This window comes from Pleurodeles waltl, chromosome 6 (assembly GCF_031143425.1).
Source record: "Pleurodeles waltl isolate 20211129_DDA chromosome 6, aPleWal1.hap1.20221129, whole genome shotgun sequence".
Taxonomy (NCBI): domain Eukaryota; kingdom Metazoa; phylum Chordata; class Amphibia; order Caudata; family Salamandridae; genus Pleurodeles; species Pleurodeles waltl.
This window is the reverse complement of record NC_090445.1, coordinates 166,509,184-166,797,541: the sequence shown is the minus strand read 5'-3', so window position 1 is coordinate 166,797,541 and position 288,358 is coordinate 166,509,184. Positions and strand designations below refer to the sequence as shown.

Genomic DNA, 288,358 nt, shown 5'->3' with positions numbered 1-288,358 from the left:
AGCTCCGCCTTCCTTGCTATGGTGGTGTGCTGGACCTGTGAGCCGAAGAGCTGGGGTTCCACTCTTATGATCTCCTCCACCATGACCCGGAGTTCTTGGTCCGAAAAGCGTGGGTGCCTTTGTGGTGCCATGGGGTGGTGTGTATGAGGTGTGGGGTGGTGTATGTGATGATGTGTGTGTTGGTGTGTGGTGCTTTGTGCTTCTATGTGGTGTGTGTGATGTTGCGGTGTGCCTCTGTGTGTCTGGCTATCTATTCTCTGATGTGTCTCTCTCTCTCCTTCGTCTCTGGTTTTTGTTGGTAGGGGTTTGTGGGTGATGTGGGTGTGTGTTTTATATGGTATTGGATGTGTGGGAGTGGTGTGTGTATGTGTTTCAGGTGTGTGCCTTTCAAATTGTCCAATGTGGTAGGGGTTTGTAAAGGTGTGTGTATTTTGACCGCGGCGGGGTCTACCGCCAATGGAATACCGCGGTTGAATGACCGCCGCGTCGATTTGCGGGTCATAATGGGATGGGCGTATTTCTGTTGGCGTGGCGGTGGAGGTTTGGTCTTCTCCAGTTTACCGCTGGCCGCTGATGTGGCGGACTGCAGTGGAGGGCGGATTTTCGGAGGTTTTGCATTTGTGGGTCAGAATGTCCGTGGCGGCTGACCGCGGCCGCGGCGGTATTGTGGCGGCCTTCTGACCGGCGGTAAGCGGCTTTTACCGCCGAGGTCAGAATGACCCCCTCTGTCTCTGGGGAAACTTTAGATAACGAATGCAAGAGCTCATCCGAGTTCCTCTGCATCTCTCTCTTCACCTTCTGCCAAGGAATCGACTGCTGACCGCGCTGGAAGCCTGCAAACCTGCAACATAGTAGCAAAGACGACTACTGCAACTCTGTAACGCTGATCCTGCCGCCTTCTCGACTGTTTTCCTGGTGGTGCATGCTGTGGGGGTAGTCTGCCTCCTCTCTGCACTAGAAGCTCCGAAGAAATCTCCCGTGGGTCGACGGAATCTTCCCCCTGCAACCGCAGGCACCAAAAAGCTGCATTACCGGTCCCTTGGGTCTCCTCTCAGCACGACGAGCGAGGTCCCTCGAATCCAGCAACTCTGTCCAAGTGACCCCCACAGTCCAGTGACTCTTCAGTCCAAGTTTGGTGGAGGTAAGTCCTTGCCTCACCTCGCTAGACTGCATTGCTGGGAACCATGACTTCTGCAGCTACTCCGGCCCCTGTGCACTTCCGGCGGAAATCCTTTGTGCACAGCCAAGCCTGGGTCCACGGCACTCTAACTTGCATTGCACGACTTTCTAAGTTGGTCTCCGGCGACGTGGGACTCCTTTGTGTAACTTCGGGTGAGCACCATTTCACGCATCCTCGTAGTGCCTGTTTCTGGCACTTCTCCGGGTGCTACCTGCTGCTAAGAGGGCTCCTTGTCTTGCTCGACGTCCCCTCTACCTCCTGGTCCAATTTGTGACCTCCTGGTCCCTCCTGGGCCGCAGCAGCGTCCAAAAACGCTAACTGCACGATTTGCAGCTAGCAAGGCTTGTTGGCGTTCTTTTGGCGGGAAAATACTTCTGCACGACTCTACAAGGCGAGTGGGATCCGTCCTCCAAAGGGGAAGTCTCTGGCCCTTTGCGTTCCTGCAGAAACCGCAGCTTCTTCTGTCCAGTAGAAGCTTCTTTGCACCCGCAGCTGGCATTTCCTGGGCATCTGCCCATCTCCGACTTGCTTGTGACTTTTGGACTTGGTCCCCTTGTTCCACAGGTACCCCAGATTGGAAATCCAGCGTTGTTGCATTGTTGGTTTGTGTCTTTCCTGCATTATTCCTCTAACACAACTTCTTTGTCCTTAGGGGAACTTTAGTGCACTTTGCACTCACTTTTCAGGGTCTTGGGGAGGGCTAATTTTCTAACTCTCACAATTTTCTAATAGTCCCAGCGACCCTCTACAAGGTCACATAGGTTTGGGGTCCATTCGTGGTTCGCATTCCACTTTTGGAGTATATGGTTTGTGTTGCCCCTATCCCTATGTTTCCCCATTGCATCCTATTGTAACTATACATTGTTTGCACTGTTTTCTAAGACTATACTGCATATTTTTGGTATTGTGTACATATATCTTGTGTATATCTCCTATCCTCTCACTGAGGGTACACTCTAAGATACTTTGGCATATTGTCATAAAAATAAAGTACCTTTATTTTTAGTATAACTGTGTATTGTGTTTTCTTATGATATTGTGCATATGACACTAAGTGGTACTGTAGTAGCTTCACACGTCTCCTAGTTCAGCCTAAGCTGCTCTGCTAAGCTACCATTATCTATCAGCCTAAGCTGCTAGACACCCTATACACTAATAAGGGATAACTGGGCCTGGTGCAAGGTGCAAGTACCCCTTGGTACTCACTACAAGCCAGTCCAGCCTCCTACATTGGTGGCAGCGGTGGGATAAGTGCTTTGAGACTACTTACCACTCTTGTCATTGTACTTTTCATAAGAGAAAAATATACAAAACAAGGTCAGTGTGTGTACACAGTGCTAAAAAGTTTTGCATTTCCTCTTTTCACTCTTTTCTAAAGTGCTGAAAAGTACTTCTAAACTTTCAAAAAGTTCTTAAAAGTTTAAAAAGTTTTTTTCTGTCTTTCTAAAAAGTTCTGAAAACTTTTTTCTCTTTTTCTATCACTTTAACTCTCTCTAAAAATGTCTGGCACAGGCCAAAATGTTGATCTGTCCAATCTTGCATATGATCACCTTAGCTGGAAAGGAGCAAGGAGTCTCTGCATAGAGAGAGGTTTGAGTGTAGGGAAGAATCCTTCCTTGGAACTGTTACTTAACATGCTTAGAGAACAAGATAAGGCTATAAGTGCCCCATCTGTTGAAAAAGTACCTAATAGTTCCCAATCTGATTCAGGGACTCCCCCAGGAAAAGATTCAGGAAAGAAACTTCCTAGCCTGCCCATTACTAGACAGTCTAGCATAGTTGGTAATGATGGAGAGCCACACCATACAAATAGTGTTGTCTCACATCATAGCAAAAGCATTTATTCTCACCATACTGGTAGTGATGTTTCTGTTAGCCAAGCTGTTAGGGTGGCTTCTGTAAGGGACAGGTCTCCTTCTGGTCATTCCCATCATACCTCTGTATCTAGGAATGTCCCTCCCACCAACCCTGATGATAGAATGTTAGAGAGGGAACTCAATAAGTTGAGGGTGGAACAAACCAGACTGAAGCTTAAAAAGCAACAGCTGGATTTGGATAGACAGTCTTTTGAACTAGAGAAGGAAAGACAGAAGTTGGGTTTAGAAACCCATGGTGGCAGCAGCAGTATTCCCCATAGTCATCCTGTAAAAGAGCATGATTCCAGGAATCTGCACAAGATAGTTCCCCCTTATAAGGAGGGGGATGACATTAACAAGTGGTTTGCTGCACTTGAGAGGGCCTGTGTTGTACAGGATGTCCCTCAAAGGCAGTGGGCTGCTATCCTATGGCTATCATTTAGTGGAAAAGGTAGGGATAGGCTCCTTACTGTGAAAGAAAATGATGCTAATAATTTCCAAGTTCTTAAGAATGCACTCCTGGATGGTTATGGCTTAACCACTGAACAATACAGGATAAAGTTCAGAGAGACCAAAAAGGAGTCTTCACAAGACTGGGTTGATTTCATTGACCATTCAGTGAAGGCCTTGGAGGGGTGGTTACATGGCAGTAAAGTTACTGATTATGACAGCCTGTATAACTTAATCCTGAGAGAGCATATTCTTAATAATTGTGTGTCTGATTTGTTGCACCAGTACTTGGTGGACTCTGATCTGACCTCTCCCCAAGAATTGGGAAAGAAGGCAGACAAATGGGTCAGAACAAGGGTGAACAGAAAAGTTCATACAGGGGGTGACAAAGATGGCAACAAAAAGAAGGATGGTAAGTCTTCTGACAAGGGTGGGGACAAATCTAAAAATGAGTCTTCATCAGGCCCACAAAAACACTCTGGTGGGGGTGGTGGGCCCAAATCCTCTTTTAATCAGAACAAGGAAAAGAAACCATGGTGCTATTTATGTAAAATAAAAGGCCATTGGACAACAGATCCCAGTTGTCCAAAGAAAAGCACCAATGCTCCTACCACTACAACCCCTACTGCTACCCCTAGTGTCCCTACTAATAGCAGTGGTGGTGGGAGCAAACCTACTAATAGCCAATCCAAGGGAGTAGCTGGGCTCACTATTGGTAACTTAGTTGGGGTTGGCCTTGTTAGGGAGGCCACAGAGGCTGTGTTAGTCTCTGAGGGGGCTATTGATTTAGCCACCTTAGTTGCTTGTCCCCTTAATATGGATAAGTACAAGCAGCTACCCCTAATAAATGGTGTTGAGGTTCAGGCCTACAGGGACACTGGAGCCAGTGTGACTATGGTCATAGAGAAACTGGTCCACCCTGAACAACACCTACTTGGTCACCAGTACCAAGTAACCGATGCTCACAACAACACACTTAGCCACCCCATGGCTGTTGTTAATCTCAACTGGGGGGGGGGTTACTGGTCCAAAGAAAGTTGTGGTAGCCACAGATTTACCTGTAGACTGTCTAATAGGAAATGATTTGGAGACATCAGCTTGGTCAGATGTGGAGTTGGAGGCCCATGCAGCAATGCTGGGCATCCCAGGGCATATTTTTGCTTTGACAAGGGCTCAGGCCAAAAAGCAAAAAGGACAGGGAAGCTTGGATCCTGGAACAATGGACCAAGTGCTCCCTAAAGCTAGGGCTAGTAGAAGCAAACCACTTCCTACTATCCCTCCCTCTACAGTGGATTCTACTTCTGAGGAAGAAGAATTCCCTCCCTGTGCAGAACCTACACCAGAGGAGCTGGAAGCAGACACTGCTGAGCTTTTGGGTGAAGGGGGGGCTGCCAGAGAGGAGATGAGTGTGGCACAGCAAACCCGTCCCACATTAGAGGGTCTCAGACAGCAAGCTGTCAAACAGGCTAATGGGGATGTCAGTGACTCTCACAGAGTTTACTGGGAGGACAACCTCTTGTACACTGAGCATAGGGATCCTAAACCTGGAGCTGCCAGGAGATTAGTGATTCCTCAGGAGTACAGAAAGTTCCTCCTAACTCTGGCACATGACATTCCCGTAGCTGGGCATCTAGGACAAATGAAAACTTGGGACAGGCTTGTTCCCCTGTTTCATTGGCCTAGAATGTCTGAGGACACAAAGGAATTTTGTAAGTCCTGTGAAACCTGTCAAGCCAGTGGCAAGACAGGTGGCACCCCAAAGGCACCCCTTATCCCACTGCCTGTGGTTGGGGTTCCCTTTGAAAGGGTAGGGGTTGACATAGTTGGCCCCCTTGACCCTCCTACTGCTTCAGGCAATAGATTTATCTTGGTGGTAGTGGACCATGCCACAAGATATCCTGAAGCTATTCCTTTAAGGACCACTACAGCACCTGCAGTGGCAAAGGCCCTCCTGGGAATATTTTCCAGGGTGGGCTTCCCAAAGGAAGTGGTATCAGACAGGGGAAGCAATTTCATGTCTGCATACTTAAAGGCCATGTGGAAGGAGTGTGGTGTAACGTACAAGTTCACAACACCCTATCATCCACAAACCAATGGACTGGTGGAGAGATTTAATAAAACTCTCAAAGGCATGATTATGGGTCTCCCTGAAAAACTCCGCAGGAGATGGGATATCCTTCTATGCCTCCTTTTTGCCTACAGGGAGGTACCCCAGAAAGGAGTGGGCTTCAGCCCCTTTGAACTTCTTTTTGGACACCCTGTTAGGGGTCCACTCACACTTGTAAAGGAGGGTTGGGAACAACCTTTAAAAGCTCCTAAGCAGGATATTGTGGATTATGTACTTGGCCTCAGATCAAGAATGGCTGAGTACATGAAAAAGGCCAGTAAAAACCTTCAGGCCAACCAAGAGCTCCAGAAGCAATGGCATGATCAGAAGGCTGTTTTGGTTCAGTACCAACCAGGGCAGAAAGTGTGGGTCTTGGAGCCTGTGGCCCCAAGAGCACTCCAAGATAAATGGAGTGGACCCCACACAATTGTTGAAAAAAAGGGAGAAGTCACCTATTTAGTTGACTTAGGCACTGCAAGGAGTCCCCTTAGGGTACTCCATGTAAACCGCCTGAAACCCTACTATGACAGGGCTGATCTCACCCTGCTCATGGCAACAGATGAGGGACAGGAAGAAGACAGTGATCCTCTACCTGATCTCTTCTCTTCCACAGAACAAGATGCTCTGGTGGAAGGTGTAGTTTTGGCTGATTGTCTTACTGCTGAGTAGAAAGACAATTGCATAAATCTCCTAGATCAATTCTCTGAACTCTTCTCTACTGTGCCAGGTACCACTTCTTGGTGTGAGCACACTATAGATACTGGAGACAGCTTGTCTGTCAAAAGTAAGATCTATAGGCAGCCTGACCATGTCAGGGACTGCATAAAGCAAGAGGTCCAGAAAATGTTAGAACTAGGAGTGGTTGAGCACTCTGACAGTCCATGGGCTTCTCCTGTGGTACTTGTACCAAAACCCCATTCCAAAGATGGAAAGAAGGAAATGCGGTTTTGTGTAGACTATAGAGGTCTCAACTTGGTAACCAAAACTGATGCTCACCCTATACCCCGGGCAGATGAGCTCATAGATACACTGGCATCTGCCAAGTATCTAAGCACTTTTGACTTGACTGCAGGGTATTGGCAGATCAAATTGTCAGAAGATGCTAAACCTAAAACAGCATTTTCAACCATTGGAGGACATTACCAGTTTACTGTAATGCCTTTTGGTTTAAAAAATGCACCTGCCACTTTTCAGAGGTTGGTGAACACAGTCCTGCAAGGGCTGGAAGCTTTCAGTGCAGCATATTTGGACGATATAGCTGTCTTTAGCTCCAGCTGGGATGATCACCTGGTCCACCTATGGAAAGTTTTGGAGGCCCTGCAAAAGGCAGGCCTCACTATCAAGGCTTCAAAGTGCCAGATTGGGCAGGGTAAGGTGGTTTATCTGGGACACCTTGTTGGTGGGGAACAGATTGCACCACTTCAGGGGAAAATCCAAACAATTATTGATTGGGTTCCCCCTACCACTCAGACTCAGGTGAGAGCCTTCCTAGGCCTCACTGGGTATTACAGGAGGTTCATTAAGAACTATGGCTCCATTGCAGACCCTCTTAATGACCTCACATCCAAGAAAATGCCTAAAAAGGTATTATGGACAGCAAACTGTCAGAAAGCTTTTGAGGAGCTGAAGCAGGCCATGTGCTCTGCACCTGTCCTGAAAAGCCCTTGTTACTCTAAAAAATTCTATGTCCAAACTGATGCATCTGAATTAGGAGTAGGGGCAGTCCTATCACAACTTAATTCTGAGGGCCAGGATCAACCTGTTGCTTTTATTAGTAGGAGGTTGACCCCTAGAGAAAACCGTTGGTCTGCCATAGAGAGGGAGGCCTTTGCTGTGGTCTGGGCTCTGAAGAAGTTGAGGCCATACCTATTTGGCACTCACTTCATTGTTCAGACAGACCACAAACCTCTACTTTGGCTAAAACAAATGAAAGGTGAAAATCCTAAATTGTTGAGGTGGTCCATATCCCTACAGGGAATGGACTATACAGTGGAAAATAGACCTGGGAGTAGCCACTCCAATGCAGATGGACTCTCCAGATATTTCCACTTAGACAATGAAGACTCATCAGGTAATGGCTAGTCTTATTGTCCTTCGTTTGGGGGGGGTTGTGTAGGAAAGTACCATCTTGCCTGGCATGTTACCCCCATTTTTCACTGTATATATGTTGTTTTAGTTGTATGTGTCACTGGGACCCTGGTAACCCAGGGCCCCAGTGCTCATAAGTGTGCCTGAATGTGTTACCTGTGTAGTGACTAACTGTCTCACTGAGGCTCTGCTAATCAGAACCTCAGTGGTTATGCTCTCTCATTTCTTTCCAAATTGTCACTAACAGGCTAGTGACCATTTTTACCAATTTACATTGGCTTACTGGAACACCCTTATAATTCCCTAGTATATGGTACTGAGGTACCCAGGGTATTGGGGTTCCAGGAGATCCCTATGGGCTGCAGCATTTCTTTTGCCACCCATAGGGAGCTCTGACAATTCTTACACAGACCTGCCACTGCAGCCTGAGTGAAATAACGTCCACGTTATTTCACAGCCATTTTACACTGCACTTAAGTAACTTATAAGTCACCTATATGTCTAACCTTTACCTGGTAAAGGTTAGGTGCAAAGTTACTTAGTGTGAGGGCACCCTGGCACTATCCAAGGTGCCCCCACATTGTTCAGGGCCAATTCCCCGGACTTTGTGAGTGCGGGGACACCATTACACGCGTGCACTACATATAGGTCACTACCTATATGTAGCTTCACAATGGTAACTCCGAATATGGCCATGTAACATGTCTATGATCATGGAATTGCCCCCTCTATACCATCCTGGCTTAGTTGGCACAATCCCATGATCCCAGTGGTCTGTAGCACAGACCCTGGTACTGCCAAACTGCCCTTCCTGGGGTTTCACTACAGCTGCTGCTGCTGCCAACCCCTCAGACAGGCATCTGCCCTCCTGGGGTCCAGCCAGGCCTGGCCCAGGATGGCAGAACAAAGGACTTCCTCTGAGAGAGGGTGTTACACCCTCTCCCTTTGGAAAATGGTGTGAAGGCAGGGGAGGAGTAGCCTCCCCCAGCCTCTGGAAATGCTTTCTTGGGCACAGATGTGCCCAATTCTGCATAAGCCAGTCTACACCGGTTCAGGGGACCCCTTAGCCCTGCTCTGGCGCGAAACGGGACAAAGGAAAGGGGAGTGACCACTCCCCTGACCTGCACCTCCCCTGGGAGGTGTCCAGAGCTCCTCCAGTGTGCTCCAGACCTCTGCCATCTTGGAAACAGAGGTGCTGCTGGCACACTGGACTGCTCTGAGTGGCCAGTGCCACCAGGTGACGTCAGAGACTCCTTCTGATAGGCTCCTTCAGGTGTTAGTAGCCTATCCTCTCTCCTAGGTAGCCAAACCCTCTTTTCTGGCTATTTAGGGTCTCTGTCTCTGGGGAAACTTTAGCTAACGAATGCAAGAGCTCATCCGAGTTCCTCTGCATCTCTCTCTTCACCTTCTGCCAAGGAATCGACTGCTGACCGCGCTGGAAGCCTGCAAACCTGCACATAGTAGCAAAGACGACTACTGCAACTCTGTAACGCTGATCCTGCCGCCTTCTCGACTGTTTTCCTGGTGGTGCATGCTGTGGGGGTAGTCTGCCTCCTCTCTGCACTAGAAGCTCCGAAGAAATCTCCCGTGGGTCGACGGAATCTTCACCCTGCAACCGCAGGCACCAAAAAGCTGCATTACCGGTCCCTTGGGTCTCCTCTCAGCACGACGAGCGAGGTCCCTCGAATCCAGAAACTCTGTCCAAGTGACCCCCACAGTCCAGTGACTCTTCAGTCCAAGTTTGGTGGAGGTAAGTCCTTGCCTCACCTCGCTAGACTGCATTGCTGGGAACCACGACTTTTGCCACTACTCTGGCCCCTGTGCACTTCCGGCGGGAATCCTTTGTGCACAGCCAAGCCTGGGTCCACGGCACTCTAACTTGCATTGCACGACTTTCTAAGTTGGTCTCCGGTGACGTGGGACTCCTTTGTGTAACTTCGGGTGAGCACCATTTCACACATCCTCGTAGTGCCTGTTTCTGGCACTTCTCCGGGTGCTACCTGCTGCTAAGAGGGCTCCTTGTCTTGCTCGATGTCCCCTCTACCTCCTGGTCCAATTTGCGACCTCCTGGTCCCTCCTGGGCCGCAGCAGCGTCCAAAAACGCTATCCGCACGATTTGCAGCTAGCAAGGCTTGTTGGCGTTCTTTCGGCGGGAAAACACTTCTGCACGACTCTACAAGGCGAGTGGGATCCGTCCTCCAAAGGGGAAGTATCTTGCCCTTTGCGTTCCTGCAGAAACCGCAGCTTCTTCTGTCCAGTAGAAGCTTCTTTGCACCCGCAGCTGGCATTTCCTGGGCATCTGCCCATCTCCGACTTGCTTGTGACTTTTGGACTTGGTCCCCTTGTTCCGCAGGTACCCCAGATTGGAAATCCAGCGTTGTTGCATTGTTGGTTTGTGTCTTTCCTGCATTATTCCTCTAACACGACTTCTTTGTCCTTAGGGGAACTTTAGTGCACTTTGCACTCACTTTTCAGGGTCTTGGGGAGGGCTAATTTTCTAACTCTCACTATTTTCTAATAGTCCCAGCGACCCTCTACAAGGTCACATAGGTTTGGGGTCCATTTGTGGTTCGCATTCCACTTTTGGAGTATATGGTTTGTGTTGCCCCTATCCCTATGTTTCCCCATTGCATCCTATTGTAACTATACATTGTTTGCACTGTTTTCTAAGACTATACTGCATATTTTTGGTATTGTGTACATATATCTTGTGTATATCTCCTATCCTCTCACTGAGGGTACACTCTAAGATACTTTGGCATATTGTCATAAAAATAAAGTACCTTTATTTTTAGTATAACTGTGTATTGTGTTTTCTTATGATATTGTGCATATGACACTAAGTGGTACTGTAGTAGCTTCACACGTCTCCTAGTTCAGCCTAAGCTGCTCTGCTAAGCTACCATTATCTATCAGCCTAAGCTGCTAGACACCCTATACACTAATAAGGGATAACTGGGCCTGGTGCAAGGTGCAAGTACCCCTTGGTACTCACTACAAGCCAGTCCAGCCTCCTACAGCACTACTATCTGCAAGCTGGAAAAGACTAGCTTAAAACTCCGATCCCAGCAAAATGGGCCATTTTCTCCTCATTTTACAAACTTTTGTGCTACTTGTGTGGAATCCTGAAGAATTTCAGATGTAGGTGGAGATTTAACAAATGAATGTATAAGAATTTAATAAATATAATTACAAGTAAAGAGTGCTACTGGTCCAACACTTAAAACTCTTTTCTAGAATATTGATCAAAGAAGATTGCCAGAACTCCAGCTCACAAACCTACTTGGTCATATGGCACAATACTACTTATACCCCATCCTTAATAGAACTATAACTCCATTACATGCATATGCATACATTAGATCCAACTCACATAATAATGATATATTGATCTTAACAGGTCATAATGTCCTAATCAATTGGGCATACTCCTGATACTTTTCCCAAATTCTTCCTCACATTCCACAAGCATAGATTCACGCCTCCAATCACCTCAACCTTCTTCCCATTCCCTCCACCACACTTTACTAACTTAAACAACTCCATAATACGCCTTCCCATTGACCACAATAGGTGGGGCTATATTTTGCATTGGGCCCCAGGGGCATAACAGGCATGTGTGCCTGCTTAGTGTGCCCAGGATATTACAGAAAGGGCCGCATACGCTTGCTCATCCCATTCTGTAATACTTATAATGCTGGGACACATGTAGCACCAGGACTATCATGAGAAGGTGTCACCTCATTTGCATGGGGGCGTGGCCCCAATCAAATGAGGGCATCTCTTTACCTCTGCGCTGTACTATAGACATTGCACAGACGCAAACAGGCCATTAAGAGGCACACTCACAGGTTGTTTAAATACAGAAGGAGCTTTACATACATACTTACGATATATAGTGGCCTTTTTTGACTATACTTGTGAATAATGCCTCCTATCATTAGATTTGGACAATGTGGCTTTTACCTTTCTCTTTATTTCACATTATAAGCCCATTAGGACTGAAGGTATGTTCTGTTCTGTTTTACTAAATTGTTTATAGGTATTACTTATACTGATATACACAGAGAGATTGAAAGGGTCATCTTCAAACGTACTAATTTGGTATTATGTATATATTGACCTGAATCCATTTCACAATCCAAATTTATATGCCTGAATATCGAGTGGTTCTACAGCTGTTGTGTCTACCCTTGGTTTGTGAGTGTTGGTGTTGCCATTGGAACCTAGGTGTTGTGTTTTTACTACCATCCCTTAATTTTTTTTAAATTTTCTCAGTTTAATTTTTCTCATATGTCCTACCCTTTTCATGGTTACTTTAGGCCAAGACATTCCAGGTTTTGTTTACGTCTTACCTGAGACAGTGCATGTGCTGTCACTTGCGAGATCTTTTTGTTAACTAAAACTTAATAACAAGCAGAGTAGTGTAGTAGAGTGGAATGGCTAGAGTGTCATAGAGTGGAGTGGTATACAGAGACATGGAATGAAGTAGCATAGAGTGGAGTACTGGAGTGGTGTAGAGTGGAATATTGGAGATGCATAAAGTGAAGTACAGGATTGGCAGAGTGGAGTAGTGAAGTGGAGTAGAGTAGTGTGTCATAGAATATAGTGGAGTAAAGTGGCATGGAGTGGTGTAGAGGGAGTTGTGTAGAGCGTTGTAGAGTGGATTAGTGGTGTAGAAAGGTGTAGAGTGTTGTAGAGTGGAGTGGCATAGAGTGGAGTAGTGTGTCAAAGAGTGGAGTAGAGTTTAATGGAGTAGAGCACCATAGAGTGGAGTGTTGTACATTGGAGTAGTATAGTCTAGAGTGAAGTGGTGTGACGTGCAGTGGTGCAGAGTTAATTGGCATATAGTTCAGTGACTAAAAATGCATTGGTTTTGAGTAAAGTGGTGTAGAGTGTATGTGTGTAGAGTGCAGTGATGTGGAGTAGAGTGGCACAGAGTAGATTGGCTCAGAGTAGAGTGACACAGAGTAGATTGCAGTGGCACAGGGTGGAGTGGTGCAGGGTGGAGTAAAGAGGTATAGATTGCAGTGCAGCAGTAGAGTAGAGTGTTGCACAGTAGAGTATAGTGGCGTATGGTGCAGAGTAGTTGGCATAGAGTACTGTGGCATACAGTAGAGTGGTGCAGAGTAGAGTAGAGTAGAGTAGAGCAGTAGAGCATAGTGTAGAGTGGGATACAGTAGTGGCATAGAGTGCACTGGCAGAGTGTGGAGTAGTGCAGAGTAGACCTGGACTGAAGTGGTGTAGAGTGCAGTGGGAAAGAGTGCCGTGCTGCATAGTAAAGTAGAGTGCATTGGCATAGAGTACAGTGGTGCAGAGTAGAGTACAGTGATGTAGAGTGAAGTGGCATTGAGTGCAGTGGGATAGAGTAGAATAGTGCAGTTGTGCAGAGTAGAGTGGTGTAGAGTTCAGTAGTTGAGAGTGTAGTTGTGTAAAGTAGAGTGGCATGAAGTGAACTAATGTAAACTGCAGTGGCGTAGAGTGGTGCAGAATAAAGTGGCGTAGACAGCAGTGGTGTAGAGTACAGTGGTGCAGCGTAGAATAGCGTGGTGTAGAGTGGAGTGGCGTAGAGTAGAGTGCCAAAGAGTGCAGTGTTGTAGAGTGCAGTGGTACAGAGTAAATTAGAGTGGATTAGAGTGGATTTGTGTAGAGTGCAGTGGCATAGAGTTCAGTGGTAGAGAGTGCAGTGTTGCAGAGTAGACTGTCGTAGAGTGCAGTGGTGTATAGTACAGTGGTGCAGAGTAGAACTGAGTGGCTTTAAGTGCAGTGATGTAGAGTACAATGGTGTGGAGTGCAGTGGTGTAGACTGTTGCAGAGTAGAACATAATGGTGTAAAGTGTAGTGGTGTAGAGTAGAGTGGTGAAGTGTGAAGTGGTGCAGCGTAAATTGCAGTGGCATAGAGCACAGTGGAGTTATGCAGAGTAGATTGTTTTCAGAGTAGAGTGAAGTGGCATAGAGTTGAATGGTGCTGAGTAGATTTGAATGCCATAGATTGGATGGCATACAGTGCATAAGCATAGAGTAGAATGGTACAGAGTAAAGTGTGCTGGCATAGACTGCAGGGTTGCATGCAGAATGGAGTGGCATACAGTGGGGTGTCATAGAGTGGAGTGGCAAAGAGCGGTGTCGAGTGGAGTTGTGTGGAGTGATGTAGAGTGGAGTGGTGGAGAATGTAGTGGAGAGAGCAGTGGTTAATAATAGAGAAGGGTAGAGTGCATTGCTGTAGGAAGATGTAGAGTTGTGAGGCGTAGAGTGAAGTGGCATGGTGCAGAGTAGAGTGCAGTGATTCAGTGTGGAGTGGCGCAGAGTGGAGTGGCATAGTATGGAAGGGTGCAGAATAGAGTGGAGTGGGGTGAAGTGGTACAAAGTGGTGTGGGGTAAAGTGGTGGCATGGTGTGGCAGCACACTGCTATTACAGATAACACATCTTTCATTGAAAGGCCATTATGTTTACACAGACATACAGTTTTATTGATAAAAGGTTTCAGTGCAAAAACTGTTCTGATGGTATTAAAATATTTGTTTCCACCAAACATCAGAATTACCCCCAGTAGCCAGCATGCTTCAATCAGTCAGGATTTATAAAGTGCTTGTCACATATATCCTTTCACTTTGAAGTCAAAGAAAGAAAAGTAAACACTAAGGTCCCCTCGGAAAGCAGTGTCTGGCTTCTGACCTCTGTCTTTGAATGCACAGCAAATGAGACAGAATAAGAACAAGATTTAAAGGTCTGTTTACAGAACGGGAACACTCAGAAGCATCCTGTAAATAAAGTTTGGGTAAGGGAAGGGATGAACACAAGATGGGAAGCCTAAAACAATAAAGCCAGCAAATAGGAAGCAAGAAAATGTGAGTTACAAACCAAAAAGCCAATGGTAAGCAACTAGTTGAATGCATCCCAGGGAAGCTTTCTGAAAGTCCCCAAGATGTCTTTAGCAAACTGGACTGCTGCTCTGGCTGGTAGGCTGCAATCCAAAAGGGGCTTTGTGTCCACCTACTATTTACCATTGGATGGCTTCAATGTCACTCTGATTTCTTTTCTTCTCATTAGTCAGTGGCAGTTGGTTTCATTTTTCTGGTCTTGCTACAGGTAGCTTTTTGAGGATTTTAGTTTCACCTTCTTTAGATTCCACCAACGTACTGCAAGGAATCAGCTCCCTTCCCCATGTTTGCTGCAGTTTAATATATAGCGAGGCATGCTTTACAATCGTGGAAGCACAGCTTCCCATCACTGGGGTCCAGGTCTGGACTTATTTGTCAGAGAGGTGGTCAACACAGCTGCCTGTTTGAAAACTGACAGTCATGAGCATTGCGATGAAAAGATAAGTGGGACGCGCCACACGTGACTTGCGTGAGTTAGTGCTGTGGGCCTACACGGCAGCTCGGGATAGCACGGGGACTTTATTATTGCTTCTCAGAACCACAAATGGGGATTAGCATAGAGGGGTAGCGTTGACAGCAGAAGTGACATGCACCCACTGTAGATTTATTAGGTCGAGCGTAAGACCTCTTGTATACTTTCAAATACACTTAAAGTACACTTTTAAGTGTACTTCTTCTGTGGGCTTTCAGCTTTTTCATAGTTTCAGTGTCATTTAAAAATCCTTGCTTATTGGTGGTCAACCATGCCTCTTTGTCCCTCCTTCTTCTGTGTGGGAGCAGGGACCAACTACTGTATATTTACACTTTGTCTTGTTTATCTAGTCTGTAGAGGACTTTTTTTTACTGTGTTTCCTGCTCCTGTCCAGGGAAGCTTCCCTTTTTAATTGCAGAGCGTTCTTTCTCTGAACTTAGTTGTAAACAAGGCAATAAATCAGGCTGTTCTCTTGGTCACATTTGGTCTTTGTGGGCTCTCTGCACCTTCTCTTGGCTGCCTGGCTCCCACCCTTCCTTGGCTTGGATTTTCTTTTCCAACTCTACCAGAGCTCCAGACAGTGCCCACTTCTGCTCCATAGTGGGATCCCACTTGCAACTCCATCAATGCACCTAAGTTCACACACTCCAAGCCCTCAGCTATGCCAGTGCCAGTAACCCCACACACGCTGTCGGCCAGAGCACCTCAGTTCTTACAGTCAATACACACTGCTACTCCAGCACTGGGACCTCGGGCTCAGCTCCATCAGTACACCTCAGTTCACACACTCCAAGCCCTCAGCTGTGCCAGTGCCAGAAACCCCACACACGGTTTTTGCCAGAGCACCTCAGTTCTTACAGTCAGTACACACTGCAGCTCCAGTACTGGGACCTCAGGCGCAGCTCCATCAGTGCGCCTCAGTTCACACACTCCAAACCCTCAGCCGTGCTTGTGCCAGAACCGCACAAACGCTGTCTGCCAGAACACCTCAGTTCTTACAGTCAGTACACTCTGCTGTTACAGTACTGAGACCTCTGGGGCAAGTCCATCCGTTCACCTTAGTTCTACCCCGGCGAGGTCACTTTCTTTCCTATGCTGGGACCCCGCTGTGGAATGTACAGTTCCATTACAGCAGCTGAATTCTAATATTCAATCCCAATGCCAAGCCAATACTGGACCCAAAAGAGCAAAACACAGCTCAGCCAGTGCATCGCAAGTCTAACATCCAGCGTCACTGTTGATGGGAGCCACCACAGCTCTGCCAGAATCCATCAATTCTAACATTCAGTGCACATTTCTTTTCAGTACTAAGGCTCACACACACGCCTTTCAGGACTCCTCGCTTCTGTGGTTCAGAGGAAATGCCACTCCCATTCTGGACCCCACTCGTAGCTTCACCAGGGCACCTCCATTCTAGCACTCGGAAACACTGGCACGCCAATACTAGGTTCCACACACAGCTCAATTATCATACCTCACTTCTGATCTTGTGTGCCCGTTACTATTCCAGTAGTTTAGCTCACATACAACTCTGTCAGTGCACCTCAACCTTAGCCTGCAGCACCCCATTATTCCAATACCATAAATTACACGGCGCCCCGTTTCTCATTCCTCACCCGCTGCCTTTCTGTTATTCCAGCACTGGGCCGGGACACATCTCTGTCTATACCCCCAAATCTGATCTGAAGCACCCCAATATTACTGTGTTGGGATTCACATACAACTCTGCTAATGCACCTCCTGCTGTTCTGCAGTGCCCCTGGCTGTTCCACACTCTGACTTCTGTTTGAAGGATGTGGGGGAGCCAATCAAATCTATTCTTAGCTGCCATCTTTATTTGGGAGGGTCTGTTTCACCTATCTCACTCGTTCTTTTCTTTACTGTGTTTACTCTAAATCTTTTCTTTCTCCTCTAGTTTTCTCTTTTCAGCTCTTAAAATCCACGTTAACAGTTTCACTCTTTCTTTCAACTGTTTATTTCTGCTCCTCTCCCTTTTTATGGGTGAGGGCAAAGTGCTCTGTCCATGATGTAATCTCTCTTTGGGCTTCAAACCACGCCCAGGCCACGTCAGTCACTTTCATTGGTTCCTGGGCTTGCTCTTTAAAATCTGCTTGCTTTCATTTGTTAAAGGCATGCATACATCATGCCTCTTCCGGTGTTTAGCCCACCTACACAGCACCGGTAAACTACTGAAACCATTTGAGGCTCGATGTTTTCAGCCTGGGTTTCTGGACTACTTTATCTGTTTATTTTCCCCGCAGCACAATCGTGCTGGGGTTTACATAGCGCGATCGCGCTCCGTTTTTACGTTTTCAATTTCGGCGCAATCGCGCTGTGTTTTTTTTTCTTTGAATTTGTGTGTCAAGAAAAGTCCGGTAAGGAGTTTACAACGCTAACTCGAGCAAATGCGAGCCCCATTGCATTGAAAATGCTTGTTTTATTTCCCTCTTCCTCCTGCTACCTCCTCTTTGAAACTCGCAATAACTTGGTTATATCTTTACTTGTTTCGTTCCTCTCTTTTTTATTCATCAGGTGTTGATTCTTTCACTATTTTTCTCTCCCCTTCATTCTTTCTTTGTCTTTTTTATTTGCTCTATCCATTGACTTGGTATGCGTCCTTTCACTTTTTTTTTTTAGATCTTTCTTCCTTCCTTTCTCTGGTGTTTTTCTCATCTTTATCTGTCAATTCACATTTTATTATAAATCCCTCTTTTTCCAGTCTGAATGTGAAAGCCATAAGTTACTTGTTGGGACCCAAAGTGTCAAAGTGGTTTTCCCATTCTGTGTCTCTGGGAAATGTGTCAATACATACATACCCTGGTTCTTTCGCTGCTTGTTTCTCTCACTCTCTCTTTTTTCTCTAATGTTTCTCTAATGTTTTTATCTTTCTTTTGACAATTCTTTCATTATTTTTCATCTTTTGCTTCCTTCCTCTTCATTTAGTTGTGCTTTAGTGTTCTCGTTCTTTCCCTTCTTTCTTTATTTCTTTGTGACCCCTTCGCTTTCTTCCTTTTGTCTCTTGGATTCCTTTCACTTCTTTTTTTCTGCCCCATCCGATTTCTCTCCTGAGGCCTAGTTATCAGTGGCACAACAGGTACAGTGGCACCAGGGCCCAGAGACCTACAGACCTCATTAACTATAATTACTGCTCTGTTTTCCTACCAAAATCCCAGTCAACCATATTCCTTTCTTACTTAAGGGCCCATGACACCATTACTAGGCCACTTGCTTCTCCATCTTTACTCCCGACTCCCTCTTTCCTTTTACCCTCCAATCCGTCCCAAATTATATTTTTGTTATGGTGTTTTGAGCATTACACTCTAATGCCAAAGTTTATTTCTGATAAATGTTTTTATGATAATTGAATATGTTTTAAGATAGAGGAAGAAGTTAAAAAGAAGTGCTTTAGTTAAATGCTGGGCCACTAGAATTATATGGCAGGAAAAGACGAAATTATGAGGCAGGGTTGACCAATTTATGTGGCAAGAAATGTACAGTTATGAATTTACAATGTCAATAGCTATAACTCAAGAAAATGGGAGACCTATTGCATTGCAAATGTTTGTTTTTGTAAGAGGCCTTGGTGAAGAGAGTGAAACTGTGGGCGCTCTCAGTCAGAAGGTTGATTTTTTTCCTATTTTCTGCCATGTCTGCAGATTACTCATGCCTTTCTAACTACAGAGTGAATGACACGAAAACCACACTTACTCCAGCATGCAGTTCCCCATAACACTTTCAAGAACCACAGTTAAGTTTTAAACGCAGCTTTATTTCAGAGGAGACCTGCATCAGTGTCAGACTGATGCTGGCAGCATAAGATCTAGATGCCGTTCCCCCCAGATGTTGTGATTATGGACAAATCGCTAAATCTCCCTGTGCCTGAAACACATGAATGTTACCTTGCGTGCTTTAACTGGTGCTCATGTAAAGCACAATAATCAGACCCCTCTAGGATTTTGCAGCATTAGGTGTCAATTTTTGTGGCCACAAAAGCAGCCTTTATGGCCCTAAAACTCAAAATTATCGATATTTTGTGGTGGCCAAAAATGTGCCTGTCAAAAAAATACTGCAAGGCCTGTGCTTTACCACTGCTGGAGACTGCACATGTCTTAATTTGTAACCTTGCAGCATCTCCAGCAGCAAATTGCCTTGAATTGGAGGATGTCTGATGCCAAAGAGTGCACACTAAAGTACGAAACTTGCCCCTGCTCTTTCTGGCATTCCTTGCCATGTGCAGGGCAGCAGCAGCTGGGGGCAGCAGCGAGGGCATATAAAAAACATGCAAAACAAACAAAAAATATGAGACATCGAGGAGGTCTTGGGGTTAACAGGAGCCAAGAGGGGGGGCGAGGGAGAGGAGTTCTGTGGAGGATGGGGGCAGGACAACAACAAACAAACAAAAACAAATTTTTAAGCGCACTACTCACCTGTTAGGGTCTCAAGGCACTTTGGGGGGGGGGTTGCCGCTTACTCCTCAAAAAGCCATGTATTGAGGTGCTTTCTGAAAGTTAGGAGGTCCTGGGTCTTGCGTAGGTTGGGGGGGAGGGAGTTCCAGCTCTTGGCGGCGAGGTGGGAGAAGGATCTGCCGCCAGAGGTGGTGCGTTGGATGTGGGGGACTGTGGCGAGGGCGAGGTCAGCGGAGCGGAGATGTCGAGTTGGTATGTGGAAGTTTACTCGTTCGTTGAGGTAGGCCGGTTCAGTGTCGTGGAGGGATTTGTGAGCGTGGATGAGGACTTTGAAGATGATCCTTTTGCTGATGGGCAGCGAGTGCAGGGATCTGAGGTGAGCAGAGATGTGTTCGTGGTGGGGGAGGTTGAGGATGAGACGTGCGGCTGCGTTCTGGATTCGCTGGAGTTTTTTCTGAAGCTTGGCTGTGGTTCCAGCGTAGAGGGCGTTGCCGTAATCCAGTCTGCTGCTGATGAGGGTATGGGTGACCGTTTTTCTTGTTTCTAAAGGAATCCATTTGAAAGTCTTGCATAGCATGCGAAGGGTGCTGAAGCAGGAGGATGATGTGGTGTTGATTTGCTGGGCCATGGAGAGAGATGAGTCTAGAACGATGCCAAGGTTGCGTGCAAGGGTGGTGGGTGTTGGGGGTGGTCCGAGGGTGGTGGGCCACCAAGAGTCATCCCATGCTGTCTTGTTGGGGCTGAAGATGTGAGTTCTGTTTTGTTTGAGTTAAGTTTGAGGTGGCTTGCTGTCATCCATTTGCCAATTTCAAGGAGTCCGGCGTGCAGGTTTGTCTTGGCGGTGGCTGGGTTCCTGGTGAGGGAGATGATGAGCTGGGTGCCGTCTGCGTAAGAGATGATGGTGATTCCGTGGGGGCGGAGGATGTTGCCAAGGGGGGCCATGTATATGTTGAAGAGGGTGGGGCTGAGGGAGGATCCTTGGGGGACCCCGCAGATGATCTTGGTGGCTGGAGACCGGAAGGGAGGGAGGAACTCTTTGGGTTCTTTCGGCGAGGAAGGAGGGGAGCCAGTCCAGGGCCTTGTGTCGGATTCCGACATCGAAAAGGCATGCATGGTGGCATACAGTGTCGAAGGCTGCGGAGAGGTCTAGGAGGCTGAGGGCGATGGTCTTGCCCTTGTCCTCTCTGGTCCTGATGTCGTCTGTGCAGGCGATGAGGGCGGTCTCAGTGCTGTGGTTCTTGCGGAATACAGATTGGGAGGTGTTGAGTATGTTGTTTTCTTCTAAGAAGTGAGACAATTGGGCATTGACTATCTTCTCAGCCACCTTTCCGGGGAGGGAGAGAAGAGAGATGGGACGGTAGTTTGTGAGGTCTTCCGGGTCTGCTTGTGGTTTTTTGATGAGCGCGTTGACTTTGGCGTGCTTCCAGACGTCTGGGAAGGTTACGATGTCGAAGGAGCTGTTGATGACGGCGCCGAGCTGTGGAGCGATGATTTGGCTGGCCTTGTTGAAAATGTGGTGGGGGCAGGGGTCTGTGGGGGAGCCTGAGTGGATGGAGTTCATGTTTTTTTCTGTTTCTTCGTCATTGGTGGGGGTCCAGGTGTGTAGTTGGTTGGTGTGGGAGGGCGTTGTGCTGTTGGTCATGTCGGTGGTGGTGATGGTGGGTGCCGATGCTGTGAAGCTGTTGTGTATGTCTACGATTTTGAGGTGAAAGTAGTTGGAGAGGGAGTTGCAGAGGTTTTGGGTGTGAGGAGGGTCAATGGTGCTGGATTTGGGTTTGGTGAGTTCTTTAACAATGGCAAAGAGTTCCTTGCTGTTGAGTGTGTTGTTCAATCAATCAATCAATCAATCAAGAAATGTGTATAGCGCGCTACTCACCCGGAGGGTCTCAAGGCGCTGGGGGAGGGGGGACCGCTACTGCTCGAACAGCCAGGTCTTGAGTTGCTTCCTGAAGGAGAGGTGGTCTTGGGTCAGACGGAGGTGGATGGGGAGGGAGTTCCAAGTCTTGGCTGCCAGGTAGGAGAAGGATCTTCCTCCCATGGTGGCTTTTCTAATGCGTGGCACGGCGGCGAGGGCGTGGCTGGTCAATCGTAGCTGGCGGGTGGGAGTGTAGAAGGTCAGGCGGTTGTTGAGGTACCTGGGGCCCAGGTCGTGGAGGGCCTTGTGTGCGTGGGTGAGGAGGCGGAACGTGATTCTCTTGCTGACGGGAGCCAGTGCAAGTCTCTCAGGTGTCCGGAGATGTGGCTGTGTCGGGGGATGTCAAGGATGAGGCGTGCGGAGGCGTTCTGGATGCGTTGGAGTCTTTTCTGTAGTTTGGCCGTGGTTCCAGTGTAGAGGGTGTTGGTGACGAGTGCCTGGGTGACCGTCTTCCTGGTTTCGGTGGGGATCCATCGGAAGATCTTTCGGAGCATGCGTAGGATGTTGAAGCATGATGATGAGACGGCGTTGACTTGTCTGGTCATCGAGAGGGAGGAGTCCAGGATGAAGCCCAGGTTGCGTGCGTGGTCCGTTGGTTTGGGAGCGCTGCACAGGGCAGGGGGCTACCAGGAGTCGTCCCAGGGAGAGGGTGATGATCCAAGGATGAGGACTTCCGTCTTGTCTGAGTTCAGTTTCAGGCGGCTGTTCATCATCCACTCGGCTACATCTTTCATCCCTTCGTGCAGGTTGGTTCTGGCGGTGGCTGGGTCGTTGGTGAGGGAGAGGATCAGCTGGGTGTCGTCGGCGTAGGAGATGATGTTGAGGTTGTGATGGCGTGCGATGGCTGCGAGGGGGCTCATGTAGACGTTGAAGAGGGTGGGGCTGAGTGATGATCCTTGTGGTACGCCGCAGATGACTTCGGTGGCCTCGTATCTGAACGGGGGGAGGCAGACTCTCTGGGTTCTTCCGGCGAGGAACGAGATGATCCACTCTAGTGCCTTCTCTTGGATTCCGATGTTGCTGAGGCGCTGCACGAGGGTGCGGTGGCAGACAGTGTCGAACGCTGCGGAGAGGTCCAGGAGGATGAGGGCCGCTGTTTCCCCGTTGTCGAGCAGGGTTCGGATGTCGTCAGTGGCTGCGATGAGGGCGGTCTCGGTGCTGTGGTTGGCTCGGAAGCCGGACTGCGAGTGGTCGAGGGATCCATTAGTCTCGAGGAAGGCGGCTAGCTGTCTGTTGACGGTCTTCTCGATGACTTTGGCAGGAAACGGGAGGAGCGAGATGGGGCGGTAGTTCTTGAGGTCGGTAGGGTCTGCTGATGGTTTCTTCACGAGGGCGCTGAGTTCGGCATGCTTCCAGCTCTCCGGGAAGGTAGCGGTGTTGAAGGAGCAATTGATGATGTCCCGGAGATGGGGTGCGATGACGGAGTCGGCCTTGTTGAAGACGTGGTGGGGGCATGGGTCGGTTGGTGATCCAGAATGGATGGTGTTCATCGTATGGATGGTGTCTTCGGCGCTGACCGGGGTCCAGGCGCGGAGGGTGGTGTTGGGGGGCGTCGGTGTGGTGGTTGGGTGCGTGGTCTGTGCGCCGAAGCTGTTGTGTATGTCGGCGATCTTGCGGTGAAAGAACGAGGCGAGTGAGTCGCAGAGGTCTTGTGAGGGGGTGATGTCGTTGTTTCCGGCGCTGGGGTTGGAGAGCTCTTTGACGATGCTGAAGAGTTCCTTGCTGTTGTGTGCGTTGTTGTCTAGTCGTTCTTTGAATGCTGTCTTCTTGGTGGTGTGGATCAGCTGGTGGTGTTTGCGGGAGGCGTGCTTGAGGGCGGTCATGTTGTCTGTAGTCAGGTTTTTTCGCGAGGCTTTTTCGAGGGTGCGGCAGTTCTTCTTGGAGTTCTTGAGGTCGTTGTTGAACCAGGAGGCTTTCTTGCTGTTGGGCCTGATGGGATGGGTTTTCAGAGGTGCGAGGTTGTCAGCGCAGTTGGTGATCCACTGTGTGAGGTTGTTGGCTGCTTGGTTGGGGTCCGCTGAGCTGGCGGGAGGGTTCTGGCTCAGTGATGTGGAGAGCTGGTCGGTGGTGATCTTGTTCCAGCTTCTGCGGGGAGCCTGTTGTGGGTGGTGGTGAGTCGTGGTTCTTCTGAAGCTGAAGTGGACGCAGCTGTGGTCTGTCCAGTGGAGTCCGGTGGAGTGGCTAAAGGAGATGTACTTGCTGGAGGAGAAGACTGGGTCAAGCGTGTGTCCGGCGTAGTGGGTGGGGGTGTTCACCAGTTGCTTGAGTCCAAGGTTGGCGAGGTTGTCCAGCAGGGTGGTGGTGTTGTTGTCGTTGTTGTTCTCCAGGTGGAAGTTGAGGTCCCCTAGGAGGATGTAGTCAGCAGAGGAGAGGGCGTGAGGGCTGATGAAGTCTGCGATGTCTTCGCTGAATTGTGTGCGGGGTCCTGGGGGTCTGTAGATGAGGGTGCCTCTGAATGTGGTCTTGGGGTCGGTGTGAATCTGGAAGTGGAGATGTTCGGCAGCTGTGAGGGTGTCGTCGGAGTTGGTCGTGATGCGGATGGTGTTCTTGTGGACGATGGCGATGCCTCCTCCTGTCTGGTTGACGCGGTCCCTCCAGGTGATCTTGTATCCGTCCGGGATGGCGATGGCGATGTTGGGCGCTGAGGAGGCGTTCATCCAGGTTTCTGTGAGGAAGGCGACGTCTGGAGATGTGGTGTCGAGCAGGTTCCAGAGTTCCACGGCGTGTCTGTGGATGGAGCGGGTGTTGAGCAGGATGCACTTCAGGTGGTTGCTGCTGGTGCTTGGTTTGGCGGGCGCGGTGCGGGTCTGGATGCAGGAGAACTTGCAGGATTGGCAGGTGAAGGGTCCGTGGGTGCGTCTTGGGTCGGCACGGCAGCACCCGGGGATCCGGCTGGTGTTGAGTGCGAGGAGGGTGCCGGCGTCGTAGGTCCGGCGGGTAGGCTGGCAACGGCGGGGGCCAGGGGGTCTGGCGCTGGGTGTGGTCCAGGCGCGGACGGGCGCAGACGGGCTTGCCTTTGGCGCGGCCTCCATATGAGGGGAAGAGGGAGCCTATACGTTGCCTTTACGTTCTTTGTAGAAGGACCGTTTGGTGGTCCGAATGAGCTGGTGGTGTTTGCGCATGGCTGTTTGGAGGGCGGAGAGCCTTTCGATGGCCTGTAGAGTACTCTGGGTACACACTAAAACGTGTGAGGCAGGCTGCAGGCTTTTTCCACAGGAGGGGGCTCTGTGCATTTGAAAGGAAGGCAACAGAGGAAGTTAACACCTCTGCTGCCTGCTAGCCTGTTGATCAACATACCTTTACTGGCTAAGTGGCAACACAGAGCCAGTAAAGAGAGGGTCAACCCCATGTTATAATTACTTTTTTACACACACTTTGCTGGCACTTTTCCAAAAATTGCACGATTTTTACAAAGGTGCCAATTTCACAATTGTGTAATCAAGATCCCCAGAGGGAGGGTCTTTCCAATACCTTCGGGTCGAGTTTGCTCTATAAAAAAAAAAAAAACTACAATTTGCAGAGCATGGACTAGGTACTTTAAGGTTTTTTAAGAGGCACTTATTATAAAAGGGAACTTAATGATCTGCTACCAGGTTCTTACTGTTAGACGTGCATTCCTACAGTTGATAATGAGGCTTCCATTTATGATCCTGTATTTTGTTGTGTTCTCCTGAAAACTTTGATAGACTGTCCCACACAGTTTGAGAATCTGTCTGTACCATGAGTGGAATGAGTGATTGCTGTCTCAGGTATTTACATCTGACCATATATGTCGGCTCAAAGGTCTGGGTGCAGGGGTGGCTCCTCCATAATAGCGGAGGAGCATCGCCCCCCTGCTCACAGTCAGGCAGTGACAAATGAAATGATAATAAAATCATTTTATTATCATTTTATACCTCACTGTCTCTCTGACAGCTATGGCGGGGTGGGGCTAGGCTATGCGGAGAAGGTGTGGTGGGCACTGTAAAGTGCGCATGTCGGTTTGGCCGGCTGTCTTAAGATGGCCAAACCGACATGGCAATTGCATTTCTCCAACCTAGCTGTGTTATACAGCCGGGTTGGAGAAATGGGACAGGCTCCATGTGCCTGACCGAGTGTCAGCCAATCCTGGTGTTGCTCTCATAGCTGTAATAGCTTGAGAGCAGCATCAGGATTGTGAGCCTGTGCTTTTCTGCCCCCGTGACTGCCGGGAGGACGAGGAGCACCAACGTGACGAAACCAGAGTGGCAGGCAAGTTTTGTTTTTCTTAAATATATTTTTACGCCCTCCAACCCACCAACACTCACCCAACTCCACTTTTGATTACCGGCAGCCACCACTGGCTGGGTGGTGGTAGACTGCCAGTCATGTGGTGTATTTTTGGTTTCATGGACTCGTTTCTGACTCATTAATCATTTAAACATATTCAGTGAGTTAGCACTGTGCTCTACTACAGTATTTTACCAAGTATACATGCAATGTCTATACGTTTACTAGATTTACACTCCCATAGAATGTGCTTACTGGTGTTCTGGAATACTGTACCATACATAAGCTTACAGATAGTGACCTAGTGTTAGAAAAGTGAAATGCAGAGATACTTACCAAAGTCCAACAAACATTTAAGTTTCACCTTTACAGCAGTGAATATGCCACTCCTTTAGGAGCACATTTCAAAGCCAATGATAGATGTCATTTAGAAAGTCTATTCTGATGTATGTACTACAAGGTTTGTACAGTGTACTGTACCTGTGCTTCCTTAAGAATGTAAAATAAATGTTTTTTTCTTTTACTTTTTGTAAAACGATACTTTACAAATAAACACTGGCAAAGCCAACAGCTCGGCACTTGCACTATAAAGGTGAAACCTAATGGCGTTGCCAATGCTTGTTTGATGATATGAGCTTACAGAGTTCAGTAGTTACTGCTTAATCTCCTCTGCTGTACTGGAGAGAAGCCTTAAGTCCATCTAACACAAACAATGAGCAATTTGATAACCCTATGGTATTTTAGACAGAGTTAGACAGTTAGACAGAACGCTCACACTACTGACTGCAGACACCTACAAAGCCCAATCAGACTCTGTTTTGTGATGTAAATTCATACTCCAGACTTCTCAAAAGCATTGGGATGCACCACTAATGGTAGATTGTGTGCATTACAAATTCAACTTAACAGTAGCAATTACTAAGGTTCTACAAAAGGAAGTGTAGAATCATGTGTGTATAGGCCCCTGCAGGACCTGTCTCCCTGTTTCTGTCTCGATACCTACATGGCATTGGAGACGAGGACAGGACATCTCCAGGGTGGGGGGGCTGCCCTATTTTAGGCCAAAAGAGTGTTTTTGGTGATACTGCAGTCTCTCCAAGGGTTGATATCCCTAGAGTGGGCAAACCTTCTTCACAGTGTAAGAAACTGAAAGGCAAACAGGGTGGCACTTAGGGCAAGAGCCAAATGCTGATAAATAGTGGAACTGGATACATAAAAAGTGCTAAAAGTAAATTACCCATTGTCCAAGAAATGCTAGTTTCTTTTAATTTCAGGCATTCTGTGTGTATTTAACTTTATACCCTTCTGGCTGATCTCTGAGTTGAATTGTTTTCCTTTGTTTACAAACATTAGCCTTCCCTAGTGTAGAAGAAAAACTGGCAGCCCACCAATCAGATGGCTGTAATCGCAAAAATAATGTGCTAATATTCTTGACTTCCCCTCCACTTCTGCTTATCACTGAACGTAAGCCTTGGCTTGTTTATTTTTTAATGTCGCCAGTGGGGTTTGCTGGCAGGTTCAGTGGTGCGGCAGACCAAAGGGGCGGGGCTTACTTACTGCTGCAAAAATCATCCCTAGTGGGACCTCTCATCGTATCTACTCCAAGAGGCCTCAACCCTAGCAGTTGACACAGTGGAGACAGGGAGATTAGGCTCACGCTAGCCATACGTTTATTTTTTTTCTTTAAGAGGCCTGTGTTGATTGTAATGATTATTCATTCCGGCTCATTGTGTATTCCCTCACCTTACACCAGCACTTCATTTGTAAAAAAAAATAAAACAAAAACAAGTGCCAAGGCCCTCGTCAAGAGGACACCGCAGCTTGCACCGCCCATTGCCACTGCCAGCGTTGGCAATGAAAGTACCTGCACAAATGCTAATAATCACACGGCTACAAGTGTGACAATTCAGACTATTCTAGGCCCCCAAAACTATAAGTATGGTGTGGGTGACAGGTATTAGTTGTTTTTATTGTATATTGAGTTAATAAACAACTGCTGTTCTGCTCACCTTTAAATTACACAAACAGTGCCACTGTGTGGCAGGTGTCATAAGTGCCAGTGTTGACAATTAAGTGCTGGCGCCAAGCACTGGAAACCACCAGCTCAAATTAAGCATTGCCATAAACACATTTTCGTTTGATGCCTTACTAACCTTACATTTTCTCTTTAACCTCATGGAAGACTTCCCATTAATACTATGAGCAAAACCAGTTTTCTGGAGCTGGTAAAAAAAAAAACTCAGACCTGACTGCACAGAATAGCTGAGCCCCAATTTTATCCAATGCCTACATTTCCTCTCTTATATTTGCGGGGAGATCTCCAGGATAGTTTTGTTATTTGGAACCGGGTCTTCTGTCTGGTACACATTCTTTACTAGCTCCGGTCAGTAACAAAATGGCTATTCCCTCTAAGGTAGAGGTCTTCAAACATTTTTGCTTTCAGTCCCCTGAAGTAAAATGTTTTGTAATCTGGCCCTCTGGAACTTTATGAAGGGGAGTTGGTGAGAGTGAAGGACAAGGTTGAAAGCAGAGGATGGGGGTGAGTTGATCATTTCAGGTATTCTTGTTCTATAGCTCATAATCTATATTAAATGTGAAACTTGTAAAAGAGCAAATGCATCAAACAACAACAGAAAATGGCCAGAATACACTGCTCCCCATAACTGAGGTGATGTGACCTCTTCACACTCCTGGCTCATAATGCAGCTCCACCTTGAGCTGGAGTGGCAGGCGTTCTCATGTGCCTCTTTCACCATTTCCCCACCATCCCTGACCATCACTCCAAACTTGAGAAATGCTCTCTTCCCCTTTCAAAAACATATGCACCCAATTATCCCCCCTCACAAAGCAAATCTGCCTCTATGTACCATTGTAAAGTAAGATAGTTGTAACTATGATATAGTGGGCCTCTCACATCTCTGATCCCCCATTCCACTGCACCTGCTTCAGTAATTATAGCTACTATCCTGTAAAGTGGGCTGATTTTGCCCTTGTTACAAAATGGATCCCCATTCTGCTCTACCTGCTCCCCACATTGCTCTGTGTTTTACCTAAGCTGTCTCCTATGGTTCAATTTTTCCCCGACTTGGGACACTGCCCTGAGGCCCAAAGCAACGCTAACACAGCAAGGGTGCATTCAGACCTAATGCAAACATAGCAAGTAAATAGTAACACAGCCAGAATTCTGATTCAGTTAGCTCCTCCCATCACTTAGCCCTGGAGCCTGCACCATCAGCACCATTGATACCTACAGCCTGTCCTCTCTGTCCACTACCCTTGACCATCATTCCTAGGCTTGCAGCCCAAAGCTAGCTCTCCTTTGTGCGAAGCCCCACATCTTGCCCCTGTTGCTTTGGCCCTGTTTTCTGCACAGCAGGAGTGACATGGGCCCTAATCCTAGCAAGGAAAATGATCCCCATTTGCATTGTAGTAGCCCAAATTGCCATAAATGTGGTACAGTTCCCTCTAATACACTTGGGCGGTGATTCTAACCGCGGCGGGCGCCGCCAGCACAGCGGGAAAGACCCAGCAACGATGAAGCCGGCTCCGAATGGAGCCGGCGGAGTTGCTGGAGTGCGACGGGTGCAGTAGCACCCGTCGCGAATTTCAGTGTCTGCTAGGCAGACACTGAAATTCCTTTTGGGGCCCTCTTACGGGGGCCCCTGCAGTGCCCATGCCATTGGCATGGGCACTGCAGGGGCCCCCAGGGGCCCCGCGGCACCCCCTACCGCCATCCTGTTCCTGGCGGGAGACCCGCCAGGAACAGGATGGCGGTAGGGGGTGTCAGAATCCCCATGGCGGCGGAGCGCGCTCCGCCGCCATGGAGGATTCTCAAGGGCAGCGGAAAGTCGGCGGTACACCGCCAACTTTCCGTTTCTGGCCGCGGCTGAACCGCCGCGGTCAGAATGCCCAGCGGTGCACCGCCAGCCTGTTGGCGGTGCTACCGCGGTCATTCGCCCTGGCGGTTTTTACCGCCAGGGTTAGAATGACCCCCTTGGTCTCACTGCTACTGCACCTGCAACAGCAATGGTAATAATGACCCTTTAAAAAAGCAAGCTCAAAAATCTCATCCCCTTCCTCAAAGCATCTCTCTGAGGAAACGATCTCAGTCCTTTTATAAATATAAAATAGCTCCCACATAGTGCTACCTTCTCTAGGACATCTGTTTGGTGACATCAATGGATCTCACTCTTTTCCTCTTTCTCATGTGCCAGTACTTTGAGGTCCCAGGAGAATAGACTATCAGTGCTCTGCTGGCCTCCTCCCTGCGGTGTCCTCGAATCTCCTGAAAGGGCACATGCATGGCAACAGAGGTTGTAATGGGGGATCTATAAAGACCAACATGCCCATGGGTTTTTTAATTTTACCCAAACTGTTCTCAGGCATTTTGTTTAAAAATACAACTGTATGGTTACTGCAAACCTTGGGATACCTCTGATTGAAAACCAAGAGGATGGTGTCTCTGGTACTGTTGAGCAGTGAGAGGGACCGAGAGCTAAAGAAACAAGCACTCTCACCAGAGTACCTGCTACCTGAAAGGAATGCAAAGGTGTGCAATTAAGTTAATTACCAAATGCAGGGCTGCTTGGGACCCTGTATAGACTTTAATTGATGGACTGACTTGGAACTTCATGGTGACAAAGATTTAGTAATTTTGAGAGGTAATGCAAGGAGGTTATCAGCTGAGTTCTGCAATGGATTGTTTTAATGGATACTTATAAAAAACTGTTTGCACTAGCTGCAGTCTGTTTACGTATTGCTAAAATATATACTTAGCTACTTTGAATGCAATTGTTTTATCATCAGAACTAAGGGCCTGATTTAGATCTTGATGGTGTTTTCTCCAAGCTGCGTTGGTGGCAAACCATGAAAAGATTGTCAAGTCGACATATTCAGATGTTACACCTTTGCAAGTGGGAGGACTGGTGACGGATTGCTGTCAGAGGGAGACGGAGGTGGGACCCAATACACTTCACATAATGGCAGGGGCTTTGGAATAGAGATAAGTGACTCACACACACTATACCCTAGCCATATGTGTCTCCCTGTAATACACACAATACAAAACACTACATGCACACCATCATCTATTAAAGTCCAACCCAACACAACCTGTACATGCTGAAAACACATTGACATACATCATGACACAACACACACATTCACCATTGACACTGCACCCACAAACAGCATTACCACAACAACCAACACGAATACACACTCAGCTACACTAACAAACTCACACACAAGCACAACTACACACACCATGACAACATTTTTCTACACAACAACACTCACCTGAAAGTGTCACACAACAACACAACATACAACATTGGTCTGGCATGCAAATGACACACATACAGACACAACCACATCACCCACTCCATCTCTCCCTCCACCTCAACCAGCCAATTCACGTACACACACACACACACACACACACACATCCCCTGTTATATCTTTTAGCCTTCTGACCTCCTGTTTTTATGTTTTATTGGACTGTGTTTTTGCAGGTTCATTGTCTCTGCACACCTTACCCCGGCTAATCAGTGCTAAAGTGCAAGTGCTCCCTACAGAAATTGTACAGTTGATTGGTTTATCGACTAGAGGTGCCCAGGGGCTGTAAATCAAATGCTACTAGTGGGCCTACTACACTGGTTGTGCCACCCACATTAGTAGCCCTGTAAGCATGGCTCAGACCTGCCACTGCAGTGTCTGTGTGTGCAGTTTTAAACTGCCAATTCGACTTGGCAAGTGTACCCTTGTGAACCTTCCTTTTTACTACATTTAAGGCACCCCTAAGGTAGGCACTAGGTAGTCCCCTGGGCAGGGTGCAGTGTATTTAAAAGGTAGGACATGTACTGGTGTGTTTTACATGTCCTAACAGTGAAATACTGCCACATTTGATTTTCACTGTTGGAAGGCCTATCTCCCTCATAGGTTAACATGGGGGCTGCCTTTAAATAACTTTAAAGTGCAGATTCCCTTTGAGGGCAGATAGAAATGTGGAGTTTGGGGCCTGTGAACTCACAATTTAAAAATACATCTTTAAGTGAAGTTGGTTTTTAGATTGTGAGTTTGAAAATGCCAAGTAGGCATAATCTTGTTTAAACCATTCTGTGACTCTGCATGTTTGTGGATTTCCCATCTCGGTCAGCTTGGCAGTTGGGCTGTTTACACCTCTCCTCTAGACAGTTACACAAAGGGAGCTAGGGTGTAGCTTGCAAATCCTGATGAGCCATCTGAGCTAGAGTGGAGGGAGGAGTGGTCACTTACACCTGAAAATACTGTGCCTGCCCTCACACGTTGCAGTCTCCAACCCCCTGGTGTGTGTCTGGGGCTTGGCCTTGACAACGAAGGATCTTGCAAACACTTGAGACTTTGCTTTGAAGTTTGCCAACTTCAAAGGCAGAAAGGGGTATAAGTATTTGACCCAAAACCCCAGACTTTTAGAATCTTTCTGGAATCAAGAGGAACCCCTGTCCAGGGGAAGAGCTGAAAAGCTGAAGGAGGAGTACTGCCCGTTTGCTGTGTTGCTTTGCTGGACTGGCCTGCAGTTGCTGCTTCTTCCTGAAAAGAGGGCAAAGGGTGAACTTTGCTGTGTGTCCTGCTTGAGAAAAGTTCTCCAAGGGCTTGGAGAAGAGCTTGCCTGCTGTTGGAAGTCTCAGGGACACCAAAGACTTCAGTTTCTTTACCTGCAGCACTGGGAACTATGGCCCTAATTATGACCCTGGCGGACGGGGGAAAAGTGGCGGTAAAACCGCCAACAGGCCGGCGGAAAAAAATTTGAATTATGACCATGGTGGTTACAGCCATGGTCATCCGCCACTTCTCCACTCTGACCGCCAGGGCGGTGACGACCACTGGGCTGGAGACTTCAGTCTCCAGCCCAGCAGCCGTCACCAGACCGCCGGCGGTATCAGGACCCTGCATACCGCCATGGATTTCGGGTGGTTTGGAACCGCCACGAAATCCATGGCGGTAGGCACAATCAGTGCCAGGGAATTCTTCCCTGGCACTGACAGGGGTCTCCCCCCCACCCTGAGTCCTCCCCCCACACCCACCATCCCCCCTGCCACCCCCCAAAGGTGGCAGGGCCCCCCTCCCCCACCCCACCATGCACATACACACATACACTACCACAACACATACCCACACACATACATGCACACAGACATATACGCACACATTTCCCATATATACAACACACCCCGCATGCATACACGCACTCACACACTCCCTCTACATACTCACACGCACACCCCCATGCATGCACACAACACACAACAACCCCCCACTCCCCTCCCCTAACGGACAATTTACTTACCTTGTCCGTTGATCCTCCGGGAGGGGACGGGATCCATGGGGGCTGCTCCGCCGCCAGCTCCCCGTCACCAGAACACCGCCACACTGAATCATGGAACATGATCTGATGACGTGGCGGTGGAGGTGGAGCAGCCTCCACTTCCCAGCCAAACGCCAGTATGGCTGCTGGCGGCTCTCCGTCCGAAAAAGGACAGAGGGCTGCCAGCAGTCATAATACGCTGCACGGAAAACCGCCTGCACTGGTGGTCTTCAGCACGGCGGTACCTCGGCGGTCCTTGAAAAAGACCGCCAAGGTCAAAATGAGGGCCTATGTCTTTTGTGCTGTTCAAGGGGAGAAACCCCTGTGCCATCGCCAATGACGCCGCTGGCCTGCACTGTGACCTGCCGACGCCGCACGGAGCTGCACTGCCCTGCTTCGCACCACGACCCTAGTCTCACCAACGCTGCCATCGGATGACTTCACCAAGCTTTGGGCCCTGCACTCTGGCATTGCCTGCTCACACCACAGCCTGGGCAACCTCGACGCCACCACTCCTGCTGACACTGGCACTGCTGCCTGCACCGTGGCCTGTGGACACCGCTCGTGAGGTACACAAAGAACAGTCCAGTCCTGCACCGCAGCCCTGGCCCATCGACACCAGCACCATTGACTGCAGTGTTGTCACCAGGCATCCTGCCTGCACCATGGCCTGAGGACCCCGCTTGTGAGGTTCACGAAGCACCGTCCCCCATCGCTGGCTTGGACCTACCGATGACAGCGCTTCAGCAACGACGTCGCCGCTGTCTGCACTGTGACCTGGTAACACTGCACGTCGCCCCGCCCGCTTCACACTGAAGCCCTGGTCTGACTGACGCCGCTGGATGCCATCACCGAGCTGCTGCCCGCACCATGACCTGTGGGCACCACACATCGCATTGTCCCACTTCGCACCCCAGCCGCGATGCTATCCACACCAGCGCTCCTGACTTCACCAATGCAGAGTTTGATCCGAAACACGTGTGACTTCAAAGGCCCAACAACTTCGGCACCGAGTCTGGAACCGACACAGCGACACCGGCGAAGAACAGCAAAATAGTTACAGAATACTTTGGCTTGTATTTATACTTTTTTAGCGCTGCATTTGCGCCACTTTTTGACGCAAAAACGGCACAAACATACAAAATACAATTGTATTTTGTAAGTTAGCGCCGATAGTGCTTAAAAAAACTACGCAAATGCAGCGCTAAAAAAGTATAAATATGGGCCTTTGTTTTTTCAGCCATGGCTTTGACCCTGCCACCACACTCACTGACTCCCATCCCTACAGCACTCTGAATCACAGTTCTTGTACCTTTCACTGCACTTCTGCCTCTGACTGGAAACAGGGCAAACAAACAAGGTCTTATTTCCAAGCCAACATTATTTACAAGTACTAGGGAAGAAGGCATTTTCACCCCTTGGGAATGCAGCTACAGCTTCCCAGGGGGCGTGCTCCACAGTTTGAAGACCTTTGCTCTAAGGTGATATTTTTGAGTTTGGAACCATAAAGGGGGTCATTCAGACCCCCGCGGGCGGCGGAAGCCGCCCGCCTGGCGGGAACCGCCAGAAGACCGTACCGCGGTCAAATGACCGCGGCGGTCATTCTGACTTTCCCGCTGGGCAGGCGGGCGACCGCCAGCAGGCCGCCCGCCGGCCCAGCGGGAAAGCCCCTTCAACGATGAAGCCGGCTCCGAATGGAGCCGGCGGAGTTGAAGGGGTGCGACGGGTGCAGTGGCACCCGTCGCGATTTTCAGTGTCTGCTTTGCAGACACTGAAAATCCTTATGGGGCCCCCAGGGGCCCCACGACACCCGTTCCCGCCATCCTGTTCCTGGCGGTAAGAACCGCCAGGAACAGGCTGCCGGGAAGGGGGTCGGAATCCCCATGGCGGCGCTGCAAGCAGCGCCGCCATGGAGGATTCCCTTGGGCAGGGGTAAACCGGCGGGAAACCGCCGGTTGCCCTTTTCTGACCGCGGCTTTACCGCCGCGGTCAGAATTGCCCATGAAGCACCGCCAGCCTGTTGGCGGTGCTTCCTCCGTCCCCGGCCCTGGCGGTGGACCGCCAGGGTCGGAATGACCCCCAAAGTGCTGTGTAAGTCAATGTTTGTACAGTGAGGTATGTCAGGAACTATAAACCCTACAAAACAACATTATGATCGTCTTTACTTTTGCAAAATAAAATAAATAAAAAAAAAGGTACTCAGAACATCCTTGAGTTATACCAAATGGGATATCTGTATTCTTCATTTTAACCAGTGTCCCCAGCTCCTCTAACCTAGTAGAGCTCAGACTTCAAAGACGACCTGTCCTACTGCAATCTGTTTATCTTTGTATACATGCCTACCATGTGTTAGCCTTGTGAAATAATCTCCTCCGTTGGTGATACATAATGAGCGCATTTGACCTTATTTGGTTTATTATCTTGATTTATAAGGGGACGCATTAGAGGTTCAGTGGACCTTTTGACCATGCATAGAATGTTCCACCCCAAGTTTCAAATTCAATACAAATCATCAACCATGTCAATTCAAAATATCAAAAATCTTTGGAGTCAGTGATTTCACACCCTTTGACCCTTTCCCTATATTAACAATGCTAATGTCACGTAAATCAATCCCAAAACCAACTGGTACACGTATAAGAACAGAACTGGTTGACCAAATCTTCTAAAGAATCTAAATTTATCACTAAATATTCAACAATCACAATACAAATTAAAATCCAGAATAATTGAGTAACAGATATTATTTACATTTAGATTCAGCAAAGAAACAACATCAACTGTTAGTAACTATCAAACCTTCTCTGGGGGTTTCCTAGCTAACCTTCTGATTAGAATAGCATGTTTGAGCTTCATTCAAAAATACATTTTAGTGAAAGCAAATCTGGAAAACATCTAACTATGGCTCTATCAAAAAACAAAGAACATAGGGGGTCATTATGACCCTGGTGGAAGGTGGAGAACCGGCGGTAAGACCACCAACAGGCTGGCGGTCTTACTTTGTGGAATTATGACCATGGCGGTTACCGCCATGGTCATCCGGCGGTTCTCCGTTCCGCCCGCCAGGGCGGAGACGACCGCTAAGCTGGAGACCTGGGTCTCCAGCCCGGCGGCCGTCACTAGACCGCCGGCAGTATTTGGACCCGGCTTACCGCCGTGGATTTCCAGCGGTTTGAACCGCCATGAAATCCATGGTAGTAAGCACTATCAGTGCCAGGGAATTCCTTCCCTGGCACTGATAGGGGTCTCCCCCAACACCCACACCCACCCCGACTCCCTTCCCTACGCCCCCACCACCCCTGCCAGTCCCCAAAGGTGGCAGGGCCCCCCTCCCCACCCCGACCCCCAACATCACATCACCCATACCCACACGACACGCACGCAGGCACCACCTACACACATGCACACACGCTGACATACATGCCTACATCCACACACACAGTCAGACACACACACCCACATTCAAACATACACGCACACATCCATGCAGACATACCCACAGACATACATGCACTCATTCCCATACACACAACACCCCCGCAAGCATACACGCACTCACACACCCCCTCTACATACACACACGCACACCCCCATGCACCCACACAACACACAACACCCCCCCACCACCCTCCCCTCACGGACGATCGACTTACCTGGTCCAATGATCCTCCGGGAGGGGACAGGAGCCATGGGGGCAGCTCCGCCGACACCACACCGCCAACAGAACACCGCCACGGCGAATCACAGGACGTGATTCGCTGGGCGGTGTTCTGTTGGCGTGGAGGTGGAGCAACCTCCATTTCCCCGCCGCCCGCCAGTATGGCTGTTTGCGGCTCTCTGTCCGTAAAAGGACGGAGAGCTGCCAACGGTCATAATAGGCCGAGCGACAAACCGCCACCACTGAAGGCCCAAAATGACCCCCACAATGTACAACATTTTCATTAGCATTTGTTATTCCTCTCCTCAGTATCGATCTGCAAGCTGCAACTCTTCGTCAGTCAGATATCAGCTCAATCAGCATCAGCAACCAGACAGTGAAAGAGAATGGCTCAGAATCAGGGACTCTAAGTTCTCCGAACCATTTGACATCAGGTTAAGCAAATTAAGTTAAAGACAGAAACTATCATTAGGAACTTGTTCAGCCTTTCATACAGAATAGAATAAGAGCTCTTCTCAGGAGAAAAGTCAAAGTGTGAATAGCCTCTCTCCTCTCAGTGCAGTCGAGTTAAGTTCAAATCATCTAAAAGATTTCCCGTGTTGTCATTGGTCAAAGAATCGTACGTTTACCATTAGTCCAATAAACATAAAGCTTGAAACCTAAGATTTTACTAAGCTATCGTTCACATGTCAATGATTGGCTCCTCTCCTCCTGTTCCCATCATCAGATTAGTCAGGTAACAATTTTGTATCCGTCCGTATTCTGGTCAGTGCATCCATTGTCAGCTCCTGGGAACATCACTTTCACACACCAAAGAATACATTGTTGCTTCTTCTATTACAAGATATTCATTCACGGGGACACCAGTACAGGCTCCCCAGCAATCTTGACACTGCTTTCATCCTAAACCTAATATGATAGCAGCATCAGGATTGGTCTGAGTGGCTTGGACTGCTGCTCAGACACAACCCTGTGGTCTGTGCAATTTCTCCAGGCCAGCTGTTCAACACAGCCTGGTTGGAGAAACCTAAGTGTGCCTAAGCCGGCCGCCCAAACACACATGCACACTTAGGTGCACTCTCTTCTCCTCCCTTCCATGGCCCAGCCCCGCCCCTCCCTGCACATGCTGCTGGCTAAGCCAGCAGCTGTAAAATGAAATGATAATTAAATATTGTTTATTTTACATCACCTAGCTCTAAGCCAGGACGGCGATACTCCTTCGCCATTAGGAAGGAGCCACCTCTGCTCCTGTCTATAATGTTATGTTACATATATTTGTATTTGTAGAGTTCTGTCACCCAGGAGGTATCCTGACACTTGTGCAGGTGAGCAGTCAGCCTTGTGAGTGGGGTAATTTGAAGGGTAAAGTCTTCAGACTTGTGGTAGTCAACAAGTGAGGAGGAGGCTTTGAAGTATGGGGGCGAGTTGTTCCACATTTCAGGAGAGCTCTATGAGAATACTCAACTTCCGCCTCTGCTTCTGTGCGTATGCATAGAATGTTTGTGTGTTGGAGTTCAGCTGAATGGAGGTGCCTGGATGGTTGATGGAAGGAGTTGTGGCTTTTGAAGTAGGCAGCTTTGTGTTGTACAGTGTTATGAATGTCTGGTTCAGAAGATTGACCTGTGCATGTTTGTGTATTGGAAGCCAATTGTGTCCTCTCAGGTGTGAGGCGATGTGTGCCATTCATGGGAGGTTGAAGATGAGTCTGGCTACTGCATTTATGATGGTTTGTAGTCTTTAGGTGAGGAATTTGGTGATTCCAGTGCAGAGAGAGTTCCTGTAGTCCTATCTGCTGGTGATGAGTGCTTGAGTGACAGTCTTTCTGGTGTTGTCCGGTGCCATTTGAGGGTCTTTCTCAGCATCTTCAGTGTGTGGAAGTAGGTAGTCGTGTCCAGCCTTTTGTTGATGATGATTCCTAGGTTCCTGATATGTGGGCTGAGGGAGGGAGAAGGTCCTAGGTCTGCTCGCTATCAGGTATAGTTTTCATGTGGAAGTGGCCTTTCCAAAGATCACAACTTCTGTCTTTATAAAGTTGAGTTTGAGACAGCTCATCGTTGTGGCTACCTCCATCATGCAGGCGATGAACTTGTACCTCATACTGGGAATGTCCAAGAGGGACAGTATGAGTTGTGCATCATTCTCGTAGGAGAGGATGTTGATGTTGTGGGTTCATATTATGTTAGCCAAAGGAGTCATGTAGACATTAAAATGGGTAGGGTTGACTGAGGAGCCTTGGGGTTATGCCTTAGATAGGTTTCTGGGTTTCAGAGGCATATGGCATCAAGTTAGCTGCCTGGGTTCTCACAGTCAGGAAAGAGCAGATCAATCGCAGGTCAGAGCCTTCCATGCTGATCTTGTGTAGGGTGCCTGATGGGGATGGAGTGTCATACTGTGACAAATGCTGCAGAGAAATCCAGTAGGGTCAGGACCACGGTCTCTCCTGTGTCGAGGATTTCGCAGATGTTGTCTGTGGCTACGATGAGTGCTGTTGCCGTGCCATGGATGGACCTGAATTCAGAATGTGAGGCATCGGGGAGCTGGTGATTGACAAGGAGGTCAGTTAGGCATCTGTTGATTGCTTTCTCTAGGACTTTAGATGGGTATGGCAGGAGTATTGGTCAATAGATCAATTCACTGATGTTTTTTTCATCAGGGCATTCCGAGCTTCTGAGAAGGTGGCACCCTTTCTGATGTGAGTGAGGACTAGAGGTAGGCGATCAAATTCATTCCGCTCATTAAATTTCCAGATTTTGTGTTTGTCTAGTGCAGCTTCCGGCTACAACAGCACCTTAGTAGTGCTTCTGGTGACTACGAGTGACTGCTGCTGCACCTCAAGCAGATTCTTTACTCGAGAAGCAGCTAAATCTACTTGAAAAGACATTTTTGAGTGGATGTTCCATTCCAATGGACCGTTCAAGTTGTTTTTGTGAAGCAAGAAGCCTTTTCTTTTTACTTTTTTTTTCCAACAGGAAGGAAGTGCCCCAGAGACTCTAACTTCCTGCTTCTGTCCAGCAGGCTCATTCCAGTGCTTTGTCCATCTCATGGTCAATTTGTACTTGGATTTCAAGGTGGAAGGATCACTGTCTTTGTCTGCTAAATATATACCACTGGATTTAAGTTTTGTGATATCACAAAAGTAAGTTCAACAGCTATTGTATAAGGGTGTTGTTTGTTTGTTAGGGCATGCACCAGTATTTCTTAGTACTTTTATTTGATTTTAGAATTTCATTGTGGTTTGTGGCCTAGAGTTTCAGGAGGGTCCTAGTTATTTTTTGCATTTCAATATGCACAATTCATCACCTGTTCTCCATGTTTGTCACATATGCAATATTAATTTATTTTACTGTGTGACCTAGAGCCTGATTTAGATCTTAGTGGTAATGATCCCACCATTGCTTTTCTCTCTGAATACCTGCCGCCATGACGGTCCGCCTGCCCTATTTAGATGTTAGCTGGAGCATAGGCTAAAGACCCCCAATGGTCTGCCGTCACTGCCAAGAATCTCCAACCGTGCTGACAACACCATAGGCTAAAGTGACTGGCAACAGGTTGCCAGCCCCTTTTCCTCCCGAGCCAATTATGATGTGCATTCCCAGCGATTCAACTGTGGCGACTAAACCGCCACACCTGAGTTGGCAGATTGGGAGGAATAAAAGGACAAAACCCACCCTTTTAACACTTTCCACATTTCCTGCCACCATGAACCCGGTCATACCAGTCCTGCCGCAGCTCCAGGGTATGGGTCAAGATGGAAATCAACCCCGTCATCGCTAGAACAGAAGGTAAGTCAGGATCATACCATTTATCCTCAGAATTGTTGCTTTACAGTAGTGCTGGATGCATGCATGTGTTAATATTTTTGGGAAGCAACACCACAATGATGCACAAAACTTATGTGTGTAATGTTGTACTTAGAAAGTGTATCAGAACAGTCCTCAGGATATAAGTAGCACTCACCAATCTGGTACAAACTGCCTTCATGGCAATGGACACCTATACAATAAGTCACAGTAATCACAAAGAGGAATGTGTCATGCAGGTGCGTACAATTCCCCAATAAAATTGAAAGCTTGAACTGAAACAGTATACCCAACAGGAACTAAACAATCCCATGATAATGTAGCAATTCCACTACAACATGCTGAAAGTGGGTGTACATCTAAACTGAGAACATGGTAGAGATGCATGAAGGTCACTTGTTCCCACCTGGTGTGTGCAAAATATCACAAACATTAGATGTCACAAGTGTAAAGTGCCAGGTTTCCTGTGTAATGCATATGTGCGTATAATTGACACATCATGTCAAAACAAACACAAATGCATTCTGCAGTCACAATAACAGAAACACATTTAATTTTGGTGTAAGTGACCAGCAACAACAGGAATGATTGTAGCAAAATAAAGTATGTCTATCACAAATGTACAACACTAATGTATGCAATTAAAAAATAACTAAAATCCACAAACTGTGCTGGTCACTGTCACAAATAAGAGTAAGTGCATGGCACACACATTAGCAGAATTAACATTATTAGCAAATAATTAGTAACATACATTAAATAAGGCCAGGACAAAGGTGCTCTCAAAATAAAAATGTTGTATAGAAATTAGATAATTCTCTCATAAACAAATGAAATCAACTTTACATATTGAAAAAAGGCACTACGCCTGTAGTCCACAGTGTGGGTGCATGCCCACAACATGCCTCCGAATGTCACTGCCAAAATAAACCTCCTCTGGAAGGGGCATCGATGGGGCAGAGAGCAGGCACCTCAATGATGTCACGGAAGCAAGGGAGGGTCCTTTGGTTTGGGAGGGGTGTGTTTGGGTTTCGGAGAGGTGTGTTTGTGTTTGGCAGGGGTGAGTTGGGATTTGGAAGGGGTAGGTTGGGATTTGGAAATGGTGGAAAGATGTTTGGGAGGGGTGGATTTACGTTTGGGAGCAGTGGGTGAGAGGTGTAAGGGATGGTTTGGGATGGGGAAGGGGTTGTTTAGGATGTGGAAGGGGAGGTTTGGGGTGTGGAATGGTGGGAATATATTTGGGAGGGGTGATTTGGGGTGTGGAAGGGGTCAGGGCTAGGGGAAAAAGTACATCCTCCATTAGAAAATGGGTAGGGTGGTTGGAAGGGAGTTTGGGTTGGGAGGTGGAGGGAGTGTCTGTGTCTGTTATGCATGTGTCTTTTGAAGGGGCGGGTTTGTTGAATGTGTGGGTGCCTGAGGGTCAGGTGTATGTGCTGTATGTTTTGATTTGTGTTTCCTACTGGATGTCTGTTGGGTGGGTGAGTGTTGATATTTGTGTTCAGTATGTGTGTGTGTGTAGATTTGTCTGTTATGGAGAAGGGTTGTGGTGTCTGTGGGTGTGCTGCTGGTGTGTATGGTGTTGGTGTAGTGGTAGGTGTGCTGGCTGTGGGTGTGCTGATGGTAAGTGTTGATGTCTGTGTCATTGTGGGTGTGGTGTCTGCAGGTGTGCTGGTGGTGTGTGTGTGTGTTTGTGTCATGGTGGGTGTGCTGACTGTCAGTATGCTTCTGGTGGCTGTGGTGGTGGGGTGTGTGGTGACTGCATGTGTGTCTGTATTTATTGCTATATTGGTGTGAAGATGTGCTGCTTGTGGTTGTTGTAGTAGGTTTCTGCAAATGTTTGAGTGTACTTGGGATATGGCTGTGTGGAGGGATTTGGGATTGGAAAGGGGAGGAAGTCTGGGAATGAGGTTGGGTTGGATGGGAGGCTGCACTCAAAGAGGAGGCCAGACCCTTGAATGACCGCTGTAGGCAAGACAAGTCAACATGAATGCTATCCAGGTAAGCCAGTATCTGAGTAGTCTTGCCAACCAGCCCCTGGATGGCATTCAGTAATGCTATCTGGCTTACAACCATCATCCTTAAAATATAAACAGTCTCCTGATTGAGCGCGGCCTGGGACACTGGGGCGGTGGGAAGGTGCTTGCAGCAAAGGTGATGCCAGCCCTTTTAGGGAGGTGGCTATGGCCAACTGGGGGGGGGGGGGTCAAGAAAAAAACTATGGGCAAATAATACATTTCAAATGTATTATTCAACAAATTTAAAAAAGAAAATACAAAAATGAGTTTTGAAGTTCCAAACATTTGATAATCATGTACATGTACTACAGTATAACATTCCTAATGTTACGAAGACTGAGGATGCTTGTTGATGTTCAAAGTACGGCGTGACGATTTAAGCTGATATTTTCTTTTATATATAAGCAGACCTTTGAACCCAGGCATGGTTGACTGACAACCCCAGGTGTTCCGGCCCTTTCCAGACCTTGCCACCATGGATGGAAGGGATGTAATAAAAACATTTCAGCTAAAAATAGGCAAACTATCCTGGATTTGTGTCAGCAGTTGGAGCCTGATCTCCTGTATAGGAATACAACAGCAATAACATCAATTGTAAAACTCATGGCAGTACTTCATTTTGTGGCCAATGGCTCTTTTCAATGCACTGTGGCAATATCTGGGGGCATGTCCCAACCAACTTTCAGTGGTGTGCTACAAGAAGTCCTTTCTTCCTTGATGAGACACATCAACAGCTACATCGAGTTCCCACGTCAATAGGATTTGGCCACCGTGAAGGGAGAATTTTATGCTTTGGGTAGACTACCACATGTGGTTGGAGCAATAGATGGCATACAAATTGCCTAGGTGCCACCAATTGCAAGTGAACAGGTCTACCTGTCAACATCAGGGCAGTGCGCGCTCTACGGTCGACTAGAATGCAAAAATCCAGCACTTTCAAGATAACGTAATTTATGCATTGTGCTGATATGCTGTTGTTTAACCTTTTGCATTGCAGAGTTTAATCCTGAAGACTTATGTTCAAGGTGCTTATAAATACTCTTCATTTGCAATGTACTGCTGCAGGCTTTCAGAGTGTGTCAGGGTGTGGTCCCTTTCCAGGGCCTTCTAGAAGTTTTCCCTGCAGCATGCCTGGGTGTGGTTTGTGGGCTGGGCCAAGACTCTATATAAGGGAGCCATCCCAGCTCCACGTGCTCACTATTTAGAGGTCCGGGTGCAGAGCAGCAGCAACTTCCTGAGCTCCTGTTCCGGAGGCCTACTTTGATCTTCCAGGCCTTGCCTTTTCACTTTGTCGGCGATTCTTGATCAGGGCGGTAAGACGGAGATCGGGCTGGGCCCCCGATCTCGTTCTCGAAGGCTTTCGAGTTCTTGGGCCTAATTTGCATGATAAAATTTTTTGCTCTTGTGCGTGTGAATGTTCGTTTGATGTTTTATGGCATTTACATGCTGACTCTCGAATCGGCAAGACGTGCGATTCTTTTCTCGTGTACTACTCTTGATATTCATTGTACGCTACCATTTCATGGCATTCACATGGTGGCCTCCGAATCGGTAAAACGCGCTATTCATTTCTTGTGCTTAATTAATGATATTCAGTGTGCGCTACCATTTCTTGGCATTCACATGGTGGCATTCGAATTGGCAAGACGCGCAATTCATTTCTTGTGCTTAATTCATGATATTCAGTGTCCGCTACCATTTCTTGGCATTCGCCTGGTAGCCTTCGAATCGGCAGGACGCACAATTCATTTCTTGTGTTTAATTCATGAATATTCAGTGCGCGCTACCATTTCATGGCATTAGCAAGGTAGCATTTGAATCGGCAAAACGCGCAATTCATTTCTTGTGCTTAATTCATGATATTCGTTGTGTGTTACCATTTCATGGCATTTACGTGGTGACATTTGAATCAGCAGGACGCGCGATTCATTTCTTGTGCTTAATTCATGAATATTCAGTGTGCGCTACCATTTCATGGCATTAGCAAGGTAGCATTTGAATCGGCAAAACGCGCGATTCATTTCTTGTGCATAATTCACGATATTCATTGTGTGTTACCATTTCATGGCATTTACGTGGTGACATTTGAATCGGCAGGACGCACGATTCATTTCTTGTGTTTAAATCACGATGTTCATTGTGCGCTACCACTTCATGGCATTTACCTGGTTGCCTTTGAATCGTCAAGACGTGCAATTTATTTCTTGTGTCTAACTCATGTTATACATTGTGCCCAATCATTTCATTACATTTACAAATCCTTGTGGAAATTCGCAATGTGTGCAATTCATGTTCCCGCATTTTAAGAAAACTAAAGTATTAGAATTCTAGCTGTTATATTGTATGCACATAATAAGTTCCCTTAAGTATAACTCATATGGTGTTATAGAAATCATTCAGATTATTTCCTGGTCCTCATGCAAAAGACTATGCTTGAATTTGAAAGCGTAATTCTAGAAGGTTCTGATGTTTTCTAATCCATTTGTAACATTTCATTGAGAGGTTCATTGGAAAGTTGTATTAATCTTTCTTGATTCCTTCACAGGTGTCCAGACATCTTGAGGCCCAGTTATTTTAGTCCATGCTTAAGTTATCCATGTTTCCAATATGACAATGCTTAGAATCATAGTCTAGTAATGATTAATATGATATCACTGGTGGTGCCAGCTCGACCTGACCCTCTGATGCCCTCCTCTTACCCTTGGGTGATGCTGTAAGAAATAAGGAAGATAAAAACAGATTAGTGGTACAGTTATTCTCCCAGAACATATTTTTACAGGCAACTGCAGTAACATAGTGCCCTTTTCTGAATCAGATCGCCTATATTACTAGTATCAAGTCGACCTATTCCTGATTTCCTAAACGTAAGCCGTATATAAAATTTTCCAACCTACATTCAAAACTACTAATGCATTGCAACAAATGATCTTTGCTTCTCAACCCCCTTTGATGGACCAACTCAGTTTTCCTTTTCAGTGCACTACACATCACTGGGTGATTGCTTGGGACTGTACGATCCACATAAAAAGAAAGACACAGAGAATGCTAACTCACTGATAGTGCTACTACTACTCTGTTAGTGGTGACAGGACAGAGGTGCATGCTGGCTTCTTAATTAATCAGCCCAAGTGAGCGTTGACGAGTACAATCACATAGCGCCGAGCACCTGGCTCGCTCAAATTGGATCACATAATATGTGTAACCTTACATAAACTTTAACTTACCTCTGAGTATGATCAGCATGCTATTTGGAAAAAAAATACATTGTCGGACACAACAAATAATTACTCACCGAGCCTTGCCACATGGATGTCCAGCAGGTCCAGTGGGTCCTGCTCCCGGTCAAGGATGTCGGCCCATCGGGGCAACCTCACCCACAGCAGCCGATGCTCCTGCAGGCCTTACCCACTTAAGGTACTGCATCTTGGTGTCAGGATGGAGTGGTGGTGGAGCTGCACAAAAACAAAAAAGTGCAGCCACCTCCACCTCTGAAAAAATAGCATGTGGTTGCACCCCTTAGTGGTGCCGGCAACCACTAGGTGTGTGGTTAGCAGCCCCACTGGCGCTGCCTCGCCCATGCTCTGCTGTTCTGCTGGGTGAGGAAAAAAAGAAATAGGAAAAAGGAAGAAATAAGACAGGAAGAAGTAAAGGGAAAACCAGAAAAAAGTACTAAAGTCACAGATAAATAAAAAAAAGACCAAAAGATAAAATACACAAAAAGGAAAAATCATTGCAGAGGCAGCACTTGTTGCAGTCACCGAGGAAATCAGATATATTTTGGATAATGGTGGCAAAGCTGCCATGATCTTATTAGACTATCTGCAGCTTTTGATACCATGAGCCACCGCATTTGGAAACAGCGGTTAGCTGTGATTGGTGTTCAGGGCACTGCCTAGAATCTCTTAAGCTATTTCCTAGAGGACAGACAGCAAATAGACATAATGGGAAATTTCCCATCAAATCCCTTCACATTACCATGCGAGTACCGCAAGGATCCTCTCTGAGTCCCATGTTATTTAGCATATACGTAACCCTGCTGTTGAAACTGATTAGTTCCTTTGGTTTACTGTGTCCTATGTGGATGATACTCAGATTGTGGTACCCATCACAGAGGAAAAGGATGAGGTAGCCTTGTGCTTTAGAAACTGCATGGTTCAAATTGTTAGATGGATGAGCAGTCATAGCTTGAAACTAAACTTTTAAAAAAATGAGGTTCTTTTATTTGGGTGAAATACAAACTTCTGGAATAATTCTTGGTAGCCTGGGCGCTCTGCGTACCGCAGTTGTCAAAGCTAGAAACTTGAGAGTTCAGATTGATGTTAAACTTAACTTTGCTGATCAGATGAGCCAGCTAGCATGCTCTTGTTTCTTTTTCTTAAAGACATTACGGAAAGTTTTGCCTTTCATTCCTCCTGATCTGCAAAAAAACTGTGTTCACCTCGTTAGTTTTGTCCAAATTAGACTATTGCAATGCCCTATTTGTGGGGTATAGCAGGGTGTTATTAAAAAAACTACATAGATTACAAAATGCAGCAGTCAGGCTTCTGAAAAATGTTAAGAAATTTGAGTCAGTCTTGGAGGCCAGGAATGAATTGCAGTGGCTCTCGATTAAAAAGAGAATAGCCTTTAAAGTCCTGCATTGCACACAAGATATTGTATCAGGCTGACCCTGAACCTCTGGAAAAAAGCATTGTTATGTAAACCCCTACCAAATTCCTTTGTTCTATCACAGCAAGGAAGTTGTAAATTTTTTAAGTTTCGTGGGGCGGGAGAGGTTTTTCATACACTACATGCCAGCTGTGGAACCAATTACCTGTTCAGTTAAGAAATCAATCCAACCTTCTCATGTTTAGGAAACATCTTAAAACATGGCTGTTTTGGGACAGACTTATTCAGGGTGGATGTAGCCTTTAGGAATGTGTGGCAACGCCAAGACGCCTATGGGCAATTTCCAGTTTTATAAAAATTAACCTAATGTAATCTACATACATACACTAATATAATAGAGGTCAAAGAGGGGTGGATGAGTGGGATGGGGGAGGATGGAAAGATTTAGGGTGGATTAATAAAATAGGCCCAGCACCATGCATAGAACAGGTAATGGTGCTGTTCATGCTCGCTTTGCAGCACAGAACGCGCTATTGCCATCAAGTAGCGTTAATGGGTAGCTGAGCAAATTCCACCCATTCACGGAGTGAGGCAGAATTTGTGCAGAGTTTTTTAGGCACTCTGCAGAATTCCACAGAGCAGAACTCTGCAAGTTCTGCCCAGGTCTACTATAAACTAAAAACCCATGCATCTCAACAGCTATTGCAATGTTCATCGTTAAAACTATAACTCTCTCTACAATCAGACTCACACAAAAAGAAGCATGGATTTGGAATGCATTAAGGAGGAGATGGTGAACAGAAATTTGAATACTCAATTTTAGTGTTTTTAATTTTTAGATGTGCTAGAGAATACATAGCAGATAACTGTGTCTAATAGCCTAAGAAAGCCATTGAGGCCTTCTGGTGACATAATAAATCAGTAAGCCAAATGTTGAGTAGGTTTCACATATCAACAGAACCCTTCAGTGCCATTATCAGACCATAAATATTTGGAACCTGCTATCTGCTTTGGACAGCTAACAAATGGCCCTGATTGGCTGTACCACTTATCTTTCTTTTCTAGCAGCTTGGCTACTTCTTCTTCCGTGTCCTCTTCCAGAAGACGCCTGCCTTCTTCGTCTTCTTGGTCAGAGGAGGAAGAGCACCCACTGTCTATTGGTGACGTACTTTCTCCTACCTGGTTTGCTATCTGGTTGTAGCCTCACTGGGAAGCAAAGGCAAGCTGCTGTGGCGCAGTGGGGCACAAGTGTGGCTCTGCATTGAAGAGCCAGGTACCTGGGATCAGAGATGCCTTTGGGCAGTGCGACAGGTGCGGCCGCACTGGTTGCTGACCTGGGAGGAGCACTGCCCTTTGAGGGGCACTGTGTTTAACAATAACTTATGATTTAAAAGCACCTGCTGATGAGTTCCTTTTGTGGCCAGCATTCAGGCAGCAACAGAAATGTCAAGATAACTTTTGTGATTATTGTTTCTGCCAGAGAGAGAAAATAGGATCAGAGTTTTGTCTACTGGCAGTTTTTACGTTGCCATAAAGTATTACTGTGAGTTAATATGCCTGCTGCAAAAAACACATCTGTATTTTATGTGAATAGCTCAGTGGATTAGTAAAGTCAGCCTTTATCAGCACTTTAAAACAAATTAAATGTAAGTAAGAGAGAGGACCTATGGAGAGATGAGGTGCATTTTTGCTGGGTGGTAGTGCGGGAATCTGAGGGAGGAGGAGGAGGTCATGGGGGGGCCACTAAAAAACATTGTTGTACCAGGCACCACCAGCGATAAAGCCGGCCCTGCCTGGGAGCGGTTGAGCACAGCTGGCATGCATCTATGCACGATACATGGCAACTCTTTATTGACTCTCTCCTGCCACACCCAGCACTAGGGTGCAGGTGCATGCATGCATACATGTATGCATTAGGTCACCCAAGGTGTTGCTTTTGATGCACCAATTTTTCCCACTGTTTCATGGCTTAAGAGCAGACTGCCATGACAATAAAGCGTCTAAATACTAAAACATAACCAATCCACACAGTACTCCATGTCAAGGCCTGGGCTACTCACAGTCATAGTTTCTAGTTTCTTGGGCCTTTGGATAATCAGCCTCGACTGGTATGGAAGGCCCTGCCTTGACAGAACTCATCCAGGACCTCTGAGGGCTGCGTGTAGTCCAACACATCAGTATCTCTGCCACTTGTGTGATATTTTGGCTATTCCCTGAGTCTCTCAGGCTGGGCTAAATACTTCTGGAAAACCGAAGCATTCCTGGTGACTTGGTGGCCACTTCTCATGGCAGTTACCATGGTACCTTTCTGGCAAGTCACTTGGAGATTGTATCTTTCAAACAAGAGGTGGAACCTCTTTGTCAGTTCCGTATCATAACTCAGTCACCCTCTCAGATGTCTGACTCTCAGGCTTTGTAGATAGAGCTGTCTTTGGCATTGTTACGTTGTGTGGCTCACTTGACAATATATTGTCTTACGGCATGACAAGTCTGCACCAGGAATGACATCTCTGACGGCTCTGCTAAATCAGCAGATGCAATCCTTGATGTCCTCTTGGCACTCCATGTCAATTCTGATGGCTTTGTTCAATGTTCTCATGAATCTCTCCACTGCACCATTAGCTTTTGGCCAGTGAGATGTTATCTTTTTGTGTGCTACTGATATCAACTTGAGGTACTCTTGAAACTCGAGCCTCTGAAACAGAAGGCATTGTCGCTCTTCAGTGCTTGGGGTATGCCTAAAATAGTGAATATCTTGTCGAAACAGCACCTGGTATGATCAAAGTTTGTACTTGACATCACCTTTGCTCCTGGATGTTTTCAGTATGTGTCTGACACCACTTGTACATGACGCCCGGCAAGGAAACAAAATCCACACTGCCATCAAGCCACGGGTCTTTGCTAAATTTTTCCATAATGATGGGAGCTGCCCTGTCAAGTGGCTTCAAGTCACAAATTCCTTCACGTTAGCATCCATTTATTGAGAACCAGACTTTATATCTCATTTTTGTTTAGGTCTTTGTTGCATCTTTTTTCTCAGCTGCTGGGGAACAATGATTCTATGTTCTCTCAAGAGAACACTTTTGTGTGACTCTGAGAGCTTGATTTGTGAATGGTTTGCGCCGCCTTACTGTCATTTTTTGACGTAAAAGCTGTGCATATTTACAAACTATAATTGTATTTTCTAAGTTTGCGCTGCCTTTGTGTCACAAAATTATGCTAAGGCGGCGCCAACTTTTCATAAATCAGGCCCAGAGTTTGTTTCTGACATGCTAGATTTCCATGAAGTCTCAGTGGTGTATGTCATCATGGACACCAGAATCCCAGCGAAAATCTTTACATTGATTCGATCTGATGACTTTGCAGGTCCTCTGGAGGTGTGGATCAGAGTTGGTTGCTGCTTTAGTGTCCATGAAATGTACCATGTGAGGTCCTCCCACTTTTGCTATCCAAGCAATGTAGTCGTCCCCTGTTGTGGTGTCCATGGATGCCACAAGAGGTCGTTGGCAGGTTTGCTGCATCCCGGCTTGCATACGATGGTCAGCGATATTTATGGAGCTGGAGGGCCCATTGTTTAATGTGAAGCGGAGGATGAGGGGCTGTCCCTGCAAAGAAGGATATCAAACGTTTTTGATCAGTAACAATTTTGAATGGCTGAACATTTAGGGAAAGGTGGAAGTGAGTACAGCCCCATTTAATCGATAGCACCTCCTTTTCTAAGTGGGCATACCTCTTCTCTGTTTGTGTGAAATCCCTGCTCACAAAGACAATTAGGACCCATTGATCTTTGGCAACCTGCTGCATGCATGACTACTCCTTCTGGCACAATTAGCTTGGGGTCCACTATAAGTTTGGACTCTTTAGTCAGATCAAAGCATGCCATGACTGTGTTTTGAAGTAAGGCTTGCTTGATGGCTTGGAAGGCAGCATGTTCTCCTGGGTCCCACATCCATGGAACAGATGTTTTGGTTAGCTGATGTAGCAGGCCTGCCAGGGTCACAAGACTGGGGATAAATCTACCACAGTACTTTGCACGCCCCAGGAAGCTTCTGACTTCAGAGGGGTGTATAATCACTGCTACCTCTTTGATGTCTTTGCTTTTGGTTGGTTCGACCCTGATGCCGCTTCTAGAGAAAATAGATCTGTAAAACTCCATCTCTTTAAGGACGTCATTTAGAAGTCCCCAGGGGTTGCAGCTGCTCCGCCTTGCCCCTTGCAGTTCCTAGCACTACCATTGTGACCCCTGACCTCAGAGGTGCAAAATCAGTACCAGGAACATAAGGGCAGCTTGTCCTTATGGACTTTGGTTGGAGCTACACATTTCCCTTGTTTTCTGTCAATGTTTATTACTTTAATAGTGAATAATATATTATTCACTGTCAGTGTAATCAAAAATAGAGTACAGTTAGCTGGATTGTGACCCACAGTGGTAGCTGAGGTAAGCAAAATATACTTTTAAATGGATGTTGTGTGCATGCTTGCCAGTAAAAGTCTGTTTTGCGAGTGTTTGTATGTGTGATTGTGTGTATATGTGTAAGCATATGTGTGTGAGTGAAAGTAAAGGTCAAATGGCCTGTGATGTGACTTCTGTTACCCCTGTCAATTTGGTGACTTGACATTCATGCATCTCTTAAGGAATTGCCACTTGTCAAGTTGGAATGTGAGCCCTGCTTCACTGATTCGTTTGAGAACTCCATATGGGCGTCACTGTTGGCTTTCACTGTGGGTGTGTGTATCAGGATGTCCTTGCTGACACTGATGATGCAGAACCTCACAGATTACATTCTAAAGTGCTTCTGCAGCTGATGAGTTCTAAATTTCAGGTGGCTATACCACCCTAAGCCAACATGGGTTGAGAAAGTGGTGTTATACCAGCAGCTTTCATGGAGTTCCAGTTGGTGGTAGCTGGCTTTAAGATCTAGCTTAGAGAACCAGTGTGCCCTAATTAGGTCAGCGATAAGGACATTGATGGTTGGCATGATGTGTTCATCCCTTTTGATTCCTTTGTTCTGTAGCCTCATGTCAATGCAGATGCATATGCTACCCGGCTGTTTGAGCTTTCGTGCAACCACTATGGGTGAAACCCAGGGGGTGGGGCCACAGAATTCCCATGTGCCCTCTGCCTCCTCTATTTTTTATAGTTCAACCTCTACTGCTTTGTGAAGGTGAAACGGAACTTGCCCATGTTGTAGAGTGACTGGTCTGATGGAGATGTCAATGTGGAGTGACACAGGAGGCTCTCTGAGGCATCCAAGGCCTTTGAAGAGGTGCAGAAAGTCCTGGAGGATGTCATTTGTGCTTTCATCATCTCAGCATGTGCAAGGTGGATCAGTCAAAGTTTTCATCTGGGGCACAGCTAAGGAGGGTCTCAATGCCCTCAGTGGCGATGAATTAGGCTAGTTTGTGGGTGATGGTGCACCAAAAAAACCCTTCCAGAGAGAGCAGCGATGTGCCACCATGGAGGACAATCTTGGTGTTCATGTGTGACAGCTCACGTAGAGTCTAAAGGAGCCTAAATTGCTTCTTATTTATGACATTCACAGATACACCTGTGTCAATGAGGGAAACCATAGGTGTGTCGCCAATTGTGATGCAACAAGTTGGGTGAGTTTGGGAAAGCTTGACCATGACTTCAGTGTACAGGAGATGAGTAAAAACTCATCCTCATCTCCATCTAAGTTGTCACTATCATTGGCTGGTGGTTTCTTTCCCCACAGTGTAGTGATGTTTCCATCATGTCCGATGGTGCATACTCCTTGGTGCCTCGCTGTCGGTCTGCCTCTATGTGGCATGACCCGATGTCCATCCCTTGAAAGCTTTGCAAAGTGATTTGGTCTGTGGCAGTTAAAATAGGTTTTTCTCTTCACCTGGCAATCTGTCAAGGGGTGTGCTAGGAGCCCACAGAAGCCGCACCCTGCTTTTCCTTGTTTAAGCGGGGTGCTCTCTGTCCCACATGCTGAGAGCTGCCAGCCACCACCTCCACTTTGATTGTTTGGCCTCCTGCATCATTGAGAGCTTTTGAATTCGGATTCCATCTATGTAGCCCTTTCATTTGATAGTTCATGGGTCTGGGTGAGTGTGAGAATTTCATTGAGGGGCATGCCTGCTCTGCATATGCTGTAGCATCACAGGGCAACTGACCAGCAACCCTGGATTACCTGGGCTCTTGCCTCTTTTTGATCGTCTTGGGTGCAGGTCCTGACAAGGTCTTGGAGCCTGCATAGAATTCATGAATGGATTGTCCTTCCCGTTGATGAGCCTGTTGTAGTTTAAACCTCTTGAGGTCCAAGTTCATTTGTAGGTAAGCATTTAAGGCTGTTATTATGCCGTCACACTCTGCATCATCCCATGTGTGCCAGAAAAGCTTGAATATATGTCTTCCCCAACATAGTGAAGGAACATTGGTCTCCACTGGTCTCCTTAGAGGCCCTGAAATAGTTGTTCTGTCTTGCTACCCACATGTGCCATGCTGGCACTGCTATGGTAGGGTCACTCAACTCACTCAACTCACTGAAGGTTGGCAGCGAGTTTGTTGTGCCGCCAACAGAATGGTGTGGCCGATTCCAGTGTTTATGTTGTATTTCTGCCCCTCCCAGGGTGGTGAATGTTGCTGATCATGTGCAGCCTCTGCTTTGCCTGGCTGGTCGTTGTTCATGGACTGCTTCCAGGTGTGACCAATGGAAGCTGTTGAGTGATGACAGCAGAGGTCCCGGAAACTGGGGTTTACGTAGTTAGGCTAAGCCTGTTCATCGCTGATGATGTTTTTTACCCCAATATGGAGCACTCTCTTGCTTGTGCCAGGATTTGTGTACCCCGGTGATCAGTGGCTTATCTGTTGGGTGAAACCACTGTGGGTACTGGGTACAATTGGTAGCACATGGCTCACGCAGGCATGAGCAGTGGAGCTGGAAACATTTTCTGAGTGACATGCAGTTTTCCTGAAAAAACTTCATAGAGCACAAATGACTGTGTGAAAATTGGTCATTTGCACCTCACCAAAAAATGTGTTTTAATTTGTTTTCATCCTATTAAAAACTTTGTTTTCGTCACACTTTAAAATTACAAAAAGTGCTTCATTTATGCTTTCCAAACTGCTGATGTATTTTGAAATAGTTGTGCAGTTAATTTACAGGTATTTTAATTTTGTTGTGTGTTAGGAAAACACTGACATCCTTTGGCCTTTCTTTTCGCTCTCAGTGCCCCAAAAAGATTGTCAGATAGTTCACTGTTCAAAATCATTTAACTTTGCAGTCAGATAAAGAAAAATAAACACCAGTCTTCATGTTATAAGAATTAGAAGTAATTTGTGAGAAGTCATAGCCTGACATTTCACCTCTGTCTTCGATTTCACAGCAAATGTGTAAAAGATAAAAACAACATTTAAAGGCATCTTTATTGTTCATTCACTTTTTGAACTTCAGCATGGTTCTTTTGGTGGTGCTACAGCACCCTAGCACCTCTACTTCTAACACCAATGGGCATGAGATGCTGAGAGTGGCTGCTTAGGCAAGTCAGGTGAGTGATGTGAGAAGATGTTGGGGATAGACTACACTTGTCTTTCTGAAGTGGATCCTTTGCATCCTGTTTGTCATATTGCCTGGCTTGCTTTTTTATATTCATTCAAGGGGTGACTCCTCCATTATAGAGGCATAAATGCTGCCAAACACTGCCCAGACATGAAAAATAAAATTAAAATGATTTATTACCATTGTATTCTAATTTTATTTTTAAATTTATTTTTTAATTAAAATAATGTATTACCATTTTATTTTTCATCCCCCGTCCGAAATAGAGTGTCAGGATGGGGAAGGGATAGGTGAGTGCCAGTAGCATGGAGGAGTGGTGTGCTGCCTGTGCACTTGTTTAAAATGTGCATGTCTCTTTGGCCAGTTGTCTTGTGACAGCCATCCAGACATGGGCACTTAAAACTTCTCAGCCCAGCTGTCCTAGACTGCTGGGTTGAAAGCAAGCACAGACCTTCGGTGTCCTCGAGAGCACCAAGATAGACCACTCGCTCCAATCCTAACGCTTCTCTAATGCTGGTTTGTTAACATGCATGTTTGCTAGCATGAGAGCAGTGCCAGGATTGGTTAAGTGAGCTTGAGCCTGGAGAGAAGATAGAAACTGGAGCGAGAAGGACGTCACCTTGCAAGCAAGGTAAGTTTTTAAAAACAAATTTTATTTACCCGCTCCTTGCACCCACCCCTACTCATTTACCCACCCCCACCATTCTCATGAGTTGTCGGCCGCCCCTCCTTCATTCCCTTTATGCGTCGTTTTTTTTTATTATCCACATGAGCGGACTCATGTGGTGCCTCCTTCAGCTGGTGGGTGGAAAAAACCCTGTACTTGGGCTGTCCTGCACTTTGGAGATTTAGAGTGCCCCCCTCCAGGGGACCTACATGAGTGTTGGTAGTGGGTGACGAGAGAGCACCCCCCTCGTCGCCAATGCAATAGGGCAGTGGAGGCAGCAGGGCTTTACAGCAGTGACGAGCCAGACACTCTGCGTGCCGCCATGCCTCTATGCATCTGTGCACAATACTGGCTAACTCTTTATTGATCCTGTGGTGCTGCATCCCGATACCTAGCTGGCAGCACACTACACAAGCGGGCTTCCTACTAAAGTTTCTGGTTCACTAAAATGCATATTTCAAAGATACCTGGAAAGAACATCCCCTGCCTGTGAGATATGAGTATTATACCACTGCGTTTTATGCAATAAAAGCACCCAAACATGCATTCTGTACAGGAAACGGCCTGCAGATTACAATGATTGAGCAGGCCAGATTTTATATAGTTTGAAATGAGATGTGTATGACATATTGAGTGATGATGTTGGTGATTACATAAGCGTTAGTGTGAGAGTGTGACTTAGCACCTGGAGTGAGACTGAATGGAAATGTTAACTGCAGAATTCTTTAAGTGTGAAGGTATTCTTAGTGTGTGGGAGTGTCTGACATTAAGCAAATGACTGTTTGGCTCGTAGTTATACGTTAGTAAGATGGAGGTGGGAGACTACACTGAGGAATCATATTTACTGTATGTTTTGTGCTTTTTAGTTCAAAGCCTTTTGTGAACAACATCTTTGGGACATTTAGAAAGCTTCACTGGGAATACATTCCACCCGTTGCTTAGCATTGGTTTTTTATAGGTCGAGTGCAAAAGCACTCTGGCCTGTTGTAATCTATCTGTAGGCTTTTAACCACGCCCACCGATCACAATCACTCGTTCATGGGATGCCTATCAAAAATCCTTTGTTATAATTGATAAATGCTTTTAGTTTGTCCCTCCTTGGGGCAGTTTTGTTACCACCTTGGCCATCAACTCTGTTACATGAATAATTGCACGTTTGCCAATACGCTTCACTGTGAGCAAACTTTTTTTTCCTTCTGTGTCTCTCCTTCGCGCTCATGGTCATGGCGGCCATGGTGCTTTGAATCAGCTTGCTTAGGTCAATGGTTTTACTTTTCATTTTCAGTTTATGTGGAAAGAAAAGTCCACTTAGGAATTTACAACACTAATAGCTCTAACTTGAGCAAACACAAGAGCCATTGCATTGAAAATGCTTGTTTGTCGCTCACATTTTTTTCGCATTCTGTTAGCTGGCTTTATGTGGCTTTATGTTGGCTGTCCAGCTCGAATTTTGACCCTTCCTTTGCCCAAATCTTATTTACAGTGTCCTCCTGAGTACTCCCTTTCTGTAAACAGGCCTTTAGATCGTGTTCTTATCTTCTCACATTTGATGTGCATTCAAAGAGAGGAGCTTGGTGTGTACTTTTCTTTCTCTAACTTCAAAGTGAACGGGTTTATGTCGCAATCTTGCTGGCTACTGGGGGTAATTCTGAACTGTGGTGAAAACAAATATTTTAATACCATCTAATCAAATCAATACACTAAGTGATGACGTTTCCACACATGTTAGATTTTTTGTGTGGTATATTTTTATCTGTAAAACTGTGTGCCTGTACAAACCTAGTGGTCATTTCAAATGAAGATGTGTTGTCTGTAATGGCAGTGAGCCACCACACCATACATACTCTACTTTACCTCACTCCACTCTGCACCATTGCACTCTACTCTGCATCGTTCCACACTATGCCATTCCACACTGCATCACTGCACAATATGCCTCACCATTCCACTCTGTGCCACTTCACTCTACGCCTCTCTACTCAACATCACTCTATGCCAATGCACTCTACCCCACTCTTCTATGCACCACTGTACTCACCACTCCACTTCACACCACTCTACTCACCACTCCACTCTACACTACTCCACAGCACACCACTCCACTCTGCTACTTCATTCTGTAACCCTGCACTCTATTCCACTGCACTCTACCCCAACACACCCTACTCTGTACCACTCCACCTGCGCCAGTGCAGTCTTTGCCATCCACTCTATACCACTCAAATCTACTCTGTACTACTGCACTGTGTGCCACTGCACTCTATGCCCTGCACCATTCCACTCAACGCCACTCAACTCTACTAATAAACAATCTACTCTACGCCACTGCAAACTACACTGCCCCGCTCCACTCTGCACCATTTTACTCTGTACCACTCTATTGTACTTGAACCACTGTACTCTATGCAAATTCACTTTACTCTATTTTAGTCATAAAAAATGCACTCTCGCCACTGCTTTCAATGCCAGTCTACTCTGCACCACTGCACTCTACGCCATTATACTCTACTCTGCAACACTCTATGCCACTGCACCTTACACCATTGTACACACCATCACTCTGCTCTATTCTGCATCACTGTACTCTAGACCACTACTCTCCGTGCTTCTCTATGCTGCGCCACTCCGGTCACTGCAGTTTGCACAAATGTACTCTGTGCCACTCTACTATACACCACTTCACTCTGACAGTCTGCTCTACAACATTGTGCTCTCTGCTACTCTCTACACATCACTCTACACCACATCAGTCTATTCCACACCACTCTACTCTATGCCACTGTATGACAATACACTCTACACCTCTACACTCCTTGCAACTGCACTCTACCCTGCACCAGTCTGCTCTGCACCGCTCCACTCTATGCCAGTCCACTCTAGGCCACACTAATCTACTCTGCACCATGGTACTCTACAATACTCTCTATGCCAATCTACTCTATGCCACTCTACTTTACACCACAGCACTCCAAGGCAGTCTATTCTGCAACACTGCACTCTATGCCACTCTACGCCAATGCACTCTATGCCACTACACTCTGTGCCACTGTACTGTACCCTGCACCACTCCACTCTTCACCACTCCACTCTACGTCAATCCACTCTAAGCCACTTTAATCTACTCTGCACTACTGCACTCTAAAACACTCTAAACTACGCTGCTTCAGTTTACTCTGATACAATCTACTCTATGCATCTGCACTCTGCATCACTCTATTCCACTCTGCACTATTCCACTCTACACTACTGCACTGTACATCACTTTACACTGAGCAATACACATAACACCACTGCACTGTATGCCACTAGACACTACTCTGCAACACTCTACTCCATGTCACCGCACTGTACTCTGCAACACTCTAGACTACTGCACTCTATGCCACTCTATTCTACTCTGCATCACTGTACTCTAAGCAACTTTACTCTGTGACACTCTACTCAATGGGCCACTGCACTCCACATCAATGCACTCTACGCCACTCTACTCTACACCACTGCACTCTGTGCCACTGAACTGCACACCACTGCACTCTATGCCACTGCACCAGTCTACTCCACATCACTGCACCCTATGCCACTTCACTGTACACCTCTGTACTCTACTCTGCACCACTCTGCTCTATGGCAATGCACTCCACTTTACTATGCAGCACTTCACTCTTCTCCACTGCATTATACACCACCCCAGTCTAGGCCACTATACTCTACTCTGTACCACTCCATGAACTGCACTCTATGCCACTACTCTATGCCACTCTACCCTGCACTGCTTCACTGTATGCCACTGCATTCTACTCTGCACCACTCTACTCTAAATCACTGTGCTTTACGCTACTCTACTCTAAACCACTGCACTCTACCCAATGTACTCCACACCAGTTTAATCAAAACCAATGCACTCTATGACACTGCACTTTAAGCAAACTACTCAGCACCATACACCATTATACTTTACAGCACTCTGTCACTGCACTCTCCAACATTGCAAGTCATGCCACTCTACACCACTGCACTCTATGCTGCTCTGTTCTTCTCTGCACTATACTGTATGCCTCTGCTCTCTCTCTACTGTATTCTACTCTGCAACACTCTACACCAGTCTATACCAATGCACTTGACACCACTGCACGCTAAGACATTCTACTCTGTAAGGCTGCATTCTCTGCCACTGAACTCTATGCCACTGCATGCTACACCATTCTACACCAATGCGCTATATGTCCCTGCACCCTTTGCCAGTCATTTCTATTTTGCACCACTGTACTGTTCTCTACAGTACTCTTTTGTGCAATACTCCATTCTGCCTCACTACAGTCTATGGCAATGCACTATACACCACTGTACTCTAAGACTCTAAAAGACTGCACTCAGTGTCACTGAACTCTAATCTACTCTGTACCACTGCACTCTATGCTACTACACTCTACTCTACACCACTCATCTCTATGCCACTGCACTCTACTTCACTGAACTCTTTCATTGCACTTTACTCTGCACCACTCATCTATATGCAAATACATTCTATGCTATTACACTCTACGCTATTCTAATCTACTCTGCACCACTGCACTCTACACCATATCCTGCACCACTCCATTTTACCAGCACCATTTCACTCTGCTCTGAAACAATCTACTCCCTACCACTGCACTCTATGCCACTTTACTCCACCTTATGCCATTGACCTCCATGCTACTGCAAATCTAATCTGTGCCACTCCACTCTGCACCACTCTACTCTATTCCACTCTATGTCACTGTGCTCTACACCAACGCACTGTACAACACTTTGCTCAAAACCAATGCACTCTAAGCAACTGCACTCTGTGTCAATCTACTCCGTACCTCAGTACTTTATGCCACTTCACACTAATCCACTCTACAGCACTCCTCTTATTGATGCTCTACTCCATTTAAGGTCTACTTTAATATACTCTAGTCCACTCTAAGCTACTCCACACTATGCCACTCCACTCTACAGCACTCTGCTCCTTTCCACAACACTGATCCACTCGACAACACTCCATTCCACTTTACTCCACTCTATTCTATGATGCACTACTCTACTCTATTACTCCACCCTTCCCCACTTCAGTACTCCACTATGTGCCACTTCAGTCCACACCACTCTATACCACTCAACTCTACTATACTCTACTCTACGACACTCCATGCTATTCCACTCTACTACACTCTATGCCAGTCCACTTTATTACAATCTATTCCACTCTACTTTACAACCCTCTATGCAACACCCTCTATGCCACTCCACTCTACACCACTCCACAACACTCTATGACACTCCACTCAACTCTACACCACTCAACTCTACAGACACTCTACTTCATACCTTTCAACTCTGACATTCTATTCCCTCAATGACACTCCACAACCCCCTGTGCCATGCCACTACATGCCACTCCATGACACTCTACTTCATGCTATTTAACTGTGCACCACCACATGCCACTCTACAACTCTCTATGATGCTTCATAACACCCCACAGCACTCTCCCTTACGCCCCTAACTTTAAGCCATGCTGAAAAGCCGTCAAACTGGTGTACAACATGGTTAAAACATACTGGCAAAGACAATAGCTCTTGCATTGACGAGATCTATTGGCTTTGCCAACGCTTGTTAAGTTTAGTAGTAGCTGCGCTTTACCCTAGCAGTATAGATCGTGTGCGTGGCCTTTTGGAGAGGAACACAAATCTTTATCCCTTACCTTAATTATTTATACTCCCCCAACCCCTAGTCTCTGGGGAGGACCTGTGAGAGAATCGTTGCATCAAATTGTCGCTGGCCCCTAAACTTCGTGAGGGATCCAGAAATCTCTGATCATCTGTGTGACTCCCCTCCTCTTACCTCCTCCGTGCAAGATGTGTTTTGGCAGGCAGCGCGCACAGCGTGATGACTGGAGATCAGCAGGTTTTTATTTATTGTTCTCCGTGACAGGAGGCTCTGGGGTCAGAGTTTCACTGACATCAGATTTACAGGACTGCCGTACTGAGCGCTGCTACCCGGCCCTCTGCAAATGGAGACAATATGTTCGGGAAAAGCCTTCGGTGCTGAGCACGTGAGAAGCAAAGACTTCAATGACGTCCTGAAGAGAATAACCGAGCCCAGACTCCTTTCCTTGGGAGAGTGGAGCATTACGGGAGCCAAAGGCCTCAGTGACGTCGTAAAGAGAGTAACCGAGGGTAGGCCCCTTTTCTTGGGAGAGTGGAGCATTACGGGAGCCAAATGCCTCAGTGACGTATTTTCTGCATGGAGCAGGAAGGGGGTAGCAGCTACTACCCTTCACTTGTCCTTTGGTGCACCTGGTATTGCCACCCCATGTCTCCGGGGACATGAAAACAGTGAGAAGAACATATAGCAGAAATCTCCACGTGTCTCGTGGCTTTTTCTGTACTTTCTCCGTCTGACCCTTACACCAGCCTTACAGCATAGGAGCAATATTTGAACAAGAGGTCAACTCTATGCGACATTGAGGATAGACCAGGTATGTGATGCCACTACATGAACCCTGGCTTTTTGGTGAATCGGCATCCACGGTTAGTCTGCCCAGTGGTTTCAACTCAATCCACTCACAATTTAGCTCCATGCGAGTGGTATCCCAAAATTCTATGACCTGGAGTTTGCATTTGACTCTAGTCTGAGATCTGACCAAGTGCCAGCTGTGGGCCCTTAGAAAATCTTTGCACCACTCATCCTCTTTCAGTAGCGGGATGTCAGATAATAAGGTCTTCTATTAAATTTGGAGAGGAACCCTCTTAAGATTCATGTTAACTGACTAGATCATAGATATACGATGGTCCTTGGCGGAGTTAAGAGTCCTTTGGGAGGGAAGTGTCCATCCTTGAAGGGGTAAGTAACAAACTATCTGCAAAGCTCACTATTGAGAGCTCAGACACAGTCCATTCAACCAATACTGTGCTCTTGTGGTAAGCGCTTAAGCCTCCAGCAGCCCTGGTAGGAGGAGGTTTGAGGTTCGGGGCCCCAAGCTGTAGTTCCTAGTGACCTGATTAAGTATTGACCCCTCCCACTTTAAGAGCAGAATTGTACTGGAATCCCTTTTGTTCCCCCAGTGGTAATCACAATAACCAGAGAACATGGTCCTTCAGCGAAGATATTCATCTTGGATCTTTGGCGCATAGACATGGTTCCCATTTGAGGCATGATAAGAATCAATCAATGAATCAATGTAAACATGCTTTTTGAACTGCATGGGTTAATATTAATTAGTATGTGAAATAAAAAATAAATGGATAGAGGACTGGGACTGCTGCTAAAAACGTACCTTGAAAAAAAGTGTTGTGGGACTATGCTACCAGAATATCATGTCATGGATATCTATCACCTGACTAAATATCTTGTCCAATTATCATTTACAAAAAATTTCACCACACTGGAGTTATTAACAGAACATCTACACGCAGTAGTGTAATATTTTGTAAACAATATCCAGACCGTGATGTTAATTTAAATCAGACAGTATTTATGTCCATGACATTATGACATACCACTGGAGTGGTAATACTAAGGTTTTGAGACACTAAAGCCCATATTTATACTTTTTTAGCGGCGCATTTGCGTCGCTTGTTGACGCAAAAACGGCGCAAACTTACAAAATACAATTGTATTTTGTAAGTTTGCGCCGTTTTTGCGTCAAAAAGCGGCGCAAACGCGGCGCTAAAAAAGTATAAATAAGGGCCTAAGCTCGAAATATATTTAGTACAGGTTTTCATTTGGTTGCTTGTTTCACCAAGTCACTGTGATCTCTGTAAAATACTCGATTGAAACCTCGAGAATGAGAGTAGATGTTTTTTAAAAATTAAAGCATTATGGTGCTGTGAGCAGTACGATCGTCGTGACATCTGTTGGCACTTAAATAAGAAGTGCTCCTCCTGTGTAAAATGAAACCACAAAGAGAGACTGTAAGGAAGAGCTTTCCAGGGTAGGTCCAGCATTGGTCCAGAAGAGTTGGGACCCTGCCATTTTTCAAGGTAACCACAGATGATGTGAATGAATTACATTTAGGCTTATTTTATGGAGATAAACTGAAAATCTGGCATGGTCCCAGACTTCTGAACATATGTTGGACACCCTGCCTTAAGAGGCAGAGGCCCAGCTGCCAGCCAAAAATAATGACTTTCCTCGGTTTTAAATGAGTTACTCGACACATCCCTTCTCCAGAGCTCGTTCTTAGAACCACTCAAGTAGGTTATGGTGGTATCAATCCAGAAACAAATGCTAGCAGAATCTAAGCGGTTACATAACTGCCGAGCAACGCCTAACCAGCCTTTCTGGCATCAAATATTGGATGGTGAAATTATGAACAGTACATAACCTCTTCACCACTGTCAATCAGGCTTCGGGCAAAGAAAAGTCATGGATACTGAAATAGTATTCTTCAGAAAGGATCTTCTTAATTCTTTGAATATTTATTGCCCAGCTGATGTTTTCCTGTAAGACCTCTAAGTGGCTTACAACTTTGTAAATCACTCAGTGCAGTTAGAGATCGGGTGTGGGTGGGTAAACAGGCTCTGCAAGACTGTAACAGATCCTTTTCCACTGGATAAAAGAGAGGTACTTTGTCCTAACTATATCCAATTTGGAGGTGATTATGGGCAAGGATTAAAGAAAGACCATCTATTTTTGCCTGACTGGATTTGAACCAAAAGCATGGCCTGTTTCCTGAGAAAATGATAAAACTCGGGGTAAGTTTCCATTCTTAGCTAAACACCACCATCAGGAGTTCCATGATGTAACTCAACATAGAAAGATTCCCCTGTCTCGCAATTGGAGCATCGAGAAAGGCTTCTAGGCTGGGAGCCTTGAATGTTGAAGAGTAGTTCTTTTCTGGGTAGCGCTCCTCCCAGCAGGAACGCCTTCATGATATATGCGACACCTGGATACTTCCAGGAAAATGACTACATTGACCTTATTTTTCCTGGAAATGTGCACACTAGAAATTCTTCAAAATTCTAAGAGATCATTATAATTTCTTTTGCGTCGCCTGAAGCCTTGCTCTATTGGTCATCCTTGCACCTTTAAAGCATTCTTATACATTGCCAAACATGGTGTTTGAGTAAGAGGCACAATTCCTTGTGTCCAAGCATGGATTCTACTGCCCTTGCTTTTAGAAAATAATGTTTGCAAAGCACTTTGGGCTAGATGTACGACCATTTTGTTTGTAAAACAGTGTCAACCACACGGTCTGCGATTCGCAAATGGGTTGCGAGGGACCTGCCTCCTCAATATTCATGAGGCAGGTCGCAAATTGCGACCCATTTGTGAATGGCAACGATCACAGGGATGGTGGCCGGCTGAGGTCAGCAGACCACCATGTCTGCAATAAAGCAATTTTTTTTTTTTTAAATGCATTCCGTTTTCCTTAAAGGAAAACGTGATGCATTCAAAAAACAAAAATGAAAAGTTACCTCTTCATTTTTTCAGCGTAGGCAGTGGTCCGTGGGACCACTGCCTGCTCTAAAACAATGTTGGCGCCCCATTCACAAAGGGAAAGGAAACTCTTGGGGACCCCTTACCATTTGCAAATGGGTCACCACCAATTTGAAATTGGTGGTAACTGCGATTGGTTTGTGACCGCATTCACGATCACAAAACAACAATGATAAATGGGCCTGCGAGTCATAATCCCTATTTTGCGAATCGTAACAGGATACCAGCTCGATAAATAGGGATAGTAAATCCAACAAGGCCATTTTGCGGTCGCAAAAGGCAAACTTCGCACTTTGCGACCGCAAAATAGCTTCGTGCATCTGGCCCACTGTCTGGCCCCCTGTCTCTGTGTAATTAGTGGCACAGAAGAACAAGGGTGTGCTCACTCGTGAAGCTGTAATTTGACACCAACCCACGGGATATTAGAAGCACCTCCCGTCATCTTCCTCCTTCCAGCTCTTACTTCATCTATGTGATGAGCCCACATTGCGTGATAGGCACGCTGTAAAACAATCACAAACCTGAATTTTCAGATAAACACCGCCCTCTCCTCCTCCCAACAGGAATCGATAAAAGCAACTAGCTCGACCCAAAAATACATTCTTCTTTTTCTTTTGACAGTTAAGGATGTGAGACCCCATTCCCCACAGAAGTAGGTACTGACCGTGTTTAGGAATCCTACTCGCTTCTTCGGCAAACAATGTCGTGTTGATATGGCAACTGAACAAATTGACAGGAGAGGCCTAAACTTGCCAGTATTAACATGCCTCCTTCGTGTCCTCATGGGCTTGTCAGGTGGGCATTGAAGCTCTTCTGTTCACTCCTAAGATCATCACATTGGAGCTGATAAGAAAGGAAACTACTTTGTGAGGATGTGCCTATCGAAACAACAATATCAATGGGACAGAATATCGAGAAAAGAATATCGAAAATAACATTTTAATAGGTAAGTCTAGAATTGCTGTATCTATCTCCACATATATGTACTTAAGTAGTACATATATGATCAAGATACGTAGATGTGGACTTAGGAATAGTATATCTATACTGCCATATCTGCATTTACCTTTTGATATTTTGTCCCTCGATATTCTGTCCTCGATATTTATATGCCACAATTTTGTTGGTGTCAATATTTAGTAGTACAATCCTTTGTGAGGTACAGAACATGAGATAGGTTACTGATTAGGATGATCAGAACACAACAGCATGTAGGAACCGTCAGTCATACTAGTATTGCTTGACCCCTCCGTAGTGTTTGATAGAGTGCATCACTCTTTCAAGACAAGGCTAAGCCTAATGGCCTCCTCTATTGGAGGGGGTAATACTTTCCTTTCACCTTCCAGTTAATCTCTACTGAACTCCAGTCTTCTGCCAGAATGCTTACTCCTGCCTGTTACTAGAGCTAATTACTTTCTCCAACCTCACCCACTGCATTTATGCGAAAGACAAGCAAATAATTCAAGGATAAAGAATTTGACAGAGATTAATAATGGCTCCTCAGGACTGGTTTGAAAAATAAATGTGCAGGTAACACCTGCCACCTGTTGCAATCAAAACTCCTTCAGAACTCCAGAAAGGTACTTGTGCAATGGCCTGAAAGGAATTGGGCAACCCCCTGGTACTTGGGGTAATATAAAAAAACGTGCTTTGCTACTAAACATTGATTTTATTAGTCCCTGCAGGTCATCACAATAGACATCTCTATCTGTTTGTTGAGATGTCTACATTAGCTTTTCCCCTTTCTGGTATTCGCACATCCACAATCAACCATTCACTTTGTGGTGTCTAGAACGGATCAGATCAGGGGACTTGTAGGTACCAGAATGTAAAATGTGACTGCAAGACTGTTTCAGTATCTACATCCTAGGGACCAAGGGGCACATTTATAAAGCCATAGCGCCACCTTGCGCCACATTAACGTCATTATTTGTTACGTTAATGTGGCCCAACGAGGCCGAAAATCCCAGTGGCGTATTTATAGAGTGGCGCAATGCATGCATGCATCTGTAACCCTTTGCACTACATTATGCCTGCATCAGGCATAATGTATGCAAAGGGGGCGTTCCCCGGTTAGGGGAGCCAGAAAAATGGAGTAAGGAAATCCATTTTGTATGCCACTTTTAACGCCTGCTCAAAAGCAGGCGTTAAGGGGTCTTCCATTCTTTAGAATGAGGCCCTATGTACTCTGCAGGAGTAGAGACAATATTTTGGTGCTACTCATGCAAAGTACAACAATAGCATCATGAGAAATTACACTATTGCCCCCTACCCTGTGCAATGTTGCGCCATATTTTAAATACGGCACACACATGGTGGTGTAAGGGGGGTTCAGGGAAAGTGGCATTGCACTCGGTGCAGCGCCACTTTCCATAAATCTACCCCCAAATCCCCACAACATTGCAAACTTTACACTGGCTCACAGTTTGCCAGATGTATTGCTTTAAAAGTACAACGTGCTACCCATATAATCAAATCAAATAATAATAGAATGGACTTCCCTTCCTGCTGAATGAATCCTGAGCAAACAGAAACATAGAGAACCTCAGTTCTAAACATATGCTATGTTTCGATATTTCTCTTTTCAAGAAACCTTTCCCTGGAGACTCGTCTATACAAACAGCTGAACAATGGAATGCAAAATCTTTGTTTGATCGGAAGCTAACAGATCACTTTGAATTCAAAACTGCCTAGAAAACCAGGTAGATCCTTCACCATTAATGATATCCATCTAGAGGGATAAGAGTCATGCAGTGGAGAACCTGTGTGGTAGGACTGCCTTATGTCCCATCACCTTTAACTGCTGTGTGAAAGCAGTACTCAGCATAAGCCCTCCTCTTCGCGCAAGCACTTTACTCCCACACCATCTCGCAGCATAAGCATGGGCATGTTTACAAGTCACGATAACACATACCTTGCCTCAACTTCCAGTCGGATTGTGTGAAACAGAAACTCTTTCAGATAAACTTTACAGCATACAGGCAGGGATACACACGGTTGCAAGTAGAGAAAATGACAGTTCATTTTACACGTTTGCTAAGTTGCTTGCAAACTGCACAAATTGGACTTTTAATATATTAGCCGAAAGACAATCATAATTACTTTTCTTTTAAAAACTCGATGGAATACTACTCTCGTTGTATTTATTAATGTTGTATTTTTTATATTGTAATGATTTTAATCAAACAATAAAGTCATATTTTTCTATATATGTATGGAATCAACTGAGACTCAAATTCCTGGGGTTTCTGTGTGGCTAGTTTCAATTTTTGGAAGCTGATACTGTATGCCAGGAGTGTCGGAAGTAAGTTGAGAGCCTCCAGACCCTAGCAAAAATTTCAAGACGGCCACTGATTATGAACATTGTTTTCACAATGAATAATTATTAGAATTTGTCTCAAGTGGTTAGCCTGAAAACTCGATATCGGTCCAGCCTTACTAGATCTTTGTTGTTTACTCCTGTGTAGGCTCTCAACTCACATCATTGGCTTCTGAGCTCTCCGAACCTGCTGACTGTTGACACCACAGACACAAGTCTGCCTTCATCAAACAAGAAGGAGTGGCTGAGTTACTACTACCTTCTTTCTCCCAACTTGTAGAACTCTTTCACATACATCATGAGAGGGGCGGAATCTTACCTACCTTTGTCCAGCCACACCAACTGTATTCAGAGACTGCTGTCCACTGTATTGCCTGCCTGAACTCAAAATGGATTCTTTCCTGATCTGCTTTTCATTTCTTTCCTTCCTATGCATCTAGAGGCATATTACATAAGAAAAGTGCTCTATATCATCCTGAAACTAATGGTATGGTTGAGCGCTTTAACAGGACATTGAAGGAAACTATTCAAATGGCAAGATTAACAGGATGTAATTGGATAGAAGCTGTTAAATCTAAAGTTGAGAGTTATAGGTATACACCGCATTCCAGTACTGGCCAATCTCCATTTGTATTGTTCAAAAAAAGAGTGCCTAACACAAGCATAAATCCTTCATGGGTGAATAAATATGTTGGTAAAGAGTTGAACCACGAGAAAATTAAAGAACTAGCTGTAACCAAAGATGAGATTTTACAGGAAAAAAGTAAGTTGACATATGATCGTCGTAAGGCAGTCAAACCTCTTGTTGTTGCAGTCAGTGATTCTGTTAAGATTAAGTTACCGTAAAGAAATTGCGCAACTTTTTCTCATTATAGTAAAATCTTTAAAGTTATCAAAGTGTTTAAAGGTGCTATCAAAGTGGATGATGGGCGTATTGGGAATTTGAATAGAGTTGTGAAGATGTAAAAAAAATAAATAATAATAATTATAATATATATATATTTTATTTATAATTTAGGGGGAAGATAGTGTGGTGTTCTCATTGTGTGTATTGTGTTTATCTTAGCATGGTTTCTCTTTATATGTATTGTGTTTCTTTTAGTTATGTATTTCTCTTAGTTGGTTTCTCCCACTGCTTCCCCTGCTTTCCTTTAGGTTCTTAGACTCTCTGGAATTTGGAATGCAGGGAAGTCTGGGAAGCAGAATGGTGAGATTGGAGGATCTTTACTTGTGGGTGGATGAAGTTTCTTTTATGCATCAAACTGGAAATAAACTTACATCCAATCAATCTTCTAGCGTCAACTTGAATCTCTACCTTGGATGACAGATTCACCACAGTAGGTCCTTAATAAGTAAACTTACAAGGGGACTCGTATAGGTCATTGAACCTTTTCACTCGTTTAGGAAGTTCTTACCATAGTTCCAGAGCACAATGATCAATGCACAATAATCAATAATCATTAGTCAAATCAATAATCAATAGAGTCAGTAAAATACACACTCCATGACTGAAAGGTCATGAATACCCACATCTTTAAGTAAAATTCAGTAAGTTTATTTCCCTTTTCTTAACAATGCTAGTCATATGGATTAAGCTTCACCTCAGATCATAAGCAATTACTAATGATTGTTAACCAAAAGACGCAAGAAACATGAACTAATCAAAGCTTGAGTCACAATGCATTCTAAAGCATCAGTACAAATCATTAGTAACACCAATTTCAATAAGACTGCAGTATCCATAGAGTTCAGCAAAATAGTTTGTCAACCAATTGTCCCTGCAAATGTCAGTCGTCATGTGAATAGCCTTAACTAACTCCAATTAGCATCAGCATGCAGGGCTTCATGCAAAACAATTTAGAACACAAATTTGGAAAACGTCTACCTAAAGAAAACTATTAAAACAGCGCAGTTGGTACCTAGAAAGGAAAAGCACAAAAATGCAATTCAGTCACATTGTTATATCTACCTATCCAAGGTATGGGTCAGCAAGCAGAGTCAGTCTTCGTCCTCAGGTCACCAATCGATCAGCAAAACATCAAGCTCTCAGTCAGAGAATATGATCCCAATGACAGAATCTCAAATCTCTTCCTAAGTCAATAGCGCATCTCATAACGGGGTAAGATCAAAATCTGTCTATGTTCTCCTCTGTCACATTGATATATATCAAAGTCACCCAAACTATCCCCTAATTCCCAATTGGTCCATTAATCATACGTTATTATTCTGTCCAATAAATTTAATGTACCAAATATATGAATTCTAGTATTTCACACTTCACACGTCGTTGATTGGTCTGCTTTATGATGTTCTCATCAACCGGCTCGTCAGGTATCGAATTTGTTGCACCTTCTTCTCCAGTCAGTGTCTTCATTGTTCGGGTCCTGGGAAAGGACCTCTCCCATACTCTCACACACATTACACACGATTGTTGCACTTTTAAGGACACAGGTGGTCATTATGACCCTGGCGGTATTACAACCGCGGTGCCTCCCGGTGTATTATGACCGCGGCGCTAACGCCGGGGCCGGCGGTTTACCGCCACAATGGCCCCGGCGAATGCAGCGCTGCCCAGGGGATTCCGACTCCCCGACCGCCAGCCTTTTTCTGGCGGTCTGGACCGCCAGGAAAAGGCTGGCAGTACGGGGAGTTGTGGGGCCCCTGGGGGCCCCATGCTGCTTTTCACTGTCTGCTGTGCAGACAGTGAAAAGCGCGACGGGTGCAACTGCACCCGTCGCACGGCCGCAACACCGCCGGCTCCATTTGGAGCCGGCTCCCATGTTGAGGCCCACATCCCCGCTGGGCCGGCGGGCGGAAACTTGGTTTCCGCCAGCCGGCCCAGCGGGGATGTCCAAATGGGCACCGCGGGAGTGCGGCGGTTATGTAATGAGGCCCACAGTCTTCTGCTAGTCAGTTCTCATAGAAAGCTTTTACTAAGCATTTTATTAAAACAATGAGCATTTCACAGTTAGTTCACTCTGTCAGCATTTTCTTTTAACCACTAACAAATACAGCTTCTGCATGAGACCTGGCAAAACTAGGCCATGACACTCGCTAAGTTAAGGTCTACAATTAATGAGCAAGAACATATTTCATAACCCTTAATAGGACATATTACTACATTAATCTAATATATTCAATATTTCATGTGGATTAATAATTATTTAGTACAATTGGTGGACACTGGTGGCCATTCTTCAAGGTCACAATTCAAATGTGCACATTATTTTTCTACGTTATTCATTTTCTACATAAATCATTATTCAAAATATATAAACACTCATTAATAATTGCTAATTAAGACATCTGCTTCAGCAATCCCTCCTCTGATGACTAAATGTGTCATCACACCAAGTTTACCACCCACAATTTTACAACTCTATGTCTTCGACATTTTGGCCCTCATTCTGACCCTGGCGGTCGGCGGAGAGACGGCGGTCGGACCGCGAACAGACCGGCGGTATTAAAAATGGCATTCTGACCGCGGCGGTCCCCGCCGCGACCGACCGCCACTTCTCCACTCCGACCGCCACGGCGGTCATGACCGCGGGGCTGGAGTTTGCGCACTCCGGCCCGGCGGTCGTCCCAAGACCGCCAAGGGTATTATGACCCTGCCTACCGCCGCGGTTTCTTGCGGGCGGGAACCGCCGTGCGAACCATGGCGGTAAGCACTATCGGGGCCAGGGAATTCCTTCCCTGGCACTGATAGGGGTCTCCCCCACCCCCCACTACCCACCCGAGTCCTCCCCCCACACCCTCCACCCCCCTGCCACCCCCCAGAGGTGGTACGAACCCCCTCCCCACCCCCACCCCGACATGCACATACATGCACCCCGACATGCACACCCCCCCAACATGCACATATACACACCCCCTACACACACATACACAACGGGGACACATACCCGCACACATACATGCAGACATGCGCACCTGCCGAACAGCACACATTACCCATAGACACAGCAGCACCCCCCGCCCGCATACACGCACTCACACACCCCCTCTACACACTCACACGCACACCCCCATGCATGCCCACATCACACAACACCCCCCCACCCCCTCCCCTCACGGACGGTCAACTTACCTTGTGCGTTGGTCCTCCGGGAGGCGACGGGAGCCATGGGGAGGTGACCGCCAACAGAAGACCGCCAACAGAAGACCGCCACACAGAAATGTGGGTCGTGATTCTGTGGGCGGTGTTCTGCTGGCGTGGCGGTGGAGGTTGACCAGTCTCCACTTTCCCGCCGACCGCCAGTGTGGCTGCTGGCGGTTTTCCGGCGGAACGCTCCCAGCGGTCAGAATGCGCACAGCGGCATACCGCCGCTGTCGGCGGTCTTCACCGCGGCGGTAACTCGGCGGTCTTGCGAAAAGACCGCCAAGGTCAGAATGAGGGCCTTTGTCTTCTTCTTGAATTTTCCCTATAGATTCTTTCTCTTTTTCTCTCTTCCCTCCTCTCATTATTTTTAGACCTTTTCAATTTAATTCTTTTGCAAAATTTACATAACCCCCATATTCCTAATAGGCAACCTGTAACAATTAATATTCTCTGTATAATTTTCAATAGTACCCCATTCCAAATATTACTAAGCCAATTACCCACCGAAGCAAATGCCTTACCAACTTTTCCCCAAACACCTGATTCTTTTAATTCCTTCAAATCACTACCTGCATTAGTCAGATTAGTAAGCAAGTCTCTTATCTCTTTACTATTGTTAGGTATGTAAGAATAGCAATGCCTAGAGTTAATCACTGTACAGACTCCGCCATCTTTTTCTAAAAGAATGTCTAAAGCAAGACGATTTTGAAGGGTCATAGCTCTATCCGCAGCCAATTCAGTATTTATCAGGAGTATAGCCCCTGAAAAATTTGTCAGCATGTTATCCACAATAGTAGACAACTTTCGAATCTTGCTTGAATTCAAGATGACTCCCACTGAAGGAATCACTGCACCAAAGATATCTCCCACTATCGCAGAAGAGGACTCCCTCCTCTGTCTCTTATAATGTAATTCTGTCATTTTCTGAAACTTTTTCAACTCTTTCTGATAAATCTTTGGGAATACTATCCCCAAATAATATGTCCCATACCATCCTCATGGACGACGGTAATAAGCATTAAGTCCACAAATATAATATATCCCTGGAATCGCAGGGTCCTGCCCATTCAACATAAATGTCCATTTACTCTGAAACAAAAACACATGCCTACATTCACTCGTACCCACAAATAAAGTGCCAGTGCGTGACTTTGGCCTATATATACATATATATATATACATATATTCCCTACGTGTAATGCATCTAAAGCTAATTTCCCTTGCATCTTAATTGCAGTATAAGCATAATCATTTTTGTAAGTCCTTTTCTCTAAGCCTTTTTCTAATTTCTCCTTCAGCGCCTTTCTCCTATCATCAATATGATCTAAGAAGCTCTTTTCTAATGGTGTAAGCAAGCATGAAAGATTATTCTTGTGAGCATAAGCTGTACCAAACATTAGTGTAGGCTCAAAGAATCCTCTAACTAATACTATGTCATTATCCTTAGCTACTCTACTTAAATACCTAATAATAGGAACAAACAAAAACACAAGATCATGATTAGAGTAAAAATACTGAATATACTCCTGGTCATAGAACCTTGTTAGTAATAGACTACAACTTATTCCACGTTAATGGAAGACTGTGATAAGTGACTCCTTCAACTGATGAAGGAATCTGTGTACACACAAGACAATCCCTTGCATCCATCGTCTCAACATACTCATTCAACAAGCGATAGAAAACATTAGAGGATAGTTCTCCTTGAGCGTTAGTAAAACTATGCAAATATTTCTCATCTAACTTAAACCTCTCTAAAGCCGTTAGTGTGGTAGTCTCAAAAGCAGTAGTATGGTTAGCTGCTTTCGCATCAAGAACAGACATTCCCACAATCAATACTATAAACAATATTCCACACATAATTGCCAAACCAATGCTCATATATTTACAGCACCTAACATTCCTAATTTGCTTATCTACGTCAGCCATGATCTGTAAGGAATCAGAAAGCAGAAGTAACTTAGGAAACGTGCAGCAAAAATCAAAAATAGACAACTCTTCTTTCAGCAGTTCAGTTTCACTTCCAGGAACCCTTCCTCTCTTGTCAAAAATCGGTTAGCAGCTTGTCAAATCAGGCTTCAAAAGTCAAATCAGGTTATCAATGTATTTTCCGTTTACTTTCAACAGTCTCTTTCTTAAAAATATTTCTCAGGTTGTTTCAACAGTTCAATTCATCAATCTTCTTCAGGTTACTTCAAAATATTGACTCAGAACTTCCCTATCAAAACAAAAAGACATAAACTATTGTTGCCATTCGTTTGTAGTTGCATACGCCCATTCAGGACATGCGTATCTTGGACTTGCTATTATCTTTCTTTTCAACTTCCGATCACCATTCAACTCTCCTTCACTTAGTTCTTTTCTAGTAGTATTTACTTCTTCCTCTATTCTTGGTTCAGCTACCACCTCTTTCCTTTTCTCCACTTGCAAATTCGGCCACTTATCTCATTTTCACGTACCTTCTGTCAATATTCTCTTCAGGACTGAACTTGAATCCTTTTCTTTCTCTGTGGTGTTTTCTCTTGACGAGCCTGCAACAGGTTCAGGAGGTGTAAGATCACTTTGACTTTGATCCACCTCAACTCCTTCCCCTTCTTGGTCTGGCACTTCCTCTGCTTGTCTCTCGGAGTCATCTACTTCTGTGAGAACCCCCTCAGTAGTAGGCTCTTCTGCTGGTTCAGTTGTGATAGGTTCCTCAGCACTGTCCTGGAGATCTCCACCTTTGTCTCTCACAGGAGTGATAGAACCATCTTCAATGAGCTCACGCCCAGCTTCAGTTCTTCCTTGCTCCTTATCCGGTACTGTGATTTGTCTCACAGTTGTTGGTACCCTCAACAACACTTCTTCATGATTCAGTGGACAGGCCACTTTCTTCGTGTGACTTGCGTGAATCCAATTCGGGATCCCAGCACACTTCACAGCTATCGTAGTTGTTAGGATCACTTGATACGGTCCCTTCCAACGAGGCTCCAAACACGTCTTGCGCACATGCTTCCGGACAACAACCCAGTCACCAGCTCTCAGTTTGTGCCCTGGTTCATAGATCAGTGGCAGTGTGGTGGCCTCCGCCTACTGAGAAAGAGCGGACTACATCAGCCAGACCCTTGCAGTAATCCAACACCATATCATCTGTAATGTTGACAAACGCATTGGCTGGAACTGCTGGCAATCTCATTGCTCTGCCCATGAGAATCTCATCGGGCGACAATCCTTTCTTCCTGTCAGGTGTTTTTCTCATTGACATCAACACCAAAGGCAATGCATCAGGCCATTTCAGATTCGTAGCTGCACACATTTTTGCAATTCTTGATTTCAGAGTACCATTCATCTGTTCCACTAGTCCTGATGCTTCAGGGCGGTAACTACAATGCGACTTCTGGTTGATGTTGAGTGCTGCACATAATAGTTTAATTACCTCGTTATTGAAGTGCGTTCCCCTATCTGATTCTAAAGAGACAGGAAATCCGAAGCGCGGTATCAGTTCCCTAAGCAACAGTTTCACTACTGTGAGGCTATAATTTCTCCGTGTGGGGTACGCTTCAACCCAGTGACTAAAGATGCACACAATCACCAAAACATATCTCAAACTTCCACACGTAGGCATCTCAATAAAATCCAATTGCATTCTGCTGAATGGACCTCCTGCTCTTCCAATGTGGCTCAAATTAACTACTGTCCCTTTCCCCGCATTTAATTGCTGACAAATGACACAGCGATGGCATACTGCTTCAGCTGCTTATCTAAACTTGGAGTTGAACCAATCAATTTTGAACAGACGAACCATGGCATCCCTCCCAATATGTGCCTGACCATGATAGTACCTCGCCATTTGGGAAAACAGACTATTTGGCAGAATCATCTGACCCTCCTCAGATACCCGCAACTCATCCTGTCTTTGAACACATTTCATTTTGCTCCATGACCTTTTCTCTTCTTTGTCGACATTACTCTGCAGGGTTTTTAACTCCTCTAATGTGTTGATCACTTTTAATGTGAAGCTTGTACATGTAGTGTCGTCTTCAGATAACAATTCCCATTTATCTTTGAACAATGTACAGTTCAATGCGCAAAACCTTGCAACTTGATCTGCATATCCATTCCCTAGTGACATGTAGTCCTGTGACTTTAGATGTGCACTGTATTTCACCACAGCAGTTCAGCACTGTACATCTTCTCGGGGACACGTTTAGAGCACCCAAAATGTTCACTACGTCTTCACAAAGCTGGAGCTCTGCACAAACTCTCTCAACTCAGTGAAAGCTTTCATCTCATCCTCATCTAGCACTGTGGGGTCTGTGACATCTTTATGGGTCAACTTCTGCAATGGTTTTGAAATTTCCGAAAAATTTGGAATCCATTGGCGACAAAATCCCACCATTCCCAGGAACATCCTAACATCTCTCTGTGTAGTGGGGAATTGATCTGCAGTATCATTGTGATCCTTTCTCTGGCTATTTTCCTCGACCCTTTCTCAATCTGGTGACCAAAATACTTCACTTTTTTCTTACAGTGCTGCAATTTCAGTGGCAACACTTTATGACCATACTTTCCCAAATTATTCAACAGGGCAATCCAGTCATACTTACACTCGTCTCTCATCTTGGATGCAATCAATAAATCATCAATGTACTATACCAGAGTCAATTGGAAAGGCAATTCTAATGACTCCAAAATAATTTTCAAGATCTGATTAAACAAAGAAGGTGACTCTGTGTACCCTTTTAGAAAGTCTGCACCAGCAGTAGACTCGATCTAAGAATTTGAAACTGAAGAGAAATTGATTATCCTCATGAAGAGGAACAGAAAAGAATGCTTGTCACAAATCAACCACTATGAACCACTCTGCATCACATGGAATGTGAAACATTATTACAGCTGAGATGGGCACTACGGGACAACACTTGACCACCATGTCATTTATTTTTCTCAAATCTTGAACAATTCGGACCTTCCCACATGGCTTCTGTGAACCCATTATTGGTGAAATACATGGACTGCTCAACGCCTCTTTTAGCACTCCCTGCTTCACAAAATCTGAAATTATCTGAGTCACTTTCATCAGGACCTCTTGTGTCATATTATACTGTGGAAGCTGCAGAAAAACTGCATTCGGCTTCAAAGTAACTTTAATCAGCTCCACTCCTTTGATCAATTCCACTTCTTTCCCTGTCAAGTCCCACACATTTTCTTGCACTGTTCCCTGCAAATCAGAATGAAGCTCTTTCACTGTAAACATTGGGAAAAACTCAATCAAGGGTACTCCTCATTTGTAGTTTTACACTCAGTCTCCGGGGCTGGATCTTCCTCATCATCACTGTTTGTCTGGATCTGAATTCCATCGTTCGAACAAGTAATCAGGCATCTTGTCTTACACAGCAAGTCCCTTCCTAGTAGGGATACTGGACTCGAATCGCAAACTAGAAACTAATGCAGTCATTGAAAATTGCCAATCTCAACCTGCACTGGATCTGTAGTCAAGTTTGTCAGATACTGACTCGCTGCTCCCACAACCTAAACTGTCCTTCCTGAAAGGGGCAAATTCAGAACTTCTGCACTTTTCACTGTAGAGCGTGTAGCTCCTGTGTCTACCAAAAATTAAACCCTGTGACCCATTACCTTCCCACTGACATAGAGTCCCCCCTGATCTACCTCTAGAGAAGTTGCAAGCACACATGGCTCCTCATCAGAACTATCACTCATCCATTCACCATTTATTTCACTCTCACTGTGTAACGGGAATTGGTGCACAGCATTACTACTTCTGTCTTGTCTCTGACCTGTGACCTGTTGAGAAAGCATCATCTGTTGCTGCTCCATCAGGGCTTAAGGTATCTGCAATTGCTGTCTAGGTACCATGGGAACCTGATGCTGCATTGGTTGCAACTGTGACACTTTTGCACATGGTATTGTGCAAACATATAGGTATAGGTTGAACATTTTGCATCTGATTCACATTATTCTGGAAATTTTGATTAGGACCCCTTAATCTCGGTCCTCTAATATTCTAAAATGAATTGATGTTGTTACTTTGCTGAACAACACCCTCCTGCACCATCAAAAGACACTCCCACTTCCAGTGTCCCACGGCTCTGCAAATGTGACACGGCAATAGCTTCTTCATTCCCTGCACATCATTCAGTACCACTACAGTATTCAAATCCGGATCATGATTCATATTGCCTCCACGACCCCTACCTCTCACCTGAGGATGAAACATGACATTTCCCTGCTGCTGCATCATCTGTTGCACAAAAGTTCCCTGCACTCCTGTTTGAGCTGCCTTAATTTTCATCACCATTGCCTTCTCTTTCAACTTTTTCTGCTTCAATTCAATCTCGTCGCTACAGTAGTTCACATATTGCAACACCCCATCAATCAGTTTTGCCTGCCAGCAAATCAAATTACTCTTAATCATATGACCTATTTCAAGTCTCAGTCCTTCCACAAATCTGAACACAAAATGCAACATGTCTTTCGGTTCAATCGCTTCTTTACCATTGTACTCTTTGAATGCCTTCAGCAATCTCTCATAGTATGCATTTAACGATTCCTTCACTTCCTGCACTGTCCTGTCAATCCTCTGAGAATAAATATTTTTGTGCGAAATCCTTATCTTCAGGAACTCTATCACCTTATATTAATATTTCATTACCTCAGGAGATGGTGCACCTGTACTCTTATCTCTCTCTGGTTCACTGGTTGGCCAATCTACAGCTCTCTTGCACTCAACCCATAAGTCAGTTGGAACCACTATCTCCAGTAATGTGTTCAAGTCTTCCCACAAACATTTCGCTAGCTTCACTAACCTATCTGTCTGCTGGGACCACTCTACTGGCTTCACTCTCAATTTTGGATAATCATTTGTGAATGACAGAATATCACTCCTACTCCAAGGGACATGAACAAAATGTTCCCCTAGGATTTCTCTCATTGGTAAAATCTTTACCGGATCCTTATCCTGTTGTACAATTTCAGTCACTTCTAGAGAATCTCTTTTCTTTTTGTCTCTTTTCTTCACCCATCTGCCTTCCCACTTCTCTAATGCTCCCCAAACCTGAGCACTCTGTAATAATTCTTTAAGGTGTGCCTTCATTTCGGCAGATCTCATGTGTTCAAAATCCTTTGCCTCAAAATCTAATCTGTAACTCCTCTTCAAATGCTTCCTTTTCTTAATTTCTATGCCATGCTTTTCTGCCAAGTCTGCCAACCTCTGGTGTACCTGGCCCACCTCTCCTGTGATTCTCGGGCATAAGTATCTCAACTCTACCTCTGTGTAGGACTCTAGTCTATTCACTCCCATTGTCCCCTCAACTAGTTCACCTGCTTCCATGCTCAATCTGACACAATTGATCTGCTTCTCAGCCTTGGAAGCATTCTGTGGGGTATTCAGCTTGTCCAACCATTCAGTCAACTGCTGAGCTGTCAATCCTTGTAACAAAATGTTACTCGCATTCACCGGTGGCACCTGTTGTACCACTGCATTTGATGTCTGCGGTGTCATCTGGAAGTGCAACAAGTGGACTAAGATCTAACAAAGACCTCGACCCATCTAAGGCCTTTCCCATAGAAGAGACCACCTGCACTTGTTCATCTGGTCCCCTCCTCATTAGACTCTGAGACATCATGTCTGGTTCATTCATAATTGGTTTCTTCTGTGCGAATAATGGTACCGCTGGACCAACAGTAATCGGCAGCGATATTGCATCTGGGGCTGCTCTGGCACCCGAACGTTGTGGGAGAGTAACTCCCATGCTCTGATTCATCACAGGAGTCAAGTCTGACTGTGTCTGTGTCATTGGCATAAACCTCGGCATCCCCTGCGGCTGCACTTGGGGGAACAAAATCGGAGTCGGTTCAGACTGACCCAGCAGTGGTCTTGGAACCACTTGCTCTGTGGGAACGACTAAATTAGAAGTCGTCTCCAAAATAAGCACATCAGGGTAGATTCTCTGTATCGGTGGCGGATGCATCTGTGCCTGAACTGCTGGAGTAGTCAACACATTAGGACTACCTTGGACCACACTCTGTATCTGGCTAGTGTTAACCTGCTCTGGGCTCACTGCTCCCATTGCCTGTGCCGGGGCTGTTAGATCAGTACTAGTACTCGGACCATCATCATGCTCCGCATACGGTGGTGGTCAGTTTCTCAGTATCTGCGTAACAAGATCCTCTGCATCTGATTCTTCCTCCACTATGGAAGACTTTCTTGCCTCTTTACTCTCAGATGGACTTTTATTAGACTTTCTAGTTGCTTTCTTTCCTTCCGTCTCATCCTCCTGTGTAATAGCAGGAAACAATTTAACATCCTGCAATGTCACTGACTTCCACTTCTTTTGTTCCCAATCCCATCTCGCCTCTGCTAATGACTTCTATACTTTTCTAACTCCCATCTCGAATTTCATTTGCTGTTGCTGTCTAGCCACCAACTCCCAAACTGCTAGTGTCTTAAACTACGCTGGTCTATGAAGGGACTTTGATTCACATAGTGCCAACCACAAGTGCTCCAAAATTCTCAAATTGAACGTCCCATTCTCAGGAAATGCTAAGCTCCCATTTTTCTCTGTCAACTTGCACCAATGTTTTAACCAAAGACATGGCGTGACACCTCGCTCCTCCATTACAACGTAAGCCGGTGTCCCTAACGGCGGAGAAGGCTCTCCTACTTTCGCTCTAATGTAAGTATCTCCCCTTAGGGCACTCTTCAAGGCTTTGAAAAACTTCATCTTTTCTACTTTTGTGTATTCAAATTCAAATCATGAAATTACTTTTACTCCCAAGATTCCCTTCACCTACATTTCCCGACCAATTGCCTCTCACGGACGGCTGCCAATCCGTGCGCGACCCTTCTCACTCTTATCCCAGGGCAGCTCCAATGCTGTCGCACTCACACATACCGTGGCTGACAAAATTTTGCGGCTCATCCTTCAAAACTTCAATTCACACAATCTAATGCAAAATATTGCAAGCACTAATCAAAAAACAATAACCAAATCTGACGGTTTACTACAGTAAAGGTAACACAATTGCTTAAGAAACCTTACAGATTTTCACTGATGGCCTTTTTGCTCATGCAGCTATTCCTCTTTCTCGGTCTCCCAGATTCGGAAGCATAATTTGACCTGCAAATTTTACTCTCAACTGATCAATGGGTCTGACATGGTGCACATAGGGCTTGCCAAATCTCAGTTGAAATTTTCTATCGCTCACTTTACACACACACTGACTCGTTGACCATGTCCGATCAACCTACTAAACCAGACAGATTACAACATATAATCAAGTGTCTCAAACACTTTTTCAATATAATCCGGAGTCTTAGACCATGCAGGGTCCGTACATCAACAACCACATGGACAATTTTTTAGCACAAAGTGCCACACACATATGAAGTTCAACGACTCTCCTACTCTCATACTGCGGAGTACGCACACTCCTACTAAAACTTCATCTGGAGTACGCAAACTCCCTAAGACCTCCCACACGTCACAATTCACCTGTGGTTTGCATAACCTGTGCAAGCGCAACCTATTTCTCTCACTCTATCACTAGAACACCGAGAACATACCCAACACCAATAGCAGGATCCAGGATCTGGGAAAGTCGTTTCTGGGCTTAAGGGGACATAAAACAGGGTCAAGACTGATTTGCATATGGCAAGGTCCAAACTGGGGTGACGTGGCGAGCAAAATAACGATGGATTAAACCCATATCTGTGACAGGGGGTGAGTGTTTGAAAAGTTTCAACACTCTATCCATCATTTTATTTTATTTTGTGATGTTGCTTTGTGTGCCCTAAGTGGCAGGGGAATGCCCAGACGTGGGTCCCTTGCTCGCTGCGCCACTGGATACAGGATAGCCTGGCTGATGAAGGGTGAAACTGGTCCCAGGATGCTTGTTTCCTGTCCAGGGAGGACCTGGCCTAGCAGTTCAGGCTGGACTGTTCCCATGGGGAAAAGGACAAGACTGATTTGCATATGGCTGGGTCCAAACTGGGGTGATGCGGTGAGCAAAATAACGATGGATTAAACCCAGATCTGTGACTGGGGGTGAGTGTTTGAAAAGTTTCAACACTCCGTTCATCATTTTATTTTATTTTGTGACGTTGCATAATTTTCTCTACAAATGCAATTTTGAAAAACAAAATCCAAATCTCAATAATACTGAACTCGTAACTTGCTCCGGACACTCACGGCAAGCTCCCAAAGAGACTAACCATCAGTCTGCTACCACGTCTGTTAGCGTGTTGGTCCTTAATAAAAAAACTTACAAGGGGACACGTATAGGTTGATGAACCTTTTGACTTGTTTAGGATGTTATTACCATAGTTCCAGAGCAAAAACACAATAATCAATGCACAATATTCATTAGTCAAATCAATAATCAATGGGGTCAGTAAAATGTACACACCATGACTGAAAGGTCATGAATACCTACACCTTTAATTAAAATTCAGTAAGTTTATTTCCCTTTTCTTAAAAATACTAAAGTCATATGGATTAAGCTTCAAGTCAGATCAAACGCAATTACTAGTAATTGTTATCCAAAAGATGCAAGAAACATGAACTAATCAAAGCTTGCATTTCAATACATTCAAAAGCATCAGTACAAATCATTAGTAACACCAATTTCAATAAGACTGCAGTATCCATAGAGTTCAGCAAAATAGTTTGTCAACCAATTGTCCCTGCAAATGTCAGTCATCATGTGAATAACCTTAACTAGATTCAATTAGCATCAGTATGTGGGGCTTCATGCAAAACAATTTAGAACACAAATTTGGAAAACATCTACCTAAAGAAAACTATTAAAACAGCGCAGTTGGTACCTAGAAAGGAAAAGCACAAAAATGCAATTCATTCACATTGTCATATCTACCTAGCCACGGTATGGGTCAGCAAGCAGAGTCAGTCTTCGTCCTCAGGTCACCAATTGATCAGCAAAACATCAAGCTCTCAGCCAGAGAATATGAGCCCAATGACAGACTCTCGAATCTCTTCTTAAGTCAATATCACATCTCATAACGTGGTAAGATCAAAATCTGTCTATGTTCTCCTCTGTCACGTTGTTATATCAAAGTCATCCAAACTATCCCCTAATTCCCAAATTGGTCCATTAATCGTACGTTATTACTCTGTCCAATAAATTTCATATACCAAATTTATGAATTCTAGTATTTCACACTTCACACGTCGTTGATTGGTCTGCTTTACGATGTTCTCATCATCTGGCTCGTCAGGTATCGAATTTGTTGCATCTTCTTCTCTAGTCAGTGTCTTCATTGTTTGCATCCTGGGAAAGAACCCCTCACACACATTACACACGATTGTTGCACTTTTAAGGACACTGTCTTCTGCTAGTGAGTTCTAATGGAAAGCTTCTTTTAAGCATTTTATTAAACCAATGAGTTCTCTCTGTCAGCATATTCTTTTAACCGCTAAGAAATACAGCTTCTGCATGAGGCCTGGCAAAACTAGGCCATGACACTCGCTAAGTTAAGACCTACAATTAATGAGCAAGAACATATTTCATAACCCTTAGTATGACATATTACTACATTAATCTAATATATTTTCAATATTTCATGTGGATTAATAATTATTTAGTACAATTTGTGAACACTGGTGGCCATTCTTTGAGGTCACAATCCAAACGTGCACATTTATTTTTTACGTTATTCATTTTCTCCATAAATCCTTATTCAAAATATATAAACACTCATTAATAATTTCTAATTACGACATCTGCTTCAGCAATAAGGGTAGACAAGAAACCTGCAGGCTGAAGCTAGGAAGGTTGCACAGTTGATGTGTGAACGCCATCCCCATGTGTGGACGCTAATCAGCCTGCCACCTCACCCTTTCCCAACTCATCACAGAGTTAGGAAAGGGTGGGGTGAAAGAACAGAGACTGAAACCTCAAATCTACAACTGCTCAGGTTTGAGGTGTCAGTTTCATGCTCCAGCGCTGGAAGTTGAAAAGAGCAAGGTAAGTTAAAAAAGCCCAAAGCTTTTAATGTTGTGTGTTGTGCATATGGGTAGTTTGTCTGATTGATCGTACAGTGTGTCTATGAGAGACAGCATGTCCATATGTTGTGTGAGTTTAACTGTGAGCGAGAGTGAATGTAAGTGTAACTTTGAGTGAGAAGGACAGTGAGTTAACTGAGGGGGAGAATGATAGCGAGTGTTACTGTGAGGGAGAATGAAAGTGAGCATTACTGTGAGGGAGAATGACAACGAGTGTAACTGTGAGGAAGAATGCCAGTGAGTGTTAGTCTGAGGGAAAAATGAAAGTGAGTGTAACTGTGAGGGAGATTGAAAGTGAGTATTACCATGAGAGTGAATTAAATTGGTGTATCGGTGAGAGAAAATGATTGAGTGTTACTGTGTGTAAGACTAAATGAGTCACAGTCTGAGTCAGTGAGACAGAGTGAGTATTAGTGAGACTGATTTTGTCAGAGTGAGCCTGAATGAGAGGGGGCTAAGTCGAAATGCGTGAGCATGATTAAGAATAGGAGAGTCAGAGAGACTGAATGAATCAGAGTAAAATTGATTGAGAATAAGGGAAAATGAGTGGGACTAAGTGAGACTAACTGAGAATGAGTGAGGTTGAGTGAGCCACGGTTCATGTGAGTCAAAGAATGAGTGAGATTGAGTGAGTCAGAGAACGAGTGAGACAGAGTGAGTTGGAATGAGTGAGACTAAGTGGAAATTATATAGAATGATTGAGACTAGGGGAGTTGGTGTGAGATTAAGTGATGGGTGACTAAGAGTGATATTGATTTAGGAGGAGTGAGTTAGACTAAGGCCCTCATTCTGACCTTGGCGGGCGGCGGAGGCCGCCCGCCAAAGTCCCGCCGTCAGATTACCGTTCCGCGGTCGAAAGACCGCGGCGGTCATTCTGACTTTCCCGCTGGGCTGGCGGGCGGTCGCCTTCAGACCGCCCGCCAGCCCAGCGGGAAAGAGGCTTCCACGATGAAGCCGGCTCGGAATCGAGCCGGCGGAGTGGAAGCTGTGCGACGGGTGCAGTTGCACCCGTCGCGTATTTCACTGTCTGCGCAGCAGACAGTTAAATACATGTAGGGGCCCTCTTACGGGGGCCCCTTCAATGCCCATGCCAGTGGCATGGGCACTGCAGGGGCCCCCAGGGGCCCCGCGACCCCCCCTACCGCCATCCGGATCCCGGCGGTCCGACCGCCGGGATCTGGATGGCGGTAGGGGGGCTCGGAATCCCCGCAGCGGTGCAGCAAGCTGCGCCGCCGTGGAGGATTCAATGGGGCGGCGGTACACTGGCGGGAGCCCGCCAGTGGTGCCGGTCCGACCGCGGCTTTACCGCCGCGGTCGGAATCCCCATTGGAGCACCGCCGGCCTGTCGGCGGTGCTCCCGCGGTCCTCCGCCCTGGCGGTCAAAGACCGCCAGGGTCAGAATGACCACCTAAGTGTCCATGAATGTGATTTAGTGAGAGTGAGTTAAACTAACTCAGAATGAGTGAGACTACGTGAGTGAGTCAGAGTGACAATGAGATCAAGCAAAAGTGAGTGAGTCAGAGTGGGATTTAATGACCCTTACCTCTGAACCCACTGAGAAGTCAGGCTTGCTCGCTGGAATGTGAGCCAAAGATTACACCCCACCACTTTTAAAGGTCACTAGCCACCACTGGAAAAGTGATGACTACTAGAAAGCATCTCTGCCCTACTATCATCTCAACCCAAGCAGGTCTATGCACAGGATCCATGCTCAGGACTCCAAACGCTCTTGGATCCTCACACACAGTATCAAATGATTACCTCTTAAGTCACATTTTATAGATATTCTTCAGGCCTCGAAAATGGTCATTTTCCTCTGTTTTGCAACTATGTCCAGAAGCATGGTGGCTTGAAAGTCAAGGTTCTCTTCTTTGCCTGCATTTCCTTCCTTATTCTTAAGAAAGATAAAGAGGGAACATGATCAGGTCTTATAAGTAGCAGTTCTTAATTTGTAAATAAAAACGTGCCGGTGCCCAAGGCCCTCCTCTTAAATGCGTGGCAGCTGCAATTAAATGTGTGAGCACGGAATACTGAGGCAGAATATTCCTGAAGCCATCTCGAGCCTCTTCAGTTCATTTACAGCCACTCCCTGCTCCTTCAGCTCACTCTCATAGCTCTCTACTTTCTCCCTTTGTGACGCTTTTTCGTTTTTCCCTTCCTCCGACTTTCCCATATGTGTCTTTTGCTCGCAGTAAATGCTTAAGGCAGAAGAATAAGCCCCGGCCCCCAAAAATAAGTGCCGGTGCTCAGCACCGGAAACAACAAGCACAAATTAAGCACTGATAAGTAGACAACTGTGTGCACAGACTGGGATGCTCACCACTCATCTTCCCATTACGTTTGTGGCCTCTTACGTGTCCCTATATGTTTCCACTTTCTTGATGGATTCTGCACATCTTGCCTTTTGAGTTGAATAACTGTGCTTTCAATCGAGAAATAGTTTAGAAGTGTAGCTTTGATGTTCAAAGCACCTTAACATGTCTCCACGTTATACTCCTCTTAACACCATTGACCCTTGTTCCAAGCTGGGTGTCATGCTAGATATTTGCTCCCTTGGGATTATGAGCAATCTACTGTAGTTTATTTTCTCCAGTAGGCCTTAAATTTCCATCTTCACCTTCAAGATTTAATTGGCAGCCATGAGAGCATGAAGGAAACACAAAAGTGGCCTTCTGACACAGAGAGTTATGCTGCCTGCCACTACTGTTACCAGCGAAACTGCTTCTTAAACTTGCTCCTAGTTTTCAACTGTTTGTAATATATGCTCCTGATTTTCTCCTAACATTGTCTTAAATTGTCTTACCTTTTGCCAGGAGATGTTTCTTCTTTTTTTCATCAACTGCAAGAAAATTATTTTTCTTATGTTGGTGTTAAGCTCATCTGGTGTAAAACATCTGTCCAGAATCACTGATAGTTACTATTGTTTGTCCGTTTCCCAGGCAGGGCGGCTGCCATATATATAAAGTGGCGGGCGGCAGTAACATAATAATAAAAAAAAGGACACTTACCTTATTTACTTGCCATGACATCCTCCTCTGTCCAGTGTCTTCTGTCTTCGAATCTCTCGACCCAGGAAACTGCACTAAACAATCCTGGTGCTGCGCTCATTCTGTTAAATAGCATGAGAGAAATGTCAGGACTGGGGGGAGCGGTCTGTCTCATGGTTCACAAGAGCACTGAAGGCCTGTGCTCTTTCTAACCCAGCTGTCTTAAGACAGCTGAGTTGGAGAAGTTTAAAGTGTGCATGTCAGGCAGGCTGTCACAAGACGACTGGCCAAAGAGACATTCACACTTTAAACATAGTGCGCAACTCCTAGCTGCCACTCAGCAGCAATTGCTTCGCCCCGTCCTGACACATGGTTGAGGATGGGTTGCTGAAAAATAAAATGGTAATAATAAACGTTATTACCATTTTTTTTCAGCTACTGAGGGGGATTTTTCCAGTGGGGCAACGCTCCTCAGTTCTCATGGAGGAGCCGCCCCTGTTCCCAGGCAGAGGTTTAGAACTTTCACTATCACTATAGATAGGTGAGTTGGAACACCAACCTCAGTAGCTGGGATGAAACAGTCATAAGGTGAGCAGGCTTCTCAGGAATAGGCTCAGAGGCTGTTTCTCAGAAATCAGTGAGGCTGCTATTAAGGCAACAATTTTCAACCTTGTCTGCCACTACAGCTTTACAGTGACTGATGCAATTGCTTTGGCATTTGGACACTGATTGCTGTCTTTTGTGTTCTTGATACAATCTGCTGCCTGGCCCAAAATGAGGCTTTCGTTTGTATATCCTTATGGATTTGCAGGGATTGTGATAAAGAAAATGTCATTATATGATTCATTTAACTAATCGTTAGTTTGAGATTGGCTTGATGAATGCACTGTTTTATGTCACACGCCTGCTTTTGAAACTGTAGTTGAACTGGTAATTTTCAGATAAATTGATATCTGTCTTATCTGTCTAACAAGATGGGTCGAACCTTAAGGTAAGGGTTGGGATGAGTAAGATTCGACGGGTATGAAAGCTCATAGGTAAGTAATTGAGCGGTTAGTGTTAGAGTAATGTCTGACCTCTCCCCATAGTGGATACTATACTATGTTAAATCACAGAACAAACAAATAATAGACATAGGATATATGCAGGGGTTATGTGTGTAATATGCAATTTATGAGTGTGAAAAGGTGAAATTGTTGAGACTGTCTTTGATAATCTGTAAAGATAATAGCTAAAGCATCTATGCAGGATCAGGGGGGCGGTGTTATCCCCATGATTACATGTGCTAATGTGCCCCAAAACAGAAGATAATAGTCAATAAATCTAATAACATTATCAGAGAAATAAGCGTTCTTGAGTCAGCAGCAAATTTGAAACCCTGAGCGTTTATTAAAATATAAGAAATTTGATTCTGTAATCCCTGTATAAACGGCAGTCACTAATTTATTTATGATCAGCGACTTGTGACACACCCAGACGTCAAAACTCGGCTAGTAAAAGCTACTACAGTCATGTTCTGACCTCACAGTGCCTGCTGCCAGAGCCAGCAGCGAAGGTGAAAGGCAGGACAAGTCACAGAGCACAATAGAAACTGAATGTTTCTTTTCTTTCTTCTGATCTATTTTAATAGCTTATAATGACAAGCAGAGAGAATATGTTTCTTTTTTGCACTCCTTGGATGGAGAAAAGCTAAAATCTGCATGCATGTTTCTACACATTCCAAGCTACTGAGTTTTTTTTTCGTTTTTTTAACTAACTTGTATTGAACTGTTTCTATAATCTGTTTGCAACATATATCAACAGGTTTGATGTGTTTACTTTTGCACTAGAGGTGTTATCTTTATTCTTCATGTTTGCAAACATGCTACACACCAAGGTTTTAAGTGGTTTGTGGGAAAGATGGTGCTGTGACAATGCATTACATGGGATAAAGTATCCACTGGAGTACATGCTTAGGATATTGCAAGTCACCTTGGAGTTCCATAATCTTATAAAGGAACTCTGCCTTTATCCTCATCCTCTATATGGTTATGGAACTCCTTAGTTACTTGCAGTATCCTTATAAGGTACGGCATGGAGTACTGTATCCCTTGTATAAAGTTCAGTACAGAAGGCAAAATATAGTTAGTCTCAGTTCTGGTAAAAATCATGATGATCTCATACTCATGGGGAATTAGCATTAAACTCAGTCAAATGCAGCAGGAAAGCTGACAACAATCAAACCTAAGAGGAAATATCAAAAGTATTATAGGTCCGAAGTATAAGGCAGACTAGTAAAGGTCTGCTTTCCGAGAGTTGGGCAGGGAACTACAGCGCACCTCTAAAATTATCTCATTTTATAGGAAAATACACATAAAAATCACACTTTCATTATAAGGTGAAATAAATGTTACCCTGACCCAACCTATCATAATACAGACTAAAACACAACCATACAAACACTAACCCCTAAAAGAATAGCAATTCCTTCCCCTCTGACCTAATGTAGTCGGATGTGACAGTGCACATCTAGTGACACACAAGACAATGTCAGATTTATAAAATGAATAGGCTGTCTGAGGTACAGGCAGAGACATTGGAAGACCCTTGAATAGCTACTTTTGAGAGGAAGGCTGAGTTCACCGAGAATTACATAGTACTGTGAAGTATTTAAACTTCATTGTATGTGGCCACCGAGAGACAAGAAATTAAAATAAACAGTTATGTGTAGAAGTAAAGATGGAAGTGAAGCTTAATTCAGGCCTAGTGTGGCTAAGGTGAGAAAACGTATTCCCATAGTGTGCTAAAAAACTCAGAAATAATAAATAAAGATTTATTATTCAGAAATATCTTCTGTACTACTAATCATGAGAAGCAAAGCCTAGTGTGGGTTATGATGTTCTTCTTCACCCTCAATAGACTACTTCCTCGACATTATGCAGTGCTGATATTCATGCACTGAGATAAAACAATGATTCAATGACATAATATCGACAACAGAAATATTGTGACTCAAAAATATTGTGTCAAAAATATTGATCACAAAAATATCGTTTTCCTATACATATACAGGTAACTATAAAAGTATTGAAAAAATATAGTTTTACACTAATATCGAAAAATATATACAAAAATATTGTTTTTTAAAAATATATGTAGTTAACACAGTAAATCTTAAATATTTTAACATATAACATTAATAAAATATAAATTAAATGTGTTTAAATCGTACATAAAATTATATATTAGAATATACTTATTTAAACAAACACACATATATATGTAAATGTGTATGTTTATATACATATATAATGTAACACTGCTATCAAACGTATTAATTTTAATTTATAGCATAATTTTATAATTAATAGCAAAATTACTATACCTATTTGTATATACATATTTACATACCCATAAAAAAGAATAACTAATGTAAAAAATAAACTGCAAAAAATGAAAAATATTTAAAATTTAATTATACATAAAAAGTTACCAAAAGATAGACATTTTACTACAAATGTATAAAAAATTGCATACATTGATATATATTAGAAATATAAAATTAAATACACCAACAAATATTAAATTATTAAGCTCTAGGAATGATAAATATACTATTCCCAATCCAGTATGTGCAACAGTAGGGAAAGCATTGCATGCAGAAAGAGTAATATTTACTATTCCGACTCCAGTGTGTGTAACAGTAGGGAAAATAGTGGACTCAGGAGTGGTAACATTTACTGTGCCTACTCTAGTGTATGTAACAGTAGCAGAAACTTTGGGCCCAGGAGCGGTAACATTTACTATTCCCACTCCAGTCTGTGCAAGAGTAGGGAAAGCGTTGGACACCAGAAGGGTAAAATCGATCAATCAATCATTCACAGTATTTGTACAGCCGGGCTTATCACCCTGGGGAGTATCCAGGTGCTCATGGTTGTGGCAGTGTGCCTGAGCTACTACTCAAAGAGCCAAGTCTTGAGTTTTGTCGTAGTTGGACTCTTGCTCCAGGCAAGACTGCTGGTTTAAGGATAACAGTACTTATGTTTGTAGGCGACTATGCCAATCCTACAACAAAACGCAACTGTTGTCCCAACCCTTCCGGCTCACACGCAGTACCTCACCAATAACCCCAAACAGTCAAAGGTGATTTACGCATGGATTCAAAAGCGTGACATCTCAGGGAGCATCGTGGTTAAACAGAGATTACCCCTTTATCACATTAACAACACGTCTCAATCACACACAGGTAATGAAGAAGATGCAGTAAAGTTTCAACAAGGTTTATTTTGGTAAAACTGCAATCTGCGATAAGTTGCATGTGCTGCAATGATTAAGATAATGAACAGTACAAGAAACAGAATAGTGAAGACAAGAGTCATTAATACAAAGACCCCCACCATCTTGCAATATCACAAAATAACATGGACTGTGCGATATGTCCTGGGTCGGATTCTCAGGACATGGGTGAGGGTTGTCAAGCAGAGCTCCCTGGTCTGCTGGTGGATGAGAGTCTGCGGTTAATTAGCTTGGCTCCAATGTTGTGGAGGGCTTTGTAGGCGATGGTGAGAAGTTTGCATTTGTATCAGCTGCCAGTGTAGACTTATGAGGTGGGGGTGGTGGGGGTTCTTCTAGGAAGGTCTAGGACGAGTCTCACTGCTATGTGCTGTATGGACTGGAGGTGGTGGAGGAGCTGGGCTGGGAGTTGGATGTAGAGGGAGTTTCCGTAGTCTAGTCTGCTGGTGTTGATGGCTTGGGTGACAGTTTTTCTGGTTTCAATGGGAATTCATTTGAAGATCTTCCATAGCATGCAGAGGTTGTGGAAGCTGGAGGAGGTCACTGCATTTATCTGGTGTTTGAAGGTGAGTTTGCTGTTGATGGTGATCCTGAGGTTGCTGTTGATGATGATACTGAGGATGCTGGTCAGTTGGTGACAGGGGTTGTCCAAGCATGAAGGGCCACCATGAGTCATCCTAAGGGGAGGGGTTGCTTCCGAAGATGATCACGTACGTCGTGTTCAGTTTCAAGCAGTTGTATTTCATCCAGTCGGCGATGTGTGTGATGGAGTTGCTGAAGTTGTCTCTGTGGGTAGTGTGGTCTTTGAAAGGGAGAGTATTAGTTGGGTGATGTCGGCGTAAGACATGATTTTGAGTCAATGGAAATTAACAGTCTCGGCCTGCAGCGTTACGTAGATGTTGAACAGGGTGGGGCTGAGAGAGGCTCCCTGGGGGATGCCACATATGTTACTGTTAGGTTCTGAGGTGAAAGGTGGGAGGCAGACCCTCTGAGTGCAGCCTGTGATGAAGGGATGGATCCATTTGAGGGCGTTGTCGCGGATCCCAATGTGATGGATGCTGGCGGTGAGGGTGTAGTGGGAGATGGTGTCAAATGCGGCGGAAAGGTCTAGGAGGATCAGGGCCACTTTCTCGCCATGGTTAAGGAGGGACCTGATGTCCTCCCTTGCAGCGATAAGGGCGTGTCTCTGTGCTGTGGTTGGAGAAAACCACATTGGGAGGAGTCAAGTAGGTTGTGTTTTTCCAGGTGTTCACAGAGCTGTCTGTTGATGACTTTTTCCTGGACCTCGGCTGGGAAAGGGAACAGAGAGATGGGGTGTTAATTTCTGAGTTTGCTGGGGTTGGTTTCTTCAGGAGCACCTTGACTTCTGCTTGTTTCCATGCTTTGGGGATGCTAGCAGTCCTGATGGAGGTGTTGAGGATGGAAGAGAGGATGTTGCTGATTCCCTTTTGGCCCAGGTTGAAGATGCCATGTGGGCAAGGGTGATTGGGTATGCCGGAGTGGGTTGAGATCATGAGGGTAGTTGTTTCCAGGATGGATAGTGTCCTCTAGTCCATGATGAGGAGGCAGGGGAGCCCTCAGATGGGGTCAGAAGGTGTTCAATGCTGGTGAGTTGTGGTTGAAGGTTACTGTAGAAGACTTAATTTTTTTCATGGAAGCAGTCAACTAGAGAATTGCAGAGGGCCTAGGTGAGTTGGATAGCGTTTTCGGTGGCTTCTTTGATGATCTTGAAGAAATTCCTTTGAGCGGTTGATGCTCTCCTCGATGCGGCTGAGTAGGGAGATCATTTTTGCTTCTTTGAGGCAAAGGTGATATTTGTTCAGCGCAACTTTGGAGGTGGTCCGGTCTGTGGGTCCCTGCTGCCTCACCGCTGTCTTTCTAGCCTTTTGCATTCTCTCTTGAGTGTGTGTAGTTCGGGGGTGAACCACCTTGCGGGCTTGCTGCATCTTCTGGGGGCAGAGTTCCTTGTGAAGGCCACTTTGTTCGCACCGCTGATGATCCACTCATAAAGACTGCCAGCATCTTGTTTGAGGTTGTCAGAGAGGATTGGTTTGCTGGCCTAGAGGGTGGTGGTCCTTTGGGTCTCTGTAACTTTTCCCCATCTCCGGAGAGGGGGCGGTTGGGGTGTATTGAATGGCTCTGGTGTGCTTGGTATAGCAAAGTGTACCAGGTGGTGGTCGGTCCATGTGATCTCCGTTGTGTGGCTGAACTTGATTTTTTTGCTGGTTGTGAATATGGGGTCCAGGATGTGTCCTGCGGTGTGTGTGGGGATGGTGACTAGTTTCTTGAGTCTGATGTTACTTAGGTTGTCCAGGAGATTGGTGGTGCTGTGGTTGCTGGGGTCGTCTAGATGGAAATTGAGGTTTCCTAGGAATAGGTAGTCTGTTGAGTCGATGGCTGGGGGGCATTAGGGTTAGTGATTGCCCTGCAGATCCCAGGACGGGGACGCAGGGGTCTGTATGCAAGAGTTCCTCTGATGGTTGTTTTGGCGTTGGTTTGTAGTCTGAAGTTGAGGTGTTCCATGAGGTTGGACGCCTCTTCTTCGAAAGTGGTGCACGGGAGGTTGTCTTTATGCATGATGTTGATGCCTTCTCCGTGCTTCATGTGGCAGTCTTTGTTGATCAGCTTGTATGCTTGCGGGGTGGCGCAGGTAATGCCGGGGACAGAGGCAGACGTGAGCCAGGTCTCAGTGATGAACATCAGGTCTGATCTGAGTGTGACTATGGTGTCCCAGATTTCCATGGCGTGTTTGCACATGGATCGTGCATTGAGCATCAGGTATTGGAGCTGTTTCTCGGGTATGGAAGGCGGCGGTGCAGGTGCAGTGAGGCCCTCGGTGTTGAAGTGAAATGGCATTTGAGGCATGTGAAGGGTCCGACTCTGATCCTGGGGGAAGCTGTTGTTGTCCCGCTTCCTGTGGGGCAAGAGCCTGGAGCTCAGCGGTGGAGTACCGGCGGATGGTGGACGAGCGAGAGTTCCTGGCGCTGGGCACAATCCAGGCATGGACAGGCACAGACGGGCTTGCCTTTGGTGCGCCTTTGGCACACCAGGTGCACGGTCGCACTGTGACCACCATTAAATAGGCCCTGGGGTGTGAGGGGCGCAGTGGGAGGTAGGCGGTAGGGAAAATGCTGGAAGGAAAGGGCTGGAGAGGTGGCGAGGGGCAGGGTGGCAGAGGCACAGGCCACAGACGCCAAAAAAGGCAACAACATCAGCAGAAAAGGCAAGGCAAAGGCAGCAAAATGCCCTGCAGCACCCAGCAGCACCCTGCACCGACTCAGAAGAATGGGTGTAGGCTGGCAGAGGCTATGAGCAGTGGGGGAAGCTGGCATAGGACCTGCCTTACACACAGGAGGTGTAAGATTTACTATTCCCACTCCAGTGTGCGCAACAGTAGGGAAAGTGTTGGATTCAGGGGGGTAACAGTAGGGAAAGAACTCCAGTCCATGCAACATTAGGGAAAGCATTGGACACCACAGGGGTAACATTTACTATTCCCACTCCAGGGTGTGCAACAGAAGGGAAAGCTGTGGATATTGGAAAGGTTAAATTTACTATTCCCACTCCAGTGTGTGCAACAGTAGGGAAAACATTGGACTCAGGTGGGGTAAAATGTACTATTCCCACTCCTTTCATTGCAGGAGTAGAGCAAGAGTAACATATTTTAACAACTCTATTAAATACCCCAAAATATAAAATTCTAAATATAAAAATTATGAATTTGCCATACCATGGACCGCCATGGTGGTGGTGGAGGTCTGACTGCTGTTGGGTTGGCAGTTGGACGCCCATATTACAAGTCATGCAGGCCTATGGAGCAAAGAGAGCCATGGTCCCGCCAGCACTGCCAGGCAGCACAGACCGCCTTGGTTACAAGGCAGCACAAATAGGCCAGATGAGACAGTTTTTCAGCCAGACACATTATGAGGTTGCACACTGCCAATGTGACTGTGGTCCAGCTACTACGTCTCAGCAGGCGGAAATGGGGGACTAAAAAGAGAGACACTCACCTGCAGGCAGCCTTACATGTTCTGTGCTGCCACTGAGCCCTTCACACACGTCTTTCCAGTGCTGCTGATCATTGATGAAGAACAAAATCCACGCGGCCATGGGCGCAACCAGCCATAAGTGCACACTTCTACCTGTGTCATTATGCTCAAAAATAGACCGTCGCTCCATCGGCCATTACATATGGGATCACGCTACGGGCACCAAGTACACATCTCATTGTGCACACAGTCGGAATCAGACACAAAGGACACATGCAGTCACCAAATGCCCCCTTTAGGCAGGTCTCTCACACTGCACTGCAACAATACACAAAAACACACGTCTGCTCATCTCAGGCACAGGGACAGTGAAGTGTACACAACAGTGTCTCACACAACACAAACACCACACCAACATCACATCTACTAATACAACTCACACACCCACATTCCTCACATGTCATGAATTTGCTGTCACATTCAACACACATATGTATGGATGTGGCATGGAACACAAACACCACTACCAGTGAACAGAACTACAATGCACAAATACATCACCGACATTGCAACACAATGGAAGGACAATGACATGCACAATAGATAGAAAGACAAATATACAAACCTCATTATCCAAACAATACCTGCACAATAGGGATGGAGCCATCAGGAACACTCAGGAAAGGAGGCTGCACTGGGACACATATCATTTTGCACATGCCCCTTAAACATCATTTGCACTATATGTATCGCTGGGACAGAAAATGCTATACCCAAATGACATGCCTAGCTGCAGAATGTGGAAGTGCAAGTCAACAAAGCACATACAACTCCAAACTAATGGGACATACCTCTATATGAAGTAGCTGCAAGGTGCACACACAGCTAAATGGGCACATGCACAATCATAATACACATCAGGGGGACAAGTCTAACACCATACATGCTCACATTGGACAACACAATATGTAATAGTTACCATACCAAACAGTACACAATGCCATAACACCACCATTACACTTACACCCACATAACCATACAGCCAAAGTCTACCTTTGTCTTGGGGGATACCAGCACTGCCCACAGAGTCATACAGTCAACGTCTACTTTTGTCTTGGGGGATACCAGCACTGCTCACAGAGTCAGATATTGCAAACAACAGCAAATGAAGCAGCAAGCAGGCTGAAACACACACAACTGTACGCATACAACACAAGTTACTCTGGAACATCATAAAGGAAGAAAATGAATTGCAGGACAAATGTATACCAAAAATAACAACTGTTTGGGTTTATTAATAAAACTTTAAATAGTCCAAGGCCATTGGCCAGTCCATGAGCTTTGGCACAGGAACTTCATGGTGCTGTCACTTGACTCCTAACTGCCAGGGAACATCCACAGGAAGGGGCAGGAAGTGGGCAGGTAGGCACCTCAGGATCATCTTTGAGAGGGAGTGGGGTGTCGAATTTAAGAGGGGTGGGTTTGGTCTTGGGTTTGGGATGGGTGGACTGCTTCTTGGGAGGGTTAGGCTTCTTCTTGGGAGGGAGTGGTATGTGTGCTTGCGGGAGGCAGAGGAGGACTTGGAGGTGAAAGGGAGGGATTGAGAGGTGGGTGGGGGCCTCTTGGGTTTGAGAAAGGTAGAGAAGAGAACAGGGGAAAGGTCAAGGTCTAACAAAGAACGTTTTTAGGGACACAGAGATGGTCAGCAGAAGGGGGTGAGGACTTGGAGGTTGACAGAGTGGTTGTATGCTGTGTCAGTGTGAATGTTGTGGGTGCGTGTGTGGGGGAGGTATGCTTTTATTTGGGTGGTGTCTGTTGCGCGGATGAGTAAGTGCATCCATGTGTCTTGGGGGTCTGGGAGGTGGAGGTGCTAGGAGTTGGAGTGGTGGATGTGTTTGTGTCTGTTGGGGTGGTGTCTGTGGGTATGCTGTTAGTGGTGGATGACTGTGTGTCTGTTGGTGTGGTGTCTGCGGGTATGCTGGGTGTAGTGGGTGTGTCACTGACTGTTGTGGTGGTGTCTGTGGTTATGCTTAATGTTGTGTGGGTTACGCTGTGTTTGGGAAAGTGGTGACTGTTGTGTCTGTGGGTGTCTGTTGTTTGCTTGCGTGCTGGTGCGTTTTGTGGTGCTTGTGTCTGTGTATGCTGCTCTTGTGTGTTGAGGTGGGTGTGTGCAGATCAGTCTGTGTGCTTGGGATAGGTTTGGGAAGGGGGATTTGGATTGGGAAGAGGGAAGTGGAGGGTGGACCCAAGGTGGGGGTGACTGGCTGCTGTTAGTATGGGTCCCGTGCTTCCCATGCCACTGCTTCCCATGCCACTGGATTCAAGCTAGCCTGGTTGATGAGGGGTGAAACCCCGAAACCGGTCCCAGGATGCTTGTTTCCAGTCCAGGGAAGGCCTGGCCTGGCAGTTCGGGCTGGACTGTTCCCATGGGGAACAGGGTCAAGACTGATTTGCAAATGGCTGGGTCCAAACTGGAATGGCATGGGCAGCAAAAAAACTATGGATTTAGGCCCAGATCTCTGTACTGGGGGTGAATGTTTGACATTGTTCAGCATTACATCCATCACTTGTTCTTTTTGCATTTGTCGCCCTAAGTGGGAAGGGTATGCCCAGACGTGGGTCCCGTGCTTCCCATGCCACTGGATTCAAGCTAGCCTGGATGATGAGAGGTGAAACCCTGAAACAGGTCCCAGGATGCTTGTTTCCAGTCCAGGGAAGACCTGGCCTGGCAGTTCGGGCTGGACTGTTCCCATGGGGAACAGGGTCAAGACTGATTTGCAAATGGCTGGGTCCAAACTGGAATGGCATGGGCAGCAAAAAAACGATGGATTTAGGCCCAGATCTCTGTACTGGTGGTGAATGTTTGACATTGTTCAGCATTCCGTCCATCACTTGTTCTTTTTGCATTTGTCACCCTAAGTGGGAAGGGTATGCCCAGACGTGGGTCCTGTGCTTCCCATGCCACTGGATTCAAGCTAGACTGGCTGATGAGGGGTGAAACCCCGAAACCGGTCCCAGGATGCTTGTTTCCAGTCCAGGGAAGACCTGGCCTGGCAGTTCGGGCTGGACTGTTCCCATGGGGAACAGGGTCAAGACTGATTTGCAAATGGCTGGGTCCAAACTGGAATGGCATGGGCAGCAAAAAACGATGGATTTAGGCCCATATCTCTGTACTGGGGGTGAATGTTTGACATTGTTCAGCATTCCGTCCATCACTTGTTCTTTTTGCATTTGTTGCCTTAAGCGGGAAGGGTATGCCCAGATGTGGGTCCCGTGCTTCCCATGCCACTGGATTGAAGCTAGCCTGGCTGATGAGGGGTGAAATCCCGAAACCGGTCCCAGAATGCTTGTTTCCAGTCCAGGGAAGACCTGGCCTGGCAATTCCGGCTGGACTGTTCCCATGGGGAACAGGGTCAAGAGTGATTTGCAAATGACTGGGTCCAAACTAGAATGGCATGGTCAGCAAAAAAACGATGGATTTAGGCCCAGATCTCTGTACTGGGGGTGAATGTTTGACATTGTTCAGCATTCCGTCCATCACTTGTTCTTTTTTCTGTTAGTGTGGAGGCCAGAGCCTGAAATGATCTCTGTAGGCCTGGATATTGTACCATGAATGCCTTCCAGGAATGCATTTGCTGGAGTTGAGTTGCCAATCTCTGGATGATATTCACAATGGCTGTCTAACCCACAGAGATACTTCTCAGGAGATCAATAGCTTACTCACTGAGGGTAGCAGGGGTAACAGGGGCTGGGCAGAGGTGCCTGTTGCAAAGGCGACGCCCACCCTCTTGAGTGAACGGACACAGCCAACTGGATGGGAAGCAACAGGGAGGGCGGTGATAGAATGGGGGTGGCAGACAAAGATCGTACAAGGGTATGCCCCAATGGGCAATGGGTCCTCCACCCCTAGGGAGTGTTCACTGGACCTCCACCCCTAGGGAGTGTTCACTGGAGAAAGATTTGGTTGATGAAGAGGATGTTCCAGTCTACCCCGTGGCACTGCCCTTATCCTCCGGTTCACTGGGTTCCTCTGTGTTGGTGGTGTCTTGACCCAAGGTCCCATGTCCAAATGCTTCCCCCACTCAGCTGCGCTCTGTCTTCTTTGCTTGCCAGTGCTGATGCTGCATATACAAAGAGAAATAGGGTCATCACATATCCTTGATCACACTTGAACAACAGCTCTGATTAGCAGACATTACCATGATGTCAAGTAGGACTAAGCAACAGACTCCACCTAAGTGGCCCATACATGTGTCATATCATAATCCTGCATGCCATCTGCACTGTCAACAGTTGACCAAAAAAAATTCAGGATCTCAGACAACTACAATTGCATGTCTCAAGTTGTGCATCACAGTAAACATTCAACAAGTAGGAGACCTCATCACCCTCAAAGCTTTGCCCCATGGAGCAGACCTAGGTTACCAGTTGTCATAAAATAGTAGGCCATGCCCACATCTATTTGTCACATGCGTAATGATCCACCAATAAGAAATGATGGTCTAAAATCCTGCCATGTTGATGACAAAAGTACAATAGCCTGGAGAAGGTGACATGGAAATACTCATGTCACACTGGAAGCATATCAACAATTCACACTTCACCAAGTGATAGTTGTCCCAATAGAGTCATGGAGGTAGTACTAATATTGCTCAGATAAGCCACACATGTGGCATGGAAATGGACACTGTAGACATCATGTGCAATATGTCCGGAAACATTTTGCCAAAATCCACAACACAATGAATCAGCTAGCCCCAGGGTAATCACCACTAATGACACCATTAGTCCATTGGATGTTGGAGAGGCCCTGAGTTTTGCAACCACTTGTTGAAGGCCATCAACATGTTTCCCAATTGAAAGCTACATCATTGTCTCCATTATGATCATGCAGACCCAGATGTCTGTCTGTAGATGAATGCTGGCACCCAAACACATGTGATTTCAACAGAACTGCAAGTCACTCCATAATGCATGCCAACACTCAGGTCACAAACCTTACCCATTACATATGTGCAGTGCACTTTGATACATGCGGACACATCAATGGCATAGCAATGCACATTGTGGATCAAAACCCAAGGCCTACCTGTCATGTCCCTCATTGTTACTACAGTTGTACATGCCAAATGACATGCTGTGACAGATGAGGAATGTGTCAGCAATAAACAATGGTGACACACTCCTGTATGTGGCAGAACATGAACTGTACCCCCATTGTAAATGTCTTATTCCACCCACATTTACCATGCACATATATGTGAGGGAATGCAGACATCATCCCATCAACACGGGTGGACTATGCATGAAACAGCAGCTTACAAATGATATGCTAATGAGAAAGGGACACATGCTGGCATGTAGGCACAAAGAATGTTGGCAACAGTGATGGCACATAAATCATGTCAATGGAAATTGTTCATTTACCAAGGGAAAGTATTGATCCAGTACAATGTATCCTCTGCAACATGTATGAGCCATCTTCACATTACAGACTGCAGTGAGGCACCAGCACCCGCCATATGCTGAATACAACTAGCCTCTGGGTGGTCGATGCCAATATACTCATGTACCCATACACATGGCTGAGGACAGTGATCCATCTCTTCCTTGCCTTTGGCCTGTAACATTAAGGAGTTGTGGTCTGTTGGTTAGAATTTACACACCCTACAACAAACAGTACTTTATTGTTCACTGTACAAAGCCATATGTTGTCCCTGGAGAGCAAGCGGTTTGTGGATTATACACAGTTGTGTCCTAGGTCCTTGGGCCAATAGGCAAGGCACATCAGTATAGAACACAATGCATGTCTACACACACAATCACCCCTCTACTCTGTGACTCATGGCTCATCCCTAATTGTCAGGAGCTGTCAGAACCTAACACATTCACTACTCAATGTGACAGGCAGGAATGTGCCCAGTACTCACACCCTTGTGGTTGCTGTGCTGTCCTCAAACACCCATCAAGTTCTTGATAGGCCACCACCACAATGCAGGCCATTAGGGGGTCATGGTCCAACGTACCCCGCCAACATTGGGAGGAGGTCCCCTACTGGACCTCATCGATTTTCCTGGCTCAGCCTCTCGGGTCATCCCACCTTTTCCTGTAGTGGGCGCTCTGCCGGTCTTGGACCCCCAGGGGCAGCACCTTCCCGGCAATGGCTCTCCATAGTGCCTTCTTTTGATGGGCCTGCATGGATGCAAAAGACAAATCAAGAGATTATCATCACAAATTTCATCACAAATGGTTGAGTCATATACATGTCAGTAAAACCAATCTAGGACTTTTCTATTTGTCAATACTCCCCAAGTGTGACACACGCAAGTCAATAAGTACAGGAACATGGCTACAGACATATATATTTCAATTTGCAGCCTAACCCACTACCCTGCTCAGGGCCTACAATGATTAAGCAAGCTTATTGACATCAGGTAGCCCATGCTCTAGCAACCTGTACTGTGCTGTGAGCCACTATAAAACACTACACATCTGTGTGGCTTTTGAAGGCTAAACTCCTTATACATGAATGGACCAACACATTCACACTCTGTGAGAATGATTCACTGCATGCAGTCCTTAGAGGCAACTGTCATAATACAAACTCCAATATTACATATGAGTAACAGTGTAGGGGCTGGCATGGTGGGTGCAGAATGTGTCTTCCCTGTCCATGTGTAGACATGTGGATTAACAGGTACAGATTTATGCCACTTCAGGGCATTGGGTTCCGTGCTATGTACTTGTACCACAGAATACTAATTTGTACATATGTGCCCATCCTACAGAAATGGCATCCAGCTAACAAATGCATGCATTGTACAGTTTCTGCTATGTGACCAAGCTACTGCGTCACGTATCATGGCCTCCCAGGAATCAACACACTGTCTACACTGTGGGAATATCAATTATGCAGTACACCTGTACAGGGCAAATATGACCTGTGGGAAGGTGACAAAAGAGCTGTGGGAGTAAGGAACCTGTCATGAGTGTAAGACACACACTGACAATAATGTTAAGTGCACATATGGTCTAAATTGATAATTTACTTCTGTACCCATTCCTAATCTAGTCAAAGGAATGAGGTATTCAGGGCAGGTTGTGCCACCAGAGCCTCACATTGGCCACATGACAGGATCTATTGGGGGTACAGGGAGTGGGCACAGCCTAGGCTAGGTCCTATATTGGGAGATACATTTGACAAGCTTTCGTCTTTGCAGGCTGAGCTGACAGAACCTACATGACACTCCATTCCCATCACTTCCATGCATGACAGTATATCATGTAGCCAACAGAAATTTGGCATGTGGTGTGTGTGGCAACATGAAGGGCAGAGTGAGTCATAATATGCCTTCCACACAGCAGTTTAGCAAGGGCAGATGTGGAGTGAAAGAGCTGGGGCACTATACACAGTGCTCACATGACTCCCAACTGATTCATACAACATGCATTCGCAGCTCATGTTGTCATGCACATACATGTTGTCTGACTTTTACAACAATCATGAGGAAAGAGATGTCAGTGGATTGCAGTAATGTGTCCTTACCTAGTTATGTGTTTTCAAAACAAGGAGGATCTAAGACACAATAAACCTTACAGAACACAATGTGACTGTACTTAACATATGGCATTGGCCACCAATACCTCCACATTGTCCAACCCATTGATGCCACACTGACTGCAACAACAGGAACATGAGTAGTCAAACTGGCACACAACTGCACATTCTAGCCTGTTAGGAAGGAAAGGATTGTGAAGTACAGAGAAAAGTGTGCACTTGCCTGCTCTTCTGGTGAGCTATAGAGCTGTTCATATAGAGGTATGACTTCATTGACTAGCCTCAACAGCTCCTCTGGAGAGAAGGCAAGGCCCCTATCACCTGCTGGATGTGGCATGATTGCTCCCAGAGGCGGTACACAGCAGCTCAGGTCATGGAGGTCTTCCTGGGAGCAGTTTCAGGAGTCAAGTGAGTAAATGCAGAACACAGTGGTCACGTCCACCACATCTGTGGTCGTCACTGCTGGTGGACACAGCCATTGGCCCGTGACCGCCACTGGCAACAGCGTTAGCCTATGGCTTGTGTTCCCCACAGTTGCAACCACCTACCGCCATGACGTCTTCCACCGGTGGTCGCGGGTGGTTCCTAATGTCAAGTGAAATAGGACAGGCAGTTGAAAATTTTGCTGCCTGAAATGCTTTATTGGGCTATATAAACTTCGTCACACCTGCAAAAATAGATTTTTGACCTCACAAACAGGCTTATCCTGTCTTGTCATGTTGGTCCAACACCTCAAACATGATTGTAGTATATTGCAGGGCACAGATGTCATTTAACAGTGGGGCACAGTTCACCACCGCTGATGGCCATTTTGAGAGTAGAGATATCCGGTCACATTTTGAGGGAAAATTGTGCACATCTTTGAGTTTGGTTCATATACATGTTGTGACCACTTGGGTGGCAAACCATGGTGGAGACATGTGATCCTTGTGTTATTTGCAGCGGTGATGTGTTCTGGTTGCCATGTCTATCTATTCAGAAATGCTTTGTCACATGATGTCATTGACATGCATCATGTATGTTGCCGTGGACAAACTGTCTAATGCTAGAGATCATGTTTTGTCATACATAGGTATCCAGAGAGAGGGAGGATGCAACAACCTCTTGTCTACTGTCCACTGCCAGACCTTCAGACCATGGAAGTAAGCCACATAATCCTACTGTACCATCTAAATATGCCAACTATAGTGGACTTATGTCATCAGTTGGAGCCAGATCTGATGCCAGCTATTAGTTATCCAACCAGCATATCACCCATTGTACAAGATGTCAGTATTGCACTGCCTAGCCACAGGGTCCTTCCAACATACAGTGGCCCTAGTTGCTGGCACGTCGCAACCTATGTTCAGCTGATGTCACACCTGCATCTAGAGAGGGCCTAGCTTGTTGGTAAGTCACATTTGTCATGTGTGTGTGCAATGTGAGGTGCTACAATCATGAACTGAGTGACTCATTCTTGCACACATGTCCCATTCCTTAAGTGGATATTCCGCATATCCAAACCGCCCTTGGTTGTTGATGCCAATAAGGAATCCAACTATGCCAGTGGAAGTCAGATTCAATGAGATCCATGGAAGAACAAGGCAGGTAGTGGAGGGTGCTTTTGGGGTCCTGAAGGCCAGATTTAGTTGTCTTGACCAGACTGGTGGAGGCCTCCCCTACTCGCACGGGAAAGTGTGTAAAATCACTGTGGCATGCTGCATGCTCCACAACATTCCCTGCGGAGGAATATCCTGTACATCCCAGAGGAGGGGGCGCCTGCAGTGCCACCGGGTGAGCCCCCTGAAATGCCAAATGAGGATGACAGTGATGAAGAGGAAGGAGCTGACCTGCGGGAAGACCTCATCAACAGCTACTTTTCATGAGTGTAAGTATGTCATGTGATGTAATGAATGTGACTGTATAATGAACTGTAGTTGTGGGAATGTGTGGATTTCAGTGTTTAGCAACAACTATGGAGCTGATACTCTGCAACTTTCAGTCAAAAGCCTTTGACATATCCTCACCTTGATGATGATGCTTTGTTTGTGTCAGTGTCATTGCAATGTAATTTCATTTCCATATACTTGTAAAGCCTATACTTCTTGTTTGTCTTTGTACAGGTCCCTTCATCATGACATCCTCATGTGGGCATTTCAGAGTTGTGACATTGGCAGGTATCTGATGCTGTTCTGACATACAGAGTGGACATGGATTGGTCCAGGTAATGTAGGTCACAGATTTGGGGTGTATGAGACCTGTGCTGAAGCACCTTGAACAGTGATTGAGTGGAATGTCTAAAGTGCAGGTTGGACTTGTTTGTGTGCTGTGTTGGGCCGACTGCATCATCTGTGTCATCATGTAGGCATGAAATATGTAGTCATCAATTGCGAGGAAGGCATTCACCCTTCACATTAGCTAAACACTCTTCTTGTATGACCTGTATGTAGCTGTAAATGTGTTTCATTTGTGCAGGCCACAGTGACATATGTTTCTGTCATACCATCAGATGCATGGCCATTGTATAATGATGGGCATATGATCATGGACTGTTGTACTGCCATCTGTCTGTATCATGGATTATATGATGTTGGATTACTTTTGTGTGGTGTGTGATAAGGGTCGAGCTGCTGACATCAACCACTTTAATGTTTCCCTGTTCTACAGGACAATGTCTGACAAATCCCTCCCTTCCGTGGTCTGGGGGGCTGTATCCTGGAATATGTACATTGACTCAGTATGAATCACACATTCTGATGTCAGAAAGGGAATATGGACAGCCTATGTGCTGTACAATGGAACAATATGTTTGTTGTGACCAGGCACTTGTACGTATGTGTTTGTGTTTAATGGTTGAAATCCTGAGATGGACACTGTGTACCTGTGACATATCCCTCCTTGCACAAGTAAGTCATGTCTTCATCATATGGTTCACATGGTCTTACATCTTTACATAGCAAAATGTTGAAATTAAGCAGGCAATAAGTTTGTGATGGGTGAATTTATTACAGTGCAAATGCATCAAATCAAATTTGAACAGTGAAAAAGAAAAATAATAAAGTGAAAGGTTGAGTCATGGTGAATTAGATTATTGGAGTATATGCCATACCACTGGGAGTCCAAAGTCCAGAGTACTCCTCCCATTGGAACTGGTGCATAGCAGACAGTGCACATTTCTGGGGTGCTGGGCAGGCACACCCCCTGTGGCCATCTGCACTTGTTCTCCGCCAACCTTTTCATAGCAGTTTTACCGCCGTGAAAAGGATGGCAGAGAACAAGGTTGTAATCAGCAGGGCAGCGCTGACTTCAGTGCCGCCCTGACTGATTCCAACCTGCACTGTCGTTAGCCTGTCGGGATCACAGATCCTGACGGGGACATCGGAAGGTTGGCGGGTCTGCCCCATTGGACCACCACAGCTGCTGCGGTCTGACAGCCAATGCTAATCTGGCGGTTTGTTGAGCTCCAGACTCTTAATAAGCTCCAGGAGTTTATTAAGGCACACAAAGGAGTTCCTTTAGGAAGAGGTCACTTGCTGGCAGTGGTGGGTGTCTTGCCATTCCCACCTCCTGGATTCTTTGCAGGATGTCCTCACTTGTATGGTGGTAGGGGATATGTTGTTACAGAGGCAGAGGTGTCTGGGTCTGGTTCCTCTAGCAGGGCCTCACTACCAGTGGCTCGCACCAATGACGAAGGGCCTGGTGTTGATTGTCCAAAGGAAGGGATAGAGTGGTGGTTTAGAGCCCTGCTCAGGTTGATGGTATTGTCCCTCATCACCCCTGTTAGGGAGCCCATGTTGGTATTGTGAGCCTACCACTGTTCATACATGTCCCTATGGATGTCCTTCTGAAGCTGCTTTATTTCCTGGAGTTTGGTCAAGAACTGGCCCATCATGCCTTGGGACTCCTGATATCAAGACCTGGCTGATGGGGTCCATCCAGGAGCATCCCCTGTGGACTCACCCCGCTGGCCCAGAGCATCCCTTCTATGCACCCTACCCCCACAGCCCTGTGCCCTTGCCACAGGGTGGCCTCTCCAACTGGGTCCTGGACTCTCATTGTTAAAAGTGTTGCGTTGCAACTTAGTATCCAGGACTGGGGGGGGGGGCACGTGATGGTGGACATTGTGCTTGGTACACAGGTTGGGTGGTGAATGGTTGCCTGTGATGTTGAGGCAGCTGGGCTGGGAGGTGTTGATGTAACCACAGTGAGACTCACTGTTGGTGTCTGACCAGGTTGCCCAAATGGGCCAGAACCATCCTCCATGTCCAGGAGTGTCTTCTTCACTGAGGGCGTCATCCATAGGGGTAGTGTCAGTCTCTTCTGTAGCTTGTATGCGCACAGTGGCAACTCAACCTGTTGATGTGAAAGATACAATGTTTCTGTTTGTATTGTGACATCTACCTTCAACAATTTAGTGTTACATTAAGCATGGGCCTTTTACAAAGTTATTTTGCAGTTAATCTTATTGTGGCAAGTAGCCATGACATTGGTTATATTGACATGACATTTGTGGACCATGCCAGATTTATTTGACTGAAGCAGCTGCTGAGATGTGCAGATCATTATCGCTCGGGCAGATGGCCTGAGAATGCCATCTTGCCACATTTGCAGGAAAAACAGTGACTAGGCAAGATATGTCTTTGGCCATTGTGAGGCCTAGTTTATTGTTATGCAGGCAGCCCCAGGATTATTTTGTGTATGTGCCTGGAGTCATCATATGGTCAGTGCATTGTGAATGTGTCTGCTGCCAGTACCAATCTGGTGATGCAGCTTGAGGCCTTAGGAATGCTTATTGTACAAACTGGGTGAAGTGTCATTCCAGTCCTCAATAGTTTCATCTTAGGGTAGCTGGTCAAGATGGAGCTTGGTGACCAGACACATCTCAGATTTGAGCATGATCTGTATATTGGTCCCTCCCAGGAGAGTAAACTTCATTTGAGAGTGAAGGCACAGGGGTATTTGGGCATATGAGCACAGGGCTTATGTTTGGAGTTGGAGAGACAGAGCGTCCTGGCTTTGGCAGTCATGTCACTCCTTCTACTTCATACACTTGATAAATGTCATCCCCCAGGTAAGTACACTTTATGTGGGACTTCCCAAACATTAGTCTTTGGAGAAGAGGACACTGGACTAGTGGTTGAAGTGACAGCTAGAGAGCCTCATGGGCGTTGCAGTCATGTAACTTCATGTACTACACTCACTATACAAATGGTTTCCTTCCATGTGTATACACTTCAATTGAGAGTTAAGATACAGGAGTCCTTGGATGAGAGAACACAGTGCTGATGTTTAGAGTTACAGATACAGGGCCTGCTGTGAGCTGCAGTACGGTCACCCCCTGTACTACACACACAATACAAATGTTATCTTCCCAGGTGAGGCCACTTCAATTGAGATTTCACAAACAATGGTATTTGGACAAGAGTACACTGGGCTGATGGTTGGTTTTACAGACAAAGGGACTTCCTGACCTTAGTAGTCATGTCACTCCCTCTACTTCTCACATTTGACAAATGGTATCCTCCCAGATGAGTATACTTAACTTGTGAGTTGGTAGACAGTGGTCTTTGGACAAGTAACCACTGTTCTGGTGTTTGGAGTTGCTGAAACAGTGCCTCCTGTGAGTTGCTATCATGTCACTCTCTCTAGTACACACACTTGACCAATATTCTCCCCCAGGTGAGTCCACTTCGATTGAGAGTTAACTAACAGATGTATTGTAGCATGAGTACACTGTGCTAGTGTTTTTAGTTACAGGAATAGTGTCTGCTGGGAGTTGCATTCAGGTCACTCTCTCTAGTACACAGTTGAACAACGTTCTCCACCCAGGTGAGTCCACTTCAATTGAGAGTTCAGTAACAGATGTATTGTAGCATGTGACCACTGTGCTAGTATTTGTAGTTACAGGAATAGTGCCTCCTGTGAGTTGCAGTCAGGTCACTCTCTCTACTTCCCACACTTGACAAATGGTATCCTCCCAGGTGAGTGAAGTTAATTTGTGGACAATTGACCACTGGTATGGTGTTTGAAGTTGTAGAATAGTGCCTGCTGGCAGTTGAAGTCATTTCAGTCCCTGTACTACACACACTATACAAATGTCATCTCTCCAAGTGTGTACACTTCAAATGTGTGTTGCCAAATAGAGGTCTTTGGACTATTGGGCACTTGGCTGGTAAGTGGGGTGACAGTAATAGTGGCAAAAGAAGAGATGTAGGCATGTATGACATAGCATTTTGGTGAAATTTTTAGTGTTGTGACTTACCAAACTCCACTCCCCAGGTATTCCTGTCAAGCCCTCAGGATGAAGGATGACCAAAGCCTTCTCCTCCCATGGAAAGAGATGTAATGGGGCATGGGGAGGGCCACCACCAGTCTTCTTGGCCTGCAGCTGGTGCCTGGAGAGCAGGGAATGGGCCTTGCGTCTGAGGTCTTTCCACCTCTTTCTTATATCCTCCTTTGTGTGCAGGGTAGTGCCTACAGCATTGAATCTGTCGACGATCCTGTCACACTTTCCATTTTCCTGGTGAGAGGAGTATGCTGGACTTGTGCTCCAAAAAATTGTAGCTCTGCTCTTATGATTTCATCCACCATGAGTCTTAACTCATCCTCAGAAAAACTGGGACTTTTTAAACGTGACATGGTAGAACAAAAAAAAAGGGTGTGACTGTGACTTACTAAAGAGTGGAATTACAAAAGAATGTGACCGGACAAAAGTGTGTACTGGGTGTGAACAGAGCTGGTGAGGAAAAAGTGGTGCCTAATATCTGTTTTGTGTACAAATTACGCTCTGGCTTCAGTGTTTTGCGTTGGGAGATGCAAAGGATTGTGGTTTTGTGAAGGGTTGTGTTTTATAGTGTCCTCTGTGTGTCCAGTGTGGCAATGTGTGTCAGCTGTGTTGTTTTCAAATTCATCCAATGTGCAGTTGCATATACTTTGGTGACCACGGACCGCCATGATTCGGACTGCTATGGCGCTATGGCCTACAAGCACACAGTTGCCATGGTGTCTACCAAGGCGATTGTGTGTTTGTATTATGGTCAGTAGTTGGTTGGGGTGCTATTGGCGCTGGAGGTCGGACCGCCTATTTCCAGGCCTCCGTGCTGCTGACGGTCTGGCTTTTTTTGGGCAGTTGGTGGTCCTGCGTGTGCAACTCATAATAGTGCACTCTGAAAGACTGCGAACATGGCGGTCTTTTTAGCACCGTCAACATGGCAGTCTGGCGGTCCGACTGCCAAACGCGTTATGAGCGTCTATATGTCTAAGTTTTAACAAAAATAAAACAAATTACATAGTTATTACACTATTTAATAATTATTATCAATTAAAACCAATATTAGTAATATAATGTAATGGAAATAAAAAAAAGTATAACACTATTAACATAATAAATAATACAAATATTTTTAATAAATGAATAAATAATTTTTAATGTATGATTACTTAAATAACTTGCATCCTATTCCTCTACACAAACAACCCTCAAAATAAAAACTTAACAAATATGATAATTTCACAATTAACATAATTATAAATTAAATAATGAATAGATGATGAATTAATTGTAAATACATTATTCATTAATTAACTTCCCATCCTTTACCCCTACAAACCCGTCAACCTGCACCTGAAATATAACTTAAATAAACAATCTTAGTTACAAAATGTACATAATTAATTATCAATTAAATAATTAATATTAATTACAGAGTAATTATTATTTAGTTTTAATTAATCAACTTCCCACCCTTTACCCCTACTCACCGCACAAACCACACATAAAATATAAATAAAATATAAATTAGTTACATAATCTACATCATTAATTATCAATTAAATTAATATTACTTTAAAATTATTGGTTAATTATAATGACTTACCTTCACTCTCTAAACCCCTACAAACCCCCAACCCACACCTAAATCATACCTGATTTGTTTTTACACAATTTACATAATTAATTATCAATTCAATAATTAATAATAATTTAAATGAATTCTTGATTAATTCTAATTAACTTCCCAACCTTTATCCCTACAGACTCCACAACCTGCAACCAAAACATAACTTTAAAAATGAATAAATTACACAATTTTCATAATTATCAATTAAATAATTAATCATTAAAATTCATTAGCAATTCATTATAATTAAGTGACTTCCCACCCTTCACCCCTACAAACACCAAAACCCACACATAAAACATAACAAAAATATGTTAATTACACAATTTACATAATTAGCTATTAATAATTAATAATAATTAACATTAAGAATTAATTGATTATAATTAAATAACTTCCCCCTTTTACCCTTAGAAACACCACAACCTGCACCTAAAACATAACATATAAAATAAATCAATTACACAACTTAATTATCAATTAAATAAATAATTAAAATTAAATAATGATAATGAATTTACTCCCCACTGGGTATCTCTGCATTAAAAATTACAATTAATAACTAATTTAAATTTAAAAACAGCTAAACATTTACAAGCTATATTTAAAAGCATTAAAAATAATGATACACACAATTTAAAATATATACAATTAAAACATACTATAATACATAAATGTTTTTAAAAACCATATTTTTCACAACAATATTTTTGTAAACCATATTAAGACCATAGATATTTTTAACATCAATATTATTTACCTTAGGGAACCAATATTTTTGTCAATGATATTCCTGCATCACACTATCAAGTACCACAATATTAAAAACTCGATATTTGTGTGCCACAACATTTTTATCTCAATATTTTGTCCGAATACCAAAGCAACACAGAACAGGCATCTTTAGCAGAGTTTTTTCCATTATTTAATTATCGTAACATACAATCTCTGAGACAATAAGCAGTATTTGCTCACTTCAGTTAAGCTGTACTGTTGTAATACTATAGAATTTGAGATTTGCACTGTAGTAATAATAGTGTGATGGCATTTATTAATCAGTTGCTCTACATTACACCTTATTGGGCCACATTTGCTGACATTGAAATTATATTTATAAAAACACAAATATTCAAGAACCCATTTAACAGAAAAACTATTTAATAAAAACACACACAATTTGGATGAAAACAATGCCAAGAAAAATAAAAACCTATTTATGTACTAAAACACATTTTAAACAACTTAAAAAACACTACTGTTGACCTCATATAGAATTCTGGTTAGGGAAGGTGATTTTAATATTATTAAAACATAACTAAAACGCCCTACAATTACCAAGAAAGGAATTCAAAGTCTGTGTAAAATTTTACAAAAAACAGGAAGTTAGGAAAAGATGCTAAAAAGTGTTAGGACTTCAGTAGTCATTTTTTGTTTCTCATGTTAACAGGAAGAAAGATGGAAATAACCCCAAAAAAGAGCTGACTAGAAGAGTAGGTGGCGGGTATATGGGACAATAGCGTAAGTGAGGAAGAAAAGAAGGAATGAGGTACTAGAAAGCACCATTACAAAGAAAATGTAAAATAGGTTGAGCACGTAGTGTTACCTTTTTGCTATTTGTAATTGCAACTGCTGCCCACGAAGTGGGTGTCATGGTGCTGTGAACACAACAAGCATTTGCAAAGCCAATAGGTCTCACTTATGCAAGAGCTATTAGCGTTACCAATATATTTTAGCCATGCTGTACACCAGCTCAGACACTGTTCAGCATGGCTAAAAGTTAGTAGCACAAAGGAGAGTGGTGTGGAGTGGAGTGTCAGAGTGGAATGCAGTGTCATAGAGTAGAGTAGCATGGAGTGTTGTGGAGAGGTGTAGGGTAGAGTAAAGTGACATAGAGGGTGTGGCATGGTTCGAGGTAGAGTGAAGTAGATTGTCATAGAGCGGAGTGGCATAGAGTATAGTAGTGTAGAAAGTGGAATGGCTTAGAACGGAGTAGAGTGTCATAGAGTGGAGTAGCATAAAGGGTCAGAGTGAAATGGCATACAGTAGTATGGAGGGGAGTGATGTAGAGTGGAGTACTAGAGTGGTGTAGAGTAGTGGAGTAGAGTGGAGAATGTGTCATAGAACAGAGTGGAGTATAGCGGAATGGAGTGATTGTTAGAAAATAGGTTATTAGTTATGTGGCCTGCACAAGTAATGAGTTCACATTTGTCCTCTTCTGGGAACCAAACACCCTAGTGCTTGACTCTTACAGGGTAGATAAGCAAAGCAGTCAAAGGCCTACCCATGGAAAGTGGTGTGGGCTAGTAATCACCATTCACAGGTACACAATAATAACACTGAATAAATTATTGTCCAGTCTGTGCTTTTTCTTTTGAAAAAGGAAATAGTACATTTATTAGACACACACTACCCAATACTATGTAACACTTTACAAATATACACAAGCTGATGTGAATACTGCTGGATGGCACTGCATAATCATTATTTTCTCTCCCAAAGGGAGATATAACCCAACAATTCTCATGTCAAAACATTCACTTGTATTTTAATTCAATATCTGAGTATACTTTGGGTGAGAGCAATTATTACTGGCAATGAAGCATATCATTTTGGATCACAAGTGGCTGTCAGTCTCATTATTCAAATAAAGCTTTTGCAAGAATATGTTATAGGCAAGTTTGACTGGTTTGTGTTATCAGGATTACTCTTTGAATGACATACACAATTTAACCATGGCCCCCAAAGGACATCAAAGGACATCACATTCATAATTACATCCCTATGAAATGATAGCCTTTCACCCCAAAGGATGCTTGCAACCTATACTTTGAAATACATTCAGCATTAAGTACTGCACTTTTCACATAGTCCCTAAAATTCACTTTGGTATATACACAAATGTGCAATACCACCTTACACCCATAGAGGATATCTATCAACACGAAAAAATCACATGGCACATTTTTAGGCCAGAGCACTGTATCCATACACTTTCCCCCTAGGAGGAGCCTCACTCCCAGCTGAAGAGTGAAAAGCTCCAGCCTGGGGAGTGCTTTAAAAACACAGCAAAACACTTGAAGGGTTATCTGTACACAGTACCATCCATCCTAGAGTGGGGTCCTCTTACATCATGGTTGGGGGAGGCTGCACTGCTCCTGCAGCTCCCCCTACACATGAGCTACATTATTGTGGTGACGCCATCTTCCTGGAATCACCAAGAGCTGAAAATAAGTGATTTTATTTTTAAGGAATCCAGGCAAAGCCCAGCAGGACATTATGGGGCGCTCCCCAGAGTGCAGTGCATACAAAATGAGCGAGTCTCTCCCTGCCTCAGGATAAGCCACTATGGCAGTTTCCATTGCTTTTCCTTTGTTTTACGCAGCCTTGCACTGCAGTTGAATTTCCCTTGAGGGTGTCCGGTCACACCCGGACACCCTGCATGCTGGTCTCCTCTGTTGGAGAGCAGCTTGGGGAGCCCACCCCTGGCCGCTCTCACCAGTTCCCTATCTGGCCACCGCACTTCAGTGCTGCTGCAGGAGCCGGCACTTCACTTCAGCCTCTCCTGCTTCTGGTTGTTCCACTACAGGGCGGGCATCTCGGGCCCAGGGATGGGGTCTTGGGTTCCTCCTCTCCCGGGGGGGGGGGGAATAATCGCACTCCCCCAGCCCGTGGTATTCTAGGAGCCTAGGGATGGCATCACGGCCACCTTCATTTGTTTACGGAAGTGCAACAGCGCTTTCCCACCCCAGCCTTCTTCATGGGGTCCTGGTACTCCTCGGTTGTTCACTGGAGTGCAACACCACTTTTCCTGCCTCAGCGTTCTTCCCGGGCCCTGAGATGGGGTCCTGGGCCCCCACCACTTCTCCTGCAGCGCAAGCGTGATGGTGCACTCTCGCCTCCATCTTCTTGCCAGGGCCCAGGGATGGGGTCCTGGCCCCTTTTCCTCCTCAGGGGAGACTGCAACAGTGCTTACCCTGATCTGCTTTTGGGTTTCTGAGCAGAAGCCCTGGGCCATGGCCCACCCCGGTGGCATAGATGAGAACAGCAGCGGAGCCCCACATGCTTGGTTACTAAAAGGTGGTTGTCAAAGGCTTCTTCACTTTGAATAGCCATATCTCAGGCCCCAGTGTGCCATTTGGATGATATCATTTTGCTCCTGGTGGTAAGCCCTTACCATCAGGAGTATTTTCAGCCGTTCTCTTGGTCTCCAAATCGCAAACTTTGTAGGGAGCAAGTTGCCCTGACTCCCTGCACCATCCTTTCACCTTTGTTCTCATCTGGGCCTCTCCTCTTTGTGCTGAGTCAGTCTTTCCCCCAACTGTTCCTGGGGGTCATTCAGAAGCCGAGTCTTTGATCCAGTGGGCAGTCAGGGAGTTCTCCTTCCAACTGTCCAGGGTGCCAGCCTCCAGTCCCCATGTTGGGACGCAAACCATATCCAAGAGAGAGCTTGCTCACCTTTGTAGGACCTTTTAAATGATGGCAGGACTGTCTAGCAGGGCTGCACCTCTGGCATATCCTGATGTGCCATATCACCTCTCCACCCATGTTCCAACCTCCCTGCACAGTCCACTGGGATAGCTCAAAATGGGTCACCCAGAAGTCACTTGCCACATGTGCTCTGGGGGACTCAGCTCCACCCCTCACTGAAATCACTGCCAGGGCCTCCCCCCTGCAAACCTTCAAAGGAGCTCCTTCTCTGGTTTGACTCCAGAGGTCTGGACTTCCTCCTTTGTTGAGTGTCCATGGGCAGGCCCTTTTCCTGGCACAGCAGGACAGCTGGCTGATTGATGCAGAGCAATTCACCCAATTCTGTCCTTCCTTCAGAACTGACTTAAGCACTGTTAATCTCTTCCTTTGAAGGGTGAGGCCTTTGTTCCTGCAGCTAGATAGGACAGTAATTAACCCAATCCAGGAGGGTCACAAAAAGGCTGGGCTCTGATCCTGAGCTGAGTCAGAGAAACATGACATTCCTGGATGACTCATAAGCTGTATAGATATGCTTTTGGACGTCACAGCAGTCTTGTTTTCACACCGCGTATAGTGTACATTGCTGAGACTCTGGAGTCTGTGCACCCTAGAGAACTAGAGTTGTGCTCTAGGGCACCCTTTTCTATAGGAGTATAATGGAGTGTCACTAAAGTAAATACAGTAAAGCACACTGACTTTCCCTACATGTGTACATCTACATCATAAGGCCTATTCCAGATCACCACCCACCCTGCACAGTCCCTTCTGCACCAGGCTACCTGTGTACAGTTCAAGGGCTGTGCACAACAGGAGTCTCCTACACACAGCCCTCACATGTGTGCACACATTTGTACCCGTGTCCACATGTAACCAGCTAAGTGCCTTTTATCCTTGTGTCACAGCAGGCTTGTCTTAAAAGGCGGCCACTGGCAGTAAACAGGTACACACACATTTTACCATGCGTGTACTGTGGGTGAGTTACAGGCTATGAGGCTTCCCCACAGTAGAAGGGCCAAAACCAGGTGATCAAAAAGCAAAAAATCCAGGCGGATATGATGGTCAGACCACCTTCTCACAGTGATGTAGAAAGAGTTGCGTAGAGCATCTTAGAGTGTAGTAGTGCTGTAGAGTGATGTAGAGTGGAGTGTTGTAGAGTAGAGTGGCATAGAGTGGAGTAGAGTTTAATGGAGTAGAGCGTCATAGAGTGAAATGTTGTAGAATGTAGTAGAGTGGCCTAAAGTGAAATGGCGTAAAGTACAGGGGTGCAGAGTAGATGTGGCACTGCTAGATTGCAGTAGTGTAGAGTGCAGTGGCGTGGAGTGGTGCAGGGTGGAGTAGAGTTGCATGGAGTGCAGTGACGTAGTGTAGAGTGAAGTGGAAGAGGGTAAAGTGGAGTGGTGCAGAATAGAGTGCAGAGGAGTAGAGTGGCGTACAGTACAGTGATGTGGAGTGCAGTGATGCAAAGTAGATTAGAGTTGTGTAGAGTGTCATGGCGTAGAGTGTATTGGTGTAGAGTTGAGTGGTGCAGAATAGAGCGTAGTGGCCTAAAATGTTGCAGATTAGAGTGCTGTAAAGAGCAGTGGCGTACAGCAGAGTGGCGTAGAATAAAGTGGCGTAGAGTGCAGTGACATAGAGTACAATGGCATAGCGTAGAATAGACTGCAGTGGCGTATAGTTCAGTGATGAAGAGTCCAGTCTTGCAGAGTATAGTGTGTTAGACTGCAGTGGTGTGGAGTGAATTGGCATAGAGTTCTTTGGCATAGACTGTAGTGATCAAGAATGTTCCACAGTGGAGCGCTGGAGAGCGCAGTGGCAGATAGTACAGTAGTGCAGAGTAGAATAGAGTGGCTTAGAGTGCAGTAACGTAGAGCATCATGGTGTAGACTGTTGTAGCATGCAATGGAGTAGAGAGCAGTGACATGGAGTAGAGGGTTTCAGAGTAGAGTATAGTGGTGTAGAGTGCAGTGGTTTTGAGTAAAGTAGTATAAAGTACATTGGGTGCAGTGCAGTGGTACAGAGTGGAATAGAGCACAATAGCATAGAACAGAGTGGTGTAGAGTGGTGCAGCATAGTGTAGAGTGTCATAGAGTGCAGTGGCATAGAGTAGATTGTTTCAGAGAAGAGTGAAGTGGCATAGAGTGGAGTAGTGCCGGGTAGAGTGGAGAGACATTGAGTAGTGGCATAAAGTGCACTGGCATAGAGTGAAGGGATGCAGAGTAGAGTGGAGTGGCCTAGACTGGAGTGGTGTAGAATGCAATACAAACAGTGCAGTGGTGCATAGTAAAGTAGAGTGCATAGGCATGGAGTAAATTGGTGTGGAGTAGAGAGGTGCAGAGTGAAGTGTCATAGAGTGCAGTGACTTAGAGTGCAGTGGTGCACAGTAGATTAGAGTGGCATAGAATGCAGTGGTGTAGAGTAGTGTAGAGTGGTGCAGTGGCATAGAGTGCAGCGGTGTAGAGTGGTGCAGAGTAGAGTGGCTTAGAGGGCAGTGTTGCAGAGTAGAGTGTTGTATAATGCATTGGTGTAGAGTGCATTGGTGTGGGGTGCAGTGGCATAGAGTAGAGTGGAGCAGAGTAAAGTGTCAAAGCAAGCAATTGTGTATAGTACAGTGGTGGAGAGTAGAATAGGGTGCAATAGCGTTGACTAGAGCATTTCAGACTAGAGTATAGTGGTGTACAGTGCAGTGGTGTAGGGTGTATTGGTTTTGAGTAAGGTGGTGTAGAGTACATTGGGTAGAGTGTAGTGGTATAGAGTGAAATAGAGCACAATAGCGTAGAGTAGAGTGGTACAGAGTTCAGTGGTGTAAATTGGTGCAGCATAGTGTAGAGAGTCATAGAGGGCAGTGGCATAGAGTAGATTGTTTCAGAGTAGTGGCATAAAGTGGAGTAGTGTAGGGTAGAGTGGAGTGGCATTGAGTAGTGGTGCAGAGTGTATTGGTTTTGAATAAAGTGGTATAGAGTGCATTGGCGTAGTGTGTTATAGGATAGAGTGGAGTAAAGTGGCATGGAGTTACATAGAAGGAGTGGAGTGGCATAGAGTGGAATAGTGTAGAGTGGAATACAGTGATGTAGAGGGCAATAGCATAGAGTAGATTGTTTCATAGTAGAGTGAGGCGGTGTAGAGTGAAGTGGCATAAATTAGAGTGCCATAGAGTGCAGTTTCGTAGAGTACTGTGGTGTGAAGTAAATAGGAGTGGCTTAGATTGGATTGATGTAGAGTGCAGTGGTGGAGAGAAGAGTAGTGCAAAGTGGAGTTGTGCAGGGTAGAGTGCAGTGGCATAGAGTGGAGTGATGCAGAGTAGAATGGAGTGGTGGATAGTGCAGTGGAATAGACTAGAGTGCATTAGAGCTCAGTTACAGAGAGTGCAGTGTTGGAGAGAAGACTGTTGCAGAGTGCAGTGGTGTATAGTAGATGGGTGTAGAGTGCATTGATGTAGAATGCAGTGGAGTAGAGTGGTGCAGAGTATAGTGACATAGAGAGCAGTGGCATAGAGTACAGAGGTGCAGAGTAGAACAGAGTGGCATTGAGTACAGTGATGTAGAGTAAAATGGTGTAAAGAGCAGTGGCATTGAATGTTGCAAAGTAGAGTATAGTGGCATAGAGTGCAGAGTGTCGTGGCACTTTGAGTAAAGTGGTGTAGAGTGCATTTGCATAGAGAACAGTGGTTAGAGTAGAGTGCAAAGGTGTAGAGTAGAGTGGTACAGAGTAGAGTGAAACAGAGTGGAGTGGTGCAGCATAGATTGCACTGGCTCGAGTGGAGTAATGTAGAGTAGATTCTTTCAGAATAGAATGAAGTGGGGTAGAATGAAATGGTGCACAGTAAAGTTGAGTAGTGCAGGGTAGACTGCATTGGCATAGGATGCAGTGGCATAGGCTGCAGTGGCAGAGTGCAGTGGTACAGAGTAGAATAGGGTGGCATAGGGTGAATTGCACAGAGTGCACTGGCATAGAGAGGAGTGATACAGAGTAGTGTGTATTGGCATAGAGAGCAGTGGCACAGAGTACAGGGTTTCAGAGTGGAGTGGTATAGAGTGACGTGGCGTACAGCGGAGTGGCATAGACTGGAGTGGGGTAGAGTGCAGTGGTGCATAGTAGAGTAGAGTGGGGTAGAGTGCATTGGCATAGAGTAGAGTGGTGAAGAGTAGAGAGGCGTAGAGTGGAATGTTGCAATATGGGGAAGTGGGCAAAAGTGGGGTGGCGTAGTATGGAATGGTGCAGAATAGAGTGGAGTGGCGCAGATTGGAGAGGAGTGGGGTAAAGTGAGGTATGCATGATATCGTAGCTCACTGCCATTACAGAAAACACATCTTCAATTGAAAGGATCATTACATTTGCACAGACATACGTATTTACTGATAAACGTTACGGTGCACAAACAATGTGTGCAAATGCCATCACCTTGTTTATTGATTTGTTTTGATTGTATTAAAATATTTGTTTCCACCACACTTCACCATTACCAGAATTACCCCCAGCAACCAGCATGATTGTCACATAAATCCAATGACTTTGAAGTCAGAGAATGAAAAGATGTCCCTCGGAAGACAGAGCCTAACATTTGACCTCTGTCTTTCAATTGCACAGCAAATGTGACAAGATAAGAACAAGATTAAAAGGCCTGTTTACAGAAAGGGAGCACTCGGAAGGATACTATAAATAAGGTTTAGGCAATGAAAGGGAAAACTCAAGCTGGACAGCCTAAAAGAAATAGAGCTAGAAAATAGAAAACAAGAAAATGTGAGTTACAAACCAAAAAGCCAGTGGTAAGCAACGGGCAGAATGCATTCCCAGGCAAGTTTTCCTAATGTCCCCAAGATGTTAGCATTCCATACAGCTGTGTTGTCTAGTAGGCTTTGACCTAAAAGGAGGCAACAGAAGGGGGCTACAGAAGTTTAAGATGAAGTAAAAATCCAAGTTTTACGTTTCTGATTAACACATTTCTTTTGTGCTAGGGACAGTCCCTTTCAAATAAAGTGTAGCACATCAATAGCAATAACACATCTCCCCTCCCTTTATTCACATGCCCTTGTTACAATATTTTATTGGGAATTCACTACCTACCCCTGCATGTTTCTTGACTTGTAGGTAAGACATGGTGGTGGTGATGTGGTAGATGTTTAGTTGTCTAGTGCACAATATTAAAATAGGACATATGCATATGTTCTTGAAACTGTGGTTTTAATTTTCGATATTCATAATCACAAATTAAACCCTCTTCATGACGTATATTTTTGCTGCAACATTGAAAATCAAAGGATAAATGTGAGAATTTTCACAATGTTATTGTGTGAGTGCTGATAGGATAATTGCTTCCTGAATTATCTTTCCTTGTCCAACCTCTCTTCTTTCAGTATATACACATCTCTGTAGGGACATTGAGTTCATCTCTGTTTATTGAGTAGGGAAAATGGGCAGGGGCATGAGACAGGACTAGGACAGAAAAGTGAGGAGAATGGTATCATGAGAGAGGTAAAGTAGATGGAGAAGGGAGGTGGAGATAGACATAAAATAGAGAGGTAGGCGAGGAAAGGAGGGATGGAAGGTAAAGAAAGAAAGGTGACATAGCCAGAAATAGATGGAAGATAAAAAGAGAAAGGTGATGTAGCAAGAAAGATACAGGTGGAAAGAGGAAACGCGGCCCGGGGTAGGTCTCTGGCTACGGACTGTCTATTAAGATATATGACGACAGGCTAATGGCACGCTTATTCCCATGGAGCCCCATCCGCATTTAAGGATGGTTTTCTTCCTATCTTGTCTATTAGATGTGTAACTTGTCTGAGTAAGTTAACTCATGTCCTTTGTTTGTTTTTTTCGCACACAAAGTTTTTTTACAAAAACTCAATGCAGTTTTCACTTTAGCTTAGAAGACGTTTTTGGTATATGGTCCTGAAGAAGCGCCAATTGATCCTTTGGGACTGTTTGAGGCATCAAACATTTTGACCTTTTCTAGTGGTCGAAGGCAAGTCCCTTCCTCCACTTCTCTGGTAGAGTGTGGGAACATTATTTCCTGTTCATTCTACAGTGTTTTTAACCTTGACCGGGACCCTGCCTTAATCAATAAAGTTGGTTTTTGGAGGTGCGTCAATTTTAGATTCCCTTTTTTCCCTCAGCTTCCCCCTTGTTTTGGTTGTAGCTTTAAATCTATTCCTGCTCGCTTTAAACCTCGGCACGGACTACTAGTGAAGATCTCTTGCAAAGAGCCCCCTTGAGGGGCCCGTCAGACATTGCAGGGCCAGTCTGACGAGGAGCAAGCCCTATGATGAAGCATGACATCTAATTGATGTGTGAGGGCTTTTGCTTTTATACATAGAAGTGCCTAGTGGTTTCTTGACGTCCTTTTGGAACAGTGTATATATATTTTGTTTAGACTTGACTGTTAGGGAGACTGTACACTGGACCACTTAACCTCTCATACAATTATATATATTTTGTTTAGGAAAGAGGAAGCCGTCATTAAAGAAAGAGGTAGAGATATAAGTAAGGTTGAAGAGTAAGATAGTGAGAGGTAAAGATAAGGAGAAGAAATTATAATTATAATGATTGGGAGGGTGGTTAGGTTTACTGATAGATGTGGTAGAGAGAGGCAATGTAAAAGGAAGGGAGAGTTCACAAAGAGGTAGAAGTAGACGGGTAGAGCAGTGAGACTGAGAAAAGTATAGAGGAATGTAAAGTAGAGTGGTAAAGTAAAGAAATGGGCAAATGTATAATAAGGCTTCAGGTAATGACAGTAGTGAGGCAGAGAGAAAGATAAAAGAGGGGTGAAGAGTAGTAAGTGAGAAGGTCCTCAGAGGGAAAAGAGATGAAATAGAGGTTATACAGTGAGCTATATAACTAGCAAGAGGTAGAGAGCGAGGAGAGTAGAGGAGGGTATCATGAAATAAAAAAGGACTGCAGAAACAAATGAGAGCGAGAGAAGCCAGTGACAGAAAAACAGATATAGATAGTAAAACAAAGGTAAGAAACTCCAAACACGACTGTCACAGACTCAAGAAACAATGGCACATGACCAAGGACACCTCCAATGGAGCCGCCTACAAGGCAGCCCTCAACAACTACCCCAGCACATCAAGGTGGAAAAAAGAGCTGCAGTCACTGCCTGCATCAACACTGCAGCCAAACACCTGAAAGAACTCTTTAGAATCATCAAGGAATTCTCTAACTCCATAGCCACAGAGACCACCATCCACCCATCCCAGGAATTCTGTGACACCCTCTCAGACTACTTCCACAGCAAGATCACCACCATATACACAATTTCGACCCCCAACCCTCCAACCCTCCACCTCCCACCTAGACAAAATCTCTCAAGCAGTGAACACCAGCCATATGATAACGTCCTGGTCCCTGACCACAGCAGCCATCATGTCATCCATCCACTCCGGGGCACCCACCGACCCTTGCCCCTATTGGCTTTTCAGCCTCAGAGCCAACACTATTAGAACAGAACTAACCCGAATCCTCCACGCCTCCATCACCATGGCAACCTTTCCAGATGACTAGAAGCCCGCAGAGGTCAGACCACTCCTCAAGAAGCCCTCTGCTGACCCCAGCAATCAAAGAAACTACAGACCAATCTCCCTGCTCCTCTTCCTGGCCAAAGTGCTCAAGAAAGCCTTCAGCTAACAGCTCAACAACTACCTCGGATGAAACCACCTTCTCTACACCTCACCAATCAGGATTTCAGGCCAACCACAGCACGGAGACTGCACTAATCGCCACCACGGATGACATCACGACCCTCCTCGACTGAGGAGAGTCGGCAGCTGTGATCCTTCTGGACCTCTCCACAGTGTTTGATGCAGTCTCTCACCACACTCTCCTCAACAGACTCCTCAACATAGGCATCCAACAAAACGCTCTTACGCGGGTTGCCTCTTTCCTCTCAGGCCACACACAGAGCATCCGCCTTCCTCCCTTCACTTCTACACCAAGAACATCACCTACGGCGCAACCCAAGGATCCTCCCTGACCCCAACCCTGTTCAACATCTACATGACCCCCCTTGCAGACATCGTCCGATCATACGGACTCAATATAGTCTCCTACGCCGATGACACTAAACTAATCCTCTCACTCACCGAAGACCCCCACAACGCCAAAGCCAACTTCCGCAACAACATGCCCAATGTACCAACATGGATGAAAAACTGCTGCCTCAAACTAAACACCATGATACATAACAACAGTGGTCTAATTGAGAAAGAGCCGCAAAACGTTTTACATAAAAAAAATTCAACTTAATAATTTCCCAAAACCCCACTCTCTACAACTTGGAGGTGGGATTGAGTGCTCTTTCTGAGATTGGGGGAGAGTTCCTTATATTAGGTAATACATTTTTAACAATGCACACAAGGAAAAATAAAAAAACACATTTAAACATTTCAATTTATTATATTCTGAAAAACACATGTGTTGTATACATATATGATTGCTCCAAAAGAGTGTATGAAAGGGTGCCCAAGGAAAAAGTGCTTGTGCAAAAGGTAGCCTGGATAGAAAAAAGAAGAAATCAACAGATCAATTGTGTATATCAATTTTATACAAAAACCTGTTTATATACACTTATTTTAGCACAAGTGCAAGTTCATCTAAAGAGAGGCAGTTATAACATCCATAGTTGCTCCATAGTGAAATTCAATTATAATCCAGGTTGTAAAGATGTGTTGACATTTCAACCCGACAAGTGTAGGGGTGGGGACAATCTAAGTCTCAAATGCGGGTCTTCATCAGGACTGGAAAACCATTAAAGATAAGAAGCAACCTGGAAGTTGCATCCAATGCCAGGCACAAAGAATTCCTCATGGAATTAACAAAGGCCCACTGGCTCCTGGGTAGTGGTGTGCTAAAGATCTGACTTGAAGTAGACGAATGCCGACTATGCTCTCTATGCCAGAGTGTCCTCCCAGCTACTTAAAATACTCCAGATTCTGAAGAACACCATAGCCAGACTCGTCCTCAACCTCCCCAAGTGATCAAGCAGCACCCCACACTTCAGGAACCTCCACTGGCTCCCAGTCCAGAAGAGATGGCAATTTAAAATCCTCACGCTCGCATATAAGACTCCCTGCAACCTAAAGCCGTCCTACATCAACCATCGACTGAGCTTCTACATTGCAGCAAAACAACTAAACCTCGCACACACCCCGCGTATCCATCGCAGCTGTAGTGGAAGCTGATCCTTCTGTACAGCAGCCATGTCCTGGAACAGCCTGTCCCTCTACCTTTGAACAGCTCCTTCCCTGGCAGACTCCAAAGGAGACTTACGACGTGGCCTTTCAACAGACATGCCAACCTCAGCACCCGGATATTCTCAGGGGTGATAGTGCTGCGCTTCACAAATGCTATGATTGATTGATTGAGAGATAACAAACAAAGAGTGTGATAGTGAGGAAGGTGTGGTAGAGGGAGCACAGGAAGAAAGATTGATTGGAGTTGGGTAGGTAGTGAACAATTGATGAGATTAATTGAGATTTTAGAGAGGGAGAAAGAGATGAGGTAGAGATGTGAGACAGGTAGAGAATAGAGGTAGCTAGAGAAGTTAGGTAGAGAGTAATGAGGAAGGGAAAAGGTTGAGGAGAAGTAATAGAGTTTGGGTTTAGAGAGATGATAGAGAGGCAGAGAAGTGCGGTATAATGAGAAGTGAGCTTGAGAAAGGTCAGTCGGATTGAAGAAAGTTACAGAGAGGTGAACTGGAGACAAAGAAGTTAGATATAGTAAGAGCTGTGAGATAGAGCTGTAGTGGTAGACACAGAGAGGAAATAAGAGGTTCCGTCAGCTGCTTCTGCTGTCTTCAAACCTGCACTACCACCAAGACCCGGGTCCCAGTACAACCCACCCGCAACAACTCTCCGCACCCAAAACCCCTGAAGTGCATCCTCCTCAACATCCGCTCCCTCCATAAACACACCACAGAAATTTCAGACCTCCTCGACAGCACCACCCTGGACATCACATTTCTCACCGGGACCTGGACCAACAACACCTCAGGCCCAGACATCACCATTGCCATCCTCCAGGGATACAAGATCGCCCAGAAACATCGCCCCAGCTGCCCTGGGCGGGGGAATCGCCATCATCCACAGGTCCAACCTCCGCCTGAAAACACACTCCGAAGACTCCAAAGAAGCCACAAACCTGATGGAACAACTCCACTTCAAGCTACACACCAGCCCGACATCCACCATCAGGGGAACCATCATCTATGGCCCCCAAGACCTCGCACACCTTTCGCTGAATCCGTCATAGACTTCATCTCTGCACAAGCCATCGCAGCCACCAACTACACCCTGCTGAGAGACCTCAACTTTCACCTTGAGAATCTGCAAGACCCCAACACCGCATCCCTCCTAGACAACCTCCACAAAATAGGACTCTGACAGATCGTGACAGAGCCAACACACTCTGCAGGACACACCCTCAATCCCATCTTCACTACCGTAACCTCTGCGACCTTCAGCCACACCACGGAACTCCCATGGACAGATCACCGATGCATCGACTTCACTTTCAACACACTCACCATCACCAGACCCCAACTCCAATAGAAACTGTATAAGAATAACCGACGATCAGCTCACCACTGCCCCCACCTTCGCACACAATGAGGACCCAAACACCGCAGCATGCACCTTCCACAAATGGATCACCGACTGCGCCAACACCATAGCCCCCCTCAAAAAGTACAACATCCACGCTAAGAGAGCCAGCTGGTTCACCCCCGAACTCCGCGAATCGAGACGCACCTGTCGCCGCCTCAAGAAAATCTGGAGAAGCACCAAATCCCCAGGAGCCCACAGCAACTCCAGAGCCGCCACCACCGCACACCACCAACTCATGAGAAGCACCAGAAAGAAGGCTATCCAAGACAGGATCTCCTCACAAGCACACAACAGCAAGGAACTCTTCAGCATCATCAAGGAGTTCATCCAACCCATCAGTGAAACAACGGACATTCCACCCTCACAGGACCTGTGCGACAGACTCAACACCTACTTCCACCACAAAATCTAGACTATCAACAGTTTCAACAAGGACAACCCACGCGCAGAACCCCCCCCTTCGAAACCCTGACACCAACAAACCTACAGTCTCCACCTAGACACCCCTCTCCACCGAAGATACATTGAAAACCATGAAGTCCATACACTCTGGGGCCCCCACTGACCCATGCCCCCATCACGTCTTCAAGAGAACTGCTGACACCATCGCCCCCAAGCTCCGCCTCACCATCAACTGCTCACTAGCTGCCGCCACCTTCCCCGACGACTGGAAAGACTCCGAGATCAACACCCTCCTCAAGAAACCCTCTGCCGACCCCACCAACCTCAAAAACTTCAGGCCCATCTCCCTACTTCCATTTCCTGTGAAAGGCATTCAAAAAGCAGTCAACAGCCAACTCACCACGTTTTTAGAAAGCCACAACATCCTCGACATCTCCCTATCCGTATTCAGGTCAAACCACAGCACCGAAACAGTCCTCCTGTCCGCAACAGATGACATCCGCTCCCTACTGGACAAGGGAGAGACGGCAGCACTCATCCTACTTGACCTCTTGGCAGCTTTCGACACAGTCTCCCATCACACCCTGATAAGAAGACTCCACGAAGCTGGTGTCAGAAACAAGGCCCTCGACTGGATTCAATCCTTCCTCTTCTGGAGAACGCAATAAGTGCAACTCGTCCCCTTTCTCGCAAAACTCACACCCACCACCTGCGGAGTGCCCCAAGGACCCTCCCTCAGCCCCACGCTGTTCAACGTCTACGTGGCCCCACTAGCCACCATCGTCAGAAGCTATGGAATAAACATTCCCTACGCCGACGACAGCCCAACTCATTCTCTCCCACTCCAATGAACCAGACAAGGCCAGACACAACTTCCACGAAGGCATGAAAGCAGTTGCCAACTGGATGAGAGACCAGCTACCTTCAGCTCAACACAACCAACACCAAAGTACTCATCCTGGGCCCTCATCCCAACGCATGGAGCAACTCCTGGTGGTCACCCACACTCAGAAACCCGCCCACCACTGCCAGCCAAGCCCACAACCTGGGAATCATCCTGGACCCCGACCTCAGCATGAACCATCAGATCAACTCAGTCACCTCCACCTGCTTCCACACCATCCGCCTCCTATGCAAGATCTTCAAAAGGATCCCCCTAGAACATGGAAAGACCATCACACATGCCCTCATCATCAGCAGACTGGACTATGGCAACGCACTCTAGGCCGGAATCAACAAAAAACTCACCCGCAAATTGCAAAACATCCAGAACGCCGCCGCCAGATTGATCCTCGACCTACCCCAACACTGCCACATCCCGCAACACCTACATAATCTGCACTGGCTCCCCATAGAGAAAAGACTCACTTTCAAGATCCTCACCTACGCACACAAAGCCCTCCACAATACCAGACCAGCCTAACTTAACCAGTGACTCAACTTCCACGTACCCCACAGGGCCCTACGCTCAGCCCAGCTCTCTCTCGCAGAAGTACCCCGCAGCAGGAAAACCAGAACAGGAGGACCTTTCTTCTCTTTCCTCGCAGCCACCGCCATGAACGCCCTACCCATCCACATCAGACAAACCACCTCACTCCCCAGCTCCATGAAGATACTGAAGATATGGCTTTTTTAATCCACCTCCGGTACACGCTACACTCCTCCCCTCTCTCCCCCCACGGGTCAGTAGCTGCGCTTTATAAACACTGATTGATTGATTGAGATTTTGAGAGAGAGATAAAGAGAGGTGGGGTAGAGAGGTATGTTGGCAGGGAGCTGAGGTAGACATTGGCAAGGTGGAGAGAGTGAGATGAAGAGATGTAGGCAAATAGAGATTTAGAGTCGAATGAGAGAGGGAGAGAGCTGTAAAGAGAATAAAACCTTTTTTTTAAAGTCTGAATGCCACCAACTATGAGAGAGTGCACAGACAGGTTAGGCACCTGTCATATTAAGCAAACAATCTGTTTTTTAATCCCAGTTATCGCTTTATCTCGGGGTCCCCAGTAAGTTAGTGGCTATGGACAATTGCCCACTTTGCCTTTGCCTTAAAAGAGCCCTGTTCCAAGCAACAACAAAAAATGAAATGAGGTGCGAGAAAGGAGGAGGGAGGAATTTGGAAGTGAAAAAAGAGCAGCGGAATGATGAAACGAGTATACAAGTGCAACAAAGGTGAATTTTAAATTAAAAAGTGAAAAATCACCCAATTACCCAACATGGGAAGTGAATGGGGTGAAGAGAAAGAGGTTCTTCGCAATGCTTGTAGAAGCACGCCTTGGCATAACCAATAGGTTTCGCCTTTGGCTTTACTATTATGTTTTAGCCATGTTGCAGCTGTTGTAATCCCACAATTTCAATGGCCCTGCTAATGGGCATGCACAGGAAAAAGAAATATAAAGGTACAAGTAAATGCTGTGGAAAATCAGGAAATTCCATTAAATCACCAGTTTCTCTACCTTCCATAGCCCGCTTGTTAAGCCTTGCTCTCCTCCCCGTTTCCTTTGGTAACTAGTTGCGTTTCTTGTGTCTAGTTTAACATTCTGCAAGTGAGCAGTATACAATACCCAATGTCAATAAAACAGCTTCTCCTGGAGACAAGTGGACCGCGCTGGGGGCTCTGAAGCATGCAGCACTGAGGCATGTTTTAGCGCACACTCGTCCAAGTGGGTCAGTTTCAATGAGCAAATGCCATCTGATCCCAATGCAGTCATACACCACAAGATCATCGGCGTAAAATGAGTTGGCGCCTAGTCAAGGGATTGTAAGTGCATTATGGCCCATATTTATACTTTTATAGCGCCGAATTCGCGTCAAAAAGCGGCGCACATGCGGCGCTAAAAAAGTATAAATATGGGCCTATAAATCTAAAATAAACGTATATAATCGTTGTACATTGTCAAAGTAGAAATTAACGTCTCATGTCGCTACCTCCATTACTCATAATTATAAAGTACTCCAGGTACTAACAACTGGCATGAATTTTTATAACACCAAATTAGTAAAGCAGAGGAATTATTTGTCCAGGGTTACAGATTTCTGTGTGGAATGCAGAGGAGTGGATTCTGCTCTTGGGGACGGAGGTGTAGTAGTTATCATGTGATTAACCTCAGTTGTGTATTTGTAAAGCACAGTTTCAGTCCTTTGGGCATCTTGACTCTAAATTACAGGTGTTTATAGCTACCCAACTCAATTGGTAACGTTGGTAGGACAATAGGCTGAGCGGATCCCATGGAATTTGACGGGAAGCGACGGGAGGGAGTTGGGGGGATGTGGGGACAGCACAGGGAGATTTATGGCCCATATTTATACTTTTTTAGTGCCGCATTTGCGTCATTTGTTTACGCAAAAGCAGCACAAACTTACAAAATACAGCTGTATTTTGTAAGTTTGCGCCGATTTTGTGTTAAAAAACGATGGAAATGTGGTGCTAAAAAAGTATGAATATGGGCCTAAATGCACTGTGAGTGGCTTTGGGTGCCACAGCACTGAATTGATTTGTAAACAAAGAAAAAACTGTTCTCCTTTGCTGAAGCACTGAAAACAACAAGCAGCGACAGGTGGGAGGAGGGTGTAGGGAAGGCATCACAGGAAGATTAAGTGAACTGCAAGAAGCAACGGGCATGCTTTGCAAACAAAGAAAAAAGTAGTTTGGAAAACACATGGCATAATTAGAACTGGTGGAGTGAGATTGTACTTGGTCGCTGCCCATGGGAAGCTTGAAGCCGGTATAGTAACAACAGTATGTCTTGAAGACAGTACATGCGTGCTGCCTAGACTCGACCTAAAAACTAGCCAGAGAGACAATTTGTGAGATTAAAGGCATTCTTAGCTTTGAAAAAATGACCTTGTAAAAGGCAATCTTGTAAAACACATATTAGGTGTAGTGGTTTCACCCATTTATCTTGAACATTTTGATTACTTAGTTTAGTTAAAATGGTTTCTCACAATTGCTGTTCTCTAATTTTTTTATGTGAGATCATGTACAGCCCTAGGCATGCCATTCTCAGCTCTCCTTGACTAAATTATTCCTCAAGGAATGTCATTTATCTAATTTTTAGAGCTCTACAGGGGTAGGCATAAAGAATATTATATTAATTTGATGGAAATGTGAATTTTTTACAGTATTCCACTAAAAAGCTAGACCCTCTTGTGGAAAGGTGGGTGAATTGATAACTGCTTTTATCTAGGCCCGGGCAGCTGCTGCCCGTCCCTATTGGCCACGCCTTCCACCTTTTTCCACCATAAGGAGATTGTTTGTCAGGCTGACCAAGACACTCTTCTTGTTCAGGTCAAACAGCCAGGAGCCAGGAACTGTCACAGAGTGGGATGGGGTCAGTAGTCTCACTCATACCATCCCACTCGGTGATGAGCAAGTCACTGATGCCTTCCCTCACTAGCTGACCTAACCGCAGTCAGTTAGGGAAGCAGCAGTCCCATTCCTCCTGGGACCTCTGAGGCTTCCCTCCCAGAAAGCTGCAGTGAAGGTAAACTTTATGCTTTTTGATATTTGGTGCATCTGTTCATGCACATATGTGTATTTGGGTGTGCGTGTGTGTGAAGACACTGGTGTGAGTGAGTGTGTATGAGTGCTTGTGTGCCTCCTCCCACCCCTCTTCCCTGCTAACATTACCAGCTGGCACTGGGAGAAATTAAATTACAGCGGGGTAATGAAAGTAATTTCAGTATCTGCGCACCTCTCTTGAGATGCAAAATTACTGACACTACAAGATTACATAATTAGGAGTAATTTGGGGCAAAACTCCTACTGCAGGAGCACAACAAAACTAATAAAAAGAGAGCGAGCAGCTGCTGGTTACTGCTGTTCGTGTCCTGTAGCATTTAGTGCTATTCTCTTAGAGCAAAATGCATCATTGAGCCCATTGTGAGTGAGGGCGAGGGTGCATTTTGCACTAAACAAAATGGGGCAAAATGCTGAATTATGCTTCTCATACAAGTACACATAATTTGAGAGTAATTTTCCAGTAATTACGCTAAAGAGAATCACACCAGTTAGGCCAATCCCACTTTTAACTGTCCCGCCTATCTCCACTCCCTCCTCACATCCCCTCTACACCACAGACAGGAAGCTCATCTTTAGCACATCCAAGGACGGGAAACTATTTAGCTTTGCACCACGTTTGCTACGGTTATCTCATTTTCCAGGCAGAATAATGGTGTTCATTGAAAGTGGTGCAGGAAGATGTTAACATTTATTTGGAAATGGAACATTTTAAATCAGCATTGTTTCCCAGCCTTCCAGTTTTCTGTAAGTCCTACTTTTACGGATTCTCTTCCTGTAGTCTGTCCTTGGTTTATTTTATATGAATGATTCATATTTTCATGTATTGTTCTATCACATTTAATTATAGATATTAGTCAGGGCACTGTTATACGCTCACTTAGTTGCACTCAAGGGAAATGGGATACTTTGCATGCTCTTTTTCATCTTAATAGGACATAGATAGTCTTCTGTAGCCTCAAGCGAGGGCTGCCAGGTATAACGAGTCGTGGTCAGGGGCACAAGGAGATACTAGAACAGTGAAACATACATATTCACTGGTGCAAGGAGGTAGGGACTGACACTGCAATATTAAGTCACTGACAGACAGTGGTACAGAGACACTGGAATATTATGTCACTGACAGTGAGACAGACAGACACTGGAATATGAAGTCACTGACATACAAAGTGTGACAGAGACACTGCAATATAAAGTCACTGACCTAGACAATGGGGCTGAGATACACTGGAATATCAAGTTACTAACATATACAGTGGGACCGAGAGACACTGCAATATCAAGTCACTGACATAGACAATGGGGCTGAGAGACACTGGAATATCAAGTAACTGGCATACACAGTGGGGTTGAGAGACACTGCAATATCAAGTCACTGACATAGACATTGGGACAGAGACAATGGAATATCAAGTCACTGACATAGACAATGGGGCTGAGAGACAATGGAATATCAAGTTACTGATAAACAATGGGACTGAGAGATACTGGAATTTAAAATCACTGATATAGACAATGGGGCTGAGAGACACTTGAATATCAAGTCACTGATATTGACAATGGGGCTGAGAGGCACTGGAATATCAAGTCACTGATGTACACAATGGGACTGAGAGACACAGGAATATCAAGTCACTGATGTACACAATGGGGTTGAGAGACACTGGAATATCAAGTCACTGACATAGACAATGGGACTGAGAGACACTGGAATACTAAGTCACTGACATAGACAGTGGGACAGAGACACACTGGAATATCTGGTCACTGACATAGGCAATGGGGTTGAGAGATAGTGAAATATCAAGTCACTGACAGACAGCGGGCCTGAGAGACACTGGAATATCAATTCACTGATATGAACAATGGGGCTGAGAGACACTAAAATATCAAGTCACCTACATAGACATTGGGAAAGAGAGATACTTGAATATCAAGTCACTGACATGGACAGTGGAACAGAGAGGCACTGGAATATGCAAGCAGCCCTGTCCTGGGGATTACGAGTCTCCATCCACCAGCCTGTCCATGGGGGTTTACACTGCTATGGAAAGGCGGGTGGAATGGGGAACTCGGGGGGGGGCTGATACAGTTAAACAGCTTGATAGGTATCAGTATACTGATACGGGCCCTTCTCATTCTTTTTGGGACTCAGCCAACAAACGCTCAGAGAGAGAAGGATGCAGTAAATGAAGGCATGAAGAGTATGTGAAACCAAAAATGTACTCACATTGCTCATCTGACATCATCAGAAAACAAGATGAAAAACTTCTAGAACAAAAAGCACAATTTAAAAAGAAGAAGGTGGCAGGTATTTCAGCTAAATATGCCACATATATTGAGAACGCTTCTTCAGAACAGGATGTGGGCATTGACTCTTTTAGACAGCGCAGCAGAGGTCACGATAGTTCACTAGAGTCTGCAAGAGTTTCTGGCTGTGAGAGCAACTAATGACTACATTCAAGTAGAGACACCAGATCAGAGTGTGGCTATACAAATTGGATATTCAGATTGAGGGAGACATCCTGTGTGCTATTAGAGTAATATTCCGGGAAAATGTAACTTTTGGCTATGACATTCTTTTGTCCAAAAAGGATTTGCCACCAGAGTTTGCCATAAAGGTCCCACGAGGAGAGAAAGTTATAACACCATCCTTTTCAGTCCTGGTCCCTGAAACAGTTAAGGATGCGTATGCCGCAGAGAGTACTCCTGCACAAACCCCAGTATTATATCACAACCAAACAGGTTGGGTTAAGGGTTCTCCTTATCATAACATACCTAAATGGTCCAGCCCGTAAGTGCCACCACAATACCCAATCAAATACGAAGGGAAATACCTGGTGAAAGAAACTAGACTGCCAAGGCATTATTGATGAATTGTCCTGTGATGGTTTTGCCGTCTCCCACAAGGGTACAAGAACAGCCCAGGTTTGCTTGGTGCCCAGGTAGCAACAGTTCTGCAAGCAATTGATGCTGTTGCTCTGTAATATGTTGGTGACATATATCTTATGGACAATAATTTAAACACACACTTGGCCAGAGTGGATTGTATAATACTGGTATTTGCTGAACACGGATAAAAATTCAATTTAAAAAAATCAAAAATTGCTTACCTGAGTATTCTATTTATAGGATTTGAACTCTTAAATGAAGGCACAAACCTTGCACCACATTTTTAAAGAAAAATGTGCACTCCTGCAACCACCAAACCACCATAAAGAAGCTACAACCATTATTGGGCTTCTTAAATTTTGGAAGAACATATATACTGGATTATGCATAATAAGTTCAGCCGTTGTATGAATTATTTCATCCAGACTTTTCAAGGATACATTGGGCTTCAGAACACACTGACGTACTCAGATGACTGCAAACTGACATGCTTGAATCCAGACACCTACACACGTGTGTCATCACAACAAACTCGATGATGCATAATTGCGTGTCCCACCGGTTCCAAATATGTTACATTCAATTAAGGAGAAACCGTGCCGATTGCATATAAATCACATTTGTATTCCAATGCGTCTTGCAAAATGAGTCTTGCATCAACAGAAAAGATAATGACTGCAGTTCAGATGGCTGTCATAAGGGGAAAATCAATGGCTCAGTTGGAAACGCATAATTGTGGTTACTCCCATTCCAGCCTTAGAAGCTGTTACAAAGGTGAGAGTTCCAAATGCAAAAGCCTTATATCCAAGATGGATACAGTGGGCCACATCCCTGACAACTACTGATGTTGACTATGTCTTTAACCCTACTTTACAGACCCAAGGATTTCTCCAGTACGAACAGGTATACTAGTGCTTAGTGATGTTCTGCCTCTTGATCAGTATGATTTCATAGTCTTTCATGATGGTTCTGCTCAGACTGTGGTTGGCACCAGGCAACAGTACTCAGTGGCGTGTGCTGCAGTGTGTGTTGTCATGAGGGATGTCAAATTGCATACCATAAGAACATTTACAGAATCCCTAGGTGACTCTACCGTCTGATGACATGGATTTACAAGATTCCTTGGTGCATCCGAGATCACCACGTTTAAAATGCTTCATATATGCTACTTACAATCAGGTATAGAAAATTACACAGCAAAAGGCTGAGCGGGGGTCAATAATGAAGTTGATTTGCAAGTTTGACAAGTGGAGTGGTATAGAGTGGAGTGGCATAGTAGAATAGTGTTGAATAAAGTAGCATGGACTAAAATGGCATTGAGTGTAGTAGAGTTGTGTAGATTGGAGTGTATTGCCGTGGAGTGGCACATGGTGGAGTGGAGTGGCATACCGTGGAGTATAGTGGCATAGAGTAGAGTTAAGTGGCGTTGAGTGGCATAGAGTAGAATGACATAAAGGGGAATTGAGTAATGTAGAGAGATTGGCATGAGTGGATGAGCATAGAGTGGAGTAGTGCACAGTTGAATGGACTGGATTAGAGTACAGTGGGCTAAACTGTAGTGACAGAGTAGAGTGGCGTGAAGTCGAGTGGTGTTGAGTGGAGTGGTGTAGAGTGGAGTGGTGTACAGAGGAATTGAGGTGACTCATGGAGTTGAGTGGTGTAGAGTGGAATATAGCATTATAGAGTGGAGTAGCATAGAGAGGTGTGGCATATAGTGGAGTGGTATAGAGTGGCATAGAGTGGAATGCCTCAGAGTGGCATTAAAAAGAATGGTATAGAGTAGACTGGAATGGTGTGGAGTGCTGTAGTGTAGAGTGGACTGGCGTAAAGTAGAGTGGATTGGTGTAGAGTGGAGTGGCATAGAATGATGTGGTGTAGCATAGAGTGGCATAGAGTAGAGTGGTATATAGCAGAGTGGCATAGAGTGGAATGGAGAGGTGTAGAGCAGAGTGCAGTAGATTGGAGTGGCATAGAGTAGAATGAGGTGGAGAGGTGTGGCATAGAGTAGAGTGGCCTGGAGTGGTGCAGAGTGGGGTGGCATAGAGTAGAGTGGTATAAAGTGGAGTGGTATAGAGTAGAGTGGCATAATGTGTCACAGTGGAGTGGCATAGAGCGCTGTGGAGTGGCATAGAGTGGTATTAGTGGAGTGGCTTTGAGAGGACTGGTTTAGAGTGGAGTGGGGAAGCTTGAAGTGGAGGGGCCTAAAGTAGAGTGATGTGGTGTAGAGCAGGGTAGTGCAGTAGAATGGAATGGCATAGAGTTGCATGGTGTAATGTAGAGTAGAGTGGCAAAGAGTGGAGTAGAGTAGTGTAGAGTCACATGGAGTGGTGTAGAGTCGAATGGAGGGATGTGGAGTGGAGTGCAGTGGTGAAGAGTGGAGTGCCATAGTGAAGTGGCATTTAGCAGAGTAGCATGGAGTGGCATACAGTGGAGTGGAGGGGCGTAGAATGGTGTTGTACAGAATGGTGTGGAGTGAAATGGCGTGGAGTGGCATCGAGTGCCACTGAGTGGAGTGGCGTATTGTGGAATGGCGTAGAGTGGAATGGCCTAGAGTTGAGTAGAGTGGCATAGAATAGAGGGGAATGAACTGGAGTTTAGTGGCATTGAGTGGCATAGAATAGAGGGGAATGAACTGGAGTTTAGTGGCATTGAGTGGCATAGAGTAGAGTGGCATAGAGTGGAGTAGAGTGGAGTGGCATAAAGTCTCATTGAGCAGATGGCATAGAGTGGGGTGGCATAGAGTGGAGTGGCATAGAGTGGAGTGGTATAGAGTAGACTTGAGTGGCATAGAGTAGAGTGGTGTAGAGTTGAGTAGCATAGAGTGGAGTGGAGGATGTAAAGGTGAAAGGAATAGTGTGGAGTGGCCTTAGAGCAGAGTGGAGTGGTTTAGAGTGGAATGGGATAGAGTGGAGTAGAGTGACATGGAGTAAAATGGAGTAGGGTGGAGTGATGTAGAGTGGCATTCGGTAGAGTGGAGTGATACAAGGTGGAGTAGAGTGGCACAGATTGGCACGGAGTGGTGTGCAGTGGAATAGAGTGGCAAATAGTGAAGTAGCGTACAGGGCTTGGAGTGGCCTAGTGTATAGTGCATCGGCGTGGAGTGGTATAGTGTAGAGTAGAGTGGCGTAGAGTGGAGTTGTGTAAAGTGGAGTGACGTAGAGTAGAGTGGCATAGCGTGGTGAGGAGCAGAGTAGATTGGCACAAAGTAGAGTGGCATATAGTGGAGTGGCATAAAGTGGAGTGGCACAGAGTAGAGTGTAGTGGAGTAGAGTGTTCTACAGTAGAGTGGCATGGAGTGGAGCGACATAGAGTGGTATAGGTTGGAGTGGCATAGAGTGCCGTGGAGTGGCTTAGAGTTGTGTAGAGTATAATGGAGTGGCATAGAGTGGAGTGGTGTTGAGTAGAATGGCATAGAGTGGAGTGACATAGATGAAGGTGTCGTAGAGTGGATTGGCACAGAGTGGAGGAGAGTGGAATGGTGTAGAGTGGTGTAGAGTGGCATGAGTGGAGTGGTGTAGAGTGGAGTGGACTGGCATAGAGTGGACTGGCGTACAGTGGTGTGGTGTAGGGTGGCATGGAGTTGACCAGCATAGAGTGGAGAGACGTAGAGTGGAATGGCATAGAGTGGAGTAGAGTGGTGTTGAGGGGCATAATATCCATACAGTAGAGTGGTGTGACACAGATTTGACTAGAGTGGCATAGAGTGAGTGTCGTAAAGTGGTGCTTGTATAGAATGGTGCTGGAACAGAGTGTCACATAGAGTGGCATACAGTGCCACGGAGTGGAGTAGTGTGGCGGATAGCAGAACAGCGTACATTGTTTGGAATGGCCTAGAGTGGAGTGTATTGGAATGGAGATGTGTAAAGTGGAGTGGTGTACAGTAGAGTGACTTAGAATAGCACAGAGTAGAGCTGAGTGGAGTTGTAGGGAGTGGCTTAGAGTAGAGTGGTGTAGAATGGAGTGGCCTGGAGTGAAGTGACGAAGAGTGGCATAGAGTGCTGTGGAGTGGCGTAGAGTGAAATAGAGTACAATGGAGTGGCATAGAGTGGAGAACTGCTGAGTAGAGTAGAGTAATGTAGAGTTGAGTGGTGTAGATTAAATTAGCATTGAGTGGAATGGTGTAGAGTGAAATAGCATAGAGTGAATAGCGCTTGTGCTGTTGGCAGATGAAGTGTATAACACTGCTGGACCAGTTATGCAAAGCTTACCTTTTCCTGTTGGCTGTCCATCATAGCTAATTGTTATTATTATTATTAAAAATATTGCTATTAATATTACATTTAAAAAGACACGCCTTTAAATTGAGGCAGACGTTTATTTCGAAATTAACCACATATTGCTCATAGTGGTATTAACTTCTCAGTTGAAATTAAACTTTTTTCTTTTTCAATGGACTGTGGTATGCTATGTATTCTTGTAAGTAAAAGAGGACAATTATTTTCAGTTCCAGTTCTATGGAACACTTCAGAAACTAAATTGCATCTGGGTAAGGATTGAGTGTAGCCCAGATTTTTACTTTGTCTGATTTCGTATGAAGATTGCTGGAGGAATATGCCCCATCAAGGTTCCACATCTGAATGCTCAAAATGGGATGACACAATATTTCAGGATACTAAACGGAGCAGTATTCTAGGATCCCGGCAAAACCACACCTAATGCAACAGCTTATTAAACAGGGTGTTTCAGCCATTCTGACTGGCCATCTTTTAACCAATTAGAATTATTCTCTGCTGGACAGCCAGTTGGAACATCCGAAGATTCCAAAACCTACCTAGAAATGCACTGTGCAAAGGGTGGTACCAACAAACAAGGGGCACAGTGAGAGGTGTATTTGTCAAAGGTGGCGCAATTGGAAAAAAACTAGAATTGTGTACGGCTGCTAGAATGCTGCAAATGTTGCCCTATATATTATTCTGTGGAAACGTTTAACCAATCCCTAATCAAACCTCATGTGGCATTCATCTTTAAAATCACAGGTCTGAGCAAAAGTAATACAAAACAAATATATTTTTCACAATTCATAACTTTCTTGAAGCAGTAATCAGCTAGTGAAGTGGTGTAATATTTTTTTGTTTAGATATTTTATGAGATAACTTAACAAGCAACTGTCATCATTATTTGAATTGTCTAAAACATAGATGACTGTAGATTTTTCCATACTTGATCATTTATTAGATTTTTCAAATACAAGACAAATTAGGATATTTACAAATATACATAAGAGTAGAACATATGAATAATTTTCAGTGCAAATGGCAGTAAACCTCGGAGGCTTATAAATAGTTTCCAGAGTTACTACAAAAGTAATTCCATCATGTATTCTTATCCCAAAGTTCTTCTGATAAGGTAAACTGAATCAACAAGGACAATAATAGTTTGTACAATACAAACAAAGTCAAAGGAACCGATGCTGGGAATTGGACAGTGGCACTACTGTTGATGGCTAGGATAAACAGAAGATATTTGAAGATCAGCCATGCCCCTAAGGATTTATATCTTTCAAATAAGTGTGCATCTAGCAAAGTAAAGGGGCATTTGTTCTGCTCAACAATGGTGCATATGATTTATTTGAATACAATGGCAAGTTGTGATATTCTAAAACAGCCCAGGGAAATATTTACGCAGCTTTGGTGAATTCTTAATATTGACACTAGGCATCACCCCAAAAGTGCTAGACACAAACAGTTTTGGTCACTTACAATGGAAGATGATTGAACAGAAGCAAACATGTATTATCCAACCCCCCCAAAAAACTCCAAAGGATTGTCATATGTTTGCATTAATATGTCTGCAATCTGAGGGCCTGATGCACAAATACATTAGAGAATCTGCACTAGGGGTGGGCGGAACGTGCAGAGTTTCACTTCACAGAAGTCTGCAGATTTGCATAAAAACTCTTCGAAATTCTGCAGAGTTCTCTTTGCAGGCAAAAATCATTACGTTGAGCTGTCTGCACTGGCACAGATATGGATGGAGTACCTTTTACCAATGCATTCTCTTTTTTTCACAATGTAGAAAATATTTTCTATTAGAAGGAACCAAATCCCTTTCATGTGGCTTTATGACTCAGACCCTACAATTTGAGTCTCCATAATTTGAGTCCCATAGGAAAAATTATGCAATATAACAGACTCAGTTTAATTAGCCTGGTGTACAAGATGATGCAAATAGCAGTACTTCATTTTAGTCTTACAGATCCTAATTTATTTCTGTGAAGTACTAGAATTTCTCTGTAGACTGTCAATCGGCATACTGTAGTACACATTCTAAAAGTCAAAGTTAGGCACAAATGACAAACGTGTGACTGGAGTTATGAGCAGTAATAATTACATTTAGAAAAGGGTTTAAATAATTGTATGTTTATAGAAAGCTCAAATATCCCTCTGTCACATTTTTAAAGTTGCATTACTATTTTGAAAGTGAATATATTTGCAGGTACGATAACTGAAAATCCAAATATGTTAATGATCAAAATGTAGATTTCGAAATGTTGTGGAGTAAAAGCATAAGTCTCACTCATAGCTGTTTTTTCAGGTAATTGTTCTTCTTAAGGATCTAAAGTATAATACATACAGCCAAAGCACATACAAATAAATAGTAATGTAAAGCAAGCAACTTATTTTCCTAACAGTAACCTGTTTCTCTGTTAAGCACAGATAATCTGTCCCTCATTTACACTTCCAGCAAGTGCAGAGTTGTCTTTTTCTACGTTTCTCTCAGATGCAGATGACCTTAAGATTGAAATAATGATACAACAGCGTTCAACCAGCTACACTGATATGTCAGGTAAACCGTTGGGTGTTAGAGAGAAAAAAAGAAGTTGTAGAGAGGGACATTCCATTTTTGGTGGTCAAAGGCAAAGACTTCTGTGGGACCTCTCATTTGAGGAGGAGTTTATAAATAAGAAGACATGCTCCCTTAGGAAAAAAATGAACCTAGAAACTGGATACCATTGACAGTGCCTTGTCAGCTGTGTCAATAAGGAATGTGTCAGGCCTTCTGTTGTAGTATTTGAAAAATGTAACAGGATCTAAGATGCATGGGCCTGTGGCAAAGGCCACTGTCCGCCTTCCTCTTCTGATGGCCCTGGAAATATGAAGAGAGTATATTATAAAGGAAAATGTGAAAATACTTTAGGATGTCCCAAGGGATGCTCTTCAATGTAATTCTCTTACATTGCACTTCCCACTCCAAAACCTCAGATCATCTGCACATCAGATTTTTCAGTTCTCCAGGTCTTTAAAGGAATGTTGAGATTACATTCCTGATGCTTATAGTTTCCTTCAATCCCTGATTGAGTAGGGCTGTCTCTAATGGTCTTTGCATAATTTCACTATTTTTACTGTCAATAAATATGAAACATGAATGGGCAACCAGTCCTACTATTTAAAAAATTATAATTTGGCATTTTTTTATTTATGATACAGTCGTGATGAGCAAGCACCGACAAGATAAGTGTTTGTTTGCTATTTATGTTTAATTTTTTAGGAGTGGCTGGGGTGCCACAGGAAGAGCCCAGCAAATGCAGAAAGGAAGACAGAAAGAGGACCAACACTTCTTCATAGTGTAACCTTTTAAAGTACCTGTTCAAAAAATTCCAAAATGGAGTCAAGAGGATGATTCTTTTATGGAAACATAAAAAACTGCTTGGAAAGACATTTTCCTAATTCAAGCTGCATCCCTGCTAGAATAAAATCCGCAATTGAAGGATGCAAGGCCTATGATCACCTCAGTTCGGGGAAGGTTCTGATCTAGTGTACTGGCAGCATGTCACTTGGTACTGTGCACATACAGACCCATGCAATACATAGCACAGCGCTCATTTACTAATGATCAGGAAAAAGGTTAATAAATACAATAAAAATGTTTCCTGTCAAAAAGCAATGTTCAAGGGTGAGATAAAGTATTATACAGGATGGTGCAAGAGGTAAGGAAGCTAGTAACAAGGATAGAACTGGTAGCGTCATTCACCAACATATTTTAAGTGTCTCTATGTCTCAACCATATAACAGAACCCGGACTTAGAGTTTGGTAGATGGGTTACGCGGTCAAAAACATGATGGATATCCTGTCCACCATATTACAAGTGCATTATATCCCATAGCACTTGTAATATGGCAGAAAGGATATCCCTCACATTTGTGACACAGTAACCCGTCAAAATCAGGGCCAGGGTTTCAAATTTGTGGACCTTTTTAGGTATTTGGTTTCAAAATTGTTATAGCTGTGTTTTAAACTAAATGGACTTTCTTTACTCTGCTACAACTGTAACTCAAGTGAGGTGCTTCTCTTTGTCTTAAGCGTATTGAGTGCTTTACTGATCTCTGAGTTGCAAGGGCTTTTCTCAACCAGGCTTAAATGTACATTGTTACAAATTATCAGGTCATTTGCAGATTTGATCTGTTGATCAAATGTTAATAAGGACAAATGTCACTGTGATAATAAACCATCAGAGATACCAAGCTCTGAGTTTTAAAATAATGGCTGCCTGCAGTAATGGCCCTATTTTCAGGGTTTAAATAATGACTTCATGCTTAAATAAAGAACATGCACATGTCTCACATCTCCTTCTACTGTATCATTTTAGCCCAACTAGAATTCTCTCTGAAGTCTAGTAAAGACCTGGGTCCATATTTATACTTTTTTAGCCCCACATTTGCACTGCTTTTTGACGCAAAAGTGGCGCAAACTTACAAAATACAATTGCATTTTGAAAATTTGCGCCGCTTTTGCATAAAAATATGACACAAATGCAGCGCTAAAAAAGTCTAAATGTGGGCCCTGGTTCCTAAATTGAAGATAATTGCCAGAGGAATCATTCTAGCCACGATAAGCCAATGGGCAGCAGACAAATTAATTGTTGGGGACAGTTATCTGGCGTGAATATTTGGAAGAGGTATGCTGCAAAAGACACAATGTCAGGTATTGTACATCATTTGGAGATTTACCATTGGACATTTAAAAAAAAATTCCAGCGATTTCAGAAGGCCTCAATTCCAGAATATTCCCATCTTTAAAGATATAGCATCACACAAATAGCAAGAGATCGAGATGGATAGCGCAGCAGCACAACTCCAAGCTTAGGACAATTTTTGGGTTGTCATTGTGCCTTGCAAGATAGAGGTGCACTCATGTAGGCATAGTATAAAAGTGAGTTGCCATCAGTATTCCTGACACAGTTTATAATGTCCACAATAACACAATGGAAAACAAATCCACCAACTGTTCTTGCTGTTAAAAGTGTTTTTTTTCTCTGATGCAACGAATTTTGATTGGAATTATAGTTTAATCTCTTCATCAGTACAGCTAACTCAGTTTCCAACTTTCTTCTGGATTTATATCAGCGGATGAACAGCTGTTGCTGCAGAGGGTGAAGTTTACGATCCAAGCCTGTCCTTTCTACCAACTTATATTGCCTTAGTTTTGACTGCTTTCAACATCTGCTATCATAAACAAGAGCCTATATTTTAACTAGACCCCTTGAGCTTTACATGTAGAAAGATGGCAGAGTCTTTCCAGTCACGATGGGCTGTTCCTCCTTTCAACAGTCCTTCTGCAGTCCAATGCATATGTACTTCAGATAAAACCAAAAGAAGCAAATAATGCTTCAATGTCCCAAACAGTTATACTTCTACGTGAGAAGTTCTCCATTTTTACTCTTCCATACCACCAGTGTCACCAAGAACGGGAGAACGCAGATAGGAAATAAAATGAGTGTCAATAGAAGGCCATCAGGAGGGTCCTCCAGTCCGTTGCCATTGGTACAGTTTGAGAAGTATATTCTGTGCCCCTCTAGAATGTACATGTCTGCATATTCATTGGGATATGGATACTTAAAGTTCTCCGCCAGATCTTCGAGGCAATATCTTAAAACACTGTATGGCCTGGGAAAAAAAAGTTTACATAGTGAAAAACGTTTTAAATTTAAACTAAGCAACTGTGTCATTTAATATTAAATAAAGCAGCACTATGAGGATTTTATTGATTCTTGTATGAACAGTGGGGTTAAAAAAATTCTTCAAGGTATAGTTGTCGATTCTTTCTACTCGCTTAGTTTCCTTTAAACGTCTGTTTTACCATCCAGATCATTGTTTTCAACATTGCACCTTCATCACCTTTGTGCTGTATTTGTGGCATAAACACACTTCTGTACATTTATTTCTCTTCAGTAACAATGCGTCTGAGGGAAAGACGTAATTAGTCGTTTTCTATTATTGTTTGAAATACTTTATGGTCAATGTAATATAATTCGAAAAAGTTCATATAGTTTTTTAGGAATAGGTTCTAGAAGTCAGGTAATTATCGAACATTTATTTAAATTCTACCCATTGGTATGATATAACAATGGAGAATAACAAAATAACCGTTGTAAATACAGAGCTGAAAAGAAAGTACCTCCATCTATGTGCTAATATTATTAGGCTTTGAAGGACAGAAAACAGTAGGTTTAGGTCAATGCACATTTCCAATTACAGATAAAACCTTAAAGTGCACCAGACTTGATATTGCATTACCTCCTTTCACTTATCTCTAGCACACTTAATGGCAACTATCAAACATTTGGCATGATAGATTTACAGATTCTAATATATTTGACATTTAAGCCTATATCAAGTATGGCTGAAGTTAAATCATGTTGAGATTATATAGTCAATAGTAATTCATGTCAACTTAAAAGTGGCAAAATGAGCCAATGACCAGTTCTGACTACCTCTTAGGAGTGTGGGGCGGTGGGGGATGGGGGGTTTGGGGAGGCAGGTGGGGTAGAGGCTTAAGATGGACTGGTGATGAGTGAAAGGGAACATGGTTTTAAAAGTACAGGATGTAAAAAATATATTGGATAATTACACAATGGCAATGAGCACAGAGTGGTGATATAAGTACTTCTGTAAATCAATAGGAAGAATTGGCTGGATTGACCTACAACTGATAATGTTTGAAATACATAACCCACAACATACTACATACAACATTTGACTACGCAGAGCTCAGTGGACCACAAACTACAAAAACATTAGCAAATACTGTCTTTCATAATAGCCAACTTTAAAATCAGGCTCACTGTACATAAAGGAACTAAGAGCTAGATGTATCAAATCTTTTTGCATTCGCAAACAGTGCTGCAATTATCACCAGAGTTTTTGAGTTTTTTCTGCATGTTTTTGTTCACTGACTTGTAGATTATGTAAAAGATCTTGAATGCGATGTATGCTGGAAGGGAGAAAGAGTTATTTTAGGAACTTTTTGAAAGGCTTGAACTTCTTATGTCTCCTAGACCTACTTTCCTTACAGGGGTGTCTAAAGTACATGCACAACTATGCTCAAAAAGCAGCCCGACACTTGTATTTGACAGAGGAAGCTCAGTCATAATTTAATGGAGCACCCATTCTCTTTAGAGCAGGAGACTCACTAATTGACTATACGTGAGTAGCGATCACTTTAAGATGGTGGCCTACATGCCACAAGGACACGGTCTTTTATCCCCTTCTGTGCCGAGGATGTAATGGTTACGTCCTGCGGCACAGTGCTCGTGTGCCCAGGACGTAACCATTACGTCCTGGGTACAGAGCCCAGAGGGAGCGCTAGCGCTCCCTCTGTGGGGTCCCCTCCCACCCCCCAAGGCAGGGATGGAAGGGGGAGACCTTCCCCTTCCACCCCCGACCCCGCCACCCCCCCTGTGACATCAGCACACGATCGCGCGCTGATTGTCACAGAAGGCCTCCTCCATCGCGCTGGAAGCTCAGTTTCCAGCGCGATCGAAAGAGAAATGCAAAGCATTTCTCTTCCGATCACGTGGAGGAGGCCCAGAGAGGCTTCAAAGGGAAGGAAATGTATGTCCTTCCCTTCGAAGTCTCTCTGAGCATTTCAAAAGCTGGATTGCAAAGCAATCCGGCTTTTGAAATGCCGACTAGACACCAGGAATGTTTAAAAAAAAAAGGAAATTGGTATAAGGGAGCGACCCCTTGGGCAAGGGTCGCTCCCGGGGGGGAATTTTTTTAAAGGCCTTTTCTGACCCCCCCCCTCGGGGCAGATCAGCCTTTTATTAGGCCAATCTGCCCCCGGGGGGGGGGCAGAAACCTCTAGGAACCAGGGATAAAAAAATTAAAAAAATTAGATTTTAGAGGTAGGGAGCGACCCCTTAGGCAAGGGTCGCTCCCATAGGGGGCAAATTATATTTAGGCCATTTCTGCTCCCCTTAGGCAGATTGCCCTATTGGGGGCAGAAACCACTAGGCGCCAGGGCAAATGTTTTTTGTGTGTTTTTTTTTGTTTGTTTGTTTTTTTAGAGATGGGGAGCGACCCATTAGGCAAGGGTCGCTCCCCTAGGGGGCAAATTGTATTTAGACCATTTCTATCGGCCGATTTTAGGACGAAACAACTAGGCACCGGGGATTTGTTTTTTGCGCCAATGTCACGCAAGGGGAGTGACCCCGTAGGCAAGGGTCGCTCCACGGGGGTTGGGGGGGCAAATTTATTTTAGGCCTTTTCAGCCCCCCCTTGGAGCCGGCTGAGCTAGAGGCCAAAATACACAGGTAGGCACTTTGCAAAAAACACCTCTGTTTTCTGTGAAAAAATGTGATGTGTCCACGTTGTGCTTTGGGCCATTTCCTTTCGTGTGCGCTAGGCCTACCCACACCAGTGAGGTACCATTTTTATCGGGAGACTTGGGGGAACGCTAGGTGGAAGGAAATTTGTGACTCCTCTCAGATTCCAAAACTTTCTGTCACCGAAATGAGAGGAAAAAGTGTTTTCTTGGCCAAATTTTGAGGTTTGCAGAGGATTCTGGGTAACAGAACCTGATCAGAGCCCCACAAGTCACCCCATCTTGGATTCCCATACGTTTCTAGTTTTCAAAAATGGGCTGGGTTGCTAGGTTTCCCCAGGTGCCGGCTGAGCTAGAGGCCAAAATCCACAGGTAGGCACTGTTTTCTGTGAAAAAATGTGATGTGTCCACGTTGTGTTTTGGGCCATTTCCTTTCGTGGGCGCTAGGTCTATCCACCCAATGAGGTACCATTTTTATCGGGAGACTTGGGGGAACGCTGGGTGGAAGGAAATTCGTGGCTCCTCTCAGATTCCAGAACTTTCTGTCACCGAAATGAGAGGAAGAAGTGTTTTTTTGGTCAAATTTTGAGGTTTGCAAAGGTTTCTGGGTAACAGAACCTGGTCAGAGCCCCACAAGTCACCCCATCTTGGATTCCCATAGGTGTCTAGTTTTCAAAAATGTGCTGGTTTGCAAGGTTTCCCCAGGTGCCGGCTGAGCTAGAGGCCAAAATACACAGGTAGGCATTTTGTAAAAAACACCTCTGTTTTCTGTGAAAAAATGTGATGTGTCCACATTGTGTTTTGGGCCATTTCCTTTCGTGGGCGCTAGCCCTACCCACACAAGTGAGGTACCATTTGTATCGGGAGACTTGGGAGAACGCTGGGTGGAAGGAAATTTGTGGCTCCTCTCAGATTCCAGAACTTTCTGTCACCGAAATGAGAGGAAAAAGTGTTTTTTTGCAGTGGTGGCTGGTGACTGAAAGCAGTGGTGGGGCACAAATACAAGACGGAATTGCACCTTATGAGAGCCTCGCTACTCACGTATTTCCATTCACCTACTCACCCACTGACTTTGGTCACCTACCCATTTACCCATCCACATTGTCATCCACTGCCATTCACACAACTCTTATACACAGACACCCACATTTTCTCAGCCACTCTGTCAAGCCCTGCAAACACATTCAAACAAACACACATTGCCTCACCCATCCAGTTTCCAGCAGTTTCAGTGATAAATGGTACACGTTTTTTTGAGCTGCAGATTACATGTTTAATATGACATATCACGTCATTAGTCTGCAGAAGAAATAAAACAATAACTAGCCATGATAGATTAGTGGAACCATTACTGCCTTTGAGAGAGGAAATCACCTACAGAGGCTGTGAAAGGAGAGGAGAGCCGAGAGAACAGATTTCTTATCATCTGTAAAAAGGATAGAGCTCCAACCTACTTGTGTGCAGGGTTGTCTTTGGCATATTTATGACTTGAGGTCTTCAGGTCACACTCCTGTCTCCCAGAGAGCCCTGGATGGAGTTATTTATTGTATTTATTCCATTTCTCTGCCACAGACTGCTTGTAATGCAGGAAAAGGGGATTTTCTTTGCGCAATGCCACATTCTTTTAATAAAATGTGACCTCTGGTACGCAGACCCTTCTGATCACACCCCACCATTTGAGTAAATAGGAAAGGGTGGAGAATAATATCAGAGTGACATGAAGTTTTCAGAAACCCGGGCTGAAAAAAAAACGCTCCAGGCTGTTTACTATCAGGGCTTCTGGTGGAGGAGGAGATAAGCCAGGGACGTCACTGCGTTCTGAGAAAACGTAAAGGCTTTGCGTGGGCAAGTCCTGTCAGCCCTACTGTGCAGCTTTCGGCCACATACTCACGCAGGCGCAGTGGGGCTTTTCAAAGTGCACAACTTTCACTCGGAAAATGTTGTGCAGAAAATGTTTTACTTTCATCATGTAATTAAATATATGCTTCACTAGAGAGGCCAGAAAAGGCTAGGGGCGCAGCCCCTTAGCCCTTGAACACCAGCCGCCCCTGTTTTTTTGGTCAAATTTTGAGGTTTGCAAAGGATTCTGGGTAACAGAACCTGGTCAGATCCCCACAAGTCACCCCATCTTGGATTCCCCTAGATGTGTCTAGTTTTCAAAAATGCGCTGGTTTGCTATTTTCCCCAGGTGCCGGCTGAGCTAGAGGCCAAAATCCACAGGTAGGCACTTTGTAAAAAACACCTTTGTTTTCTGTGAAAAAATGTGATGTGTCCACGCTGTGTTTTGGGCCATTTCCTTTTGTGGGCGCTAGGCCTACCCACACAAGTGAGGTACCATTTTTATCGGGAGACTTGGGGGAACACAGAATAGCAAAACAAGTGTTATTGCCCCTTGTCTTTCTCTACATTTTTTCCTTCCACATGTAAGGCAGTGTGTAAAAAAGATGTCTATTTGAGAAATGCCCTGTAATTCACATGCTAGTATGGGCACCCCGGAATTCAGAGATGTGCAAATAACCACTGCTTCTCAACACCTTACCTTGTGTCCATTTTGGAAATACAAAGGTTTTCTTGATACCTATTTTTCACTTTTTATATTTCAGCAAATGAATTGCTGTATACCCGGTATAGAATAAAAACCCATTGCAAGGTGCAGCTCATTTATTGGCTCTGGGTACCTAGAGTTCTTGATGAACCTACAAGCCCTATATATCCCCACAACCAGAAGAGTCCAGTTGACGTAACGGTATATTGCTTTAAAAAATCTGACATCGCAGGAAAATGTGACAGAGTAAAACGTGGAGAAAAATGGCAGTTTTTTTCACCTCAATTTCAATATTTTTTTATTTCAGTTGTTTTTTTCTGTAGGAAACACTTGTAGGATCTACACAAATGACCGCTTGCTGAATTCAGAATTCTGTCTACTTTTTAGGAATGTTTAGCTTTCTGGGATCCAGCATTGGTTTCTTACCCATTTTGGTCACTAACTGGAAGGAGGCTGAAAGCACAAAAAATAGTAAAAATGGGGTATGTCCCAGTAAAATGTCAAAATTGTATTGAAAAATTGGGTTTTCCAATTCAAGTCTGCCTGTTCCTGAAAGCTGAGAAGATGGTGATCTTGCCACCACAAACCCTTTCTTGGTGCCATTTTCAGGGAAAAAACCACGAGCTGCCTTCTGCAGCCCTTTTTTCCCATTTGTTTGAAAAAAACAACATTTTCACTGTATTTTGGCTAATTTCTTGGTCTCCTTCAGGGGAACCCACAAAGTATGTGTACCTCTAGAATCCCTAGGATGTTGGAAAAAAAGGACGCAAATTTGGCGTGGGTAGCTTATGTGAAAAAAATGTTATGAGGGCCTAAGCGCAGGCCTAAGCGCAAACTGCCCCAAATAGCCAAAAAAAGGCTTGGCACAGGAGGAGGAAAAGGCCTGGCAGCGAAGGGGTTATGCATCAGGAGGTCTGCCCTAATTAAACCAGTCCTACCATTACATATTTTCTTTGCCCAGGTACACCATGTGAGAGATGGCAGACAAAGGCAGGGGGGGAAACGGTGCACCCTACTCTCAGGGAGAATCTCCTAGAGTGTCACAACATTTACTTTTTTCTATCTCTTCAACAAACCCCATTTTAGGGGTTAGTGCTGAGATAGAAAAAACAAATGCCAGGTGCATCATGTCAACATGGCTGCCTGCTCAGCATTCAGTTGTGGCAAAAGTGCATCTCCACCTCCAGGGACCTCCTTTCTAATACAGCAGAGACCTTGAAATGGGACAAATAGTCCACTGCAGGAAAGTTGGGGCAGACCTTCATCAGTCCAGCAGGTCACTTGCCAAGTCTACATGAGCGCATCTGTCTGAACCCCACAGAACTTGAACTGTACCATATGTCAATTATCCCTGACAATCAATTAGTGCTTCATTAGTCCACCCTGCAACTCAACTATTGTAACCTAATTAGCCAACCCCTGAAACAAAGAGCACAAAAATGTATATGCACTATGCCTATCGCTAAATACAATAAATAAATATAATATAGGGTGCATGTGAGAAACTGGGGCTGATTGCAGAGGCCCCCTAACTTTTTGCCCCCATTTTCCACTTTATGCTGGTGTTTTCCTGACTCTGATGGTGCCCTGGGTACTGTTAACCAGTCCCAGGGCCTGTGCTCTGTGTAAAATGGATATGCAAATTAGGCTAATTATAATTGGCTAAGTTAACCTACCTATAAGTCCCTAGTATATGGTAGGGCATGTAGGTTTAGGGACCACAGCATAGGTGGTGCACACCTAGGTGCATTGCTGAGGTGCCCAGTGTCATTTTAAAAGCAAGCCTGCCTTGCTGGCTGCTTTTAAATTAAAGTTATATGCAAATTCGACTTTGGAATTAAAGGTACTTCCAAAGTCTTAAACTACCTTATTTTTACATATAAGTCACCCCTAAGGTGTGCCCTATGTGCCCCTAGGGCTGGGTGCCATGTAACTATAAGCAGGGACTTTATAAAAATAGATTTATAAGCCCTGGTGAGGTAAAAACAGCCAAATTCGTTTTTCCCTCATTGAAGTAAATGGCCTTCATAGGCTAGAATGGGCAGACTTTATTTTAAATTTTAAAGTCTCCTGAAATGTTACATACCAAGAATTTGGTATCAAATTGATTGTTATAATAAATCCCACAACTTCCAGTTGTTGGATTTAATATAACTAGTGCAGGTAAAAAGTTTAGACTTTACCTAAAAAGTTGCCAATTTCAGCTCTGCATTGTTTTTGCTCCTGTGCTCTGATTGGCCAGCCTGCAGCAGCTTCTGCCAGGCTACTTTAATGAGGTGTGAAGTGGCCTGACTTCACACAAAGGAATGTGCTTGGGGGAGAGAATCTCCCCTCAGCAGATGGGGAAGCAGGAAGGGGGAGGGCTGCCAAACTGGTCTTCAAAGGCAGAGAAGGACATCTGGAGCACCCAGCAACACCCCCACATCCTGCAACCCCAGACAGCTAGGTGCCCCCTTGATTAGATTAGGAGAGGGCAGGAGAGGGGTGTGTTTATGATTTTTAGCCACACCAGTGGGTGGGCTCAGCCAGATCTCTCCTCTAAAAATCAGATTCATCCATTTTGGATTTTTAGAGACTGTTGCCTTCTGGGATGGATTTTTGCCACACTTCCCAGGAAGTGGTCATCACAGGGGGACGACCCTGTCCCTGATTGGAGGACCAGGGCCCCCCTGCTTTTCACCCAGGAGCAAGGATAAAACTGGCAGACCTGCACCCACGCCTCAGATCCCCACCAAATTTCAAGAAGAAAGAACTACAAGGAGAAGAAGGACTGCCCTGCTGGACCCCTGGCCTGCACCTGGACCCTGCACTCAGAAAGACTGCACCAGCTGCACACTTGGGCTTCACCACAAGAAGGACTTTGCCTGGCTTCCACTGGTTCAAGGAGGGACTCCCTGTTTGCTACAGGTGAAAAATTGCTAACCAGAGTCCCCTGCACCAACTCCTGAAAAAGTGACCAGCTGACCACTGCCCAGTGGCCAAAAAGGAGTTTGCGCCAGGTGCACTCTGGGAGTTGAAGTCCGCACTTCCCAAGGACCATCACAGAACTTCTGGACCCTTGGGGTGAGCTGTGGACCCCAAAAGAACCTTAAAAGAACATCTGGGTGAAGCCCCAGAAGTTTGGAAAAGATTGGAGAAATTTTAGAAAAAAGCTCCATAAAGTGACCGACTCGACGCGGAAATTCTAGCCGGCTTGCCTCAACCGCGACCCGGCCTGACTTCGTGGTTCGTCCCGGTCAAGAAAAACATCTGAAAAAAAGACTAAGTCCGAACGTAAAAAGTTGACCGGGACCTTCCAGCCATCGTATCCGAGAAGGGCTCCACGGACGTCGGATCAAGATCCAGGTTTACCCCGGTCGAAGGATTTTCATCTCGAAAAAACGACTAAGTCCGAAGGTAAAAATCACCACCGAGGAAACCGACTTCGCGTATCCGGACAAGGGCTCCAGGAGGTCGGATCCAACTGGCAGGTTCGTCCCGGGGAAGAAAAACATCGAAAAAGAGACTAAGTCAGAAGGTAACTTTTTGACCGAGGCCTCCCGCGACTTGTAGCCGAGCAGGGCTCCATCGCGGTCGGCCTGAAAGTTTGACTTTGCCCCGGTCCTGGTGCAACCAGATGACCCGATTGGCGCTTTTCGTTTCTGAGCGCTAGAAAATAATAATACTTTAAAAATTCATATCTCCGGTTCCCCTGAACCGATTTTAATCGTTTTTGTGTCATTTTAAAGATAAAAATATAAGCTATTTTTATAAATTGGTTTTGGATTTTTAAACTGTTTCCTGTGTTTTATTTAATTACTGTTTTGTGATATTTGAATGCTTTACACTTTGTCTCCTAAGTTAAGCCTTGACGCTCGATGCTAAGCTACCAAGGGTAGAGCTGGGATTAATTTACTGAGACCTAACTGTACTTTTGTGGAGGTTTGTGGCTTGTTGCTAGGTGTAGGTACCTACCTGCCCTACCAATAACCCATTTTCCAACATAATTGGAAGCAGCGACGGGATCCTGTACTTGTGTTCAATATCACGTTACAGTTTTAGATAAAACAAATTAAAAATCCTTTAAATTGTCCTAGTGCAAAAAAATTTTTTAATTTTTAATTTTAATTTTTTAAAAAAATTAATTTGGATTAATTTCAATTATTGAATTTTTGTAATTTTTCTAAATTCCTGTTACCAATTTTTGCAAAAAGTTTTTGTTGACACAAAACTAGGGAACCATGGAGCTTGATCTGGCTAGCCTACCCACACTGACAGTAGTCCAGCTTAGGGGGTTGTGTATTGAGAGGGGGTTGCCTGCAACCACTAATCTCAGGAAGGAAATCCTGATTAAATCCCTGACAGCATGGGCTGAGGCCCAAGAGGTAGAGACAGAGGAAGCTCCAGAGGAGGAACCAAAAGAGGATGATGCTAACTCTAACCACTCAGGGGAGGAAAGGCATCAGACCCCAAGTGAGGAAGAGGAGGAACGGTCCTCACTGGACACAGTCACTAGGGGCAGACCCAAAGCTAGTGGTAGGAAGAGGGTCCTTTCAGGAGGAGAGAACCCATCCATCAGGGAAAGAGAGCTGGAAGCCCAGCTAGCCTACATAGCTTTGGAAGCAGAGAAGCTGGCCCTAGAGAAGAAAAAGTGGGCATACAAAGAAAAAAGAGATGGAAGCAGCGATAAAGAAGCTGAGGTGTCCATGGGTGGGGGAGTTTGCCCCAGATTACCCAAGGGGGTGGTCCCTGCTTATGTAGAGGGGGATGACATAGATAAGTGGCTGGAGGCCTTTGAGAGGGCACTCCAAATGAGAAAGGTTAGGCCTCAATACTGGGGTTCCCTTTTGTGGGAGTTGGTCCCCAACTCAGGGAGGGATAGGCTTCTGACCTTAAGGGGGGAGGAGGCAGATTCATACCCTAGTATGAAAAGGTGCTTAGCCAAGAAGTTTGGTCTGACCCCAGAGCAATATAGAATGAAGTTCAGGGACACCCAGAAGGTCAGTACCCAGTCTTGGGTTGACTTTGTGGACACCTCACTAAAGGCACTAGAGGGCTGGATTATTGGCAACAAAGTAAATACTTATGAGGGGTTATACAATCTGATCATGAGAGAGCACATCTTGACCAATTGTATCCAAGAAAGGTTACGCCAGCATCTAGTGGACTCTAAGCTGACCAACCCTAGAGAGCTAGGGGAGGCAGCTGATGAGTGGTTGAGAACCAGGGTGGTTGTCAAGTCCCAGGGGGGAGACTCCAAGAAGGGGGGGACAGGTCCCCAAAAACCTAAGGAGGGAGGTGGTAAGCCCACCACAGAGACTCCCTCTGTACCCCAGAACCCTAAGAAGGAGGAGAGTAAATCCCACTCCCACTCTGACATGCAGAGACAGGGAGACCCAGGGTTAAAAAAGCTCTTGGACAGTAGGGCTTGCTTTGACTGTCAGCAGACAGGTCACTTCAGAGGAGATGCAGCCTGTCCAAAGAAGGTGGTTAGCACTGGGCTGTCCAGTGTAGCCATAGAGGAGGATTCCTCAGATGATGAAGTCCTCCTAGCATTGTGCTGGGAGACAGGACCAGATGGTAAGCTGGTGATCCCTGAGGGTGGGAGTAGGCACTTCCACCACATTCAAGTGAATGGGATCCCTACCACTGGCCTGAGAGACACCTGTGCCAGTCACACTGTAGTGAGTGACCGGTTAGTGACCCCAGACATGTATGTCCCAGGAAAGACAAAGAAAGTCAGGATAGCCACAGGGGAGGTCACCTCCAAACCTGTAGCCATAGTGCCCCTAGAGAGGGAGGGTATCCTTGACTGGATTAGGGTGGTAGTCAGTGCTGACCTTCCCCTAGATTGTATCCTGGGCAATGACCTCCCAGAGGTGAGTCTGGTCACAGATGGGGTGGTCGCCCAGGGCGCCCCCCCTACCCAAAGTCCTGGGGAGTCAGTCCCTACAGTTAGGAGACAGGGGTCCCCAAGAAAAGGAAAGAAGAAAAGGAAGGGTAGGCCACTCTTAAAGAGAGTTCCAAGGAGCCAAAGGCCTTCTGCCCCAGTAGGGGGGGAGCCCAGAGTTGGCACTGGTGAGGCCTCACCTGACCCCAAGGAAGTCCTGAGTAGTCAGGCAGCTGTCCAGATGCAAGGTGTTGCCCCTGCACTGACAGAAGGGAGAGTGGAAGGAGGGTGTCTGCCACAGGAGGTGGTAGCCCCCCACTCTAGACAGCAAGAGGGGTACCAGGACCCCAAAGATGCCCCTAAAGCAGCTCAGCCACCTGTCAGTGGAGAGCTTAGGGTGTGGTTCTGGGTACTGACAGCTGTCAGTAGCCTCTGCTGGGTGCTAGCCTTCCTGGCAGCACTGTACTTGGCCTGGGAGGCAGACCCCAGGGCCAATAGCAAAGTAGGCCCCCTGACCCTATTGGTCATGGTGGGGTTGCTCAAGTGTTGGGTGACCTCTTTGGGTAAGCTAGGTGTTGCCCTAGCAAAGTTAGGAGTAGGGGAGGTGGGCACCTCACTACCCAAGTTGGCAGAGAGAGAGGAGGAAGACCCCCCTAGAGGGAAGTTTCAGTTTGAAATGGGTCCTTTCATTGTTGGGGTGGGTTCACTACCCAGAGGGAGAGACCCTGACAGGAGGATGTAAGGCAGAGTAGGCCCTGCAAAGGGACAGCCAGTTTTCTTCACTGTCTTCCTCGCCTAACAAGCCAGGAAGACTCTCCCAGGGTTGGGCTGAGTCTCCTGGGCGTGTGGGCTGGGGGGGGGTTGTGTGAGAAACTGGGGCTGATTGCAGAGGCCCCCTAACTTTTTGCCCCCATTTTCCACTTTATGCTGGTGTTTTCCTGACTCTGATGGTGCCCTGGGTACTGCTAACCAGTCCCAGGGCCTGTGCTCTGTGTAAAATGGATATGCAAATTAGGCTAATTATAATTGGCTAAGTTAACCTACCTATAAGTCCCTAGTATATGGTAGGGCATGTAGGTTTAGGGACCACAGCATAGGTGGTGCACACCTAGGTGCATTGCTGAGGTGCCCAGTGTCATTTTAAAAGCAAGCCTGCCTTGCTGGCTGCTTTTAAATTAAAGTTATATGCAAATTCGACTTTGGAATTAAAGGTACTTCCAAAGTCTTAAACTACCTTATTTTTACATATAAGTCACCCCTAAGGTGTGCCCTATGTGCCCCTAGGGCTGGGTGCCATGTAACTATAAGCAGGGACTTTATAAAAATAGATTTATAAGCCCTGGTGAGGTAAAAACAGCCAAATTCGTTTTTCCCTCATTGAAGTAAATGGCCTTCATAGGCTAGAATGGGCAGACTTTATTTTAAATTTTAAAGTCTCCTGAAATGTTACATACCAAGAATTTGGTATCAAATTGATTGTTATAATAAATCCCACAACTTCCAGTTGTTGGATTTAATATAACTAGTGCAGGTAAAAAGTTTAGACTTTACCTAAAAAGTTGCCAATTTCAGCTCTGCATTGTTTTTGCTCCTGTGCTCTGATTGGCCAGCCTGCAGCAGCTTCTGCCAGGCTACTTTAATGAGGTGTGAAGTGGCCTGACTTCACACAAAGGAATGTGCTTGGGGGAGAGAATCTCCCCTCAGCAGATGGGGAAGCAGGAAGGGGGAGGGCTGCCAAACTGGTCTTCAAAGGCAGAGAAGGACATCTGGAGCACCCAGCAACACCCCCACATCCTGCAACCCCAGACAGCTAGGTGCCCCCTTGATTAGATTAGGAGAGGGCAGGAGAGGGGTGTGTTTATGATTTTTAGCCACACCAGTGGGTGGGCTCAGCCAGATCTCTCCTCTAAAAATCAGATTCATCCATTTTGGATTTTTAGAGACTGTTGCCTTCTGGGATGGATTTTTGCCACACTTCCCAGGAAGTGGTCATCACAGGGGGACGACCCTGTCCCTGATTGGAGGACCAGGGCCCCCCTGCTTTTCACCCAGGAGCAAGGATAAAACTGGCAGACCTGCACCCACGCCTCAGATCCCCACCAAATTTCAAGAAGAAAGAACTACAAGGAGAAGAAGGACTGCCCTGCTGGACCCCTGGCCTGCACCTGGACCCTGCACTCAGAAAGACTGCACCAGCTGCACACTTGGGCTTCACCACAAGAAGGACTTTGCCTGGCTTCCACTGGTTCAAGGAGGGACTCCCTGTTTGCTACAGGTGAAAAATTGCTAACCAGAGTCCCCTGCACCAACTCCTGAAAAAGTGACCAGCTGACCACTGCCCAGTGGCCAAAAAGGAGTTTGCGCCAGGTGCACTCTGGGAGTTGAAGTCCGCACTTCCCAAGGACCATCACAGAACTTCTGGACCCTTGGGGTGAGCTGTGGACCCCAAAAGAACCTTAAAAGAACATCTGGGTGAAGCCCCAGAAGTTTGGAAAAGATTGGAGAAATTTTAGAAAAAAGCTCCATAAAGTGACCGACTCGACGCGGAAATTCTAGCCGGCTTGCCTCAACCGCGACCCGGCCTGACTTCGTGGTTCGTCCCGGTCAAGAAAAACATCCGAAAAAAAGACTAAGTCCGAACGTAAAAAGTTGACCGGGACCTTCCAGCCATCGTATCCGAGAAGGGCTCCACGGACGTCGGATCAAGATCCAGGTTTACCCCGGTCGAAGGATTTTCATCTCGAAAAAACGACTAAGTCCGAAGGTAAAAATCACCACCGAGGAAACCGACTTCGCGTATCCGGACAAGGGCTCCAGGAGGTCGGATCCAACTGGCAGGTTCGTCCCGGGGAAGAAAAACATCGAAAAAGAGACTAAGTCAGAAGGTAACTTTTTGACCGAGGCCTCCCGCGACTTGTAGCCGAGCAGGGCTCCATCGCGGTCGGCCTGAAAGTTTGACTTTGCCCCGGTCCTGGTGCAACCAGATGACCCGATTGGCGCTTTTCGTTTCTGAGCGCTAGAAAATAATAATACTTTAAAAATTCATATCTCCGGTTCCCCTGAACCGATTTTAATCGTTTTTGTGTCATTTTAAAGATAAAAATATAAGCTATTTTTATAAATTGGTTTTGGATTTTTAAACTGTTTCCTGTGTTTTATTTAATTACTGTTTTGTGATATTTGAATGCTTTACACTTTGTCTCCTAAGTTAAGCCTTGACGCTCGATGCTAAGCTACCAAGGGTAGAGCTGGGATTAATTTACTGAGACCTAACTGTACTTTTGTGGAGGTTTGTGGCTTGTTGCTAGGTGTAGGTACCTACCTGCCCTACCAATAACCCATTTTCCAACAGTGCATAAGCGAGAAAGTTGATAAAGTGGATAGTATGAAATGAGAAGGGAGTGTATCATAGTGATAATACATGGTAAGACTGATTATAATAGAATGGTGTTAGCTTCAGTAGTAGCTTAGTGTTTGATTTAGCAAAGTGTGGGCGGAGGAGTGGCATTGATGAGAAAGATTTTGGGAGCACTGTATCAGTATGAGAAAGTGCTTTTTCAACAGCACGTCTCTAAGGCCCTGCTGTCCACTTTCCGCCACTCCTTCCTTTCTAGCGAATGACAGTGTTAGCCAATGGAACTTTTAATTTCAGGCTTTGTAGTTTCATTTACCCCACTATAAATATTGGTCTACGTTTTGGGCCACACAAAGATCTATTAATCTATGATAATCATGTTTCCCACGCCCTTTTTTTGGTGTGTCCCCCACACCCCACCACACCACTTACTTGTGGCTCATCTGAACTGTGCAGAGTAAGGCTAGGCGGTGGTCATTTGCCAACTAAACGTTGGCAAAGTTGTAAAATGTCCCACCCTTGCTTCACTTCTACCTACTAAATAAACACACCTGAAGCCAAATTAATCACATTAAGATGCCATTTTAAACAAACGACCACATGTTTGAGAATGTACCGGGCAGAGTAAATGTAGGGGATGCTATTTAAAGCGGTGAGAAGAGCAATCAGTGGTAAAGAAGAGGCAGTGGCCGGGGGACCCATACCGTGGTGCACATCTTTAATGCATGTGTTACCTTTTTATATCTCCCCACTGGCACCAGCGCGTCTCTGATATAGTACTCATATTTGCATCGAATTGAAACCAGCAGAGTTGGATATTAAATCTGTAGACAGAGTCTGAAAATAAAGGCAGAAAGAATTTTAGGATACATTTTTGTTTTAGTTGTTTAAACGTACATTTCTGGTTTCTGGACAGACTTGTAAAAATGTTTTTTCCCGTTTACGCTACCCTTAAACTATTAGGCTCACGAAAGTAACAGTTGCATGTTTTCACATAATGTAGGTATCAACACATCATTGATAAATTATCCCAATAACTTACACTAAAATGATCATATTATTTACTCAGTAGTAGTTTATCATGCCTGGATGTTTTAAGATAGGATATTTTATGATTCTAAATCACGCAAAGGGGACCTTCCAACTGTAAGAGCGCGGATTGTAATATGTTGACATTATTACAAACTCGCAACATCAACAATACTAAGCGACCTGGTCATGACATGGATTATTCTACGCCAGAATCTATAAACACAGTGGCTTTCAGGATGTGACTAAGGGCCATATGTACGAAAGCTTTTTCCCATAGACACAGAATGGGTAAAATCCTTTGGTACATCTGGCCCTAAGTCCTTAACAAGTGCATGAGTTGATACTCATAAAAGGTAGTAAATGTCATGCTTTTAACAGTGGACTTTTAGCCACGAACGTTATGGGTTCTAAAACATCTTTGTTTTTGTTCAACAAATTTAATTAGGGCATTCCTCTGATATCCTCAGAGCTTGGATGCTCTACATAGACCTAAAGAACTTTAGAAATGCTACATGCAATGGAATACTGATGTTACGGCCCTCAGAAGGATACCTCAGTCATTGCATTTAGTAAACAGATCTCACCCATCTCCTCTACGACATGCATTTTTGTCACATAAGGTGGCAGGTGCCTGAGGGATTGATCTCATCTGAAATAATTTAAATGTCTACTCTGATCCCTTTATTATGATCTGCATTTAACGAGAAAACACATCTGGGCAGATTTACTAAAATCTCATGCAAAGCAGCGCAGCAGCCAAAAAAGCTGTGCTGCATTGCACGAGGAGAGAACAGGAGGGTGCCATATTTAGAGAAATATTGCACTCTCCTCCCCTCTCCCTAGCGCCAGTGCTGAAATTAGCTGCCGTGCGCCATGCACACACTTTTGCACCATCGTGCAAGGGTGTCTGTGTCAGTCTAGCATAGGTTTTGTACTGGAAGGATACCCTTCCAATACAAAAGACTATGGTTAGACTGACCTTAAATCTTTTCTCACCTTGCATATGTGCTGTACAGTGCAGCACATATGCAAAGTGGGAAAAGAAAGGAGAAATTGAAGTATTTCGCCATGATAGCACCTGGTTGAAGTGTGCAATATTTTCTGATGGTAAACCTGGTCTACTTTTTTAAGTAAATAGGGCTTAGCATCAGAAACCTTGGGTGGTTGCATGGTAATGCCCATGCACCAGCCATAGTATGCCCCCTTGGCGCCAAGTAATGCAAAGCAGTACTATGTGCTGCTTTGCGCTACTTTGTGAGTGATTTTCCAGCATTAAACAAGTTTATCGATAGAAAGTAAATTAGTAAAAAAAGATTAAGCGTTGATATGCATCACTTTTGTGATGCAAACACTGTGCTTCATGTTGTATAAGTGGAACATGTTGTCTGCTCCTTGGCCAACCCTTCTCTGTCCCTCTATCATGTCATTAAAGGAACCCGTGCCTAACCAAACCTTCCCATGGATGCACATGTGTGCGTGGCTGAGGTTCAGTACATTTATTTATGAGCTGACTGTAAAGATACTTAAGACCTATTACATGCACATGTACTGATAATGATTAATAATTTATCAGTGGAAAACACAGAGATATTTTTTATTTAGGAGAAGATTAAAGGGGGTGGGGAAGCAACCTAATCACTCTATTTAACCATGTAGGCCAAAGGATTATTTAACAGGATCAATGTTAAATACAAAAAATTCACTAAAATACATGACTTTAAACAAGAAGATGAAGACTAGTTGTGGTAAAGCTGTCAACTCTCCACCCTCGGCAGAAACCGCCACCCCGAGAACCCTTAAGCTCAGCCCTTACATTCTACATTCTAGACCACTTTATCATGATGGCACACAAGTCTCCAAACACATCCCCCTTTAAACAAAAAAATAAATAACAAAATATAAACATCAAACAATAAAACCCAACTCGATATACATCAAAACAAGAAACACATTAAATACAAAATAACAACTTAACTATTCACATTTCAATATGAGCAGCAAAATCTAAAATGCTAAAATACACTAAGGCTAGCAATTAACCCATTACATAATCCTTGTAATGTGCAGGCGCTTTTCTCACTCTAGTAATGGTACACCTAGCTGTGGGACTCTCATTACACAGAAACAGTGACTCCATCAAATCTGTCTCCAATAACACCACCATCAGTAACCACACCTTCATCTTGGATTAAACCCCGATCAACATCACTTCCACTATAACACATTTTAGAGTGCATCACAGAAGGTTTCACAGAAGGAATAGTATAAATTATGCTCTTATTCCACACCTTTCCTCCTCTGACCACAACTACATGGTCTCATCCCTTAATGCTTTCTTTGGCATGTAAAATTTCAACCAACCTTTACTCACACTGACAAGTTTCTTGTTTCCGATTTAATCTCTCATCTTCACTCTAACTTCTCTGTTAGCACATTGTTCACTCAACCTGCCACACAATGCTTTCTTCCCATTCAAACCCTATCCCAGGACATCACCATTCACCATTTTGTGATTCATCCATCCCCTGTTCAAGTCAGTACAGCAATCCTTCCTCTCATGAGAGTAAAAATGTACACCCCAGTCACACTATGCGTAATAGATTTATAAGCTCACAAAGTATCTTTAATCATCTGATTCCTATTCATGTTATTTACCAATGTTATCTGTAACTGGTCCTTTAGCAGTTCTGTTAATAATGTTAGGCAGCATGAAGTTTGATATATTGAGGTAGATAGGTTGAAGTCGCCACAAAACCATTATTCCTAAGATGATATAGAGGTGTTCTAATATGGCAAATACCAGACCTTTGAAGGAAATTCCTCATTACTGCCAAAACCAATTGTGTGCCATTATCAGTAACTAACTCCTATGGGTAACCCTCCTGAAAGAACACCTCACTAAGAAAATCCAGAACAGGGGAAGTAGATACATTTTTAACCATTCAATCAGCACTAAAGCAAATTTCATAGTACTTCCCAAAACAACCAAATGGACCAGAGATTTCTTGGGCCAGCTTACGCCATGGCATGAATGGAGGCTCCACAGATATAATGGGAGATGGCACCATAATTTGAGTTTTATCCCTCCCCATCTCCCAAGGTGGATGCAAAGCAACATGATGGGCGTCTATCGGCTCTGCAGGCTGGCCCCGGAAACACTGATCCATCAGATATGCCTCTGTAAAAGAACTATGGTGGACCGTAAAAGGCTTCTACTACCAGTGCGGCTTCAAAGGCAACTGCGCAGGTGCAGGATGGTGATTTTGGCTGGATTCAAAGGGAACGATGGGTAGTTCAGCTGCAGACTGGTGACATTTTTGGACAAACTGGTGAGCCAGCTCCCAGAGATCGAGAGATTAGGACATGCGCGCACAATTAGTTAGCAAGCAAGCCTGTAATAATCCACAATTAAGCTTGCACACTTTAAAAATTAGTCTTTTTAGTGCTTTATGATTTTATTACTTGTGTTTATTGTTTGTGTAATGGTTTTAATTAACCCGAACGCTGTTAAATAAACTGAACTGAGTCTTATCACTAATAACACAAGCATTACAGTCTTTAACAAAATGTTTTACCACTCTATCCAGTCCAGGACACCAGAAATATTCCCTTATCCTATGATTCAATGCCTTAAGAGCTCCATGACCACAATGTGCTAGGGCAATTACTCTACTTTTCAAACACTTAGGTAGAATCAATAGTGTTCTAAGTCTTAGAATACCATTGACCACTGACAGATCTTCAGCAACATTAGCAAATGGAATAAGCTCTTTTATCTTAGGCCAACCCTACACAACAAACTTCATGAATTTACTCAAAATCTCATCTTCCATCAACTTTTGAATCCATTCTTCCATTCATAAAGCACCATCTAACACCACATTCAAACTGTTCATTATTCAAACAATTTTCAACTCCTCCAATTTATCACCACATTTACCATCCTCATCTTGCACAGGCAATCGTGACAAAAGATTGTTCAGCAAAGTTATTTTCGCCTGAAATACTGAAACTCCTGCATACATACTGCCTCTTGGAGATGTGAGGAGTAGCTCTTCCTCCCCTATGAGTCCAAAATAAATCCACTAAAGGTTTATGATCAGTGCGCATAATGAATTCACTTTCCCATAAATAAGTTTTTACTACTAAGGAAAGGCGCATACACCTTGCTGATTCCGGCAGATCAATTCCATGTGAGGTGCACAGTCTCAACACGTGTTGAATTTCTGGAAATGCCTCATTGGGGAGTTCCAGGGATTGAAGGCAATGACAATGTAAGTTGCGAATATAAAGAAAATGAAGACTCATTGTGTTAAGCCAGTGCCTCTACTCACCGTCACCTCTCCATCCTGGGCTACAACTGCTTCACGAGAACCCTCAAGCTCTGTTCTTAACTTCTACATTCTAGACCACCACATCAAAATGACACACAAGTCCCCAGAGAGACACAAGACAACAGTGCTGTTTCTGACTACTACACAGAAAGCTTAATTCATTGAGTCAGTGTTGAGAATGTAATTAGTCGATTCAGTTACCAAAACTGGAGGTTAAAAATATCATTATATGTTGGTAATATCATATTTTATTCTTTGGATTCACCTCCTATTGGCAGAGCAGTGGTGGAGAATTTTGAAACTTGTATAGGTTACATGGTGGATGTGAGAAACATCTGAAATCGTGATGTGGAAATCACATTGCACTTTATCAAGCTTAGAGCAAGAGTTAGGAACCCAGAAATTATTATAAAAGACAGGACGGGATGTTAAAGCTAATTTTAGCAAGAAATTAGCTTTCATGGCAGACACCACAGTATATATACAGGCCTCCATCTTTAAATCATGCAGGGCATTAATATTAGAAAAAGTGTCACTCTATCTGAATCATGATTTGTGTTTAGGTCTATCCCTTTGTAGAAAACCAGTTTGGGAGGCCCCAAGGCAACTGGGCCATTTATCTTTGATATCCTCTTTACTGTGAACTCTTGAACTGAGCACCAAGTATCTCATTAAGTATTTCACGCTCAGTTCTTCCAGCTGGTACCTTTACTTAAAAGATTGTAAATGTGCATTCAGCTAAATGCTACCGTACAAAATTACAAAGATACACAGTGGGTAAAACAATACCAAAACCCTCTGAATGTCCTTAAGAGAATGATCAAGCTAAAAATATTATTACCCTAGATCTAACGGGATAACTTGCTACACAAATCTGTGAAGTTCTGAGTAACTAAATATCTGCCTACAAACCTTTACATACCATAGAAAAAATAGACATACAAAAGCCTAATGCCTTTAACATAGGCTGCTCACCATCTAAAGTACTAGTTTACAGAGTGAACAATCTTTTTGCCATAGTCACATATCATGCCTATTGTTTTACAACAGAAATAGATAGGCCTCCTGTTCTCAGTAGTGAAATTAGATCTCTCATGGCACATTCTAGGCAGACCTAAAAAAGTAAAACATTACCAAAGGGTCTCATTAGAGAGCTCAAGACCTGTGAACCCAGACTCAACCTCAACATAAAGGGGGTCATTACGACCCTGGTGGTGGTGGTCAGACTGCCGCCAATGTGGAGGTTCGATTGCCAGATGCCAACCATGGCGGTAGCGCCATGGTCAGACCGCCAGCACTGCCAGATTATAAATTTTCATTGGTCCGGCGGTGCTGTCTGTCCTAATCCGCAAGGGCAGCACTGCTGGGGATTACGAGTCCCTTCTCCGCCAGCGATTTTATGGCAGTAGCACCACCATGAAAAAGCTGGCAGAAACGGGGTGCAGGAGGCCCCAGTGGGTCCCCTGCACTGCCCATGCACTTGGCATGGTCAGTGCAGTGGCCCCCTGGCAAGCCCATCGCAATGTTCACTGTCTTTGCAGCTGACCCAGCTGGAAACTCTTAATGGGACCCACGGAAAGGCGGACTCACTGGTGGCAACCTGACCATCAGGACTTCGGCAGATGGCCTTTTCCGTCCACTGAAGTCGTAATCACCCCTAAAGTCTCTCACAATATTATCAAATTAGCCAAACCCACAGATTTCTTTTTGGGAGAAGGTAACCCCTGGTCTTCAGTCCTATATCTTGGTTGCCGAGTAACCAGAGAGGCTTTGTGTTACATTTATTTATTTTGCTTCACTCTCTTCAGGACAACAAGCTAGCCAGTCTTTAAGTCATGCACAGTTTTTACACACTCCTGCCATCTCTTTTCTTCAAATGCATGACCTCTCTCCCTTGGTGTGAGCACCCTCTCAAAATTATTGGTTTCTGAGTGAGACTACACCCTTCCCTGTCTCCACTGCAAGAGCAGAGCACTGTTGCACTTCCCAAGGCTCACGCATGGCTTCAGTGGTGAATGCGGTAATTTTGATGGAAGCGATTTTGCAGGGGCAGCCAATTTCATAAAGGGCTTCAACTTTGTAGCATGTGGTGACTGTGCTGATTTTTCTGGGTTTGATCTCAAAAGCGCTTAGTCATGCTAGGGGGTGCCCAGTGTCACATGAGTTGCAAGTTCAAATCTCAATATCTTTGTCACGCCACACCATTTCATACTGGATTTGGGGTGTTTTGCTCCAGAGAACCTCTTCTAACACTAGAGGAACGAAGGGGCTTGCAATGCCCTAGGGCAATCACTGCTCCGCCTCACTTTCGAGGATGTTTTCAGCCCTACATAGCCTCTGAGCCACTACTTCAACCTCCTGGCAATAGCATCTCCTCTGTAACCACACATCACCGCTCCCGGCCCTCCAGCTACTTGGAACCACAGTTTGAGCCCCGGCCCCCCCGGTCTGACCACCACACTGCACTGTACTGTTTTTTCTGCACTGTGTGATATTGTTTTAATACTTTCCGTTCTGTCAGTTAATATTGTCTTGTTAGCTATAGTCTTTGTTTCTCTGTTTACCCGCTTTTTCCCTCAGCTGGTCCACTCTGGTTTCACCGTCTATTTCCTGCCACCCAAACCCCTGGCCCTTCCGCCTCCCAGAGAGCCCTCCCACCTCCCAGGGCTACTTAATTGAGGAAACAGTGTGGCCGTGCTGCCGGCGTACCAAAGGCGTGCCAAAGCAAGCCCATCTGCACCTAGACTGTGCCTAGCACCAAGAACTCTGGCCCAGCGCACTCCCACAGGTACTCCACCTCAGAATTCCATGCCCTGGATCCTGCACACAACAACTGTTGCCTCTCATCACCATGCTCCACAGTGGGACCTTTCACCTGCTTCCACTGCTACCCCATCACTGCTCACTACTGCACTAAACAACACCATGCCAACCCCAGATACCAACACCCCACCGGACCAACTCAACTGCCTCCTGATCAATGCCTGGTACACCATCACCATCATTGCCTCCGATGTGACCTTCATCACAGAGACCTGGCTCACCCCCACATCTGCCGCAGACATCGCTGCGGCAACCCCAGTGGACAGAAGAAGAAACACTGAGACAGCAACAACAGACATGGTGGAGGCATCACCATCATACACAAGGAACCAATCAACTGCACCATCACCAACGCCAAAAACACTATCAAAGGCACCCTCGCATACAAACCGCCAGGACCACGAACAGGCATCAGCACCACCATTGCCAAATTCATCACCCTGCTCACCGTCAAATCCAAACACAACGTCTTCCTTGGAGAACTCAATTTCCACCTGGATGACCTCGCAAACACCAACATTGCTGACTGCCTGGTAAGACTAGACAACATCGGACTCTAGCATATTGCCACGACCCTACACACAGAGCAGAAGACACACTAGACCCCATCTTCATGTCCAGCAGAAGAATCTGATACAGCCACACCTCATAACTCATCTGGATGGACCACACCATCATACGCTTCACCCTCACTAGTCTGCCATGCACACCCCAACCCACACTGCACCCCCTACTGCAGCTGGATCAAGGTAACCTATCAGCAATGGACTGATGCCCTCAGCACAGCCCAGCTCAACTTCACCAACAACCTGGACCAGACAGTAAAGAATTTCAATGCTTGAATCACCAGCGCTACCAAACTAGTTGCCCCCACCAAACTAGCTAAAACAAACAGACCCACCAAGCGAGCCAGCTGGTACACGCCGGAACACAGCACATCAAAATGCAGGTGTAAACAACTGTAAAGAAGATGATGAACCAGCAAGAACAACACCGACCGAGCCACCTACAAATCAGCCCTCAACAACTACCACCGCCAGATCAAAGCTTCAAAAAAGGAGGCCCTCACATGCTGGATCGAAACCAGCACCAACCAAACCAAGGAACTCTTCACCATCATCAGCGAGTTCACCTTCCCCTCAGCCACCGAAAACTTGATCCTTCCCTCACAACAAGTCTGCGACTCCTTTGTCAACTACTTCCACAACAAGATAGCAACCATCGACAGAAACTTCGATTCTCAACTCTCCCACATCCTCTGCAACCCAACAACCGTGACCACCAACCACCCACTCCCTCCAATGGAATAACTTAGCATACCAACAACTACCATCCTGATGAACTCCATCCACTCAGGAGCACCCACCGACCCATGCCCCCACAGACTTTTCAACCTCTGAAGCAACAACATCAGTTACCAGCTCACCACCATTCTCAACACCTCCATATCAACAGTCTCCTTTCCCGACACATGGAAACATGCAGAGATTAGACCCCTCCTCAAGAAACCTTCGGCAGACTCCAGAGAGCTCCAGATCTACCATCCCATCTCCCTCCTTACTTTCCCCGCCAAAGTCCTGGAGAAGGCCATCAACTTCCAACTCACAGATCATTTGGAAAGAACAAACTGCTGGACCCTTCCCAATCGGGTTCCAGAGTCACCCACAGCACTGAGACAGTGCTGATCAAAACAACAGACGACATTCGAGCCTTACTTGACAGAGGAGAATCAGCCGCTCTCATCCTCTGTGACCTCTCCGCAGCTTTTGACACTGTCTCCCACCACACACTCCTCGATCGACTACGCCAGATTGGAATCACAGACCATGTGCTCAGATGGATGGCATCTGTCCTCACGGAACGCACCCAGAGAGTCTGTCTCCCCCATTTCACCTCGCAACGCAAGCAGACTGTGGGCCTGATTAGGACGGGGAGGTTGCTGCCACACTGGCTGCCTCCCCGCCAGACCCATTAATAGTTTCCCGCTGGGCTGGAGGACAGAAACCCGCCAGCCTAGTGGGAAACAGGCTACAGCATTGTCTCCAGCTCGTAATCGAGCTGGTGGCAATGTTGTAGACAGCAGGGTGCACCAGCACCCTCGCAATGTTCACTGTCTCCTCAACCTCCCCAAGAGGACACATATCACCCAGCACCTGAAAGACCTCCACTGGCTCCAAGGCAGAGAGTGAACATTGCGGCGAGGCTGGGCAGGGGGGCCCCTGCACTGCCCATGCTAAGTGCAGCGTTACCGCCATGAAAATGCTGACGAAGAACGAGGTCGTAATACGCAGGGTGGCGCTGCATGCAGCGCTGCCCCGGTGGATTAGGATCTCCACCACCGCCAGACCACCGGGATCCAAGATCCTGGCAGAGCTGGTGGTTCCCTGGTGTTCGGACCGCCAGGGTTGTTATGTGGTAGTCGGACAGCTCCATAGGCAGCGGTCCAGACTTCCACTGCGAGTGTGGCGGTCATTAAGACTGACGCACTCGTAATGAGGCCCTATCTGTGGAGTACCCAAGGCTCATCCCTCAGCCCTGCCCTCTGCAACATCTACATGACACCACTTGCAGACATCGTCAGATCCCACAACATCAACATCATCTCCTACACAGACGGCACTCAGTTCGTCCTCTCATTCTCAGCGAACCCTACCTGGACAAAGACCATCTTCCACAACTGCATGAAGAAAGTCGGAACATGGATGAAAGGCAACTGCCTTAAACTCAACACAGGCAAAATGCAGGCTCTGATCTTTGGCAGACACACTGCCCTGAGGAACGACTCCTGGTGGCAAGTGAAGCTCGGACCTACCCCCATGCCAAAAGACCACACCTGAAACCTCGACATCATATTGGACAGAGAACTCTCCATGAAACATCAGGTCAACGGTGTCATCACAGCCTGCTTCCACATGATCCGCATGCTCCGCAACATCTTCAGATGGCTCCCCTCAACATAAGGAAATCTGTGACGCAGGTCCTCAATACCAGCCGGCTCAACAACGGCAATGCACTCTACACCAGCAACACCACCAAACTCATGCAAAGTCTCCAGACAATCCAGAACGCAGCAGCCAGACTGATCCTCAACCTCCCCAAGAGTACACACATCATGCAGCACCTGAAAGACCTCCACTGGCTCCCCGTGCAGAAGAGATGCCAGTTCAAGCTCCTCACCCATGCTTGCAAAGCCCTCCATAACCAAGGACCTGACTACATGAACCACCGCCTGATCTTCCACCAGCTGACCAGAAACCTCCACTCCACACACCTCGCCCTCGCTCAGACACCACATATCTGCCACAGCCCCTCCAGGGGAGTCTCCTTCTCCCACCTCGCCCCCAAAGCCTGCAACGACCTCCCCCTCCACTTCTGCACTTCGCCCTCGCTGAACCACTTCAGGAAGGGACTCAAGATCTGGCTCTTCAACTGATACCTGCAGCACAGCACCTGGATGCCCCGGGGGTGATTAGCAACGCTAAACAAATACTACTTGATTGATTGATTGTAAGGGTTTTGGACCTGCACTCTTGTCCATCCACAGTGGTCTCTTGACCTTTAACTTTTGCTCCTTACAAGCACTTCACATGTCTAAAGCAGCAGACCACACTCAATGCCAGTACTCCACAGCCACTGAGATCTACACTCTCTTCCTGGGTGCAAGAGTGCACCAGCCGGCTCAACAACAGCTGGAGCCCACAGTGCACATTCCTTAGGTAACAAGCCAGGCAAGACTATCCCTGGGCACAACAGGTCCACTCTCTAAAAGGCATGAGGGCAAATGAGGGAGTTGGTGCCACAAGCCTTGTGAGTGTCCACCTGAAATTTAGAGCTACAAGCTAGGTGCCATCATTCCTTCTGGCAGGGCTTGAAACAACAAAGTTGTCCCAAACTCCTCCTCACAAGCATTTGATAAGCTTTTGTTGTCTTAGCTACTCTGTCATTGCGGGAGATTTAAAAGGGGGGAGGAGAATGGTGCCTCTTGTGGGGCTCCCACCCTTTAGTGTTGTTACATCTCCCCTCTATCTCTGAGGCTAACAAGAACTAGTCCACTGACTGTCCTACTTCTGTACAGCATTCTGGGAAAAAGGTTAATCTTGCCAACATCTGGTCACTTCACCTCTGCCATTTCTGTTCCAGCTCACAGGGGCCTAGGCTTACCTGTTACAACCTCATTACGACTTCCCCCAGTTTAGGTACATGGAAACCAAAGGGTTTGAAGCTCCAATTCCAGCTGGTATCCCCACTCCTAAATCTGGTGTTTATAAGTTATTTAGGCCAGAATGGGAAGCAAAAAGCTTGGAATAGTGGTTTAAAATATGTGTGATTTACTCCCTTACGCAGGGGAAATACAGACCCAAATCTCAACCTACGTACCACCTGTTAGAAGCAGGTGGTGGATGGGATTGGATCCAATTCAGGTCTCAATGCACAGTGGGTGAAGGTCAGATCTAATGAGGGCAGATCCATGGAGAGCATTTGCTGCTGCTTCGTGTCTGCAGCATGAGGGCAGGAAAGGGCCAGGTGCAGTAGTTGCTCGCAGGCCCTGCAGCTCCAGTAAAAGGTCCAGGTCCAGGTCCAGGTCCAGGTACAGAGTCTTTGGGTCCAGAATTATTGGATCTGAAGATTGCGTAACTAGTAACTCAGAGCACTGAGGTACTAGGAAAGTTACAATGGCCTGAAACGGTAGCCTCCCAGGGACACCACTTCGAGCCACTCATAATGGGGACCTTGGGCCGGGTATTCCTAAATGCTTAGATCACAAAGTAAACAGAATTATTCATAAACCCTGTTGAGGTGTGTAGTATTTTTTACTCCGCCTGCAAAGTGACATTAATCAAACCTAAGTTTGAAAATATGTGTGACAAAGCAGATACATTACTCGAATTTTACTTGTACCTTCCTTCCACACAGTTGAAAAAGTCAGTGTGCAGTAGAGGTTGTGCTATGAACAAAAGTGGTGTTGTCAACAAGGTCCTGTCCCATCTAGTGGCCATCTAGTGCCCTTTCCGGGTCATGCACATTTATCAGAATAGGTCCCTATAACTTCTTTCCCTACCTGTTCAGTATCAGTATTTCTGATGCTATCAGTGATACTGATACTACTAACAAATAGTATCAGTGTTACTGATACTATCTGTATCAGTATAGGTCGCTATAACTTCTTTCCTTAACTGCCCCTGCCTGCTCAATTCCGCAGGGGGCACATCCAAGGAAAGTCTTCCCTCCTTTGCCAGACACTCTGCGGTGTGCAGACACTGGGAACAAGGAATGTGGATGCATAAAAACGCTATGCAGTACAGTAAAAGCAACCAATCTCACTAGGTCCCCTCGGACGTGCACCTGAAAAGACCTGTATTGCGCTGGATCTTTACCAACCCCTGTGCAGATACCTAACACCTGTTCAAAGCACATGGTTATATCAGCGAAACAGTCGCTGTGACTGGGGAAAATACCGATTTTTATCTGGTATTTCCAGGTATACGCAATTGTTCTGAGGACTAAAACTTGTAGCGTTCAGATTTAGGTGCCAAGATACTGACCAAGCCCTCAGTATCCCTACACATAAGCCAACTTGTATTAAGGGTCATGGAGCCTGATTTAGAGTTTACGGATGGATTACTCCATCACAAATGTGACAGATATTTTGTCTTCCGTATTACAAGTGCATTATATCCAGTAGCACATGTAATATGGAGGACGGGACACACGTAACATTTCTGATGGAGTAATCTGTCTGCCGAACTCTAAATCAGGCGTTTGGTCTCCATGTAGATTGGCTCATGGCATGTCAGAGTGGAAATGGTTGATGCCCCGACTGATCTTTACTCCGTCCTTGCATCAGAAAGGGCCAGGATGATAGAAGAGGACAGGGAGCCCATTTGGAAATGGATCCAGCACAGCTCCAGTTGCTATTCATGGAGTCTGCCACCCGACTGTGTAGCTGTATAGGTGGGTAGGAAATCTATGTCATGAAAAGACAAAGATTCATGGTAGGTCTCACAATAGAGAAGGAACTTACACAGGGATAAGCTGCCTGATGGGAATATGGACTGCATTGGATTAAAAAGACCTGCTGTCCCTGGGTTCAAGCACCTAGGCTACAGGAGGCTGCACAGAGACTTGCAGAAATATGAATGTGTGAAATTCAGCTCCTCTACTGTTTGCTGGAGGCCTGCCTCATGTGTTGATCAAGAACATGGAAGGGTATCTGAAGAGGGCCAGTCTCCATTGGGGCACTGCATCCCTCTCAGGTGCAAAAAGTCAGAAGACCACACTTCCCCGTCTAGTTTATGGTACTGTGCGTGCTTCCCAGTAAGCCAACTGCATCCAAGGTACATCATCAGAGACTGTAAGTGCTTTCCAATTCCCTTCTGCTCATCCCAAATATGGAAGGACTGGCTATCCACCCCAGGTGGGACAACTTGATCCCAGAGCCTGCCAAACTTATTTTTTCACCGAGAGCATTATTGTGAGAGCTGCTGGGTTTCCAGACTGTATTGAAGCTTTTCCTTTAACTTGAGAATATAGCCTGCAGCTTTCCTCATCTGTTCATCGGTGCCATCCTGATCCTGCCCATCCTTTCAGTGGCTGGCCCCCAGACTGAGGCCTATCTTCAGACTAGGGCACAAGATACTTAATTAAGACCAGCACCCATTGTGCAGCCTTTTCTATCTAACTTGTTGCCACTGCAGAGGCCTCGAGCCCTGCAGCAATACTCAGCTTCCACGAAAACATTATCTGCACCCAAGACAAAGCTGGGTAACTGTTGGGTAGGAGTGAGTATAGTGTGCCCTACAATAACTGTGGACATGGTTATTGTTTATCCAAATGGGCCAACCCAAGGTCTCTCCCTAGAGATGAGTGAATAAAATAATGTTTATTAATATTGCAAAGTGATGTTGTTTACCTAATGAAGGAATATTGTGTAGGATACAGTTTATTGCCAGTTTTGCTCCTAGGTCTCTATGTGATAGGTCCACTTCCGGGCATGTATCTATCATACTGCCCAGCACAGAGGTTCTGAGAATTGAATTGCGACCCTGTACACGAAAAAAGAGGTGGGAGCCCACATACTCTATGTGAACCCGGGCTATACACATCAAAAAAAGGAGATTGTAGTTAAATACCTTCACTGGTACTGCAATAATGGCACTGCTCACTGTTGATAACAATATATTTTAAATACATTAGCTTACTTAATAAGCATTTTCTTTGAAGTGTCCTATCACATCACCTAGATACAAGGAGAAATTGATTTCATTGTCAACATCTATTATATGTGGAGAGCTTAGGGACATAGCTCATTTATCATACCGTCCTTATATTTTATATATACATATTGGTGTTCCAACTATTATTTCATTAAGTAGAATATACCAAGAAGCAGACCCATTGTTGGTCTGGCCAAGACGAGGGACCAATAATTCCCCAGATTTAATCCTGAATTTCGTGTGTTGTATAGGGACCCCTCCCACTATAATGATTGACGTGTTTCGGCGCCTAATAGCACACTGCAAAGAAAATGTTTAAGTAAGCAATGTATTAAAAATATTTTGTAACCAATAGTGAGTCACGTCATTGTTGCATTACCATCGAAGGTATTTAAGTAAAATCACTATAGGGATTTTTTCAAATTTCATTAAAGGCAATCCTCGTCACTTCTCTTTCTCCTCTCCGTCTCATGCGACCCATTATCTTGCTGGGTTACTTTCAGGGGATGGATGTCCTGCGGGTAGGACATCACTAACCTGGAAATATTCAGGTGTCTACTGCAGCACCTCCCCTCACATGTACGAAGTAGAGTGCTATTTGGAAGTAGCAGACAGTGTGAGGGTGGTAGGTCCAGTAGTAGGGGGACATGTTTACGGACAGAGGTGTGCGGAAAGGAACACATTTGGAGTCTTAGGCTCTGGGCATTGGGTAGCTTAGGGGTCCGCTGCATCCAGCAGTTGGCAGTTTGAGGGTAAAGGGTTCCGCACTGAGAAAACAACTTGAGGGCAAGGAGGATCCCATGGCAGAGCACAGTTTGGACAGGAAGGCACACTAAAATGTATCCCCTTGTATTTTTTCAACAAAACAAAGTAACATCATCACTTTGGGCAAGAACAACAGTAACAAACCTGCATAGGCAGGGTGAAAATAATTTCATCCTTACTTGATTAAAAATATATTTCAGCGGGACAACCACCTTAGGGATTTGTGTTGTGTAATTAAATTTACTGTTTTCATTTCTTTGGGAGTTTGGAGCGTCGTTCTGCCAATTGCAGTAGCTTCAGAGCGCTTTCGGAAACAGAATTCATATAAGAGGAAGAGGAATTCATATAAGATGAAGAATTATTAAAATTCCTGATGATTGAACTTAGCCAATTAATCAAAAGGTGGAGTCTGCTTAACATCCTTTTAAGCAGAGGTATGATGGTCGATGCCTTGAACTGGAACTGACAAACTCCTGTTGTAGCCTGAATTGGTGCTGCAGTAGCTGGTCTTAGGCATTCAACTGGCCTGGCACTTCTGGTTAGACCACTGCATTGTCTCTTGTCCTTCCAATGATAGGTAACACAGAGGGACTTATTCAATAATACATGAGGAACTGAGTGGGTCTGCTGGGCGAAAGGCTGGATGGTACCAAAGAGAAGGCTATAGCCACACTGGGCATGTCTGCTAACTAAGGAATGCATTCCTGATGGAAGACACTCCTAGTATGAAGGACATCTGGAGTCCAGTCTAGGGAGCAATTTGGAGAAAGTAAATTCTTTGTTTTATATGTTCTTTCTCAAAATTCATTTATTGAAATCATTTCTGTAGATGTATTTCAGCAGAAGCCAGAATTCATGCCCAAAACAGCTCACAATGTTTATTTAACAACTTTCTGATGTCATTCTAACATAGAGTGTCAATGTCTGCACATGGGGGGTCATTCTGACCCCGGCGGGCGGCGGGAGCCGCCCGCCTGGAGGGAGCCGCCATATGGCCGCTCCGCGGTCGAAAGACCGCGGAGGCCATTCTGGCTTTCCCGCTGGGCTGGCGGGCGACCGCCAGAAGGCCGCCCGCCAGCCCAGCGGGAAACCCCTCCCTACGAGGAAGCCGGCTCCGAATGGAGCCGGCGGAGTGGAGGATGTGCGACGGGTGCAGTGGCACCCGTCGCGAATTCCAGTGTCTGCAAAGCAGACACTGGAATTCAAAGTGGGGCCCTCTTACGGGGGCCCCTGCAGTGCCCATGCCATTGGCATGGACACTGCAGGGGCCCCCAGGGGCCCCACGACACCCCTCACCGCCATCCTGTTCCTGGCGGTCGGAACCGCCAGGAACAGGATGGCGGTGAGGGGGTCGGAATCCCCCATGGCGGCGCAGCAAGCTGCGCCGCCATGGGGGATTCCCAGGGCAGCGGAAAACCGGCGGGAGACCGCCGGTTTTCCTGGTCTGACCGCGGCCAAACCGCCGCGGTCAGAATGCCCTGCGGGGCATCGCCAGCCTGTTGGCGGTGCTCCCGCATCCCCGGCCCCGGCGGTCCTTGACCGCCGGGGTCGGAATGACCCCCATGGTGTCTATTGGAGAACAGACACGCAGACAGGCAATATTTTGAAAGAATGAATAGTTATTTTTGATGTTACTCAATCTCCATCCCTTTCTTTGAAAGTGGCGAGTCAATGGTGTCATGCCAGAGCCTATATTCATAACTCTTGATCCAATTAATCAGGTTAATTTTTCGAATTTTGAAATCTTTTGCATTTTAATTGACACATCATATTCCTAGAAAAATGTAATTTGCAATCAAAACAGAGAAAGGAAATATACAAAACACTTCTGGATCAACTTAGGCAAGAATATGTTTTACTGTATATTTTACCTTTAAAAATATTTTTTTATTTTAACAACAAGTGCAGACATAGGTGGTCATTCTGACCCTGGCGGTCTTTGACCGCCAGGGCGGAGGACCGCGGGAGCACCGCCGACAGGCCGGCGGTGCTCCAATGGGGATTCCGACGGCGGCGGTAAAGCCACGGTCGGACCGGCACCACTGGCGGGCTCCCGCCAGTGTACCGCCGCCCCATTGAATCCTCCACGGCGGCGCAGCTAGCTGCACCGCCGCGGGGATTCCGACCCCCCCTACCGCCATCCAGATCCCGGCGGTCCGACCGCCGGGATCCGGATGGCGGTAGGGGGGGTCGGGGGGCCCCTGGGGGCCCCTGCAGTGCCCATGCCACTGGCATGGGCATTGCAGGGGCCCCCGTAAGAGGGCCCCTACATGTATTTCACTGTCTGCTGCGCAGACAGTGAAATACGCGACGGGTGCAACTGCACCCGTCGCACAGCTTCCACTCCGCCGGCTCGATTCCGAGCCGGCTTCATCGTGGAAGCCTTTTTCCCGCTGGGCTGGCGGGCGGTCTGAAGGCGACCGCCCGCCAGCCCAGCGGGAAAGTCAGAATTACCGCCGCGGTCTTTCGACCGCGGAACGGTAATCTGACGGCGGGACTTTGGCGGGCGGCCTCCGCCGCCCGCCAAGGTCAGAATGAGGGCCATAGTTGCAAGCAGACGAAAACATTTTGGCCCTCATTCTGACCTTGGCGGGCGGCGGAGGCCGCCCGCCAAAGTCCCGCCGTCAGATTACCGTTCCGCGGTCGAAAGACCGCGGCGGTAATTCTGACTTTCCCGCTGGGCTGGCGGGCGGTCGCCTTCAGACAGCCCGCCAGCCCAGCGGGAAAGAGGCTTCCACGATGAAGCCGGCTCGGAATCGAGCCGGCGGAGTGGAAGCTGTGCGACGGGTGCAGTTGCACCCGTCGCGTATTTCACTGTCTGCGCAGCAGACAGTGAAATACATGTAGGGGCCCTCTTACGGGGGCCCCTGCAATGCCCATGCCAGTGGCATGGGCACTGCAGGGGCCCCCAGGGGCCCCCCGACCCCCCCTACCGCCATCCGGATCCCGGCGGTCGGACCGCCGGGATCTGGATGGCGGTAGGGGGGGTCGGAATCCCCGCGGCGGTGCAGCTAGCTGCGCGGCCGTGGAGGATTCAATGGGGCGGCGGTACACTGGCGGGAGCCCGCCAGTGGTGCCGGTCCGACCGCGGCTTTACCGCCGCGGTCGGAATCCCCATTGGAGCACCGCCGGCCTGTCGGCGGTGCTCCCGCGGTCCTCCGCCCTGGCGGTCAAAGACCGCCAGGGTCAGAATGACCACCTTTGTCTGGTATCAATTTATAATGTTTTTTGCTAAAAAAAAAGATAAGTATTTATTTATTACCTGATTTTGTCGAGTTTTTCATAGAAACATAATTAGATAGCTCCACTTTATCTTTTAATTACATTTAAAACAGCTGAAAACAAACTCATTGACTTTGAGGAGGTACAAATTTGCAGAAACAAATATGTCTGCAATGCAACATAAGGTCCTAGGAAAAGCCACAAGTCTCCTTTTCTGAAACACGATAGGCGCGCTGCATTAGTCTATAGAAAGTTTGGTAATGTTAACAATAATACTTTCTTTACAGTTATGATTTGCCATCCTATGCAAGTTCATCTTATTTGTTTTTTGTCTTCATGTTTTATATTAGGTTAAAAACCTTTAATTGATGAGAAAAAGCGACATATCTACCCTGCATTGTGGGTCAGCCCTATCAAAATATTGACCTACCTGCCTTGCCAAATATGAATCAATGGTCTGGCAATGGACACAGGACATTTTAAGATAACTTTGGGTGGGTCTGTTCTGTGAAAAGGCTATCGTAGAGCTGAGGAAACCTAAAGCCTGTTACAATATGGAGCAAAGTAAATAAACATGAGTTTCTTGGATGGGGACGTGTGATGATAACATCCATTTTGACTTCTGCACAATACCTTTTCTTTCTTAAAAAACGTAATTGACTCCTTGAGAAACGTGAGGGAAAAACGGCCTGACGACATGTTGAATAAATGTAATTTGAACTGATAAAGCCGGAGCCAAATCTAATGGAAAAATCAAGTACATGGTAAATGGTGTATTACTTGACAGTGCTTGCTGCAAAAGGAATTATCAGTACTTACACAGAACACGTCAAAGGCGGCAATTTTGGGTAACGTGCATGGATAATGATATACTGGAACAGTAACACATGCAAACACAATGATAGTGATTAACAACAAAGAGAGACTTTCACAGTCAAGTTTCTGTCCAATTTATACCAAGAGAAGCTGTACTCATGACAGATTTTCTGGCTGTCCCTCACTATTTAAAGGATCCACTCTTTAGATCGAATGAAACATAAGGAAAGTGCGCCAATATCGCCTTCAGCTCGCTAACCGTCCTGGCTGATGCCATTGCCAAAAGAAAGGCTGTCTTGATGGTAAGTAGTCTGATAGGAAAGTCATAGGGTGGCTCAAAGAGAGCGCATATCAGCTAGGTAAGAACCAGGTTGGGGTCCCACTGAGGTATAATGAATGGAGAACATGAGAACATGTGTTGGAAACCTTTCAAAAAACATTGTATAACAGGAGACCTTAGAAGGGATGGCAGATCTGGCAACTGCAGAAATGTAGAGATGGCAGAAAGATAGCTTTTTACGGTGCTCATAACAGAGTCCTACTGGGCCAGGGTGAGAATAAACAAGAGAACTTGTGAAAGAGGAGCAGATAGGGGTCACACCGTGTGGCACACCATGCCACAAACTTGCTCCAACTGCAGGTGTATGGAGTCTTGGTGAAGAGAGGCTGAGCTGCCAAAATAACATTGCAGACTTCAGGTGGAAGGTCAAAGTCTGTCAACGGTTGCCGCTAAATCTCCATGCATGAAGGCGGAATGTTAACAGGTTTGGGTGCAGAACCCTCTCCTGCTGCTGCAACAGAAGATCCTCCCGAAGAGGCAGTCTGATCAGAGGAACAATGGACATGCTCAACAGATTGGAATACCAGACCTCCATGCTCAAACCGGAGCCACAAGAATGACCTTAGCTTGGTCATTCCTTGATTTTCTTGAGAACTCTGGGCAGGAGTGATATTGAAGGAAAGGTGTACAGGAGGCCTGAGCTCTACTCTAGACAAAAAGTGTCTCCAAGCGAGGCTGCCTTGGAAACTCCAGTGTGCAGAACAGCTGACATAGCATGTTCTGGCTGGTGTTGAACAGATCTACCTGAGGCTCTCCCCACTCTTGGAAGAGACCTTGCAACCCACCCACCCTGTTTGTTGCAATATTATGTGGCTGTGGCGCTGTTGGTAAGCACCTGCACTAGCCTTCCTTTGATGGAGGGTACAAATGCTTCAATGCCAACCGGGTTGCTCAGAGCTCCAATAGGATGATGTGGAGTGCTAATTCTGCTAGAGACCTGAGTCCTCTGATCTCCACCTCTCCCAGATGGCTGCCCCAGCCCAGGAGTGACATGTCTATCACTACTATCAGATCTAGTTGGAAAAGGGAGAGAGGTCTGCCACTGATCCAATCAATTTTCATCAGTTACCACTGCAGTGCACACTGACATCTGGAGCATGTTGCAGAGATTCTCCTGATGCTGCACCCACTGGAACTTCAGGTCCCACTGCAGAACCCACATATGCCAGCAGGCATGCGTCACAAGCAGGATGCAGAGACCATGAGGCCCAGCTGCCTCAGAGTGAGTCTCACAGAAATCCAGGATAGAGGCTGAAACATCAGTATCATAGCCTGAATATCTTGGACTCGCTGCCCGGACTATAGGTCCGAAACGGCACTGTGTCCAGGACAGCTTCTATGAAAGTGAGCGTCTGAGAAGGGATCAGGTGTGACATTGGCACATAGATAGTGAACCCCAGCAAGTGCATGAGGTCCATCATAGTTTAGAGGTGGGAGACGACTGCCTGGGGTGAGCCCTCCTTCAATAGCCCATCATTGAGATAGGGGAAGACTGGCACCCTGACCTTCACAGATGAGCTGAAACCACTACCATTACCTTGGTGAACACTCGAGGAGTGCTGGTAATGCCAAAAGGGGCACACTAAATCAAAAGTGCTTGTGTCCCATAGTGAACCACCATCTGTGGGCAGGCAGGACGGGGTGTAGAAGTATGCATCCTGCAAGTCCAAAGATACCATCCAGTCTCCAGGGTAGACATAGCTTGAGCGAGCATAAGCGTCTTGAATTTCTTCGTTTTCAGGAAGAAAATGACAGGGTGCAAGTCTAGAATAGGATTTTTGGGCACCAGAAAATAGCAAGAATAACAACCACTACCTACTTCTGATGCCGGCACCCTGTCTCAGGGCCTGATTTAGATTTACGTGGAGGGGTTATTCTGTCACAACACAGACGGCTATCCCATCTGCTGAAATCTACATCCCATTGTTTCCCAGAGTATTTAGATTTTGGTTGACGGGATATCCGTCACCATTGTGACAGAGTAACCCCTATGACGAAATCGAAATCAGGCCCTATAAGCACATTAGTCAAGACATTAGTCTTGACAGCCACAGTGGGTAGCTGAAGACAGAGGACCAATTACTCTGTGCCCTGCACAGGCCCTGCAAGGCAAAGAAGGCCAACGCTAAGCCCTTATAGACCAGAGTACTCCCACAAGGCTCCCCGATCACCCACCGGGGGACACACAGACTTGGTCCATATTCCGGGTCCAAGTCAAAACAACTGTGTGTCTGTCCTCCACACGGCAGGCCCCAACCACCAGCCCTAGCCCTCATTCCCACCGTGATTTCACTCCACATTGTCAGGAGTTGGGTGGGGAGGGCATACAGTTCATACCTGCTGCATGAGAGCAGCCGGGCTATACCCAAATGCAGCAGGGCTCAGTCCGTGTCCTCAGTCCCAGGTGGGGACACACTGCATAGGGCCTGACACTGGCTAGCTCAATTCTCCGCCGGGCACCTCCAGGCCTCTGTCTGTTCACCTCCGTGGTGTGCCGTACCACTGCCCAGCTTTATCCGTAAATGGCAGGAGCTCAATTCAATGCTGCACAATGCAGCTAGGGAGTTCCAGATTAAGGGCAGCAGGGGGCAGCCCTGTCTACCATGCCCTGCAGGCTGACATGAGTCGCTCCCAGGGCCGCCCCTCTGTCAGTGCTCCATGGCCGCCATATTGCCCTCACGGACTCAAAGCTGCGGTGACAGTCTCTAGACCTCGATTCTCAGCTTTGTATGAGCCAGGGAGATCCCCCAGTCTCTCTGGGACCGGATCTAGGCTCTCATCATTGCTGTGGGGGCCCCAGGGTGCCATCTTATCTGCAGGATAGTGCTGGATGTGGCTTTGCCAGCCAGAGTGCGGAGAAGTGCTGCCTACTCCATTGCCAGCTGGCCACGCCCCTCATGCTACAATTTAAAGTTCAACTCTTCATAAACAATTAAATTAAATGAACTTAGAAATAATAGCCAAAAGCATACTATAATATAATTAGTTTAAATGTATTTTTCTGGCTTTCATACGTGGTTTGTCTTTCATTAAAATGTTGCAGCTACAGTTTTCTGAAGGCTCCGTTATAGGCATTCTTCAAATAAGAGCACTTGTAGCTCTCCTGTGTCCCTACTGCTTCTAATTAAGCTGCCCTCTGATGCACCACAAAAAGCAGAGCAGCATAGACAGAGTGAAAAAAACTTTATTCTCAGCTAGTAAACGTTTTGAAGAGTCACTTCCAATCCTTCGCAGTAGCCTCAGCACTCTTTCAGAAACAAAATGTATATAAGAGGAAGAATAATTAACAATCCTGGTGACTGAACTACCCAGTTAATCAGCTAGTGAAAAGGTAGAGTCTGTTGGCACCAACCTCATTCTTGTAAAAAGAGTTAGGAGGTTGATGCCTTGAAAAGGAACTGACAAATTCCTGGTGTAGTCTGATGTGGTGATGCAGTAGCCGGTCACAGGCGTCCAACTGGCTGGTCAACTCTTCGAGTATTGGTTAGACCACTACATTGTCTCTTGCCCTTTAAATGATAGGGACACAATTCAGGGGGACATAGTCAATGCTGCAGGAGAAAGGGCAGCATTTAGCAGTGGGAGTGATGGTTGAGAGGTGAGAGAAAATTAACAATATATCTCATGGTACGACAGGGAAAGTAAAGCCAAACAAAGGGCAAGCCTGCTAATTGATGTATGGATTCCGAGTAGATAAAGTTGTTAAAAATCCCAGAAACAATGACCTCTGGAGTCCCACCCATGCACCAAGGTAGGCCCTTTCTAATTCTGAGAAATGAAATGAGTTATTTGATATGTCCTTTCTCAAATGCTTTTAAAAAAAACATTCCTGCAGATGTATTTGAGCAAAAGGCAGACTTGACGCCCAAAATAGATCAAACTGTCTAGTTATCAAATTTCTAATGCCATTCCAACATAGGATGTCAATGTATTCACATCCTGGCTTTTGGAGAACAAGCAACATTTTAAACAATTATTTTGTCTTTTAGCTTAACTCAATATCCTTCCCTCCCATTCATCAGATTTTAAAGTGGTGTGCCATTGCTTTCATACCAGAGCTTATATTCATGACTCTTGATCTAAACAACAAGGTTTACTTTGTCAGTCTTGTAGTCTTTTGCATTTTAATCCTCACATCTTATTTGCAGGAAAAATGAGGTTTGCAATGCAAACAGAAAAAGAAAGTAAAACACTTATTGATACCTACTTAACTTCAGACGAGAATGGATTTTACTGTGTATTTTACCACATTATTTAGAATGTTTTTTTCATAACACATTATTTAAATAGACAAATTAACCTTTTGGATGATATCAACGTATAACATGTTTTGCTAAAAAGTTAAAGATTTATACTTTTTACCTGAATTGGTGTAGGTTTTCATATATATAATTAGATAGTTTTGCTTTAGATTTTGATTACATTTCCCACAACTGGAAGCCCTGACTTTGAAACTCATTGACTTCAATAAGGGCGAAGTCTACAGAAAATATTATGATGTAAAATCCTAGAGAAGGTCACAAAATTACCTTTCTGAAGCAGAATGACTTTGCCTGTAAACCTGCTGCATTAGTTCTAGAAAGTTTGGTGGATGTTTATCATAATCTTCTCCTTACCATTACCATTTGCAATACCTATGTAAGTTCTTTTTTTTTAATCGCCATGCTGTATAACAAGGTTTTAAAACCTTTAATTGATGTGAGAAAGTCAGATGTGGACATCCAGTGTGCCTTGAGTGACACCGCTGTCCTGTTTTGTGGGTCAGCCCAATCAAAATATTGACCAGGATGCCTTGCCCTTGCCAAATATGAATCAATGGTCTGGCAATGGACACAGGACATATTTAAGATAACTTTGGGTGGGTTTGTTCTGTGAAAAAAGTAGAGTAAAGTTAAGGACACCCGCAGCCTGTTACAATATTGAACAAAGTAAATAAACATAGGTTTCTTGGCTGGGGATGTGTGATGATAACATCAATTTTGACTACTGCACCATAGTAAAAAGTAAATAACTTCCTGGGAAAACTGAGTGAGAAAATGACTTACCATCACATTTAGCAGATAGAATTTAAACTGATAAACCAAACCTAATGCAAAAACCAAGTACTTGCAAAATGGTGTATTACTTGGCAGTAGAGTCAGGAAAAGGAACTACGAGAGCTTATGGATAACAGGCTAAATGAGCCAATTTTGGGGAAAATATATGAAAATAATATTCTGGAACAGGAAGAAGTGAGAACATGATGATAGCGATGAGCAGCAAGATGTGCTTACTGTTGAAGTCGTACGTTTGTGGCATGGCTACGGCCACTGTGGGCCAATCTTCCACCATGTTGTAGAAAATAGAAGCTCAAGGAGTTTGATTTTTTTTCTATAAATATCCAAACTACTGACTCATTGTTTCTAGTCTAAGAAAAAGGACACGTTAGGTAGAAAAATGTCTTCAACTGGAGGCTTTTATATCAGTGTTTTCAGAGTTATGGTGGTGATTCTTAACTACAACACCAAATAATGATTGCTGTCATTGTTACTTTGAGTAATATTGCTTAAGAACCATTAGCATAGTTCTTCTTCTTGTCAAGAAAAGACTAGTTGTGTTTTACTATCTTATTGAAATGTTCTTGTATTTTGCAGCATATATCTGGCAGAATCATGCCAAATAACACTTTATTCAATGTGACAGGGGTATCATGTAGGGCAAGATTCATGCTGGGCATTCAGGATAACCATATAAATTAAATGCACCATATACCAAATTTAAGTGCAAGTAATTGATATAGTTTGTGAGTATCATGCAACGAAACTCTCACTCCTAGACATGCCAATTTACAACAAAAACAAGCATGCCCTAATTCTTACAGGAAATGCCACTGGCATGTTATAACTGGCAAGCACTTAAGAGTCAACTGAAACAGAAAAATAATCTATCTGTTTACTTCATCATCAAATGTACAATGCATGAGTGCAATCATTTTGCAGAGCATGAGACTCGTGGAGGTGAATAGCAGCAGGATCTTTGGACGAATAAAACTTGACTTTCTAGTGTAATTATCCTCAAATCAATGCTCAAGTTTGGAAGTTTATCCCGGGCTCTGTTGAAAATGGTGCAGGTTTATCTGTCGTTAGACATCTGAAGCAGAGTTTGGAGAGGCATATAGCATGAGTGGTTGCATATCATTATATCATCATATCATGGTCAGCAATATTGACCTACAAATACATCAGCTGTATTAGCTACCACTATATCATCAAGGTAAGTATATACATGTAAGTATATAGTCTGACTATTCTTAACTCCACATTTACTTACCTTGCCAATATAGCTTTGTTTGATATAGTGAATGTGGTATTTTTGTAATGAAAAATATTGCATGCAATATAGTCCTCCCCTACACAAGCAGCTTCATCTGCAGCATTTTGAACTGACTATAATTTGCCATTACTTGTGTTGGTCATCACAGCAACAGAATACTATATCGTTAAATTCTGCAAGATTGACTGTTCTGTCTATAGCTGTTCTAAGGTTTTCATTGTGGAAATGTTGGTTTATTAGGTCACAAAGATGGTAAACATTGTTTTTAACATTCTGATTGTTTTATAATTGTATGTACATGGCGGTTTCAAGATAACAACTTAAAGTTTTGAGTTGGGAATGAAAACATAATAGTTGAAAAAAATAAACTAGATTACCCTAAGAGTTTTGAACTATTGGCAGCACGAATTTCATGACGGATGGCTCCATCAAAATGATAGAGCCGTATATCTAACTTTCAATGTTTTATTTTTCAAACTCTAAATCGGGCCTTAAGTCCTGTACTAGGGGGAACCCAGATAATATATGGATCAATGCATTGTCGAGGTAGATACATGTGAAGTTAAATATGGTAAACTTATACTTACCTGTACATACTTGTTGATATTTTGGTTGTAAATATTTTTGGTACAGTACTTCAGTATTTAAAATTATAGTTCCACACCCAACCCAAGAGCACATTTGGCAAAGCACTACAATTTTCTAGATGCTGTGTAGTGTTTAGAGGCTACTTCAAATCTCTTAGCACATATATTGTACTGAGGTTATACGTCTAAAATAAGGCATCCAGAGTTCCATGGTTATCTGTTGAAATACACCAGTTTTTAAATGTAATATTTATTACGCCTAGCCACAGTAATATATGTAGAGACTGTTCTTATTGTATGTGATTATTGTGTAGTTCATGTTTTTAGTAATTTTATTCTAATGTAGCCAACTATTAGGGAAGGTCATAATTATTTTGCGTGTGTGAAGGAAAAAGTGAGGTGTGCTGTGGACATGCTCTTAAAAGTTGATCTACAAATGCAAAAGGTCACATGATTTATATAATGTGACATTTATTCGGAGTTTAACTAAAGTGCAATGCCAAAAGAGTCTTATTCCATTAATGCTTTATTATAAAAATAAACTGTTTACCCACTCACTTTGATAGTTGATATGCCTGATATATCGTGTGTGTTTTTAAGTGATTTAAAGTGCACCCACATCTCTTTGGTTTAGGTGAGTTCTACAAAACTGCAACCCACATGAAATAAATGGATAAACATACTGGTAAGTGTTAGATCTATGCATTACAAAGTGCAATAAAAGGACCAGATGTAAGTCTAAAAACTGAACGCAGTAAAGGAGGTGACTACTCACAGTCTCATTTATGCTTAATTAATTAATTAATTAATGATCATGACATCTCTTCTTGGAATTCCAAGGACCTCAACCTGCGTTCATGTGGCAGCAGCGTCCACAGAAAGCTACACCAAAGCCTCCCTTAGTCTGCTGTAAGCTATATGATCTTTAACATCCAAAGAAATTAAAATGCTGGTCCTCAAGGCAAGGGCTGGTTTTAGGGTAGTGCAACCGGTACAGTCGCATCTGGGCCTGAGCTGAGGGAGGAGGCGCTGTCCTTTGAAATAACTTATGGGTTTGAAATCACCTGCTGCAGAGTTTCTTGTATGTCCAGCTGTTTTTAGGCAACAATATAAACGTCACAATAACTCTTGTGATTAATATACCTGCTGGAGATCTTGTCAAGTGGCAGTTTTGTCTCATCATAAAATAGCACAGAGATTAATATGCCTTGTGCAAAAAACGCCTGCTATGTAAATCACAGAAATGTATGTTCTGTGTCTAGTTCAGTGGGTTAGTGCTTTTGCCACAGAGATCTTTTAGTTACTTGTAGTTCATAAGTTACAATCCTAATATAGCACAGTGACCTATGAACTGTCATCAAAGAGCTGCATGTAAACTGCATGGCATAGGTTGAATTGTTATGTTTTTCCCCAGTCTTTCATTATCCTAATGTGGTTAAAAAAAGTTCCTTTGAGTAGAAATATATTATTATTAGTAAAGCCAACGCCAACCACTGTGTCATGTTTCAGGCTCCTTTGAGAAGAAATACGTTCTTATTAGTAAAGCCAACTCCAGCCATTGTCGTTTGTTTTAAATCCTGAGTTTGAGCTTCTACAACCCAAAAAACACTTGACGTGATTCTTACACCCTGTAATTCACATTGTTGTATGTAACATTTCCTATGGACTGATTTGTACACATATGATTCATTGTCTATCTATAATAAGTGTGTGATGTAAAGTTCTGTGACACCCAATACTTGTATGAGTAGTGCTATAAAACAAATGAAATATATGGAGAGATAAGGGGCTCTTTGAGTGGTAGTGAGTGAATTTGTGGAGCGGAGGTCTTTGGGGGGGTAGGGAGCCAAAAAAGATAGTCACACTGAATGCCACCAGCATTAAAGACGGCCCTGCTCAAGGCTAATTTAAAATGACATTTTTTATTTGATTTATGATTAACTTCTTATCATGGAGGCTTAGATCTCCTTACTTAATTTATGAATAGCAAAGTGTGCCGCCGTCTTATTATGACGGCTGCTTACAGCAAGCGATTGCATGCATTGGTCAGTGTCCTAGGGCCTGATTTATCGTTTGGCGGACAGGTTACTCTGTCACAAACGTGACAGATAGCCTGTCCCCCATATTACTATCTTCATAGGCTATAATGGGATCGTAATACAGTGGACAGGATACCCGTCAAGTTTGTGAGGGACTAATCCCTTCCGCCAAATTCTAAATCAGGCCCTAAGTATGGTTCTGACTGTGAAACTATGAATCACATCTTGATTGATCGAGTGTGGAAAAAGTGAAAAATAAATATTAGGAACCAATAGACTGAATGTGTAACCAGTTATGTTGTCTCTTTTCTTGTCCCATTGCCTTGCACCCCTCTTTAACGACAGTTCAATATGTTTCCGGTAACCAGAAACAGTGTGCCTACTTGCTGTGAAAAGCTATTATATATTTAAGGCTAGCCTCCGATGTCTGCTTTAGGCGCTTCATGGTCAGGGTCAGATTGGCCATAGTGGGTGTTGGGCGTTTCCACTGGAGGCTGGAGGGGTGGGGGCTGGTTTTGTTATGGGGGGCCGGTTTTGCAATGGTGCTGCAATATCAATCCCCAGTCACAAAAGCAGCAATCCAGCATAATACACTCACTCTTGCATACAGACTCTGCGTGGGGGCTGCTCTGTCAAAATTGCCAGGAATGCTTTGGATTCCCAGTCAGGCCCAGTTCATGGTACCTTTACATTGATTGTTAGCCACATTTTTGCTGCTTGGGCCCCTTCGGTTACATGGCCTGCTCTGGCCCGAAGGAGGCCAATCCCTCTTAAATGGTAAAAAGTTAATCTTAGGATCTGTCAAAATACCTTTACGTATTCAAACGTTTTGTTACATTGGGCATACCTAGTGGTCATCTGCTCACATTAAACCCACAGTGCACATAAATTGACACAACAGTTGATGTACAGTTTCTTGAATATTATTATTATTATTTTTTGTTTCTGGATTTAAGTATCATCTATCATATGATTCAGCCTTCACCCCCTCTATATATAAGGATATTTAAAATGTACAATTAAATACATGATTCTCTTTGCTTACCCTTATCTTTGGAATATGGTGTACTCTGATTGGTGTGATTATTAAAATGAGTAAATGTCACTTCAGAGTTGTTGGTGATGTTAGTTTCTGCTGCTTGTATAAACTGTAGATCTTGCTTGAGAAATGCTACAAGGAGAGAGAGAAAGGTACCTGTTACAATCTTTCTGAATTTCTAATTTACATTTATATCTCATTGCCTTATTATTCCTTTGAAGAAACAAAATCCACAACTTCCGCCTTCCTGGCATTCTTAAAAATCAACTGATGCCACCCACAGAGACTAATCACCACAATACTTTTGGAGATGATGGAAAGTAGTACAAAATTAACATGCCTAGATTATCCTGATACATGTGAAGTGCTATGTAATGAAATATTTATTTTAAATAAGCACAGTAATTAAAGTCTTCAGATGACAGTACTATGTTATAAAGAAAATATTTGTTTCTTTGTAAGTTTCCCAAAAGATCAGAATAATTAAATATTTGCATTCTGATTGCAATTACATGAATTAATACATCCTATTGTTCCTGCCATTCAACACTTGCTGTGGATGCGTAATGAGTCTTTTGATAAAATAGACTTGCACGGGAGAGGGCTCAAAGATGCCCTCAAAGATGTGTTTGCAGTCATACACATGCAGTAGACTCCTTACATACAAAGGTGCACACTTTAGAAGTTCCTTCCAGATAGCATTACCACCATCCAACTTAAATAACACTAATGACTGAATAACAGCACAAAACAAGTCATCATTAACAGGTGGGAAGTATGCTTAAGGAGAAGAAACTGATACTGGATCAACTTAGTTTCCTTGGCAACAAGATGGCAAAACGACAATGTACATAACCCCGAGATTGACCTATTTTCCCAAAGTAAGAATATTCCTTATCCAGATACGGTTAACAGCCACGATCGCAAACGGAGACACGATCACAAACAGAGATAAGTAATTTCTCTCCGTAGGCTAAATGTTGTAAAGCATCTATTATACGTACTTCAGTTATCCCAAGGCTGCTCTTCAGATGGAGAACATCAATGTCTTAAAACAACAATAGATCAATATCGGTGTAGTTGGTACACTGAAGTTGGGAATCAGACCCAATGTCCTTTGATCTCATACCACACTTATGAGTAGATTTACACTCCTGAGTAAGTTTACTATTTTTTGGTATTCACAAACTGTTCTTTTGACTAAGTTTACCTACTTTTGTAGTAGGTAAGAAATTGGGTTGTTGGTTGACTGGGGTTTGAGCCCTGGTCAAGCATCAACCACTATCTTTGTCAGGGGAAGGCACAAGCAAACCCCAAATTTCCCTGTGCTCACCCTCTGGTAGTTTAAAAAGAACAGTCAGGCTTAACATAAAGGCAATGTATAAAGTATTTGTGCAACACTTCAAATAGTAAAACAGTGAAAACACCACACAAAAAGGTTCCCACACCAAGTTAGAAAAATAGAGCCAAATTTAAAACATAAAACAAGACCAAAATAACAAAGTTCCACTCAGCAGACCCGGAGTTAGGCATTTTTAAAGAGTAACTTGTAAAATTGAACATCTAAAAGTGTAAAGTGCCAACCTGGGATATCTTGTCGCCCCAGACAGAGCCAAACTCAAACGTTCAGGCTGACTGTGATGGGGCATCAGCCGGCTATAGGGACCCACTGAAGCCTGCTGTGCAAAAGTAACTTTAATCCAGATTTGTGGAGCATTGCGTGGATCCATGTCGAAGATGAGTTGCACAGCTGAGGTGATGAGTTTGGTTCTGAGATGCCACAAGGCTGCGGTGTGTGGTCCTGTTGCGTCATCATCGAGGATCGCATCAAGGGACTTGCGATAAGAAGGGCGGCATCAGGGATACGATGTGTAGTCAAGGCAATGTATTGATTCCATACAGCAGTGAAGCTGTAATGTGCAGGTTCATTGTCCTTGTAGAGGCTCCCGACGAATGTTTTGGGGATCTGCTCCAGGGAATCGATGCATAGTGGCAGTTGTGAAGGTGATGCGTCAGACCAAAGATGCATGTTGTGGAGGTGATGTGAGTCGAGGCGTCCAATCCACACAGCAGATGTGATGCGTTGGTTCTGCTCAGGGATGTGATGATTTGTAGAGGAGATCCATCAAGTCTGCTCCAGGATGGACCACTCAGCAGAGGAGAAGCGTTGGTTCCTCTGGTAAACACCTTAGGCCCACTTCCAAGGGTCCAGGACTGGGGGACCACCACTTGACAAAGCAGACTCACAGATGGCAGAGTCCAGGTGGAGAAGTAGGGTGGTTGGAAGTCTCTTATGTCCCTGATAATTCAGATCAGGAGTCCAGCCAACTAGCCCTTGGAGTCACTCTGGGTTCTGGGTTCAAGTGATATGCAGGTCCAGACCTTCTCACCCAAGTAAGAGGGTAGCAGGAAGCAGGCAGCAGTTCAGCACAGCACCACAGGAGTTCAGTAGAATGGAGCCCAACAGAGTGGCAGTCCTTAAGCAGCACAGCAGTCCTTCCTGGTATAGTATCCTCACACAGATTCGGAAATGTACTGAAGTGGTGGTGTCTGAGGTCCAGTATTTATGTCCTGATGGTCTGGTTCTGGAAGATGGGATAAAGTTCTAGATGGATTTGAAGAACGAGAAATGGCCTACCTCCCTGCCCTGGCTCCAGACTAACTATAGGGAATATGCAGTCCTTTGTGTGGGGAAAGGCCACAGCCAAATCAGGTACAAGTAGAGTTATGCCCATCTCCTCCCTCCCATTCTGCCAGTGATGGTCCATTGAGACACACCTAAGCTTCCATTGTATGTGGATGTATAGAGGGAATACACAAAGCCCAACTACCAACTACACCCGGTCATGTTGACAGATAGAGGCTGCAGGTACCAAATGTCCAAGGCAAGAAATGTCAACTTTCTAAAAGTGGCATTTTCAGAATGCAATTTAACATCTGATTTCAATATAAGTTAGGGTTTTTAAATTGTGATTCCAGAGATACCAAACTTGAAGGCATTATCTCTTCCCATTTGAGAAATTATGCTTATAAAGTGTGATAAGACAACTCTAATGTTATCCTATGAGAGAGATAGGTCTTGCAGAAGTGAAAAACAAATGTAATAGTTTTTCATTACCAGGACATGTAAAACTTGAAAGTACACGTCCTACTTTGTAAAACCCCGACCTCTGAGCTGTCCAGGGCCTACCCTAGGGGTATCTTATATGATTAAAAGGGAAGGTTTGGGCCAGGAAAAAGGTTTATTGAGCCAGGTTGAAATGGCAGTTTCAAATGCCACACACAGGCTCTTGCATTTTGCCAAGCATGTTTAAAGGACTACTTAAGTGGATGGGACAGTAAGTGCTGCAGGCCCAGGGAGGACTTGGCTTGGCAGTTCAGTCTGGACTGTCCCCACGGGGAGCAGGGTCAAGACTGATTTGCATATGGCTGGGTCCAAACTGGGGTGTCGTGGTGGGCAAAAAACAATGGATTAAACCCAGATCTTTGTGACTGGAGGTGAATGTTTGCATTGTTCAGCATTCCGTCCATCATCTGTTTTTTTGCTTTCACAGGCCCACTAGTGGCATGTAATTTACAGACATGTGTAGTGAACTTTACCAGGAACTAATAAAAGTTGAGGAATAAGCCAATATTATCATGTTTAAAGGAGATAGCACAAACACTTTAGCACTGGTTAACAGTGGTAAAGTGTGCAGATTCCTCATACTAGCAAAAACAAGGTTAGAAAAAAGAGAGAAGGAAGACACAAAGTTGGGGGGGAAGAACACCCTAAGGTTGACAGGTCTAACATAGCAACTTACACGTGTGTAGTAATTCCAACACTACACATGGCCAACCAATGTTACAGTAAACATCCTCCCATAGAAAATAATGAAGGTAGGGACTTAAAATAAAACCCCATAGGAATTAATGTTAAATTAAATTAAATATTTAAAATAATAATAAAGAATTAAAAATAATAATTATGAATTAATGTTATGTATATAATATCAACATTGTACACATTTATTGTTTAATTATGAAACATTTAATACAATTCAATATTAAATTATTTAAAATAGTTAAAAATATAAACACATATATATCAAGGTTGACAATATAGTAAAATAGCATCTTTTAATTCTCAAGTATTTAATGTTAGTAAACGTGAATAAGGTTTTTCCCTGGCTTATATCAGTCTTAAAACGGTCTTAATCTTGATAAAACAGCCTAATCATTGCCTTAAGTAAGGGATAACAGTCTTCATGCTTTCTTAAGGCTAGCAAGTCTAGACAAAATTGTTTGTGTATGAGGGCCATCTTTCCTTAAGCCAGAATGCTGCTGTAGCATTACTACCATGCTATACAATTTAATGTCAATAGAATCTCTTGTATTAGGAGAAGATAGCATACCTTCATAACAACTAAATTTACCACCATGCAATATGGCTGAAATGTTTGCAATTAGGTTTTCGTTCAAATGCTCCCACCTTTGGATTGTGCTCAATAACACCTGCTTTGCAGTGGACTAGAATGTGGTGACTCATTTGCTGAAATCATAGCTCCTTCACTCACAGAGCTGTCATAACTGTGGGGCATAGAGATTTTAATATGTGGCCAGACTGCCCGATGGCCAGCACCTATTGGAGGCCTGTGCCATTTTAAATCAACATCAATTGGTGATTGGGCATACTCATGAAGCTGGTTACACTCTTAACTGCATCTCTTCTTCATCTGGGCACATATCCACCAAGCCAGCTTCCCTTCTTGTTTTGAGTGACCACTGAGACATTCTTTTTACAGTGGCAATGGGCTACATGTTCAGCAAGTGGCTATGGACACTTGTCTCAATGGATTAAAGATCTGGAGTGAAAACGTAGGCCTGAGAATTTTAACAGTAAATCACCTGACTTCTCCTATTCCTCTTGCGCCACACTAGCATAATTTTTTTACACTAATGTGGCTCAATGAGGCCAAATTCCCCACGCCAGATTACAAAGTGGCTCAATGCATGCACTGAGCCACTTTGTAACTCCTTGCACCACATTATACCACCCCATTAGGTGGCCCACAATAATGACGCAGTGGAATCCATGAGATTCCAGTGCTTCATTTTTAGCGTAATTTTTAATACCTGCACAGAGACTGCGTTAAAAGGAGGGACACCATTATTTATAATGGGCTTCTATGTACTTTTTATGATCCTGAAAAGTACAAGTGTGTCAAAAATGTTGATGCTATTGCCCCTACCCTGTATATTAAATATGGCGCACACAAGATGGCTTTAGGGGGGCGCAAGAGGCCGCAAGAAACATGGCGCTACCTATAATGTAGCGCCACATTTCTTAAATCTGGCCCTTAGTTTCTATGGACATTATTGTGCTAGTCCTGACTAAAACTTTGATTTCTAATGTAAATCACCCCTCTGGAACATGGTTCTTTATGGACCTGGTAATGACGGACGGGCTTGATTCACAAAGATAACGTACACTTTTGAGCAAGTTTATACTTAGGCGTAATTTTACTACTTTCGGAATTCACAAGCTCTGAGTGTAAACTTACTACAAATGTAAGTTAGATGTCTCGACTCCCAGAGTAATGCAATTGGCTTACTCTTGTGTGGGTAGGTGATGTCTCTCCATAAACCCCTCCCTGATCCTCTCTAAACCCCTCTTACTCCTCACTAATCCCATCCCATTTTGTAGTTGGTCTGCCCCTTTTCCTACCTACTACCTCCAGTCCCACCCATACGTACTACTAAAACGTATACTTAAGTATACTGAGACTGCAACTGGGGCAGAGAACTCCACACACATAAGTATATGTAATGCTGAGGCATAAAACTCCACACAGTTTGTGAATTGCAATTTGCAGTATGGTGTGTAGTGCTACAAATGCCTCACAAAGTGCAGTTTGTGAATCAGATGCCAAAATGTTTGTAAAGAGGTGTCATGCAAATAGCGTAAGACTTAGGAGCTCAGCACGAGTCTGGTGGTCCCAACAGGTGACCGCCAAACTTGCGGGGAGGACGCTACCGCCATGACGGTGGTGTCCCCCCCCCGCTGCCCTATTACAAGGTATCTGTCAGCCTGAATAGGCTGACTGGCGGAAGCGGTGAACTAGAGCATTCCTGTCAGACTGACCGGCAGGAACAGAGCTACAAGATAGCACTCAGCTCCCTTAAAGGAGCCAAGTGCTATCTAATAGCACAGAGGAGGCCGATCAGCACCCTTGGAATGTGCACCGTCTGCAAAGCAGACACAGCACATTCTGATGGTGCTGAGCAGGGGGGCCCTACACTGCCCATGCCATTGAAATAGGCAGTGCAGGGGCCCCTCTGTGGCTCCTAGCACTTGTTCTCCGCCAGCCTTTTCATGGTGGGGAAACCGCCATGAAATAGCTGGTGGAGAACAACGTTGTAATCAGTTCAGTGCCAAATTTGCAATGTGGTGGTCAGACAGCCGCGGTGGTCCGACCGCCACTACGAGGCTGCCTCGTAATGAGGCCCTTATACTCCTGAACTTAAACAGAATTACCCTGATAGTGAGAAATTACAAGAATGCTTAATGTTCTACACACTCTTCATAATATGGAAGTAGAAGTTCAGCATCCATTTGATGTCAAAACAGTATTTTCTAGTTAATCATTTTTGAAACAAGGTGAAGATGACCCATGGTCCTGGCTAAAAAGATTTGCCTTTTTAACCAATAAAACTATTTTGACCCTGCTGTTCTTAAGTACTTCCACTGATCCTGGCCTGCCTTCTTTCTTGATATTTATGAAGTACAGCTGGGTCTTCAAACTATCAAATTGAACTCACCTCTTGGCAAATGTCTTTTAAGCCATATTATGGAAACATGATATGCTATCTCATGTTCTTTGTCATTGCTTTACTCCTCTCCGCTCTCTGCCAATGTTCCTTTGAGCCATAAACAAGCAATTATTTTCACTCTGCTGAGTAAACCTTGTGAGGAGATAGAAACCTGGAGGTTCTAGATAACTTTATTCTCAATTTACTTTTTGTCTTAGGTAACATAATTGAAAAGGTGATGAATATTCTACTACAATTTTCAAGCTACCATAGATGCCTTAGATTCAGAACCATCATGCATCAGTCTAGTACACAGCACTGAGGTAATGTTAGCAGCTCTTGTTGATGACATTTGTGGCATCTTCAATGTCAGCGGTGCAGTAGTACTCATCGTTCCGGACAGGTCATCATGTTTGTCACAGCTGAAAGTCCTTATTAGTGACCAGAGTCCACAGAATAGGCATTACAGTACAGTCACTTGATTTTTTATTATTTGTTGAGTGTGCATTTACCATATCCTTGTATTCTGGTGCTACAGAACTCTCAACTTGTTAAAAGTGATCACCATGTGGCCAGACCAGAAAAAAGATAGCAGAAGCTGGTGATTGGAAAAGGCTGTGTTCGGCTGTCAGTATGTGGTGGAATGTAGAAGACTGTGATATAGAATGTTGTAGGGTATGTTGTAGGGGATTCCAAACAAGGCAGTTGAGGTGATGTACTGTTAGATTGGGAATAAACTACACTTTACCTGAATGTCTAGTGTGGCATCTTCTTTTCAGTGGCAACAAGTGAGTAACTTACCCTAAATCGACCACCAGGTTGCCGCCTTCGCTCGTTTGGATTTATTAGATTTGCCTCTCCAGGATTGGAACGTATATGAAGTATGTTGAGGCACAGGTTTGAAGCTGAAGTGAACCTGATTTCCAGAGCCTGAATGGTAGGATAGCGCTAATTATGTGCTCTTTTCTTGGTTCTTAGAGGAGCACCATAATGGAGACCATGCGCATGTGCGTCTTTGGCTCAAAATGGCAGCCATATTGTGAAAATAGGCAACACAGAGACCGGACTACAAACAGAATTCTCAACATTCCATTGTGGTTCGGGCCCATCTACTGATTTATACAGCTGTCATTTTGAATTGGTCGTCAGTGACCGCCGTATTGCTTTACGCCACATTCTAATCACGATTAGCATTTGCATCAACTCGGAAGTTACTATTTTCTTTGACATTCAGTGACCGTCATTATAGATATTAAGCATGTCCCAAATTTCTGTCAATTTACCATTTTATATTTCTACCTATTGTGAATCTAAGACTATGGATGGCATTATGGCTCCTCCTCCTTTTTTGGCTGTCCCTGACTCACTACCTGTAAATTGGTTAAGCTGGAAAGATGCCTTTGAAACACACTTGGATGCAACAGGTAGTGACACATTTATTAATAAAAAGAAAAAAACCTTCCTGATACATAATTTGGCTCCAGAGAGCAGGTTAATCTTGAAAACACCACCTAGTCTACAACTATTTAATTGGGATATCCTTCTGCCATTAACACCTTCTTCAAAAATTGGACTACCAAAGCCATATTTATGTTATTGACAAAACTGACTTCCAGCCATTTAGGCATGTAGTCAACTAGTACAATGAGGAACTTGTAATTCTCTACCAGAATTCTTATTGGACGACCCACATTTAAGGCATGTTTGGACCAAGGCACTGAAGTAATTCCTACCGGGCTGACTGGAGACAGCTGGATCACCAAGGTCTTATCACTCAAAATACATGCACCACAATCTCTTACAAAGCGTTTAGGGGGTCCATACAACATTGGCGGTAAAAGCCACTTACCGCCGTGCAGAACACCGCCAATACACCGCTGCGGCCGCGGAAATCCGCCACAGCTATTATGACCCACATCTCGGAATCCGCCGAAACTCAGACACCCACACATGTCCGCCACACCAAAGGTCAGTGATAAACTGGCGAAAATAAAACCTCCACCGTCACGCCAACAGAAACACGCCCATGCTAACACGACCCACGAATCCACGCGGCGTTCTTTCAACCGCGGTATTCCATTGGCGGTACACACCGCCGCGCTCAAAATACACACACATCTCCAAAACACCGCCACATTGGACAATTCAAAATACACACACCTGATACACATACACACACCACTCCCACACACCCAACACAATATAAAACACACACCCACATCACCCACAAACCCCTACGACCAAACAATTTTGACGAAGGCCAGAGAGACTGCACAGCATAGACAACCCCACCACACAGAGGCACACAACACCATCACCCACACTACATCCATGCACAAAACACCACACACCACTATACATCACCACACTCATCACCACATACACCACCCCACACATCACCTACACCACCCCATGGCATGGCAAAGACACCCCAGATTCTCCGAGGAGGAGCTCAGGATCATGGTGGAGGAAATCGTACGGGTAGAGCCACAGCTATTTGGATCACAGGTGCAGCACACCTCCATAGCTAGGAAGATGGAGCTATGGAGAAGAATAGTCAACAGGGTCAACGCAGTGGGACAGCACCCAAGAAATAGGGAGGACATCAGGAAGAGGTGGAACGACCTACGGGGGAAGGTGCGTTCCGTGGTCTCCAGGCACAACATCGCGGTACAGCGGACTGGCGGCGGACCCCCGCCTCCTCCCCAACAACTAACAACATGGGAGGAGCAGGTCTTGACTATCATGCATCCTGAGGGCCTCGGAGGAGTCGGTGGAGGAATGGACTCTGGCAAGTCAAATCTTAACTATCATATCCCCCACCCTACCTGCATGCTATCACAGACCCCCACACTCACCCCCTCCCCTATCACTCCAACTCCTCACTAATGTACTAATAACACAAACCACACATCCCAACACCAAGTCCTGCATCACACAACAAAGCATGGACACCCCTCACCAAAGCATGCCCACTGCACATACCCATAACACCCCCCCAACCATCATCACACAAGCCCCCACACAGGAATGCTAGCACTGGGGTACACGCTCACCCACCCATTGCACACCATGACACACACAGATGCAATAATCATGCCTTTTCACCCCTGCAGGACCACTACCCAATGTCACCAGACAGGAGGGTCCAGACATCTCTACCCCACCCACAGAAGAGACCCACAGTGATGACAGCAGCTCTGGCCAACTGGATCCAGATGACCAGCCCGGACCATCGTGGGCCCTGGCGACAGTCGGTTCCCCTCGCACAGGCACAGCCCAACACAGACCTTCCCCCCTCTGGAAACACCAGCACAGCACCCACCCAGCGGGCCCATACCTCCGTACCCAGGACACGTCAATCAGCTGTGTGTCCACCACTACAGGGAACCCAGGATAACCCACCACCCCAACAACAACAGGGACCTGGGGGCAGTGGTTGTGGGCACACCGTCCAGGGGACGGGGGCACAGGAACACAGGGGAACTGGGAGGGCTGCTGTGCGACAGGGGGCGGACAGGCCAAGGGAACCCACTCTCCACGAGGCCCTCTCTCCATCATGGGAGCATACCACCACTCCCAGGAGACAATGGCTACGGTCCTGGCCAAGTTTCAGGAGACCCAGCACCTGCAGGAGGACCAGTATTTGGGGTTCATGGAGGAACTCAGAACCATCAGCTCCGCCCTGGGCACCATCGTAGGGGTGCTGAAGGACATACAGAACACCATGAGGGACACCGTGGCACTCCAAGGGGCCCCTGACACTAGCATGGACGATGAACTGCCCACCATCTCCGCGGGCGCTAGTGGACAGGACGCACCGCCACAGGACCACCACACCAGCACCCCACCCCCTGCAGACGGAGAACCACCCTGCAAGCAGTCCCTGAGATCCAGGAACAGGACAGAGCACGATGCCAAGACCCCCGCCAAGAAATGAGATCACCCTGATTGTCATCCCACTGTCCTACTTTGTAACCCTGTCCATATTGGAACTGCCCCAGCTCCACTTCCTATGCCCATATGGGCAGTGCACCTGTGAGACTAATAGACAGGACTCTGCCATGGACATTCCTCCACCATCACCCCTCACCATTTTACCACCCCCTCCAATAATTAGCAATTCAATAAACATCCTTGAAGCACAAAACAATCTGGAGTCAGTCTGTGATTTTGAAAATGTGTATTAGCTATGACAGTGACAAAATCCGTACTCAAATGTAATGTCAACATACCTATGTCACACATCACAAGTCCATATAGAATGCAAGCAGATGACACACGTTGGTAACCACACCTGTGAAACCGTAATGCAAATGTACAACTTAGTTACCAAATACTGCTTGAAATTGACAGACAGGACAGAGGTAGAAGTGTGAAAGTACTTGTAGTAGGCTAGAAAGTGTTCTCACCTGTGTGTCCCTGGAAATATTGCTGGATGACTGAGTCCCTGTTGTCAATGTCTTCTTCCTCTGCTTCTTCCTCATCACTGTCCACAGGCTCCACAGCTGCCACAACACCGTCATCTGGACCATCCTCCTGCAGAAAAGGCACCTGTCGTCGCAAAGCAAGATTGTGAAGCATACAGCAGGCGATGATGATCTGGCACACCTTCCTTGGTGAGTAGAATAGGGAACCACCTGTCATATGGAGGCACCTGAACCTGGCCTTCAGGAGGCCGAAGGTGCGTTCGATCACCCTCCTAGTCCGCCCATGTGCCTCATTGTAGCGTTCCTCTGCCCTGGTCCTGGGATTCCTCACTGGGGTCAGTAGCCATGACAGGTTGGGGTAACCAGAGTCCCCTAAAAGCCACACACGGTGCCTCTGGATTTGACCCATCACATAAGGGATGCTGCTATTCTGCAGGATGTAGGCGTCATGCACTGAGCCAGGGAACATAGCATTTACCTGGGAGATGTACTGGTCTGCCAAACATACCATCTGTACATTCATGGAATGATAACTCTTCCGGTTCCTGTACACCTGTTCACTCCTGTGGGGGGGGACCAAAGCCACATGGGTTCTATCAATGGCACCTATGATGTTGGTGATATGTCCAAGGGCATAGAAGTCCCCTTTAACAGTAGCCAAATCCTCCACCTGAGGGAAAATGATGTAGCTCCTCATGTGTTTCAGCAGGGCAGACAACACTCTAGACAACACGTTGGAAAACATAGGCTGGGACATACCTGATGCCATGGCCACTGTTGTTTGAAATGACCCACTTGCAAGGAAATGGAGCACTGATAGCACCTGCACTTGAGGGGGGATTCCTGTGGGATGGCGGATTGCTGACATCAGGTCAGGCTCCAACTGGGTACACAGTTCCTGGATAGTGGCACGGTCAAACCTGTAGGTGATGATTAAATGTCGCTCCTCCATTGTCAACAGGTCCACCAGCGGTCGGTACACCACCATTTCCTCACATGTCCCAGCTGACTGTGCCTAGGAAGGACAACAGCGATCACAGAGTCAAACAACTCAGAGGTATGTACCCACAGCTACACAGAACACGAAACATAATCCAAAAAGTTGTCGGTATGTGTGTTGAGTCCAGGCCTAGGTATGTGTGACGCAGTTGAAAATGAAGCCATGTGGGCCCCTGAAATGGCGGCTGCCTGACCTCTAAAGTGGGACAATGGGATGTGAGGTAACTGCGCTGGCGTTGTACACAGTCGCGGTAGGCGGTCGAAGACTGCGGCGCAATGCTGCATTGGTTAACATTGGACCCTATGGCTCCCAGGAGCCAATGACGAAGTGCGCCGGCGGTGATGATAAGCACCGCCGCGGACGTCACCTCCGCGGACGTCACCGCCATTTTCTATCTGTTCAATCACTCGATACCTGATCTTCGACAGGAGAGGACCTATACTGCAAGTGCTGCTGTGACCTCGGTCTGGAAGAGACAATGGCTTGTGCTTCTGGGGAAAGGGCCCCTGCCTTCACTGCACAGGAGTTGGAGAAGCTCGTTGACGGGGTCCTCCCCCAGTACACGCTACTCTACGGTCCTCCAGACCAACAGGTGAGTACACAAGGAGCAAGTTGTATGGGCTATGCCTGGGTAGAGAGGGCGGGTTGTAAGAAGGAAGGGGGCACAGTTCTGCGTGCATGAAGGACTGTGAATGCATGTGCCACATGGCAAGGGTAGGGATGTGGACCACTCACTTAAACGGTGCAGTTGGTAATGACTTCTCTTCTTCCCCTGTACATTTCATGTAGGTCAGCGCCCACCAGAAGAAGGATATTTGGCGTGCCATCCCCAAGGACGTCCGGACCATGGGGTTCCACCAGAGACGGAGCACCCACTGCCGGAAAAGATGGGAGGACATTCGCCGCTTGAGCAAGAAGACGGCGGAGGCTCAGCTGGGGATGGCCTCCCAACTTGGGAGGGGTGCCCATCGAACCATGACCCCTCTGATGTTCCGGATCCTGGCGGTGGCCTCCCCTGAGTTGGATGGGCGCTTGATGGCATCAGAGCAGACACAAGGGGGTGAGTACACTCTCATGCAGCAGACTTTGTGCGCAGTGAAGGTGTGTGGGTGGGGGAGGAGGGCTGTGGGTTTCCTTAGGCCAGGGCGAGTTCCGTAGGCTAGGCCCCTCCATAATGCAGGCCATGTGGCACTCCACCCCACCTCTGTAGAGTGCCAAGTGCAGGTATACATGCCCCTATGTCATCTATGTGTGCTGATGTCCACCATAGCCATGTAGGCCATATCCCAGGAACTGCATCAGTAGAGCCCAACAGCGCGGCGTAGTGCAGGGGGCTGCTGTGTCTGTATTGTCCGCCAACGGTAGCGGTAAGCCATGCACTCAACCTGTCTTTCTTCTGTCATCCCCCCCCCTTTTTGTGCTCTCCCTGTTCTTTTTGTGCATCAGCATCATCAGGCAGAGGTACAGCGGCACCGGAGCACGAGGGAGCTGCATCCCACATGGCCATGGAGGGCCACACCACGGATCTGAATACACCAGTGGGACGGAGGGCGAGGGGAGCTTCACGGCGGTCACAGGATCAGCAACCAGCGACACAGACTCTTCCTCCGATGGGAGCTCCCTTGTGGTGGCGGCAAAATCTGTGACCCCCAATTCTACAGGTACAGCCGCCACCCCCTACCAGCACCGCTCTCCCAGCAGCCCCTCAGCCTTCGCCCCGTGCCCGCTCACCCAGGAGGGTGGGCATCACCTTCGCCCCAGGCACCTCTGCCCCTGCCCCTGTCACCTCTGCTGCCCTCAGTGAGGAGGCCATTGACCTCCTCAGGTCACTCACTGTTGGGCAGTCTACCATTGTGAATGCCATCCAGGGTGTAGAAAGGGAGTTGCAACACACTAATGCATTCCTGGAGGGCATTCATTCTGGTCAGGCTGCCCATCATCGAACCCTGCAATCTCTGGCCTCAGCACTGATGGCAGCCATTGTCCCTGTCTCTAGCCTCCCCCCTCTAACTTCCTCCACCCAGACCCAATCCCCTGTACCCCAGCCTATCCCAAGCACACCATCAGACCAGCATGCACACACGTCAACACACAAGGGAAGCTCAGGCAAACAGAAGCACCACACATCCCACAGGCACTCACGCAAGCATCACCCACATACAGACACAGCAATATCCACTGCCTCCACTGTGTCCCCCTCCTCCTCGCCTCCCTCCTCCCTCCCAGTATCGTCTACACTCTCACCTGCATGCACTACTACTACAGCCTCTACGTCCCGCACCAGCACACCCACCACCACACCCCGCTCACCTGCACTCACCACCCCCACTACCATTTATACGTCCCCTGTGTCCTCTCCCAGTGTGTCTGTGACGCCCCCTCCCAAAGTACACAAACGCAGGCACACACCCACCCAACATCCATCCACCTCACGACAGCCTCCAGCGCATGCACCTGCACCCAAATCAACAAAAGTTACACCTCCTACAACCACCTCCTCTTCCTCCACTCCCAGACCCCCTCCAGCTACCCGTCCCAGTGTTCATCAGAAACTTTTCCTGAGCAACATTGACCTCTTTCCCACCACCCCGCCCCCTCCAATTCATAGGTCCCGTACTAGCACCTCAGCCAAAAAGTCTCCGGTACCAGTGGTGCCTGTTAGAGGTATGTGGAGTGCACCGGGCACCAGGGCAGCCAGTGTGACACGGAGCCACAGCACAGCCAGTCCCCCCCCCCCTGTGAAGCACCAGAAGTTGGACAGTGCCCAACGGGATGGGGGAAGACTCCAGCCGGCAAAGCCGCTCACAAGGGTCCCGGGGGGACTGTCAACTCAGCTGTGACTCCTCCCAAGGTGGGGAAGGGGCAGAAGACGGTGCCAAAGTCTGGGAAGAGCAGCACAGCGGAGAAGCCCGTCATCATCCCCGCTGCCCAGGAGGCCACCGCCAGCCCCATCGTCAGTGGCCAGGAGGCCACCGCCAGAGTCAGTGCCCAGGAGGGCCCCGGCAGCCACAGCCCCGCTGGGCAATGAGGGACCGCCATGGCAAACACCGCTGCACAGGTCAGAGACAGCAAAGTCAAGCACCGCTGAACAGGGCAAAGACCGCCATGGCAAGCAACGCTGAACAGGGCAAAGACCGCCATTGTAAGCACCGCTGAACAGGGCAAAGTCCGCTGAACAGGGCAAAGACCGCCATGGCAAGCACCGCTGAACAGGGGAAAGACCGCCATGGCGAGCACCGCTGAACAGGGCAAAGACCGCTGAACAGGGCAAAGACCGCTGAACAGGGCAAAGACCGCCATGGCAAGCACTGCTGAACAGGGCAAGCACCGCTGAACAGGGTAAAGACTGCTAAACAGGGCAAAGACCGCAATGGCAAGCACCGCTGAACAGGGCAAGCACCGCTGAACAGGGAAAAGACCGCTGAACAGGGCAAAGACCGCAATGGCAAGCACCGCTGAACAGGGCAAGCACCGCTGAACAGGGCAAAGACCGCTGAACAGGGCAAGCACCGCTGAACAGGGCAAGCACCGCCAACTCAAGCACCGCTAGCCCATGTGCGGCAGGGGCAGTGACGGAACTGGGACCGTCACGGGGAGAGTGATGCACTCTGGGCACCAGTCCCCCTCCAGAACCAGTGGAGAAGAGAATCCACTACCTCAGTCCTTGGCAGGATGAAGCACTCTGGGCACCAGTCCCCCTCCAGAACCAGTGGAGAACAGCATCCACTACCTCAGTCCTTAACAGGATGAAGCACTCTGGGCACCAGTCCCCCTCCAGAACCAGTGGAGAACAGAATCCACTCCGTCTGCCCTGCACAGGATGAAGCACTCTGGGCACCAGTCCCCCTCCAGAACCAGTGGAGAACAGCATCCACTCCGTCTGCCCTGCACAGGATGAAGCACTCTGGGCACCAGTCCCCCTCCAGAACCAGTGGAGACTGTTATCCACTTGAGAGACTGTGGCTTTGCACTCCCCAGGATTGAACAGTGGGCAAACCACCCACTGTAGAGACTTGAGAGACTGTGGCTTTGCACTCCCCAGGATGGTACAGTGGGCAAGCCACCCACTGTAGAGACTTGAGAGACTGTGGCTTTGCACTCCCCAGGATGGAACAGTGGGCAAACCACCCACTGTAGAGACTTGAGAGACTGTGGCTTTGCACTGCCCAGGATGGTACAGTGGGCAAGCCACCCACTGTAGAGACTTGAGAGACTGTGGCTTTGCACTCCCCAGGATGGAACAGTGGGCAAACCACCCACTGTAGAGACTTGAGAGACTGTGGCTTTGCACTCCCCAGGATGGTACAGTGGGCAAGCCACCCACTGTAGAGACTTGAAAGACTGTGGCTTTGCACTCCCCAGGATGGAACAGTGGGCAAACCACCCACTGTAGAGACTTGAGAGACTGTGGCTTTGCACTCCCCAGGATGGTACAGTGGGCAACCCACCCACTGTAGAGACTTGAGAGACTGTGGCTTTGCACTCCCCAGGATACATCAATGGGCATGGAGCCCCCTCGTGGATCTGGCGTGGTGCTGTCATCTGCCTGAGGTGCCCCCCCTCCCCACTGAGGTGCCTGTTGTATTTCTATCTGATGCCCCTGCTTTGTTCTCTCCGTTTTGCTCAGGTATCTGATGTGGGCCTCGCCCGTGCATTTTGGGCCCAGTGGTCCACGGACATTGATTGGTGCAATACCTGCACTACTAATCGTGATGTATATTTTGTTGGATGTGTATATATATATATATATATATGTATATATTTTGTTACTGTATTTTGATATATTACAATGGTTCCACTCATTTCCTTTTGTCTTTGCATTTTTCCGGGTGGTATTGGGGTTGTTACTGTTATGTTTGGATATGCATTGGTGTGTGTTTTGTAGTGGGTGAGGGTGGGGGTGGGGGTGTTGTGTGTGTGTGTCCTTGACTTTTGCCTCCCCCCTCCTCTATGTCGTAGGTGCAGTACTCACCGTTGTCTTCGGCGCCGGCGTTGCTGATGATCGTACAGGAGCAGGAAGACTATCGCAGGGAGTATTTGGAGTTCCGGCTCCATGGTGGCCTCCTTCCTCGTGGAGTGTGTAGAGGTGAGCGTTTTCCCATTGAAATGGCTGTTTCCGACGTGTTTTTATCCATGGTGAATCCGCCCCGGAAAACGTGGCGGATTGGTAGGTTGTGATACTGTGGGCGGTACTTTGTCTCCCGCCTGTCTGTTGGCGGTGACCGCCGCGCTGTTTGTCTGTACCGCTGTGGCGGTCGGAGTGTTAAAGTGGCTGTCTTTGTTGGCGGCTTCCGCCACAGTCATAATTCCCTTTTTTTTCCCGCCGGACTGTTTGCGGTCTTACCGCCGCTTTAACACCGTCCGCCAGGGTTGTAATGACCCCCTTAATGTCTTTGTCTACTCCAGACTTCTAAAAAATCCTCCTATACACTGTGATACATAGCTGGAATCTCTTTGTGATCCTCGTGAGCTAACTCTAATAACCTCTGCCTCAATGCAGATGGCACAACTAACTGACCCAATCTGTACAAAAATATTTTGTCACAAGTGAGTTCTGGGGCTACGTGGAGGTAGGACATCATATCTTGTCTCATCTACGTGGCATTGGACCAACCCTGTCTCACCCATTTCATAACATCTTTGAGTATAACATATGTTTCAAGTTCGTTCCTTCACTACGTTTCCCTCAAAGCATCAATTATTCCTTCATGAACCTCACAGGTCACACATACCTTTTCCTCATAATCTACAACATTATCTCCAATATTATCTTACGGCCCTTGCACCCACATGATATTAAAAAAAATCAACAAAACATAAAACTATCAGCAACGGTATTCTTTTTGCCAGATACATACTTGATTCAGTAATTGAACTCCTGCAAAAGATATTGCCATTTGGCAAGTCTGGGGGTGGTCCGAGCAGCTCCTTTTATACAAGTACATCAGGAGCTTGTGGTCCATTCGAAGGGTGAAAGATACCCCCCACACAGTCATGCAGAAAAACTGTGCTCCCCACCATTAAGCTATACCCTCCTTCTTAATGATAGAGTAAGTGTGCCCCCTTAATAACCTTGATGCAAAGGCTACACTATCTTATTTACCATTCATCCACATTTGCAAAAGAGCAGCTACTAACCCAATGTACTCACACCTGTAACAATGATTGTGGTATCCTTAGTGCCATACAGCTTTAATGGTTCAGCAGACACGATGTCCTGACATATACCATCCAAGGCTTTTTGACACTTCCCATCCCATACATACACTGTGCCTTTTTCCAATAAGGTTCTCAAGGGATAAGTTTTGTAAGCAAATTTAGAATAAGATTCAACTAACTCCAAAAAAGAGCACAACTGGTCTCTTTTATTAGGTACTGGGACATCTTCAATGGCCTTCAATAACTTTAATTTGGGTGTTCCTCTAAACCTAGATATATGGTGACCAAGATAATCAACCTCATCTTTTCAAACTTACATTTGTCATGCCTAAGCGTCATACCTTTCTTCTTTCAAATTTGTAGAACTTTGTTTTATCTCACATTATACTGCTCAACACAATTATAAAAAATAAGAATGCCATCTTGACAATATCTCAAATTCTCACAATCTTTGAACATTTCTTTCACAATCCTTTGGAATACTGATGAGGCACACGCTGAGCCAAAAGGCATGCGTTTAAAATGAAAACCCCTTCAGGGGTTACAAAGGATGTTAGGAGTCTTCAATCTTCACTCACAATCACACATTCTCAAGTGTACAAATATTTCAATTATTTTGGGTAAAGGTTGTCTATCAACCCAAATACTCCAATTCATATCCTGCAGATCAATACCTAAATGTATTGAGTTGTCCTTCTTATGTTCTTTAACTACCAGAGCCAGCCACTTAGACCCCTCTATTTCTCAATCACATACAAATTACAGAGCTTGTCTAATTCTTTACGTAGATCAGATCTTAATGATAAAGGTACTTTGTGGGCTTGCCAATTTTTTAATGTATTATGCCGATGCAACCTGCAGACGTTACTCGTTTCTTGTCTAACGTGATACACACCAGTAATGGCAAAGTTTGGAATAAAGACATGATTGCCATCGTTCCCTAAAGTAAGGAGGACTTTGTTCATGCTCATTTGGGAACAATAGAAGCAAAATGGGTACTGGTGAATAAACCTTACTTCACACATCCTCAAAAGGATAGGTGAGTTCCTGAGTATTATAAAGATTATGTTTATTTCAAATCAGAATTGTCTAGCAATGTAAATGTTTCTGTAAGGTCTCGTGTGATAATGGTTTTCACTGTTTTCCATTTTCTGATGGTATATTGTTGTTTTCACTTCTCATACAAAAAATATATCTATACCTTTGTTTTCCATTTTCCTTAGGTGTTATTCTCATTGTCAGTAAACTTATTGCAGGTTGTGCTTTTTGTTTTGCTGTTCATTAAATGGGGAAGATATGTTGGGTTCTCAGCATGTGGTAGAATGTGGAGCATTGGAATGTAGAACGTTTAAGCGGATATGGGAGTGGGAGATTCCAAGGACGGCATTTGAGGTGATGTACTGGTGGTAATCGAATGTGAATTAGTTTGGAAATAAACTACACTTTGCCTGCATCTCCAGCATGGCATCTTCTTTTATGTTGACAATGTTTTCTTAAATTCCAAACAAGAAGTACTTTTTTCTGAAAGATAATGTCAATGTTTAAGACAATGGAACAACTAGCACACTTTTAAAACTGGATCGCAAGAATCTTCCAGAGTTGTAACATCTAAAACATTCCGGAAAGCAAGAGTAATCAACACCATTAAGAAAACCTTGTGCATTAGGCAGAGAACTTTAAATCATATTATTTGTTCGACTGGAAGCCAATGATATCAGTTTATGGCTCACATTCCAAGGTTTGTGTCTTGTGTAACATGCTGATAGGTTTTCAGGTTGAGTTTTTACCACCCATAAACATATACATTTGTTTAATTTGGCTATATAAGTTTCAGATAACCCCAAATATAACAAGTTACAGTAAGGAACTCTGGACAAAACTAATGGAGACTACTTGAGGTGGTAAAAAATGGAATGACTTTCACCAGTTTGCCGCCTTCACAAAATATGTTTACGAACTCACAACACAGACTCACAGACTTTTGTGAGGTATGATACTTGTAATTTGATTTACAGCTCTTTATCAAGAATTATTTATAATGATTTAACTTCATCAGTAGGTTGTTGTGGCGGGGGGGCACTAGTGACATCAGACAGATACAATCCCTCCAGCGATATTATTGTTTACCAGCTAGCAAGATTTCAGTTTTTGCCATTTAAGTTTACCAAAAAATTGTAATCTACTCCTGAATGCTTTGTAGGCGCTCTATCAATCTGGAAGTTGGTGGTCCAGCCATATGATTATAAGAGTCAATGGAATAACCGAGTGTCAAATAACAATGAGATCTGATCAGCTCAGCCGGTGGTCTCACATACACATTGAGGAGTAGGGGTACGTAGGAAGAGCCATGCAGGATACTGCAATTAATAGTTATATCAGAGCATCAGTAGGGGGCAAGGACTATAGACTGGGTCTTGACAGTTTCTTCTCATGGACCCCTCCTAGTGGTAGCCTTACCATTGTTTCACACTGCCTTTGCAATCAATGACGTGATGTTCTGCAGAGAGTATCATTGAGTCTTACTCTGTTAAATGCCTAAGTGGCTTGGGACCCTCATCTGATAACCTGCTTTCACATTTTCACCCATGTCATTCATTTAGATGGTAACATGCAGGACACCGTAGTTTGGCTGCATCACTGTGTTTCCTTGATGTCAGAGAACCCTCATCATAGGACCTGATTATGAGTTGTCCAGAATTCAGTATGGTATTTATTGCACATGGAAAATACTGACAACTGGAGTATACTACTTACCTGGTGTGATAAATGCCTCATGTTCTGAATTAACAGCACCAAAATGTAATCAAGGGATTACATGTAAAAATCAGTATTGGAGTTGCTCTGAATTTCCTTTTCCTGGTACATTTCAGCAGGTTTGACCTGCTGAAATGACCAGAGGGAATCTAAGAAAGGTGCAGTGTTTGCCCCAGTACCTGAAATTCTGATCCCAGCTCAAACGGAGAGTTGAAGGGGAATGGAATTTATTAGGCTATTTGCCCAGCTGGTGAAGAAGCATCAGCTCCAAGAAGATAAACCCAACATCTTAAACCCCTTGTGTATGACATATTGTATGGTCTATGGCGGGAAACATCTGGAGTAACGAGTCCTGAACAACGAAGTTGTTTACATCGCAAGCGGAACTATGCTTGCCGGAATAACGCAGGGCTTTTTCTATGCCTTAACCATGCATGTGCTGAACAGTGCACATGCGTGGTTAAGGCAGAGAAAAAAGGACAGTGCATTGGGAGAGGACACAGTCAGGTAAGTGGGGCTGGGACAGGGTTGGGACATTTGGGCCATTATTTTTAAGGGGCAGGTGGTCAAGGTAGTTATGTTTTTTAGGGCGGGGTAGTTATGTTTTTATGGCGGGTGGGGAGTGTCGGGTAGTAGTGTTTTTAGGGCAGGTGGAGGGGCGGGGTAGTTATGTTTTTAGGGCAGATAGGGGGGTCGGGTAGTTGTATTGTATTGTATTGTAATAATATTTATATAGCACTTACTACTCCTGACGAGGCGTTGAAGCGCCTTTCGGCGAGTAGCACCCTACCCCAGAACCCAAAAAGAATTAGTGGTGGATTAGTATAGGAAAATATGGATACAGTTTTAGTATTATTGTGAGTTAATTTGAGCCGCAGATATGAGCGTTTGTTAGTTAGATTGACTGTAGTAATGGAGGGGTGGAGGAGGGAAGAATCCAGAAGTGTTAATTGGGAGTTTATGGTAATAGGATTTAGGCTTGGGATGAGTAAAGGGGGATGGAGGAGGGAAGAGTCTGTGGAAAGGGTTAGGGAGATCATAGTAGCAGGTTGAGATAAATGAGGGAGAATATAGTAGGGTTGTTTGGGAGATCATGGTAGTAAAGTGAGGTTTGGGTGAGTTAGATGTGGAAGCGGAGGGAAGAGCTTAGGCAGAGTTATTTAGGAGATGAAAGTAGTAGAATGGATTTGGGATGAATCAGAGTGGGAATGGAGGATAGGTTGTAGAGACATGACATATGGTGATGGGTAGATAAGTGTGATATAAGATGAGAGCAGGGATTCATATATATATTTTATTCCCACCCCCTCACAAGGTGATACTATTTGGGAACAATGGTTAGTGAATGGAAATATGTGGAATACTGTCCATTTGATAATATAACATGTTTTAAGTGTTAGCTTTGAAAAATCCCTAGGCTTGCATGCTTAAAAGGGCGAAACACATGTTGGCTATAAAAATACTAGCTTTGAAAAGCAACAAAAGAAATATAGAAATAAAAATAAATAAATCACAGAATGGGAAATACACTACTGGTTTTGCTTTCAATCATTAAACCTATTCTAAAAACTGCATGACCAAGACTATTGGAGGAACCACAGAGGAATTATTGGGAGGTAAAACTCATCATCCCCTGGAACCAGTTAGGAAAATCTATACATACCAAACGATTATTGTCTGTTTGAGCAAGGCCTTAAAGAAAAGACTTCTATAGCAAAAGCCTTTCATGAAACCCGGTACAGCTAGAAAATAACCTAAATGTACTTCATGTGATCTATCTTCAGAGGCCAGCACATACTGAAACATGTAAAACATCACTGCTGTGATAAACAGAACAATTAAAAAAATAAACAAATAAATAAATAAATGATTGGCCTACTCAGACACCTAAAAGTGGTGTTGCTGCTTAACCAAAAGCATGCCACTCAGACATCAGACCCTCAAACATTCCACTGTTTAAATTACAAAAATGTTATGTCATGCTATTAATGTTTGGACCCTTGGTTTAAATCACAGATGGTGGCGTGTGGCCACTGTTTTGGCCTTAAGTTAGCATTGACAGCAACAAGACACTAGGAACAGAGCTATTACTTCACAAACAACAGCACATGTACACAAACAGGAGCTTGCAAGTGCAGAGCAGATACACACATTAGAGTTGACACCCAATAAACCACGATGTCATCATTAAAGCTAAACCAGACTAAAAATGTCAGTTACCCCCAGGTTGGTAGCTACTCTCACCAGTAAGAAGGTATTGATTTCCAAGTCTATACTCAACACCGTGTTCAGATATGCATTGTGTAGAGACCTGCACCTTGACCATGGCCCATCCATAATATCACATGACAACAGCAATTCATGATTAGTAATGACAACAAGACACAAAGGGCCTGATTACAACTTTGGAGGAGGTGTTAATCAGTCCCAAAAGTGACGGATATACCACCAGCCGTATTACGAGTTCCATAGGATATAATGGACTCGTAATACGGCTGGTGGTATATCCGTCACTTTTGGGACGGATTAACACCTTCCTCCAAAGTTGTAATCAGGCCCAAAGTAGTATCACATTGCCACCACCCTCCAAGGTAGACTGAAAGAAAAGGTCAGGAGCCTGCAGAGCGGTCCTGGCAAGAATAATCTTAACTCTCCACAGAGCCATGTGTCTGCAAAGAAAGCTGCATAAGCACCCACTCTGTACCATCAACCAGATGAAGTCTAATAAAGGCAGTGAGTCAGTCACACAGATATGGTAATAAAGTTCTCAATCTTTCACACACAATTGGAAATAAAGAAAATACCTTTATAATAGATGACCTTTTCTGCAGTTTCCCCCAGGTCCGCTTTCTCAGCAGTAGCAGACTCTAGTATTGTGCGTTTTTTCGTAATATTTTTCCAGTTGTCTTGTCACTACTTATTATCCCCATGTTGTGACCTTCCTTTGGCCTTCCTTCTATGCTTCCTGTGATCTCAGGTAGTACCAACCCCACTAACAAATCACTTCTGAATGCCCTCTCAGTGCTAGAGGTCATCAGTCATGTAATTTCCCAGACCCAGCTTGCCTGTGCTTTATCCAAGCTCATAATACCTTAATAGAGAAGCACCTTCTCAAGGCTATATGTCCCTGTAGTTTGGGGTTCATCCAAATGAGTATTTTTTGTGCTGTAGTGTTACAGCATTTTTTTATTTCCATAGCAATACTTAATTGATGCGTGGGAGATTTCCTTCCACTCATGACTTTTCAGTGTTATAAGACTCCAATAAGGTGATTATTCCCATGAGTTTCTTTGATAGTACAGGTTGTCAGCGATTTGTGCTGCAGGGCATTTGCAGTACTGTAGGCCCCCAGGTGTCTGATCTCCTTCTCTTAGTGCTATAGGAGTCGAGTAATGCGGCCTTCCTTATGAGTGCTTCCTTAGGATGCCAGCTAGGATGAGCTTTTCCCAGCGGTGTATTCCCAGAGATATAGGATCAACTGGTACCTTCTCAGCACTACAGACTGCTGCAATATGAGCATCCACCAGTAGTGTTTGTCAGTTTTATATGAGTCCAGCAGCACACATTCCTCCAAAAGCAACTTCTCAATGATTTATAAATCCATGTGGTGTTAGTTTCTGCCAAATGTACCGTATTGGTGCTGGAGAACACACTAGCAAGATATCATAATTTGTCATTGTCTCTCCTCCACAATGGTGTTAAAAGGTCCCAGTGATATGTGCTCCCAGCGTTCAGTCCGGTTACATGCGCTTTTCCTCGCGGTCGCTAGCAGTCTGTATAGTATTCAGCAAATTTGTCTCAATGCCGTGGGATCCCAGATAGGGTCAGCTTCTCCAAGCAGTACATTGCTAGTGCTGTAAATCTCCATGCGGTAGACCCTTCCATCAGTAATGTCTTCTTAGTACTGCGGAATTGAGCAGTGCTCATTCTTAAGTGTTTGTCAGTGCTGTTGGGACGTAGAATTGTTTCCGTGTTTAAGATATCACGCTGCTGATTTTTTTGGGCACTGTCTTCTCTGTGTTTTTAGGGTGGGTAGGGGGTCAGGGTATTTATGTTTTTACGGTGGGTGGTAGGGGTCGGGGTACTTGTGTTTTAGGGCAGGTGAGGGGGTGGGGTAGTTATGTTTTTAGGGGGTAATCGGGGTAGTTGTGATTTTAGGGTGGGTGGTGGGTGGTCGGGGTAGTTGTGTTTTTAGGGCAGGGTTAGGTAGTTATGTTTTTATGGTGGGTGTAGTGTTTTTAGGGTGGGTGGGGGGCACGGTAGTTGTGTTTTTAGGGTGGGGGTTGGGTAGTTATGTTTTAGGGTGGGTGGTGCCTTTTTTTTTTTAAAGGTTTTAAGGGGCGGGTGGGGGGGTCAGGTAGTTATGTTTTTAGGGTGGATGGAGGAGGGCCAGGGTAGTTATGGTTTTAGGGTGGGTTGGGGCAGGGTAGTAGTGTTTTTAGGGCAGGGGTCGGGAAGTTATGTTTTTAGGGCAGGTGGTGGGGGTCAGGAAGTTATGTTTTTAGGGCGGGTGGTGCCATTTTTTTTAAGGGGTGGGGGGTCGGGGTAGTTATGTTTTTAGGGCAGGTGGTGGGGGGTCGGGATAGTTATATTTTTAGAGCTGGTGGTGGGGGGTCGTGGTAGTTATGTTTTTAAGGGTGGGTGGTGGGGGGCCGGGGTAGTTATGTTTTTTAGGGCGGTTGGGGAGCTCAGGGTAGTAGTGGTTTTAGGGCGGGTGGGGGGCAGGTTAGTAGTGTTTTTAGGGTGGGTGGGGGCGGGGTAGTGTTTTTACGGCAGGTGGGGGCAGGATAGTTATGTTTTTAGGGCGGGGTCAGGTAATGTTTTTAGGGTGGGTGGGGGGGTCAGTAGTTATGTTTTTAGGGTGGGTGGTGGGGGTCGGGTAGTTATGTTTTCAGGGCATGTGGTGGCAATTTCTTAACAGGGGTGGTGGGTCGGGTTAGTTTTGTTTTTAGGGTGGGTGGGGGTTCGGGATAGGTGTGTTTGGTTTTTTGGGGTAGTTGTGTTTTTAGGGTGGGAGGTTGGGGGGACGGGCACTTGTGTTTTTAGTGAGGGTGGTCGGGGTACTTGTGTTTTTAGGACGGGTGGGGGGGTCGGGGTAGTTGTATTTTTAGGGTGGGGTCAGGTACTTATGTTTTTAGGGCGGGTGGGGGTGGTTTGCTAGAACCACGCATGCCGTTCCACACATGCCTTTACTAACCATGCTCTTACAATGAAACATCAGTATAAAGGTATGCATGGTAAAGGCATACGTGGAAACAACGCGATCGTTGTTCCGACCTCGTTGTTCAGGCATGCGTGGTTCGCGCATTAGCTATTCCATCATACATCCGTCTATGGCTGCCCCAGTGTGCTTCACTGGAACTCCAGCGAAATCCCAGAATACGCTGGGGTTGGCTGGCTGGTTGACCGTTCTTCTACCAAGCAACAAAGCACTGGAATTCTCTTCTATCCGATTTTTACTCTGTACTTTGGCTGATCTTATGCTAAGTTAAGTTTTTTAGACTCTTAACACCTTGTCTTTTTTGGCAAATGTCTTGCCTAGCTAGTTTGGTTTTGGTAGTTCAGTCAGGGGCAGGATACCTCTGGATGAGTCAGGACTGAATGGGCCACTTGTGACGAATGGGAATGGAACTGCTTTTAGGGGTGGCTTAAGAGAGACACTACAGGGACGGAGGTAGGCTGAAGATGAAGGCAGATTAACTAGCATCTCCTCCTAATGTTCACCTGGTTGTTTTTTCATCACATGGGGCGTGGAGAGATACTGTGTGCCAAAATATTATTGGAGATAATGGTTTGTTTTGCCCGAATTGGCTCAGAATACTAAGCATATATTATCATGGTGATTGCTGCACTCAAAGAACATATACCACTTATACCACTAATCACATATACCACTTACACCACATATACCACTTACACCACGTATTAGCTAAGATGTGCTGGCTGCTTTTGAAATGGTTGAGCACAAGATTCTGTTAGACCATTATGAGGCGGTTGCCCTTAAGGGGTGGTCACTTTCTTGGCTATATGTTTTTGACAGCTCTATCCCAGGCAGTACGGCTCTGTTCTATTATGGCCAGCCGGCAATATGTATGATGTGGATTCCCACAAGGATCTTCCTTGTCTCTACATCTTTATAAAATATATGTCCAATTGATGGCTCGAAGACTTGCTGCAAGAGGGTGAAAACTTTACACATAGGCATTTGACTCGCAGATCTTGGCGAGACTTGATCATTGCTCTCCTTCCCAAATTGCATTCCAAAGCATAATGCGCTATTTATGGAATGGATGTGTCTGAACTTTTTTTAAACTCAATGCAGACAAAACGGATGCGCTGGTTCTGAATAACAGCGTAGACTTTTGGACAAACATATATTGACCAGCAGAGATGGGAGTATTACCTACCCCCAAAACCTGTCGTTAAGAGTCTGGAAGTGATCATTGATGGAAAAGTCACTGCACATTCACAAATACCCTCAGTAGTCTCAGAATGCGTTTTCCTACTAAAACATATCAACAAAGTAGTGACTTACCTATCTGTGAACGCCCTTAAATCTGTTGTTGTGGCATTGGTTTTCTCAAGGCAGGACGATGCCAACTCATTATATTTAGGCCTTCCAGGCAAAGAGTTCAATCTGATGCAAATCACAAAATGTTCCAGAAGAAATAATGGTTCTCCATTATTAAAACAACTACACTGGTTCCCAATAAAACAAAAAAATCCGTTTAAGAAGTGTTCAAGGCTTTATATGGCCTAGCACCAACTTTCATTGCTAACCAGGTCGGCAGATGTATATTGACACTATACTGCGATCTGCAACAACACACTTTCTTCTTGTTTCAAAGTTTGCGAAAAACAAAAAGGGAGGCTGCAGTTTTTCATTTAGCGCACCTACATTATGGATGGAATTCTCTTTCACTTATGCCAAGATGAATCTGAACTCCTGCCTTCCAAAAATTCTTTAAAAAACAGATTCTTCAGGCAAGCATGTTGTGTGTATGTCAAGCAGCGTCAGGGACCCAGTGGTGTATGTGCGCTATATCAAGTATCTGTAACATAACATAACAGAAACTAAAAACATGAACAACAGTTAAGTGAATCCCAAGGTCAGAGTCAATTTATGTGAGAAATATCTACCCTCACAGTAACACCTGACCCTGTATGAGATGGTGATTCATTAGACAATGCTGAAAATGCCTCACTGCACGTGGGTTCATCCATTTGAGGACCGTATTGCATAGGGTGAAGAGGCAACAACTGTGGACAAAATGTGTGGGTTAGCAATCTGGAAAACCTACGAAACCCATCTGTTGTGATTATATATGGTGATACTTGGGTACACTTGAGGGTGGGACTTCTCACCTGGGTATCTAAGATGATAAACTCTGGGGGGTATCTAAGACCATAACTACCTTTGGGTATCCAAGATAATACCCACTTTGGGGTATCAATGATGATAGTCACTGTGGAGTACCCAAAACGATAACCTCTGTGAAGTATCCACTGTGGTACATGCAAGGTGATATCGATATAGGCATACTATCAAAGATGATACCGACTATGGGGTAACCAAGATGATATCCACTGTGGGTTATCCAAGATTATACACATTTGGAGTATTCACAATGATAACCATTATGCAGTATCTGAGGTGATACCCATTGTAGAGTTATCTGAGACAATACCCCCTGTTGGATCACAGGAATGATACCCACGGTTTGGTATCCAAGATGATACCTACAGCTACATCTCCTTCATCAATTTAATGCTGTCCTCTCTATGCCCTTCCTCAGTCTCTCTTTATCCTCTTATATCCCTCACTCATCCTCCTCTTCTTCCTCCCCTCTCGACTTGTTTCTAGTTCCTTTCTCTTCCTTTTCCCTTGCCCACTTTGTTCTTCCTTATCACCTCTAGCTTTCTTGCTCAACTTTTTTTCTTCTCCCATTCTGCCACCTTTACCTGCCTCTTTCCCGCTATTTCACGCTCTCCTTTTCTTTAACCCCTTTTCTCTCTCTTTTCTATTGTTTCTTTGTCCATTCTACTCCCTCTGTATCATTCCTCCTGAAAACTATAAACAGCTACGCCCCTGGTGTGCACGGTCTCAAAAATGAAAATAGAAATCAGAACCGGCAGCCTGTGAAATAACATTAGCCGGTGCAGGACAGACTGGGACTCCTCACATCTCTGCGCCCCAGCACACTGCGCTGGCGGCACCACTGGTAGCTACCTGGTACGTTGATCATTCCCCTATCTAAGAGGACATCCCAGGTCCCTCTGCCAAAGATTCAGAAATGGGCCTTCTGATATAATAATTTGAATTGAAATACAGACCCTGAACGGATAATCCAGCTGATTATCTCTTTTGTTTTACTTGAGATGCAGGCCATCTCTCCAGAGGATACTGAACACAACTGAAGAGTTCATCACTCTTATATCACAATTAACATGGCAAAAAGCAATACGGAAATAGACTGAGCATCTGAAGAATACCGAGGTCTGCTCCTCATAAGTATGGCCATACGGGAAGGCCAGTGGAAAGGGTTCCTAGCAGGACACCTAGATAGGGGGAGGAAGACACCAGACAAGCCATACATAGAACATACAAAGCCAGAAATTAACATGACTGGAACATCAATCATTTTAGGAAGAGACAAATTAGTAATACTCAAAGTCCTTTAGGACTGAATAATCGCATTGGCCCACCAAGGTCACCATGGCATTGTTAAGCCAAAATTATTACTCCGGGAAAAGGTATGGTTCCATACATGAACTCTTTTACAGAACAAGCAATTAGGAGCTGCACCCTCCATCAAGCTACAGATGCCCAAACACAGCCAGAGTCCATCATAACAGAAGAAGTCTACTGACTTTAGACAAAGTGAGTAGGAACTATCTAGCATGCCTGATGGGCAGCATTCGTAGGTTCTTATTGACACATACTGAAAATAACCAGTGGTAAATTTATTGGCGTTTGAACACATCAAGCCAAAAGACTCTTCATTACCTATGGCTCTCTGGGAGTCTCAAAACAGACAATAGGCCACCCTTCCGTGGAAACGAGTACAATGAATATCTTAAGACCCTCTAAATCCATCATAGGATCACGCTGAGCTGGCCCCAAAAAACTGGGAAGCAGTGAGTTTCATGTTCACACTCAATAAGAGTTGACATTGTGTATTGGGGTGGAACAAGTAGAGAATATTGACTGGGCACCAAAGCACATCCTACAAGCATACAAGCTCTCCCCTCACAGCATGATGAAAAGTTCTGCAGCCTCTGTCATGTTTGGTTGCACCCCAAGGGACAAAATGCCAAGTGCCCCAAATGAAGGCCATCAGTGTTGGATCATGACGAAAACCATTGAAAAAGGAAGAGTAGCAAAGAGAAACAAGTGAATGGAAGAGAGACAAAAAAATTGATACACAAGACTAGGGGATTGAGTTTTGGTTAGAAATTTGCGTCCCAGAAGCAAATTCAAGATGTCCTAGTGCCAATCCTGGACTTGTAAACCACAAGAAAGGAACCATGGTGTCTGCAGCCATGGGAAGAAAAATGGTTACATGAAATGTATCCATGTTCACGGAAGTAGCCCCTGTAGTACAACCCAGCAACTTGGTGGGGATGGAAACAGCTATGATTGGAGCCCTGATAAGAAATTTGTGGGGGCAGAGCAAGGTGTTGCCTCAAGAGAAAATTGGGTGGTGCCAGGGCCTCCAGAGGCTGGGAGAAGATGGGGTCTTGACAGACACTTCTCGCCTGAAGCAAGTGAACCAGGAATAGTTTGCAAGAAGACACCAAGGTCTTCTCAAATTCTGAGAGACTTTTACTATGTTCAAGAACGATTTGTTTTACTTAAAGGTGGTAAGAGGTGTAGTTTCCCAACCGACACTGTTTGGTACATAACATGCAGAGTGATAACTGGGAGTTTGACAGAGACCTTTAATTATAGCAATCAGAGCACTGGAGCACATCCTGGTTACTGCAACAAAAATGTTCAGTGTTTGGGTTTTGCCAAACAAATGTCACGGTGCACCACTGCCACACCATAGACATAATGGCACATGGTAACCAATTATTAAAAATCTTACCAACACACTAGGGATGGCCCTCATTATGAGTCACAAGGAGTGGTATCTTGGTGGATACCACTCCAGCTGGTTCAATGGGGCATTGTGTTTCTGCACTTCAAATTACATAGTGTAGAAATGGCAGACCTGATTTCACTTATTGGCACAACACACCTGGTAAAATTGCATATATGTTTGAGCAGAGGCTGAATGCAAATACATCGTTCAGACACCACCAACACTTATGGGGAACATGGAACGCTCCTTCCTGCACCCTACCCCGCTCCTTGATGTGCATTAGAACCCCCACGCTCCTATTTATTACTTTCTCAGTGCAAATGATCAATGGGATTGGAAATATGCCAAGAAAGCATGATAACTATGTGGATAATGATCTGATAATTCTGTTTTTGCAAGGTTAGTCCTTTTTCTGCAGACTTAAACTCGTAATTGCCCTGTATGGGAGTACAGTTGCTAGTTACCAGCTTTGCTAATTTCTTTGGGCCACACAGTAGACCCATAGTAGATACAGACCTAAGGCTATCACCCATCCCAACCACCCATCACACTAAGCTCAGACCGAGCCAACTAACTAGAGACTCAGAGAACTAAGTAAAAGATAAGAAAATGTAGATGTTTCTCTGACACAAGCTGTGGTGCCCACGTCCCGTGCAGCTCGACCCTCCTGCATGTGGCTTTGGGAATGTAACCACAGAGGTGGAGGTCTGCTACCTCTTGATAGCCTCATCTCTGCATTCGTAGCCATTCACAAGTGGTTGCAAATAGTGGCTTTGCTAATTAATATTCATTAGGCAGGTTTTTCTGCTAACCCCTTCGAATGGGCAGTTTGCGATGTCATCTATTGGTACATTAGTGGCATTACACAATAAATAACAGGCATGTCGCAATACGTAGGTGCATAAATTACAACCACACTTTGTGATCTGCCTGTCCCTATGTTCTCTACTTTCCTCTGAAAATGAATGCATTGGAAACGTCAATAGTAATAAAAATGCTTAGAATGAAAAGATATTGTTAACCAAAATGTGAAGCAAATGGCATATGAAAGGTCTCTGCATCTACGTTTGCTCCACAACAGAAGCCCTGCTTCCTCAAAAGAAAGGTTTGAAAATGGAGGTAAAGAGCAGCGGCCTCGTCCTGCATAGGGGAAGGCATGATTTCCCATTTTTATGGGGGACTCATGAAAATGACGCTTTCTGCTAGGCAAAAAACTAGCAAATGTATAAAAACAATGTTGTCAACAGACTTGCAAATATAAGTTCACCCTAGAAACCAGAGCAAGTTCTCAGAACTGGTGGCATGCATATATCGGGGGTCATTCTGACCCCCGCGGGCGGTGGGAGCCGCCCGCCTGGAGGGAGCCGCCATATGGCCGCTCCGCGGTCGAAAGACCGCGGAGGCCATTCTGGCTTTCCCGCTGGGCTGGCGGGCGACCGCCAGAAGGCCGCCCGCCAGCCCAGCGGGAAACCCCTCCCCACGAGGAAGCCGGCTCCGAATGGAGCCGGCGGAGTGGGTAGGTGCGACGGCTGCAGTGGCACCCGTCGCGTATTTCAGTGTCTGCAAGGCAGACACTGAAATACAAAGTGGGGCCCTCTTACGGGGGCCCCTGCAGTGCCCATGCATGTTGGCATGGGCACTGCAGGGGCCCCCAGGGGCACTGCAGGGGCCCCCAGGGGCCCCACGACACCCCTCACCGCCATCCTGTTCCTGGCGGTCGGAGCCACCAGGAACAGGATGGTGGTGAGGGGGTCGGAATCCCCCATGGCGGCGCAGCAAGCTGCGCCGCCATGGGGGATTCCCAGGGCAGCGGAAAACCGGCGGGAGACCGCCGGTTTTCCTGGTCTGACCGCGGCCAAACCGCCGCGGTCAGAATGCCCTGCGGGGCACCGCCAGCCTGTTGGCGGTGCTCCCGCATCCCCGGCCCCGGCTGTCCTGTCGGAATGACCCCCATAGTGTTCTAAGTGATTTCAAAAGTCTTGATTCATAAAATTAGGGACCATGAATGTTTATGGTCATGGATCTTACAGCTGTTGAAAATCTGTCAAGTGGCTGAGAGTTACACACATCACATTGGCATATCATGTTAAAATACATTATACAACAAGCAGGGCACGTGGAAGGGGCGGAAGGGGAAGTGGAATGAGAGAGGAATATGGACTGATATGAGTGCTAAGTAAGACAGAAGACATTTTGTACAATAACCAACATGTTTTATGACATTCAAAAAAGAGAAGAGAGAGTGTGTGTGTTGTCTGTGTGTATGCAAACATTCCTGTTGAAATCCAATAAATACCTCCCCGTACCCGACTGAAAACCCCTGTACCCAACAATTTATCAGAAAAGACATTTATTATGGGAGGTGTAACACCCTAACTTTCCCTCACCCCCACAAGCTACGCCTCCGTCGCCCATTGGAGGTGGTTAGGGTGGGACGCAGTCAGGATATAAACCCTGAGACATACGTTTGAAGAGGGGGTCTATGGGGAATCTCTCTTTTCCTTTTGTTTCTTGGGAGGATTCTGAATCCTGGAGAGGGCCAGTTTGATTCTATGGTCGGGAAGCAGCTTTAATGGAGTCACATATTTTGGTTAGTTGTAGGAAATGTCAAAGGACATTTTGGAGGCTTGCAATGCATACATTTCACCACCCTCTTTGTCCAGCACTCAACGTTGGGCCTTTCTGCCTGGTGCAGGTGAGCCGGGTGTATTTTTCAGAATGTAAATACAATTAGTTACTGACAGGTTATTATAACACTTGTTGGTTATACGCTTGTCAATGCTTAAGATTCGAGATGCTATTGTGTTTAAGGGATATCTTCTTTACATTAAGAATTTATTCACACAAGGGGGTGTGTATCACATTACTTTGGATTTAATAAAAAGATTTTTGAGAAAAAGGTTGGAGTAAGTGAGCATGTACAGGTATTTACTTGTTACTAACAACACGAGGTATGACTTACACACCCCAAATGAGCAAAGGGCTTGTGTTAAAAACCCGCATGTTGTAAATCAAGAACATTTTAGGCAGTAGGAAAGCAGGTGAAGGCTTTCTTAATCCTTTAAAAATTCTCATATGCTCCTTCTAAGGCCTGATCATCTCCTGACCTTTGCAATCGATTAAAATGGACAGTTTATGAAATAAAAGAAAACTGCCGCATATTCTGTGGCCAAATGCCACACATTCCCCGGAAAAAAACACATGCAATAGTAGTGGAGTTTCCCCACAATACGAGGTCTGAAACGTGGAAGGAATAACGTGGTCATTGAACCGCCTTTTGTCGCAGTGTGGTCAGTCCGACCGATCAAGAACATTAGTTTTTTCGGAGAAAGGTGAACCTCGGTTCCATAAACTCCTGAGTGTTAACGTACCGAGGGGGTGTAATCTGACCTCTCCTGGGACTCCACTATTTCAGAAGGTATCCTTTCCATCCACTCAAACGGTCGGAATCTAATCCCTATTTCTGTCCTATTTGCTCTTCACTTTTAAATTACAGAACGTCACAGACGTTGATCTTCAAATTTTTTTGACACAGCATCAGCTAAAAAACACCCGTTCCTTAAACTAGCCGCAAAATGAACTCTTACGGTTCAACTTCGGTTCTCAGGACTCGGTGTACGATTTCAGGGTCGAGAGCAATTTCCGCAGGGCCAGGGCAGCTTCCTCGAACCCGCCCACATCATTTCCTCCACAGTCATCCGAAGATGTGGTTTCTGAAAATACCTGCCAAGTGCCCCTTAAGGCCTCGCTCATGGGCGCTTCTCCGTTTAAGAGTAGTTGCTAGTTGTTGTAGGTACTAGTAATTGCAGAACCACTGTAGTATTGCCAGTAACTTTAAAAAATACTAACTAAAATTAGGGGACATATTTGGCGTTAAGCCACTTTTTGTAGATTAACGCCACCTTGTAAATACGGCCCCTTCACAAGCAGCACTTTGCGTGGAAGGGGCGTGCAATGAGTGTTGCTATGGGCGTGCCACAGCAACACCCATTCCATTTTGGCGCTGCCTCAGATTTACATGTTTTCATCTGAGGCAGTGCCAAATTCTAACTCCACCCCAGGGGTGGCATTAGAGTGGCACATTAAGAAGAAATGCTTTCATTTCTCCTCGTTTTCTGCTCTTTCTATGCGTGCTGCAGAATGAGCAAATCGCCATTGAAGATTGTTTTTGTGAGGAAAGGTATTCCTTCCTGCACAAAAGCAATCTCCCCCTCAATGCAGCCATCCTTGCACTACAGTACAAGAGTGCCTGCGTTGGTGCACGGCTGCAAATTTTGTGCCGGCGCAGGGGGAAACTCAGGGATGCTCCGTCTTCTAGTGAATATGGTGCATTCCTGCATTTTGAAAATGACGGTGCACGACACTGTCAAATGTTGCGCAGCGCCGTGCACCATCATATTCCATTAAATCTGGCCCGTAGTATCTTATTAGTATATAATTAGTAGTAGTGTTTATTGTAGTTTTATGTTTGTGGTTTAATATTGCACGAGCAACGCCCAAGGACGTTCAAGTGCTTTAGTATCACCTTTTATATTATTATAGCTACTAACGTTAATAATATTAATATTAACGGGATTGTTATCATTATTATTGTAATTTTTTACTGTTGTTTGTTATTATAATTGGTATTATCATCCGCATTCAAACTAATATTAAGTATATTGTTAGTAATAATTATGTTAATGTTAAAGTATTATTATTTAAATATTAACATACATTTGAAAAATAAGGAAAATGTATTATTTATTTTATTAGTATCCTTTATTTGTATAGCAAGTTCGAGCCCTCCAGTTGGATATGCAACGAAGGTGAGGATCCCAGGGACGAAGGTCATCTTGCAGATAAAATTGTTACATGTGCTATTAGGTTGCTACAAGGCAGACTTGGCTAGTTTCATCACATTGGTCACATAATTCCACATAGTACGTTGCGCATTAACAATATTGAAGGTATGCTTGTGACTATCCCCAAGGTTTGAGCCAAGAGAAAAAAAACACTCATAAATTGCCGGTAAAACTAAAGGGACAGTTCTCATTGCAAAACTTGTGGTTTTGCTGTTATGTGGAGTGTGAGGGGTTTATATGTCACTTAACATAATGTTAATAACAATAACTTACCACTCACAATTATTAAGCAGTGTGTTGCGTTGCATGTGTATCATCTGACAAACAAGCACAAGAGACTATTGTGGGAGCAGACAACGAGTGACAACAAATTAATATGATTTTCATTCTCGACCTCGCTCATTTAGAGAACTCACGCCACACTCTGCATGGTTGGTGAACCACCACAGTATACATGAGATTTATGCAGTACAAACATTTTGGGGGTGATTCTGACATTGACGGGCGGCGGAGGCCGCCCGCCAATGTTCCCCCGTCAAAATACCGCTCCGCGGTCACAAGACCGCTGAGGGTATTTTGAGATTTGCCCTGGGCTGGCGGGCGGCCGCCAAAAGGCCGCCCGCCAGCCCAGGGCAAATCTACCTTCCCACGAGGACGCCGGCTCCGAATGTAGCCGGCGTAGTGGGAAGGTGCGACGGGTGCTGTTGCACCCGTCGCGTATTTCAGTGTCTGCAAAGCAGACACTGAAATACCTTGCGGGGCCCTCTTACGGGGGCCCCTGCAGTGCCCATGCCATTGGCATGGGCACTGCAGGGACCCCCAGGGGCCCCGTGGCACCCCCTACCGCCATCCTGTTCCTGGCGGGAGACCCGCCAGGAACAGGATGGCGGTAGGGGGTGTCAGAATCCCCATGGCGGCGGAGCGCGCTCCGCCACCATGGAGGATTCCCCCGAGCAGCGGAAAGTCGGCGGGGGACCGCCGACTTTCCGCTTCTGACCGCGGCTGAACCGCCGCGGTCAGAATGCTCGTGGGAGCACCGCCAGCCTGTTGGCGGTGCTCCCGTGGTCGGTGGCCCTGGCAGCCACCGGCCGCCAGGGTCAGAGTGACCCCCTTTGTCTTCTTTCTTTGGTTCCTCTAGGGTTGGCTTCAATTCAGTCAAAGAAACAGATTTTTGTGATTAATTTTAGCCATTGTTCACTATTAGATGACAGACTGACAATTAATAAGTATGCCCCTCAGTAGAAACTCAACAATTGTTTGGGTGTGTATTCATGACTATGGTTTTGTTTTAGAGGAGGGTATGAATCAGGTGGTCAAGTAAAGTCCAGTACTTGGGGTCATTACAAGTGTGACGGTCTATGGACCGCCACACTTGCGGTGGCGGTCTGACCACCACATTAACCAGCTCTGCCAGGATCTTGGATCCCAGCGGTCCTGAGGTGGCAGAGGTCTTAATCTGCCAGGACTGCGCTGCAAGCAGCACTGCCCTAGGGATTACGACCTCGTTCTCCGCCAGCCTTTTCATGGCTGTAACACCGCCATGAAAAGGTTAGTGGAGAACAGGTGCAGGGGGGTCATGGGGGTCCATGCACTTGGCATGGGCAGTGCAGGGCCCCCCCAGCTCAGCACCCTTGCATGAGCATTGCAAGGATGCTGGTGCACCCTGTGGGCTACAGCATTGCCACCAGCTCGATTTTGAGCCAGAGACAATGCTGTAGCCTGTTTCCCGCTAGGCTGGGGGCGGAAACCGAGGTTTCTGCCCGCCATCCTAGCTGGAAACTCTGGGCTGGAGGGGAAGTGGCCTCTGTGGCGGCAACCTCCCCGTCGGAAGTTCGGCAGACGGTGAAAACCATCCACCAAACATGTAATGACCCACAAAATATATCAAACATTGTAAGCAGCAAAATGGTGCTGGTGAGTGTTAATCTCTCTTTACATTTATCACAGATGTTGTCAATGGCAACCCAAGAACTGGTTATATAATGTATTACATTTCTGACTGAAGGGCAATGTCACATGTGACATGTTATGACACGGGTTTCAGATGTTGTAAATCTGGTTAATTATTAGAAGAGCTACAAGAACAAATGGATCCTATTTTTGATAATATTGCGGTTCTAAAAATACAGTCTTTTACATATCAAAAGCTCGTACTATTTTTCAGGTTTTCGAGGGTTGCCCTGAGGAGGCCTTAGGGAAAAACACACAGGCAAAACATGTAGGCATATCTTAGGAGTCATGTGAATTGCAAAGAACATTGGAAAGATAAAACTACACATATTTGTAGAAGTACTGGCAGATGACGGACACAGACTGTGTTTAAGGCTTTTCTGCCTCCATACCCGGTTGCGCCCATCAAATAAAACAAGTACTTAAATCATTAACCTAAGGCCAGTTTATGGTGGAATTTTAGTCTAAGCCTGAAGTACGAGTGTCATCTGATTTTAAAGGTCAAATGAGCACATTTAACTAATGAAATAATTGTTAGAATGCACTAAAAAAGTGAGAACTTGCCATATAGCGAACCCTGTAGTCCTATGGATCACAGCAATTAATTTATGGTAAACAATGAAACTTACGTGAACCGTTACGCCGCATATGTAGATGCCAATGATTAATAGACAGGATGCCTAGTTAATTAATCTGCTCCCTAGAGAGAGCATTTTTTCCATCACAAAAAGATCAGATGGGGAAAAAATAAACAATGTTCACTTCTGCCAGTTTCATCTTATATTTCAACAGCCAAAGAAACCTATCTAATGCTTAGTTTAGCGAACCAACCACACTGCCTCCTGCTGAGTGAATTTTATAGCAACCAGCAAAGGTTGAACAAAGGGCAGGGCTGACAGGTCAGTGCATGGGAGGTTTCTTTGGCTTTGAGTGGGAGCCTGTTTTGTGTTATAGCACAGCGGTTCCTAACCTGTGATCTGGGGACCACTGCGGGTCCGCAAAGCCTAGTGAGTGGCTCTGTGACTGCTTGAAAAAGTGAACAATATTAACAGACTACTAAAGTGTACAGAAATAAAGAAACAAAATGTCAAACTGAAAATGTTAAAACATTCTGTAAACATGAAGGAATTAGAAATTGGAGGCTAAAAATTAATTGTGTATCCTCAGATTGATTCATGAGAGCTGTGCAAGTGCATGAAACAGAATATAGTATGGATGATGAGTGACCTCAATTGAATTTTGAAAAGCTTCAAACTTTCCATTAAAATAAACATTTTGATTTTTTATATTTGTTTGCAATTCAATTACATTTTTGTCTATTTGTTTCATGAATGCTTGTTTCTGTATATATTTCTTGTGGTTCAAATCATCAAAAATGTTTAGGCTGGGGATAAATGCTTAGCCGCAATCTCCAGCTTCCAGTAGCGACTCAGTAGGGGTCCCGGATTCCAATAATGGTTCAGTGGGTTTCCCCATGATTCCAGTTATGATTAAGTGGGGGTCCACAGAGGTCCAAAGGTTAAGAACCACTAGTGGACTGGGCTTTACTGCCGATTTCTCTGTGCAAACACATATGCATGCAATATCCCATACATCTTGCAAGACACCTGTACAGATTGCCTTTACAAGTTAAAAACTGCCCTAATTTTCAAATATGAGTCACCTTTTAAGCTGTCCGATTTACTAATGGAGGCCACTTTGAATTTGTCTGGATCTTTTTTCTGGTCCAGTCCAACCCTAGCAACCAGTGCACCGCTGGAGCAAAAATGAGCTGATAAAATGGGCATTAGAACGACACCCAAAAAACAGAGAGGGGTTGCTCCTGATTCTAAAACAAACAGTATATCATTAACTCTTGCAGGTTTAGCCATATGTTTACCATAAACTTCTGACTGTTATGAATTCACAAAGGATTCAGAAGTAAACCCTGGGAAGCTGTGACTCTCGCTATTTTGCCAGGAACTCTGGAATTATTTTATGAATTGTGGTTTCGCAAGAGCATGTATTCAATAGTATGGTTAAAGCCCAAATCTTTGAGAAAGTACCTGCTATACGTTTTCTTGTTTCTCAACAGGGATTATATTTCCCTATAGAGAAACAAGGAGAAACCCCTTCCACAATCTCCCCAACTAATTTTGAGGGTGTTTCTTCCCCGCATTTTATTGTTTACATTTTCCTCCATAGGGAAGATACATTTCCACATCTAGACAACTCTGAGTGCTACCCCACCAATTTTGTGACTTTTCTTTCTTACCATCTCAACCTTTATAAAAATCCCAAAAGTTCCATTATTTTTAAATGTTGAACACAAATTTCACAATATGTTTTGCAAACTTCTACTTGTAGATGGAGTCATATCTCTCAAAAAATGTATTTACATGAAATTACTTGTGCAACATTTTCTTCACTGGAAATTTCAGACACTGTTTGCTCTTATAAGAGCTGGATCTTATAATGTTCACATGGTTAACTTCACAAGACCACCAGAACTCGTTCTTGCCCCTCTAATTATAGACATGACCTTTTTCAGAACAAAAATCAGTCTGTAATTGGCCAACTTGCCCACCCATGTTCTCAGCCTAAGAACTGATAGACTGCTGAGTCCCACCGAAACTTTCCTTAGCACCGACCAACAAAGCCTAACAACACTTTCTCCTGGTCTCCCACCGATGACCCTTGACAGCTTCAGGTGGTGACTGGTCAATGGTACCACATCCTTGGGAATCAGCTAGACACCATCCTCGGCATTAGAGAATAGCTCAAGAGAGCCACTAAATGACAAATGCTCCTCTCCAGCCAAAGAAATGCTTTTTTGCTGCAGCAGAAATTGGACCAACTGTGCCAATGCTGGTCCTGTCTCGCCCTTGACATAATCTATGCTCACGTGTGTGCCGGGAACACATTTTCATCAAAGGTCTTACAAAGTTTGACATAAAATCACTCACGCTCTAAGCTCCACTGGCTCTTTCTACATATCTGCTTCACCTTCAAAGACTGCTGCATCACAGACAAAGCAGTAAACACAAGCACTCTATCATGTCAGAGGCAGGCAAGATCCAAGTGTCTGGTGGGCTACACAACGCTCACAGCATCAACCTTATCAGGTTAGAGACAAAAAACATGCAGGAAAAGGGAGCGAAGTAGCCATGCCTCCTCTTACTGTGCGCCTGGGCTCTGACCCTCCCTCCCGGCCAGATCTGTCAAGACTCCTGCCTCTTGCTCTCCCGGAAGGAACTGGAGGCCTTCCTCTTCAAGCAACACTTCATCCATGTGCACGATCCGGATGATGAACCCCAGCCGGTCATCTCCCAGTACTGCATCCCTAGCCTCCCCCGTCCCCCTCTGAATGGCCCCTGCACCCTCATCTTTGTACCGGGCGCTTTGCTTTGTAGATAGGTTCACACTCTATAAATCCCCATATATGCATACAAGGTCAAAGAGTAACGTTTTGAGGATACAGAAGAAAATCAAAGTGTAAGGGCTCTATAGCATTTAATATTTTCTTCTATGGAATGCGAACTTTTTCACCTTTCTGGGGATTTAGTATAAACTGTTATGTAAGTAGTTCATTTTTTCCTGAAAATGTTGTATTAAGTACCTGTTATGTATGTTTTTCTAAACCTCTTTTGTAGCACTCTGATACTCTAAAATCACCTAGTTCACACTTATGAAAAGTAACCACATGAGATATAATCTCCTATTCATGACTGTATCTCTGCAAAGCAACTGCTAATTGTTGAGAATTTACAGACTTAACATTTTTATTTTGCCTCCTTTAGGTCTCGAAGTTCTTTGTGAAGCAGAAGACACGGCCTTTTCACATTAATTGCAGTTGTTCTATGTTTATCTTGGCCCACAGTAGACCGTAATCTTACACCACCCAGGCGCGCTAAACTATAATCTTTACATTTCACCTTCAATTAACACATTATTTTTTATATTCCCTGAACACTCTAAATATACGAGTCATAAGCAATTTAGCGAAATGTCCTTATTTTGCTGTCTTCACCCCTTCTCTCAGTTAGGTCGGCTCTCCAGCTTTCCACGGGATCCTCTGGGACACAGCTGTCTGCCATTAAATCTGATGTATAGTCTTCATGGGTGTGGGCCCACAATGCGTTAAGGCACTTCTGGCAGCCACCTTAACTACTCACCTCAGATGTTCACAAGAGGGCGCCAGATTGCAACAAATGGTGTTAAAAATTGCTTTGTTGTAATGGCGAATGGTACATCCAGATGGCAAAAATAAATTTTTATATGGCACTCTGAAAATGTTTGACCCAACAAAGGTGTAATTTCTCCCATCCGAAGATGCCTGTGTTTCACTCAAGGGTGTCTGACTCGCAACACGTACCTGCAAGTACCCTGGGAACGAACTTATCACAGAGCCCACAATGGGCAAAGCAAAATATCTTAAACCTATTTATATCTTTTGTTCCCACAAGAATCAACAGCTGGAGGCGGGCAGGTTCACGCAAGACATACATGGAACTAAGCAGACGTCCTAAGGACCGCTGCCTCACCAGGAGTTAGATGTTACATGCACAGTCCTCAGGTAGAGCCTGGAAGATCCCACCGACAACAGTAGATTCTCAGCAAGAACTGAATGACCTCAAAGGCAGTGCAGGAGCATTAGAAGGACATAATCTGCCAAGACTTCATTCTAGGCAGAGAGGGACAAGCCACAACACCTGCTTTACTGAGAGGCTGGTTGTCATTGCAGTGATGATTGAAACCCAAGGCACAAAGCCAGTGTCATCACCCTTATCCTAATATATTTACAGAGTCATATGGAGCTTCTCAATGTGTTTAATAAAGTAGTAAACCAAGAGAGGACTGTGTCTAAATGGACAAAACTATGAGTCTCACTTCGGGTCCCTTTCCTTTGCAATTTTGCTGACTCCTTTTTTCCTCCCTTTGTGGGGCTTCAGAGCAGATAAACTATTCCAATGTTAAGGCATACATTTTTGGCTACTGTCACTATTTTTTTCATACACTGGCTAAACAAAATGGGCTACTCCTTTCCTTAAATATACGAAGATACACAGATATTGTTGGCAGGACCAGAGGGAGAAATCGGGGTGCCCTAAGCAAAAGTGGATGCCACCTTTGCAGCACTCTCCCCTAAGGAAAAGGTTGATTTCAAGCATTTTCTTGTGGTTTGACACATCTTTATGGCACCATCCATGAATGTCGATAATAGGTTCCTAGTGAGTTAATTTTGTCCAGTTGTCTGTTCCTGCAGGGTCGAAGGCTTGGTCTCTAGCTTTCCACGTGGTCTGTGATCATGCACTCCTTCACATACAGTAATGTGACATATCATTAAAAAGCATGTGGGTGCTTAACGTAGGTCCAGGAGGGCCAGATCCATGATAGATTTGTAGAGTATCCACACAAAATAAATGTACTCGTTTAAATAGAAATGATTTGTATGGTACTACGTTAGACAGTGGTTTATATGGGGATTGCCCTGAAAATGGGTTAGGATCAATCCGGTCCACCTGGACCGACGTTAGTCAAACATAACATAAAACATAACATGAAACATACCATACATCATGTAATATGACAAAACATAACATAAAACATAACATTAAACATACCATACATAACATAACGTAACATGACAAAACTTAACATAACGTAAGAAGACAAAACATAACATAAAACATACCATACAAAGGATAACATAAGATAACTTAACATGGCAAAACATAACATAAAACATACAATACATAACCTAACAAAACATACCATACTAGCCTGGAACAGTTCAGTGGCTTTTGATAACATATATCTACACCAACAATAAGGGTTACATAAAGCCCCTTTGTCTGACATCCAACTGGGTTCTGGCAACCACTATGACATAATTCCCAGGATGGTCTCTTTAAAGCCGTCTGCCGTGTCTCCCTACTATTCTGAACCCGAGCCATGTTACGTCCCCTCAAAGCAACATTCACTTTTGGAATCCCGTGTCCTGGAGTATGCCAGGGCTATTTTTAAAAACAAAGATGTAAAAAACAGATTGTTGTTTTGCTATCAGGAAATAAACCAAGCATAGTGTTTTAGAGAGAGGAAACGCCACTGGACGTCGACTGTCGGCCTAGAAATAAGCAGAGTCATGATTTTGTGTCATCTTACTAAATCTCTTTATTAAATATATACAGCGATAAACTACATAATCACGGACAGTGTCACCATTATATTCAAAGCTATATGCCACTCAAAGGTCACAACCGAATCTACACTTCGGTAAATCAAATGTAACAACACCCCCACTCAAGAGAAACGACATGCTTACTCATCACTGATGCTTGGGTCAAACAGGTGCACATCCACAAAGCGGCTGTCAGACATATCTCTGACATAGTATTCGAAAAGGTTATAATTTTATCTCTTTCTAAATTGATGTGGGATTGAGAGCTGCATCCACATTTTACGCATTGCCACTAGGTTAAGACTGACTGTTTTCTGACAAACTACCAGAGGAAAGTAACCTCTGTGGTTCACTCTGAAAAGGACTGTGTTTGTTACTTGAGTGGCGGCCTTGCTTCTCTCAATAACGCAATTTTTTTGACACCAGCTTAATGGAATTTTTCCATCTAAAATTAAACATCTGTTTCATTATATTTAACAGCTACTGCTGAAAACCCTTATAATAATTGTTTGATGTGTGAGACTTTTTTCAGAACGTATCCTGGTACACCCCTAGCAAGGGGATCATCTGATACCAATGAAATGTTCTTCTTGACAAGTGCATAGGCTGACGCCAAACCTTTGAGTTGGTCTGCAAATGTAGCCCTCTTGTCTAACAGTTCACTCCGTTCTCTGCATTCTGGCTTCCGGCCACTAGCAAACGTAATGCCTTGTGCATGATGCACAGAACCAGACGGGTGTTGCGTAAATTCCAAGGGTCATTCCTCTAATGGGAACGTCCCATCTGCCCAGCCCAGCACTTATTAGTTTACAGAGTAAGCACTTGATATTCATCAAGACCGAGCTTCACTTTCTTTCATAAAATAAGCATAATCTTGGTCATGGGGACTTGTAGATAACTAAATAAGTGAGGGATGTCATTTTTACCTGTATTTCCACACAGCATAAAATTGTAATCTTTCCTCAAGTGAGAAAAATGTATAATATTCTGTCTCCATCATGTTCCTGACAGTCCAGCATATGCTAAATCTCCTAGGTTTGTGCTGCTACATAGAGGGTTGTACTTTATCATACCTGGCATGCTGCATCCCTTTAGCATATCATGCCATGTGGAACAAACAACATAAGGGGCTTTCAACTTCACTTTCTGAAAATATTTTTAATATAAGAACATGTGCTGTATATGAAAGCCACATTTTTAAAGGTTTTAAATTCTATGACGATCTACATAAAGAGATATCAATCCAGGCTCACTAACCCTCTATCTGTGGTGTCTCTTTGACTGAATGAATTGTTTGTCAATCTTTGTTAGTACAGAATAAAACCTAAAATCAAAGATTTCATTTACTTAAAAAAGCTCTCCCTAATATGTACTGGTAGAGCTCCTTAAATCCATAAATTAATTAATAGGACCATTTTTTGCATTAGGGTTCCTCATTGATAAAAAGGACAACAGCACCATCTTATACCAGGGAATGGGATTTCAGGTAGTGATTTCCTGAAAGTAGTGTGGGCCAATGCAAATATCCAGAAATGCCTACTAGGCAATGTGAGGACGTCAGTGCACTGAACATGAAATACTCCTCTTTTAATTGTTAAGTGTTTTTAAGTTAGCATGCATTTGTCATATATCTACTGGTAACAGCATGCATTCGATTGGCAGAGTGTTTATGCATGCTCAACATAGGTGACAGCGGCTCGATGGTACCGAAAGCACAGAGCAGTTGCAATATTCCTTTTGAGCATTGTAGCCTACAGATTCAATGAAAATGTAAAAGCAATAAAAACCGAAATGTGTTAAACTGGTGAGCCAAACCAATTTCAAAGTGGTTACATGTAAGGGTAAGCATAAGGAAGCGGAGTATGGGGAAGGGGTTGTGGGTGAGGGAATAAAGATAAGGGGTCACGGTAAGAGGACAAGGCTAGGCTAAGAATAAAGGGTGAAGGGGTAAAAGTAAGGGGGTAAGAGGATAATTTAAGGGTAAGAGCTAACAGGGAAGGGGTTAAGTAGTTAAGGGCTTATACATAGGGTTCCCAGTTTTATGGTATTTATTTTTTTACATTTCCATCCATATTTATCCTTAGTTATTTTTTGACCATCTTATGAGTATTTATTTATATTTATTTTGAGTTTTGTGAAGAAATTACGTTGTAACTTGTATATTTCCACATTTATTTAACTGAATGTGCATACGTTGATGCCTGTCGGGTTTTAGTACATTTGAAAGTCAAGTATATTAAAAAAGAGTACAGCTACATGACAATATTAGCATTATACCACAAAACACGTGTTGAGATATGGAGTTATTGAAAGTCCTTTCTCCCGTACAGAGGTGTTACACATTATCGAGGATTGGCAGGGCTTGGTAGGAAACCACATAGGTCTACATAAGGAATAGATGGGATAAGTCATAACATAGTCCATAAAACACTGCAAGACATACAGCTCCCGGTTGCTGACGCCAGGGATGTAAACAATGTATCTGATGGGTATTAAAGTGAGATCTGGTTTTCATTCTTGCAAGTCACAAGTGAAGGAATAGGGGGCACCACAGGACAGCAAAGGAAAACATTTTCAATGAAAATTAAAAATGATATGTTCATAATTCACTCTCTCAATTATTATACGTTTGGGAAGTTACCTGTTTAGAGCAGGCAAGAGAAGTATATCCGACTCAATCATTTACCTTGGGAAGATGCAACATGAAAGATCAAGCAGTGACCATTTCACTTTAAAGGGAATCTCATACCCTAATCACAGTATCGGAAAAAGCAACAATAGCAATATCTCTCTCTGCCTGGCCCTGGACCAGAAAAATGGCAATTATTTTCAGCATTCCAAACACAATTGAATTTGACCGCCTGATGTACTCCCTGTATATTAAGAAATAGCTATTTCTTTGCTTTTCCCCTGGAAATTGGCTTCCTAATTCTTATCCAGCATTATTGAAGCACTGTATTCAAACATGTGAAGCTCCCAAGAAAACTGTGTATCCTGGCAGAGGTCGTAAATCCATGATCTCCTAGAAAATGGATGAGGAGGAACACATATACATTTTAGAGAACTGATCGTTTTTTGTTCTAACTCCAGTCCTAGAAAATTTGGGGAAAGTGTATTTTCGGGAGCTCATAATGTTTTCATTCAAGGGTTCAAAAGTACAGGCATCTTGGTGCTTCTGCGTGATATGGGTATGCATGTTTAGTAGATATGGAACAGTATGGACAGACGGGTAGCTTCAGTACCCAGAACTCGACCCTAGCTCTCTTAATAACTTCTTGTTGCTATTATTTGAGGTTGGCGCTAGCAGCCTGGCCACACCCACTCCCTGCCACACCTATGATGTCATCAAATGAACACACACTCTTCAAGCATTTTCTTTCCATGTAAATGTTGCATGTTGAGACTGGGGCTAGTATTCTCTATACAGTTTTCATTCATGCCAACATTTTACAGGGGGGAAGTGGGATATTTTGGAAAAAACAAAAATTGTGGGAAATTTATTTTTCCCATTAAAGTCTATTGAAGCAAAGGCAACTTCTGGTAGGATGCCGCTAAATTAAAGCCATTTTTGGCTTACAACATCGGGAGTCTCCCACCTGAATCGGGCCTATTCGCATGTATGCATTTTAAAAGCATATATTTGGCAAAACCTTTAATTTAAGTTTTCATACATGCTTCTAAAACCATATAGTGAATCCCAGGTCTAGCCTGGTACATTTACATTGAAATCCTTGAAGGCGGCACAGCGTGCTTACTTTATAGCTCATTGAAAGTGTGCATAGTTATGGGTAGACTTCCTCTCCCTTTCCAACAGTAAATTTATTTTACTTCGTAAATGGAGCCCAAGAAATGCATGGCACGCGTTTTTTTGTGGTGCTGATGGAAAAGTGATAGACTTGTTTGAGGCACGGTATTTTGATAAACATCCCATTCCATCGTTTTAGCTCATTTGTGCCATCTTCGAAATAGACTGTCATATGTAAATCAGTCATGCTTATCCAACCTCCCCCCTCACCTCACCAGCATAGTTGTGTAGTAAGTACTGTAATGGGTAATTACCGTCCCATCTCCTACCAATTTTCCTCAGACACATTTCATCAGGAGAATCCTGTCTATATATATCTCAGAACAATGGCTGAAAAATATGCAAACTATGAGGGAATAAGTAATAACTGATTACGCAAGTCATGCTTCATTTTGCCATGCCATATTCAGAGTAGGCCATATCTATTTAATGAGTAAACACAGCACCCCCAGAGCACAGTACTTACTGGGTGCCTTAATGGCAGTGCTTAATTTGTAAATGCATGAGCACAGACCCAATGTTTTTCTCTGTAACTTTCCGCTGGTGTTGCAGAATGTCAGGGTTAACGAATACTAAGGCTGCATAGTCTTGATTCCACCTCATGTCTCTTCCACCCACCACCCTCAGCTCTCTGCCTCTTTAGCTCATTCTTGCAGTTTCTTTTAACACCCCCGCTGTCTCCTTGGGTTATTTTTCTTCAATCTTTCTCTTCCTCTTTCTTCACCTCTTTTCTGCTTCTCTCCTCTGGAGGAAAGTATGAGGACAAAAAATAAGTCCTAGCCCTGAAAAATGAGTGCCAGTGGCACCCACTTGCGACCACCAGCTTCAATTAGGCACTAAGGGCCAGATGTATGAAAGCCTTTTCCAAGTAGCAAACGGCCCATTGGGCTGTTTGTGACCGGTAAAAGGCTTTTCCCCATGTATCAAACCTATTCTGCGAGTTAGTAACCTGTTACTGACTCGCAGAATATGTTTGCGAGTCGCTATTAGGAAGGGGCATGCCAAGGGAGTCCCTTCCTCATAGTGTGTCGCAGGGATATGTAAGATTGTTTTTCGACGTGAATGGGGTCGCAAAACAGTAGCGGTTACCACCAATTTCAAATTAGTGGTAAACCCATTGGCAAACAAATGGAATGGAAGCAAAAATATTTTTCAGAGCAGGTAGTGGTCCCATGGACCACTGCCTACTCTGAAAAATAAAAATAAAAATACAACTTTTCATAGTTTTGTTTGAAATGCAGCTCGTATTCCTGGGATGCATTAAAAAAAATCTGCTTTATTATCAGAGCTGACAAAGACATGGTGGTCTGCTGTACACAGCAGGTCACCATCCCTGTGAGTGCAGCCATTCCCAATGGGGTCGCAAATTGCGACCAACCTCATGAATATTGATGAGTTAAGCCATTTGTGACCCCATTGGGAATCACAAACAGTGTTAAACACACTGTTATACATCCCACTTTGTGATTTCCTAATAGCGAACCACTAAGATTTGCTATTAGGAAATCGCAACTCCAAACCTACAAACATCAGGCCCTAAGTAAATACCACCCCTATTACGTACTATTTGGAATAGGGCCCAATATATATTTGCTACCAACATAATACTTGTGCGCTTTGTTTGTATTGGTCCTTTGATTGTTATCCGCACATTGAGAGGCTCCAATCTTGTGAATTTCCACCTTATAGCGAGTGGCGGAATCACGTTAGTGCTGTTGGCTCTTGGGTGGGTTATGGTGGGTGTCATTGTAATCTGTTTTCAACATATCATTTTGTAACCAGTCTTAGCCTAGGCAACATCTGCACTTTCCTGTGTCTTTCTATGGAGCTAACAGTACAGTTGTGGGTGTGAATCCCTGCCTGGGTGAGGTGCTCAAATGTCCTCAACCACCCAATCGCTAGCAGTGCAAACAGATGACATAGTAGGAAGGGTAGATACAGTAAACCAGGCCTGTGTGGATAAGGAATATTTATCTGCTGCTGCACACACATCTAACCTTGAAGCCTCAAGTTGTCCCATGTTAGGTGTGAATAGCACATGGGCCCCTGTCTTTTTCCTTTCAGATCTGTGGACTGCAATCCTACATTTATAACTGAGAAATACAAATCTACATTTCTACACATTGGGCCTTTTCACAAACACATGCAAGAGTAGTTGAAAGAAACAAGCACTGGCAAAACCAATAGGTCTTGACTATGGAGCTATTGTATTTGGCAATGTTATGTAGCCATGCTTTACAGCAGCGCAGATGCTTTACAGAGTTACTAAAACTAATTAAAGAAAGTGCTTTGACTCAGAGAGGCCTTTTTTTTTTCTCTTTAAAAAAGTGCATTAGCATTGGATGCATCATTGTGTTTTTTTATATATTTTTTAGCCATGCTGCACAGCAGTCACAGTGCTATACGGCATGGCTACAAATCATTGCCAAAATCGGCAATGTCTTTCCTGTACAGCATGAAAAAAAGGCAGTGGTAGATCCAATAATCTCAAAGGCAAGACCTCTTGGCTTTGCAAATACTGGTTAGGTCTTGGCACAACACCCCTGTGATTCTGAACAAATCAGTTAATCTTACCATGTGAGAAAAATTAAAAAAAAAACATTTGGCAAAAGTCCTATCAAATAAAGAAAGCAATGGCGTCCATGTCCATGTCTTAGTGAAAATAAATTTGGAAGCAGATTACATCTGGTGTCACAATTAAAGCAGATACCCTCTGTGGTCACAGAAAACATCCATTTCAAATGAGAAAAGGGGTGTCCTTGAAGTGAGGGTGGCACAGTGAACCATAGCGACAAATGGCAAGAGGTTCAACAAGGAGGACACAGAAGAAAAAAAAATAAGAGCAGTACCTCAATCACAGGGCAATCAGTGGAAGGACAACAATCAAGCTGAAGCAATAAGTACTTGGTCCATGCCCAGCCAACAGATGAGCAAGTGAAGCCAGTATGCGCCGTCCAATTAGAAGGCAACAAATAAGAAAGACAATAATGCCACCAACATCACAGGCAAGACCTAAAAAGTACTTCTTCCAAGTACTCCTCAATGTTTTTTAGGTCGAGAACAAGCGCTCTGACGTGTTGTAATCTATCTGTGGGTTTCTAACCGTGCCCAACGCACGCCCATCACTATCAATCGTTCATGGGCTTGCCTTTCAAAAATCCTTTCTTATCATTGGTAAATGCTTTAGGTTTGTCCCTCCTTGGGACATTTTTGTTACCGCCTTGCAGAATGCCCCTGTTAAATGGATAATTGCATGTTTGCCAATACGTTTGACTATGAGCAAACTTCTTTTTCCTTTTGTGTCTCTCCTACGCGCTCATCGGGGCCATGCTGCTTTGATTCGGCTTGCTTATGTCAAATGTTTTACTATTCATTTTCAATTTATGTGGCAAGAAAAGTCCAGTTAGGAATTTACAATGCTAATAGCTCTAACTCGAGCAAACGTGAGACACATTGCATTGCAAATGCTTGTCTGAATCTGCCCCCGAACGCAGGACAATAAGTCGCAGAGGCTGCATGGAACATCTCACACCTGATATGAAGCAGCTTAAAAGTTCTTCCCTGAAAGCAGTACCAACCGCACTTTAGCAGAATAGGCATTCAGCAGTTGGCTAATTTAACAGACTAACTGCTTTTGTGACGCATCCACAGTACGACTGGGTCTCTTGGCGCTGTAAAACATTCCACCACCTGCGTTACCAAGCTTTCTCAAGGGCTACAGAACATTTTGCTTCCTGAGGTTTTGTGCAAGTTCCACAAATTTAACTTCGTACAGGCATGGGAAACTTCTCATAAAAAATGCTTTTTAGTTGGAGATTTGTCCTGCCGAATATTATTTGCACGAGTCCTTGTAACTTAAAAATAGGTTTTGTAGCCTTTCCACATGTTGATTTTTGTGTTTAACTTTTTCAGCAATCAAAAGCGAACACAATCTTGGCGATTTAATTTGAAAAAATGAAGTTGTCTGCGTCCACACACCCCTAGTTCTCCCTTAGCTAGTTATTCCACATAAATTAATGCACTTTATGCCCTATTCAATCCACATAAATTAAGGCACCTTCTGCCCTGATCATTACATATATGTATTTGTTTATAGTTTGTACATGGCTTGAAGGTGCTGTTCACCCCAAAAAAAGAAAAAATAGGATTGGGGAATGTGCCACAAGTGAGCTGGGGCCCCAGCAGCATTTCTAGAAGAAATCATGGCAGCAGTGTACAGTTTTTTTTCAACTTCGGGTGTTTTATTTTACAAATCATTGTTTACAGGTGTACACATCCAATTGACTCAATCGAATTGGGCGAAGGAGAGATCTCACAGAATTTCTAATTCTATGTCAGGACCGGAAGCTTCGGATTATGCTTCTCTTTCTTTACTGAATAGTTAACAGCAGCCATTAAACTTAAAGTAAACAGAAAAACTACATTTCCAAATCGCACCTGTGGTCCAGTCTGTCCAACCCCAGGCTTGCTCCCCTCTATGAGTGTCACTGTCACCACAGTCCTTCCTCTTTCTTTGCTGCTGCGCCACCGAAGATAAGTCTTTTCCATACTTAATGTTAATTGTATGTCTGTTGTTTGATTGGCCCGTGGAGTGGGAGCGGTTTTTGAAGGGTTTTCCCTTATATTTGGGCAGGCGTCAGATTGAATAGACTTGGTGACTGCCGACGCCCCCTAACGATCGGAGTGTGTCTATTGGCCACGGGGAGTGCGTATGGCACCGTTCTGAAGGTTATTTACAGATCTCCGTGCGAGGCCTGCCGAGCGCTGCCGAGAGGACCTGTCCTCTCTTTATTTCTGCTATTTGGGCTCGCGCATGCGTACACTGTGATTCTTCTGATCCCTTGAATCAAACATTATTGTGTGCCTTGCGCAAGTGAAATAAGCAATTTCTGTACCCCTAGAACGCCCGACGGGGCACAAAAACCCCAGGAGGTTTGATGCAGGTGCTCCCTCCACTTTTATATTGGGCCTTGTGAGACTGTGTCTCAAATAGAATCTAAGGAGTTATCTCCCTATTTTTGCCTGCTGTGGTTTCCTCCCCCCTTAAACTCCTTCTGTGCCTCTAATCATATTTTTACTGAAGAGGATGAATATTACCAGGAAGAGGGTGAGGGGCCCATCGAACATCAGATGGAGGAAAGATTGGTATAGGCCTTGGGCCATCATGTACAGGATTCGGTGAATCAAAACCTGATTAAAGCCTTGACACATTTTCACTGCCTCTGGTTAGATTTTGGCAGAGAGAATTGATGGGACCCCCGCCCTCTGGGTCACTGACTAGAGAAGGTCAGTCCTATGATAAGGGTATGACCCCTAGATCGCCTTTAGGCTCATTATCCTCAGCCGAAATATTTTCGCAAATGGCAGCTGCTGTTCTGAAGGACCACGAATATGGACATGGGATAGGGCCAGATGCTCCTCCATGCCCCCGTATGGAAGAGTCCCATTCATCCAATTCCCACTCTGATCAAGCGCTATCAGAACCCAAACAACTGGGAAAACGTAAGCGTAAATCTCATCACGTCGCGGAGAAGGTGGTGGCACAAAGAAATTTACTGTTTGACCCTGAGAGCATTATTCACCCCAGATCTAAGGAATGGGTGTCATGTGTAAGAGATTTGACAAAGATGTGCGCAGTACGCTGTGCTCTTAATGTCCCCGTCCCTTGCTACTTGGACGGGTGGCTGATACCCCAGAACTGGACCCTAGTGTGGCTACCTTCTTGAAGAAGTTTGCGAAAGATCCTACGAAAGGACTGGATCGTGCCTGGAAGGGTTGCCAGGACAAAATGCTTGATCTGTCGGGCCCTATTACTAAGATTCTGGAATTGGCGGTGTAAGCAAAGGAGATCAGCACGCCCTTAGATCCGGAGGCTGTTTTGGAATGGGCTCAAAGGGCCATTTGTCCGCTGGAAAATGTTAACTGTGCTATGTCCACAGAGCGACGGACGTCGTTTTTAAAGCGCATCGATCCCAAACTAGCAGAACTCGCTCCCACAGAACTAGGATCTCTGGCTGATGGGCTCCTATTTGGAAATAAGTTTATTAAGAACCTGAGTAAATATGTCTCCACTTTCTTGCCTCTAGATAAAGCCCAAACATCAATGAAAAATAATGGTCAGTGGGGGCCTTTTTTCCAGAGCCGGATGCTATCGTGGTCGGGCGTCAAGCCGAGGTTTTCAGCAGACCTCACCCAATTGCGTCCATAGAGGCAAGGCTGCTATCAACCCTTCTCAGGATTCTATCCAACCAGGCCCAGAAGAGGATGGGGTAGTGGTTACAGGGGAAGAGGTACTGATCACAGCTCAGACCCCTCCGGTTCAGGTGAGAATTATTCCCTCTGCAGAGGTGATCCTTGGGGGGATGTTGGAGAGTCATGGTCAGGCTTAGACACACATAACTCAAGACCCTTGGATTCTACAAACCGTCCAGGGTTACAGACTGGAATTTTATTCCACTCCGTCCCAAGGTCATCCTCCTCTCCATCTCTGTTTTTCCCCAAAAAAGAGTACTTTTATAGATGAAGAGATCCAGGTGCTTCTGCGCAAGCAAGCAGCAGTCAGATCAGGGCCCCATCCGACGGGCTTTGTCAGCGCTATATTTTTGGTTCAAAAGAAAGGAGGAGGTTTTCGTCTGGTGTTAAACTTCAAAGAATTAAATTATTGGATAGATTATCATCATTTCAAAATGGAGGGTATCCACCTATTAAGACACCGCCTACAAGAAGGAGACTGGTTAGTGCGCTCTGACCTTAAGGACGCATACCTAATGGTGGCGATTTTTTCTCTGCACTGATGTTTTCTTAAGTTTGTCTGGAGGCACCAATGGTTCAAATTCAAGGTCCTCCCTATTGGTCTGTCTTCGGCCACTTGGTGCTTCACCAAGTTGTTATGCCCTGTAGCGCAATTACTTTGAGAACGAGGGGTCCGCCTAATTATTTATCTCAACAAGATTTTGATCATGGCCCAATCCAAAGATTTAGCTTTGAGTCATCTGGCCTGGGTGATTCAGATCCTTCAAGAACTGGGTTTCTTGATCAACAGCGAGAAGTCGGTAACATCCCCCTCATAATGTACAGAATTCTTAGGCTTTCAGGTGGATTCTGTGCAGGCGCAACTCAGGTTACCGCTTTCGAAATGGACCTCAATCAAAAGTGAGTTACGGAGAGCCCTTGCCTCTCCAACTATATCATTACGGACTTTAGCTCGTCTGGTAGGGCTCCTTGCCTCTTAAATTCAGGTAATTTTTCTGGGGCCGTTGCACTATCGAGCCCTTCAACGTCTGAAGATCATGCATCTCGGCAAGGGTCTGGCTTACACAGAATAGATCCTGTTATCAGAGGAAACCAGAACGGAGATTGCGTGGTGGCTGGACGACATGGAAGCGCGGAACGACAGTGAACGACATTCACTGTGCGTACAAAAAACACATCTAGGTGTATCTCTTACCCTGCTTTTCCCCACAATCAAAAGTTATGCATTGTGCAATGCTTGAAACTTATGAAAGTAGTACACGTGAGCTCCGCAGATATGAGAAATGTCAGTTGCTAATTTCATTGCAAACGCTGTTTAATCCAGTGCCTTCAGCTACCTTAGCTAGATGGGTTAAATGGTTAATTGGGGAAGCTGTTATAGACATTACCATATTTGGGGCACACTCAGTTTGAGAAGCCATGGCTTCTAAGTCTTTTGGAGCTGGTTCTCGTCTAGAGGATATCATGTCAGCGGCAGGCTGGTCTTCAGCTAATATGTTTAAAGTGTTTTATCATAAGCCTATTGTTAATGTAGCGTCAACGGTAGTGGATCAGCTTTGAACTAGCATAATTCAAAGCCTTCGGTCCTGACATAGAATAAAAGAAATTCTACCTAACGCGTCAAGAATTTTCAATTCTACTAAGGACACAGAGGTGAGGATTATCCCACCCTTAGTTTTGATGCTATATGATATATTATTGCATTAATTAGATGTTTAATGATGATACATATTTATGATGGTATATGTAATGTGACTATCAAGTTCCCCCCCTCGTTGCATAATCATTTCCAAATAGTATTATTAGTGCATTTCTTTCATCCATAGGTTCTGCTAATAAAGGCGTTTGATAGAGCAGAGCAATGATTAGGATGAGATCATGCCGCTGTTTGGCAGTGGTTGACAGTTCAGGTTCCTTTAGAAATTGCCAGATGCTGAGAAGATTATTTTAAGTTTGTGCAAAGAAAGAGGAAGGACTGTGGTGACAGTGACACTTATCGAGGGGACTACGGGTGCTATTGGGAAATATAGTTTTTCTGTTTACTTTAAGTTTATTGGCTGCTGTTAATCATTCAAGAAAGCGACCTCTCTGTCCTTAATAGAATTGAAAATTCTTGGCACCTTAGCTATAAAAAATGTTATTGATAATAGAAGACAAGGGCCGGAAACAACGCATTAATTCGTTATGACGCCATCTGGCAACCCCCAGGCGTGGCTACTCGACTCCTAAATTTGTCTTTCAGGCTAATTAAAAACTGGAGCTCATTGTGTGAAATCTTAAAATGCATAGTTGTGTATGTCATAGTTGAAGCGTTCATTTACCTAACACAAATTTTGTGAAAATGCCAGAATAAATGACCGAAATTTCCCCCATCTGAGTGCAATTTTGCAGCCTGGAAGTATTGAAGGGTCAGAGATTCACCGGCTCCCGATTGCTCAGTGAAGAGGTTTCTTGCGCACTGGTCGGACGCCGCAAATATCGGGTCTAAATGTCATTGCACTCGGCTACGTGTATACAATGCACCCCAAAACAGTGGGTTCCTTTTTTCCTCTGATTGTTGTTCTCCGAAAAAATGAACCGCTCTGTAAGGTTGGTATTTATTTAGTTAGTTCGCGTTAATATAGTCCTAATATGCTCTCGTAGGTGTGAACACACAGCGCCTAATTCAATTATGTCACTAGGAGTATGTGTATCTTGCTCTTCACTTTTCACTTCCTGATATCACAATTTTCTTTCTCTCCATGTATGAATAGTTCAGCCTTTCCAGGTATTTTCTTCCATTTGTGGGATTTTTAGTCTGAGTAGATAATGGGTTAATCAGAACTCCACATCCCAGCGTGCAACGAAAACATCTGGACTGGATGTGCTACTCACGCGGGGAAAAGAGAAACTTGGGATCCCTCTGTATTCATCCTGTGTCGCAGTGGTGACTAGTAGGGTGTGTATACCGTGGCACTGAGAGGTACAGAGGTTAATGTAAAGTCATGGTAGTTATCTATTCTGCCATTTCCTAGCATGTGCAGCAGCTCGGGAATCAACTAAAACTGTCACTAAAATCGTAAAAGTAGTGACTACACAAGCCCTGTAGGGAAGCAGCATGACATGACCTTTGAAGCCGAAAGACCACTGTGTGTGTTAATTGTAAGCAATCCTTAATGAAAAAGAAACATGTTTAGGAACATTGATGGATGGCAGGGTAAACACCCAGGAACTAAACCTAGCAAAAGCAGCAGGCAGACACATGTTTAAAAGCTCTGTGGTCACAGATGTTTAATCTTGGGGGCTGCAAAGTAATAACATAGGAATTAAGGGCTTGCTGCTCCAATTCTCACCTGTTAGGACTGACTTTTCACATAGACAAATAGTTTTTTGTTCTGCTAATAACTTTGGCACCCTTTGACGAACCCTCACGAACTTTTCAAAACTAGTTTTCCACTCACTTTAATTACTGCTTGGTACGTTTCGGGGTGACTCGTCAAGAGGGGCTGAGAAAAATGGGGGTCCCAAAACAATTTTTCCCCATGTTATGTCTATCAGGATTTTGCAATTTTTAGACTACAGCCCAAATCACTGAACGGGATTACATTAAATTTGGCAGGATGCTAGCTCTTGGTTCAGATTTTGTGATTTGGTATAAATCCACTCAGTAGTATTTGAGTAATAAGAAAAAAAACAAAATTGTAAATCTAGGAGCGTGAATCCACTGCAAGGCCCTTATTGGCTGGCCGCAGCCTGAGAGAAAAGTTACAGTTGCCATTTTGTTTATATTTTTGGTGCGTGAGAGGGGAAATAAAACGGAAAAGTGACATAAGGGGCCAGGATAAAAGTATCCTGACCCCATAGGACAGATATAGGGGTCACTGAGGGACCCCCCTTATGGGCAAAAATGTTCCCAAAATGTTTTTTTTGGGCCAATCCATGGATCAGCTGATCCACTGTCAGGCTCAGCATGACACCCAGTGTAAATCCACAACAAATCCGTGTATCCAAAGCCCAATAGAAAAAAAAGGAAGAGAATTCCACAAAGTGGGAGACATTGGATGAAAAAGCCACGGCACCTACTCTTTTCCTGCAAAAAGGTCAATCAACAGTAAATGTAACATGTTTGATCAGAAAGGTCAATGACGTGCAATTTGGAAGCAGTTTTTGAAAAAATGCTGGCCCAGTCCAGTGGTAAGCGTTATTACAGTAGCATCAAACTTTAAATTGCATCCACCTTTCAACTGGAAGCCAGTGAACAGCATGATGCACCTCCGATATCAAAGCAAAAGTAAAAAATCTACCTCCCAATTATGATTCTGTGTGAGCTGCAACCTCGCAAATATCTAGAAAAAAGCCCTAACTAGCAGGCGTTTGACTAGTCAAGCCATGAATTGATGGCTAAATTTGCTACCATGGCTCTAAGGTCAGTAGGCAGATAGGCAAGACCTTCCATAGCATTTCGAGTTGAGAAAAGCAATATATGAAGACTGAATTAATTTGGGGAGAGTATATTTAGATAATTACGTATTATTATTGAAATCAACATTAAGGTAATATGATAGTGAATTTTCCATTTTGTAGAAATGATCTGGCCAATTCAAGGCTGTACCTATAAAACCCACTTCCTCACACAGCCCACTGAGGATAATAAGGTCAACCATATCAAAGCAGCAGAAAGATTGATCATAATGAGGCAAGTAGAGATTTGCGGTCCGGATCCATGTTTAAGTGGTTTACTAACAGTGTAAACTTCTCTCTCCAATTCTGAACCATTTGGCTATCATCCAAAAGGTGCTAGTTTTGTACGTGTCTTGCAAACCATTGTGCCAAGCCTTTTTTTCTCATCTTGAGTACTCCTTTATAATAAATAAGTTGGTCTACAGTTAGCCACATCTGCTGGGTCAAGGTCAGTTTTAGTTCAACAATGACTTGCAAACCAATTTCTTCCAGCCTTGTGGAATTATCCTGCTCTTAAATGAAGAGATCAAGATAGTAGTAATGGTTGTAATAATGGCAGGCGACATGTCTTTAAGAATCTTGCTTGGACAAATATCATCAGGTGAACTGAATTAAAGGGCACAGAGAAGACTCCTCTAACAGGGTTTAATGTTTAGTAAATATTTCCCTTTAAGATAAAGGCAATGGTAGTAGAAATCTCCAAGTTGGATTTATTGAATTCAGCCTTAGTAAAATTGTGTAGAACTTATTAAATAGGAGGCATGTTTATCACAAAATTCCAGTTTATTAAGAATTGGTGCGGGCAGGCAATCTAGCTTGAAGTGGCTAAATACCACATGAAATTGTTGCTTTAGGGAATTAGCGGCAGGTATAATGACAATGTCACAGAAAGAAAAACATTGCCTTTATTGTACACCTAATTATATTCTTTCAGTTGATGACTGTAAACCTTCTCGGCATCCTCCACACAATATCATTAGCAACCACCCTCCAATTTTATTACTTTTAATTTTTTGTTCCTAAACTCATTTGTAAATCATAGGTTGTTTATTTGGTTGTGATATCTGGAAATGATCACAAAAGTGACATTATTATCTAATATGTTGGATAAACATCAGTATAAATTGTTACATAGATCTCCTGCATTTTGTGATAGATCTATTGCTGCCCGTTATTATTTAAAGAAGTGGGAGGCCTTCACTGTGTCAAGCTTATTCCAAGCCTCTCCGACATTTCTCTTTAATTGAGAGGTGTTTGCTCTGCATTTGTTTGTCTGGTATTCACAGAAAAAGTAAATGTCTCCAGGTTTCGGGTCAATAAACAAACATTGATAATGCTCAGTTTGACAATCTCACCTGTGGCAGTCAAGTACCTGAAGAGCAAGTTACATACATTCGGTAACACCTTTTCTGTACTCTGTCTAGTGGGGGAATATTATAAGATAGAGAATCTGGGGCTAGGAGTCTCTATCAGATAGTACTGTTGCCTTTCTATTGAGCAGATATGTCAATCAAATCCCCGGGGGTGAACTTGATCAACAGATCAGAAGGCTGGATGGGAGTGAATTGACCAACAATCAACAAGCAATCACAGAGGATCCTAGAAGATGGAAGCACGTATACATATCCAGGCTATGTCATTTAAGCATAGCCCAAATGATTGTGGTATCTCATTTCCTTAATCTTTTTCAGTCATTCCCAGTACCTCTCGCACGAGGTGAAATTAGGGAAATGAAAGGAAAATGTATGGCGTTTATGTGGGGCTATTGAATGGTCCAAGTGTATTGGAAAATTCTAATATCACTGAGGAAGAAGTGAGGTCTTGCCTGGTCTGATCTGTTAAATTATTACCTGGCTCTTAGGTTCTAAGCAGTGCTAGAGAGGAGACTGAGAAAAAGTGTCTGTTCATGGATTTTGCAGTGGCTGAAAGACCTTTGCTGAACTTGCCATGGTTAAAGAAATGTCATTGCCCCAGTACTGTAACTTTGACCAGTGAAAAAAGTATGGAATGTGTGAGAGCATTGAGGAGTACTTTAACTACTTTTCCATCACCCTTTAATCCTGATGTTAGACCCTTAACAGTGTGGTGACATCTTTGACAAGTCAAATCAGGGTAGTGTAGGATCAAAGGCTAATTAAAACCTTTTAGGTAAGTAAAATAGAGCTTATTATTGTTGAGAATGACAGACTTCTAAATGTGATGTTGGGTTTTACTCCCTCCATATAAAGAGGCAACCGTGAAACAATTTACCCCCACCATTGGAAGGCTCATCTAAGGCTTACTCTATAATGTATACAGATTTCTACACAGAAGTTCCCAGACTCCAAAGTGAAGATACTGTGAAAGGTGGGGGGAGGTGCTGAATAGGTGCATAACATGGGAAGAATCGTTGACCTTGTGTCAGGGCATTCTAAAATCACAAATGTCTGGCCTACAGAGAAGCAGCATATAAAACAATGCTCCCATGGTATAGTATCACTACTCATCTCAATAGCATACTCCTTTAGGTCGCTGAGCTACTTTACAGGAGGTGGGGAGAAAGGGGCTCTGAGTTGGTAGTCATGCTCTGCAATACAATCCTTTTGGATAGGGATTCTGGGAAATGCTAATCATCTTGACAGTTTCCCCCTCTATGAAGCATCAGCAAACTATTTTAGGCTAGTGTGATCCTCAGTTGAGGACCTAGGTTTACAGAATGGGCTCTACTGTCCTAGGTGATAGATGCAGCCAAGATGCTCATTACACTACATTGGAACAGGAGGAAGGCTCCTCTGGAAACCACTGGACGATGAAGAGGAGGGAGGCTCCTAGCATTGTCCAGTGGTTTTATAAATTGTGGCAACTCCTGGTGATGGAGAAGCAGACTTGCTCCCAAATGCACACCAAACCTACGTATAAGGCAAAGTACTCTTTGTTATTGCAATAGTTCAAGAAAATGCTGAATCTGTCATGTTACCCTCCATGATTATGGGCTTTACAATTTTTCTGATGATGTGCAAGGTGCCTAACTTCGAACAAGAACTTACTGTGTGGAATATTTTTCAGTGCTCATTACCTAGCTGATATGTTTTCCCTATTTCCACTAGTTTGTATCAGGATTTGGGTTGGGAGTTGTTTTTGAGGATCTTTTTTTGTCACTTACAGTCTGCATCTTCTACGTATAACCTGTTACCAAATGCTAATAAAGAAGTAGCAAAATATTATTTTTTATCACAGCACTATTTTAACATGGGCTTCTTTGCAGAGCGATTTAAATACCCATGTAATCTACTTATCCGACATCGGCATTAAAATTGGAAAAATCGGCACCGCCATTTGAGAAAAGCACTTTAAACATGTCCAGAACATATTTGTAATTTGGGCATGCTCAAATAAAACAAATCCCTATTCAGAGGGTATCTGAAAAAAGGTATCCACTGTACTCCACAAAGCTATTATTGAGGCAAGTTTCACAGGTCCTGTTACTAGTTAGCCAAAATGAAATAATAAATCAATTTCAAGCCGGAACATTTACCACATTAAGGGCCAGATGTAGCAAAGGTTTTTACCCATTCTGTGTCTGTGGGAAAAAGTGTTCGTACATATGGCCCTAAGTAGCTAGACCACATGAAACTGAGCCCCAGTCAACATGCTTTCACTGTAATGCCAGTTTATTCAGGTAAATAAATGCAGATTCACTGTAAGTAATCTGCATTTGACCTAAGGAAGTATGGGCCTCATTTACAAGGCCATTGCGCCAACGTTGCATAATTTTGTTTTACGCAATGGTGACGCAAGCAGTGCCTTACACTTCTCCACATTCGAAAACTAACGTATTGGGCCCAATGTGTCAGTTTGTAAAACCTTTTGTCACATTATACCTGCGCCAGGTATAATGTATGCAAGGTAAGCATTCCCTCGGGAAAAGCCAGGCAGAACTGATGCAGTGAAATTTACATTTCACTGCGTCGTTCTGCGACTTCACTGCATTAGAATTTTAATGCCTACTCCTTAAACTGATGCAGGGCTTTTCTCTATGGGAGCCTTCCTCGCATTGCTGGAGTAGCATCATTTTTTTGACACTGATCTCCAACAATGCGTCAGTTTAGCACCTCAGATGTGTCAGAATTTCTGACGCATTTGTGAAATCGTGTGCCATGGAGGTCTGTATAGTGTATATAGCGCATCCATGGCGTTGTTAAGGAATCATTGGGCAGCGCAAGAAATCTGACGTATCGGGCCAGTGTGTCAAATTCTTGTTAATGAGGCCCTGTGTTTGCAGTTATAAATGGATATTCACAGAAACAAATGTACATTCTAGGGTATCTGCAGATAAGATTTACAGGAGCCAATCAAACGTGTGCAGGCCACAAAAGATGCCACATTCACACAGGAAAAACTACTGCATGCACTCCTCTAAACAAATATGGAAGGCATGCATATTCAACATATAAGAACATTCATTACTGTGCTACAGGGTGCTATTTATCCACTGTTGTGCCCATAATGCAAGTTTTCTGTGAGATAAAGTATTTGCTTTGTGCTATGTTGTATTTGTTTTTTTTTAAAAGGCACTCTAACTGGTGGGTATCAATACTTTTGAGACTTTTCTTTAGGTCCTGTAGTCTTCACTCATTTAACTTTAGCTTCCATTGCAAATGTATTTTTTTTTTTAATTTAAAAAGGGTTACTTTGGTTTTATGTAGTACTTGCTAGGGTATTTTTATTTTTAAGCACTGTAAAATAATAGTGATGCTGATATTCCTAATGAGTCCTTCCAAGATTCAAGTAGGTTGCAGCAACGAAAGTGGGACTAATTTTGAGTTTGTGAATGGGTTACTCCTTGATGAATGTGATGAACATCTCATCTGCCCTCATTACAATTACATTATATCTTACGCCACTTGTAATTAGGCAGATGGGGTATTGTCAAATTTAGTAACCATCAGCCCTATCTGCTACAGCTCAGTAGACGCTACTAAGTCTCCAGCTCTTGCTGAAATATCGCACTACTGCCAGTCACCATGTCCGTCCCAATCCTATATCCAATGCTTTTACCAATGTGCCTGCACCACTCTTGCTAAGTGACTTTCCCAGTGAAGTACAACCTTGAGGATCTTCTCTTTATTGCTCCTCAGTTTCTATCAGATCTTATCATATGAGCCCTTTTTAGAGCCCATGGAATTAGTGTGACCAGCTCCGCCGGGTCATAACAGACCATCATTATGATCACTGTTTATATTCCTTGACTTTTCATTGATAGCTTAACTGATTCTGGGTGTTGTAGTCTTGTTTTGCTTCCATTGAAATAATTAGACTAACGCATATGATTCTGTTAATTTGTGGGTGAAATGTTCAGGGCTCGAGACAGTGTCAGTAATGACCCAGAGTGTGGCAATTTCACTAAATGGGATGTAGTTTAGCTCCTCCACTGCATTTATACTCCAAAGGTATAAATGTCTCTTTCAGAACCTCTCTCACACATTACACAGCATTAAATACTTCTATCTTTTATTTTCCCTAAATTACGGAATGAAAAGTCAATTTAGCAAAAATGGAAGTAGACCTAAAAGGCAATCATTAGAGCGGTGAGCAAAATAAATGCACAGACATTGCCATTTGTTTCTCGAAATTGAAGAAATGATGCTGAAACACTGAGATTGGATGGAAGAACAGTAGGAAAGTGTTCGCTTTGAAAAAAGTATTCTTTATTGTCCCTTCCGTCTTTAAACCACAGGCCCCAAAATAAACACATCTTCTTTTAGCATCTCCAAATGAGAATGTATTAACTTCTGGGCTATTGCAAAAGACCACATTGTTCTGAATTTCAGTATGGCGCGGCGGAAAGGACCTCACAAAAAAGTGGAAGGATGTAAGTTTTACTGAGTTATCATTTTTGGGAAACGTGCTACCGTTTTCTACATGAGTCAGGCGCTGAGCAAACCAATAGGTACACCAGGAAACATTACAAAATGTATGAAAGTTAAAAAAGTAGAACTGCTTTCTTATTCTCCTGGAGAAGAAAACATAGGTTCACAGTCCTATTGGTTCAAGAAAGAAGATGACTGCGGAAGTTATTAATGCCTTTCATTGGATCTATGCGAGGTATATGTTGATGAAATAATTATCTGTATTTTTTGCTTTTGAGTCACCTTCAATTAGTCTCCCTTAGGCTGCTTCAAGTGTATTAAGTCTATTTGGTCAGCTGGTTCCATAGTGCCAGTTGATGACCGATCTTGAGATATTTGCGCCTGGCACATGGGCTGGCTTCAAAACGATTAATTTGTGTTGTCGGAAAGTTCTGGCACTGAGACTGGCTGATGTGAGTAATATGTCAGATGTTTTCAGTGAACATCAAATTGAGCAAGCCAGCTGCTACCCATAGTTTGTCCTTCAGTAACCCTTCCACTGCTCTTGCTGCCCATGAGCGTCTCGCAGGGCATAGAAGGGGCGGGGCGGGGTGGCATGCGAGGGGGGAGGGAGAAGGTAAATACAAATTTGTAAAAAATAAAAATTACACTTACCGCCCTCGCCGCGCTGCACCGCTCCGCTCCATCAGCATCTTCTCTGCTGACTGCAGGCATAGGCTCCCAGCCTGCCCTGCAGCCAATCCTGATGCTGCTTTTAGCTTTTAGCACCCAGCCAGGGTGCTTCCAGGCAGTCTGGGAGCCTATGAAGGCTCTCTCCAGCCCAGCAACTGTGTTGCCGGGCTGGAGAGAGCCTACTGCGCAAGTGTGTTTGCCTGGCCCGAGACAGCCGGCCAAACACACATGCCCTCTGAGGGGAGTGCCCTGTGAACTTCCCTCAAGTGCTCATCACCACTGTGGCCCCGCCCCTTTTCAAGAAAACGATAATAAACACAGTTTATTATTGTTTTCTTGAAAAGGTTTTGCAGCTGCCGCTGCTGGCAGGGAGGGGACACTCCTCCGCCCTAATGGAGGAGCCGCCCCCTGTTGCTACCCCTGGTCTTAGAGGTCATTATAGCTGTGGAAGGAAGGACATATTAAGCTTCTCTTAGCCCATCTGCAGAAAATAGGAGTCTGTTCAAGCATTATGGGTGGGGCAAGGATTCAACCATGTAATGTCACTGGAGGTCAAACAGTATGTGGTGTCACTTCCTCTAATCTTGGCATTTTGGTGGAGTGATGCCCGTGATGTTTTTGGTTGACTGCTGTTTCTGAACTGATGATGGAGATTTATTTAACTTTACAAAACTGGAAAACAGTAAAACATACAAATAGTCATATGAATGTTGCAGATGAGAGAAAGTGCCAGACGATTACAGCTGAATGGAGAATCAATAGCTGGGAAAATAATTGATGTATTAGTAAGAGAATATTCGTTAGTTCATGAAAAAGAGGAAGGCATGAGTGTTTAAGTGCGTCTTGAAGTGAGGGGGCTGAGTCCTGATGCTGAGTGGAAAGGAGAGGTCAGGGTTCCAGTGTAAGTTCACTTCTGAGCAAAGACTCTGATTCTGGAGGCTTTCAGAGCAACAGTTTCTGAGGCCCCCAAGTCCTCCAGAGAAGAGTAACACATTGGACAGGTATTGAAGAGAGTGTGAAGATCAATCACCTTGTTAACAAGTCAACAGTTTTGGAACTGGGTTCTCAGGTTTATGCAGCTATTGAAGCTGGCAGAAAAAGGGAGTGATGTGATTGAACTTTCCAGAGGTGGTAAATTGACAGGACACTGAGAGTAGAGTTGCCTTAAGTGGTGCTAAAGCTGATTGGGACACTCCTGCTAGGATAGATTTCACTTCCTGTGGTCTAGAAAGAACAATTATGTGTTTAGCTGTTTTCAGGTAGTCTGTGGACTTAAAGAGTTTCGTTTTTTTTTCAGTGATTTGAGAAAAAAGCTGACTTTGCTGTTCTATTTCTATGTGGTATGAGACATGGGGGAGGCCAAGGATGAAACCAGGTATTTGCCTGTGGGAGAGAGTGTAGGTGTAAAAGAGAACAAACAAGAAAGTTGTAGAAGGAATGCTTGAATGTATTAATCTCAGATACTGGCAATCACAGCTCATTGCTTTTCACCCACTATGCCACTCTTGACAGAGATGAGCCATAGGGAAATCTGCTTCATCCTGCTCCAATAGGGGAGAAAAAGACAGATCACCCCCCCCCCGCTTGCGACCGCCCAATCAATGAAAAACACCCAAATACTGGACGCATGGATGGAAGAACGTCGACTGATCGACATATGGAGGCACTTGCACCCACACGAAAAAGTGTACTCCTACTATTCCCCAGTACACCTATTACATACCCGAATAGACCTCATCCTCACCTCACAGAATCTAACACATAAAATAACGAGAGCGGAGTATTCCGCCAGGGTAATTTCAGATCACTGCCCACTCATAGTACAAATAAGATGGGGCAGACCTCGCTCATGTATTCCTACCTGGCGATTACAAACGCACCTACTTTGGCAATGCTAAAGGAAGCTTTGGAACTAGGCAAACTTCCTGACTCATGTCGTGAGGCATTGATAGCAGTATTACCGAAGGCAGGCCGCGACCCTTTGGACGTCTGCTCATATAGGCCATTATCATTACTAAACACAGATTGCAAATTACTTGGCAAAATACTAGCTAATCGCCTGCTCCCATATATATCAGAGCCGGTACATCAAGACCAGGCAGGCTTCATACCCGGTCGCAACACATTCCACAACATCAGGAATTTACTGCATCTAATGAGAAACTCCCCGGTAGAGGGTAATCAACAGGTCGCAGTCTCATTGGACATAGAAAAAGCGTTTGATACACTAGGTTGGCCTTTCTTAACAGAGACACTCAAATGGATGGGCTTCGGGCAAGTATATATTAGCTGGGTGAAAATATTATACACTGACAGGGTTAAGACGGGCGATACGATCTCTGAAAAATTCAACATTAGTAGAGGCACTAGACAGGGATGCCCACTATCTCCACTGTTATTTGCATTAGCGATTGAACCTCTGGCCACCCGCCTTCGCATAATGGCCCCCGCATGGGGCATATTGGACGGCCAGACACACCAGATAGTATCACTATATGCGGATGATGCGCTGATCTTCCTACGAGATCACACGGGAACCCTTCTGGGTCTGTTGGAACTCCTGGAAAAATTTAGCTCGGTGGCCGGGTTAACAGTGAATTGGACAAAATCCTGCATATTCCCTATGCGCCCGGTCCCCGAGGCATCGAGAACGCTAACGGGCCCGAGTGGCCTGAAATGGTGTTACACAACATTCAAATATTTAGGTGTGAATATATACCACAACAATCAAGACCTTAGAGATGGTAACCTTGGCCAAGTGATCAGATCAACAAGGGGCTCTTTACCCTTCTGGTGCTCACTCCCACTATCCCCCATGGGCAGAGTGGCTATAGCAAAGATGATAGTACTGCCCCGTCTACTTTATTATTTTATGGCATTACCCTTGATACTCCTGAGCTCCTTTTTTAGACTACTGAATAGCTTACTAACGGATCTAATATGGGGCAATGGTCGTAGACGCGTCGCATTAACAAAAGTGCTCCAACCGCTCAGGCTGGGGGGACTGGGCGCCCCCAGATTTGAAGCGTATTACGCAGCTGCCCAGATACAATGGATATCCACATGGGTCGGTAATCCAACCGGGGCCGAAACTCAGAGAGTGTCACTAGAGCTCGGTGGTACAGAAATAATGCAATACCTCATGAATCGAACCGACCCAGCACACACTAACAACGTTCTGCTGTACACTGCACACTGGGCTTGGGGCCGATACGCGTTGCAAAACGCAAAATTCTGCAGTACTCACCGAGGATCCCACTATTGGCTCACCTGACATTAGCAAAAATAGCAGCCAAGGTGGGCCTGAATGCGTGGGGTAGCAGGGGCATACATACATTGGGAGATATTTATCAGGATGGACAACTTCAAACCTATGAGGCACTAACCGACAGGCACGCGCTGGGCCGGGGAGGATTCATAGCTTACGGAGAAGTTAGGCAGGTAATGCGAGAATACTGGAGAAAGGGCAACTCAGAACCAGATGTCTCCCCACTGCTTCACGAGCTGTTGGGGACCACGATCACCCCATCAAATATATCGAACATATACAACATCCTCACAACCCAAGCTGAACACAAACAGGTACAAGCAAAAAATAAATGGGATCGTGTGCTACCGGAACCACTATCCCCCAACGCATGGGAACAAGCGATGAAAATGACTCGCGAGGTCTCACGTAATCCCCGCTTCCGATACACACAGTTTAATTATGTGCATCAGACTTACCTATCACCACACCGCATAACACGCATGTTTCCCCGATCACCGCAAACATGCCCCAGATGTGACACAGAAGAGGCCACTTTCTATCACATGACATAGGAATGCCCCCCGATCCGGAACACTTGGATAGAGATAGTAACGTTACTAGCCGAATTGACAAACACCGCACTATCTCCTACTCCTGAGGTGTGCCTGTTATGCATAACACCCCACCCCAAGAAACGCAAACGTACATATAAATGCATTGCCCTGGCTTTGGTGCTGTATAGACGCCTCATTGCCATGAAATGGAAAGCCCCTAGCGCTCCCAGTATTGCCCTGTGGCGAGAAGAGGTAATAAGATGGACCAAAGCAGAAACACAGACACTACAGAATTTACTAGATAGGGGTATATTAGTTAAAGGCCTAGAGGTATGGAACCTATTCTTGATAGACGCAGAAAACAAAGACGATGAACGCCCTCCCTAAACAGATGAGTAAGAGATAATGGATATCACATCAATGACCACAGTAAAACAGTATCATATAGATCGACTGAGGCGTACGGGGAGGGGGGGGAAGAAAGAAGAAAAAAGGGGAAAAAAAAAAGATGAACCAATATAAAACTGTAATGCCCCTCGCAGATGCCCCTAGGAGCATCGTCGGAGTCCTGATGGGCTCCGATGGGCACTGGGGGTGAGGGACTTCGTACCCTGCTGGTCTCTACTATTGTGACCCGCTGCCCATGCGCGGCGACCCACGGCTAACAGCGGGCTGGTCCCTTGTGGCCTGGGGGCGATTTGGCTGCGCGTGGGTGGGGCGTTGTCGCAGGGATGAACACGTAATCGCTTTGCACAGCTCGAGGAGGGTATCTCTTGCCCCTGCGACGGCTGGCTCTCCCCCCTGCCTGGGCCCTCCCCCTGCTGGTACCCCCTCCCCTCGGTCTAGGCCCTCCGGAACCGCCTCAGCTCCTATCTTACTCTCTCTCTCTATGTATCTTGTTTCTTGAATAACTACGCACATGTTGAATACACCTCGTGTGTAGAAACACAACTCTCAGAACCCAACTCGGGTAATTGTGCACTCATACTGGATTTGCAGAATGTGCATAAGTAATAATTACATGTATAATGTATGTTGAAACATAATGTAACCTCTTGTATCTCATTTAAATGTTGCCACTTGGCTGGTAAAACAATAAAAACATATTTAAAAAAAATAATAATAATCCTGCTCCAATAGGAATAGTTCAGTTCGAATTGCCAGGCAAGGTCCCCTCCAGATGGGAACACAAGCGAGAGAATTATTTTTCATCATTAGACTTTGGCCCATAATGACAAACAGTCACAGACAGGAAAGGGACAGACAGGAAAGGGACAAAGAATGAGGCAGAGAATGATAGAAAACCAGTGACAAAGGGAGAACTCAGGGATGCAAAAGAAGCCGCTGGGGTGAGATAAGGAGACCGGAAGTGCACGACAGAAGCATGAGGTGGAATCAAGAGTAGACAGCCTTGATAATCAGCAACCTAGGCATTCGGCAACATCAGTGTTGGACACCTAAGAAAACTTTTGAGCCCCTGTGCTTAATGTTTTTAAATAAATTAAACACTGCATAAATGGCATCTTCGCCATCACAGAGTACACGATGAACTGAACCTTGTTATAGCCTCTAGGTCCCTGTGACCATGTTTCTGGTGTTTGGTGGCAGAAACCTCAGAAGGAAATGTCCCACGCCCTAAAATGTGATGTATTTGCTCCAGAATAAATTTGTACAGGCGGCAGTATCAAAAGAAAAAAGACATCAACATGTATTCTTGTTAAGGAGATTTTAAGCAGTGATATATTTTATGGCTGAGGTAAGGTCTTTCAGTGACGTGCAGAACACGTTAGCCAACACATTGGGAAGAAGTTAAAATAAATGTCAGAGGGGTTAAAAGAAAGGTGTGCACTTTTATGTGGAATCGTGTGGGAGAGAGCACATTAACTGGGCAGGTGAAACAGCAGTTATATGGCACATATCGAACACAAAAATATCAAATGATATTGTGGTCTGAGTATCGTCCCATTAGAACAATATTTAGGACACGATGATTATGTCATACGAAGACAGGCGTTTCAACCAACTTCACCCATGACAACTGTGCCTGTACCTTTAAAACTAATTGCACCCTAATTCTAAACCTAAACTGAACTCTGACCCCTGTTCTTACTCTAATCCTATCAATTTTACTAACCTGTACCTTAACCCTTCGTAACAACCTTTATCCCTGTGTTTAAATGGCACATTGGATTTTTACAAGTTAGTATTGTACTGCATTGACTTAGAGCCAACGTGAGAAAACTTGTTACAGATGTCTTCACTGAAGTTCCTGACAAAATCCCAATTGTATTCCTTGACAGCGTGTTCTAAATATTGCTGGTCAGCTTCTAATCTAGCTCATCTAGCTCAAGTGGATAAGGGACTGCTGCAGAGACTAGTATGTACACCACGGGGTCAGCCCTCTAACCCACTTCATCCTTCTCATATGGGTAAAAATGGAGTGACAGCTATATTTTGTAATCACAGTCTGTACTGAGGCTAAGGCAAAATTGGGTTTGTGTTTAAACCCATGAATTCATTTATGTACGTCTCACGTATGACGTGACTTCACTGAGTTACTAGTTTTAAGCCATTGCTGATTATGCAGTAATAATAATCAAACATGCAATAGACATGTTAATATATTCATTTCATTACTCATTTGGTTGAAAATCACGCACACAGTTCAGAGGTGGCATACAGCAGTGCACACATTCTCTCTGCAGGCGTGTGAACGGTGTAAGGTGCTGGGCTGCACTATAAGATAAATGAATATTCAATTGATCCAAACGGCAGGTCAGGTTATAGCCTCTACACTCGTTACCCATGCCTGGAAAACTGACATGACCATCTTGTATTTCACCAGTAGCACATCTTCTGTATGTACACGTAGTTTATGGATGGGTCAGTGGACGCCTAGGCTGAAAGTGAAGAAATGAGTGGTTAGTTAGATCTATGGTTTCCGTTGATGGATAGATGGATGGGTGAGTTTCACGGATAGGTGAGTTGAAAGGAAAGGATGGATGGATGGATGGACGGACGAATGAATGTGTTGGTTTCATTGGTGACTCGGGTGATAAGTGAGTTCAATAGGTGGATGGATGAGTTAAGTTGATTTATCGGGTGGGTGGGTGGGTGGATGAGTGAGTTAGGGTGGATGGATGGGTTGTTGGATAGATGGATGCAATGTGTTGCTGCTATCTCTACGTATTTTATTGACGTCCAATAATGTATCTTGGTTTCAATTGATAATTGGACTTGACTGGTAAAACGTTCATGTATTTTCTGATGCTGGAGAGCTGTCAAAAATCTGAGAAGCCTTGCCTGCGAAACATTTGCTAACCTGCAAGACTTTACGAAGGGTATCCGTTAGCAAAGCTTGAAAACAAGGTGCCCTTTTGTGGCCACAAGGACAGCCAGCACTGGGGCTGTTCCACGTTTGAACGTGAATGCAGATTTGCTTTCACCCTGCCACGCTGATCTCTCCTGGATGGTATGAGGGCCGCGCTTGTACTGATGGGCCGCGTTTCCCTTTCGAGGTACTGTCTTTTGAACCAAGTTGTTGGCCATAGGTGAGTGCACTGAGATCCAGATAACAAACCTGCTTCGTGTGCAAAACCAATGCTGTCAACAAATACCCAGTCCTGCTATACATGCTCCCCCATAAGACGGATGCTTTAGCCCATGCTCTATGCAACAGAAAATAGGAAGCATTTCCCAAAAGAGGAAAATGCACTTGAAAGCAAGATCGAACCCGTTCTTTGTAAATTGGTCGAAATAATTAGCTTGTCTCCATGCTGCATTTAGCCATACCAGCACCCATTAGCAGATGTGGAGGAAGTGCCGTCTAGAAGCTAAGTCTCAGACTTTTTAGACTCCTGAAACATAAGTGTGAGTCCCAGCTCTCCTACTTGACTAAACTGTGTGATCTTGTGAACTCGCTTCGCTTTATCTTGTTGCGCATCAGTACCCTTATCCATATTTTACTTGCACTCTGCTCAGAACAAGGGTCTTAACTGAAGACTATCGGCCATGGTTGCTCACTATACAAAGATGGACCTTAAACTTTCGCTTCTTCTCATCGAGCTGCATTTGTACCTTTAATAGCCGAAAGGCAACACATAGGACTTCACAGAACATCTAAATGCATAAAAACGCACTGCTTAAATAAAGAGTGCCTAGACGCGGTACAGTTCGCACTAAGTGCTATATTAGAAAACACACTCATTCACATGGCATGAAAGACCAAACAAAGCAAACAACTACAAAATCAGGACAATAAGTAAACTAAACACGGACAAATTACACGTGTCTGCATGCTGTCTGTTGTTTGCACCCCTGCTCCCCCGTCCCCGCGGGTCCCCAGTCCGCTCACCACCGCGCCCGAACACGAATCGGTATTGCATGCTTGTTGCAGGGTGAAATCTGAAACCTGACTTTTATTACCTTTATAGCGCCACAGAACCATGCGGAACTCCGCTATCAGACCCACTCAGCACGGCAGTACATCAGACAGAAGTCTGGATACCACCGTCCAGCTACAAACATCCCCCCACAAAAGTCTCGGGTTCTCTAAAGGCGCTCGCTCTTACCCCAAAGAAGCAGCAGCGGCAGCTGGAGACAGTGGCAGCCGCCCATCCCTCTGCGGAGTGCCATCCTGAGAGTCCGCTCCCCTATTAGCCGGGGCCAGCATTTAAATGAGAAATTAGGCGAGCGCAGAATAACAGGAAGCGGCTCCTTTCCTCTGACAGGGCTGGGATGGAGGACAGAGTCCGTGTGAAGCGCGAGATTACTCACCGCTGCCTTGAAGCGGACCTCCCAATGGGACTCGGCGCTGCACGCTGCTACACTCAGAGTTGCACCGGCCAAGGTGCGCTATTTTTGCTATCGGTATTTTTGGTCCGTCATTGTCGGAGAGAGAGGTGTGCGCGCGGCTCGGATCTGTCAGGCAGACCCATCCTCGTGTTTGTTATGGGATCGCAGTTCATATGTGTATTCTAAAGTGGAAGGGGAGGGAACTTGTCCCACGCGCTTAATTGGGCAATACGGATTTGGACTGTTAGTGCAGTACACAGATCAGGGGTCCTGACTGTAAAACACAGCCACTTTTTTCTTTTTTTTTAACATTTGTCTTATGTGCCATCCTCGCTGCTTTAACCTACCTGAATGACTAAACGTAGCCCTTTACAAAACAGAATGAATACATAAATCATCTAATTGTTGCAACTACAATGTATTCCTTAGGCAGAGGCACCCTAAGTTGCCAAAAGACCTATGTGTGATGTACTAATATTACAGCGGACTTTGGGTTAGCCCATTGCTTATCATTGGTTGGCTTTCTTGTCACTCTCAGTTTCTTAGTTCTTGTTCAATGACTTTCCTTGCTCTTGTTGTGTTTGTCTCTCCCATGGAGCACAGCTTCTTTACCATTCTTTTAATTCGCTGGCCTGTAGCCTTCCACTGTGTTGTGATGCAGGTATCCTAGAGGATTTGAGGTAAGAAAGTAGAACATTTATTGAAGTAAAGTGTCCTGTATATGATGCCAGACACCGGTGGTGACTCCTCCGCTATGGCACACTGTGCTTCTCCATCTGGCACTGTGTTGCCTGGCTGGAGAGTGCAGGCACAGGCTCCAAGCCTGCCTGGGAGCGCCCTTGCTGGGTGCTCCCTGCCAATCCTAATGCTGCGCTGAGCAGCATCAGGATTGGCCACAGGGCAGGCTGGGAGCCTAAGCCTGCTGAGGAGACGGATGATCGGCAGCGCTGTGTGCCTCGCAGGTAAGTTTTTTAAAATTTTTATTTTTTATTACTATTAAAATTCCCTTCACCCCCCCATGCGCCGCCCCGCCCCTTGTGACACCCGTGAGCCACGACTGCCAGCCACATCCTTTAACCCTGCAACCATCACTGTAAGCATCCCGCAGCAGCAGAAACAAACATGAAACAATAGGATGAGGGCAGCCTGATAACTCACAAAAAACAATAGGATGAGACAGCATGACATAAAACATCTTCTGGTAACAACAACTACATAACTGTGAAAATAACAAAGAAAGAAGACATTCAGTAAAGTGTAAACATTTATAGCAAATAGCAAACCTAGGAAAATGCAGGGAGGAAAAATGCCAATAATTTAACATTCAGCATAATCTTTTACATTTGACGGTCTAGATACTTGTGTATGTCTTCTTGGGACTTACACAACATTTTTACCGGTATCTCCATTCGGGGCAGAATGTTACAATGTTGACTTCTCACATGCAGTTCACCATCTCCTGCCCCACCAATGTCATCCATTGGAAGCACACAATCAAAATGAAAAAAACAAAACAAAGCATGATCAACTGAATTACTCTAACTGAACCAACCAACATCAGAATTCACACCATATCCCCCATTACTAACAGAATATTTGTCAGAATCCCCACTCCCCACTATGTCAGCTCTATTTTTTAACTTGCTACCCTCCACTCATAGATACCTTGCTAATTAATATTAATTGGTATGGACCAAAAAATTTAGATTGGCCTTTACAAAGTAGATCAGGTTGTCCAGGTGACCCACCTCAAAATGACACATCTTGAATGGTGACTCAAATTGTAGTTTCTCTCATAACCTTTCTGAAAATCATGCACTCTTCTCCTAACCACAGCCATATTAATCAAATCATGAGTGGCGCAAATTTGAGATATATATCAGGAACATTTTGAGTGGCAGGTTCCTTCAAATGTAATAGTCTAAAGGGACTAAAACCATATGCGGAATGAGGTGTGGTATGATAGCTTGAAAACCTGTCTCTCCCATAGTGTTCAAAGTTCAGACCAGCAGTGAAGTCCATTTGAATGGTATTCATCAATACCCTGCTAGTTTTAAATATCCTGTTGATTTGCTCAACTAAACCATAGCTCTGTGGACAGTAAAACATCCTCCAAAACGCGATAATACTTTTTGTGGATAGCTTTTTTAACAAAGCTGTTGTGGGCCCATTTAGAATGACATTGGTAATGTATCTATTACCATGTGGGAAGACTTAGCATTAGACCCTCAAAGTCAATGGCCACTTTTTCCAGGGCTCCTGTGGAAAATCAACATAGAGTAATGGTCCATTCCTAGTGACCAAAGACTTGTCAGCACATTGTCAACTTTCACATGCACAAATATAAGAACAGAGATTACGTCAAATCCGGCCTTCAATAATATCTTAAGCCTTTTCTTGGAAACAGTCATGCCTTGATGACCCACATTAGCCAATGCAATCAGCCTGGAATACTAAATTGACAGAGACAACAGAATACTCACTTTCATTATGAGTTCACATTCAGTACTCAGAACATCTAGTATTTTGTAATACATTTGTAGATAACCACTTAGATCGCTCTCTCTGGGCCACCCTTGGACAATAAACTTGTTAACGTCATAGAAGGTGAGATGATCCAACATGCAGTTTACCCATTCTTCCATTGTAACCACTTTACCCTAATGCTCTGACGCATTCAGTAGACCCACCACACAGTCTGTGCCTTCAGTCCCGTCTTCCTCCTCAGAATCTCACAGAGGCAAACAGGACAGAAAATTCACTCTTAACACCCTTTTCCCTACAATATGTTGTGTCTCAAATTACATTTGTGCAACTTCTACAGTAATCTAACCAATTCCAGAGATGCTTTACTCATCCTTGTTTCATCCCACAGGAAAACCAATGGCTTGTAGTCCGTACAAAGCAAAAACATCTTACTACACATATATGTACCAAAATGATGCACACGAGCGAGTGCCTCCCTTTAAATAGTGCTATAGAGCGACTCCAATTTTTTTTAAACACCTCAGAGTAAAGGCCACAGTTCTTCTCCCTCGTTGCTCACTTGGCTGAACACTGCAACAATACCTTAAGGACCAACATTTGAAGGTAATCACACACCATCTCTTTACAGGTATTGTTGCAAGGCTGTGCCTCACTGATCAATTTCTTTGCATTCTCAAAAGACTGATGCTCCATATCTGTCAAGATAAAACATCTACCCTTCTTTAACAATGTCTTGAGTGATTCAGCTAGTATTGCAAAGCCAGTAACAAATTGTGCTTAATATAAGCACCTACCAAGGAACAACTGTAGTTGATCTGTATCAGTGGGCTGTTCAGTTTCTAATACAGTTCTAGCGAAATTAGCTTAATGTACCCAGATACAAGGAAGTGACCTAAAAATTAAGAAAATATTTGTGTCAAAAATGTACATTCCTCTTTCTTGACAGTTGCACCACATGTTTGTGGAATGTCTAAAACTTGAATGTAATCTGATTATGTTCTTCAATTATGTGTCAAAATATCACCCCAAAATCTGTGGACATTTTAGATGCCTGTAATAGATTAAACATTAATGTCTTAAATACCGATGCACTCAAGCCCGACTAGCATCTGTAGAAACCTGTAATAAGCACCAAATGGTCTGCTAAATGCTCAGGTCAATAATGGTTAAAAAAAGAGTGCCACACAACTGTGCAAACATCTCTAAAATTTTCAACAGTTGTTGATAGTCAACCATGATGCTTTTTTTAAAGATCTGAGATCCACAAACAGGCGAATCTTGCCACTCTTCTTTTTGACTATAACAAGCAGAGAAACCCATTTTGCAAACTCAGAAGTGTCCATTGCCCCATTTTATACCAATTGATTAAGATGGGTGTCTTAATCTTCCTAAATGGTAAGAGGTGCAATATGTACTTTATGGCTGACTGGTATGTTAATTGTATAAGACAATAGTGTGTTTGTAATCATGGATATATCCTAAACTCTCCCTAAAACCTTCCTTGCGTTCATCACTGATTTACTGCAGGTCCTTTGCTTCAATGTCAACCAAAGAAATTGAACGTTCTGTATAAGAATGTAGCATCATGCACAAAATGTTTTGGTCCAACCTTCTCAAAACAATGTAACCACTTTTGGCCTCATATACTTTGGTAAATGTGCTTCTGTCACAATACACCAAATTCTCCCAAAAATATCTCAACAAATCAATCCTGCTGCCATCAATAATTACAGCATTGACATCAATGGGTAATAGTTGAATATCGGACCTCCCTATGTGATGCAATTGATCAGTAATTAATGTTTTTTTACTGAACTTTATTAGTAACAATTATGCACTATCAGAGCTCTACAGTGGTGACCTTCTTTCAATATTATCCAGATATTATCAATACCATTCATAGTGTTTACAGCTTAGGATGTCAGAACAATGTGACTATTGGCATGTGGGATCTGTGTCAACAGTTATGGAAGATAATTCATTCCATAGTCCCCTGTGACCTCCCCTTTCTGATCATCATGTTTTCATTTGTTTTAATTGCATTTCACTTCATCCAGGTGCCTACCCTCGTCTACCCCCCGTGTCCTCCGCCACCCCAAATCTCCTGTGTTTCCATTATGTCTAACTTCCTGTGTTGCTCAAGATCTCCCAGTGAGTGCCATTCCTAATTTCCTGTCTGTCCCCTCAAGGAATACTCCTCAAGATATCATTATGTACTCACTACTTGACTAGGTTTTGCATTGTATCATATTGATCAATGTGGTAGTGTATCGTCATTTGATATAGTATCTGAATTTTCTATGAGACATATTAAAGCACTCCAGGCCTGAGCTTTCTCAATCAAACCCTGACCTCCTTTGACCTCTCAGTCCCTCACCATCTCTTCAGCCTTTGCCCACCTTACTACTTCCCTTTTCCAGGCACACACTGGGGGCCTTGTGCCTGTTTCCAATTCCTAGTTATCCTTCTTTTTCGCTAATTATAGCACTATGTACCTGGAACTGGTTGGTCACTTTATGTCAGGATGTGTGTGGGTACACATTGAGTAAATAATATTTGAGGTCATACAGGACCTCCCTCTCGGTGACTTCCTCTAGTATACCAATTACTGAGTTCCAGAAACCTCCCAAAACTGGACAGGCCCAGAACATAGGAAAAAACTCTACTGCCTCCTCCCCACACCTCAGACATCTGGCTTCCATGATATTAAAATGCCTTTGCAGCCTTCCTGGTGTCAAATATGCTCTGTGTAGTACATATAGGTTAATGAGCCTGAATCTGGCATTCCTAGACACTTTGGGGACCCAGGTCAATAAGTTCTTCCACTCAACATCTGTGATCTCCATGCCCAGGTTCTCTTCCCACTTCAATTTAAGGCTCGCGAGGGGCTGACAAAGAGCTGCTCTCATTATCCTGTATAGGAAAGTCACTGCCTTATATGTATCTTCACTACTAGTCAAGTACTGACATGCGCCAGTGTTTAGTGATTGCCTCCGTGACTGCTCTATGGAGCAAGAGGTTCCCTTGTGGTAATTCATATCGAGTCCTGAACTCTTTAAATGGTAATAAAGCGTCTGCCTCAAACATCGTTCCCATCGATGTTGCTCCTTCCTCTACCCAGCTAGTGAGTCCACTCCATTCACCTCCATGGGGTAAAACTGATAGAAATAGCATTGGGATCTCCGGGGCATAAGGCCTAGTCTCACCCGATCTGCAGAGGTAGCGCAGCCAGCAGACACGCAGCACACTCAGTTCCGCTGGTAAGGTCGCAGCTGGAGGGCCGAGCCGGAGGACCACCCTGGCCAGAGTCAGGAGTTCCGGAATAAATGGTGTTATCACTTTGTCCGGCCGCAAGTGGCTGGCTATCCATTGGGTCAACCATTGCAGTTGGCCTGCTAGATAATAGGCCTCGAAGTCTGGTACTGCCAGTCCCCCATCCCCTGTTGGTCTCTGAAGATGTTCAAGTGCAAGTCGTCGTCTACCCATCCCCCACAGATATCCAATTATTAATGAATTCAGAACCTTAAAAAAGGTTCGGGGTATCCATAGCGGTAGTGTAATAAAAAGATAAAGCAATCGTGATAGGGTAATTATTTTCAATAAAGCAACTCTTCCTGCCACTGATAAGGGCAGCGGTTCCCAGAATGTCATATTGCTGTGGACTCCTCGCGGCGCTTGCCCTATGTTACCTTCAAATAGGTCTATTCTGTTATGATAGACATGCATTCCCAGATACGTCAAACAACGCAGTTCCCCTTGTAGGCCTCTCAGGTCCTAAGGTGATGCTCGGTCAGGGATCATGGAGAATAGACTGGACTTCCCCCAGTTAATCCGAAGGCCCGATAGTGATCCAAAACAATCAAGTAGCTGCCTCACTCCTCAAAGTGCGTAATCTGCATCCGCTAAAAATAGCAATAGATCATCAGCGTATAAGGCCATATAAAGGGTGTTGTTCCCCACTCTCAAGCCTCTATAGGCAGTACCCTCTCTTGCTGGGTTTGCAAGGGGCTCAGTGGCCAGGGTAAAGAGGAGAGGGGTAAGCGGGCATCCCTGCCTGGTGCCTCGTGCACTTGATAGTCCCCTGAAATAGTGCTGCTCATGCGGACTCTCACCTGTGGCTTGGCATGGAGTGATCATGTCCTGGGTTGGAGGAAGAGTCCTGGCTATCTTGGCTTCTTCATAGATGCTGACCAATCGGGCCTCAGTGTTGCCATATAGGAAGAATAAAATTCAACTGGTAGGCCATCCAGTCCCGAAGTTTTGTTTCGCGTCACACTAGTGACAGAGGCCCGCACTTCCGACAATTCAATTGCCTGTCCTAGGGTCTCAGATTCCTGCTCCGGGATTGCCAGGATGTTTAGGTGGGATAAGTACTCTTGGGTGTCTCTGATGAGTGGACCTTGCTCCTGTAGAGATCCGAATAGTAATTATAAAATTCCTGATTGATTGCAGCCTGGGTATAGGCCGTCCGGCCTAGGGATGTTTCTAATTCAACTGTACTTGACCCCCATCTTTGCCAGATTCACCAACCATGCCAAAAGTGAGCTCGCACAGTCGTTCTCAGCATGAGTTCTTGCCAGGTAAGCTTTATAGTCATAACAGCGGAGTCTTTCAACCCCTGTTGCTACTCGTTCCCGGGCGTCCATGACTGATGTTTGGGGTTCTGGTTCTCCAGGGTGTTTCCGCTCTATCTCCCTCAGCTCACGTTCTGCCTTCTCAATATCCCGTATTATCGTATGTCTGACACCCTTGGCGGCGGAGATGCATCTCCCCCTTATGACTGCCTTAAAGGCATCTCATTCCAGGAGTTGTGAGTCTGTGGAACCCTCATTGTCGCGGACGTAGGTAGTTATGTCTGCAGCAATGGCGTTTCTAAAGACCTGGTCTTCTAACAATTCTGGCCTGAGTTGCCATGTGGGCACCAGGGATCAGGGGTGTACCCAGTGAAGTCCTAATAATAAAGGATTATGATCCGAAATCGTTCTGCTTAAGTATTCTGTCAAGCATGTCAACTCATGAATATCTGGGGAACACAAGGTGTCCAACCTTACATGTAGATCATATAACAGGGAGTAGAAGGAATAATCTCTGTCTCTTGGGTGCTGAGTTCACCAGTAGTCCACCAACCTCCATTCCTGCTGCCATTCCCGAAATGCCTTAGCTGTGCACATAATCGGGGATTCCTGCAGGGGGGTTGATATATCTAGGGTCGTGTCAGATATACAGTAAAGTCCCCACCCAGTAATACAGATCCCATAAAGGAGAGGGTCCTCTAAAATCCCGGCTGATCAGTATTAGGACCATAAAAACTCCCTATCGCTATTTCTCACCCATCTAGCCTTCCTGTGATCATGACATGCCTCCCCAAGGGATCTATTACAGATTTAACGTGTTGAAAAGGTACTCCGGGCTTGATCCAGATAAGGGCCCCCGTGTGTAAGCAGAATATGTAGCACAATAAACCTGTCCTCTCCATTTGTGCTGAAGGACTCTCCCCTCTTTGAGATCTAGATGCGTCTCTTGGAACAGGGCTATATGAATCCCTCGTCAAGTGAGGTATGGGAATGACTCATCAAATGCATCCCCCTAATATTCCATGTGAGTACTTTAAAAGTTAGGGGGTCAGCCATTGAGTTTATAAGTGGTGGTGTTGGGGCATCGAGGACGGTCCGTCCTCTCCTCCATCTGTGGTTTCTTCTATAATGACACAGGTGATATTAGGTGTGTGCGGCAGCAGACAATCCCCTTCTTAACTGATTTAAACATTTCCCAACACCCATGCCCCCGGGCGAACAGTGTGGTCCAATCGTCCAAACAGTTAAACAAGAAATAGTCAAATATGTTTGTGCACTCTAACGCTCAGGCTCCGATCTGCGGGGAGGTGATAACTCTGTCTATTCATGGTCTCGGGCCCCAGGCCTCTCAGGTACCCACCCGATTCCCAAAACTACACATCTTGGAATAAACATCATAAGGCGTGCCACAAGGAACTTCTCCTTACTGCAGTAGGATCTGATTTATAGTGATTTAAGTACCGTCCTCTCTAGTTTGCACAGGCAAGCACCCACTTCAGAGGCAGGGCTAGGACGAAATACTCTCATCCGCAGTTCCTGGGGTGACTACTGGTAGGATCTCGCTGGAGGGTAGTGAGGCTATTGAATCTCTATTCGAGTCCGTGTGGTCTTCACTCGCCTCCCTAACAATTCTGGCCTGAGTTGCCACGTGGGCACCAGGGATCAGGGGTGTACCCAGTGAAGTCCTAATAATAAAGGATTATGATCCGAAATCGTTCTGCTTAAGTATTCTGTCAAGCATGTCAACTCATGAATATCTGGGGAACACAAGGTGTCCAACCTTACATGTAGATCATATAACAGGGAGTAGAAGGAATAATCTCTGTCTCTTGGGTGCAGAGTTCACCAGTAGTCCACCAACCTCCATTCCTGCTGCCATTCCCGAAATGCCTTAGCTGTGCACATAATCGGGGATTCCTGCAGGGGGGTTGATATATCTAGGGTCGTGTCAGATATACAGTAAAGTCCCCACCCAGTAATACAGATCCCATAAAGGAGAGGGTCCTCTAAAATCCCGGCTGATCAGCATTAGGACCATAAAAACTCCCTATCGCTATTTCTCACCCATCTAGCCTTCCTGTGATCATGACATGCCTCCCCAAGGGATCTATTACAGATTTAACGTGTTGAAAAGGTACTCCGGGCTTGATCCAGATAAGGGCCCCCGTGTGTAAGCAGAATATGTAGCACAATAAACCTGTCCTCTCCATTTGTGCTGAAGGACTCTCCCCTCTTTGAGATCTAGATGCGTCTCTTGTAACAGGGGTATATGAATCCCTCGTCAAGTGAGGTATGGGAATGACTCATCAAATGCATCCCCCTAATATTCCATGTGAGTACTTTAAAAGTTAGGGGGTCAGCCATTGAGTTTATAAGTGGTGGTGTTGGGGCATCGAGGACGGTCCGTCCTCTCCTCCATCTGTGGTTTCTTCTATAATGACACAGGTGATATTAGGTGTGTGCGGCAGCAGACAATCCCCTTCTTAACTGATTTAAACATTTCCCAACACCCATGCCCCCGGGCGAACAGTGTGGTCCAATCGTCCAAACAGTTAAACAAGAAATAGTCAAATATGTTTGTGCACTCTAATGCTCAGGCTCCGATCTGCGGGGAGGTGATAACTCTGTCTATTCATGGTCTCGGGCCCCAGGCCTCTCAGGTACCCACCCGATTCCCAAAACTACACATCTTGGAATAAACATCATAAGGCGTGCCACAAGGAACTTCTCCTTACTGCAGTAGGATCTGATTTATAATGATTTAAGTACCGTCCTCTCTAGTTTGCACAGGCAAGCACCCACTTCAGAGGCAGGGCTAGGACGAAATACTCTCATCCGCAGTTCCTGGGGTGACTACTGGTAGGATCTCGCTGGAGGGTAGTGAGGCTATTGAATCTCTATTCGAGTCCGTGCGGTCTTCACTCGCCTCCATGATTGGGGATCCAGGGTCTGGCGATGATCCACCCAAGGATGCCGCCGTGGCTACTGCTTCCTGTCGGCCTTTCTGTGCTTCCTGCACCGCGGAAGATCAATTCAGCGGCACCCGTCCCCGTCGCCATGAACGAGGGCGGCGCCTTCTCTTCTGTGATCGAAGTGGTCCACTCGGGCCCGGTTTGGGCTGCCCTTCCGTCCAGTCCCAGGCCTCTTGGGGTGTAGCAAAGAATTGTATTCCCATGGGTGTTACGACTCTGAGTTGTGCAGGAAACTGCATTGAGTATACTATTTCTGCCTCTCTCAAGCATCTCTTCACAGCAGTAAAGGCGGCCCTCTGGCGCTGTACTTCCCTGGAAAAGTCTGAGAATATTGAAACCCTATTGTTCTCCATTACCAGGTCGCCACCCATCTCAGTGCACTGTAAAATGTGGACCCTGTCCTTGAAGTGGAGCAACCTCGCCACAGGGGGGATGCTGTTGAGTTGCCTGCTCCAGGGAAAAAAAGGGAGAGAGTCCCTCTCGGGCCACTTTCTTCTGAATCCATTCCTCCAGGTAGCGCAACATGTTGGAGCCCTCAGCATTCTTGGGGAGTCCCACCACTCTAATCTTTTTGCGGTGTGCTTTGTTTTCCCCATCTTCTGCTCTATGCTCAAGTGCGCACAGTGGAGATTCCACACATTCAATTCATCCCTCTACTGCCACCAGGTATCGTCTCAAAGATTTCCCTTTCAGTCGCAGTGACACTCTCTGATAGGCGCCTGTGGTCGTCTCGCAAAAGCCCCAGATCAATACTAAGTGTATCAATTTTGACCTCTAGGGCCTTTCTCGATGCTGCTATAGCTTGCAATACATCTTGAAGTGTAAGGGTGGAAGGCACTGTCTCCAACGACTTGGCTAACGTTTGCTCCAACTTCCTGCCAGCTGGCCCCAGGTGCTGAGATCCCCCCAATTCTCCATCTTTCTTTTTTAGAGCTTTACCCATGACGTAGTCTTGTGGGGCAGACCATGTATATTATTCTCCTTCTGCTCTCCGTTCCGTTCAATACATTCTGGGAGTACCCACGTTCAGGATTCTATGTACAGCCTTGTGTACCTCTTCCCTTCTGTGTCCCTCTTGTGGCTATTCAGGCTTCAGATGTTGTTCGCACCTTGCTCGCTGTGGAAACAGTCGCTTTCACAATATTCTATATACCAATGATTGGTTTCTCCAGTTTCCTCACTAGAAATCCCGCAACTGGGTAGCTCTCCCCGCTACAGGTGTGACGCAACATGGATAGGGCCCCACATTTTCCAGCCATTAATATTTTCATAGGGGTCCCCAGGGCCCAACCCAAGTCTCTGATGCTACTCGCCTTCTCCATCTGTCTAGTGGAATCTAGCTTCTTCTATTCACACCGTTGAGCGTGTAGTCTGAGTTCATTGCTGCAGCGTTCTCTCTCCAAAAAGTAGCAGCCGGGCCTCACCTCTCTCTGTGGTGTTCACGTTTGCCGGCTGGGGCCTTCCCCGCCATGTCCCTGATCCATGTTCCCTCCATGCGCTTCAGGTGCCGCTCTCCTGTCCTGCCTCTTTAATTTCCATCCGCCAACTCACAGTCTCACACAACCAGTGTTTTCAGGGCCCCCCAGCCAGGAGACTCGCCATCCAGGGCATCACTGAGACCGGGACAGCTCAGTGCTCCACCACGCCGGCACGCACTGTCTGTTCCCTGCTGAGTGCTCACTTTGGTGCCTCTCTTGATTCAGGCCAGTGCAGGCCAGTGCCAGATGTTTCTCTAAAAGTAGAAGGCCCCTGTCTCCCAGTTCTGTGGCAAGGGGTGGCTCGTGGCCCAACAGGATCTCGGGGTGCAGAGGGCTTGGTGACAAAGTCTATTCAGGTGGTAGTAGGGGCCGGCGGAAGACTGCACCAGCCAACTGGGCCCTGTGAGGCGCTGGCCATACGCTCCACCAGCCCTCTCAGCACGCTCTCCCTCCTCCACTCATCTGCCGCCCCAGTCACACTCTCCAAACTCCATGCACCAGGTCCCCAGCTCCTCACCATCTCTGGGCGCCGCTATTGTCCCATGGTGTGCTCCGCTGCCCCCGTGGGCCATCTCCGATTTCTGGCCCATCTCCTTCACACTCCGTTCCCACTTCTTTAACCGCCGGTCACTCACTTACAGTCACACGCGGCTGGCGTTTTCAGGGCCCCCAAGTCATCAGGTTTGTCGCCTGGGGTGTTTCTGGGGTCAGGTCAGTTCAGTGCCCCTCCTCGCCAGCCTGGCCTTCGTTATCTGCGCTCTGCGGAGCACTCACCTCGGGGCCTCTCTTGATGCAGGCCGGTGCAGGCCACCACAGCTCCTCCCGGGCATCACTGTTGCCTCCTGTTGCACTCTGGTGTGATCTGGCCTTCGTGGGATGCCTCCGCTATCTGGGTTCAGCCACGCAGTCTTGGGCGTGGCCGCCATCTTCGATCGTCTCGATCTCACCAGTGGAGTTTCGGTTTCTGCTCCTTCGACACGCTTACCGGGATTCCGATCTTCGTCTTGGGGGACCCACGCGTTGTCCAGAGCACATCCTGAGCACGTATCCAGCAATTCCTCATGGTCTCTGCAGTAGGATAAGGGTTGGATAGGGCTCACCAGAGCTCTGGAGCTCACCGCCCTACTCCATGTGCTGCAAAGCCACACCCCCTTAGTAATTATTGTTATTGGTGTACCTAAATCTACAGTTGCCTGCAAGTGGACAAGATAAATAGCAATCTAAAAAAAAAAGGATTACCCTTCTTACAGATTGATTCCACACTTTGTTCAACCACTATTAAGACAAATGTACATTTTACCTAACCAGCAGCAGGTGTTTGGTCTTGAATAGCATTCACATTTACAGATGTTTACTTCCTCTGAAAACGTTGCTAAAATGCCCAAATTGACCATGTTTGTTGCACTTTTTATTCACAGCAGGGTAATTACCAGAATTGTCCATGTGGAACCTAGAACTGCAACTGAAACACTCCCTTGACCTGACACTTTTCTCGCTGTTCTTGACACAGAACTGACAGCATTACACTATATCAAATCTCGTTTATTCAGTTCCCTTGTATCCGACAAGGAATGCTCAATCCTTTTAGCTATGATTATAGTCCCTGCCAAGCTGCGATTCCTCAAACATAAAAGATGTTTTTTTTCTCCAAAGAATTGACAACAGTTTGGTCTTCCAGAGAGTGTTCTAATGTGCTATCAAAGTCACATGCGGATGCAAGGAAGCATTACTCAGCAACACAATTCATTCATAATGGATTCATTCAGCATTTCTTTCCTGGTGTAATAACGGTGTCCTTCAACTATCACGTTGGAATGATCTGTGAAATGGTGAGACACTCGTTCCGCCTCCACAAATGTATTCCAGTGACCAAATCACACTCCATAAGGTACAATTTAAGTAGATGTAGTACATCCCAACCTTCACTTCCTTCACAGTTGTGCAAAATGCCCAGCCTGCTCCATACAGCGTACTTCTTAACACCAACAGGAGTACCACTGCAACCACTCTATTGGCGTTATTGCAGACGTTTGCAAGAAACTATCAGGTACCACTGCTCCTAACATCATTCAAATGTAGAGCTACTTGCTATGTTAGAACACAAATTATTGTACTAATTTGCTTGCACTCACAATATGTGCCCCAGACAGAAACTGAAATTTAGTAAAAATGTGAAGCCTGCTCTGAGGTAAACGGCCATTAACACACAAGTGCAGGTTCACTGGGTTCAAGTTCCTTCCTTCTCCCCTAAATGTGTTGCACAAACAAGTTTGCTTCAAAGATGTTAGATTGAGTGCATGATCCAAAGCGCACACTGTTCTTGGTCAGGGAATGTCGCTGCATTGCTCTCATGCTATGCTGCCTCCAATACTCGGAGACACCGCAAATAGCTATAGGGACGTCAGAGCAGTGCTTGCGCAAGAAAGACGCACAAGCTGTCAGATAGTGCCTGACAATGACGTAACACGCTGGTCAAGCTTGGTTGCATGTGTCAGAAATGGCTGTAAGCATACCGTGCTTGACTTCCCTGGGAATAGCGTACATATTAAGATGGAGGTACCACACCGAAGTGGAGGTAAGGAAGTAGAAGATTAATAAAGAGAAGTCTCCAGCATACGATGTCAGCAACACCGGTAGTCGGGGTTTATCGTCTGACTCTTCAGAACCCTTTGACAATCATGACAAGCATCCTATATCAAAAGAAGCAAATACAGAGCAAAAGCAGGAGAAATGACGACATGACAACCCATACAAAGCAATACCACAGGACACCATGCCATACCATGCTGCCTTATTGCTTTTGCTTTCGGGACTATAAGGGAGTGCATGTGTTTTCTTGCTCTCTCCCATGTCTACTCTTTTCCTGCTTCGCTGCTTTAATGGTGCATTTGGAATACTTTTCTGCTACTTACTACTCCCTTTCATAGCAGTGTTTGTTTTAATAAAGGGCTTTTATTGTCACTAATTCAATCACATGCACTGCTCACGTTTTTCTACCTTTGTAATTTCAATCCAGCCTGTAGTTTGTCTTCTCTCCCAGTGCAAAATGCCTCTATTTGTTCTTCTCTTCCAGTGCATAATGCCACAGTTTGATGCATGTAGCACCATAAATCTATTCATGCACAATATGTTCTGTCACTGTTCAGTGTAGTGATGAGCTCTGGTCTCCCTAGTCTTCAGTGCCCTTTCTTTTGACTCAACTTAGTTTGCGCTTTTGTAAATTCCGTGTTATGTTGGAATTAGCTGAGATTCCAGGGCCTTGCAGTATCCAAGGCTAATTATTTAGTGTGCACTTTTCGTTTCACTTGCTGCTCTAATTACTCTGAAACCTTTTCTGTTCCTAGTGACTCCTAAATTATTTTCTTAGAAAGATGTCACTCTCAATGCTCTAAAATAAAATATATGTTTGATAAAGCTAACAGACGTTAAATTTCAATTTCACTATTGATTTGATGGCAACCGGACTTGACACACTCGATGTTAGGTTTTCTCTTGCATAGGCAAAGTTAAGAGGCACGAAGTATTGGCTTTGCCAATGGTTGTTCAACTTTTTTAACAAGCAAGTTACATTAATCGGCGCCTAGAAGCAACATCTGTCATGTATTCACGCTATGTATAGGCGGACGAGCTGGAAATTTATAGGGAGATCCGAGTGAGAGCCAAGCCAGTGGTGAGACTTGGTTCTAAGAGCAAAAGAACAAGCAGAGCCATCAAAACATTTACCATCTAAGTGATGCAAGTGTCAAGTAAAATAGTCTTGCACATTAAATATAGGTTACTTCTTGAAGACTTGTATTTCACTATAGCACATTGCATTAAATGTTAAAAATTAAAAGTAAAAGGGGCATATTTACAAGGAACTAGCACATCGGCTTCAATGCGCCAGTTTCCATGTGCCACCCTGCGCCCCTGTACCGACACCATGGTAGCAATGTATTTACAATACAGTGCACCATGGCAGAAGTTAGCACAATAGCGTCAACATTTTTGATGCTACTGTGGCGGTTTGCTGGACTAGCGCCAAAAATGTTGACATTAGTCCAGCAAAGCTCGGGGAGGCCCATAGGAAATAGCTTAGCGTCACTTTACTGCCTGCTCTGGGCAGGTGTTAAAATATGGCATAGGGAAATGTTGTACATTTTCCTGAGCCATTTTTTTGGGCCTCCCAGCGGGGGAATGGCCCCCTTCCATACATTATACCTGGCGCAAGTATAATGTGGTGTAAGATTTTACAAAGTGGCGCAATGCTGGCATTGCACCATTTTGTAAACATAGTGCAAAGTCAAGGCCTGTTTAGCTCGCTGTAGCATTAAAAAAAGGTGATGCTACTGTGGTGCTAAGGGGCACAAGGGGCTTGTAAATATGCCCCAAAGTGTTTAGAGTCAGGATATTAAGGTGCATATTTACAAGGAATTGGTGCATTGGCTCTGATGCACCAGTTTCCTTGTGTCGCCCTGCGCCCCCCTAACGATGCCTTGGTAGCACTGTATTTACACTACAGTGCACCATGGTGCACATTAGCGTCAAAACGTTTGACGCTATTGTGGTGCGTTGTTGGACTAGCGCCTTAAATGTTTGACGCTAGTCCAGCAAAGCTTGAAGATGCCCACAGGAAATAGCCTAGCATCACTTTAATGCCTGCCCTGGACAGGCGTTAAAAAATGACTCTAGAATGGCGCAGTGAAATCTTGTAAATTTCACTGCGCCATTTTTTTGGACCTCTCTGCAGGGGAATGCCCCCATACATACATTATACCTGACACAGGTATAATGTGACGCAAGGGTTTACAAAGTGGAGCAATGATAGCATTGCACCATTTTGTAAATATGGCGCATGGTGAGGACCTGTTTAGTGCCGCCATAGTGCAAAGAAAAATGACACTCTGGCGGCGCTAAGGGGTGCAAGAGGCTTGTAAATATGTCCAGAAGTGTTTAAAGTTAGGATATTAAGGGGCATATTTACAGGCAACTGGCGCATCGGCTCTGATGCACCAGTTTCCTGTGTCACCCTGCTCCCCCCTACTGACACCATGGTAGCACAGTATTTACAATACAGCACACCATTGCGCATGTTAGCACAATAACGCCAACATTTGTTATGCTATTGTGGCATTTTGCTGGACTAGCGCCATAAATGTTGATGGTAGTCCAGCAAAGCTCAGGGATGCCCATAGGAAATATCCTAGCATCACTTTAAGGCCTGAGACCTGAGTCAAAGGCCTGTTCAATGACTAGAAAGGCCTGTTCAATGACTGGAAAGACCAATGCATATGGATCATCTGCCAGTCCCAGGGAATGTAATACTTGCATTAAACCTTCGCATATTGAGCAATGTGCCACCCACATAAGTAGCTCTGTAATCATGTCTCAGACCTGCCACTGCAGTGTCTGTGTTTGTATTTTTACACTGTAAATTCGACTTGGCAAGTGTACCCACTTGCCAGGCCTAAACCTTCCCTTTTCTTACATGTAAGGCACCCCTAAGGTAGGCCCTAGGTAGCCCCAAGGGCAGGGTGCAGTGTATGGATAAGGTAGGACATATAGTAATGCGGTTTATATGTCCTAACAGTGAAATACTGCCAATTTCGTTTTTCACTGTTGCAAGGCCTGTCTCTCTCATAGGATAATATGGGGGCTACCTTTAAATATGATTAAAGTGTAGATTCCCCTAGAGAGTAGATGGACATGTGGAGTTTGGGGTCCCTGAACTCACAATTAAAAAATACATCTTTTAGTAAAGTTGATTTTAAGATTGTGCGTTTGAAAATGCCACTTTTAGAAAGTGAGCATTTTCTTGCTTAAACCATTCTGTGACTCTGCCTTGTTTGTGGATTCCCTGTCTGGGTCAGTTTGACAGTTGGGTTGTTTTTCACCTCGCACTAGACAGTGACACAAAGGGGGCTAGGGTGTAACCTGCATTTCCTGATTAGCCATTTCTGCAATGAGGGAGGGGAGGAGTGGTCACTCTCATCTGAAAGGACTGTGCCTGCCTCTGACAATGCCGGCTCCAACCCCCTGCTGTGTGTCTGAGGCCTTGCCTGGGCAAGGCAGGATTTCACAAGTAGGTGTGAGTCCCCTTTGAAGAAAGGTGACTTCAAAGACTAAAATGGGTATAAGAAGGGCACCCAAATCTACAGACTTTAGAAACACTTCTGGAACCAAGAGGAACCTCTGCCTGGAGAAGAGCTGATAGCTGAGGAAAAAGTGCTGCCCTGCCTGTGACTGTGCTTTATGGAGCTTTCCTGCAGTGCTGCTTCTGCCAGAGTAAGAGGGCAAAGATTGGACTTTGTGTGCCTTCCATCTTGTGAAGAAATCTCCAAGGGCTTGATTTAGAGCTTGCCTCCTGTTGTTTGAAGTCTCAGGGACAGCAAAGACTTCTCACTGCCAGCACCTGGAGTCTCTGGAGAGACTCCTGCTCTGACAGGTGGTGCCCTATCCAGTCCCTGGGCCCTTGAAAGGAAACCTGGTGGAATCCAAGGAAATCGACTTCGGACGACTTCGGACCGACGCCGCTGCTGAATCCGGTAACGCCGCCTGCACCTGACGCGGTGACCTTCGCTGGAACGCGATGCTCTTCGCAGGCCCGACGCCGCAGCAGCCCTGCTGAAGTCCGCGACTCCGTGGAAGTCGCCGCACCACGTCGTGACTGACGCCGCTCGAAGTGCACGGATTCAACGTTTCGCACAGACGCCGCGATCCACGACTTCGCGCATTGGCTTGTTTTCACTCTTCACCAAAGGTACTGTACTTGGGGGTCTACACGACTCCGTGTCCGGCGCCGCTGGTGTCGGTTTGTTGGGAACGACTCCGTCACGACGCCGTGTTAACATCTCATCGAAGCATTTTTGTTTCTAAGCGCTATTTTTGAGTTTAATCTCTAAAAATTCATAACTTGACTTGTGTATGTCAGATGTTTTTCGTTTTGGTCTTGTTTTGTTTAGATAAATATTTCCTATTTTTCTAAACTGGTGTTGTGTCATTTTGTAGTGTTTTCATTAAGTTACTGTGTGTGTTGGTACAAATACTTTACACCTAGCACTCTGAGGTTAAGCCTACTGCTCTGCCAAGCTACCAAGGGGGTAAGCAGGGGTTAGCTGAGGGTGAATCTCTTTTACCCTGACTAGAGTGAGGGTCCTTGCTTGAACAGGGGGTAACCTGACTGTCAACCAAAGACCCCATTTCTAACAGTACTCATGAACCAGTTGAGGGAGACATGGCAAGAGCCTTGCCGCCAGAACCTGGCTTAGTATTGTGTGATCTACATTTAGCATCAATAGTGGGTGATAGGAACTCCCCAATATTTGGTCTTTGCCAGGTTTCCTGATCAAGACTGTCAGGGCCTCCCTCATGGTATTTGGAAGTATCCCTTTGTGAAAAGGCTTCCTGATGCACTGTTAAAAGCTTATCTACCAAAACCTCCCAAAAAGTCTTATAAAATTCCACTGGGAGTCCATTCCCACCAGGTGCCTTAGCAGTTTTCATGGAATCTATTGCTCTTGTAATCAGTTGTTAGTTAATGGGGCCACTTGTGCATCTCTATCCTCACCAGTCAGTCAGGAGTGACAATCCGTCCGATGTAGTCAGGGAGCGTGCCCTGTCCGTAGGGAGTGGCACAGTGTAAACCTGTTGCAGGTGGTCCTCAAAGACCTTATTTATAGCCTGCTGAGTTGTGACAACTCACCTCTCACTTGTGCGTAATGCCATGACTGGCTGTGTCAGGGTCTCAGACTGTATTAGGGGAGCCAATAGTCAGCCGGCCTTGTCCCCCTCCATGTATAATCTCTGACTACTTACAGTTACACTTCATGTGTGTTTCTCCAGTCGGTGCCACAGTTGACATAATCAATGGCTTAGTCTATCCCATTCAGCTTGTTTTCCCATGTGTCAGACAGTGTCCGTTCTCATCTAGTCAACTCTGTCTCTTCTCTTGTTAATTCCCTTTCCAATGGTTGTCTTATGCCCAGCGATGTTGTCATAATACCCCTCTAAGGACCACCAGAGTGCTTCCCAGTCGACTGCTCGCACTGTCCCAGCTGGTAGCAATATATTGATCTACGGCATTTCTCAACGTGGTGAGAAACACCAGATCCCTCTGTGACTATACCTGGAGCCGTCATATTGGCACGCTAGGTCAGATCTGTCGGAGCAAGTGGTGTGGCAAGAGTGGTCTGAGATTTAGTGGCCCAAATATGGTGTGTCAGGTATGCGCTGTGTGGCTGTAGCTTGAATCAGAAAGAAGTCTATTCTACTGTATGTGCTTGACGCTGGGGTATAAGAGGAATATTCTCAAGCATGTGGATGTTGGACATGCCAAATATCTACCAGCCCTAGCCCCTTCAGCAGCTGGGCTAGCACGGTTGACATATTTCATTTACCAGCAATCCTTAGGTGGGAGCTATCTAATACCCCATCTGGGACACAGTTAAAGTCCCATGCCATCAATACCTCAACCTGATACCCCTGCAACAGTCAATACCTTTCCAAAGAATGTCCCATCATCTACATTTGGAGCATATACATTAACAAGGTAGAGGTAATGCCCATCTAGATTCCCTTCAAGAATGACAGAAAGTCCCTCCGTGTCCACTTTGCACCCTAGCTGTCTTAAATGGTATTACTGGTGCCACACAAATAAGTGCCCCATGCGTGGCATAGATCTGTCCATGCAACCACCGGCGTAATGTTGAAATGCAGTCACCCCAAATGTGTTTTTCTTGTAAAAACACACTTGCACCTCGTACCTCTTGAGATAAGCGTGTATCCTATTGTGGGGTTGTTTAAGCTTCTAACATTCAAAGTAATGAATTTGTATAGTGTCTCTGGTGTTCATTATGTGTTTTGTTGTAGGCACCGTATGAGTAGTGTGTGTCCATAAGCCTCCAAACTGTACCAAATAAACATGGAGGCCTTCCCACATAACTGCAAACCACATAGCAACATTTCAAACCCCAGTCCCACCAGTAACCCCCCCCAGGCGGTTGTATGACAGTACGGTGCATGCATTTATCATTCATGCATTAAGGATGCGGTCTAAACAATGAAGCGTGTCGTTGCCAAGCATCCTTCACCATGCAAGTCGTTTCCACAATGTGCCATAGGGAAGCGCTGGATTTGGGAATAGTATAATTTTCTATTACAACTCCATTCTGTGCAACAGTAGGGAATGTGTTGGACTTAAAAACCAACACGTGGTTCAGGAATGCGTGGTAAAGACGCATTCATTGCTGAGACTGCATTCTAAAGGCACTGTGTGGTTCCCGTTGTGTGGTAAAGGCTGTTTTCCCCCACTGGCAGATTAAACAGAGTCCCATGGCACAACCCTCGGCCAATAGGTCTTCTACTCCCACCCCATACGCCCACCCGTAGAACCCCCAACTAAAGCTCAGTACTAGTAAACTTTGGTTGAAATTTCCCACAAAGGGGGTTGAAGCGATCCTTAAGGTTCAGAGCTCTCTGCCACTTCCCACCATAAAGAAACAGGTGATAAAGCATTGAATCCCATAAGTATCTGCAACCCCAATCAATGTATAAGTTCACAGCCCAGTCTCTCAATTCACAATCATTACCAAATAGCTCATACAAAGCCAGCGATGCCAGATCATGTGCAACAAGTCACCCTGTATCTTTGCTGTCGCTCAATGTGTCTGGCACCTCCGAGAGTTGATAAAAGGAGTTCTGGATTTGTACTGTTGCAGTTTCAGTTTGTAGTGTGTCATCTGGGCAGACTAAATGCGTCCATCTGGCTCCTTGTTTGGAGGCCTAGTAAAGTTCTGCAGTTTGGTCTTGTTCCTGTCGGAGCAACACAGTCCCATTGTCTCTGCTGCTTCCACTTGGCAGATCGTTGACCTTTTCCAATGCCCAACACATCCAGCCAGTCTTTGGTGTCCTGAGCCGACTCAAAGAACTGGACTCTTCTATTGTGCTGTATCCTTAGTTTGGCTGGGTACAGTAAACTGTATTTAATGTTATTTTCATGTAAGTGTCTCTTGATTGGCAGAAAATGTTTACGATGATCTTGAACATGTTTAGTGTAGTCCAGAAAAATACGGATTTGTTCATCTTCACATCTGAGGGGGCTATGAGTCAACACATGCTGAAGTATTGCTTCCTTGTAAATAAATAATTGTGCTATGAGAGGCCTTGAGTATGTACCAGGAGGTGGTTCTGCCACCAAAGTGCAATGTGCGTGCTCAATTGTGAAAAAGTTGGATAAGTGCTTTGATTTCAGAGTGTTCACTATCCAGTCCTTTAAAAATAGTTCTGCAGAAGGGCCCTCCACCCACTCTGGGAGGACCACAAGAAAAATATTATTTTGACACAAGCACCCTCCCGCATCTTCTCATCTGTCTTCCATCTGTGAAGCACTACACTTAAGGCCTACCACAGTGGCCTGGGGTATTTTAAGTTCTTGCTGCATAGCGGAGATACTGTCCTCGGTGGCTGTCATGCGCTCTGCCACCTTGCATAAGTCCAGCCCAAGGTGGTTGACAATCATGGCTATGTTGTCAATTTAGTTTTTCAGTGCCTCCCTGGTGCCCTTTGTGGCCACCAGTATTTCGTTTGTTGCCAGCAACTGCAACTTAGATCCATGGCCATATTTCTCCTCCTGCACCGTACCCAACTGACCATGGCCTGGGACCGTATGTTGGTCGATTTTCTTTGCCTACGCCATCATAGGGTCCCTGTCCTTTCCCATTACATATAGGGCGTTGGTTTTCCATCTCCAAAAATGGGATCACCTACTGTCATAGAAAAGCATTGACACCGGGAGGGGGAGGACCTGTAGAATGATCTGTGCCAAGCAGACCCCACCTCAAACATCAAATGGTGATCAGACGGATGACAATGTTCTGCCCTAGTTCAATATCCAACACATCCTATTCAATTAACTGGGAAAGATGCCCTACAGCAAAAGGCACTGCAGCCTCTCTCTGGGATGACCAGGGAAGCACCCCCCCCACAGCAGCCAGATGCAACAGGCAGCACTGCCCCCGTGTCCCCAAATCGTATGTGCTTCGGTCTCAGCCACAGTTCTCCACCTTCACTAATGCTTCAGGTCTGAACAGTCCAGCCTCTCCACAGCAGCACAGTTCACTGTCTCAGGTGGTCAAGGGCCTTCTCCTTACACTGCTAGGGCACCGGCCCCCTCCATCAGGCGCACTGTCTTTCTCTCACATCACCTCATTCCTACCAGGGCACAAGGTACCAAGCGTTGCCATACATTGTGTCCCATTCAGGCCCCTGGGGGAGTCGATCCCATCCAATATCCCCGATTAAGAGCCTGGTGGTAGCTGATAGGTTGCAGCCCATCAGCTAGAGTGTCGCCTTCTTGGTACACCCTTTGGTCTGCTGCTACCACTGTTAACATATAGTCGGATTAATTATGGCCAAGTGTGGGTATTCCTGGGTCACTGTGGAGTGGTCCCAGCTGCACTATGGCATACATTTCATAAATATCCTGACCTGTCCTCCAGTTTTGAAGGTTCAAAGCCTCATATGCCCCACTAGGTCGCACCCTGGTCCTCCTCAAGCAGCCCATGGAGCACAAAGGATCCTGCAAATAGACAGCTCGCCTCTGCTGCCCAACTCCTGCTGCCGGCAGCCATGCAGCCATCAAATACACCTTGGGACAGACTTCGAAGCAGCCAGCTAGGTGCAGGGGACCGCTGCAACTCGTGTCTTCTCTTCCCCACACGATCGAGCCTTCACCAGCCCCTGGGCAGCCGTCTAGTTTCTATTCGGCAATCAGTTTCCCTACCATTAGGACCTCCACTGCCAGTATTCCGCTGTCTTCAGTGGCGTGAGGTGCACCATATTTAGTATGTGTCGGCTGCACCACAGTGTGGCTAGATGCAGTTCTTGGGTGGGTCGTCTTTCTTGGGTCTACCTTCTATCTGACCACCGCTTGCTGGTGCGGTCCACAATTGTGAGGACTACACTGGTGTTCTCTGGCTGTCGCGGCAGTCAGCAATGTTCAGTGCCCTCCAGCACCGCCTCGGAGACACCAGCCCCTGCCCGCCCCAGTGAGCTTAATTAAGGGTGTCTAAGGATCCTGTGGTTATCCCTCGGTCTAAGGACTGCAGAAACAGCTCAGAATCCGGCCATCAAGGATCAAAACGTACAGGATGGTTGTGGATAATTGTCTTCTCAGCGGGAGCTGTTGGGAAACACATCTAGTCAGACATCCTAGCTGACCAAGCCCACCAGATTTTTTTGCTTTTTGATCACCCAGATTTTGGACCTCCTTTGTGGGTAAGACTTACTACCTGAGTCACACTCACAGTAATTACATGGTAATGGTACTTCATGTGTTCACCGTCAGTGTCTGTCTTTTTAGATGGGGCTGTTGAAATGCAGCTATGGTAAGGGGCACTGAGCTGGTTACACAGTGACATGTACATATGTATGAGGGCACATGTGTGGGCTGCATGTGTGAGACTACCATTGTGCTTAGCCCTGTAATTGCACACATGTATCCTGGTGCAGAAGGGAACTTGCCAGGAAAGATGCTGACCTGGGGTAGGTCTTACAATATTAGTGTCTATTCATAGATAAGTTAGTCAGGTTTACTGTATTATCTGCAGTGTGACTGTATTATACACATAGGTGAAATCTGCCTTAAAGTGCAGTTTTGCTCTACTTAGGCATTCAAAGTCCAGCGAGGTATCAACTGGGGTAAAACATGCACACAAGTTTGAATACGCAGGTCCCAATATCTTATGTGTTTTCTAGAATTGCCATTTCAGTTCCTGGAATCAGTTCCAGGCCTTTTCTCCCTCTACTGGCCCAATTTAATTACTCTGTTCCCCAGCAGAGCGAACAACATCCTCCCCACGCACAAAGAGCAATTATCAGTGCTTGACTCAGTTCCTGAGAAAGAAAGGATGGGGAGGAAATCTGCATCTGGTAATTAGCTGTCAACTGCACCTAGACTGGGTCAGCCTAAGCCCACTGAACAAAGGAGGAGGTCAAGACATTTAGAAGCTAACACAGGGGGCTCCCCTTAGAGGTGTTGGTGGGAAGATAGCTGGCAGAGATATCAGCTAGGGGTAGAGCTGAGGCCATCAGAGGAGCTCCACACAGAGAAAACGTGACAGCATCACACTGGATTGCCCCAGAATGCTGTGCAGGAGTGTTGGGACAGTGGTCAAAGGATGATGTAGCATCCTAGAAGTGTCCAGGAGTGCCTGGCATCTAGAATGTTCAACCCACACTTAAACACCCCTGCATAAGGGAGAGACATTGAGCATGACCTTGGTCTTGGATGGCGAAAAGAGAATCACGGACAGTTTGAAGGACAAGCCATCTGATGTCTCTGACAGGCTAAAGACTGTTGTTGACCATCAGGACTAGATGGGTCACTCCTGGGCCAGGAACACTGACCCCCTGAAATACCCTGAGGACCAGTTGGGGAAAGACCTGGACTCCGGTGCTCCCAGATGCACTACAAGATGGCCAGGAGGCGAAGGAGTTTGCATAGGGCACAGCAGAATAGAATGCTGGTACAGTGAGCCAGCGTAACCAGCTCCAAGCAAGGTGCACCACTTCAAAGTCCTGCTGGAATGGCTCCTGGTGGCTACAGCTTGCCACCAGTTGTCCAGGAGCAGAATGAGCCAAAGACTATCCAAATCAGCTCAATGGGGCTCAGGATATGGATGTTTAAAGGGTTTGACCTTTGACCCCCCCCCACCCCGAAAGAAAACAAGTGTGTAGCGGTCAGCTGCATCTCAAGAATTTACACCTGGGGTGGACCAGACTCAGAGTTCATGTAATTAACACCCTGTGGAAATGGGCGTGTATGGGACCTGCTTCCCCTGAATGTTACATACACCTGAGGACCCCCATCTCCTCAAAGGCCAGCTGTAGGAAGCTGGCTCTTTATATAGTGGACCAAAATGAAGTACACTGTGCAAAGTCTGGACAAACCCTAGAGGTTTCACAGAGGCACAAATTACATCCCAAATGCTCTCTTTTGTGGTAGTGTGGTCAAGCAGTTAGGCATATCAGAGGGTAGTGCTATGCATGTAAGGTACACACTCTCAAAGAAAGTAACTATTTAAATTTACAATATGAAAAATGGGTAGGAAAAACAGCCTTTAATCATGATTTTTTTTATCTGTAACTTCTTACAAAAGCAATACACTAGACTTGAGACTCCTTTGGTTGTGGGGAAATATAGGGTTTGTAGGTTTTCCAAGAATCAAAGGTAACCAGAGCCAACAACCGTGCTGCACCTTATAATGTGTTTTTTCATTGAGTACAGAAAATAGAACAATTCATATGGTAAACTATGAAGAGTGAAAAATAGGTATGAAAGAAACCTATGCATTTCTGAACTATACACCAGATACTGAATTTAGCAGCAGTGGTTAGCTGTGCATCTCTGAGTTTGTGGGTACTCATACTAGCATGTAATTCAGAGGGCATTTTGCAAAATGTCTTTTTCTTACATATTATCTTACATTTGGAAAGCACAAATGCAAAGAAATCCCAATGGTGATTACAAATGTTCTGCTAGTCTAT

General features: G+C 45.0%; 1 protein-coding gene across 1 annotated transcript; it reads right to left on the bottom strand.

The window, feature by feature from the left end:
• Positions 1-138,835: 138,835 nt before the first annotated feature.
• Positions 138,836-262,477, bottom strand: RAMP2 (receptor activity modifying protein 2). The gene is made up of 4 exons (XM_069237727.1): positions 262,102-262,477; positions 188,538-188,663; positions 158,743-158,845; positions 138,836-143,580 (listed from the first exon to the last, which is right to left on the bottom strand). The coding sequence occupies exons 1-4, from the start codon at positions 262,163-262,165 to the stop codon at positions 143,328-143,330; spliced, it is 546 nt and encodes a 181-aa protein (XP_069093828.1). The 5' UTR covers positions 262,166-262,477; the 3' UTR covers positions 138,836-143,327.
• Positions 262,478-288,358: the final 25,881 nt, after the last annotated feature.

Bases quoted from the DNA above. Each gene is read 5' to 3' on its own strand.
- RAMP2 (XM_069237727.1), bottom strand. From the start codon at position 262,165: ATGGCACTCCGCAGAGGGATGGGCGGCTGCCACTGTCTCCAGCTGCCG. The intron at 158,846-188,537 runs GTAAGCAAAGAG...CTTTATTTTCAG, and splicing joins ACCATATTCCAAAGATAAGG to ACTCTGTCTACAGATTTAAT. The intron at 143,581-158,742 runs GTAACACATGCA...TTTTTTTCCCAG, and splicing joins CAGTGGGGAGATATAAAAAG to GCCATACAGTGTTTTAAGAT.